Raw genomic sequence first — 288,358 nt, 5'->3', positions numbered from 1 at the left:
CCTCCCCCACGCTGCTCCCTTACAGCATGAAGAACAGCTGAAAGTGTGGTATGTGGCACCACAGATGCGTTTTCAGTGCCACATACCATATGGCTGCACTCGTCTGGACATGGCCTACATGTAGAGTCAGAACACTGGCCTACTGAAAGATTCTTCAGGCTCATTCGTGCAACTCAGTGAATGATAATCTGGACCTTAACTTAGCATTTCTTTTCCATCGTTTAATTAAATTATTTTCACTAATGAAAGATGATGAGAGGCCAACATACCTGTGAATTGCTTCATATTTTTCTACACATTTAAATTAAAGAGAAATCTATTTGTAGACTAAAACATATATCACATCAGTATGCACTGCACACACAAACTATTCTGTTTAAGTTCTCCTGTTGAAAAAGAGCCAACATATAAAATTAGGGGGCAAAAATCTGATAATTATATGATGATAAAAAGGTAGCATAGAAATTATAAATACGTACCAACAGCTAACTTTAGACTGTATTTCAAATACTATGTAGCAAATATCGCTATTCTCACCTTCCATTCTATGATCACTTACTATTCTATGTGCCATTGTTCATAACTACAAAAGTCTTAAATGTATTAGTCAGGATTTTCTGATAACTAGTTTCTTCTTTGAAGAATTTTTATCTAAATTGTTTTCTCAGAAATATTTTGTGATATTTACATATGAAGAATTTAATTCTAAGTATTGTGCCTGCTATCTACAAATTTAGGAAGGCTTGGCTTTTCAAAAAACAAACAAACTCATCACTACCTTTAGTTAGTTCTAATTGTATCAATGGGATTTTGCTGATGGCTTCAACACGATCAGACTTAACACTTCTAAAGAGACTTCACTTTATAAAGAAATAGCCAAGACACACAAACAGCTTGCTATCTAGATCTTTTCAAATGCATACCCAGGCCAACAACGAACAATGCATAGCCAGAAACGCTAAGTGAAATGAAGTGGTTAGTAAACAAAACAAAACCAAAAAAGGCGAGGAGGCCAAAAGAGCATGAAAACCAATACACGTTCCTTCAGGACTGCGTCCAATATATTTTTCTTATAAAAATTCAAATACTGCTTTTACCTCTTTGGTTAGAAAATAGTTTTTCTATGAATTTTTTTTTCTTCAGAGAACTGAAAACCAAATATTTTCAAGTAAAATTGATTTTAGTCACAATATTTTTCATTGAAAACTAAAGATTCTTTATAGAAAGCAGATACATTTCACAAAAAAAGAAAACAATCAAAAATCCATTTTTCTATCAAAAAGAAAGGTCAGACATTTTTTCACTGGAGTTTCCTCACATTGCAGTGTGCCATATGCGTATCTTGATGTTACCATGATGAAGTGATATTTTTACGATGAAAAGGAAATAACTTAAAACAAGTAATCATCATAAACAGAAGGGAGGTAGAAACAGGAGTAAATAATGAGGAAGGAGAATACAATGGCTCTAGGCAAATGGGTTGGAGTCGTCTGGTGTTCTGTTGAATTTATAGGATCTGTTGACATTACAGCAGATTCAGTGAAGTTGCTGCTGAACTGTGGTCATCCAGTTAGCTCTCAGTTTCTTGTAATTGCCATAATTATCAAAAACACTTATATTCACAGGCCTTAACAAAGTCATTCAGAATCTGTTGCAGAGTGGTAAGAGGTGGTGGGAATCTCTTGGATTCCAAAATGCATCAACATAACTAAAATTTTGTTTCTTTATGGTCTAAGTGACCTCAACTGCGTTGCTGTTTCTGTTTAAAGAGATTGAGTTTACAAACTGTCCCATTTATAGCATACGTACCTAAAATCAGGAGGTTTTAGGCAACAGTGGGTGCATCTACACGAGACATTTACTTCACAATTGACTAATGAATTACACTGTAAATGTTTCAACATCTACACATGTGCAGGGCATATGCAACTAATAAACTTCACAGAAGGGTAGGACTTGTAAATACAACAGCACATGTGTAGATGCTGACCAGCTGGCTGGGGCACAAGGGTGCTTCAGTGCTGGGGCTGACTGCTGGCTAGCCCCACACTGAAACACACTTATGCCCCAGCTGACCCCTCCACCACACATTTAAGTCTGGTAGGAGCAGCCCCAGGCTAGCAGGCTGACCCCCTGGTTCCCTTGCCAGCTGGGGTTGCTGTGACCCAGCTCAACGTGCTGTGGTCTGGGTGCATGTGCAGACACATACCTGGGAGCTTCCTGGGAGTAATAAACTGCAGAGGAATAAGCTCCACAGTTTATTTTTACCCCTTAATGGCACATGTAGATGTCCCTAGTAGTTTGTATCCATGGAATATATAAAGCAAGCTCCTTGGGCAGAATGTCCACCATTTGAGGTGTGGGCAGAGGGAGAGACTTACATGCCCCAGCTCTCTTTGCACTCTCATGGCAGCTGCTGCTGTTGTAATAGCATGGGCACAGGCTATTGAAGCTGAGGAGCAAGCTTGCTGCACACCAGCTGCAGCAGAGGCACCAGAATGCTCTGCCCCCCACCAAGTTTTAACCATGTAGGCACAGGCCCAAGCTACCCAGCCATAAAAGCTGGGCAGCCCAGTGCCCTATAGTGTCTGGGAGGGATTAAAATGGTAGGATTTTGCAAACAGGTGCAGCCCCAGTTCCTGCCTCTATGGCACACTTTCCAGCCCCCCAAACAGCATCCTCAAACATGCTATGCTCCTCAAGACAGGCTGCCTCCTAAACAGTCAGTAGTGTAGCAATCAGCCCTGCTGAATGATGGGGTCAATTAGCTTGGCTCTAAGCTAATAAGACCACTTGATGTGACTGGTTTTTGATATAGGAGGCATTGCAGAGCAGCGCAGAACAAGTCTCCCATATAGACATGGCCTTAGTGCAGTGCTGCCCAACCATCTGGCCTCATGGGTATAATGAGCAGCATTGGGTCAGCACATAGGCTAGGGGCAGATATTCAAAAAGCCTGAGCCTGAATTGATTCAGTCTTTGCAGGTTCATCTAACCTGGCTAGGCTGAACTGAGTTGAAACTGGACAGACTTTCTCTCTGGATTGAGGAAATGCAGGCATATGCCTGCAGTGGCTCAGGCTTGAAGCCGGGGGGTGTTAGAGCAGCCCTCCCTTCCCGTCCAGTGCTGAGCTGATAGGAGCATGCCTAGGCCCCAGTAGGACCTCTTATTAGGAAGGCAAGGGGAGGTATGTGCAATGCATGCATCTGTTGATGATATGGAGCTTTTCAACCTCCCTCCCTGCTTCATCCTACTGTCTGCAGCAAACTGACAGGTGAGCAAGCCAGCCGGGGGGGGGGGGGAGGGGGGAGGGAGAGTCGCTGATAATGGTTTTTATCACCCAATTAATAAAACAATAGCCTCTTTCCATTATTTCAAACTTAAACAGATTACCAGCTGACCTGTTGATTAGCTCCAAAAGCCCTAAGCAGTCACTGTTCTGTCTGCCTATCCCAGTGAGATTGGAGAGAGACACACACACAGACACCTTTTGGCTTTGCTAGCATACCACATGCCTAGGGTCCCTGGGGCTGGGATCCCTGCTGTGGGATATGAGAGGGAGGTAGGGAGGGGGGGGATTTCCTGCTTGAGCAGCAAGGGGGAGGGTTGTGGGAGGGCAGGGGGAAGCCAGGCAGACCCTGCTGTGTCTGCAGTCTCTGCTAGAGCCTTACACAGCATTAGTTAGCATACCACATGCTGGCAATGGTCTATGTTGTGGGAGAGAGGAAGAAGGGATCTCTGCTTAAGCTGTGAGTGGTGAGAGGCGGGGAGAGGAGAGCACAGGGAAGCCAGCAGACCCTGCTGTACCTGCAAGTCTGCCAGAGCTCTCGCCAGGGAGCAGAGGGGAGGGGCCAGCCCTGATGTGGAGCAGAGAACCCTGCCCAGTCCAGAGAGCATGCCGGGATGCTGGGGGGACTCTGATTTAACTTCAGCCAGCAAGGGGTCTGAGACAAACATTGCATAAACCGGTCTGATCCCAATTAGTTGTCTGATACTACATTCAACCAGGTTTATCTCAAACTGGTTTCAGCCCTTTTCAAACTGGTTTATGTACACTGAACATCTTTTCTGTTACAGGTTTAAACCAATTTTTGACCACTTAAACCAGTTTATGTGCAATGTCTATCCCTAGCCCTTGGGTCAGTCTATAGGTTCAGTCTGGCATACTGGCCCTATCTTGCACATTCAGATCTGCCTGTGTGCTGGCTCAACCCTGTACATTCAGATTTGACCACAAACCAGCCCAATTCAACACACGCGGATCCAGCTGCCCACCAGCCCAACTCTGTGTGTATGGATCCAGCTGCGAACTGGTATGATCTGGTATGCGGGGCCACATTATGCAGCCCACTGGGCTCCCCTCAGATCTGGAAATTTGACAGCTCAGAAATGGCAATTAATACTTCTCATGCTCTCCTGACACCAAATTTATGGACCTTTTGGGGACCCCTTCAGGCCAGCTGACACAGCTACATGGGCTAGATCTGGCCTATAGGCCAGAAGTTGAATAACCTGCTTTAGTGAATATATTTAAAACCTTTAAAAGGGGGGGCTTATCTCGCCTTCAGTAGACAGCATAAAAGATTGCTTGAATTCTTTCTTAATCAATGAATTATGGCTTTTCTATAAAATGGGACTGACTCTTCAAGAGCAACAAAGGCTTTTTCTCCCCCCCAGTTCCCTATTTGTTGTTGTCCTAACTGTGGACTCCATTCTTTCCAATGCTGAGCAGCACTGGTAAGGTGCCTCTCCTAGGACAGAAACCTGTGGTTTCACCTGAGACATATACAGCAGGAAATATGCTGAAGATTGTAACATTCTAATTGCTGACTGTAAATTTACATATAATGGGTTCCTGCTTCTTAGTGCTATACTGAAGAGTGGGGTTTTTTTAATTTACCTTTTATGAAGAGAGAAGGGAAAAAGAAAATGTTCATTGCCAAGAACAGGTAGCAAAAGCACCAATTCTGCAAAGCAGACTCTCTCTCTCTCTCTCTCTCTAAATATAAATATTTCCCTTCCCCCATCAGCCCCAAGCCACATATTTCCTGTCATTGCATTCCAATACATTTTTTTTACTTTGGAGTGCACATGGTGACATACAGATTGGGTGCATCTACACGAGATGTTTTCTGTGAAGTTTAACTATTCAGTAAACATCTCAGTGTCTACATGTGCACCCCTATTAGGCTGGAGTAAATTAATTTATTTTGCAGCAGCACATGTGTAGACACTGCCCTGGCTTGCTAGGGCATAAGGATTCTTCAGTGTGGGGGCTGCCTGCTGGCTAGCCTCACACTGAAGCACTCTAGCCTTGCACTGAAGCACTCTCATGGCTTAAACAGACCCTCTACAGCACATTGAACCAGGAGGAGCAGCCCTGGGCTGGCAGGTTGACCTCCCCAGCCCCCTGGCACCTGGGGCTGCTACGCCACAGCTTAATGTGCTGCAGTCTCAGGTACATATGCAGATGCATGCCCAGGAGCAATAAACTCCAGAGCAAGAAGTTGCAGAGTTTATTTTTGTGCATTAATAGATTTGTGTAGATGTGCCCAGTCTGAATTTAACATACTACACTAATGCTTCAACTGGGTGCCCTCAACATGTCACTTCCTAGCTCTATTATTACCTTTACACACCCAACTCCACTGAGTCACTTCACATCAGCAAACATGTCAGCTGTCTCCTGGTGCCAGCTAAGTTCAACTCATTTTTCTGTTGAGGTTGTCACTAATTGGTAGATTTGCCGTCACATAGAAGAAAGAGAAAAAAGGAGTAAGAAAAGCCCTCTACTTTTCAAAATTAAAAAGACAGTCTCAAGGTTTTACTCTTAGTTTTCAGCATACTATCTCAATTCCCACCCTCCTGCACACTACATCTATTTCCATTATCTATTATTATTTTATTATTATTATATTGGCACAAAAATAAACATATATTGCTCATTCACCTATAATGAACTAAGATATGAAACTGAACATAAATCAGCACCAAATTCACAACAATGAAGCTATAAAAGTAATGGATTTGGACATAGAGCAGGGTGTCACAGAACTCTGGGGTGACTTGAGATCTTTCCAAATGTGCCACAAAATGCCATGCAATGTTAGCACTGTTACATTTGCAAACACGAGTCACAAAATAAACCCAGAGATTTCTAACAGGAATCTATAATTTAAAAAATATGGTGAGTTCTTTGTAACATTTTTGCTGAGTTCTTTGCAACAGAAAAATTACTCTAATTTTGTTCTGTTGTCAAAATATGAGTGAAAACTTAAGAGCTGACATTTTTCGATGAGTGCCTTGAGTCTAACAAAGGGTGCCTGGTGTCTTACCAGGTGGAGAACTACTGGCCCAGAACTTTAAAAGAATGGCAGAAGTTTGTGCTATTAATATTAACCCCATTCCTTAAATCAGTACCTACTTTAAGACAGAAGGCTTATTTTGCTTTTAATATTATTTCTAAAAATATATATTTTATGAACAAGTACAGTGGTCAGAAAATAAGGATTATTAAGAACTCAAGGTTCTTGTTTTAAATGCCTTCTGTCCAGTCTTTTGATGTGAATGAGTATATGTTTTAGTGACTGCTTGTTATACAGATAGCATATGTTCAGCTATTAAAAGTTTCTGCATATTACATCACTTTTACAAGTGACCCCTTGAACTTGCACCACTAATTCAGGAGTTCAGTGGGATTAGCAACATTTGCTTTAAATTTCTTTGAACTTTCTTCTATTAAAGGATGGGCTGTAGAACAGAAGTTAGTCCTTCTGTAAAAATAAGAGAAAATGGACTTAGGTATCTGTTAAAAACATGTGTACCAGCAGGCAATCTCCTGTTACAACAGGGAATTGCTTCTGATAATACACAAGACTTTGATCAGATCCTTATACTTTGTCCAAATGCATTCACCCTGGTTGTCTTATTTTTTTTTCCCATGGTAAAGCTACTTCTGCTTCAATTATTGCTGCTTGGGTATGATAGATCACAGAATAAAGTATTTATAATAATTTACCAATTATTCTATATTCCAAAATTCTCCCACTGAAAGCAAGGGATGGTGATGCTACTCTCTACTTTTCAGAAAATACTCAACATTATAAAAAATACAATATTTCAAATATTTTTCCCATAAAAAATTAAGCTCTCCCCCCCAGATTGGCTGATTTGTACTGTAAATATATATATGTGTGTGTGTGTGTGTGTGTGTGTATTTGTATGGAGGCAGAAAATAAATGATTTTATTATTTTTCATCTTTTGACTTTCAGTTTAATTGCTCCATTCTTTTTTTTTTTTTCTTTTTCAAATTTTGCAGCGGTGAAAGGGGGAAGTGAGGAAAAGTAGAGGGGTAACAAAAATGGTTAAGGGAAGGAAAAATACGAAACATTTTGGGAGCATCTACACATGTTGCTATGGCAACGTTGTTACGGTGCTGTGATTTAGTATTTTTGGAAGTACAAAATCACAGTGCAGTAACAGCACATACTGCACTGTACGCATGGCGCATAGTTATTTTTAGCAGCTATATCGCTGTAGCGATGCACCATACGTGGGGGAGCGTGCATCACTAGGGTGAAGTAAAGGCTGGTCATGTGTAGACGTGCATGGAGGCTGCATCACTGTGTAGCGCATTGCTATAGTGACATAGCTTCACGTGTAGACGCACCTGTTGAGGCTGAAAAATCTCTCTCTTCTATTTAGGCTCTTAGATACACAGATCACTGCAGTATCTGAGGCTCATATCCTTAAGGTATGACTGTCCGAGCAGTTCTCAAATGTTTTAGACTCAAGGCGCCCCTTGGAAAATGCCAGGTCATAGTTTTCACTATTTTTTGGACTCCTGAATAGTAATAATAGAGTAATTCTTCTGTTGCAAAGGTCTCACAAAAACTAATCAGAATGTTTTTAACACTGTGCATTCCTTTTAGACATCTCTGGATTTATTTTGTGAACCCTGTTTGCAAACCTAACAGTGCTAAAATTGTGTGGCACCCTGCAATAGTCTTGAAAGGATCTCAAGACATCCCAGAGTGCTGTGGGAGCCTGGTTGAGAATTACTGGTCTACAATTTGCCTCTTGAGGACAGCTGCTGTGGAAAACGTCCTTTCTATAGCCACCAAACCCAGCAATGGAGGTGATGAAGCAGCGTCAGAGTGCCACCCACAGCCACTCTTGAGATCTTTTTTCTCCCCTGAGAGGCACCCTGAAGCTTCACTACTGAGTCTCTGGGTTTGCTGCATGAAGTCAGAAGCAGTAGGCAGGGCGTGCAAGCCTTCTCTCTGACAGCCTGGGGGACATGGTATACACATACCCTGTGTTAGGAACCTAGACTCTGTATAAAATACAGAGAGAGCTTTAGGCAGCTCAGAATGAGATTCATAGCATGCTGAGCAGGGAGCTACCTTAGCCAGCCCGCAGGGGAAACACAAAGGAAGGGGGAGCAGAGGGAAAGGGTACCATAAATCTTTTCTCTCCCTAAGACTTAGAGCTTTGTTACAGGATAATTTTGTGTGGCTCCTAGAGCTCTGAACCCCTGGATCACCTACATAATGCCTGAAACTGGTTTTAAGCATTGGTTGTATGGCTCAAAGTGATGCCACTCCAGGCCAGGACTATCTCTGATCTGTACTACCCAGCTCCTGTTGCACTAATATGCAGCCACTCTAAGCTACTTTTTAGTGTAAACACCCAACTGCCCCTTCTTCCATCCTGGCCTGGATCAGGCCCACTGTCCTCCCCCTCCATCCCCAGCATCCCAGATGCCTGCTCACTGCCCCTCTCCCAACTTATTTTGACATGTACTCTGTCTGTCCAGGAGGAGCAGGCAACAAAGGGATAGCCTGTGTCCCCAGCTCCCTATGTGGACTCAGCTCTGAGAACATCAGCAAGCCTGGCAGCAGAGGCTGGGCAGGCAGGTTAACCCTTCCCTGCCTGCTCCCCTGGGACTGGCAGTCAGGCAGCTACAAGTAGTTGGGGAAAACTGAGTGAGCCCTGGGAAGCAGAGGGCAGAGGGAAGCCCCAAATGGGAGGGAGGTGGGGGAATTCTTACCTTTCAGTCCTTCAAGCCCCTGCTGGCCTGAAGTGTGATTGCTCTAAACTAGAGCTAGCACTAACATGGATCAGCATTTGTGAGGCTCACAGTGTAAGGTGTAACAAGTAGGCCTGTGCAAGTCGGCAGCGATCTGATCTGGCTTTGGATCTGGTCGCTTCAGATGGCCACGATCCGATCTGGAGCTCCGGACTGGTTTCTGCCTCGATCTGGCCAAAGCAGATCCAAAGCTTCAGAGCCGCCTCGGAGATCCAGTCATAGGGTATCATGGGGAATCAATGAAATATCTATAACTTTATTTTTTTTTGTCTAATTTGGATGAAACTTGCAGAGATGGTGGCCTCTGCTGAGAGCGTGAAATCTGCCAAGTTTCAAGAAGATCAGCACAGGGGTTTGGTGGGGAACTGTACCTCAAATTCTTGAAAGCTAAACTCATGTCACAGCTGTGTGTTACACCACAGGGCGGTGAAAACTTCAGGGGTGGTGACCCCTGGTAAGTCCACAGAGCCTGCCAAGTTTCAAGAAGATTGGTGCAGAGGTGTGGGGGAACGGCCCCTCAAGCTGCAGACAAGCAATACTCATGACATAGGTGACACTGTTTGTGTTAAGGGACAGCGGGGTGACAGCTGCAGGGATGGTGGCCCCTGCTGTGGCCATGAAGCCTGGCAGCTGTTGAGGAGATCACTGCAGGAGGGTTCTGGGGCCCTGAATCCCTAGCTGCTGACAGACAAAACTTGTGCCATGGGTGCTTGTGGGACTGACTGTGTCGGTCTTGGGGCAGTTGATTGTCTGTATTGATTCTTTCCTCTCCTTAGTCTGGTTTTGTAGGTGCTAATTGATGGCAATTAACTGGCTACATTAGCTAGGTCCTGTGTATTAAGCTGGTCCCTGAGTGAATCATGATTGATTGGTAACTGGTAACACAGCAGTTTAGCAGCCAGGCCTGCAGTCCCATGCTCCAAGACAGAGACAGTCAGTCCCACAAGCACCCATGTCACGAGTTTTGCCTGTCAGCAGCTAGAGGTGCAGGGCCCCAGAACCCCCCTGCACTGATCTCCTTGACAGCTGGCAGGTGTTGTGGCCTCAGCAGGGGCTACCATCCCTGCAGTTTTCACCCTGCTGCACCTTAACACACTCAGTGTCACCCATGGCATGAGTTTTACTTGTCCGCAGCTTGAGGGGCAGTTCCCCACAAACCCCTGCACTGATCTTCTTGAACCTTGGTAGACTTTGTGGCCTCAGTAAAAGATACCATTCCTGCAGTTTTGACCCCCCTGTGTTGTAACATGTAGACGTGACAGGAGTTTTGCTTTCAAGAATTTGGAGTACAGTTCTGCACAAACCCCTGCACCGATCTCCTTGAGCCTTGGCAGGCTTTATACTTTCTGGAAAATCTACCACCTCTGAAAATTTCATCCAAATTGGACAAAGAACAACAAAGTTATAGATAGTTTATTTTTTCCCTATTATACCCTGTGGCCAGATCTCTGAGGCGACTCCGAACCACTTCGGAAGCTCCGAACCACTTTGGGAAGTCTAACGAGGCCAGCGCTTCAACCCAGATGTGTCGCTTCAGACCCCAAAGCATCCAAAGCTTCTCCAGATCCAAAGCTCTGTCTGAAGCCTCTCACAGCCCTAGTAACAAGGCCCTTAGCTTACTCATAGAATATCTTTTATAGTTACTTTGGGTATCACTCCATTGCAGCATGCAAATAAGTCCCAATTTAAGACATTCTGCAGTCCTTAGTATTTCATTATTGGTACGCCTTTTCTCTCTCTCTATCTTCCTATGAAAAATGACCATATCAGAGAAGTGCATACCAAAGAAAAAAATAGCGAGGTTTATTATCTTTTGGAAAGATTTAAAAAAATATTGTTTAGAGCTCTTACTGTTCATGTCATCTGAGAACAAATCTGGGCCTCTGTGAAGTCAGTGAAAAAACTCCTTTAAGCTTCAGAGGAGTCAGAGTTTTGCCCAGGAGCTTTATTGATTTGAACTCTTACTCTTCTTCCCTATTTGAGATTATGGTATTTTCTATTTGTGATATCACAAACACTTGCTATGCAGTTGGTTGTTGGAGTCATAAAGAGACTGTGACTTCAGATGAGAAGTAAACTGCCAGACGAGTTGAACAGCAAAGAGTACATTTTCATGTACATTTCACAAGCAAAACGAGAGAGATGTCTTATGGTCACATTATGGTCTCTCCATGGGTTCATTGTATCCTGACTAACTTTATTCTGACTGTTAAGTTTGAAACAGGGACTCTCTCTAGCATTGCAGCACGATAGAGATGGAGCCTTTAAGCACTACTGATGAAAGTAATATATAAGAACAATTATTAAACAATATTAATGGCAAAACAATGACTTTTATTTATAGACCCCAGGAAATGTACCTTGTGATATCTTAATGAAATTATCTCCAAAGAGAATGGTTTCCCTAAAACTTCAGCTCTGATGAAAAGCGTATTTTCCATCTATTCATTACGTTGATAACATTTACTATATTTCTTATATATAGTAATAAGCCAAATGTCATGCCATTTAAAATATTTGGCACAAGACAATGCATACTATCATCCCACAAATCCAAAACATCTTGAAAAGTGGCCAGTTCTCCCATATTTGAAATGTAGTTTGCATATTGTCACACATTTTAAAATATATGGGCAATAACTTCCATCAAAATGATATTTTTTCCATATGGGGAATTTAAAATGGAATTAAAAATAATTGCAATAGTGTAGCCAAATGTTAGGTTAAATAATAATCCATAGAATAATCCCCAGGCAACCATAAATTGTATGGTCTTCTCAGTCAGCTGAAAAGCAGAGCTGCATCTGTGGGTAAGGGAAAGAAGGATCAAATAAACCACAGTATTTACTAGTATTTAGTTTATGCCATCAATATAAAAAAATAATATGTTCTGGAAAAAATATTTCATTTCTATGGCATATGATAATGATATCCACTGTAAAGTGTTTTCTAATCATTCACACATATGATACTGATAACAGGCCCTATCTGGTGTCATGGGCACGTGGTAGATTTAGGTCTCCGCATATATTCATATCTATTGTCATACCCACTGACTGCTGATTGTACCAAACAGTAGTTGTTTCTGTTCACATGCTCTTATAACTGTGCTGTAGTTGAAGCATATAAAGTAATTATTAACTGAAAAAGCAACAAAAACAAAGCTACAAAGTTGAAATGAAAGTGTTCCTGGTAATCTTGGCTAATTTTGAAAGTAAAAGGAGCTTAAACTTCAATATGCTAACCCATTTATTGGAAACATGAATGGCATGTGCCCCCGGCAGCTGGGGGGGGCACGGCTGCATCGGCAGTGGCAGGAGCACGGTGGCGGGAGCATGGCAGCAGTGAGCAGAAAGGTCCTCAGATGCTGCTGGCACTATCAGTGGTACGGGGGGGGGGTGGCGAGAGCCAACTATGTGCTCGCAACCACCCACAGGTGCCACTGGCAGCGGCCAGGGCAATCATGGACCACCTGCAGATGCTGCCGGCAGGGCTGGCGACGGGGTGGTGAGCAGCAACTGCCCTCAGGCACTACCGACAGCGTTGGTGGCACCTATATGCAGGAGGTGCACCGCCACACACAGGGGGTGCACATGCACCCGTGTGCACCCGCTATGCAGCACCCCTGATTGGAAAGGGCCATAAAACAAAAGATTTAATTCTACCATTTAAGGTATAAATTTATACCTTGAGTCAATAAAACATACACTACAGATCTCAATAAAAATGAGTAAATGTTGTAAATAAATGCATAAATATGGGGGTTTTCCCCTATGATAAAAATTCAAGTTAGTCTTTATCTACAACTTGCACACATTTTTTTCTTAAATTATTTTGTCAGATGTCTAGTTTTTAGCTTTTACAGAATGCTTTTCTTCTTCATATTACCACACTAACATTATAAAGTATTTCCAAAATTCTAGGGATGTAATGAACAGTGTAATCATGAGGAAACTGAGGCAGAGAAGTTTAGTGACTTTTGTTGGCCGCATAAGAAAACAATATCAGGATGGAAATAAAGGAAAATAATTCTTAGCTTCAGTCCTGTGCTCATGTTTATTTGAATTCTGTCATATTATGCTTCAGTTATACACAGTTTCACAGAGGTCTTGCTCAAATAGATTACTATTAGTATTGTAAATAATTAGATGAAAATTCTACAAACTACCAATAGCTGCACAAACTATAAAGAACATGTTAGTGGCTGAGCAATGGCTGGACAACTGGATAATCTGTCCTTGGTTGACAAGGTTTGTCCCATTCCCATTAGTCCCATCACAGAACCAGATCCTCAGCAGATAAAAATAAGATTGTTCCCTAAAACTCAAGGCATGCGCTAATTTACACCAAATGATCAAAGTCATAATTAATTCTGATGGAACAGTGTTGGCTTCTTTATAACTAATGTTGAAACTTGCCTGAACTTTAAGATCTGGTTTTTACTCTCTTTGTCTTGATTCAATTCCCCCAAGAGAGAATTGTATCATTTAAATTAGATAAAGGAGTACAATGCCAAACTACATCAAGAAAGTCCTGCAATTAAAGACACTTCATAAAAATTTATAGCAAAGCTTATTTCATATTTGGGTAATGAATATCAGTATATACACAATAAGTAGGGAAGACACATGGAACAAGATGGAATTCAGCATACTACATTTCATCCCAAAGCAGTCTTTTATCAGGGAAGTGTGGGAAATATTAGAAGAGGACTTTTAAAGCTATTAAAAAGAATCCCAACTCAAGTACCAAAAACTCTGCCTAAATTGATATTTAGTCACTAGCAAATTGACAGCAAGAATGACAGGCAGGGCAGGCAGGGATGCAGTGCTGCCACCCACCACCCCACCCCACTGCTGCCTCCCAGGAGTGGGGGTCAGGGAAGCTTGCATGACACCCACCAGCCCACACTGCCACTGCTCTGTGACCGGCTGCATGCCAAACTTCACCCCTGCTCCACATCCAGCCGTGCTCCACACCCCATGCCCCCCTGCTTCTACATTATGTGTTTGGGGCAGAGGGAGGAGGCAGTATGCTGCAATTTTATTTTTATTTATGTAAGTGTGCCATGAGTACTTGGGATGGTCCTAGAGGTACATGCAGATGGGTGGGGATGGAGCGCTGCTACCCACCACTTTGCACCACAACCGCCTGCCTGGAGCCGGGGGGGAAGCTTGCATGTGGTAGTCATCGCTTCCACCCACCACCCCACACTGCTGCCACTCCATGTCAAGCCACGTGCCCCCGTCCCTCACTTGAATCAGTGGCTGGACCCACGCCCCCTGCTTGCTGCTGCTGACTTTAAAGAGTGTTACAGACAGACAGACACTCAGACAGACAGACTAAACCCTTTATATATATAGATTGGGAGCTCTTGGGGGTGTTTGGCACTTTTGAAAGTAGCAAAAATTGTAAGAAACTAATTGGACAGTTGCTTGGCAACACAACAGATAAATCCCCACCTTCTTCTGAAATGGTACTATGTTTGGCAACTGAATTTTTGTCTAGTGAAAAGCAACTAGAGAATATGCATGAGAGAAACTGGTTCATTTTGTGTGTACTTTCATCAAAAATATGTTTAGCTACAGCTGAGCAAATAGTGTAAAGAAAGTTCTGCAAGCAATTATAAGAATGTTTTGATGACTTCATTCAACCATATGTTGGCTTACTACAAACATTTGTCTTAAAAGTTTTTAACTGTTAATGATAAGAAACTTTCAAAGTTGTATTTTTATAGTGTAGTAGTCATGATTATTCAGGAAATATGTGAATAGAGCAATTTGTTTAGTAATACTGAACCAACTGAACAAACTATATATCTGGGAAAAAGTTAAAGAAAAGTTTAGATACAGAACACCCTCTCTCAGAAAACAAACAGATACAATCTAAGCTTAATACAAGGTAAAACAATTTATTTTATTTTAGTACATTATCTAAAAGAAAGTGATTACTTGAGAGGGTAAGTGGGCAGTAAACCTTTACAATAAAGAGAAGTTAATAGAAGTAATTGTTAAGGAAGGAAAGAACAGTTTAAATGGATCAAACTAATTGTATGAAACCATAATATTATTCAAGAGGGAAGAAGGCTGCTATTAGCTGTGGAGCACTGCAAGGTTAGCAGAGGCAACAGGTAAATTGTAATGAGCTGTAAAATGAGCCTTTGTTAATTCTCTGGCTTTAGCATCTACTTACTTCAAGAATTCTTGTCCCCAGGACCCTCTGTGGATGAGGAAAGAGCAATGGGTGTGATATACCTTGACTTTAGCAAGATTTTTTAAAGTCTCCCACAGCGTTTTCACAAGCAAGCTAAGGATGTTCAGAGTAGTTGAACGGACTTTAAGGTGGATAGAAATCTGGCTGGATCATCAGGATCAGAGGATAGCAGTCAACAGCTTGATGTCTATTTGGCAGCCGGTGGCAAGTGAAGTGCCCAAGGGTCAGTCCTGGAGCCATTTTTGTTCAATATTTTCATCAATGACCTGGAACATGGGATGGAGTTCACCCATAGCAGGTTTACAGATGACACGAAGCTGGGGGAAGTAGTGGATATGCTGGAGGATAGGGCTGGGATTCAGAGAGACCTAGATAAATTGGAGGATTGGAACAAAAGAAATTGCATGAAGCTTAATAAGGACAAGTGGAAAGTCCTGCTCCTAAGACGGAACAATCCCATGCACCGGTACAGGCTGGGATCAACTGGCTAAGCAGAAACTGCAGAAAAGGCCTTTGGGATTACTGTGGACAATAAACCGAATATGGGCCAATAGTGTGCCCTTGTTGTGAAGAAAGCTAATGGCATACTGGGCTGCATTAATAGATGCACTGCCAGCAGATCAAGGGGAGTGATTTATTTCCCTTTATTTAGCACTGATGAGGCCACATCTGGAGTACTGTGTCCAGTTTTGGGGCCCCCACTACAGAAAGGATGTGGACAAATTGGAGAGAGTCCAAACGAGGGCAACAAAAATGGTTAGGGGTCTGGGGCACATGACTTATGAGGAGAGGCTGAGGGAACTGGGCTTATTTAGTCTGGATAAGAGAAGACTGAGAGAAGATTTAATAACAACCTTCAGCTACCTGAAGGGTGCTTCCAAAAAGGATGGAGCTAAACTGTTCTCAGCCGTGGCAGATAACAGAACAAGGAGCAATGGTCTCAAGTTGCAGCAAGGGAAGGTTAGGTTGGATATTACAAAGAATAGGAGGGTAGTAAAACACTGGAACAAGTTACCTAGAGAGGTGGTTGAATTTCCATCCTTGGAGGTTTTCAAAACCCAGCTAGACATACCATTGGGTAGGATGATGTAGTTGGGGATGGTCCTGCTCTGAGCAGGAGGTTGGACTAGATGACCTGCTATGGTCCCTTCCAACCCTCATTTTCTATTATTGTATGATTCTATCCCCTGAAGATATTGTATAGAAAAAGCTATCTATCGGATAGATTGCCCATTCCCCTCAGTTATCTATAGGCATTTATTCTTGCACCTTCATCCACTAGGAAAGAATACTATATGATTTATCTGACCAATCAGAAGTAATCAATACAACTTTTATTGAAAATATTTGTACAGTGTGCATTTCAAAAATGCAAAAAAGAAAAAAAAATTGTCAAATAAATCTGAACTTCTAATATATGAGAAAATTAGAGTCCCCTGGCAAATATTCTTTGAGCAGAAAAAACAAGTTAAATTAATAAAATGTATTATTCATTATGGATTGCTCATTCAGTTTTAGTTAAAAAGTAAATATTCCTTGAAAATTCAAGCAGTTTGTTTTTCCAGTCCCTATGTTACGCAACCTACTTGGGTTACACGAGGCTGTTTTTTCAGCTGGATCACAACGTGGTATCATTTGCAAAACAGTGCTGATGTTTCATTAATGATCTCCATAACAAGAAGATCATTGTTTTGGGATTTTTTTTTCTTAAATACTGGCTGAGTTACAGTCACATCCAAACTTCACTGCATCCTTTTCTGGTGGCCCACATCACAGAGGATGTTGTACTCCTTGCCAGTAAGTATGCTCAAACAAACAATTTGTGCACTATTTTGGGCAGGGGGTCAGCTGGTGTTAAAAAAAATGTGCAATTTAAAAAGCCTTCCATGAAGGACAAAAACTTTACTTGCTTAAATGGGAGCAGAATTTGGCCGGTTAAGTAGTAGTAGTAGTAATGGAGCTGTGACTGCTTAAATACCATCAATATTTTGAACAGTTCAACTGTTCCTCAAATGAGGGAAGGCAAAGCACTTGACTCTGACCCAAGCGGTGAGGCTTCAAAATCTAGCTCCGTCACAAACTTCCTGAGATGTCTTCACCAAAGTAATAATCTCTCTAGGCTTCATTCTCCAATTATAATTTAGAAATAATAATCTTTCCTTTGTCTCCTTTATTGATTTTGATCTCAAGCTCTCCTAGGCTTAGAGTAGTGGGGTCCTGATCTTGACTGGAGCGCTGTATATTACATAGTCAAATATTAATAAGGTAGAACAGAAGCTACATATTTTAATATGGAAAAGAATTAACAGTATAAATAACTTAGGATCCTCATTCCCATTGGAAGTCAGAAGATTCAGGCTCCTGTCACTAAGGAGAAGTTCTGACAATTTTATTATTAAAGATATTTTTTTTTGTAAGAACGATGAATTATCTGAGTCACTCTATATTGATGAATTCAGTCTCCTACTTATACCTGAATTATGAATCTGAAAGAAAAATATCTAAAAAATATCTAGATCAAATGTAGTGTTCCTTTGTTGTTTAATAATAGTGTTACACAACCTTAAAGCAACGGTATCGTCCCACTACATAGGTGTGTGTGCATAGACACATACATATACACATGATACCCTTTAATAGCCAGTATTTATCAACACATGAGATGCTTTCCTGGTGTTTGTTGTGGTCATTTTTTTCCTCACAAGATAGCTGCAATAAACAAATACAGTTTTCCCCCCACAGTTTTGTAAATATTTTTCATTAATCAGCATTGTCAATAAACATATCACTTAATCTCCAAAAGTCCATGAATGCCATTAATCAGATTTAATTAAAAATCTTCAGAGCACCCAAATGCCTTACAAACACATGCTCAAATGCCTTGCATACTTGGTGTCTAGTTGCCTCTTCTATTACCATTGGCACTGACAAGACGATAGCTCACAAGACTTATAAAACCTTGGTAGGAGCCAATTTGCTTTGACCATTTTGAACACGTTGCCATTCATTTCTTTCTAAGCACTTATCCATGACCTGACAAAAATTAAATGTGAAATCCCTAGATATATCACCCAGTAGTAAAATACAAAATAAAACTAAGCATACCACCAAGTAGACAGCTAAGTATATGCTATATACTCTAACCAAAGACCTTTTGGCCTCAGCTATTCCCAGAAGACCAATAAAACTGATGACTTTTGCCATATGCTTGGAAGGTTAGCTAGCATAGGCTATTTCAGATGGAGAAGGTGCTTGAATCCCAGTTGGCTTTTCAAAGAGCATTTTACCCACTGCCTCGTATTTGGTGCAGAAGAGGGCTTAAGCAGAAGTACCTTATTTGATCTTTAATGTAATAATATGGCACTGGGGTTTCTCAAACAGGAAGGTCACAGGCCACCAAGGGTTTTATTAATCAAAACCTCCATCTTAAACTTCACCTAGATACCAATAGCCAGGCAGTACAGATGCCTCAAACATAGCGTCATGCACTTCCACACAGATACACTGTTTAAAATGGCACTGTTTAAATGCTCTATTTTCAGTCAGTCTCTCAGGCTCAATTTCAGGAAAGCACTTGTACAAATTCTTAGGTACTTTCTAAATAGGGATGCTCTGCCTAAACTAGAACCTGGACTGAAGATCTGAATTGTACAGTGTAGTTGTAGACTACTGAATCTGAGAAGAGACTAAGTACATGTATGTATTAAAAGACCTAGAATTTTGAAAAGGGGGGGTGCACATAGGTACAAAAAACACATTTTTTTTCCAGCTAAAAATAAGATTTACTAATGTGGTAGGGGTCTAGGGCTGTATTATTAAATTTAAGATTGAAGCAAAAACGAATAGAACTTCATAGGAATGAGTTAAAAACCATCTACAGGACTATGAAATAGGTGCTTCAGTACCAAGAGCAGCTAACTAATGAGCAGACAGCAAAATTGCAGAACAAAGGATAGCTTGATTGGTGGAACATGATGATCATTAAAAAGAAAAGAGTGTTGTTAACATCTGTGGAATAGAGAGTTTAGAGGGGAGCAGGTAGATCATAATGAGCCATGAAGTCAATTGACAGTCCACTCCTCAGGCCCTGCACCAGTCCCTTGCAGCAGCAGTGGGAGCTCTAGGCTCTTACTGGGTGTTAGTTCAGGGCCTGGCAGGTAGCACAGTCATCTCCTGGTGGGGGCTGGGAGATTGCTTCCTGCTGCCGGGGCAGGCTCTGCCACTGGAGTCCAGACAGGGAGAATGTCCCCCTGCCTCAGCATCAGGAAGCTCCTGGCCCTGGTTCCCTGATCATGATTAGGGGGCTTGGAAAGAGCTGCAGAGAAGGGGCAGGTCCCAGCCTCCTGCCCCAATCCACTGGTGGGGCAGCTAGCAGTGAGCCCCCAGCTGGTCAGGGAACAATTATCTCCCAACCCCCACTTTGCGATTGCAAATGCAGAGTGCAGGGTGGGAGCTCCCTGCTACTGGGCCAGGGGAACATTGTCCCCACCTAGGCTCTGGTGGTGAAGCCTGCCCTGACAGCAGACAGCTCCTGGGGGCAGGGAACAATCCACTGTCCCCTGCTGCCAGCGGACCAGGAGCAAATTTGTCTACATGTGCCATACTGCATAGTAATTATCCCTGAGTAAATTTGTTACTTGTATTTACAGATAGCAAATTCACGCACAATTAGAGCAACTTACTGTGCAGTAAGACAGTATGTATCTGCATGTATAGACAGTGACACTTACTGTGCAGTAATGTGCTCTAATCTCAAGTAAAGCATCTCATGTGGATGTGGCCAGTGTGATCTATTAAAGCCCAGGGGAATACCACTCTTCAAATACCTGAAGTCTATGTTAAAACAAATTCACATGTGAAGCAAGCATTAGCTGTTACTGAAAAATGCATTTTGGCTTCTTCCAGTTGCTGTAACATTTTCTTACCCCAATAATCAGCAACAATGCATGATCACCACAGTGAAAGTATAAGGAAGGATCAAGTTCTGGCAGGTGTCTCTGGAGAAAAACTTCCATAAACACTGTAAAAAATATTGGTTCAAGTTGGAAAATCAGCAGGGAATGAAGCACTCATTTTTGCTTTGTTCTTAAACTTGGAAGGAAAATAGATGAGTACATCTTTCCAATTTTCTTGGAGGAAGATCTAACACAGAGCAAGAGATCCAGGGAAGTAAGGGCTGAGAACTTGAGGCTATAAACAGCAACAACAACTTAAGGAAGGCCGGTGGGGAGGGAGGGGGGAAGGGAGAGATGAAGAGAAAGAAGGAAATGAGCGAAAGCAAAAATTTTGTCTTTTCTTAATCATCTCTAGTAATATTTTCACTGATGTTACTGATTCACTAAGGGGAAAAAAGTGGATGAAAACTGTGGGTGCATCCAGATGAGCACATAAATGCCCATTGCAGCATCTCAAACCAGTTTGAGATGCCACAAGAGGCATGCTGAGAAAATGTTCCCTGCACTACATATCTGCAGCGCAGGCTCTAAATTTGATACCTGAATTTCCAGGCATCAAAAAAAAAAAAAAAACCACCCCAGAAAAAAATGGCACAGGGCACAGTTCTACAGTGTGCCCTGAGGCAAGCTGGAGTTGGGACCTCCAAAGACACTATGGCATCCAGCAAGAGTATCTCTGTGGTGCTTCTGGTGCCCTAGCACACTGCCTCCATGTGCGGGGCAAACAGAAGTGGGGCAAGGCTGCATTGTGACCCAACCCCAGGTGCTGTCCCAGGTAAGCAGGGAGCTGTGTGGTTGAGAGGGTTTGGGGGTGTGGAGGTGAGTGTGTGGGGAGGATGTGGGGTGTGTGGGGAGTGGCAGGGGAGTGGGGGGATGTGGGGTACATGGGAGAGTTTGAGGAGGGGCCGCCACATGCCTGTTCCCCCCATCCCCTCTGGTGCATGGCCCTCAGTGCTGGCAGCAGCAGCCATTCAGGCTGTGCCCACTGCAGTGCTGCCTGTGCAGGAAGAATGGGCCTGGCCTGACCTGACCCAGCCTGCCCTGCTAGTAAGCCTTTGAACAGGACTGGGACAGTTCTTGATACCACCTGCAGCTCCAGTTCAAAGGCGCATGCTAGCGGGGTGGGACGGGCCAGGCCAGGCTGGGCTTGTTCTCCATAGGGTCAGGAGGTGATGCATGGCTACGGGGCTGTGCTTGCACATGGGATATGGCCCTGATGACCAGGCTGGCTGCTGCTGCTAGCACTGAGGGTTATGTAGTGCAGGGGGTTGGGCATGTGGCAGCCCCCTCCTCAAACCTCACATCCCCCCACCACCCCCATATCTCCCACACACCCCACATTCCCTCACATACACCCACATACCTCACATCCCCCCATCACACACTCAGCATGCCCAGCTGCCATATAGGATGACACCTGCTGGCAGGAGCTGTGGCTGTAGGGGCAGATGTCCCCACATCCTGGTTAGTGAAGGGATGAGGGGGAGCTCTAATTTTTCTATAATAAGAAAACCATAAGCAAACATCAAAGCATAATTAGAATTTATTTTATTATAACGATAGAGACACTGGTAGCCTTTTAAATTGCTTTAAAATTGTAAATATATCAATAAAATATTGCCCAAGTGTTCTCTCTCTCTCTCTTGTGGTCTTTTGTTTTAATTGTGGAAGAACATGGATTTTGAGGTATTTTAAAGAGCGTGTTTGGGATTTTTTTATCAGAGAGTTTGCAGGTTTTTAATAGGCAACACCAAAATTCCTGCTAGTGAAGCAAGTGGCAGGACCCAGGCAGAGGAGCCTGCTTAGGTATGGCACCTGGGACCCACCTGGAGGGCAAATGGAGTGGCTGACCTCCTGGCCATTTGGAGCCAGGAGGACATGCTTCGACAGTTCAAAGCAGTCCACCACACTTAGGACATCTTCCAGGCGACAGCTGCCCAGATGACAGGGAGGGGGCACACATGGCAGCAGTGCTGCATAAAGGCCAACTGTGCAGCCACAGCCCACTGATAACTGGCCCAGAGGTGCAGATTGCTCTGCTACAGTGCCCATGCCACAGCCCAGGTATCCGTGTGATCCCATCTGGGTCTGGCAGGCATGCAACCTTGGGGGACGCATGCTGTCGCGGGTAGCAGCAGGTCATAGCCAGGCAGCAGCCCCCACTGCCAGACTGCTGCAGTGGGTAGAGGATGCAGGGGCCATTCTAGGATAGGGCTGCTTCAGCAGTCCAGCTGGCACAAGGAGTAGTGTCCCCAGATACCAAGTAGCTGAGCCCCAGAAGTTCCTGAGAGCAAGTAGCCCTGAGCTGCTTGCCAGGGCAGCTTTTTATACTGCTGGGGCCAGCACAGATCTGGGAGGAGCTGGGTAGGGTCAATTTGCCCCAAGTGGGCATGTACCAAAGTGCATGTTCAGGCACATGTGCTGAGGCAAAAGTCCCCAGCACAAATTTGTGCCACTCTTATTTGAGCTGCTGCAAGCGCACATGCCTCCATGTGTGGATGTGTCCCATGACAGCAAAGAAAACAGAAGGTTTTAATCCTTTACAAACTACACTGGTCCACTCCTCTTATCACATCCTGCTTCCACTTATAACATGAGACTCATTTGAAATGACACATTCCCTAATCCTTCTTTCTCAGTTGCTAACTTCTTTGTCTGCCCGCTCCGAAGTCCATGTTACCACAAACTCAGTGGAGAGTAAGCTATGAAAATCTGCCAGGTCTCCTTGAGACCCATTTTGCAGGACACCATGCACCTGTTTATACCACACCAGCAGGGTGTCCCAGTGAGGATGTGGCCAATCCTGCCCCTCAAACACAAGTTTGCAGGCAAGGTCCACACCTGCACATTGATGAATAAGGCTGTTCCAGGCTTATCTTCCTCTTAAGCCCTTGGTCTTCTGTAGACCTGAGAGCAGTCACTGGGGATGAGCCCAAGACAGCCTCATTAATGAATTTTTAGGTCTTAGAGCAAGTCTCCAGACTTGAGTGGTGTGATGACATGCAATTCCCCATTCTCTGTGATCACTATAGTGGTATGGACAAGATTACAGTCCTAAGCCATCTAGGAGTTCTTTACTGGTATATCTTCTATGGTCTTTACATAGGTTACATCTATACCACTTCCCTAGCTCACTTGAGACTATGGATGAGAAGAATGCCCCAACCACTCACTTCTGACAGATATGTACTAAACCCATAAATGAGGCAGGGAAGCTGCTCTTGAGGTACCCCCTCAAGGTGCTGTCTCCATACCTTTGTCTTTGGTGTGCATGAGAGTACAATCAGGGGTGCCTGATGATTTGGCTTCACTATCCCACTTCTGGGAATGTTGCATGCAGAAGGGGAAAAAATAATCATAAAATGATTCTTGGCAGCTGTCTCAATGGTGCTCAGGAAGTACTACAAACATAACAATAATAGCCAAGATGCTGCACTTAATCCTAGAAGGATGTTAGGCACATGGAAAAGAAGAAAATTAAACCCAGGATATTCCTTAGGAGTTTCTGCTCTTTCCTCTTTCAGCCATTGCACCTGAACACAACTGATCATTTTTATTAGTTGCAAAGTTATATATGGAATGAGAAGGAGGTTATTATGAAATCATGGTATTCTATGGATTGGGTTGAACCTGACTGAAATTGGTGGATGTAACACTTGTCCTTCTTTTAGGGTAACAGTAAGAAGCCATTAAACTCTTTTATGAAATCAGGTAGCTGAAACAATCTGCATTTCCCAAACATGTATTTAATAATAAGCACACATGTACACATACATACAAATGCACCTATGTAACCACACAAACCAAAGCTACACATGAGGCTACTTACGAAAGTGAATTGTGTGTGAGGAGGGACTCCCCTGGATACTGTTTGGTGGAGCTGTGTATGCCTATTTATCTGAGAGAACCAGCAGATAAATTGACATTAAAAGGGAGCAAAAGTTAAGCAGATAGCCAGCAAAAGTATTGTGAAAAAAAAGCTCTGAGAAAAAGCCTTGGGCAAGAGTAATTTTTAAGCTAAGTGGTGGCTAAAGGAGGCTTACAACTCCAACCAAAAAAACCTCTCTTCCACTTGTCAAGCCTTTCTGAGTTCAGTGAAACAAGGCTGTGTGCATTCACTGTAAACTAACAGGATTGCTTCAAGGGTTGCATGACATCATCAGTCATCCCTCCTAACTGAAACAACCTGCAGGACCCCAAAATTTTAACAACTGCTCAGTTTAGAAAGGGGTAATGGTAGGAAAACAAGTAGGACCTTGCTTTAAAGGACAGAAATGGTCAGCCAATTTTCACACTAATGAAATACAGCCAAAATATTTGTATGCAATGAAGAGAAAAAGAAAGGACAGGACCTTTCTTGTCCTGAAAGAGTAAAACAGGACCTGAAACAGTGAAAAACTTTAAGAAAAAAAAAGTATGGTCTAAAAGAGGAGCTGGAGGCCTCACAACAAAAATTAAAGCAGCATCTGGATTCTTCCCAGAAAGAGCTGAGAGATGGGTTGCATGGCATGCCTCGCTTGATCTGTTTTACTAAGATGATATCCTGCTGCATGCTCAAACTTTTGAATTAGAACGGCTGGCCTTACAAATGCTCTTTGCCAATCTGAAATTGAACCCAAAGAAATGTGAGTTGATTCAAGAAGAGGTAGTTTGCCTTTGGCAACAATCAGTGATGAGGGAATATTTCCACTAACAAGAAGAAAATTGAAGCCCTGCAAAACTGTCCAACTCCCCAGACAACCACAGAGGTACAAGACTTTTGTAGTACTCAGCTTTTATTGCAGAAGCTTTATTTGTGGGTCTGCCAATATTACAAAATCTTTGTGTAGATTGGTCAAGGAAAGAAATCCATGTTGGTGGTTAGCTGAGTAAGATTTAGAATATTCTGACTTTAAAAGGCTGTTGTGACTGTTCCTTTTTGGCATACTCATGTTTCAAACGCTGTTCATATTAGCCCAAATGCTGAAGATAGGTGGCAATATTGATACAAAAACATGGACTTCAGAGGTAGTTGACTTATTGTTGTAAAGATTGTATGTTTTCCAGAGAAAAATCATTGTATTATCCAAAAGGGAACTCCAGGCAGTGGTGAAATCCATGGGAAACGTTCACCACTGTTTGTAATAGAGGAGGTATATGGTGAGGACAGACTATGTCTTCAGATTCAAAAATCCTTAAGGGCAGCATGTTGGATGGATGGAGAAAATGCAGTGCTATGGATTTTAGCTACCACAAGCCTGGGCACCAGCATGACGACTCTGGTGTTTGTGCAGGCAGTCGTGTTGGGGGACTAATTATACTTCCCCAAGCAAAACAACAAGGAATTGCATGGTTAGGGGATGAATGAACTCTGGAAGAGATGGTGATCTCCTCTCTTTCTCTCATTTGTAGAAGCGTAAACACTCTTGGTTCAGCACTGCAGCAGTGAATGTAGGGTTGTAGGAAAGGATCCCAATATTGTTGTTGCCACTCATTTGAAAAACATTTGGTAAATACAGTCATCCTGGAAAGTAGCATCCCCTGCTAATCTCACAGTAAAAGTTTTCTGGTCAGAACTGGAAATCTTGGAGTTTAAAGAGAAATACTATACTGAAGAAGAGGGGAAACAGTGAATAATAGAGGTTTCAGTTGGTTGCCCTAGTTACACTGAAGAAGGGGGTTCTGAGGTTGTCAGGATTTTAAAACTGCTGGATATTTAGGGGTTGGAAAAAATTACAGAAAATTTCTATTGGCTGAAAAGGCGGCAAGATGTAAACAACTGGTGGAGAAAATGTGATGCTTGTGTTGCTGTATCTCAAGGGGGCACTAACAGACCACATTGCTGGGGTCTGAACATGAAACAGAAGCTGGCAATCAATATATGCTAACAGCTGTGGAAGGTTTCACAAAATAGCCTGAAGTGTGTTCAGGAAAAAACTAGGAAACTGTGACAGCAGTAGACGTTCTAGACACTGGACTTTTCCCCTGTATTTCAGGTCCTGGATGAATTAAATGAAGATCAAGAGAGACATTTTGAATTCAAAATGGTTTGGTGGGTTTGTTTGATTATAGGGATGCACAAACTTGCACAATCCTGGCTCCATCATCACTTTCTTCTCCTGTCAGAAACAATCTCCAAGTTTCTCTTTTGGATTCACAATGATAGACTCTCCAGCTCTTATTCCTTGTTTTATTATTCATTTTGTTCCATTCCTTTCTATTAAGCACATTTGTAGTTTTAAATAAACCTTTTAGGCAAGTTAATGATGTCCTGTATTGCACAAAGAACTTGAACAGATTCACATGGGCCTGCGCCCACTGCAATTACCCCTGTGCAAAGTGTTACCACTCTGATTTGGGGCAGGGCAATGTGGTTCTGTTCTGAGCTCTCCTATTGGCTCACTGAACACCAAGTGCAAATTATGTAGTTATAATGGATCTGATTCACAGAGGTCCCAAGCAAGCACAGTTCCCATGCAAACCAATAGGAGTATTCAGCACAGCAGAAAATAAGGTCACTATCTACCCAGTACCTCAGTTTCCTTGTCTGTAAAGTAGGGCTGATGATATCTTCCTTTCCAATAGCGTTTGGAAATTCTAACAAGAAAAGAATTTCTCTAATTTTGTACTTGTTGAATGATCTCTTCCAACTGTAATTATGTTTGTATATCAATGCGTTTGTCCCACTGGCTTTGCATGCCTGGTTAGATGCATTACTGTATAAAGAATAAACAAAGCAACAAGCTGTAGGAGTCCAAGTGTATGTTTCTTTTTATTCACACATCTTTCCACATTGCTGCTCAAGCTTCCCAGCTGGGCTTGTTCTTGCTGTCTTGCAGCTGTGTGCACCTGTTTGCTGCAGTAGGGTGATGCTGAGAAAGCAAAAAGAAACACAAACAAAACATAAGGGAAAAGTTATTTTTTTTTTTAATACAAGAAAAACAGCTTCAGATCTAAATGGGGGAGAAGGGTAACCCTCCTGAAAATGGTATGATCATATGAAGCCCCATTCAGCAGGTCTTTTACTGTAATAATACTGAAATGCTTTGGTCTCATTTCAGTACAGCCAAATTCTTTGTTGTGATGCCAGGTGCACATGAAAGAAAACTTTTGCTGAGTGGCAGGATGAACTGGTGCCTACTGGCAAAGGAATACACTTGGGACCTTCACCAAGTGGATGGTCCTGAGTGAAGCCTTGATTTCTTCCTCTGGTGTGCAGCAGAAAATGCATATCATTCCCTAGCCTTGTGGATAAGCAGTATGTTGGAGCTGAGCAGCAGACAAAGGTCCAATTTATTATACATCCAAACTGCAAGAAGATGCTCCTGGAAATTCTGGCAATTGCATATATATAATGAGACAGAGCACAGATGAAATCGTACCTGGGGATGGAAGTCCCATCACTAGAATCTACTGAATGTCTTGGAAACCTAATACTGCCACCTAAATAAAGTAACATAAGGATACAAGTCATTTAAATGTTACTATTATTAGGGTAGACCTGACCAGTCTGAACTAGAAGTAAACCATAAAGGATCTGATTTAGGGCACTGAAAAGAAATGACACATCCCATTCACAAAAGCTCTACATCTCGTTCTAAAATGACCAGTACATTGAAGCTCCAATGTCAATATCTTGTAGTACTAGAAAATACACAGAAATTAGCCAGGTAGATACCGTTAAATGTTATACCCCGTTACCCTAGAGCTTGTCATTGACATGGTTACATCATAAAGCAGCACTGATCAGCAATTGAACAAGGCACTTTTTCACCACTAGCAAAAGAAAAAAATGAATGAGCTTTCCCAGGTTGCAGTAGTTTCAGATTGTTGCTCAAAGGGCTGCATCAATTACTGTCACTTATTTGTCAGCAGTATTCCATGATTAATTGTAGAGATCCACATTTCTGCATGTTGTACGTCACACAGGGCTCTACTTTCCCATCTGTTTTCATTGCTGCTATAGACCAAAATGTTCCACTTCATGTACATTGTCAAAGCTATATTGATGTCTCACAATGGACCTAAACTAGAACAATGTGAAACCCCACAGATTACCTAAATGTGGTGAAAATAAAGATGTAAATAGAGGAGGCTGAAAGATTTAATGGAATTGCAAGATGAACTGCAGGAAGAAAGTGGTTGATTAGGAGCTATCTTTCTTCACTAGAATAAGAAATATTACAGTTTTGGAAGAAGAGGCTTTTCCATTGGTTCCAAAATGGTTGGGGAATCATACGGGAAAACACTTCATAAAAAAAAGCTACTTGAAGAGAAAAATGGTACTCTGTGGGCATGTCTACACGTGCAATTAATGCAAACCAATGAACTCTGCACCTTATTGCTACAGAGTTTATAGGTCCTGGGCATGCCGTTTGTATGTGCACCTGGGACTGCAGACCTTTGAGCTGGTTCAGAAGAGGCCCAGTTGGCAGGGGGCTCTGGGGACCAGCCTGCCAGGCTGGGGCTGTTCACCCCCTGACTTAACATGCTGAGGAAGGGTTGGCTGGGGCACAAGGGTGTTCCAGTGCAGGGCTAGCTGGAAGGCAGCCCCTGCACTGAAGCACCCTCGTGCCCCAGCCAGCCAGGGCAGCATCTACATGTGCACTACTGTAGAGTAAAAAGCTCGCCAGCAGGTTAGTATTTATATTTACTGTAGTACTTGCATTTATTGTAAATACAATATGTGTATTGTAGTTACACATGTGCCTAATGGGGCACACCTGTAGATGTGGAGGTTTACTGTGGAGCTAATTTGTCTACTCTTCAGTAAATATCCTGTATAGATGTGCCCTGTGAAAGTCAAGATGCCAGAATCTGAACCTTAGGTACCAGGTCAGAAAAAGGAACTTGTATAAGACTTTGCCTGTTTGCAATATCACTTAAGAACATTAAACTCCTAACTCCACTACATTTTGTGCAACTGAAGTAAAGCTTAAGTTCTTTTTTGAATTGGAGATTTATTGAGAAAGCTCGTAAGTGCACACAGGGAACTGCAAAATAACAGTACTACCATATGTCCTAGTTTGGAAAAACCCCATAGCAGTACAATTCTATTATTCTGTGTATTACCACTACTATGTACTCAAAATAATTTTTAACCTTCATATTGTTATTTTCAGCTGTATAGGTCCAAGTGTTTTAAAAAGTAAATAAGCATATTTTATTTCCATCTTACATATGCTGCCTTGCCAACCTCAAGGTTTGTATCCCATAGCTTGAGATATTTGTCTTTTTCTTTGAAAGTCTCAGCTCCTGGAATCATGTTGTTATATAGTATCTGATAAAGCAGACTGTTGCCTATGAAGACTGAACCCATTAATCTCCTGCCTACCTTTTGCATGGTTAGATAAGAATCTTGGCTTTGTTTTTACCTGTCGTAGTTGTGGAGACAGATAAAAAATACAAACCATGAAAGCTCAGCTATAAGAAGGCAAATAAGAAGAATTTAGCTTTCATGATTTTTAACCTCTTTTGCCTTTTTGTCAGTCTCATAACACCTGAATGGGCAGTAAAGGAGAGAAATGAAGTGAAGCAGGGCTAGAGCCCAGATTAGATCATTCATGGGAGAGTATGATGGCTCCTGACTCTGTACTTCTTCCTTTAGGCCATGTAGTCTCATGTTATTAAAATTAGCAAATTAGTAAAAATATGTAGAATATATACAAACTAATTATGATCCAGAATCTGGATTCTGCTGCCAAACCTCCTGGCTTTAACATTTGTTACATAAGTACAAACAAATGTATTTTCCACTTCAAAGCAGGTGTTGTTTTGGTAACTGGCATGATGAGAATCTAGGTACATTTCCTGGTATGGTTCCATTTATAAATATTTTACTAGTGTAACTTATGAAACATTATGGAAATTTACAGTTTACAATTTGCTTTCTACTACAATTGAACTGACATATAGCGTGTACTGCATTAATATTGCATGGTCTGATAAGCTGTATGACAGTATAATAGCTTCATCTGTTAACAAGTTAACACCACTAGCTTGCACGATAGTTCTTGCAATATATTACTGGACCATGAAAAAGATTATAGCAATCATTTATTACTGGAGCAATATTTGGGTGTTCCCCCAGAACATTAAACTTGCTGCAAAGTTTGAACTACACTTAAAATGTTGGGGATATTTGCTTGATATGTCATGGCCAATTGACAGCCGTTGGTATCTAGAGAGCCATAAGAAGTAGGAAACAATAACATCTGCACAGCAGCTCTTGTGGCCTTAAGATATTTTTTGTTTATAGATCCAAATACTCCTAACCAAAATACATACATTACAGCCATTTCTGATGAGAGTCTATTGAAGACGCTGAACAATCATCTCAATCAACAGTTTCAGTCCTAACCTCAGACTGTTGTACTTTGTCAAGAACTGGATAAATAAGAAATAGCTGAACAGAGGGGGATGGGAGAAAGAGAATGAGTGAAAGGATTCCACCCATTCTTTTCAATGGGTAGAATACTAATGAGCTATGCTTCTGTTCAACCTATGTGGAAGTAATTTTTTTTCAATGTACACCTTATCTAAATAGCACTGTGCACACAATGTGCACAACACTGAAAGCAGAGCCACTTAGATTCTCTTTGTACATGAAACTTCTGAGAGGCTTCAAACTTATTTATATTTTGTGATATAAAATATTTTGAAGACTGCAATCTACATGAAAATACAGATCTTTTTTTCTAAATGTGGGTCTGATTCCGCACTTTTTTTTTTTTTAAACACACATAGCTTTTCAGAGTTAGTTGTGATTTACAATTAAGAAAATACAGGATACACCAATAGAGATTAGTAACCTAATGCTGAAGTTGCTTATATTGCTTTATAAATGGTATAAGAATTGACTCTGTTTACACATTATAAAATAGAGAAATGACCACTGGAAAGTTGTACTTTATATGCTGGTGAAATCAGAGAGCAAAATGTTTAGGAATACCTCATTGATTTTACATAAGTTCTCCTGAAAGGCAATGAAGCTTAGACATTTTAGAATATTTTACCCTTAGTCATTATCTAAAACTCAGTCTGCCACTTCAAAGGCATGCATTATGATTTTTAATAAGAGTATAGGAGATCCTTTGGAAACATCAGTCTGTAGGAAACTAGGTAGTAAAAGAACTGATGAAAACAAATATGTGGTAACCATGTTTTTTTCCCCAAATAACTGGCTCTTTAAGATGGCAATAATACAATTTTTTTAATGGAAAACATTCTTAAAATTTAAAAATTCGAAAAAACTCAACCACTTCTAATAGTTAACCTTTTAGACAGTGAAACGAATAACTTAAGGGCATTCAAACATTCTTCAGGATTAAGAATGACTATTTTATTGCATCCTAACTATATATTTTTCTTCACTTAAATTTAGTCCTTTTGTTTATTTGTAACTAAGTATACAGAAATTTGATTTGAAGCGTAATGTCTATGAACCATCCATAACATTATTTTAAAAATATGGGCCAGATCCTTAGCTACTATAAATCAACACTGAAGTCAGAATAAGTTGCGTCAGACTTATGCTTAACATCTGTTTCGGTCAATATTGGTGAATTAAAAGATCTGCAAGGCAGTGCTCCAACATTAAAGATATACCTTGTCTTCACTGCATGAGAATTTCTTGATAAGTCCCAGTTTTCTCTACTGAACAAGGTACATGACATCTACAGTGCTATGCAGCAAGCCATACCCTTGGCTACATGATAGACTGAAGGGTATCCTACAGCGTTGTTGTTACTACAAGGTTAATAAGCTTAAAATGTGTTTCCCTGCACGATCATGAGTAATGGTTACTATAAGCCTCGAATTCCTTCCTGACATTAGGATTAAGTTTTGGCATTACAGATCTTAAAATATAAATCAAGTTATCTGTGTTGTTTGTGATAGCCACACACAGAACCAGTGCCAACCCGACCTGACAGCAGCATGATCAAGAAAGTCTTGCATTCGAAATCTTGTCTACTTCTATCCCAACTATTAATTTAAGCCAATAAAACATATCACCCCAAGAAATTCTTGTCTCTAACATTAGCAATGTTATAGTATAATAGGCTGTCACGTGCCAAGCACATGATCATCTCTTCTGGGATTAACATACAGTGAAAAAGCAAATCCTAACTCCTACAGATCTGCTTTTTGTGAGCACCTTTTTGCTCCAAGAAGAATATAAATAATGTTGATATTATTAGATCTGTCAAAAGGTGTCATCAGCACCTTGGACAGTGTGAGATTGTGAAAAATAAAAGGTAAATGCAGCTAAAAATAAACCCAATACAAAAAGAACAAACCTTGGCTTTACTCATTCCAACCTTGATGCTCTCTAAAACTCTTTGCCCCAAATATTCTACATCTGTTAGCACCAGTTTGGTACTGCTCTCGGTAGGGCTAGTGTTATAAAGGATTCGACCTGGCTACTGTGCTGTGTAAGCAGTTCAGAGCAGTTTTATGATACTATGCTGCAACACCAGTGCCTTCTTATCTCTAGTACTTCTTCACTGCTAGTTCTGGTAGAGTTGAACAGGGACAGTAATGGTAGGAAATAACAGAATAAATCTGGTGTAGACAAGCCTTTGTCATCTCCTCCAGTTAGATGACTTTTCTACCTTGCTCCTCTGTATTCCTGGAATGATGCCCTCTTCTTCTGCCAAACCCACTTTGCTTTTGAACATGAACTTCTAATTCTGGGCTCTTCACTGCTCTCCCCTCCCTCTCCCCCCACTTGCCTTATTTCATACAATGAATAATTTGGTTTGATGCTTATCCTTCCTTCCCTTTCCACTCTCTTTACACCTTATTTTATACTTGTATAATTTAGGTCCCAAACCTGCAAGGAGAACCATAGGAGCTGACTGCAGTGACATTTCAGTGCTCTCCAAAAGTCACTGGGAGTTTTGTTCATGCCCAGGCTCCTGCTGTACCACTGTCTTGAAAAGGCCAGCCCCTATGAATGAAAATACTTCAGAATAGAGAAAATCTTCTTTTCAGTTCTGTTAAGCCTTACAAAAGTATGGGACCAAGTTTAATATGCAAATAAGGAACATTAAAAATTACTAGGATATCTTTTTATAACTTAAAATAGCCACAGATTGTACTAATATTGTTTTCAATATTCCAGCCTGCATTTCAGCTTTTCTGGCATCATTTAAAGAATTCCAGCTTGTGGCTTGACAAAGTCTGGATGTTCTTGGTTCAGTAGAGGGAGTAATCCCTTCATATCCAGCTTTGAAGCTTTTCCTCTCCTGCACATGTAGCAATCTTCAGGATGAAGATTATATATTATTGGCAAGATTAGGTTGCAGAAGGCTCTGATCTCTTCACTTAGTGACCTTAGAAAAGATTTCCAAGGCTTGCTGAGCCTCTGAATAAGTGAGTGAGATTTCATATGTTGCATCCTTGGTTTTACTGCTGGCTTCCTGAGGCAGGCAGAGTTGAAAGAATAGTTATGAGATCAGAAAAGGAGGCTGCATTTAAAGATTCTGGTGAAACATGTCAATCTGACTAAGCTTTGGTTTAAAAAAAAAACACACACACAAAACCAAAACCTGAAACAGAATAAACCATATTTATTGTAAACAATGCACTGAGAATCATTACAGTAAAACCACAGAAAATAGTAAGTTAATTTTAGTTTTAATTTCTCCAGATAATGAAAATGAGATGACTGTAAAACTCTTATAGACATTTGCTTTCTTAAATCCAATTAATACAAATGTACAATATTTTGTTCCATTTCAAATCCACAGGAAAGCAGAAGCAAGGGTAACCTCAAGAATGTTGAACAGATGTTGTATGCTGGGTAAAGGGAAAAGGAGGACATGTTATTGTTGCTGTTCACATACAGAATGATCTAATATTTATAGCAGAGCTATCCGTGCACTGGGTTTTTCTGTCTCAATGCCTAATTCCATGAGCCCAAGCTCACAACCTTGCCATGCACTAAAAATACAAAGATGGTTATTAAACATAGGCTCCCACCCTAGACTATGCAATAATGTAGCACTTACAACAAACCCTGGAGAAGTAGGAACCCTATTTAAAAGCCCTATTACATGTTATTTAGTGGAGAACTGGAATCCGGATGCTATGCATCCCATGTGTATTCCCAAGCAACCAGGCTGTATAGTCAATGGAAGAGAGGCACCTCAGTACCTTTAATTATCTGGGTGCCAGGATGCCTAAATCTAAAATGTATATCTTAGAAACTTACCCTCAGCTGCTGCTTAACTCAGGAAGCACAAATTCCCTTGGTGCTTAAATTTCCACTTAAGTGCCTAAATTTCTGCTGCCATGCACAGATACCACCACTCAAGTTCTGATTGTATAAAGTAACATGGTACCTGCAGGACTTAAATGAAATAAATGGGAGTTAGCCTTGGTTAGATCTGAGTCTTAGGCTCTGGTAGAATTAACAAGGTCATTAGCATGGTAATTACCATGTTCCAGCCAGTCTCTGCGTCTTGTGTATCAGTGTCCCTGTGCTGCAAAATGGTTGCAGGGGCACTCTAGTGAAAGCTCATTAAACAAATTTTAGATAAAGTGCCCCAACCACCATTTTGCAGCACAGGGACACTGATACATGAGATGCTCCAGGAGCCTTAATTACAGTGGCTGCAAAAACTGCTGTAATTAAAATGCTCCTCCTCCCCGCTCCTGGAGCACAAGTAAAAATGCCCTAAATGACTTTGTCAATTCTACCAGTACCCCTGACTTGATATCTGAATGTTGTTTCTCACTGTAGGTTACTCCACGCACCTTAAGTGTAAAGGATCCTCCTAAGTGTAGTTTGCTATGCCCCTCAGCTGCTAGATGAAGTAAAAAGACACTAGTCTAGTATTACAAGGATTTAGGGGGACAACTTGGCTTAGTCTTATGTAAAGTTTTAAATACAATTTAGAACCTAAGCCAATCTTTGTCAGTACATGCATCTGTCTGTTTATTCAAATTACATGTCCATGATTTGGTATTCATTTATTGTGTTCACTCCATTGAATATTTGATAAATCTGCACTTACTTGTGTACAGATACACACACAAAAATTGGGCAGATTCCTCCCTTTCTTACACCAGTGTATATGAGGGGTAATTCCACAAAGGCCAGTAGAGTTAAGCTTGTTTCAGATGGGAGTACTTCTTTAGGTTTCTCAACCTATAGCTCTCAGTGCATTCATGAACATACTGCCAAAATCCAGAACAGCTGTGGATTCACGTATGGTAAATTTGGAATAGAATAAAGGTCCAAAGCCTCATCTGTAATCTATTTAATGTTTTGGTTTTCAGAAAATGTGTCTTTTGTTGTTCTTTATGTCTGGCTCTTCTAAAAATATGTCATGAGGGATACTGGGTGGAGAAAGAAATGTCAAAACTAGCTGCTTTATCTAGCAGGGATCTGCTTTTGGAAAAAGCAGAGGCTAACACCACAGCAGCTTGGAGCATACAGAATGCATGTGGGCTCTAAATTCCTTTGGCACAAGCTCTTGTAAAGGTTTTTATCATTCTGAGGATATCTTTTGAAGGAAAACATCCAAATATTTATTCTCCATTTACAGAAAAATGAACCCTGGCTGGAGGAACCACATACTTGCGGACATGACAGTAGCCCATATCCTGACCAGATCCAGACAGGGCTCTAATTTGAGAGATTGTAAAATCAAACATAAGAAACTTGTAATTAGAAATGAAATGCACTGCTGTCCTTTTGCACTCACAGAGATATTAACAGGAATTATTAAAAAAAAATTAGCCTGTTAGGAAATAAGTTCATTTTATGTATTCTAGTTGGTGTTCTTCCCTAGAGTCAGATTGCAGAACCTTTATTTACTTACCCTAGTAAGTGCCTGTTTTCAAGAAGTAAGAGGTACCATCAATGCTGCCTGCTGAAGATCCTGGGAATCCAGTGTGAAGACAGGTGCTCCAATATTAACGTCCTCTGACAAACAAACACCATAAGCATTAAAGCAATGATCAGCCACGTCATCCAGATGCCTGACTCCAGACTCCTGAAGCAGGTGTTATTCTCCCAGCTCAGTCAACGCATACACACAAGAGGAGAGCACAGCGCTTCAAGGATGTCCTTAAGGTCAACTTGAAAAAAAATGCAACATCGACATCAATTTGTGGGAAACTATTGCCCAGGACCACTCTGAATGGAGGCAGAATCTGCAGCAAGAATTTCAGTACTTTGTAACCTCATGACAACAGCAGGAGATGAAACAAGTAGGAGCAGCACAAACAGCGTGTCATGGACAGAACCAAGAATCCAGAGCCACCCGCCCCACATGGAAACATGTGCCCAAACTGAAGTAGAAACTGTCAATCCCAGATTGGGCTTGTCAGCCATTTTCAGACCCACAGATAATACAATCATGGAAGACAATCATCCTCCATTGCAAGGGATTGCTGATTAGTCATAGGGGCTATGCTTATCAGTAAGGATTTAACCATAGGACTAAGGACTGCACAATCTTTCCCTTAAGCTGTTACTCACATGGGAAAATCCTGCCTTACAAGATAACTGTTTAACTGCAAGTTGGGAGCCTTTATCAGTTGCGTTCTGAACAGCTGTATTCATGCATTTTTATTTGGATGAATTAGTAAATGTTTGAACATGAAAAATTCTATATTAAGCCAATTGTTATCCTTGTTTTATAGAGAGGAGAAATCACTGGCTTATCCTAAATGTTAAAAGGTTATTATAATTCATTCAGGACTGGGGAGATAGAGCATAGTAAGTACTGGGATTGGCTGGTAGCTAGTATCCTGAAGTGCATGTAAATGGTCTCAAGAATTTCAGAAGATAGTAGTTGTTTCCATTATTCCTGTGCAAAGTTATTGTTGTTTTCCATACTGAGCTGTGAGCCAAATTTTCCACTGGTGTAACAGAATTACTCAATTGACAGCAATGGATAATCAAGTCTTTTGTTTTCCTTTTTCATGGATAAGGAGTTGTGAAATCCCTTATGCTCACAAGAAACTGTTATAACAATTTGTTGGTTACAGTGACTTAAACATCTGATTGACAATGATTAGGAAGGAGCCAGCATCTAATTCCTTTGCCTTCTCCAAGCAATTAACTGAACGACACTCAACATTCTGTGACAGCGTGGAGGTTTATTTTCCTAATGAATTGTTTTTAAAATCAAGAAAACTAAAAAATTAGGCCCATGCCCTGGGCAACCTAACAAACTTCTTCCCACCTATCAAACATGTTTTCCACACCCAATTACTAAGAAGCAGATTGCTGCACACTGGTGTTTCATTCTAACTGTTAATCATATCACATGCAGCAGTGCTGGCCGGAAGATGTTACTCTCTACTTGCATGCATGTGCATAGGGATTGAGAAAATGCTTTTTTCTAAACTTCCCTTCTGAATACTGGCTAATATAGCTGATCTGAAACATAAACGATACCAGGTAGAGGGCTTCTACAACTTAGGCTATGTCCACACCACACAATTAACCTAGTTTTAGCCTTAAGCCCTCGACCATCCAAGCAAGCAGACAAAATTCTGACCCAGATTTTGAGGTACTTTTAACTTTAACTAACTTAGCCATGTGGCAGTGTGAGTTAGAGCCCAAATTCCACTTTAAATAAGGCTGAAATCTGTCCATTTTGCAATGTGGATAAAAGGTTAGGCACCTTAAAGTAGATACTCCAACAGCTTCTCCAAAGGATAAGCAAGTTCTCCTGCAGCCAATATGCTACAGTGCATAAGAATTATAGAGCATATCAGTACAAAGAATCAAGGGATGCATCACTAGGAACACATGGCTAAGCACAAAAGCATAGCAATATACTTCTGCATATTATTCTGCGTATACCGTGACAGCGTCGAGGTTTGTTTGCCTAATGAATTATTTCCCTAATGTAGTAATATGCAGAACACAGTAATATGAGTAGCACTCACACTGAGATAGGATATCCTTGCTGATGAGACATGGGTTTCAATCACGAGTTAACTGTATCATGGAGAAAAAGCTATCTGTACTCCCTAGAGTTAGGAGGACAGCAGAAAAAAAGGGTGGCTGTAGATCACAGTTTGGTTCCTGCTCTGCTCTGGGCAGCTACACATTCTCCCTTACTGAAGCCACGTTGCAATCTAGCCCTATACTTCTAGGGACATATAATTTCCAAACCACACAAACTAAGAAGAAACAAATTTCCACCCAGCAGGATCCAAGGAATATTTAAATCCTAGATGTTCTTCCATATATTTATTTTATATAAACATTTTTTTACATGTTGACATGCCATCTGTCGGTCTGACAATTTAGATGAGTAGGCACATTGAAAACAACTATCCACTGAAACCTATGGAAGGGAGGCAAGCAGCCCCAGCTAACCGGAACAAATGCTAATAACCAGGGGTGTACTTAAATTGTGGAGAAACGAAACAATTTTTCAAGGTTGTTTGTGGCATAAATAGCAAAATCCACAGATATACCTTGATACTGATCGGTAAAGAGGCGCTGGCAGGAAGAGGCGGGATGAGAGGGCAGCTTGTATTTTATCTGTTGGTTGGCCTTCATGTGGCTTCACCCATTGGCCCTGATGCTGATTGGCAGTGACACCCTGATGGGGGGAGAAGGGATGACAGGACAGTTGCCATCTTGTCTGCTGCCCGTCTTTTGCCCCATCAGCCAGCACCTTCCTCAGTGGGCTGAGAGGCTGGGCCACAGCAGCAGCAAGGACTACTGGCTCCCACTGGGGAGCCAGCATTTTATTTATTTTTTTTAACGTTGATTTCTCAGACAATCCCAGATTTTACAATTTCTGAAATTGTGAATTAGGTAGACCCTTACTAGTAACCAGCCATTAACCAAAAACCCTAGCAAGTTTTTTTGAATCACTAAAGGAAGCAAGTGATCCAATTCAGTTCAACCACTAGAAAAGTCTTACCTCCGATCTCAAGTGTGTACAGACTAGAACAGTTAACAAAAGAATCTAAGATGCTCTTGGATATCATAATTGTTCATAGGAAGAAAGGTCATCTCCAAATTAATCAGGCCTTCATGATCTAGTCATTCCAAATAATTCCCTTTCAACCTGAAAATAGGTAGGAAACTTGAGAAATTTAAGGAGCCCATGCTGGCTCACTTCAGTGGGAAGATGATAGTGGCATTAGCTGACATGTCTAAGGAGCACCAGTTGTAGCTTCAGTGAAAAACTTCATGGTAACCCAGTGTGGAGATGACCAAGATATAAATAATCAGGGTGGATTTTGCTTCACTCAAGCTATGTGACTACACCATACATAGTCACAGTTGAAAACATGGTATAAATCCATGTGGTTATTTTTAAACATGGGAACATCAAGAGATAGAAAAGTTTAAAATCTCTTAAAAAAAGAATGGACACCCACCATGAATAGATGGAATAATCCCATTCTCTGTCCTTACATTGCTGTTTTCTTCTATCAAGCACTACTGTATTACGACTTCTACAACTGTAGAAGAGAGGACACAAAAACAGGAAGCTCTTATATCCTTTAATATTAGGGCATCATCTTTCATCTGTCTGTTCTTTTCTTATGAAATAGTCCCTGTCTTTTAACTACAACCAGAACATTTAGTCTGTTTACTGGGATTTTGAACGTCACCCATAGGATGTAGGAAAGAGCATTTCTGTGTTTTATCACAGTAGACACTATATACCTTAAATGTTTCCTATGGCCCTGTGCATGGCATTTGAGGGAAAGTTAAATGGACTTTCAACCCCCAACATGCTAATGAAAAAAATATTTTATTCTTTGAAAAATGTTGTGACCCACTTAGCTGCCAGCTAACACATGACAGACTTTTAATTAGGAAGATACAATGTATTTAAAAAGATGTTAAATTATGTAGCAATGACTCTGACCAAGGCTGATCACAATGCAAGCTTAAGGGTTAACCCTGACAGAACTCTGATCTGTAAGCCAGCAGCATCAGTACCTGTTGTAGTACTTGCCTCCACTTTTGTTTAAACAGCTGTTAAACTGGAAATGAGTTTGTAGATTTAAGGGCTTATAGTCTTTTGCCTCATAAAAGAATAATAAAACACACTTTATTAATGGTCGCCTTTTTGTTAAATGCCCTGTTTGAAGAGAAATATAAATGAAAACAATCTCCCTTTAATAAAATATTGTTTGGCAAACAGCATGGGCACTTCCTCCACCGTGGAAGGAGAGAAATCTGAAACACAGTTTTTATTTACCATACAATAGTTGCTGAGGCCCCATTATACTGGTTGCTGTGCAGACACATAAGATGATATGTTCCATACCCCAAAGCGTTTGTGGTCTGAGATGGTCAATGAAAGACAAAATGTTTATTATTTAAATAATTTGTTTTTGAGAAAAGTATTTTTTCTGAAAAGTAAGTTAAAAGAGAGAAAGATATTTTCCTACACTGTTTTTGTAGTCTTTTTGGGGAGTATTTATTCTGAACCAACAATAAGTGCATTAGATGTTTAATAAAGGTATGTATATCTATAGCTGGGAATAACAGCAACAACCTCACAAAATAGCCAGGTCAAGAGCTGCAGTGTAATGTAGCAATACTACTTCTGCCACTGATGACAGTTTAATCAAGGCCAGCTCATATGTCTTTCATAGATTTCATACAAAAAACTAGAACTCTTGGTTCCAAAATAATACCTTTTATTAGACCAACTGGAAAATGGCAAGAAAAGTGTCCTTTTCTGCAAGCTTTTGGGATCAAAGTCCCTTCATCAGGCTCTGGGAAAAGTGTAGATGGTACAAGACAGGAAAAAGTCCCCATAGGTAGGAGATAAATTTCATTTTTGCAGAGGGAGCTGAAGATGAAGTCTGTCCCTCTGAGTCCATGAGAGTGTCTTTGTGAGCTGTGTTGAGTAGCTCTTTGATATGTTGATCAGGTAGAATTCTATGTCTATAGATTTCATAGGAATTAGGGCTGGAAAGGACCTCAGAAGATCAGAGTCCAGCCCCCTGCCCCAGGGGCAGGAAGTCAGCTGGGGTCATAGGATCCCAGCAAGATAAGCATTCAGATTTCTCTTGAAGGTGTTCAATGTGGGTGCTTGAACCACCTCTGATGGCACAGACCTTGGGGGCTCGGACAGTAAAGAAATTCTTCCTTATGTCCAGCCTGAAACAGTCTTGCAGTAGTTTATAACTGTTCGACCTTGTCATTCCTTGGGGTGCTCTGGTGAACAATCGTTTCCCCAGATCCTGGTGAACAGCCCTGATAAACTTATGGCCATCAGATTGCCCCTGAGCCTGCACTTTTCCAGGCTAAAGAGCCCCATGGCTCTCAGCCTGTCATCATAAGGTCTGTTTTCCTGACCTCTGATCATGCGTGTGGCTCTTCTCTGGACTCTTTCAAGCTTCTCCACATCCTTTTTGAATTGTGGAGCCCAAAACTGGATGCAATATTCCAGCTGCAGCCTCACCAAGGCCGAGTACAAAGGTAGAATGACGTCCCACGATTTACTTGAGAAGCATCTATGGATGTAAGCCAGCGTTTTGCTTGCTTTACTAGCCGCAGCATCACACTGAAGGCTCATGTTCATCTTGTGGTCAATCACGACCCCCAAGTCCTTTTCATTCGTAGTGCTAGCCAGCGTAGCACTGCTGATCCTACAAGGATGTTGGAGGTTTTTCCTCCCAAGGTGGAGAACCTTGCATTTTTTCCTGTTAAACACCATCAGGTTCTCATCCGCCCATTTCCTGAGCCTTTCAAGGTCAGCCTGTCTTTGTACAGTACTGCATTGTGGCATGTAGACATACCCAGACAAAGAGAAATGGATTGAAAGAGAAAATTCCAGCAATCAATCCAGGAAGAGACTCTGAGTCTCCTCACTTGCACTCCAGTGCCTTGTGCTAGAATCTGTCAATGTAAGTACTAAAATATTAAGAGTAGCAGCTGTTAACATTTAAAAAAAAAATTCTCATTTAACTGTGGTTTTCTTTTATTTTTGAGAACAATGATCTTGCTTCTCTTCTCTACTCCCCACTGACTTGCAAGGAATTACATCCAATTTACACTGGTGTGAGACCAGAAATAACACCCCAATTCAGCCATGCATCCTTACAAAACACAAGGCTTAAGCATGCGCTTACCTTTTGGTACTTGTTTTACTTCTATTCACTTCAATGAACAGACTAAAGAAACAGACTTCAGTCCTTTTGAGGGGGCAGGCTGGGAGGCAATGTCACCTCTTCAGGCTACGTAGTCTTACTTTAATATTTTACTCAGTGACGTTTTTCGTCTCTTCCCTGGTCCTATGAATACTTGGGGATTACAGCCATGTTTTAACACAGTTTTTACTGTACTTGGCGGCGGGGGGGGGGGGGGAAACAATGACTCTTCCCACTCAGCCTGTCCCTGTTTTCAGAATGGGAAAGGGAGCAGAGGAGCTTGTCCTAGGGGTTCCCCAGCCAGCACTGGAAGGCGTGGTGTGTGTATTGGAGCTGCCTCCTAACTCAGTCCCCAGGGTTGGAGTGCTCCAGTACACCCAACACCACCTTCCAGAGGGGGCTGAAAAACCCCCAGACTGAACTTCCTCCACTCCCTTTCCCCACTCTCATTCTGAAAACAGAGACAGGCTGACAGAAGGCAGTGCTGACAGAAGTTATAGAAGATGCTCTGTTTTGAAACGTCTTCATCTGACCCAGTACAATGAGGGTTAACATTTTTGCCTGATTGGCCATTTTGAAGCAGTCTGCAGCCATGCACTTGTGTTTGATCACAGCTATAAGACCACTTTCTGTGGCCAGATCAGGCAGAAGTTGTCACTTCTGTCTGCACCCCTAGTGACAAGACTGCTACTTCTTCCTTTTCATATAAATTAAATGACTTACACTTAGGATTGTTCCTAGGGGTTAATAAATTGATGGTGAGGCCATTAACTGCAGTGAGTCACTTAACCTTAGAAAAGTCATAGCCAGTTTTTGCTGCTATGTTAAAAGAATGTGTCTGTACAAATGATGTACAGAAATTATAAGTATATTATCTGTATACCTATATTATAGGTATATTACCTGCTTAGATGACACAGTTTCAATTGGTCTGTACAGGGATCTTCCTGTATGCTACCAAATAATATAAATTTAAATCACTTTTTCAACATCCTACTCAGCTTAGAAAATGAGACCCATAAATCTGGAGCAATTATAATCTTTTCAACATTTTGTTTATTCCTTGGTTGTCATTGATCATTGTGCAGCCTCCAAAATAAATGAACCCCTCCCCCCACAAGATTTTCAGGAAATGGAAAAAGGGTTTCATTTTTTAAAAGAAAATATCTTTTCATGAAGTGCTTTCTATCCAACCTTTGCAGCACCCTTTTTGGCAGTTGCACTATATTTTCCACCATACCCTAAAAGGCCACTTAAAGCAAATGAGCATAACAACAAGTCACTATATATTTTTTACACTTTTACTTTCCACTCGAAAAGCTAAACAGGATTACCATTGTGTTTGTTTTTGCTCCTCTATCTTGCTTTCTATATCATTCAACATCATACCACATACAGTGAGGAAGGCCCAGGAATGTTTTTGTGCATACCTCAATCAATGTCCATGGGGAAAAAATGGATCATCTGGTCTCTCTCTCTGCCATTCTGTTTCTTTCTGGGTTTTTTTTTTAAATTTTTTGTCATTGGAGGGTGATGATAGAGCACGTGTTATGCAAAGCCTCTGATTTCACTTGTAAGTTAAGACAGAGCTATGGTTAATAGCATCTCAGAAGAGTATCACTTGAACAGAACAGAACCAAGTGAAAGTGACACTTAGTGTGGCAGTTTATGCTTGATCCACTACATTCACTGCTATGCTGAAAAAGCAATGTGATCTTTTCATTCTTTATTCAGCTACCTTCAATACCAGCTAACAAAGATAACGAAGGCCTAATTAAGAAATAAAAGGTTTTTAAAAAATCTGTCCTACAAATATATTATTACCAGTATGAGGAAAATGTTTTTTTATGAATAATTTTATAAAATTATGAATAGTATTCAACAGCTAGAATTTGAGTTGATTTCTTTCCAAGTCAAAGTGACTGTTGATCAGTGACTTTTGTCACTCTAGTAGTGCATCTTCACCAGCTCCATCTTTTAGAGTTGATCAGATACAGAAGGGAGAATATACTCTTTCCCAATGTAGGTTTTAAGAAGCTCTTTCTGCATTTTTTGAGACAATGCTTCACTCAGTAGCCAATGGGACACTGTGCCTAAGCCAAGTGTAAAATGTAAAAACAAGACCTTCAGTGAGTTCAAACTACTTTTTCCCTACTCCGTAAACACAGTTTCTTCTGTAAAGGTATAGAAGTTTATATTTTGCCCCAAACATTTTAAAGCTATATATGGCCCATAGTTTATTATGCATCTTAAGGAAAATGTGTTCAAAACACTAAGCATTATGGACAGCAGTGGTTCTATACCTTTCCAGACTCCCGGTCCTCCTTAGAAATGCCAGCAGTTAGTTTTCACTTTTTTTCTGACCACAGAAAAATAGTAGAGAAAGTATTATGTTGCAAAGAAATCAGAAAGACCACAACAGGTCAGATACTATGCACTGCGATTTGAAATCTCTGGGTTTATCTTGCAGACAAGGTTCCTTGGGTGAATTTGATATCTTTTATTAGACCAACCCAAATGGTTGGAGAATAGTTATTAAGCAAGCTTTCAGGTTCAAAAACCCTTCATCAGGCTAAGGAAGCCTCAGCAGCTGGTGTGTGCTCTTCCTGGATGGGTTTATTGTGAATCACAGCCAGGTGTAATAGTGATAATATTGCATAGTACCCTCTGACAATTTTAGAAACAATGTTGCAGCATCCTAGTTGAGCGTCACTGTGTTACAGAAAGGGTGTTTTCAAAGTAGAAGAAATAAAATAATGTCACTGTATTCTTTAAAAATATGGTATTTACATACCTAGATCTAATATATCAGATTTCACCCAATTATGTGACTTAACATTGCCTCATATTTAACCAAATAGTGTTCAGGAGGAAGTGATAACCAAATACCAGTTGCACGGGTCAACTGAGAATGCCTTTAAAAATCCTTTAAAGTAGCACTAACAGATGAAGGTCCATTTATATCTCAAACAAGATGCTGGATAAAATATCTATGAAATCTAATTCACATGCTTAATTTTAGGCCCTGCAGATAGTCTTTGTAAATGATGCTAAATATGAGTAATTAAATCGCACCTATACACAGATAAATAAATAAAAACCATGAAGATTGTAAGTCCAAAAGCTGGTAAAATTCCCTCTCTCCAGTAATAACACCATTAACTCACCCCCATTGGACATGTATCATATTTTGATTATTACAGTGACACTGTACAACCAAATATAACTATATATAATGTGCATACATGTTGTATTACTTACCTACTTCCCCCCTTTATTTTCCCATAGAAATTCATGATTCAAGTCAAACAGGGTTAATGCTTTTAAATCTTATATTTATAAAATTAAAAACGATGATTACACTTAGAACATTAGTATTTTAATAGTCTGTGTAAGCTTTGGAGCATGCCAACTTATTGGAATGAATGGGATAAAAGACAAGTCAGCTTAGAGCATTTTTTTTTGATAATGTTGAAAGGTTTCTGCAAGATAGGATACTTAAATTAATTTAGCAACAATGCATTTGTCTACATTAAAATCATAGAAAATTAGGGTTCAACCTCAGAAGGTTATCTAGTCCAACCCCCTGCTCAAAGTGGGACCATCCCCAGGTAGATCATCCCAGTCAAAGCTTTGTCTAGATGGGTCTTAAAAACTTCAAGGATGCAGATTCCACCACCTCTCTAGGTAACCAGTTCCAGTGTTTTACTACTCTCCTAATAAGAAAAAATTTCCTAATACTAACTTCAGCTTCCCTTGCTGCAACTTGAGACCATTGATTCTTGTTTTTTCATCTCAGCAGTAGCCCCGAGGAGTCATTGGCCCCAGAGGTCTTGCTAGTGAGGAGCAGTGGGAGTGAGGAGATGCAGACCAAACACGTGATTTCCCCTGGAGCATGAGTTACCCAGGAACATGGGATCTCCCACAGGGGAGGGAACACCCAGGCCTATCAGGTGGGCTGTTTGGAAGGCAACCTGCTTAAGCCACAGGCCAAGAACCCTGGGGAAGTTCCCCTTTCCTATTGGTTGCAGGAGCACTGCCAATGCACCAGGACCAGTCTGGGCACCAGGGGGCTTAAACGGTTAAATTTAATCTAAGGCTGACACACCTTATATTTTTGTTGTTGTTCAAGATTATTATATGTATGTATGTATATAGTTGGGATACCAAACTTGGTTGATACCTTCCCTGGGGTTTACTGGTATTTACCTGTACTTATCTAGATTCATATGCACCTATTGATTGCTTTCTGTTTACTTGGGTTGGTCTGTATCTATTGACTGTTTACTTGTATTTAACCTGACTTACCCTGTTGTTCACTTGTTGTAAACCTGTGGTTTACCAGCTTTATATCAGCTACTCACTTGTGCATGGTTCATCACCATTCGAGGTAGTATAACTTTGGGTCTCCATTTATAGAGAGTATAGTATTGTATAAAGATTGTATATTATATGACTCACCTGTGCTTACCTGTTTTAGATCAGTTATTTATCTGTGTTGGGTTTGAAGTCATGGGTGATAGTATAATTTCTTAGTCACCATTTATATAGTTTTACATGTAAAGTATATATTGTATATATATTTATTAATATCGTGTGTGTGTGTGTGCGCACGTGCGCGCTGTGTGTGTGTATCAATAAACCTGTAAATAGTTAAGATATATTTTGTCCTTGCTTGTCTATAGCGGGCAGAGGGAACTGGCTGATCATTACAGTTATCTACTCGGCCTAGCCACTTATCCCTTCTATTTGGAGAGGGAGTACATATCAGTGTATACCCAGGCTACAGGTGAATTTTATTGATACACAGCAATAGCAGATATAGAATTGTTTGCATTATTCTTATCTACCAGTCCTAGAGCTGCACAGAATCAAGGTATGTCTGGCCAGTATGCGAGCTTCATTCTGAGGTTCTCTCTTGAATATCAAATGGCAGCAGCCTGAAGGTCAGAAGCCAAGGCCTGCCCCCACCCTCCCAAGTGGGGTGGGTGAGTTGGGCTGGTAGTATGCCCTCTGCTCATGGTGGCCTCAGGTTCCCCTCTTGGGGACCTTTGCTGCTATAAAATCCCTCCTTTTGTAGACTTTTCTCCTCTTGATGACTCTGCCTTTTGGCACCGTTGATTGGTCTCTTTGTGGTCATTCTGCTGTCCATGTTCTGTCCTGTCAGCATATTATTTTGTTTCACAAACCCATCACATACATACATCCTAATTTGGGCTTTTCCAGTCTTCTCTTAATTTGGCCCATGTGCCAAAGCCAGAAATCCCAGGGCCCTGTAGTTGAGCACTGTGGCCTGGCCAATGTAGCAGAGTCTCTTATCTCATGTTATGGAACAGTGTGGTTCATGTCTTCCATTTTCCAGCCTTTGTCTCTGCTTGCTGCTTGCCTGTCAGACACAGTGGGGCTACAAGCCCAAGCAGACTTTTTTAGAAATCAATTAACCCTTGGACCATTGTTCTAATACATACTTACTTTACCTACAAAAGCCAATTCCCAAAAGGAAACCTCTAAATACCATTTCTAGCCATCAGCTGCCAGCAGCCACAAGCTTCCATCTTCCACCCTCCTGGGACTCCATGTCCTCTCTCTTCTCTAGCGGTGTCTCTGGCAGTTCTTCCAGTCCCAGAGGTCTCCTGTAGCATCAAATCTATGAACTTCTCATGGAAGAGGATACTTTGGAGACTTAGCACCTTTTCCTGCAGCTCTCTTGCCTGTTCCCTGAGAGAGACCACCAGGAGGAATTGCTCACACTGTAGGTACCCCCTGACCTGGCTATCACTGGAAGGAACCTGAAAGCAGCAATCCGCACAGAGCCAAATCTGGACCAGGGTGGAAATGCTGGTCCTAATGGTAAGCAGTCTTGCCTGGACAGAAAATGGCTTTAATTATCAATGCAGAAAATAAAGAGGACAAAATGGAAAGCTAATATTTGAAGGAAATGATATAAATACAGGGAAAATTGTAGACCCTTAAAATTGACCAAATTTCTTCTCACATGAAATTGTCCTTAGCTTTTGACACTATTTTAGAGGATTTGGCTGTGGATAATACTCCTGGTGAAGGTCTTAGAGAGCTAGTCAATATATCGACTAATAAGAATTATTTTATATTACAGTAAACAACTAATAAGAAACAAAAAAAAGGTAACATTTTAAAACTAAGAGAGCCGTTCCATTTTTACATTACCAAAAATTGGCTATCTGGAACTTTACATTGAAAAAAAAATGTTATGTACTCATGTAGTCACTGGAAAATTTAATACTGAAAAATTTATTAAAATGTTAGGGAAAAGCAGTTTATAATGAGTACTCTGTAGTGTTTATAAGCTCAATGATATAGTTCATTATTCTCAATATTTAATATGGACCATATTACTTCTTATACCAGGAAATACAACTGTCTCTTGGATACAATATGGAAACTCATATAATAGACATGCAGCTTTGGAGACAGGTGTTGGTCTTGTATTGACTCATGGATATGCATGTCAACATTTTAGCCCATGTGTGTCATGTAGAGGCCCCAGCTCCAGTGAGGGCGCGCCTTAAAACACACACACAGTCATATGTCACGAGTTTTGCTTGTCAGTAGCTTGAGGTGCAGTTTTCCAGAAACCCCTGCATCTATCTCCTTGGAACTTGGCAGGCTTCATGCCACTGGAAGGGGCTACCATCTCTGCTATTTTCATCCAAATCTGCCAAAAAATGACAAAAGTTATAGGCAGTTTTGTGCTTCCCCATTATAGCATATGGGCAAAACGTCAAAACAGTGAAACAGTTTTAGTGAAACAAAACAAAATTCGAAACAAAACACCATCCCGCCAAAATGGCAAAACAGAAGTCAAAATAAAATGGTGCTGCTTTGCACAGCTCTAGTAAACATTATAAACTCAACTTGCCATTTATGTATTTTTTTGGTGTGGTATTTGTGGCAGAAGGCAACCTTTGTTTCTCCCCAAAAACTATGCTCTGTGACAATTTGATTAGGATGGGCCCAGCAGAGGAAACACACTTTTACTCTCTCTCTTTAGGTAACCTGAGCTGGATACATTCCTGAGGGAGGGGGGAAACCTGCTCCCTTCGCCTACATGACTAGTATCACACACCTGGGTGAGGGGCTTCCTCCCTGGTGGGCTAGAGACTGCCAGTCTGCCCGGCAACTAGTGATGTATTTCAAGTTGGTTGGCTGAAAGCCAACAGGTGCTGGCCTCCATTGGACCAGGTAAATGAGGTCACAAGGGCTATATAAGTCAAGGACTGCCCAGGAGGAGGTGGCAGCAGCCATAAGGGAGACTCAGAGAGAGAGAGAAGAGCTGTACCATCTGAATCTTGCTCTCTCTCTCAAAACTCATGATCAAGGCACTGCCTGCCTCCAGAGGGAATCTCCAACTGCCCCTGGATGATACTTGTGAGTAAGCTACCTGAGATCTAACTAGATATTTAGCTTGCAGTAACTCAGATGTGTGATCAAAGGCTACCCAGCCAGGGGAGTTTGCTCTATGGGATTTCTCTGATATTGCTCTACCCTGTACCCTATTCTAACCCTACCTTCTGTAGCCAATAAAGTTCTCCTTTGTACCTAGTGTGGGAGACTTATTGGGAGTGGGTCTAGATTAAGCCTTGGGGTCCCCTTGGTTCGGCTGACTAAAGGAGACCACTACTTGTGCTTCTGACTGAGGGAAGCATCCCAACTTCTTGAAGTGAATCAAGTACCCTTGAGGGCTACTAGGCCTGTGTTTCCCAGGGTGCGCAGAGCCAGAATCAGTCCAGAGCCCTGGGTGGTGGCAGTGGAAACCCCAGGCTAGTGGGTGTGCTCCAGGAAGGGGGTCGGCCAGACGTGAGGCGCCCCCAGGGAGGCACTCAGAGCCTGGAAGTTGGTCGGGCACAGTGAGGTGGGTGGCTCAACTCAGGAGCGCCCCCTACTGGCCTGCCACAGTATTAATCTGATACATGTTATCTAGTTCAATTCAATTCAATTACCAAGTCAGTCCTCAAAGTTTTATATGATTCTGAAACACCAGAAGTGCATGAAAAATATCTACATATATTTTTGCAAAGAGACTTAGGATTCTGAATTAGAATTCAATAAACTATACAAATCACTGCTAAATAATTAAGCATATGTTTAATGTATAATGAAACACATTGTTTACATCTAAAATGACATTGGACAAATTATTACAAAATGTAGGAAAATACATTCTATTTGTAATTCTAATTAAATATAATGCAGCAATTGTAAGGTAACAAATATAAAACAAAATAAACATGCACATGTAGGGATATATTCTTCTCAGTTACACTGTTGTAAAATCTGATAAATTCTTTGGTGCTCAACTGCATGGATATATTTATGAACTGGATTATTTGACATGTTGCCTGTAATATGGGATAGAACTGGATCCAAGAGGTTCTTATGAATTTACATTAGTGTAACTTGGTCTGGTCAACATACTATAATTACATGTTAAATCTGTGGTATGATGTACCTTGCCTCATTCCTTTAACTATTCTGTTTTCTTATTCAAATTGTTAGATGACAGGCTTCAGTGTCCTATTTGTAGTTACCTTCCATATAAAGCAAAGCATTTGTACTGATTTATGGACACACTGCTGATGGTTCATTGGCATCTGGTTAGTCACATGCAGCCTGAGCCAAAAGCCACTAAAGTAAATGGAAACTTTCTCATTGACTACAGTGGGTACTGGCTCAGCCCCACATAATGGTTCCTCTTCAAAATGCATCAAAACAGAGCTAAAATATATTAAATGGGCTTGATATAAAGACTGCTTTATAAAGAATTGCTGTAGTGGACCATTTGTTATATGACTGAGCAGGAAGAGAAGAGGTCTAAGAAACATTCTAGGAACAGTATGTGGCATGAATGATAAAAAAAATATTTAAAGTTTTCTGGAACAGTTTTCTCCTGGGAATATGCCCCAACATGTTGTGCTTTATTCTGAGTTCTCATAAATAAAAAGTCATGATGTTCTCTACTCACATTCTGAGCAAATAATAATATTGGGAGCGATTATTCCATAATAATTTTAAAGAAAAAATATTACTCCATAATAATAAAAGAAAATAGTGTCCATAATAATAGAAGACAATAGTATCCAAACCAATACTGGACATAAAAGAGATGATGCTGGTCCCTATACTGTTTTTCACTTTCACCTAGTTCAACCTGTGGTCCGCAGACCCCTGGGGTTCCACAAACTATGTCTACAGGGTCCGCAAAAGATGGCTATGATCAATCAAAAGTATGTGAATACTCACAATTCAAAGGGGTCTGCACCTGTATTAGAAATTTTCAAAGGGGTGTGCACCTCCTTTTGATTTTTTTAGGGGCCCACAAATGAAAAAAGGTTGAAAACCACTGGCCTAGTTTCTTTTCAGGTCAATATTGTTGAATGTAATGGGGCCACACATTCCTGCTCTGCTTTTATGGTTCATCCATCCAGTGGCTTTTGCTGCAGTCTAGGATGAAGTTTACAAAATTTACAACCAGTAATTGAGACAAATCTCCATCAGAACGAAGGTGTACATCTAACACACTATTCCTAACAAAATATTGGTCCATGTAATCCAAAATTAATATAAACTTTGTTTCTATATAGAGCTCTAATATACTATCCTGGGATTTGCAAAAATCTAGACATATATATTTACTGTCCCTCCTATGTAAAAAGGATCTCTTCACCAGAGTGGCATAAAAAGATGTGCTATGACAATTGTTTTTAAAAACTGAAAAATATGAGTCTTAATCTACGATCTGAAAGTATTTGGTTGTTAGTTAGTTATGAGCAATATTTTTTTCCCACTGCTCATTAAGAGCAACAAGGAAATCAAAGTCATTTAACTGGAATGAAGAAAATAAGGGCACTTGGATTGCCCTGGTATATTAGATGCATCTTTTTTGCCTCAACCAGACACTTATATTTGGTTAGGCCCTTCTACAGTTGCAGCTAAGGTGCAATGAGATCCAATGTGTGATACATAATCACACTTCCTGCTATGCCACGTGCATGGCAGGAGGCATGATTGTGGGATTTTGTTCCTTATCACTGGTGCAGGGGAAGCACCCTTGATCCTGGGCTCCCCCTACACCGGCTTCCACAGCTGAGAGCCCTGCAGCTAACTGGGCTCAAAGCAGGGGCAGTTAGCCTGGTTAATCATGCCTTAAGTGTAATGTGAGGGGGGGCCTTTAAGTCACTTCTTTAGGACTTATTTCCTTTGCCTGCAACTTGCAGCTTTGAGTGTTTAAAATGATTATTAAAATTAAATTGCTTTCAGCTTTTGTTCTGATCTCATCTCACACAACGGCAACCAGAAGGAATGATGTCTTTCTTGGATGCTCATGTGAAAATATTTGAGACTGCAGATTCTTGCAGCTTCTGTACCATATTTTGGCGCCTCAGAGTCCATTTCAAGTTAATTCTTTTAGGCTCTAAATAAAATGAGAAGAAAGTGAAATAAAACTTACTGCTAATATCTAAATAAAATTTGTTTGGGTGGCAACATGGCCAATCAGGATGAAGTTGAATTGAAAAAAGCAGTCAGATTATGTTGCTTTTTGTATAGCCTTGAAGCTTAAGGCACTGATATTTCTGAGAAGGGCTGCGCGAAGCTTTGATTGGTGATTCGATTCAGAGGAGATTTGGCCCAATTCAGCTGCTGAATCTCCAAATCTGAACTGAATCAAATTGAATCAAATCGGGAGACCAATAAAGGGTCCAAATCAATTTGAAGCCTCTGAATCGATTTGGAAAAGCTTTGGAGGAGATTCGGTGATTTGGGCAGTCCCTGCTCGCCACCATAGGGAGCTGGACCCAGCCTCTGGTAAGTAGGGGCCTGATCAGTACGAGGCAGGATGAGGTCTGAATGAGTCGGGGAGGGACCATGAGGGGGCCCCCGCCAGGCCCTATCCCATGCCCATTCCCCCAGCCGCCCTGAGTGCTCCCCAACTCTCATCCCCCTCTCCCAGCCCTGTCAACAGCTGCTCTGCCCAGCCCCAGTATCCCAGCACTTCAAAAAAGCCCCGAATTCACCAGCTGCTGCAGTGGCTGTCTGGGCCTCTGGGGGCTCATGGCAGAGCCCCCCCCCATACAGCACAGGGCAGTGGGGGGCAGCAGGCATTGCCCCTGCACCTGGCAGGAGCCAGTGAGTATGGGGCTTCCCCCCCCCTTTTTTTTTTAAGTGCTGGGATGCTGGGGCTGGGAGCATGGGTGGGGGATGGGACCTGTTCAATTTGGAGATTCATCTGATTCGGCAGTGGCCGAATCTCCAAATCAGATTTGTCCGAATTGATCTGGGACAGTGATTTGAATCACTGAATTGAATCACTGTCCCCTGAATCAGCCAAATCCGAATCTGAAGCGAACACTAGCTGCTTCACACAGGACTATTTCTGAGGTCTCCTAGTAACAAATATCCATAATTTCTCAGTACCGTTACCATGATATCAGGTCCCCAGGCTGCTAAGAAAGGTGCAGATCATTTTTAAAAAAGAAATGTTCCTTTATCTTCTTTCTTTCATCTTCAAACTGTTTTACTTCAGGGTCTTTAAAAAAAAACCCTCTGTAACATAAACAGAGAGCGAAATGGAAAAAAAAAGTCTGTGAGCATATTACAGTTCTTTTCCTGATTGTGCTTACTAATCAGGTGAGAAGTCTGGAGTTTGTACATGTACAAATGGAACACTTGAAGACTAGACACACTCTTTTTGCATAAACCACAGTTAGCTGTCAGTTTCACCATGGACATTTTCCATGTGCACTTTGAGGTAGTCATTTCTTGTAAATTTCTTGTGGCAGAGCTGGCATTCTGCCATTGGACGATTGGGATTGTGAGTCAGTTTGTGTCGGATCAGCATTTTCTTCAGGCTGAAGGACAAATCACAAACCTAAAGCATAGAAAACAAGAACAACTAATAAATCTTTAAAAACATAAAGTGGGTAAGTAACTTATTTTAAATCATGGCATTATAGATGACCTCCCACGATTATGCTTTTGCAAAACTGAAAACATAAGAGTTTGGAACATGAACTCCCAACTCCTGTTATGTTATACTGTTCTGAGATATTCTTCAACATTCTTAAGTTAACAGTTGGCATTATGTGTACTAAAAAAGGAAAGGAGGCAAAAGCCTGACTGCACTGATGCCCATGAGTTTCTATGTTTGTTCATATTATAAACTAGTAGTGTAACTAGGGCAAGGTGAAAAAGGAAACCAGCCTCAGGTACTGATTTTGAGGTGGGCACCAGCAGCATCCTGCAATGCTCTGAAACCCCACTCTCCAGGTCTCAGCACCCCCTGCTTCCACACTCCAGTGATTGTTTCACTAGTTTTGCCTCTTCACTGAAGTTTTGCCATTCACTGAAGTCTCTCTTTTTTCTTGGGCACCACGTCCACAGAGACCTAGATCTCATTTAATTCCGAGTACTGTGGACTTTTACCCAAATGGGATACCTGCTGCAGGTTACAATGAGCAAGACAGTTTATTAAACTACTATTACTGATTATATCATTTTTAAAGCCTAACTCTTATTTAAACAAACTGTGGCTCTATGATACTGTGAGGAAGGATAAAAACCTCACTAGGCTCCTCCCAATTAGGTCCTGAAGGAAAAAATTCCATCCTGCCCTAACACCTCAAAACAGGCAGCTGGTCACACCCACAGCATCTTAGAAAATACAGCTTCAGAAGTCCTGCCAGAGGGAGGGAGTGTGGGGCAAATAAGGGAAGAAGAGACTCTAAGGGCATTTTTACATGTGTTCCCAGACATGGCACCAGGCACTTTAATTAGAGAGCTGTGCCAATTAAAAGCGCCTGTGCATCACATGTATTAGCCTCGCTGCACGTCCATGCACTGAAAAAATAGTGGTGGGCTGCTTTGAACTAAAGGTCTTCCGATGTGTTTTATTTCAAAGCACACCACCAACATTTTGTCAGTGTAGAGATGCACAGTGACACTGATCCATGGCTGCCGGAGCACGTCAATTTCCGTGCTCCATCAGACTCAATTAATTGGATTTCCAGTGCATTGGAGCAGGCTCCCCACATGTGTGTAGGAGCCCTAAGGCTGTAAACAGACTTTGTATTTGCTCTGGGACAAAGCCTTTTGTCCTGAGATCCAACAGACCTTCACACCCAATGTCATGCTTTAAGTACCAGAGAAGTATGCCCTAGAAAACGTTCTAACAATTTTTCCATGTACATCATTGTGTATGTGTCTAAGTCAACTGTGGTTCATTCATTCCTGAAACAAACTTATCAGGCTGTGTGCATTCCCTGGCGAGGTACTGGCGGAGAAGAAGCAATGCAGCTTAAAAGGGTGTAAAGGGTTGTGCTGTTTCTGCTTTGATCTGAGTCAAGACCTGGGACAGTAAGGACCACCTTAAATATGAGGTCTGTTTATAACTTAAATGACCTGTGCAAGGTTTAACTCAATGGGAGGAGCAAGGGAGAATCAGCTCCCATCTTCCTGCTGGCAGAGAGAGCAGAAGAGATCATGTGCAAGCTGAGGCACCCCATCCCTTCCTTTCCCCCCTTTGGGAAGGCTATTTTCTCCCCTTCTGCAGGGCTGTCCAAACAAACCTCTCATCTGGTTAAATGGTATTCTCATGCTAAAAGCATTTTCTTACACAAGTACTTGCAGTGGTGCCAATGCAACTAGGAATAAAAAGGTCCTCCTGAATGTAAGGTTACAGGATCTGACTCTTAGGCAGCAAATGAGAGAGAATCTTTACGTATCCTGACTGTTTTGTTTGCCTTCACGGAATCAAACTATAATGATTAATTAAATGCGTTGTATGGTGCTTTGGAAACAAATTAAAATTAATTTAAGCATGTCAACTAACAAAAGGCAAGGAAGGATGAAAGGCAGTGAACTCTCAGGCACTTGCAATGCATGTACTTTACAAAAAGGACTTTCACTGTTGGGAAACCTGAAACAAAAGAACATTTGTACAAAAATTGAACTGTTTTGTCAGCAATTTCTGTATTCTTCCTGCTACTATTTAATGTGGGTCAGAATAAAATTGTTCTCTCCCACTCGCAACATACTTTTTGTGTATGATCACACAATAGAATCACAATGCTATGCTTATGGTATTAATGAAAAGGAACTATTAGGTACTACACAAAAGGAAGGTGGTCAACAACAGAAAAAAATAAAACCGTCTTTATAGATTTCCTTTAAAGGAACAGTACAAGAGAAAAGAATTGTATATGTATGGAAACTTAGTATTATTCAATGGAATTTCTGAGCAAGGCAATGGAGAGTTCTGATGTTATAATACGGCTGCATAGGACCAAAGGAGGTCATTGAGTCCAAACACTCTGAACTATACTGTAAATCATTTATATTGTATATCTGATTGTATATCTGTATCTGAACTACTATTGTAAATCATGAGCCTTTTGGCTCTGGACTAATATCATGCATAGTTGTTAGTCTCCACTGGGCTCTTCGAATATTGTGCATACTATTACTAATGCTATATGCATAGTTTGTACTTTCTATATATATAGTACAAAGTATGCATATCATTAGGTACAAACGTGTTACTTAGAAGTATGTTTATGGGATACCTGTGCTCAAATTTGCAGCAGCTTCAAAAAAGATAAAATGCATCAATTCTGGAGGCACTAAAGCTATGGGTACCTATAGTAATTGACCTATCTGCAAATTAGTACAGGTGTGTTTATGTCAAAGTCAGGGTTTTCAAATTTGCCCCTCAGTTCAGTAGGTGAGGGAAAGCAGAGCTTGACAATAGGTATGGGGGGAGGGGCTACAGGGGAAATAAACTGGGGGGACGCAGAGGGCAAGGGTGCTACCTGACCTCCAGATTTATTTTCCCTGCTTTAGCTGGGAAAATTCAAGGTAAATCTCCAATAATTAGATTCTATAACGATAACAAATTCATACATTTTCCCTTTTTAGAATCTAATTACTGGGGGACTGTCTTAGATTAAAGTAAATAGATAGATCATTCTGACCTGTGTTATAAATTCTCTTGGCAAAGTCAGAGGGTGGCAATGGAGAAAAGAGTAATAGTCAAAAGCAATATTTTGTATCCAAAATTACTTATTTTTCCAAATAACGAGAACAGTATATGTCATGTTGTTATGGAATAGTTTTAAATTTATGAGATGACATCATACTGCAGATCTTTAGATAGGAAAGACAAAATTTCAACCTTCTTTAATTTGTTTTCTTACCTCAGGCAACAGAAGAACCTCATGACCCCTTCTGAGAATGAAAATTACTTAAGAGACCACTATTTGGGTCCTATTTTATTTCAATACTTTTCTTAAGCTGCTTTCTTCTACATTCCCAGACAACTCAGGAAGCTGTATCACTCAAAGCTTTGAGTGAACTGTGCCCGTCATACCAACACATCCCCTCACATAAAAAAAAATCTCAAAATGGCAAAAATAAGGGAAGCAAGGTTCCATATTTAAATAAGTATACAGCCATGAAACCTACAATAAAGATGTACACATAAGCGTGTATATAATATTTTGTGTCACACATCTGTACGCTGTATACAATATACCAGTGTTTCCCAAAGTTTGTGGGGTTACATAGCAGCGCTGGCCATTCTTGGTCCCTTTCCCCACTTCAGTCCATATTGTTGTCCCCACCCCTCCACCACCATTGCTCCTTGTTGCCAACAAGGAGAGTCAGTGACAGTCAGCAGCTGTGATTCACATATGCCCCCCTGGAATCTTTGCACCTCCCCATGGGGTGTTCCCCACATTTTGAGCAATGCTGCAATATACAACAATCAGTAGGAAAGTCAGAAATAGACCTATGTCAAAGTTAACTTCCGCTACAGTAATTCCTGATGCATTTCAAAGGAGCAGCAGTGACAGCTTGAGAGCTGTTAGTTACTAGTGTTGTTCTTCAAGGGAAGTTACTTAAGAGATGTGCAATCCATATGGACATGCCCTTCAGAACTTGAGTTCACAGAATTTTTTTTTAGCAGTATACCCATGAAAAGGGGATGGAGTGTGGCAATGCAGAATGTGCATATGTAGCATCTGCTCTCAAAGCCTCCTAGGCAGCACAGTGCTTTCTTGGTAAAGATGGATATGGAACTCTGGGTGGCTGCCTTGAAGACATATGGAACAGAGATGTTCGAATGGGACTTGACTGTGGAGACAGATGACAAAAGTACACAAGGCAATGCTGTTTGGCTGACCCAGGCCCCATTTGGCAGGGTCAGCTTGTGTCTCCCTGCAGAACAACGTGGGATTGTGATGTTCTGCTCCCTGCTCAACTCAACACATGTTCTGCTCCCTGCTCAGCTAGAGTAGAAGAGTCGAGCCTGGGTGACACTGTGGGACTGCCCCCAAAGCAACTTAATATCTGTAGATGGCCTAAGACTCATTGGTTGTCAAGTTGTTCTGCAGTGTAAAAGTACCTTGAAATGCTTACGGAAAAGTCTGCTGAGCTGGGTTGATAAAACTGTGATTTACATTCTGAAAGCAGCAAAACTCTTAAGCAGGTAATTATCTAACCATAATAAACAACGTCACTTTTATATCGCACAATTTATCAATAGTTCTAAAGGCATTTTACAAAGAAGAGTCATTTGCAACACATCTCTATCATTATTGTCATTTTAAGGATAGGGGAAACAGGTAAAGGAAGACAAGTGACTAGTTTATCTAGTGACAGTTGGGAATAGAATCTGCATCTTGAATCCTACATTCTTTCAAAAGGGGTGTATTGCTTCTCATATGTTGCTGAATCAGGACAAACTCCAAAATAATCCCACTATGCTTTGAAATTAAAAGTTTTATGGTAGTTTTGGTATATATTATTTCATTTTCAATGGCCACAGAATGATTGAATTTAGCATTATGTGCCACTGGCTTTGCTTTCAAGGCTGTAATTGTTTTTGTTGTTCTGAGAAGGAACTTAAAATATGCAAGAAAGTGACTATTACTTGCATATGAATCTTGTTTTTATGTATCCTAGGTAACTGTAAATATTTTTTTAAAGAGTTTGCTTTTTATGTTAATTTTATAACTTATCCATGACATTTCACTTATGACAAACACTCCTGTTTCTATTCATCTGGACTTTTAGTCAGTTTCCTTATAATGTTTAAAGTTTTGATTTAGTGTGGAGGTGGGGACACTTGACACATGAAGGCATGTTTAGGGTCAACTGAAAGCACAGTGTGAAGAGATCATGCTTTACTGGAAATAAACCAGGAATGCCATTCTGGAGAATTATCTGCTATCTATAAGGCAACTACAGGTCATCAGCTTTTCAGCTTTTTTTTTTTTTTAATAAAAACAGGAAGATCTTTAAAAGACAAATATCATTTGAAAGACTGACAGAAACACATTTTCTTTTCCAGTTTAGTCTACTTTTTTATGTAGATGATATGCTAAAATTTAGAGCACAAATATCTGATTTCCACTAACATTAATGAGAACTGTCTAGGATAAAGCTTTGAAATTTTATTCCCAAGAGTTTGAAGCCTTTAAAATAACAAATTCTGATGATACTTTAGATTATAAGTAAAAGCCAAGCAGATATCAAAATAAATACAGCATACAAATCAAAAGAAGTGCGCAGATTATTTTTTGACTTAGCAAAACTCATTATTTTAATGCCCATCACATGTGGTCTGGAGAGAAATAAAGGAGAAGCTGCTGTTTTTATTTCTGATTCCAGAAGGCAAATAATATTCACACCCAAGGAACATTTTTCAAAGTGCAGGTGTATCAATTATTTCTTTTGTGGGGCAAGTGCAGCATTTTCATAAGCTCATAAAGTGCTTTCCTTGAACAGGCAAAACCTGAGCTTCCTTAAGTCTTTGGCACTAAAAGACATTTCCTGATGTTAAATGCTAAGTTCTTTAGTATTAACAGGGAAGTCTAACACCTTGAATTAAAGGGATATTTTAAAAGGGCTGACTGGTCTTTACAGCTGCTTATCATCCCAGGTAGGAAAAATAATTAATTTGTAAGATCTTTTTCTACCTCACAATATGTGCTTAAATGTATAAATATTATTACCACTTACAGGAAGAGCACCCATAACACCTCCAACAGATTCTCCACTGGCCTGATCACTGAGATCATTGTAGTCCTATTGGATTAGTCTTTCATGGGTATGGATTGCCAGGCTGCGCCTTGTATTCAGAAACAATCCTTGTCTCTGCATTCACAAGCTAAATATAAGCTTGTAAAACACATAGAAGAAAGAAATAGTACAGAAAATGACAACAATATGATTAAAGAAGGGAGAGTTTTCATGATGAATAACAGAAAAGGAGACTATATAACTTCAAAGTTAAGAGGGCAAAATAGATGGATACAAAATGGTGAATAGTGCAGCTAGGGCAAATTCATATGCTACTATTTACTCCCTCTAACAAGAAAAAGTGGACATTCTTCCAGTAAATGTGAAAATTATGAAAGGAAATTGTTTATATAATACATAATTAACTGGTAGAACTCACTTCCAAAAGCTATCACTCAAACCAAAAGCTTATTGGGATTTTTTCAACTGGCTAATGAAAATGTCTACTGATACCTAAAACGGTATAAAAATAAGCCATAAAACACACATGCATCAGTGAATAAAATGAATCAATAATGAAGGGGAGTTAGGAAGAAACTTCCCATGGGCTGATTACTCTATTACTACTTATTCTACCTTTGGTTTCTTGCATCTTCCTCAAAAGCATCTGCTACTTGTCGAGATGTGATACAGTACACTAAGATCATAAGAAATACCATACTGGGACAGACCAATGGTCCATCTACCTCAATATCCTGCCTCCAGAGGTAGTGCTAATGGATACTTTAGAGGGAGAGCACTGAATAGGTTATATGTCTAGAGCGATCAATCCCCTCTTCATTACATTCTCTGGCTTCCACTGTTATTGGTTTAGAGATGCCAGAGGATACATCCCAGACTGCTTAATACCTATTAGTGGATCTATCATCCATGAATTTGTCTGCTCCCTATTTAAACCTGGCTATGCTATCTACCTCTACAACCTCCTAGTTCTGCTGTCTGGCCCTCCAACCACTAGAAATCCTTAATTTTTATATTCTCAGATGGGACTAATCCAAAAGAAGACTAATCATAGAAGGCAAACATTTCATGCTTTTAATCTCTGAACTAGGGAGCAGACAGTTACAGGCAGCTGGGTAGCTGAATACTGTACAAACTGATATAATATGCAAGCTGTTGTATGGGTTAGCCCTGATAAAAGTTAGCAGACTTTACAAGTTTGGAGCTCATAAGAGAGAAGCAATGAGGAGTAGAACAAGGTAGCAATTTATTACTGAGAATGTACATTAGATACTTTCTATTGTTTTGAAAAAATAAATAAAAACCTACATTAGAAGAAAGGAGATGCATTTCTAAAAATCTTCCTAGAAAGGTTAATTTTTTAATATGTTAAATAATTTTAAATAATTCATTTAAAATATTTAGCTAGAAAAGAGATAATTCCATCGGATTCAATGGTAAATATAGGAAGCAGTTGGACAGAACTGATTTACTGCATTCAGTGTTTACCACTAGCCTGAGGGAAAAAAGCAAAAAAACCCTCTACACAAAGAGGCTCCAGATAGGTATAGATTTATCTATAAAGGTGTGTGAAGTCTAAGCATACAGTTACCAATGGTTTCAGTGTCCAGGGTCTGGAACAGACTGCCCCCAGAGGTGGTAACAAGCACTTACTCTAAAAATCTTCAAAAAACATCTGGACGCTCACCTTGCTTGGGTCATCTGGCCCCAGCTGTCTTTCCTGCCCAAGTGCAGGGGATCTGGACCTGATGATCTCATGAGGTCCCTTGCAGCCCCTAACATCTATAAATCTATGAAAATGATGACTAGCCTGAGGCATCATGGGGAGATCACACTGGCATTGCAAACTGGCTGAAAATTGAGAAAAGGGACAAGAATCTGAGAGTTATAGAATTAATTGACGATGACTCTGAATTAAGGAAGTCATCAAAGCATTATTTAGTGCCAGGCTGGGATTGCTCTGACAGGATATTATAGATGAGCCTGCCTGAAAGATTAGATATCTGTACCATTTCTGATGTTGCATTTAATAGTCATTTTGTCTGTCCATGAAAAACTTTTGAGTTAATAAACTCAATCCATGCTGTCATTTTGCCTGTTTCCATTTGAGAACATACCTGGGCATTTTTAAAGTAAGATTTCAAAATAAACAAATAGCCTCCTTTTGCCACCTCACTCAAAAGCAGGTTTGAGTCAAACTGTGATGTTTGGAAAATGATTAATCCTTAACACGTTTGGCTCACTTATATTTTTGTCTATTTAATAATATAACATTGAGGTTTCAAATTGACCAATAAACATCATGACTGTTATATTTTCCACAGACTTCTATGAGGATTTTGGCTTTCAGAACATCAACTTGAGACGGACCAAAATACAGAGTCTCCCAAGTTCACAAACCCCAGAAAGTCAAGTATGCTGGCTCTGCTTTGGGCTTCCTTCCCAAAGGGTCAATGCTTACCAAATCAAGCCAAATCAAGGTAAAAAACAGTATAAATATATAATCTTCACATAAGGAAAATGTGGACTAGTTGTGGGTTAAGGCTTATATGAATTAATTTCTTGTTTTCTATGGGCTTCTCTGGATGTAAAGGCATGATAGGATCTGATGTGCAGTTCACACGATCACATCTCCTGTCATTTCACTACCATTTGGTGGGTCAAAACTTAAGGCACGATTAACTGGTTAATCATTCCTTAAGAGTAATGTGCAGATGAGGCCTATATACCGCAAATCCTTTTTAACGTGGGGTCCATGCACCACCTTGGGGGATACCATTGCTTTAAGGAAAGGATCCTTGTTCTAACTTGTATTTGGTTCAAACTGTGACTACTACTTTCCCAGACCTGATGAAGGATGCTTGAAGCCCAAAAGCTTGTCATTTATGTCTTGTAACTATATAAATAGTCCTACTAAAAGATATTACCTCAGTTCACAAATCTTGTTTCCCTTCTCTCGCTTCTCCTGGATAATCACAGCTACAACAACACTGCTAGCCATTTCCCAAGGCATGCAACTTTCAGAAGTGTTTTTGCCTTCATTCAACAATGTAACCATTCCCTAATGTGTGATCAACCTCAATTCAAGTTTTCATCAGCAGAAACTCGAAATTCTGAATGTATACTCAGGCTGTTCAGCAAACTAACAACCACTGAATGAGTTAACTTATATTATGGAGATTCAGGTTCCATGTAATAAAGGTAAATGATATTTTTGTCTAGGCTAATGTCCTGCCATTAACCTGTCATATACTTATGCATGAACACAAGAACAATCTTGAATGGTCATGAATTTGTACCAAGCCATGTCCAAATTGCATTAAGAATAGTGCAAACAACCCTTAAGGGATATAAACCATAAAATCAATGTGTGGGGTGATGCTCTTGGCAACAAAAGAGGGCACATAACATTACCTGAGCAATATTTCATTAGTTAAGCCATCAAAGATCATAAAACTGTGGAAGTTTATGACATGACATGCAACTGTAAAGCGAAAATACATGCAGGCCAGCGCTCTCATGGAAAAGAAAGTCTGGCTTCTGGACCAGATTCAAGAAGGGAAAGGGAAGCCCAACTCACATCGCACTGGAATGGCTTTTCCCCGGTGTGGGTCCTCATGTGCTCATCAAGGCCCCGCTTCTGACTGAAGGCCTTGTTGCACTCTGAGCACTGGTATGGTTTTTCCTGTATACAACGACAACAGGGAGTGAAAGTGAGTCAACACAGAGCACAAGTCATTAAGCGAGTGGAATTCCATGCTGGATGGTGCAAGTTTTATATTCCCTCTAAGGGACTGCAGTCAGTGAAAACAACAGCAAGTGGGTTTAAAAATGATTAAGTGAAAGCTGGGAAAGCTGTGGCTTGACAGTTTCCACTTCAGCACCCACTTATGAATTAATTTTCTGTTTCAGTCCTTCCAGCCCAGCAATTGTAAGGGTCTGTTTTTCATAATGCAGAAGGTACAAAAATAAATTTCCAACACATTTTCCCCACCCATCCCTAAAAGCTTTAAACATGAAGGCAAGTAAGGCCTTCAAGGCTGTGGGACCAGGTTTTTTAGAGGAGATGGTAGGGGAGAAAGCACATCTTAAAAGTTGGTGACAGAAGGTTAATGGTATATTCATTGCAAGATCTCAAAAGCTACCAAGCCATATGCATCTTTATCAGAATTATTAGCTAGTGACTACTGTAGCTCAGATGTTGTATGATTTGTAAGATCACCTACTGGAGTTAATACGTAAAAGGTGATCTTCATAGAGAACCACTCATACTCAGAATTTCTTGATCAAAGTCCTTTATAAAAACTCTTAAAGTAAGATAGGACATTATATAAGATGCAATTCCTCTTCAAGTTATAGCAATTACAAAAAAACCCCAAACCTCCCAAAAAACAATGAAAACAAACCTGTGACTGAAGGAATTGAAGTCATCCTTGTGGTATTTCTCATTCTGCCAACAATCATATTAAATGTTTAAAATATACCACACATCTTTCAAACTCTACTTATAGAATTTATTTCCTTTTCATACAAGTTTCTGTTTTGGCTCAAGATTTCATATTGTTTTAGTCCAAAATGTATGGATTTATTTTTCTCCAGACAAAAACAAAACCAAAGTAAATAAACTTTAAGAATTACTAGGCAAGAAATCTATATGAATTCCATTTGAGCCAGCAGCAGGGAGTCACTTGAAATTGTGAGTTATACAAATGGCTGTGTAAAAAGTAAATCAAATGCTATTCAGGTTTCCAAATGTTTCAATAGCAATGAAAAAACTGAAGCATGACCAAAGACACTTTCTGAACCTGATCCTCCATTCTATTATACAAGTGATACAGTTCTGGAGGAGTTATTTCTATCTACTGTAATGGAGTTGATCTTTAAAGATTAAGAGTAAAAATTTGGTTCCTTTGAAGTCGATAGCAGTTTTTCCACTGACTTTAACAGAGCCAGGGTTTAACCCTAAGTAGCTGAATAAGTTATTGCTGGAAAGTGAAGGTAGTCTAACTTGAATTCCAGTGTTCAAGATTCACTGTATTGGCAGAATGAATGACAGGAATTCTGTGAGAGTTTAAAAAATAATGAACTCCTCAAATTCATACAGTATTATTGGTAGTTACAAGAATAATGAGTTAGTCTATAAGATGCCAATGTCATACTAACCTGCCTTCTCGCTATTGGTTATTTAGGAAATAGAGATTATTTGAACATATTCAACAAAAACTGGAAAAACTTAAAAAAAAAAAAAAAGAAAAGAAAAAAGAAAGTAAAATTCCCCACAATTTTGTCATTTTTCATGTAGTTTTGAACCATCTTTGAATATCAATAGCTTGTAGTTTGCATACCCCACCCCCCCATACCCACAACTACTTTCCTATCCAAAAATAATACATAGATTTGAATGGACATATTTTCCCTCCAGTAAGAATACAGAAGTAAATGTATATTGATACAACACATGGCTTTTACTTAGAAACTTACAATTGAACTTTAGGACTAAGTACAACTATGTAAAAGAAAATGGAGTCCAGAAGAATAAGTAACCCTAATTATAAGTTTCTTCATGGCTAGGTACAGACATTCAAAAAGCTTGAGACAGAATTGGTCCAAGTTGCGTGGTTTTCTGTAAGCAGTGTAGTTTAGCTCTGTAGCAAACAGAACACACATTCGCCCTTTGGTGAGGGGAGAGGAGGGTGCAGCAGGATGGGACATGATGTGTAGTAGTGTCCTCAAGTGACTCTTGGCTTCCTGCTTAACCTGTTCCTGGGTTCTTCCTTCTCCTTTTCCTGCCACGGCTTTCATGTCTCTTGGAAGAAAGTAGTCATTGAAAGGCTGCCCAGGACTCTGGGGGACCACTTATCCTACCTATATATCTGCCACTCCTGGCTAACCCAGTCCCAGGGGCATTAAGGGCTACATTCCTAGTCTCTCAAGGCACTGATAGCCTTGGTGACTATTCACAGTCTCTGATCTCCTCTACAGCTGTACCCATACCACAGAGGTGGTGTCATTCAGTCACTCTCCTATTGGAGCTTTGGTCTTCTCGGCCTCTGCCCCTTTTCTCTCTGGGCCTTCTAGCCCAGGCCCACTATGTGGACCCTGGCTTATGGGCTCCAGCCCTGTTCTTGCCCTCTTGGGCTCTCATCTCTGACCCTGGTCTCTGCCCCTCTTAGGGCGCTAGACTCTTAAGCCCTGTCTGCCCTCTTTAGGCACTGCTGGGACCTCCTCTCACCCCTACCAGTCCCTCCTGAACTGCAAGTCAAACCAACTGAAGTCTGGCTAATGCCTTAAGTAAACATACACCTGCCCTAGGTACACAAATCCTAACAAAAGTTTGCTGTTGCTTTAGCTTAAGTAGCCCAGTCTGGGCAATCACCAACACACAAGTCTGCCACTAAGAAAGCAAAGCTTTCTCAGGTAAGCCCTCTTCTGGGCTCCTCTCTGCGCGGTTCCCAAGAGTCTGATCCCCTACTGGGATTTCTCCATGAGTCTTCTCACTCTCACTCTCTCCCTCAGCACGAGGGCTCCACTTCTCTGTGGAGCTCCCTCTCGTCTTTGTGTCTCTCGCTGCACTCTTCCAAGCACTCTTTTCTTCTGGTACCTCTCTGATTCTGCTCGTATTACTTCTTATTAGTGTCCATGTCTGGTGACTCACCAGCCCCAGGCGTCAATATTTCTCAGTGTGAGAGGATTGGTCACCTTTCCCTCCCCAAGCTGCCCATTCTCAAGCTGGTGGGTCTTATCTTGTCTGTTTGCTTTCACAGTGGCCATCCTGACGAGCCTCCTTAGTGTGTGGAACAGGAGCCTCTGGCTCCCTGTTACAGGGGGTAAATTTTAGATCGGGTTCCACCATTTTTAAATTAGTCTGTGTGCTGAACTTCTGCTCTGTTATGGTATAGACCGATTTTCTACATCAAACTTCTTTTCTTTTACACGTACAGACTGTCATGTAAAGTCTGTACCTGGCCCATGTGTCTAGAGGGAATTTGAAACTACTACTGCTATAGTCATGTAAGTGTCTGTAGAGTTCTAAATAATGTTTATGCCTAGATATTTTTCAGAATGGAGAACATATAATTACTATTTTTGGCTACCGATGAAGAGACTGTTTTGTAGTTTTGTTTAACAAATCATAAACTTATTGCATTGCTTTATTTTGAGAGATATACTGGCTTACAAGGATGAGTCGGAAGGACTCATTCCTTCAGGATAGGTGCTGTTGAACTCCTGCTTTAGTATGTACAGAAAAGACAAAGAGTACTCATATGGAGCTTGATCCTGCCTCATCTTTATCAGACAAATCTTTATACTTCAGCATGGAGCAATACCATTGCTTTAAATACTATTCTGAGAGAATCCTCAACTTCCATTTAGAGTAGCTCTTTACAAAGTAGCCTTAGTAGAGGCAAGCATCCTATCCTTTGTGTTTATGAAGGCAAAGAATCTGTGTCTTGGTGAAATAACCTGCCAGTAGGGTTCCAGATGTAGTACATAGACAGAAATACTGAATTTTCTAAATAAAGATCAGAATAATGTAGAACAACAAAGTTCAGTTCAATCCAAGCAATGAATTCTGCATTTAAAAGCAATATTACTTCATACCTAACTAGACATACATAAGTTGAGAGAAATTAAGTTGGTATACAGGACAAATCAATGTGGTATACAGGAGAAATCCTCCTAGTAGTAAAAGATGTGCTGATCAGCTGTGCATAATCAAACAGGATTAATGGTCTCCCATTAATGGGAGCTGCATAGGAAGTTCTTTTCATGGATGTGTATCCACTTTGAAGATTTAAGTCATTATCTTATTTTTGCAACTTGCATGATTTGTCAATCTAGATGAAACCGTTGTCAAACAATGATCTTAAAAAAGTTGTGTGTCCAGTCTTGAAACCTTTACATTGATGGGAATTTCGCTGGACTAAGGACTTCTTCAAAACAAAATACTGTATGTGCGCACGCAAACATGCACACCACTTTATTACAAGGTACTGATACTCCAAGGTCAGAACAATTATATGTGAAAAATGACGATTTATACAATCTCTATGCAAGCAAGCCTATACTGAAAAATAAAGATACAAAAAGATCTATAACAACAAGTTTGAAAGAAAAGAAATGTCATTATGTCTTAGGGACAATAGGGACACTATGAAATTAGAAGAAAGATGGAAAGACTTAAAGGGGTCAGACAAAAGTGACAATTTGCACCCAATCTGGCCACAAATAGCAGTCTATAGTCATAATCAAACATAAGTGCATGGCTGCAGACAGCTTAGAAAATGACCGATTGGATGAAAATGTGAGTCCATTGTATGAGGGGTAAGAAAAGGACATTTCAAAACACTGAATCTTCTGTAACTTCTGTCTACACTGCCTATCAGCCTATTGTCATTTTCAGAATGGGAAGGGGAAAGGGAGTGGAGGGAATTTTGTTTGGGGCTTTTTCAGTTCCTGATCTCTTCTCCTCTCTTTCCCAACTCCCATTCTGAAAACAGGGACAGGCTGGAAGAGAAGAGGGGCCATTGCCAGGGGAAACTGGCTCCAGGCTCCCAGCCAGCAGCTAGATTCCCCTCCCCTCCGGAACCAACAATGAACTTCTGTTTGTTCCAGGGGGTCGTTGTATTTCAGAGCGCTTCCTGCAAAGCATTCTCAGTTACAGCAGGGAGCTGCACTTCTGTCTGCACCCAAAGTGTAAGGTAAAGCAAAAAACAAAAAACTTGCTAGCTTTCAACTGAGAAGGTCACCAGGAAGACAATAAAACCCTGACTTCAGAAAAAGTGTAGGATTGCTATCACTGAGAGATGATACTCAAGGAGCATCTGCTCAAGCTAGGATAACAGCAGCAAAGGGGAAGGACTGTGTTTTCATGAACTGATTATATACATGAAGAAGAAAGAAAAACCTAAAATATTGTTAATATCCAACATGAAAGGTCCTTTTATTTTTGTGGTATCTTTTATTGGACTAACTGCATTAGCTGTACATTTTACATTATGTCAGGTATAAATAGAAATACACATGAAAAAAAGAAACAGAACATAAACTTTCTGCCTCCAAAACCAAACAGAGGACAGCAGAAACAACACTGGGCCTCCGCACTTTCAAAAACTGGGTTTCAGCAGCCAAAATCTTGTGTGCTTATGACAGATGTCCACTTAAATTCCTGTGCAAAAATAGAGTGTATTGCTTCCTTTGCAAAAACTCATGTTTATTCACAGTGAGAAAAATCCAGTTTTTCCATAATCTATACATTTGGATTTTAGGAAGACAACAGTTTTTGTAATTAATATCTTTTTGACAGACCATTATTTAACTAATATGCCCTGGTTTGTTTGTTTGTTTGTCTTTTTTAACAGCTTTAATTTTGGAGGCAATGCTGCAGTGGGGGAAGTTGGTTAGGCACTTACATCGTTCATGACTTGAACCTGTTCCCCTTGAACTTACTGGTAGAACTACACAGTGGAATTTCAGAAGTTATTTTATTATACATTGCAATGAGGCCTTAAGGTCTTAGCCTTAAGGGTCTGGACCATTAGTGAGCACATACTGCCCATCCATTCCCACAGGCAGGCTCCAAATATGAAAACAGTGACACTAGCATGGTCTATCTTGTGCAGCTTTGGGTTTAGACCATGCACATGTGCAAATGGGTAGATGTGCTTGCAGACAGTTCTGACCAAGGTCTATTCCCATTTCACTGTAGACCAGAGATAGGCAACACCTGGCACGTGTGTCAATTAGTGGCATGTGGAGACATTTTCCTTGTTGTGCCAGGAGGTGTCCAAGGAAATTGTTTAAAAACATTTTTTTTAAGTTGTTACTCTGGGCTGTCTGAAGCAGCCACAGGTCCCAGCACCATGGCAGGCACCGGGGGCAGAGTCAGGAGAACACAGGCAATGATATAGTCTGCTTTCTGCTTTTCCCCAGGCTGCACCCTCCAGCCTGGCCCAGCCCCTCGAGGGGAGCTGCAGGTGGGTGAGGCCAGGGCCTGGGGGCTCCTGCAGCTGGGTATCACAGCTGGGCCCTTGCACCAGAGGCAGCTCTGCCCACTCCTAGTTCCGGGCCTGGTACACTGGGAGGTTGAGCCCAGCGCTGGGAGCCGCCTGAGCCCAGTGTCCTGCCCTGGCTAGTAGTTGTCCCGTTGCAGGCAGGGGGGCTGTGGCCTATCTCCGTGGAACTGTGTGGGCTGGGCTGGGTCCCACCTCAAGTACCACTTGGCACCCACATGCCCACCAGGCCTGAGTCTGTGGAACCCCAGGGCAGCCCCCACTTCACACCTGGCCCACACTCTCCTCCAGCTGCCACCTTCCCAAGGGTCGAGCTGAGCCAGCATGCCCACAGTGCCTCCCCCCACACCTGCTTCTCTCTGTGCTGCCCGACCCTGCCCCAAGTGCCCAGTCCCAGCACTCAGCACCCTAGTGCTGCCCCCCACACAGGTGGGACGGGATATTTTGTCTGTATGCCCAAGCCCCAGCCCTGGGCACCCCCCACTCTGGGATCATTGAGGAGGCCTGAACCTCAACCAGTACTGGTGTGAGACATGGGCAGTGAGAGACACACGCTCAGTACAGGCAGGGGGCTGACTGGCTGGGCAGCTGCTCTGCAGAAATGGACCTGGGGGTTACAGTGGACAATAAGTTGAATATGAGGCAACAGTGTGTCCTTATTACAAAGAAGGTTAATGGCATACTGGGCTGCATCAGTAGGAGTGTTGCCAGCAGGACAAGGGAAGTGATTATTCCTCTCTATTCTGTACTGGTGAGGGCATGTCTGGAGTACTGTTTAGTTTTGCTCCCTCCCCCTCCCCACCGCACACCCCTCCCAACTGAAAGGATGCAGATAGACTGGAGAGTCTAGCAGAGGGCAACAAAAATGGTGAGGGGACTGGGGACATGACTCATGAGGAAAGACTGAGGGAACTGGGCTAGTTTAGTCTAGAGAAGAGGAGGCAGAGGAGATTTAACAGAAGCCTTCAACTACCTGAAGGGGGGGTTCAAAAGAGAATGGAGCTAGGTTGTTCTCAGTGGTGACAAATGAACAAGGAGCAACAGTCTCAAGTTGTAGCAAGGGAAGCTTAGGTTAGCTATTAGGAAGAATTTTCTTACTGGAAGGGTAGAGTAAAACACTGGAACAGGTTACCCAGAGAGGTTGTGGAATCTCCATCCTTGCAGGTTTGTAAGACCTGGCTAGACAAAACTTTGGTTGAGATGATCTAGTTGGGGATAGTCCTTCCTTGAGCAGGGGGCTGGACTAAGTGACCTTTTGCGATCCCTTCCAAACCCTAATTTTCTATGATTCTATACAGTAGCAACGGCTCCACCAAAGTGGACATATTCTCAGTTTAATATTTATACAGGCCAAAGCTGCAAATTTGGATAAGCAAAAGTTAGGTATCTAAATATGAGTGGATTGAGTTTCATTATAGCTCATCACTTATACTTATTCTGGCTTCTGGGAGAAAGGTCTCTGAATATCAAGCCACTTTAAACAAGCTTAAAGAAATGTGAGCATCGTATTTGAGGTACTCATGCAAGTAATGGAATCAAATGTAAAATTGTATATAGCAATTCTTAATTTCAAAATATTTACTAAAAAGCCCATGTACTTTATTCAAGGTTTTCCCTTATGGGCCAACCTTTAAGACTAAACAGTATTTAATCACAAGCACACATGAAATATACAAGCCTGAACATTACAGTCAGCAGCCATTAAATTAGATTTCAAACAAGCTGCAAAATAGGTCTCCTTGTTATATTTTATAAAGTATAAATATATAATATTTAACAGAAGTGATGAAAAAGCACTTGGGAATGCCTTCTCTTCTCTGTTTTCCATTATGGCTAGGTACAATCTGGAATTTAATGTAATAAGAGAGCGTATTAAGAATAAATGAAAATGCTGATTCAGCACAATGATTTTTGAGCACACGTTTATGATCACATTTAATAATGCTCAAAATTACATGGCAGTAAAATGCTGTAAGTTATTTCTTATTCAACAATTAAGCTTTGGGCCTTGCAGCAAGAAACATGATGATAGGGATTATATAACACTTTGGAAAGAACCTAAAACTAACTGCACTTGTAAGAAGGAAGTATAAAGAATCTCCCCAAGATGATATAGTTTGTAAGCTCACTTCATCAAGAAGTTCCACAAATTCCCTGTTCACTGTTAGTTTTATTTTCTCTTCCCCTCTCTTTTTTTAAATAGGATAAAATAACCTTTATTAAAGCAACTCCTTACTTATGTGATATTTTAATAATAAGTTCCTGGAATTTTCTTCTCTTTTTACTGTTGAAAGATTTTGAGTGCTCTTCTTTCTTTCTTTCTCTGTTTACTCCAGCATTAGATCTGACACCTGGGGCCACCCAAACTGTGCTCTGTTTAGCAGCTGCCAGACCTAAATCAACCTCTGCAATGATTTTTCCAGAAGTCTCTCTTGATCTGGGGATGATTTGCCATCTAATCCCAGTGGTAAAGTATATGGCGATTTCACCTCCTTATCCAGGACTGAAATGTTACCTTCGGCATATCATATTGTAACATTTAGTAAACTTTAGAATTTTCATTTGTAAATGCCTGAGTAGAGGATTGTGGAAATGTTTTCAAGAGTATGAAAAAAAAGGCTTTTAAACAAGGATGTTAAACATTTTTCCCCTTCTACATTTCTCTGCTTAGCTAATGCAAAAAATACTTGACACATTCATCTTTGTTTAGAATGTAAGCAATCCATGGCTTTGGAGTTTAAGAACATAATTATGTGTCAATACATGTGAGAGAATATAGTATAAATAAGTGGAAGGGAGATATTTGTAAAGAAGAGATGCAGAGACAAGCCAAAAGCACTTCTATGATAACTAATCCTAAATCAGAACACTAGAGAGGATGTAGAAGACTACTGAATTGCCCATCAAGAATGGCAGACAGAAACGGGGGTGGGGGAGGGGGTCAGAAGCTTGCTAACCCTAATCCTCCCGCCACTGCCACCTCCAAGGGTTGGGGGGGGGGGGGAGTGTGGGGGAGGGGAAGAGAGCTTGCCCTGCTGTCCCCTCCATCCCTCTCCACCACCACCCAGCACTGCTGCCACCTTCAGGGAGCAGGGCTGGGGGGGGGGGGGAAGAGAGGCAGGAGGTGCTGGCCTCACCCTGCCACACCCCCATTGCTTCATCCCCTCCATCCCCACTGTCATGGCAGCACTCCGCCGACTCCATAGAGCAGGGCGGACTGGGGGGTGAGGCCAGTACCATCCCCTCCATCCCTGCTGTCATGGGTGCTCCACCATGCTGCTGCCACCTTCTGTCTGTAATGCTCTTGGAGCACTCTGATTGGTTGCTTCAGTAACCAGTGAGAGTGCTCCAACAGCGTTACAGACAGACCGACTAAGCCCTTTATTATATTAGATGCAGGCCCTCTTCTGCTTATGGTGAATTTTGCACAATAAGCTATAACCTAAACCTTGCAGTTAGCTATCTAATTCTGTGGATTGACAGCTTCTGACCCGCCGGCCAGCTCCAGCCCACCAAGCAATTTTATCCATCCCACAAAGCCAGGATGTTGTCAGCAATTTGGTGACAGGGAGAAAACCAACAGCAATCATCAGCAGTGACCAGGTTGCAAACACATCAGTGGCAATTTGGTGGGAACTGGTGACAACTGCTGAAGGCATAAGATGGTTGGGAAAGTGGTGGTCCTGGCTGGGTGTCAAGCTGTTGTGTGTGTTTTGATCACACTGGGCACATCTACACATGACACTATGTCAACCTAGCAACATGCTATGGTGACGTAGCATCCATGAGCAAAACCCATGACACCTCAGCTGCATCACTGTAGTGACATGCTCACCCGTTATCGCATGTCACTATGGCATATAGTGCCTAAAAATAACCTTGCACAGCATACACTGTGCAGTACCGGCTGTTACCAGGCCATCTTTTAGTACTTTCAAGAGGAAGTACTAGATGATGGTGAAGTAACAACACCACCCACCATAACAGCATGTGTAGAAGTGCCCACTGTGTTAGTTTGGCCTGTCACTCCAAAAGAGTTTGAGGTTTGTAATCTATTCCAAAAGTAACAAAGACAAACCATTTTTTTTCCACTGTAGGAAGTGCAGTAGTCACAATATGTTGAGATCTACTGATGAAAAGTAGAATGCTTATTATTATTATTATTATTATTATTATTAGAGTTGGCAAGCTGGTCAATTAACTGGTCAAATATTGCCTATTGGCTAGTCAACCGACTGCATATTTATTGACCAAAGTTTATAGCAATTTTACAAAAAAAACCCTACTTTTTTTTGTAGTTTTCCTGACAGAAATATATATTTTTATTGTTTTGACATATTTCTTAAAGAAAATGTTATGTTTTTTTATGTGGACTACTTGGTCCTATTGACAATATTTTACAATTTTTGACCGATATTTGACCAGTCAATTGACCAAACTTTATTTGACTGATAAAATACTCAACCTTAATTATTATTATTATTATGTAATATAGACAACGCATTAAAAAGTATGCAGATAATTAAACTATATAATTCAATATGTGGTTTTATATCCATATGCATCTGAAGTGAAGTTTCTAGACCATACAAAGAATGCTGCTGCTTGAAGACTTCATTTTTCATTGGCTCTATTTATTCTGTTGCATTTAAAAAAATATTTAAAAATGTCTAGAAATGTAAATCTATTTTTGAAATTTGATCACATATATTAAAATAATGTTGGGGTTTTTTCTGAGTTTCCTCACAGTTTATCCATTGTGCTGTAAGTGTTGTCCTTTTTTTGTATCCTAGAAACAAAGGAAAACTACTTCTAGACTAGACCTCATGGGTTTGTACTTAAACTCTGGAAGGATATCATTAAAAAGGTTAAAATAAAAACTGTAGCTGAACAGCAGCCAGTCAGTGTCAAACACTGTAAAGGTTTAATTTTGTTTGAATCTGAAAAGCATTTATCATTTTTCAAGATGACAACAACCTGCTCTGAGTAAAAAATAGGTCTGATCTTATTTGGGATACAATGCACTTTGGATTGGGTCCCTTATGATTAACAGCAAGCTGAAACACAGCATTATGGAGAATCCATGTAGTGAGAGTCTTACTGATGCTACCAATAGGAAAGAATTCTGTGGTGCGTTTCCACAGGAAACTTTGGAAGGAACACACAGAAATAGATGTGCAGGTAGAATGAAGCTCTGTTTCATTCAGGGTTAAAATTACAGTGATTTAGCTCACTTGTATCACTACAGGACCTCAAAATAAGTTACACTATAAAAGCCCTTCCATGTCCACCATCACCGACATCCGCTCCCTTTTTAAAGCAGTTTGAGATTATATTTCTCCATAGCCAGAAGTCTCTGGTCTCACAGAGTAGAGGTCTCTGAAGCATCTTTTGTCTTTACTCCTGCTGTAATTTCACTCTTTTTCACTGGAGCAAAGCCGCTGGACTCGGGTTTTGCTCTACAGTGCTAGGGGACTACAAGAGATTTTCTTTATGGGGAGGAATGCATGAAATGGCTGCACCAGAAATTGCAAATATTCACAGCATCATAAAAAGTACTGTTTTACACATTTACTATTTTACTATATAAACATGGGAGTAAAGCTTCCACTCTAGAGTGGAAATGGGAGGAGGAAAAAGGTGTTCACTTTTTACTGAACACTTTCTAACTGGCTTGATATTAATAAGCAAGCCTATTTTCCTGCAAAATTGAAAATGTTAAGAAAAACAACTTATTTTCTTTCGGCTGGTACTTAATATTGTATTATAATTAAAATTTGTGAAATTACCCATCTCTTAAAATCTGTTCAGTATCATTTTCTATGAAATAAGCATACCACTACTATATACTTCAACATGACATAGCTATGAATCATCTTATAAAAATATAGTATATGTTATCATTCCCATTACAACGTTTATTTGCCAAAGTATCCAAAGCTATGTTGTTTTACCATCATGGGCAGAAACTGGTCTTACTGTATTTTCTCACATACAAGACACACTTTGCCCCAAAAAGCACCTGCTGCAAATCCTGCCTTTCAAAAACAAGACATGTATTATATTTGGGTGTGTGTGGTATGTGAGATAATATAGTAAATAGCCAGATGAAAATGTCCTTAGGTTATGGAATTCAAGTATGTCCTTTCACTAACAAAGCCTTTGCACTTTTGGAAATCACAGAGGGAAACAACTACTCATAAAAGTAATCCTTAGCCATACAGCTTGCCAGAAAAAAAAAGGATTTTTGATTTCCTGGAGGATTTCAAAAGTTGACTCTCCTGACTCAAGTTAAAACCAAAAATTTTATAATTTTCAGAAAAGTCAATTGTGCCCAGCTCTGCAGCAGTCTGCCATGGCCCTTTGAAACTCTAGGATGTCTGACCTAGAGGCAGTGAGCCCGATAGACAGCTTGGAATTATGGAAGCTGTAAATCTGGAAGCTCAGACCAGCAAGGAACTAGGGTCCTGGGACTTATACCTCCACCAACTCACCAAAGTCCCATCAGAACTTAATTGGAGTTGACTGCCTCTGTAGTACACTTAAATATCAACTAAATGGCAACTGTCAATGTAAAAAATAATGAATTAGGGACTGCACTTTATAAGAACAAAACTGTGCCATGTGTGAAATCACCTGGTGGGTCTTTGTGTTATAATCTTACCTAGATGGTTTGTAGAACTTAGAGTTAGAGTTAAAATGTACTAAAATATTACAAATTTTGGTTAGCCAGTTTCTTTTGGGTTTGTTCTTTGTTTTAATTACCTGGAATCACTAAACAGAGTACATTGATTTAGTATCTCAAGGAAGCTTTTCAAATTATTGGTATATGGTGAATTGTTCTCTCTCCAACAGGAGAAGCTACACACTACTACTACTAATAATAATATATATCACCACCTGGCTCTTCTCTAGTATAGTTGGGCTTTTCATTCTGTTCTCAGAATTTAACCTGAGGATGTGATCCTTTGTGGTACACTGCATGGATGAGAAGTCTGCCCATGCAAGGTAAGGGGTTTATATAAATGAACAACCTAATTCACTTGTGAAACACTAGGCATTAGGCCTGTGCAAAGCAGCAAGTATTCACTTCGGATTCAGATCTGGCCAATTCAGAGGGACAGTGATTCAATTCAGTGATCTGAATCATTGTGCCAATTCAGATTCGGAGATTTGGCACTGATTCGGAGATTTCACCATAGACTTTAATGGGGAATCACTAAAATACCTATAACTTTGTCATTGTTTTGCAGATTCAGATTAAACCAACGGGGCTGGTAGCCCCTTCTGAGGGCATGAAGCCTGCCAAGTTTCAAGGAGATAGGAGCAGGGGTTTCTGTGAAAGTGCACCTTAAGATTCTAAAAGCAAATAAAAAAAAGCAAATAGGTACGGAGTGAGGAGGGTCTACACCTGGAGCTTGGGGGAACCCCAGCAGTGGGATGTCCACCTTCAGGAACACCAGCTGCTCCACCAAACCAGGATCCAAGGAGGTAAGGTGGGATGTCACAACATCACCAGCAATACTGAACACCCTCTCGCTTGGAACACTGCCCTTATACGCTAGGAGGTAAAATAAGTGTTCTAACTTTTTTGGAATGTTTGCCTTAACTTGCCTTATTTAACTTAAAGACCTTAAGTGCTTATAGTCATTATCAGTATTATTTATTATTTGTATGTGTAAACCACTTTATCTCCATATGCCTCAAACGACTCCTTCTTGGAGATGCAGTAAAGAGACTCTAAAAGATGCATACAGACAAGCACAGATGTTTGGTTCCCCAGGGAAGTCTAGTGCACAGCAGGTTATCCTGGGTGGGGTAGGGGAGGTTGGGGCCAGCAACTGTGCTGGCCCCAGCAGCCTTACTTGGGGACCTAGGGGCTGGGAAAGCTGCAACCATGCTGCTCCTGCAGCTGGGAGCCTGGCTGTTCGCCAGAGCATGCCTCTGGCCAGCCAGCCTCTGGTTTTGGGCAGCGCATGCTGCTTCCACGTGTGCTGCCCTACTTATTTTCTGCACGGGGTCAAAAAAAACACTACCGCACAGGAAAGGCTTGAATGTGTGGTGTATAGCACCAAAGACAGATTTGTGGTACCACATACCACATGGCTGCACTTGTCTGGATGTGTCATATGTGAGCAAGATGTTGGGAGTATATCCACTGGAAGTTATTTTTTATTGCTGGGTGGGCAGGGGGCACCTCACAATGGTGGTGTGGGGCCCCCAGGGGGAAGGCAGCAGGGCAGGGAGCCCCAAGATTGCACATCCACGTGTGCCCCATGCACAACTCTGGGTGGCACGTGGCCCCCATGTCCTCCTCCTCTGGACTGTGCCCTCCCCATTCCTTGGATCAGCTGTCTGTGGCCTTGTCCTGCTCCCACCCCAGCCCCAGGCCCCATGCACCACCCTGGCTGGGCAATACCCCCTGGCCCAGTCCCTGCCACTCCATCCCTCACTGTGGGGGCCTCAATCTGCCCCTCTCCCTAGACTTGTCTGCAGGCAGCTGAGGGAGCTGTATTCCTGGCCATGTGCATGTGTGCACACCGCATGCACATGACACCCCTTGTGTCCTGCTCCCCACAGCCCCTTGCAGGGATACATGGTAACTTGTGTTTGTCAGTCTTCAGTTAGGGGCAGGTGGTCACCCTTGCTTCTACCCAAGGGTAGACAGGGCCCTCAGGTACTCGGTGCCTATGTCTGTGACTATACTGTGTGATATATATCAGAGACCATGCACTTGCTTTGCTCTTTAAGGTGCCTGTATTCAGGGATCCCTCTAGGGAGGGGACCTTAATGGTCTCAACATAAACATTTATTTATTGCTGTGAAGCCTTTCCAATCGGTATTTCCTCTGAGACTTTCTTCTGGGTATTCTTCACATTCACTGTTCTCCCTTGGCCAATGCCAGGATCCTAACGGAGTGATATCCAACTTGCAGGGATCAATTCTTCAAGTTATTCTGTGTCTCAGGGTGAAATTACACTTTACACTTAGATCATGCTAAAGGCACTTAAAATGCAAGTTTCCACATGCTAAAGTTCATCAACTCATGCTAAGTTCCCTCCGAGCACCTCAAAGTTGCATCATTTCAGGTAAGGGTTAACTATGGACCATGTTACCTACCTAGGGTAAATTCATTCTCCTCCACAGAAATAAAAATGAGCAATTTGCAGTCCTCCCAGGATACATTGCTCCCATCTCTCCCCCACCCTGATCCAAGCAGAGCAGGAATAGTGCCTTGGCTTCTAACCATGCCCCAGCTCATCCACTCTCTAGTGACAAGTCAGAATTGCACAGTTAAGAAACAATATTAATCCTTAACATGCAACTGCTCATGGCACATTCTAAATTTAACACTGCTTAACATTCCACAGATTTAGTATGATCTAATGTAACTTAATCCTTAATGAGATATTATATGTTTACAACTTCAGCCCTGAAAAGCACCAGGCTATCCCAGCGATGGGCACCCAATGAGTTCTTTTAATAACAGCATTCCATATACATTTTTATATTTTTGTCAGTACTTATTTTAGTTCATTTCATTTAACTTTCAGAATTTTCTCTCTTCCTTCTGCCTCGGTCCCTTTCAACTATGTGTAACTTCATTTTCCAGTGTTCTCTTTCACTTGTGCACCTCCTCTTCAGTAGTCTAAGGAGCACAATTAGGACATGAGGGATGTGAGGGGGGTGCGTGTAAACTTACGTAAAATTTTGCAAAAAAATTATCAAATATCCACATTAAGAAAAAACAAATAAGACCCAACGTTTTATCCTGAATTGACTACATTTGAAATAAGGGGGAGGATTACCATTCAGAGCAGATTTTTCTGTGTGTGCCATATAGTAATCAGAAGTGGTTTATTAAATATTAAAATATTAATAAAATATTGAATGGTTCAAATTTTCTCTTAATCTTTAAAGGCATGTCACTGAGAAAATCATAGTTTTTAAGTGTTGTCTAAATTAAGTCACTGAGTTTAAAAATCTGGCATAAATAAATGTAATAACTGTAGGTGTAATTAGCCAGAAGAATAATTTACCTAGAGCTGAGGGTGCATTATTCATCACTTGAAGTCTTTAAAATGAAGACTGAATATCTTTCTAAAAGATATACTCTAGCTCAGCAGGAAGTTATGGGATGTTGAAATTACAAAGTAAAATTCTGTGGTCTACATTATGAAAAAATTCAGAGTAGATGACAGTATAGCTGTTTCTAGCCTTAACATAATGAATTTATAAACATTACCATAAGAGTTCACACAGTTAATAGCATGTGTCTTGTATTACTGCATTACTTTCAAACATTTTCACATTACAGAAATTAATTTTTCTACCGCTTGATTGTAAACACAGATTTGTGGTGCAAGGAAGTAGATATAAGCTTGTTGAAACAAAACCAGCTAGTAACATCCCAATACTGACCACCATTTTGAAATGAAAGATCACTAATCCAGGTGTTAGTTTATATAAAATGCCACCTGCTCATAAAAAAAAAAAAAATTACTTATAGGCTTTAGAATTATGGGCTGAACTATATATAAACATGATAGCAACAAAAACGGACTCTGTGAATTTCTGCATACTTTTAATTATCTGTAAGACAGCTGCATGGGTTTGTATTCTTTTCTTCACACAAAAAAGACAGATATGGTATCACATCCTCTTACTAGAGAGGTACATTTCAAATGTATTGAAATCTCCATATTCTTATGGTACCAGTTGAGTGTACGTGGAAATACTGAGTTCATTGCTGCTGAGCTGATAATATACTGATTAAATAGTTGCATTATTACAAAGCAACATTCTATTCAAGCTATTTTTAACATTAAACTTCATTGCATCCTTTAACAGCATGCAATGTTCATGTTGTGAAGTGCAGTTATTGCTGAACCGTGGCTGTTGGTTTCACGTTTAGTAAGTCCTACTGCTGAGTGAATAATTATCATGTTTGGCTAAATTATGGCTCTGTCATGTAGAAACGCAATTTGAATGATTTTCTTTTTCCTCATGTCCTCTTCTGAGCATAAATCCTTAATTGGTCTTTCATTAAGTCCCATTTCATACAAGTGTTTTCAAACCATTCAAAGGTATTTTGTTTACATGTAACAGTGGCAATGTGGAAAGACATATAGAAATATGTGTAAGCAATGACTTTTAAAAAAGAGGCAACAGCAATCTGTCAGACTGAGATGTATGTATAAAATCCCTATAAAGGTGTGCTATTATGGCTGTTTCAATGTTTAAGTAGCAGAAGAGAGAACTACCATGAAAACTTACTTCTCAAAAGGGCAACATTCAATTTCTGGCAAATTAAAGCTTCTATGTCTTTGAAACAACCAGTTTTCTTGACTCCGGATACAACATGCACCTGCAAGTGCTTAAATACCCTCAGTTTTGTAGGTTATCATGTAATATTTGCTTTTCAAAATTAAATTTAAAAAACATTTTTTTCTATGCCAACCAAATTCTTAAGCCAGATTGAGCCCTTTATGATTTAGATACCTGCCATAGCATGGAATCATGGGGTTGGAAGGGACTTCAAAGATCACCTGACCCAAACCCCAGTATACTAGGGGTGTTCATTTCTAGCACTAAAAATTTCTAGTGCTAGAAACCTTCTTAAGAGAGGGAGCATACAGGTGTTCCAGACTGCAGCTGACCTCTCTCTCCTGCTCCCTTCACCTCCCCCAAACAAGGTCACCTCAATGTGGGTAATGCACAGGGAGCCTTTCTTTGCCACTTGACTCTTCCCAGTCCCCAGGAGGCATCAAGAAACAAGGAAGGTGAGAAGCATACAGGTGAGAAGCTCTAATGCAGGGGAGATCTTCCTGGTTGAAAGACAAAGATCTTTTGCCTGAATCTAGCATGTTGCCTTTGGGAAACATTTCAAGAATACCTGTATACTCCCAATTCTAATTAGAGAGTGGCATCTCTCCCACTATTAATGTAGTGTTTGTCTATCCCCTAAGTCTGTCATTTAACCTAAAGTTTGTAATGAATTAATTTGTAAAGTTCTATATTTATCGGGAAAAAAGAGATTTTAGGCCCCTCTGGTATAAAATATCACATACAGTTCCCTTAACTTCAGTGGAGGTACAGCCCTAATGGTCTGAACTGTGTGTTTCATTTCTATATTATCTATAATATTTTAATCAGAGTAGTATGCTAACCCCTGTGTTTTAACAGAGAAATTATCTAGCAGATTAAGTTTCCTCAATATTCATAGCTATAAAGCTTTCCTGCAGTACTTACCTCATATAGCAAAGTGACATCATGGAATGCAGGGCTGGAAAGGACCTCACAAGATCATCTAATTTATCCCCCTGCTCAAGGCAAGATCATCCCTCAGAGCAAACCATATCAAACAAGCATTTATCTAACCTATCTTGAAAACTCCCAAGGATGGAAATTCCACAGTTTCTCTACGTAGCCTGTCTCAATGCTTGACCACTCTCATAGTCAGAAAGTTCCTCCTAATCTCCAACCTAAATTTTCCCTCAAGATGTAGTTTCTCCTAGTCTTATCCTCTTTGGCCAAAGAGAAAAGCCCATCTCCATCCTCTCTGTAATGGCCCTTCAGGTATTTTTAGAACAAAATTAAGATGGGCATTTTTAGTACTTCTAAAGTCATTTAGCAGCTGGGAATAGGGAGGAAAAAAAACATCATGGGAACAGTAAGCTCTTTATGAACCACCAGGAAGTGCTGCAGAGAACCACAAATGACCTGAAAACCAGCGTTTTTGGGCACCATGTTTAAGTCCTATTTGGAGTACCAAGCAGGGACATGGAAATCTGTGTTGTTATGGCAGCAGTAATGACCTGCCATGGGAAGAGCTAGGATCTGAGCGCAATGTGCTATTTATGGCCAGAAGCAGGTATCTTAGAGGTGTCTCTGCCGGCTTTCCACCACCTGGGGATATCCCTATGCAAGGGGAATTCATATCTGGCTGTTTAGGGTGGCCTTCCATCCCTTCTAGTAGAGGGGCACAAGAGAGTGGGAGGGGCAGGAAGAACTGACTAGGTTCTGGCCTTTGGTTTTTAGAAAACATACATGTCAAGGACTTGACTTCAAACTAGGCAGTAGAAGTAAGAAACAGACAACAAAAAAATGGGGTATTTAGAGAACTTGTAATATTATAGAATTTGTATTTAATTGATGTCAAACTTTAATTACTATATCAAAACAACCTTATAAGTAGGAATAATAATTATCCCTTTTTATATAAGGGAAGCTAAGCATAGAAAAAAATTAAATGATTTGTCCAGGGTCACACAGCAAGTTAATGCAGGAACCAGAATTACAATTCTAAAATGCTAAACAGAGTAAGCCTTTTACACCTAATATATTGAAAGGCAAATAGTACTTTTGTTGAAATAGCAATAACATATTTTTCTGTTCAATGCTCACGGACAATCACAGTTCTCAAGTGGCAACTAAAAGAACTGAACCCACACTTACCCTTGTGTGAGTACGAATGTGCATCTTTAATCCATCATTCTTGCTGAAAGCTTTGTCACAGTAAGGGCACTGGTAGGGACGCTCACCTGAAAATAAGATAAGCATTAAAATCCACAAATATGGGCTGGTGAAAGGAAGAACTGCCTTAGTACATCAAGTTTTCACAGCATGGGTTATCTATCAAAAGGAGGCACATTTTTCTGGCCTAATGTTCACGTTCAGTTCAGACAGAAACAAAGAGATCTGAGCACTGAGGAAACCACAGAGAAAGGACAAAAGATTGGTTGGGGCATCATTTGAGCTGGATTGAGATAGCATTTTTAGCTGCTTGATTTTTTCTTTAAACAATACAAATGTATAGAGAAAGATTATTTCTTTAACACCTGTGGTCCTGTAACATCTCTGTCGGCATGAATTCTACCATAGTTAGTATATGGTCACTTTTATGGTCAGTCAGTAGCAAAAGAGAATTTCCTCATTTCATCACTTGAGCCATCTCGGTCTCACCATGCATTTTAATTAGAAAACCTACTCCTATTGCTTCTATTCATTTAACTAAATATATTATAGTAAAATTTGCTCCACCACAGTTTCAACAACTTTTGTGACATGCCTAGTGACTTACTGGATGTATCAGCACCTCACATCAAGCTCACTCAGCCTCTCACATTCTGTACCTCATAGATTAGCCTCTTAAAATCAGCATAAGTCAGGATGGTTTCTGTTCATTCTCATTTAAGTTACTCCTATTACCACTAGTGCAGTGGTCTCCAACCTTTTTAAGTAGGAGATCATCTTTGGCATTTAAAAGCAACCCAAGTTCTACTGTACGCTGCCGCCATCCCCTCCCCCCACAGCAGGTAAGTTTGGCAGGAGGGAAAGGGGGGTGCAGATCGAGGCAGAGGGAGGAAAAAATTATTTGGGGGGCATGCCTCCCCAGCAGGTAAGCCCCATACGGCCAGGGCCCCACTCAACTTACCCCTGCTCCTGCCCCTGCAGCACCGTCCCTTACTGCAGGGGCCTCACTCTAGCCCCCGTCCTTCCCTCCCCCACGGACTGATGTGCTGGGCTGGGGCATGCATGCACGTGGGCACTCAGCTTCCCACCCCAGCCTCGGATTGACTCCAAGAGGCTCCGAGATCTACTGCAAGAGACTCCGAGATCTACCGGTGGATCGAGATCCACTGGTTGGTGACCAGTGCACTAGTGTAACTCGGGAGCTTCGTATATTCAAATCTACACAGGCTAGGAATTTATAAGGTAGTTTCATATTTTGTGAATAGGAATAAAGCTTCATAATTTCTGAAGTAAGATTTGTTTTTTCCCCTTCTGGCCAATGTAAGGGCATCTGAATTTGGGATCTATGCTTTCTGTACACATAAGCTTTATGAAGAAAATCAGATTGTTTCCATTACAAAAATTAATTTATCGAACAATATATTATGTAACTATTTTCTATTTAACCAAATTGAGTCTGTTCCATCTATGCAAGCTGTTAACTGTATAACAAACTCTTATTTGCAAATGCAAGTTAAACAATAAAATTTCTTCTGCCAGTCAATGCAGAACTAATTGTGTTGATAAAAGCGGCTGCACATACCCAAAACTTTGGCATGTTCCAAGACCTGTCCAAACAGTAATTGTCCCTTAATTCAATCCTGTAACGTAGGTAAGCAAGTAAAATTATCTCTACTTTACAGATGTGAAAACTCACAACTGATTTGCTAAAGGTCATAGAGAGAATTAACCCTGAGGGCTTCCTGCCTCCCCAACTATGGGGACATTCATCTGGACTTAGAGCAGAGCAGACACATTTCCTCTTTCCTGTCTTCACCAGTTTGAGGTGCTCCTCCTGAACTGCTTTAATAGAAAGATATCAGAATCTTTGTTCCCTGGGACAAAAACTTAAGGACCTACAAAAGCCTCTACTGGCATCTGATGAAAGAAATTGCTCTTTAAAGAGTACTATGGTTGATCCACTAGGTATTGTTGCAACATGTGTAGTCTTGGATTTTACTCATGTGTGTGAGGACTACCTTGCTTTATTTCACTAAGGACTAATACATGGATTTTTTTTTACAAGTTTGTTGTGGAATACTGTATTTACTTCTCTGCATCTGCTTGAAATACGACATTATCTCCTGTGACCTCTCATGTCTTTAACCCATGCCGTAAGGTCTGGAACACTATCAGATACTGAAACATTTAATTAATCCAGCTGACATTTTTATGTTTTAGGCTTTGTATTCTGAAGGTAAAGTTTGTAGAGGTTTGTAACCAGACGAGTGATGACAGCTAAGTGCTGCCCCCACTCTTTTTATAAAAGGAGTTCTTTGCTTTCAGGAGAAGACTTAGAGCTGGTCTGAAATCTATTAAACAACATCCTTCAGAAATTAATCACGGTGTTTATGGTTTTTGATGAATAGATGCTTAACAGCTTTCAGCAGATGCCAGTAGAGGGCAACACTGTAATTTGATATCAACATGTTATGCCTGATAAGGACTGCCTTTGATCAGCTATAGGTACTGTAAATCTGCACCATACAACTCTCTCCTATTCAGTTGAGAATTGTAATCTCCTTTTTATTGTTCAACAGACAGAAAGACTGAGGTTTTGCATTAGTGGGAGAAACAAGTTATTCTTACCTCACAATCTAATGACTTATACATGCATTCTTACTCACTGAAATTACAGCATAATCAGCAATGGTCAATAAAACATTTCATTTCATCTTCAATAACATATTCCACCTTAGATTTAACTATTTCTGTTTTCCTTTTTGCAGCTAAACTTCTTAAAATTTTGTCTCACCCAAGTTTAGACATATACATATACAAGTAAACTGTACAACTCACCTCCTCTCACAAACACATCCTTGGAGATTCTATTAAAGCCAAATATGTAACTGCAATTGCAGTACCTTTAGAACAACCCATCTAGCTTCCTAGCTTCTTTGTAACGACCCAGAAACATGAATGTGTGTGGCTGTCTGTGTGTGTCATTAGCTAAAAGCGTTTGCTTGACATTTTTTACTAATAAATGACATTGCATACCATGTTTCAGGAATGACATATGCCTCAGTGAGTAGGTGTTAGCATCAGTAACTGGTTATAATTACTATTCTCTACTTTGGGCAAAATTGTTGGATCATCTACTTAGACTGCCTTCTTACTTCTACTGCCTAATACTACCAATAATACATTTTCATGATATAAAGCTTGGAGGAATAAGTGCTTGCCAGTCTTAGAATACAAATCTATACTAGTTTTGGCTTTACTGGCTACATTGTGAAGGTGCAATATGCAGCTACTAGAGAATGCTTTGCAATCTTTCAGGATACATAGTGCTGCAACACAAATAAGACGACAACGAGAAAGAACAAAAATTATTCTCTGAGAGGAAAAACATTTTGCTTCCAAGATGCAATCAAAGTAATGAACCTTATATATTCTTCCTATGTGATTTCTGTAAGTTTCTGCCAAAGTATTACATTTCCTCCTAGAATATTTCATTCTTTTTAAAGTGACAGGCTTTCACACACTGAGAAAGTAAAGATGTATCAGAAAAAATAACAGGAGGAGCCAATGCAATATAATCAAAGCTGCTGGGAAGGTGACATTATGCATCTATGCCTTGGGATTTGTTTTCAATCAACCAAAGACCACCAAAAGTCAATTGTAAAAATTGGAATTCCTAGCCTACCTTCAGGTCATTTCCCCCACAATAAATACTTAGAGATGTAAATCTTCTCAGATTAGGAAGGGAATTGATCTGTTGTGTTCATAGAAAAAGATTAAAAATAAGATGAAAAATGTTAGGAAATTAAAAACTTCAGCATTCTCTTATGTTTCCCAGGAGGTACATCTCCTATAATATTTCCTTAGCTCTAAAGAGTTACAAACTTATGAGAAAAATAAAGAAAGGGAGATGTAGTAACACATCATGTATTTCTATACAGCAAAGTCAGTTTCTGTTTGGATTTACTTCTAGTAAGACTTGTACCCTGAAAACATATAAATATTTAAGTTTGTGTTACAATTCTTCACAAAGTGTCCAGATTAAGAATCTCTGAGGTTAAAAACACTGTTAACATGGATGCCACTGAACTCAAAGTTTCAAGGCAGACTGAAGGTAAGACTTCTGAGAACCAGAATTCTGGAATAAGGCCATTTCGTGGTCTACTCAATATTTCTTCAGTAAGCAATAGATTAATGTGTTTTAAAGTACCAATCTTTATTTAAAAGGAAGATACTAATTTTTTTTGTTAACAGAGAAAAATGGTATAATGAAAAAAAATCACTTCTTTGCTCCCAAATATTATTTTTAGTACATGAAATAATATTTGTGACAAATAACATGTTTTTAAAAAAACAAGTTCAATTCCTCATGTCTACACACTTTAGGAGTGTAATTTTTGTAAACGAAACACCTTCCACTCCGCTATTAAGACCTGTGTAAACCAGCATGATTTATACTATTCAATCTGAACGTTGCTCTCTTCATGTATCAGCATTCATTGTTTACATTTATTGCTGTAATAAATGATAAAACTCCCAGCCAATCCAAAAGTAATGTTATGAATGCAAAGTTCTGTGTAAGTTAGAAAAACAATGTGTGCCAATAAAAGATCATAACAAACTTGAGTGACAAAAGCAGTAAAATCTGCAGCTATTCTTCTAGTTATATTTCACTATTGCATCCCCAGTGTCAAAGGCAAACTGTTTAACAAATTATTCAAGTATCTCTGAAAAAAAAACTTAAATAAACAATCCACAAACAAAAGACACAAAAGGATTTTCAGATAATTGAAAGTCTGAACACCCTACTCCCAGAATTTAGTTAACAACAGCAAAGCTTTTACAATAATAAAAATAAATATAATCCTAATACAAGGATTATTAAAAACAATTATATGATTGAAAGCCATATGGGATTTTGTATCAACATTTAGATGATGCATTTATAGGATCATGGGAAAGTAGGTCTGGAAAGGACCTCACAAGGAATGCAGAAAGTAGGGCGATCAGCTAGTCACCTCAGATGTCCGTACATGAATGCACAGACCCTGGGAAATGGGCAGAAAGAATTGGAAGTCCTTGTACAGCCACAGAACCATGATGTAATTGGAATCACAGAGACTTGGTGGGATAGCTCGCAGGACTGGAGCACTGTCATGGATGGGCATAAACTGTTCAGGAAGGATAGGCAGGGGAGAAGAGGATGAGGAGTTGTGCTATATGTAAAAGAGCTATAAGATTTATTGCTCAGAGCTCCAGCATGAAACTGGAGATAGGCCTGTTGAAGGTCTCTGGGTCATGGTCAGAGAGAAGAGCAACACAGGTGATGTCATGGTGGGTGTCTGCTATAGATTACCAGATTAGGATGATGAGGTAAATGAGGCTTTCTTCAGACAGCTAGTGTAAGTTTCCCCGATCACAGGCTCTGGTTCTCAAGGGGGACTTCAATCACCCTGATATCTGATGGGAGGGCAATACAGCAGTGTGCAAGCAATCCAGGAAGCTTATGGAGAGTGTTGAGAACAACTTCCTGGTACAAGCTGTGGAGAAGCTAACTATGGGCCATGCTGTTCTGGATTTGTTGCTCACAAACAGGGAAAAATTGGTGGGGAATGTAGAAGTGGATGGCAATTTGGACAGCAGCAACCATGAGATTATTGAGTTCAGGATCCCGAGGAAAGGAGGGAAAGAGAGCAGCAGAGTAAGGACCATGGACTTCAGAAAAGCAGACTTTGCTTCACTCAGGGAACTGATGGGTAGGATACCCTGGGAGATTAGTTTCAGAAGGAAGGGAGTCCAAAAGTGCTGGCTGTATTTTAAAGAAACCTTACTGAGGGTGCAGGAATGAACCATCCTTATGCGCAGGAAGAGAAGCAAGTATGGCAGAAGACCAGTTTAGCAGGGAACTCTTCAGTGATTTCAACACAAAAAAGAAGTTTACAAGAAGTGGACACGTGGACAAACAACTAAGGAGGAGTATAAGAGTCTCATGGAGTTCAATAAGGACAAGTAGAAAGTCCTGCACTTAGGACAGAACAATCCCATGCTCTAGTACAGTTTGGGGGCTGACCGGCTAAACAGCAGCTCTGCAAAAAAGGATATGGGGGTTATGGTGGACAATAAGCTGAATATGAATCAACAGCCCAGAAGACTAACAGCATACTCGTCTGCATTAATAGTGTTGACAGCTGATTGAAGAGTGATTATTACCCTCTACTCAGCACTGGTGAGACCACATCTAGAGTACTGTGTCCAATTTGGACCTCCCACTCCAGTGGAGGGCAACAAAGATATTTAGGGGGCTGGAGCACATGACTTCTGAGGAAAGGTTGAGGTTGAGTGAACTGGATTTATTTAGTATGGAGAAGAGGAGACTGAGGGGAGATTTAATAACAGCCTTCAACTACCTGAAGTGTGTTTCTAAAGAGGATGGAGCTAAACTGTTCTCAGTGGTGGCAGATGATAGGGCAAGCAGCAATGATTTCATGTGGCTTCAAGGGGGAAGTTTAGGTTAGATAGTAGGAAAAACTCTCACCAGGAAGACAGTAAAGCACTGGAACAGGCTACCAAGAGAGGTTGTAGTATCTCCATCCTTAGAGGTTTTTAAGATCCAGGTAGACAAAGCTTTGGATGGAATGATATAGTTGGGGATGGTCCAGCTTTGAGTAGGGGGTTGGACTAGATGCCCTTCTGAGGTCCCTTCCAACCCTGATTTTCTATGATCCTCTGATTCTAAGCCCCCTGCTTAAGACAGCATCGTCTCTGACTAAACCATCCCAGACAAGTGTCTATCCAACCTGCTCTTGAAAATGTCCATGGATGGAGATTCCACAGTTTCTCTAGGTAGCCTGTCCCAATGCCTGACTAATCACAAAATTCTTCCTAATTGCCAATCCAGATTTCCTCTGCTGTCACTTGAGATCATTGTCCCTTGCCCTAACAGCCACAGCGTCTACATGCTCACCCCAAATGGTGTCATCCACAGATTTTAAGTGTGCACTCAACCCTATCAATCCAAATCATTAATGAAGATATTAAACAACACCAGACTTAGGGCAGACCCCTAGAGAACCCCACTTGATACTGCCTCCCAACTAGAACCATTGATGACTACTCATTGAGCAGGACAGTCCAATCCAATCAGTTATGTATCTACCTTACAGGACTTTCATCTAGTCTGTACTTCCTTAGCTTAAACCTCAGATTCTACCATATTCATTTTTATTACACAATACATTATACAATAAGCAATTCAATTGATTTCAATAGAAGCCCTTGTAGAGTAAAAAGCCATACAGTACAAGTCAGTTAACAGAATATGGTCCAAATTTCAGACATATTGTAAAAGCATAACAGTAAGGAAAGAGCAATACTCACTCCTTATTACAAAGTTGCACAAGAGTTTAGTAGCTATGTTCAAATGTCTTCTTTGGTAAAAAAGCAAGCACGTGTGTTGATATTGCTAAGATTTATTGCCTGCTTTCTGGGCTGGTTATAAAAAGGTTAACTGAAAAAAACTGGGGGCAAAAATGTGTCTTAAAATCATTAGAATAACAGATTGGCAAACGTTGAGCTCTATGACAGTCGCATATATAAGGCTCAAAAAAAAAATCAACATTTTATGAAAAGGTATTACAGTAATATAAAGTCCTATTCTGTTAAGCACCATATAAACTCATAATGTGAGAGCATGTATCCAATTTGAAAACCCTGCAATCTAAATAGATAAGAGAAAAAGATCAAAGGACACAGAGAGGCACAGTGATGAGGGTCACAAATGTGACTTCCACTTGATAAACCACTATTATGGGAGGCAGTCTCATGGAGATCTTAAAAGTAATCCTTTACACTGGTTCTCAACCTATTTAGACTCAATGCACCCCTTAGAAAATGTTAGCTCTTAGCTTTCACTCATTTTTTGACTATAGAAAAATTATAGAGAAATCCTTGGTTTTTTGACTTTATGGATTCCTATTCGAAATCGGCAGGTTTATCTTGTGAATCATATGTAGATGTTTGCACACATAACAGTGCTAACATTATGAGGCATCTTTAAAAGGATGTCTCAGTGCCCAGTTGAGGTATCTACTCTACTGAAGCATTAATAACTTGGTCACTCACTGATATGCAATTCTCAGTTACATTCACTAAAGCTTAAATACGTTTTATCTTGCTTATGTCCTCCTTTTTGAGGGTTTTAAGTTGTTGTTTTTTATGAATGCGACCACTCACTTCCCAAATTATCATTGAGGGAAAGACCCTGGAGATAGTCAAGGATTTCCCTTAAGTCGGTAGCCACCTCTCTGAGAGAGTGAATATTGATGAGGAGATCCAGCACAGGATCTGGTGTGTATGTGACTCCTTTGGGAAAGTGCTTTGGCATGTTTTTATTCATCACGACCTCTGGAAAGACACTAAAATCCAGGTCTCTGATGCAGTTATCCTTCCCCACTCTCCTTACACATGTGAAACATGGGTGACCTATTATCATCTCAAAAACCTAGAGTGGTATCACCAGTGATGCTTCTGGAAAATCCTCCACATCAAATTAGAAAAATCACTGCACAAATACCAGCATGCTTGTTAAAGCCAGTGTTACCAGCACTGAGTCAATGATACTCAAGCACCAACTTTACTGCACCAGATGTTGTGCTCAGATGTCTGACTCTCGACTCCCAAAACAAGTGCTCTTCTCCCAGCTTAGTAATGGCCTGAAATCTTGCAGTGGTCAGAGGAAATACTACAAGGACACACTGAAGGCACATTCAAGAAAATGGATGCCAATGTCAAGACTTGTGAGGAGCTGGTTACTGACTGACTCCAATGGTGCTGCAACCTCAGCCAAGCAGCTGCCTGTTTTAAGGTAGACTATCTCAACCTTGAAGCAGAGAAGAGAGAGTGGAGGAAGGAAAGGAAGAGAAATCCTGGCCTACCGCCTATTCTCCTTCTGGTGGATAGGCTATAGGCAGGTGAAAAGAGCTGCAATTTCTATGGACTGCTCTGTGGCTCAAGGACTGGACTCTTAAGTCACATAATGACCCATCAATGAGCCATAGTAGAGATCATCCAGGAATTAAGGGATTGACAATGAATGTGTTATATTAATTGGAAGTTAGGTTAGAGCCAAATTTACGAAAGTCTATCTTGAATGCTGATTCTGCCCAATTCAATGCCCACTAAAGTCATATGCAAGATTTCCATTCATTTCACTGAGCATTGCATCAGGCCCTAGGTAAGTAATTTAAAAGCAATTTATTTTATTTTATTTTTTAAATGTAGCAGGGACCAACTCCTGCCTTTTGCTAAGGATATTCAGACATTACCATATGGTGTGTAGTATCTCATTGTGTCAAATAGTGACCAACAATTGAATTCATATGATAATGATTACAAAAGGTTTCCATTAAGTCATTTCAAGAATATTATATTAAGAGCTGATTTTCTAAAGAACTTTTTAAAATTGCAACTCTGAAATGCCCTCTTTTAAAACACCTAACTTGGAAGCTAAGTACACGGGGAAAGAATCTACTATCACCACACCACTCTGGTAGAAGAGAGAGAAATCTCTAGGGGAGGAATGCTAAGGCAGAGGGCCATCTGGATTCCACATGCGGCACCCCTCCCAGATGATCAATAGAGTAATTTAGAAAGGGAGTTTCAAGAGTTCTTCTTAGTCAGAGGTAATCTGGGGTGATGACAGCATTCTGCAACAACTAGGGATGGGCAAAAGGTTAAAGGGCGGAACAAAATTATAATCTGTGACATATGCTTAGAACTTAATCTCTTCAGACAGATTGCCTGACAACTTTGCACATTTGTCCTGTGCTGTTACTGTTCAATACCTGGAGCTCCCACTGAAATACATGGGGATTGTCTCTCCACAGCTGCATACATAACTAGAACTTCCATTTAAGTGCCATTTTATAAATACACAGAGGGGATCACTTCTCACATATTATGAACAGATTCTCCTCCTACTGAAATCTGACACAGTGCCATTAACTTGCATAAAGACAATGTGAGTCAAAAATTGCCAGACAGCAAAATTCTGTAGAGGTTAAATGCTTAAGTATTGGTTTCTCTAGCATTTCTTCAACTGTGGCTTACTTTAAGATGCTATCGGGTTAATTATTCAAAGCCAAAGCTCAGTGTAAAACATCATGTTGAATCAAAGGAGACAAAAATCTCATTTTTGTTTGAAACAAGAAGCTAATTTAATGTTTTCCTTGTGTAAAAGTGGCACTTGTATGACTTGAAGACAAAGTTTCAGAAGCATCTTTGCTACTTCAGCCCTTTTGAAAATGTTACCTAGGGAAACAAGAAAAACCAAACTAAGTCAATCCAAACAGCCCAGTATTGCAGGAGTGAACCAGTACTTCTGTTTACAAACCCCGCTAATAGTAGTAGCATAGTAACAGATACAAAGTCAGGTAGCAAGAGCACTTTCCAATCATTCCCCAAATATTTCCCAAATGTCTTGCCTGTCTGCTTTCTTATCAATTGTTTAAGGTTGTCATTGGACACGTCCATTTTGAAAAGGGTGAAAGAACACATTCAGGAACAGCTTTCCACACCAAGAACTGAGCATATTCATACCAGTACAAGTTTTCCAATATTTCTGGTTCCCAAGAAAGACCAGAGCTGGAAAAAACATTATTACATCACTCTTCCCCCAAAACTCAGCTAGATAAGCAAAGAGTTAAATTCCTTCACTGAGCTGAGAGAAGAGAACCTGCACTGATTGCAATGATTGGTACCTGTGAGGCAGAAGGCAAGATAGAGGCAGACTAACTGAATCAGTGATGCTTAAGCTTCTGATGATGTGAGCTGTGGCTCACAAAAGCATATGTCTCTGATCCAGTCAGCCTATAAGGTGTACCTCTACTTTGTCTTCTGCCTGACTTGAGACTATGATGGCTAACTACCTCCCCTCTTACCTGTGAGAATGAGGGAAAGGGTCACAGCAAGCAGAGTTTCTTGTGGTGATGGTTTCTTGGAAAGAAGATATGTTTTCTTTATTCTAACCATGGCTTGGACTGGGAAGCTCTGAATACAAGACACTATATATTATCATGTGCTCTTTTTTGCTCCTCTGATTATTAACACTGGGTGCATCTACATGTGCCATTACTACACGTGAATTAGCCTTGGAGCTTATCGCTCTGGAGTTCATTGATCCTGGGTGCCATGTGTGCACATGTGCCTGGGAGCGCCACACATTAAGCTGGGTTGGAGCAGCCCCAGCTGGCAGGGAGTCAGCCTGTCAGTCTGGGGCTGCTCCAACCTGGCTCAAGGGTGCTTCGGTACAGGGCTAGCTGGCAGGTAGCCCCTACACTGAAGCACCTTCATGCTCCAGCCAGCCAGAGGAGCATCTACATGCGTGCCGTTGTGGAGTTTTTTACTCCACAGTAATTTACTTCAGCCTAACAGGGGTACATATGACATTTACTGAGCAGCTAATTAGTCACCTGCACAGTAAATGTCTCGTGTAGACGCTCCTATTGGGAACCTTCATGTTTGTCAATGTTTCCAGCCAAGATGCAACAATTACATATTTTCCTGCCATCAGGGAAAAGTAGAACAGCTTTTGTTTGTTTCCTACCCACAATTAAATCTACTTAAGAGAAAAATCCTTGGAAATAATTCATTCCAAAAGAGCAAAGGAATGCAATTGCTTTCACCAAACCTTTCTATATCTTTTACTTTTAAGTACCCATCTCTTTTAGACTTCAGGCACAAGTGATATTCTTGCAATTGATTTTAATTTTGTAGAAACAGGATTAGCTGTATTATATTAAAAGGGTTCCTTTTAGTTTAAATTCAGTTCAAAATTCTAGATCATTTTAAGAAGTTACATTTAAAAAACTAATTTTAAGAATCTTGTTTTCAATTGTAAACATATAAGCCTCAAATAAATGATTATCTGGTTGGGGTCATTACAATTTCTGTGATATGTTAGGGGTTTGGTTTGTTGTTAAAAGAATTAAAGGCTACTAAGAACTAAATTTCTGACAGTTTATTAAAAAGTTATCTGAATTTTTGCAATAAACCAAGTAACAAAATGATTTAACAGATACAGAATTTTACCTGTCTTATAAATGAATTAATAATGTTGGTCACCAGAAACCATGAAGTATGTTATTTTAAAGAACAGTTTGATACTTTTCTAGTTAAATGAAGTGATTTTCCATCCCCATGAAAGAAGTATTAAAATCTATGACCTCAGTGAACTGAGCGCTGGTACTCTTTCAAACTATGTACATTAATCAATCAATTAGCTGGTATAACTCATTTGATCTAAAGATGTCAGTTGCATTCAAGAAAACTATCCTTTACAAGAATGTATCTTTTTCATCCACTAGTAGCAGACAACAAGAAACTGACAGCCACATGAGACTTTGCAGGTACTTTTAAAGATTTTGCTGTGCCATGAAGAGAAATAGGACAATGATGAATAAACTGAAAGGTTTAGGAATGCAGAGACTATAGCTTTGGGTTTTATGCTTTTCTTTCTCTCTCTCTCAAAAGATGAGAGAGAGGGATCATCTATTGGTTACTGAATAGAATGAAACTATTTACACTTTTTTCCTGGATTAGGTATTGATTACTAAATGTTTGCACATACTATGACTATAATAGAAGAATATTGAAAAAATGTGCCTTTTTATTTTTTGATTAACTTAAATGTAAAGAATAGTTGGAAATTAAATTTGCAGAGAAAACTTTGAAGTAGTTTAGGATCTTAAGGGTTTTCGTACATGTAATATACTGTAAATCACCTATCTATCTATATCTATCTCGATATATATATATCTATATCTATCTATCTATAGATATCTCTCTCTCTCCATACATACATACATACATATATCCCCATACATACATATATATATATATATATATATATATATATATATATATATATATATCAACTTTATAATGTAAATACTATTTATTTCTGCATGTATTAACTCTTTTTTTAATTTGCATTCCATCCAGGGACTTTTGTGTCTGTACATGTCATGTTAACTAGTATTAAACTGTCAAGTCAAATTCGCCTTTAATTATTATCATACAAAGTTATCAAGTAGTTTTTGTGTAATTAAAAATAAAATATAACTTTTTAAAGCCAGCCAGATTCTTGTAAAGGGAAAAATATAATCTTCAAATATGATTGTACAAAACATATTTGAAAACATACTTACAAAAACACAGACTAATGCAATGGTTCAACATTTAGACAAATAAACCTTAATACATTTACAATTAAAATGTAGAAATTAAGGTTTTCGTAGCTTTTATTTTAATACAACTCATACATAGACACCAAATTTGATCCCAATGGAATCTTTTTTTTTTTTTTTCCAAGAATGAAAGCTAGATTTTTAAAGAGAGCAGCACACTTAATACATAGGAAACTTATACCATGTGCTATGGCTTAATAAAAAAGGATATAAAATGAAGGGAAAAAAAATCACAAATGTTTCAACAATATTTTGGACTTTTACTGATCTGTACTGAGTCTTTGACTCAAGGAATTAAAGCTACCTCTCTATACTTAACCCATTGTCATCTACAAGACAGTTTTCAGAAGATCACTACATGTACTTCACCAGCTTCCAAATATAGTATAATAAAGTGGGAATAATTTTACACTCACAGTATTTTTTTTCTATGTATTGGAAAACAGTAGTTGTAAATTAAACTGCCCATATCAAACTGGTACACTGCAACTCCCTGTATTGTACCCCAAAGATAGATGTACCCATAATCAATTAGATTAGGCACACAACGATTTTTTTAAAAACTATAAGACAGCCATGATTATATTTAAATATCTGTGTGTAAAGCAAGACCTAAAAAATAAGAAACAACAGCCGGTAACTGTTAGCACTGGAAGTTGGTTGAAACTTCAGGCAAGTAATTAACCTTCTGGCCTATAGCTTTAAAATCCCAAAAAGCAGTTCATAGAATTTCTTTCACAATTTATGAACAACCAATGGAATTTATGTCACAGTCAGAGGATTCCTTTGCTGAATTAACCCCAGCTCCTTCTGACCCTCAGAAGCCATAAACCAACAGGATATAGCAGGGGGAGAATGTGCTATAGTGTTTCAGCTGACCTACAGAGTGCTGTCTCTGTCACTGCAAAGCTGGAAACCCAGATGATGAATTACAGAGCAACATGCCAAGCTCAGACGCAAACATCCAGCGTTCTTACACACATGCACACGCAGGCATTGTCACTCACCCCAACCAGCACAGTTTCTGCTAGAGGCCACGTACCGCTAGGCCTCATTTACAGAGCCTTATTCTAAAAACTACTAATTGAGAAAGCGTGCACATATTCAAGAACAAGTGCCATGTATTAAACAACAGCTAAAAGAATTAACATTACATTTTCTTTTATGGATTACTATGTACAAGAGAGACTTCTCCAAAGCAATATCTTTCAAGCTATGGATCATTTACACTCTAATCAGTAGAACTGGTCTAAAAGTAGAACTGTTCTCTCTCAGGAAAATCTGATATTTCTACATTTGTTTCCACCTCAAAATGGGTAGAAAAGTTAAAATACTAAAAATCATTGCAGAATTTCATAATTCAGAAATAATTCAATTTGATGCCAAAACAAGAAGCTTCACCATTTCTAACTGAAAGGTAATATTTTAGACTTTTCAAAATGAAGTTTTTCTAAAAGTTAACATGAAATCTTTTCAGTTGATATTAACTGAAAATTAAATTAAAATTTAAAATTATTGTAATGAATTGAGCCCAGGCTCATACAAATCTACCCAGCCTTCTACATTAATTTGAAATGACATTTTCAGTTAAAATAATTTCATTTCATTCTGAAATTAAACATTTTGGTTCATCAATTTACACTGGGCTCCTTACATGTCTAGATCATTTGCTCCCCACCACACCCTGCAAGTGTCATTGTTGAAGGAATGGACACTGAGGACAGGAGAGAGAGAGACCAAGTGGAAGACAAGAAGAGAGAGGTTGGGCAGAAGGGGCTTGAAGAGCTTAAGAGTTGGAGTCATGACCAGAAAAAGAGAAACTACCACACCATCTTCCCTGCTCTGACTTGAGTGCGTTTTGTGTTTCTGCTTACTATTTACTTAAATAAAAGGGAAAGCAATCTCAGCAGAATTCTGTTTTATAGATGTCATGAGTATTAACTTTCAAAAACAATTAATTTAGCAAAGACTAAAAGCTTAAAATGCAAATTAAATTAATCTCTTTAGTTGGTCTCATTATCCTGTCTCATCATTATTTGTACATCCAACAAATAAAGAAGTGTTGATCTTAACAGGTAGCTTTGATAGACAGAAGTGATTAAGACTTTTGTCAAACAGTAAAAAGCCAAATGATTAAACATACACATTCTGTCATTTTCCTCCAAGCCAAATCTGTTTAAACAAAAGTTAAGAGACTGTAATAGAAAGTCTATTTGTTAGCTGCAGCTTCGTGTGTCAAACTCACATCTATCTCCCTTTATGCTGGAAGCAAAGCATTCCAAAACAACTTTTTTTCAGCTACCTGGCAGCTCCTTAAAATGAACACCCCATCTCTGCTAAGTGGAATCTACCAGTACAACCAACATGCTTGTATAAGTGCTGTATAAATGTATAGCAAACTGGATAAATAAATGATCTGGATTTGGGTGTCAGAAGTGGACTGGCTAAGTTCGCAGATGACACCAAATTATGGTGAAGTGTGGTCACACTAGAGAATAGGCTGGGAATTCAGGATGACCTGGACAGGCTCGCAAGGTGGTAAGATCAAAACCCGATGACATCCAACACAGAGAAATTCAAGGTGCTCCACCTCAGGAGACAATATCCCATCATAGTTATAGGCTCACTAGCACCATGACCGAAAAAGACTTGGGGGTCATGATTGACCACAAAATGAACATGAGCTACCAATGCGATGCTGCAGTTGGCAAAGCAAATAAAACTGGCTTGCATCTACTGATGCATCTCAAACAAGAACCAAAAAGTCATCCTCCCGCTTTACTTGACATTGGTGAGGCTACAGCTGGAGTACTGCATCCATTTCTGGGCTCCACACTTTTGAAAGCTTCTCCACATCCTTTCTAGAGTCCAAAGGAGAGCCACACACACGATTAGAGGTCAAGAGAACAGGCCTTATGAGGAGGGTCTGAGAGGCATGGAACTCTTCAGCCTGAAGAAACGAAGGCTTGGGGGTGACTTGGTGGCAGCCTATAAGTATATAAGGGGTGTGCATCAGGAACTAGGAGAACATCTGTTCACCAGGGCATGCCAAGGGAAGACAAGGCCTAATGGTCACAAACTGCTGGAAGACGGTTTTAGACTGGACATAAGAAAAAAATGTCTTTACTGTCTGAGTCTCCAGAGTCTGGAATAGACTCCCCACAGAAGTGGTGCACGCATCTACTCTGAATACCTTTAAGAAACGCTTAGATCCTTATCTTGCTGGGGTGATTTGATCACAGCTGACTTCCTGCCCCTTGGGCAGGGGGCTGGACCCAATGATCTCATGAGGTCTCTTCCAGCCCTAATGTCTATGAAATCTATGAAACAACAGTTTGTTTTTAAATAAACCATCCAACATATGAACACACTTAGATATAAAGACATCATAATAAAGACAAATGTTGCAAGAGAAACTCTGACTTGAGATGAGCTTATCAGAGGTGTAACTGTCTAGTACCATGCCCTTGGAAGTCCCCTGTACCTCCTTCCCTGTATACTTTGCCCCTTCCCTGTAATGGTTGCAGCTCTGGCAGGTAGCGGGGACAGCAGTGGCGATGACAACATGCAGTGCTGGCAGCCACTGGAGTTTTTCTGCTCCTAGAGGGTGCTGTCACATCTTTTTGTTCTTTTTTTTTTGCCATTGACATGTGTCATGCAGTCAAAAAAAAAAGTCAATTTTTGGCAGCAAAAAGATGACATCCTCTCAGCAACAGAGGTTATATTTCCCAGGATGCTCCTCCCTCCCTCTCTCTCCTGTGTTGCTCGTGCTGCACTTTCCCTGATGTTGGCCAGAGCTGCTGCAACAAGGTTTATAGTGCTGGGGAGGCGAGAACAGGAGGTTGAGGTGGCCCCTCACCTCCCTTCTGTTCCTTCTCTCTGCCTTTATGCAGTGCCCAGCACCTGCGCCCGATGTGCCAACCCATCTTTGTACTACTGGAGTTTATCAAGCAAGTGACTGGACCTGATACAGATATTGGCTAAAGTTAGAACCTGAGGTCAAGGGCTGGATATCTAGGCTTGAATTTTATACTGATGAGATTTTGTATACCTTTTGTGAAATGTTAGGTGTATCAAAACTGGAACCTGGTTTCAGATCTAACTCAGGAACTATAACCATGGGTAGGGACAAATTCAGACCCAATGGGTTCAAACCGACTACACTTTCTCTGAAATTTGAAAGGGTGCATATCAGAGCCCCTTGCTTAAGTGTTTTTCAGATTTTGAGCTTCAAATATGGTTTCAATTTAACCTTTTGCCAACTCTCAAATCAAATTCTTTCTGAAGGCTTGAATATTTCCAAGTCCCTCTCCCAGGACCCAAAACATATTTCCATCACAAAGTCTGCAGAACAAGGAACTTCTTCCTCTAGTGGAAAGTAGCCACGTTATCAGACAATCCATTTCTCCTGACTGCGAAAAAAGAATTGCCAGGGGTCAGAATAGTGACCCATGTCCATTCACTTAATGCAACAGATAGGAGCCAAGAGGATCCTTCCACTTGGACCTAATATACAGCATTAGGTAGATTCTGAAACGTGTCTGCCACTTGGCCAGTAAGAGGTATCACGTCAAAGATATGATCAAAATAATAGAAATGACCATTTTACTGGCAGGGCAGTCAAAACTTTCATTTTGGTATCAATTTCTAGCCAATTGGTAATTCATCAAATCCCATTTTTGATAGCATACAATTCTTAACCAATGGAGCCATGACAGTAGCTCAAATGGCTAAAAGCCAAATCATGCTTGCTTTAAGTTACTGAGTTAGTGACTATAAATTGTCATAACTTCATTGAAGTCTCATAGTATAAAACAAGAAAGGCCAGCAGGATATGACTAAATTATGCTGGCACTAAGACCCAGATGGGTAGTTAGAAAAATGATTTCATAGACAAATGGATAGTCTTACATAATTACATATAAATCACATATGTTCCTACATTTGAAGAATGGTAGTGAATGCTGCCCACTTACCTCTGCACACATACTCCAAACCCAGAAATACAGTGGTGAAAATAATCTGGTTGTATGCCTGAAAGCTGCTTTAGCAAAATGCTTAGCATAAGCAATATCCATTTTGTATCTTGATAGAATTAACTGAATGCAAAAGCAAATACGTCACAGTGGGCATGTGTACATATTCATTTGATCTGAGATCAGTTTACTTGTGAGTAAACACTCCTGGTCAGGCATTTACACATTACAAATACACTCCAAGCAGCAGACTGCTCCCGCTTCCTGTGGTTCTGCAGTGGGCCCTTGTGACTACCAGGGAGAGCTCGAGGCTCCCCCTGAGTACTAGTCTAGGGGCTGGCAGGAAGCAGTGGGCCAAGAGACAGCCATCTCCTGGCCAGGGCTGAGACATTGCTTCTGTCCCCGTCCCAGAGCAGGGAACTCCCAGCACCAGCTCCCCGATTGGAGTAGGGGACTTGGAAAGAGTTGCAGGAGAGGGGAAGGTCCCAGCCTCCTGCCCCATCCACCAGTGAGACAGCTAGCCACGAGGTCCTGGCTGGGAGGGGATTCCCTGCCCAGCTATGGGCTTACTACTAGCTGCCCGACCAGCAGATGGGGCAGTAGGTTGGGACCTGCCCCACCCCTACAGCTCTTTCTGAGCCCCATGCCTTGATTGCGCAACCAGGACAGTTCCCAGCCCCTGCTCTGTAATTGCAGGGTGGGGGCTGGAGTCAGTTCCCTTCCTAGCTCCATGAGCACGGAGCTGGGTGGGGAACAGGCTGGAGAGGTTGTTCTGCTCCCAGCTCTGTGATCATGGACCTGGGCAGGGAACAGGATCCCCATCCTCCACCAGCAGGAAGCTCCCAATGCCAGCTCCACAATCACAGGGCCGGCACTGGAACATCCTTATTTCCCAGCGCCAGCATCACTGTTGTGGGGCTGATGCTGGGAGATCCTCATCTCCCAGCACTGGCCCTGCTGTTGCAGAGCTAGCACTGGGAGATAAGGATCTCCCAACCTCCTGCTCCATGATCACGATAGTGAAGCAGGGGCTGGGAGATAAGGTTCTCCCAGCACATGCTCCCCGATTGTTATCTCAGAGCAGGGGGCTTTGAGCTCCCGGCTGCTGGGACAGGGGTACGTAGCCCCTGCCTGGGCTCCAGTGGTGAAGCCCGGGCAGGGACTATGTCCCCCTACCCTGGTAGCAGGCAGCTGCTGGGGCACGGAGCAATCTCCTGCCCCCTGGTGGCTCACTGACCAGGAATAGATTTGTTCCTGGTCAGGCATCTACATGAGCACTACTGCGCAGTAACTACTAGTGAGTAAATTTGCTACATGCATTTGTAGGTAGCAAATTTACTCACAATTAGTGAGATTTATACACGCACACACAGCTAAACACAAGTGCTGCAAAATGAACAGCTAAAAGGCATTTGATTATGTATAAAGAAAGCACATGAGCAGAAAAGGCTGATTAGGCAAATGGTAAAAAGAAATCGTAACTACAGCTGTCAATGCTAAGTCAGGAAACTGCATGGAAGAACTAAGTTTACACTGGACCACTATATAAGAACTGTAAAAGGACTTAAAGCTTGGGGAGAGAACAATACACAGGACAAAAAACAACAGGTACTTGAACCCTGGTGGTGTGAGGAACGTCTGGCCAGCTGAACCCACTGTATCTATTGGAAGGCTTATGTAAGAATATCTGTATTGATTGTCAGGACTTGTCTAAAAGTGAAGTGTTGCATTTAAATCCTTGCTTAAAGATTGGTTTTGCTTATGTGTTCAATAAATCAGGATTTCAAACCAGAATAGTCTGACTGATCTTTTTTTTCCATTCACTTACTCTTAACTAAATTTAGCATAAGATGTTGTGTCAACCTGTGGCCACTTTCAAGGTCTTGATCTCTAGCAATCTTGTGGGAAGCCACTAAGAGAGGACCCCAAATGACCTTCAATGTCATGTTTCCAGATTTGGAGTGTGTGGCATGTGTGCAAGGGCAGACCATGTCAAAAGCTGTCCTAGTTGGGCATGCCAAGCTAGAACACAGTGCCAGCCTGTCGTAGATATAACCTAAACACCTCCCCTTGAAAAGCATGATATATTTGTAGAATATTTATATAGCTTGGAGAAGTTTTTCTTCAATTTCCACATAATACTGTACCTGTATGACTCCGAATATGAACTCTCAGTGTTCCATTGCTTGCAAATTTCTGACCACAGTAAGGGCAGATTTTCTCTTTTTCTCCAGTATGGGTCTACATAGGGTTGGGGATAAGGAAAAGACAAGAATGAAAGATTAAGAAAACCTTCTAAGGATTAGAGTCCATGGCAAATTGAATATACTGAACATCAAACATTTTTCTTTACTTCTGTGCTCTAATATTTCCTGTCTTCCAGGTATACATGTCCTCTTAACAGCCATTACATATTTAATTCGGTCACATCAGAGACAATCATCAATATTCTTTTAGTCCTGCAAACTTCTAAGGTTTCCAAACTAATCTCATTATTAATTGTAAAATAAACCTACTCGTCAAACCCAATTACAGTTCACTGGCTTTATAATTCCTAAGGTACTCTGGCTTATAAAAGTTCAATTAATCTTTAACGTGCTCTTGCAATCCCAGGACAAAAAAAGGAATCACGTATTTTTCTGTATCAAAGAAAATTTCTATGATAGCATTTTTCAATCCAGCAAACAGTGACTTGGATACCTCATGATAACATCATCCACAACTGTACTCCTTAAAAGCTTGTATTTGGGGCAAATCTAAATTTATTACTAAACAGAATCTGGCCAGCAGATGATTTTTCCTCCAACAAAACAGAAATGAAGTTGTTTGATATATCATTATGATGTAAGCAATATCTAGGTCTAACTAGTTTATAAAAACAAAATCTAGTTGTCATATAATTTTAGAGGTGTCATGGCCAGCTCTGGTCCCCAGGTTCTAGTTCTGGCTCCAGTACCAGGGACAGCAGATCAGCAGCAGTGGCATACAGTGCAGGAGGCAGGAGTGGGAGTGGGAGGTTTGCTGCTATGGGACATGTTAGCTCTTTTTTTTGCTGCCATGTATGTCAAGTGGCCATTTAAACATCGATTTTAAACAGCAAAAGAAGAGAGAGAGGCAGGAAGTGACATCTTCCTAGCTGCTTCTCCTGCACTACACACCACTCCTATTCTGTCCTTCCTACTGCCAGACCTGATGCAGGGAAGGTAAACGGCAGAGGGGAGGACCTGTGAGATGGAGGGTGGTCAACCCTGTTATATTCATTCTGAAATCCACCATTAGGCACCATCTGGAGCTCATGCCCTGCTTGACCACCCTTACTGTATAATACGGACAACTGTAATGGCTAGTTTTTCAATACCAAAGACTCATCGTCTTTAATGCATAAGGACTGTAAGACTGAGTTCTGTACATCTAATGCATAGGACAAGACATTTATTGGAATTTCTGAACATATATTTTATTCATATCATGTTTTATATGAACTGACCCAAGCATATTCCAGACTATGCCTATAATATCTATCGGGTTTGGGAGAGAAAGCCTGTTGCAAGGTAAGAATTTATTTAATAAAAACCAATAATGTTCTTACAAAGAGCTGGAAGCATACATTGAAATAAGGAACCATTATTTTTATATGTAGCTTCATTTTCAAGCCCAGACCAGGATGTTGAAAACTGTTTACGACTGTTTTTGAAGTATTTCTGGTTTTATCCAAACTAAAGCTGGAGATCTTGCAAAAATATCCAACCACAAGACTTTCAGAAATTACAAGAAGTCAGGATAACCACCCAATATTTATATGTTTGGCAGCAATATTATTGCAGAGAGACCATCGCTATTTATGAGGACTGGTTGAAGGGAAAAAAAAGCCACACAAATTGTATCCCAGATCTCGAACACAAACATTTTTAAACTGCTCTCTGATCTGGTTTAAGAACAGCATAGATTCATAGATGTTAGGGTCGGAAGGGACCTCAATAGATCATCGAGTCCGACCCCCTGCATAAGCAGGAAAGAGTGCTGGGTCTAGATGACCCCAGCTAGAAACTCATCTAACCTCCTCTTGAAGACCCCCAGGGTAGGGGAGAGCACCACCTCCCTTGGGAGCCCGTTCCAGACCTTGGCCACTCGAACTGTGAAGAAGTTCTTCCTAATGTCCAATCTAAATCTGCTCTCTGCTAGCTTGTGGCCATTGTTTCTTATAACCCCTGGGGGCGCCTTGGTAAATAAATACTCACCAATTCCCTTCTGTGCCCCCGTGATGAACTTAAAGGCAGCCACAAGGTCGCCTCTCAACCTTCTCTTGCGGAGGCTGAAAAGGTCCAGTTTCTCTAGTCTCTCCTCGTAGGGCTTGGTCTGCAGGCCCTTAACCATACGAGTGGCCCTTCTCTGGACCCTCTCCAGGTTATCCGCATCCTTTTTGAAGTGTGGCGCCCAGAATTGCACGCAGTACTCCAACTGCGGTCTGACCAGCGCCCTATAGAGGGGAAGTATCACCTCCCTGGACCTATTCGTCATGCATCTGCTGATGCACGATAAAGTGCCATTGGCTTTTCTGATGGCTTCGTCACACTGCCGGCTCATGTTCATCTTGGAGTCCACTAGGACTCCAAGATCCCTTTCCACCTCTGTGCCACCCAGCAGGTCATTCCCTAGGCTGTAGGTGTGCTGGACATTTTTCCTCCCTAGGTGCAGCACTTTGCATTTCTCCTTGTTGAACTGCATCCTGTTGTTTTCTGCCCACTTGTGCAACCTATCCAGGTCTGCTTGCAGCTGTTCCCTGCCCTCCGGCGTGTCCACTTCTCCCCATAGCTTTGTGTCATCTGCAAACTTGGACAGAGTACATTTCACTCCCTCGTCCAAGTCACTGATGAAGACATTAAAGAGTATCGGTCCAAGGACCGAGCCCTGCGGGACCCCGCTGCCCACACCCTTCCAGGTCGAGACCGACCCATCCACCACGACTCTTTGGGTGCGACCCTCTAGCCAATTCCCCACCCACCAGACTGTGTAGTCATCCACATCACAGCCTCTTAACTTGTTCACCAGTATGGGGTGGGATACCGTATCGAAGGCCTTCCTGAAGTCTAAGTATACAACATCCACCCCTACTCCTGTGTCCAGGCGTTTTGTAACCTGGTCATAGAAAGAGACTAGATTGGTCAGGCACGATCTGCCCGCCACAAACCCATGCTGGTTTCCCCTCAGCATAATGTGCCCTGCCGGGCTCTCACAAATGTGAGCCTTGATAATTTTTTCAAAGACTTTACCAAGGATGGAGGTGAGACTGACTGTCCTATAGTTGCCCGGGTCCTCCTTCCTCCCCTTTTTGAAAATGGGGACCACGTTAGCCCTTTTCCAGTCCTCCGGGACTTGGCCTGTGCGCCACGAGCGTCCGAATATTCCCGCCAGTGGTTCTGCAATGATGTCGGCCAGTGCCTTCAGCACCCTCGGATGGAGCTCATCCGGGCCTGCCGACTTAAAGGCATCCAGTTCTTCCAAGTGACTCTGCACCACCTCAGGATCTACGTATGGAAATCTGGCGCCTTGCTGCTGCCTCTCTACAACCCCAGTGAGAGACTTGTCGTGCCCCTCACTTAGGAACACTGAGGCAAAGAACTCGTTGAGGAGTTCAGCCTTGTCCCCCCTGTCTGTCACCAATTGTTTCTGCCCATTTAGCAGGGGTCCTATTCCTCCCTGAGCCTTCCTTTTACTCCCAATATATCTAAAAAACAATTTCTTGTTGTCTTTTACTTGGGTTGCCATCCTCAGCTCCATGGTAGCTTTGGCCCGCCTAACTGCCTCCCTACAAGCATGAGCAGAGGAGGTATATTCATCTTTAGTGATCTCACCCTGTTTCCACTTTTTGTGTGCTCCCCTTTTGGCCCTTAGGCTGCCCTGGATTTCTCTGGTCAGCCAGGGAAGCCTCCTGGCCCCTTTCCCTTTTTTGCCTCGCTCGGGGATCGTCTTGCTTTGTGCCTGAAGGATCATTTCCTTAAGGCACAGCCACCCTTCTTGGGCTCCCATCCCTTCAAAACTCCTACTCTGCAGTGCGTCCTTGACTAATCGCCTGAGTGCATTGAGATCAGCTTTCCTAAAGTCTAGCACTTTCACCCTACTAGTTACCTTACCCACTCAACAAGTGGTAAACAAGTTCTTTCCAAAAATGGCTGCCACATTACAGCAAAAATATTCCATCACAATTTTAAAAAATAATTTAGCTCTTCTACTTTTTGTCATTCAAAACTTAAATGATGTTAAATTAAGTATATCAGAAATATGAGCTAAGAAATACAGATTCCCAAGCACGTACAAGACTAGGCAAAACATATTTATTTGGAAGGATATTTTTTTATTGTCTTGCATTTGTGTTTTCACAGAAGAGGTGGAGGCATTGAGATGCTCTCCTGGGACCTGGAATATGTGGACTTGAATCCTCTCCTAGACTCCTTCCTATACAAATGAATGCCTTAACTACTAGGTTAGGAAGTCATGTTCCCTCTTGGTTCTTCTGTATACAGACTCATTGACTCTCTCAGTCTTTCCTGCCCATTAAGCCAGGTTCAGCAGATGAGATGAGCAGGTACCTGTTCCCACAGCCTTCTGGTTAGGGTGTATTCCTCAGAAGTGGGAAATGTGCCTTGAGTCACTTCAGACAGAGGAGAGCTTAGAAACTGGGTTTCTGACTTCCTGGCCAACGAAGAGACAACCACTACTGCCAGCAGATTGCCCTTCACTACAAAGGAAGCCTAAGCACCTAACTTTTCAATTTCAGTAACCAGGATGGGATAAGATGCTTGAAATGTACATGTTGCAATGCCTTATTGGAGCCATCCTAGAGATCGATTAGGATCTGGCCCTTAGCGATCCGATAAGTTAAGTGTCGATAAAGCTCCCCTTATTGAATGCAATGGTATGCATCCTCAAAGGAGGATCTGACAGTGGCCACGTACAGATGTTCCATTCATGCAGAAAGCAGGTGAAAGGCTGGAGCTCTCCCAGAGCCCCAAGAGAATGACCCCTCATCTATCCCAACAATCAGCAGATTGGCAGGACAGGTGGGGGAACCATTTTCCTGGAACATAGAGTAAATGTTTTACTTTGTGGAAAAGTAAAACATCAGCTGGTGACTGGCTGAAGAATGCAGACAGATAAAAGACCAAAACAAGAAGAATCTGCCCCAGAACAGTGAGAGAACAATGGCAATCAACCTGCAAGGAAGAACACAGTCATAACACAGCAAAAACCTAAAGGACTGGGTGAATTGACAAGGCTATAAAAGATGGGGTGAGACATATTGATTTTGGGTCTTGTTCTGCATGTCAACCTGAAGCAACAGTTCATCTGACAAGATGGACCAGCAGGAGCCCAGCTCCTACTCATGATCAACTCGGCTGGCCACTAGGTTGATCCAAGTACTAATAAGCAGGGATCTGGGTTTTCCGTTTTCCACGGAAAAACTGAGAAAACCACAGATTTCCCCTTTTCATCATAGAAAATGCAGATTTCTCCTTTTAGCAGAGAAACCTGTGGATTCCCTGCTTTTGCAAACAGCTTTGCAGGCTGGCTGAGCCCCAGCCTGCAAAACCTGTTTGCAAACAGAGCAGGAAACCCCAGCCCTGCTCAGAGAGGGAGGGGGAGGGGAAGGGCAGGGCCTGAGGCTCTCCATCAGCCATGGCTCCGCTCGGCTCAGCTCAGCCTCACTCTTTTCCTGGAACCTGAAGTAAGTGGGGCTTGCAGGGGGCCCCTCTGGCAGGGCAGGGGGATGCAGTTCATGGCTGAAGCCACAGGCAGGGCTGACGGGCAGCCAGGAGCCAGCCCCACCTCCACCCCAGCAGGCAGCAGCAGTCAGGGAGCCGGCTCCATGCTGCTTCTGCTGCAGTTACCTGCTGTTGGGAGCGGGGAGCTATAGACTTGAGGCCTTGGCCCCATAGCTCTGGCAGCTGAGGGCCCCCTCTGTGGACTGTGGGTGGAGGACAGGAGGCATGAGTAGGGTGGGGGGGGCTGTTGCGGGAGCAGTGAGGGGCACCAGCAGGGCTGGGGGGGGTGCTGCAGGGGGCTTTTAATTTTAATAATGGATTTGGGAGGTTTTGTCAGAGAATTTGTGATTTTTTAATCAGATAAAACCAGGATTCCTCCTGATAAGACTGGTAATGTATATAAGCACAGAACAGAAATTGGAGTATGAATGTGTGTGTGTGTGTTAAGTGCTTAATCAATAAAGAAGGCATCTTGACTTATCCTCCCTCATAAGTTCTTTCTCGTGATTTGAGCAATTGGCAATTGATGTAAAAGTGGGAGGGCAGATCAAGGCCCCCGCAGTGAGGAAAGAGTGGGGCTGGGCTGGGGCAAATGCTGCCCAGCCAGGGCAGGTCAGGTGTGGGACAGGGCTGTGGCTCATCCAGGGGGCACAGGGAGGAAATGGGGGGGCAGCTCCTGCCACTTCTTGCTGCTCGTCTGGGAGCCGCTGGTCTGGCGCTTGCCTGCTCATCCGGTGCTTGCCTGCTGCCACCGCTTGTCCAGCAGGGCTTGTGGGAGCCATATGCCCCCAGATCTGTGCAGGGCAGGATGGGTGGTCAAGAAAGAGCCTGCCCTGTGCAGATCCGGGGGCACCCCCGCTCTGCCCCCCCCCATGCTCTCCCGGACAAGCGGCAGGAGCCGCTGGATGAGCAGGTAAGTGCCGAAACAGCAGGTCCCGAATGAGCAGCTCACAGCAGCAGGATCTGCACCCCCCCTCCTCATATCCTCCTGAGAAGCCACAGCTCCATCCCATGCCCACCCCGCCCTGGCTGGGCAGCGCTTGCTCCAGCCCCTGCCCCACTTCTCCCTCACCGCGGGGACCTTTCTTTATCTGCCCCTCCCATGCCCCTTCCCTCCCCCCTCCCCTTCCACCACACCAGACTAACCAGCTGCATGCAGCTCTTCAAACTTCTGGGCTGGTATCAGAAATCAGATTGGTATCGGCCGATATGCCGCCTTAAAATGCAGCTATCGGTATTGGCCGCAAAAATCTCTATTGGTACATCCCTAAAATCTGGGGCCCCCTTGCATTCTGCCCCCACAACTTGTTCTCCCTGCAGCCCCTCCCCTCCCTTTTACTGTCCAACCCTGCCCTCCCTGAGCACATGGAAGTAAGTGGCAAATTTGAAAACACTGGCCTTAAAGCAGACATACCTATAGCAATTTGCTTCACAGGTAGCCATAGATGTAGTTCATCCAGAACTGATTTATTTTACATTTTCTGAACTTACTGCAAGTTTTAGTACAGGAACTCCATAGACACACTTTTAAGCAGCACTTTTATACCTACCACATATAGCACAAACTATTCCTGATTTTAATCCAAAGCCAAAAGGCTCATGGATTTACCATACTTTTGGGCTAGGCCCCAACAGAGTCAACAGTGTTTTAAGCCATGGTGACTCCATAGCTGAGCACTGGTCAGCAGGTTTGTACACTCCAGATTCCCCCCACCAAAGGAACCACGTGCTAATTAGCCCCCATCACAACTGGAACCAGGTGTCCTTGTCACAAGTCCTAGGACCCTCCAAAAAAATTTCTATGCAGATGCAGCACATGGCAACCTGGGCAGGGTCCACCTCACGGAGCTGGGGGCATACTAATCATGTCCGAGAGGCTAAGACAGGAAGTGACTCTGATTCTGGATGAACTGTTTGGGTCCCATTTGGGAACGTTTGCCAGATATTTAAGGCTGGTGAAGAAACAGAAATTATTGAAAGTGGGAAAGAAAGGCACAGCTCAGTTGTGGCAGTGAAGAAGATAACAAAATGCATTCAATGTAGTAGATCACCATGACTTGAAAAAGAGCTAGTGCTAAAGCAGACTCAGTACAATGGGCATTATTATATATAGTACTCAGACAGGCTGCACTAACCTATCCCCGTGGTAGGTTCCTATCAGCATGCTTGCCCAGTGTGGGCCACGTGTTTTAAAGTCATGCTCAGTTCTGGCTGCATTTAATCAACTTCAGAGTTAGTTTCCATTACTGAGCACATGCTGCTTTTGGCAGAAGTTTAATGATACACATTTCCTTGTATGCAAATATAAGATGAGGGGTTCCCCCCCCCCCATTCCGGGAAAATCTCTGTATTGTATTCGAGTAAATATGGTAACCAAAAGTTACAACGTGAATATCACTAGGTTACCTCACAAATAACCTCAGTCATGGGGAACAGTTACTCTCATTTCAAAGCTCCCTAATACTGTCTTTTCTCACTACAGAGTTATCAGTCAACATAATCACTTACATATATAATGGTCACTACTTTGGGCATTTGCTTGAAAGCATCAATATAATTTAGGATTACTGACTGGATTTTAAATAGGATAGAGGTAACATTACAACTATTTATCCCACTGACAAATTTAGTTTAAAAATGTAGTATTTGATTCTTCTCAGATCAGTAAATTAATTCTCATTTTGTACGCAACATCCTCAGCTGTTATAAAGTTATTCTTCATTCCTCAGTAAAAATCTTAACTCACATGGTATACATTATACTGTTGCTGAAGGTTAAGTAAATGGGATACAGTTTCAAAATCCAAGAAACTGTATAATTTTCACTCTCTGACTTTAGGATTATGAATGTTAAATCCATCTTGATTAGGAAAGAGTTCTTTAGAAATTGTATATCTCTGTTATGGCAATACTGAGAGACTCCAGGTAGAAAACTACTAATTCATTTTAACCAACCAAAATCACAGGACTTCCTGGAGCAATACATTAGTAGCATATGAGTTCTCAAATATACAACCAGTCCTATTTGTGGCAGAAGCAGTAGCAGTTATATTTAAGAAGGAATTGAAACAAAAGATCCATCAAAAGGGGAACAATTAGGTGCTTCTAATTTTTTTTTTAAATAAGTGGCATTCCTATTAGTTCACTAGTTGTAAGTGAAACAAAATGTATGCTTGGGAATAAGTTGACAGGCTGATATTTTTTTCATGTAGAAATTGTCATACTCTCTAGCTGATATGTTTTATTTCCAGATCTTATGATCCATTCATGGCAGAATCCCCCAAGATGACTGTGGCGAATGTGGGAGCTCCCCAGCCAGCCACAGTGCTGGTCTCCCACTGCCTCTAGGCATGCTGCCGCCTACCTCACCTGCCACACCTTGTTAAGTAATTACGGTCTTAAATTAGGCAGGAGGCTGCTCTTTCTGGCCCTGTCTAGGGCCTTGAGTACATGCGCCTACCTCCCCTTACGTGTCCCGTGCCTTACAGATGTTTTTAAAAGCTGTGTAAAGCTCCAGCCTGAGGCTGGCCCAACTCATTACAGTTTTAGGCCTCTCACAACCTGTTCTGTTATGGGCCACACTCAGACCACCTCCTTCTCACTGAGGTCTCTCACACACCACTCTCTCTCACATGGTCTCTCTCATACTGCCTTTGCTGGGCCTCGCTCGTACCGCCCCCTCCTTTTCCCTGGGGCCCCAACACCCTGCCTTCACTCAGGCTTCATTCTCTTTGTTCCCCAATCAGCAAGCAGGAGGTCTTTCAGGCATCTCCTGCTACCTTTATCCGAGTGAGCGCTGGGCAGTTTGCAAAATACTGAGCAGACCCTGCCCCTGTCTTGTAGCTGGGTAACTCTCCCCAGGGTCTTACACCCCTCCAGGCTCAGGTGGTCGCAGCCATGCCTGGCCCCACTACCCACTCTGTGGAGCCTTGCACCCATTGGGCTCAGGTGCCCCACATGGACATGCCTGGTCCTAACTCCCTCCAACGTTACTAGTCACCCACCAGATGGTGGGGGCAGGGGTTATTAAGATGCCCTGATCCACCTCTCACCAGGATGGGTCCTTGAACCTGGCATTTGCTGGCCCAGCCCTGCCACTGGCAGGACCATCACTCCAATCTTCCTTTATTTAAATGAGCTGTATTTGATACCTATCATTCTTCCATTACACACAGTACATAGTGACTATAGCTAAGAAACTCTTACATGGTTCCTTTGCAAGCAAAAAGTAACAGATGGAAAAAATTGCATTTAGGACATTAGGTCTCCTGGGGAATATATACTGGGTATACTATGCGCTTTAGTTATGTAGTTATGCAGGGATGTTGAGCTAATATGAGGCTTTTAATAACTAGGTTAATCCAACTGTACACATAGATTCTTAACCTGTGTGCAGGACCTTCACCTAATGCAGAAGGCATACGGTCCCACGAGCAGGAATGCCTTACTGGACTTTGTGTTGGCTATGCAGGATGACCTGGTAGGGGAGCTACAGATTCATGGTCACCTCAGGGACAGTGACCACCAATCAATCAAATTCACCATACAGTGTCCTGGAGGACTGGAAAAGGGCCAATGTGGTCCCTATTTTCAAGAAGGGGAGGAAGGAGGAGCCAAGTAATTACAGGCCAGTCAGTCTCACCTCCATCCTTGAAAAAATCTTTGAGAAGATTGTGAAGGATCGTATTTGCGGGAGTCCAGCAGGAAAAATAATACAGCAGGACAACCAGCATGGATTTGTAGCAGGTAGATCATGCCTGACAAATCTGGTTTTGTTTTATGACAAGGTAACAAAACGCTTAGACACAGGAGTAGAGGTGAATGTCGTTCTCTTGGATCTTAGCAAAGCCTTTGATACAGTATCTCATCCCATTCTCATAAATAAATTAAGAAGCTGTGACATAGATGTTTACATGGTCCAGTGGGTGGCAACTTGGCTTAGCAGTTGCACCCAGAGATGGGTAGTAGATGGGTTGGTATCGACCTGCAAGGATGTGGGCAGTGGGGTCCCACAGGGTTCAGTCCTTGGACCTGTACTCTTCAATATCTTCATCAGTGACTTGGATGTGGGTGTGAAGTGTAATCCGTCCAAGTTTGCCAACAATACTAAATTGTGGGGTGAAGTGCAAACTCTGGAGGGTAAGAAATGACTGCAGGCAGACCTGGACAGGTTAGAAAAGTGGGGAGTACACGAAGGATGGAGTACAACAAGGACAAATGCAGAGTGCTGCACCTCAGGTGCAAAAATATGCAGCACACCTACTGGGTAGGAAGTGACCCTCTCAGCAGCACAGAAGCAGAAAGGGATTTTGGAGTCATAGTGGACTCCAAGATGAACATGAGTCATCAGTGTGACAAAATCATAAGCAAAGCTAACTGCACCTTATCATGCATCAGCAGATGCATGGCAAATAGAACCAAGGAGGTGATACTTCCCCTTTATGCAGCATTGGTGAGACTGCAGTTGGAGTACTGTGTCCAGTTTTGGGTGCTGTACTTCAAGAAGGATGTTGATAGACTCAAGAGGGTCCAAAGGACGGTCACTCGTATGGTTAGGGGCTTACAGGACAAGCCCTATGAGGAGGGACTGGGGACCTGGACCTCTTTAGCCTCTGCAAGAGAAGGCTGAGAGGTGATTTTGTGGCTGCCTACAAATTCATCAGGGAAACACAGCACAGGATCGGAGAGGCTCTGTTCACCAGGGCACCTCTTGGGGTAACAAGGAACAATGGCCACAAACTGGCGGAGAGAAGATTTAGGCTAGATATCAGGAAAAACTTCTTCACAGTAAGGGTGGCCAACATTTGGAATGGGCTTCCAAGGGAGGTGGTGCTCTCCCCTACCTTGGGGGCCTTTAAGAGAAGGTTGGACAGGCATCTGGCTGGGGTCATCTGACCCTAGCACTCTTTCCTGCCTAGGCAGGGGGTCGGACTCGATGATCTGTTGAGGTCCCTTCCGACTGCAGCGTCTATGAATAGGTAAGGGTTACAAAGTTATCATTATAAATGGACTCCGGTTTGGATCTGGATTCAGATCTGAATTTCTCCAAAAGTCTAGTGGCTATCCTCAAAAGTCTAGTGGCAGTGGGTAGCAAGTTTTAAACAGTTCCACTTCCTGTTTAGACTATATCCAATTATCATCTACCCCTTCTCATTTTTTTTCATTTGCTATCATTTTCTGGACTTCTAAGAATTTTCCCCAGCATAATCATTCCAACATAATACAAATAAAATCAACCAAAGGTCTACATTTGCTAACAATATTTATATTGTCAAATGATGGATTTAATATGTTTAATTGTATTATACAAATTATGAGATAATATTTTCAGTAGGCATCTATGCTATAAATTTGCACCCGTAATTTTGAGTACAGTTACCTGCACCCTTAAAAGGACAGAACTAATTCTGTCCTCTGAGAAGGGACAGAAAGAAACCATGAAGCTTTTTTTTCAAAGTGTGGGCATATGCATAGTCAAATCCCTGCAGGAATGCATAAACAAATACACTTATTACACAAAGTATTTCTAGGATTCTCATTACTAAGTTTAGTAATGAGGCTCTAACATAACATTTTTCAAATCTGAATCTATAAGCATAAACATATATGTATAGTCTCATATTTATTGCACCAGAGAAGCAATAAATGTTATTACTTTCAAACTTTTAAATTAATCTTAATTCTTTTATTTTCAATCTGTCATCATTACCACATCTAACATGATTTTGTAGCCTGAAAAATTCATTCAAAAGCAATTAAAGAGATGCCACTATCAACAAATATATAAGATACTTTGTGAGATTCATTTGCATACTAATACTTTCCAGTTTTTCACAAATCCTACTAGCACAGTGATCAGATTTCTACACTATCATATGTTTTACAGTGAAAACACAACTAATTTAAAAAACAGAAGGAAACATACTTCATAGTAAAAGCCTGAAGCAGAGTTGCCAGCTGTCTGTAAATCTTACTATAGTCCATAAAAAAGAAAAAAAAAATTAAAAAAGCCTTGTCCATAAGTCCATTAAAAAAAAAAAAGAGCTGTCTGTAAAAAATAAGAAACTGTGAGCTTTATTTGAAGATATGTTTTTGGAATGAGGCTGAGTGCTGATGGACAGACAAAGCAGGGCAATGCCATCTTATATCTGAGCAGGAGAAGTTTGGTGCCCTGCAGAGAGCTCTCTATCAGAGCTTTGTGACCCATGGGAGTGTCTATAGCCCTCTACCCCCACCCAACTACATGCTGTCACTGTGTCCTGTGTGCCAGCACCTGCCTGTAACAGCTGCTCACTTCAGAAGTATGCAGACTGCATAGCCCCAGGCAGTCTGAGGCACCAGGTGAGAAGATGGTAGAGGGAAAGAGTGTGGCTGGGACACAGCTGCAGGACTGGAAGGGGGTGGGGGAAATGGGTGGGTGGGAGCCCATATTAGGATGCGAGGGTTGGGGTCAGCATAGTGCGAGGTGTGGTCAGGGGTATCAGGTTGTGGAAGTAACTAAAGGTCACATGGGGCAACATGGTATAAAACCATTGACCATTGCTAGTTAAATAAAACTCTATTCGATCACTTATCACTCATATTAGCGTTATGTATAAAATGCCAAATTAGAAAAAGAGCAAGTGATAATCTTAAAAGCATGGATGAACCCATGGCTGAGAAAGACAATTGGGCAGAATATGTACATTTCAGTCTGCTTAGACTAAAGATCAGGAATTCAAAGAATGCATTTGTAAAGGCAAAGAAAGCAAATGTAATGCTAAACACAGCTGGAGTAAGATGTTTATTGTAGCACATGGCGGTACATGAAACCATTAAGTAGCACAAAACATGTCAGCATATTATCAATGATGAACACTCCATTTCAGTTGAGTGTTACTTCCAACTGGGGAACTTTGTTCACATTAGAACACCCAGTTAAAATTTATTTTCCCAGGTTTCTGGATGTGGGCTAGAGCCAGATTTATAAAACAGTAAATTGTAAAGCATATGGTAGGAAAAGCATAGATCAGCAAAAAAGTTTGGTTGTCAGTAAAAAGCTTTCAGATTCTTAATAAAACATTATTTTCTTGGGTTGGCAACCATACCCTCAATCTGGCCACTAAAGACACTTACTTTCCTGCAACTAATTTTAAAAAGGGGGACAAAAATCAAGAGAAAAAAGCCAAAAGTTTCAAAGATAATCACATAGGAAAATGTTCCTAGACTCTAATCTTGCGATGTAAAAATCCTTAACTCCTCCTTATTTCACTGGGAGTTAAAGTGATCAATACATGCTGAACTATGCTTTTAATAAAGAAACGAGCGCTTATCTGTCAACAGACTAAGACTACTAAGAGATGGGTACTAAGTAGGCCACAGTGTTTTTACATTAGCTATTCACCTGTAGAATTCTAGGTTCCAATGTAAAAAAATGAGTTTAACACCTTCTGTTCAGCAAGGAACGTCAGTCAGATGGACATACACAAAAATCCATCTATATCAGGGGTCAGCAACATTTTTGGACAGTGCCAAAAACACCCGCAAACTTAACTTGTAAGATGTTGGTGTGCTAGGGGCAGATGGCGAGGAAACTGCAAGGGGCCCAATCCTTGTGGCAGCGCAGCCCCAGCCACTTCCCAAGGCGCACACACCAAGCAAAATGCCTTCGCATGCCACACATTGGCACATATGCTGAGCATTGCCTACTCCTGATCTACGTCATAAGTATTAAATACAGATGCCAGTAAGACTTCTATACAAATAATACAATATGTATAAGTATGCAAAACTGCAACTTCACAACATGGTGCCAGAGAATCTAGCTGCTCAGTGCTCCTGTGAGAGAATCTAGCAGCTCGATGCCATGGGGGAGCTTCTGGATACTCAAAGGTGATTTTAGGGCTCTGCACCACATAGGGGCAGGGGTACCTGCCTCAGTCATGCAGTGCAGCAGTGTGGGGAAGTGCCTGCCTGTGCACATGCTCTTTGCCAGGGGATAGGGAAGTACCATGTGCCATGGGGTGGGGAAGCACCCGCCCAAGTGTAGGGGATCACCTGGTCTTGGTGTATGGGAGAGCAGAGCAGCAGGATGGGGGTGCACCCACATCTGCACATGTGATACAGCCTGGAGGGGACCCATGGCCCTCATTAATGCAGCTCCTATGGTGTGCAGCCCCTGGCTGAATGGAAGTTGGACAGCCCTGTGCTATTACACACCCAGGCACAGACTACAAGGTAAGATCAGAATGACACTGGAAGCTTTGAATTTCCTTCTGCAAATTATTCTGCACAGTATTTATAAAGGTTAAACAATGTGCCAGTAACATGTAGGATAAGTGCTTAATAGAGTATGCTTATACAGCATGACGGTAATTTCATTTGGCTTTGCTGTTAATGCATAGAAACTTATAAGACATATTGTAGGCCTACTCATACTTTAGAAAATTAAGAATGTACACAGAACAGTTTTGACAAGCCCTCTCATTTGCGTGTGGTGACAACACTTAAGCTGACTTATTCTGACTGGCAGTTTACCTCTTGTCAAGAATGTGAGCAAGTGGTCTCCTCTAAAGCTGATACCAATGTTGTTGTATGGAGCGGTACAGAAAGGAGTTTCTGTAAGACCAGTGCAACAAGTCACTCCTGCTATACAATCAGTACTGGAGTGCTTAGTCAGGATTTCTGCCTATTCTTCTAGAGACTCTGGTTGTCACCAGCAACTCCAGGATTGTAATAAGTGGATGTAATATGCTTATTTTTGTTAACAACAACCAAATGTACCAAAGGATCAACACAACAGGAACACAGAGGGTTTTATGCTTAGCCACAGTCTTGAGGGCAAACAAGCAAGAAATAAAAATGTAAAGGAATCAATTATACTCACTTTTTTATGACTCTTAAGGACTGAAGGAGTCACAAAGGCTTTATCACACAGATCACATTTATATTTTTTATGTCCATCATGTACAACTTGTATGTGAACATTTAATGTGTCTTTTCTTTTGAAGGTAGCATCACAGTGATCACACTTGAAGGTTCTCTCACCTTATAAATAGGAAAAAGCAAAGTGTTAAGCTACTTTCAGAAATCACATTAACTCTCTCATCAACTGGGAAAGAGAACAGGACCCAAAAATTTGCTGCATGAAGCAATTACACAGCCAGGTCCAATATTGTGTGTTGCCAGCTTCTGATCCTCATGCAAAAAGAAGGTACACCAGGTATACCAAAGCATGGTCTCTCCTCTCCCTTGGCAAAATATAACACTCAATTTGCACAAAATAATCTACTGGAAAATGAATCTATCTCAGTTTTCATTATGTATTCTTATTCCAAGTCAAATGCCAATGAATGGAAAGATTCCCACTAATTCCAAATGGGCTATGCAACAAATCCTACCTGGTAGCACATGCTGAAACACTCATTATGGAGACTATTTAAAGACAAAGATGTAAAATGACTTTGATATTATTTGTCAAATGCATTCTCTCCATCGCAAAACAGACTTTACTTCCTGTACAAGTAGATCTTAAAACTATTTTACTCAGCTAACACAGGGGGAGCCAGTAAAGATCAGGACTATTTTTACTGGCTTGTGCTATATGTAGGCAGTCTTACACCTCTAGGACCTCAACTTTTTCCCCCAATAATAACTTAATAAGTTGTAAAATCATTCACTTTGATGAGCAAAAACAAAAACAGTTTTATCTGAGAAAAATACAAGTATTAGAGTACAGAATACTTTATCCCCTAAAATACTTAGCCCCCATCGCTAAGATTCATAGTCACTATGCATGCATTGTAACATGCCTTCTGGTAGAAATTTTAAATTGATACTGCACCAAAGTATTTACATGAAATTCTAGAAAACAGGAAATTCTTGTTTTCTATTCTGATACCAGTTTTCTTCAACAGCTTCATGTAAATTCATTAATGTTAACATACTTCGTTATATCCTATTACTCCAGTAAAGGAAGAAACTTTTTAAAAAAATGCTTTCTAACAAGATCTTCTACACCTCTTGAAATAGAAAATAGTATTTTTTTTTTAAATAACAATCACCAGTGGTGTCTTTTTCCCCTTTTCTTTACAGGAGGCAACTTGGATCTAAATTTGGAGAAAAATTAAAACAAAAGAAAACATGTAGCAATCCCAGACATAATTCTATTAAATAATTTTAGTTATGGAAGCCAGATATATTTATGTAGTTTCCCTAACGTTATTCATTGTCCTTTTTGAATTAGGACAGGATCTGCCATGTGTTGTGTTTCAGTTTTTGGTTAATGTCAGGGAGGGTGGGAGGAAGCATCTTTGTCATTTTATCTGCAATTCTGACTTTCATCAGGAAATGGCAAAGATTCATATTTTCACACACAGTAAAATCAATGCAAGTAACCCAGCCTAAATTATTCATATACCTTATTGCACTAACTAGCTAACCATCTGGCTCTCTCAATAATATCATATTTGTGTTTAGCATTTAAAATATATTCAGTATTTTTTGTTCAAAGCGCTTGTTTAAACAAAATCATTCCAGTCAGTGAGTTTTCTAAAATGACTCCATACATTGGCAGGCTATATGTACCAACATAAAATTAAATGTCATGGGGAAAACAAAAGTAATAATAGAACAGTAATGTTGAAAAGTGAAGCAAGTGCTGTAAATAATGCTGCTTGTACATTGTTTCACTCTGTCCCACCGTGTACAGAAATTATAACAGTTTTTAATCACATTTAATTCTTCTAAAAGACCCATGGTTATCCAGGGATTCTGTAAAATACTAAATACTAACCAATTTAGCAAAGCACTTAATTACACTGAAGTTAATGGGCATGCTCAGATGCTTATAGTTAAGGACATGTTTGCATGCTATGCCAAATTAGGCCTAGAATGCACAAGACAGGCAGCAGCAAGCGAATGAAGCTATTCAGTATGCCTCCTTCTTAGCCTACTTACTCAACAAGTGGCTCCATGCCTCATTAACTCCACACATCATCCAAACGCAGTAATTTAATCCTTCTTATCTTTATAAGCTTTTTCTGTTTTATTAGTTAATTTACCCTCATAACACTCTTGTGTTTTTCTTGCTTGAAGAAGAAAAACACAAGAAACACAGACTGGTAGAAAACAGGACTGAAAGGGACATTATTATGTCATCTTGTCTACCTCCTCATTCTTGAAGAAGGCTCAGGTACACTAGACCAGCTCTGACAGAGGTTTGCCTAACTTGTTCTCCCCTATCCTCCACAAGTTCTCAAAAATAACTGTTAACAGCACCCTAAGTATTCTGGAATAAAATTTATCACAGTCAGTCAATTTGAAAACAACTAACTCCATTACAGACAAGCTAGCAGAAGACAGTATTCTCAACCAGGGGTTGTCAACCAGGGGTACTTGGGAAGGCCCCAGGGGGTACGCAGCAGTGGCGTGAAGAAGCGGGGGCACTTCTGGTTTTGCTGCTAGCACTTCTGGTTTCACTGCTGCATGCAGGGAACCCCCCCTCCCCCACTCGTCTATCAGCCACCAGGGGGTCCGTCCCCCCCCGCCCAATCAGCCAAATCAGTTTCATAACCCTTGTCATATGGGTTGCCTTTTACTTTCATATTGCTATCCAATTCTTCCTTTTTGATAAAGACCAAATCAAAATGACTTTCTTCTACATCAAATAGTTGCCTACAACATATTTCAAGAACTTGTTGGGTATCCTTTGTTCTACTGTATTACATAACAATAGATGTCTGGATAGTGAGAGGACAAAAACACCAGAATATTGGCACAGTAATGGAAGAGATTCTTTAGAAGATGTAAAAGCAAAAGCCCTACTAGATTTCAATAGAAATATATCTCCTTCTAAAATGTTGCATCATAAAATCCACTATGCATATTAACCTCATATGGTATCATTATTTAAATAATTACAATCAATTCTCACTACACTAACATAACAGCACTTCAGCAGATGACAGGTTCTCTCACTGCCAAAGGCCAAGTTTTTTTCCATTTACTAATATACATTTAACCATTTGAAAAAAAAAGATACAACATACATTTTAGATATAGGTAACAATATTGATAAATAAAATAAAATGATAAGAATATTTCCATTATCCAGTTTCAAGTCAACAAATTTGGATTAAGAATATAAGGGAATTTCAAAATAACCGTCTCCTCTGGCCCCCCCCCCAGAAAACATGATGCCACAGTCAAAGCTAGAAAATAAAATCAAAGTGAATCCATTGATCTCAGTTCTTGGAACAGTATACAGGAACGAAGAATACCTCTCAAATAATTTGACCTGAATTAATAGTATTACAGTTAATATGTGGAATACCTATAATGACATCCAGAACCCCAAATGGAATACATGCAATCTTTGGTGCAAAAATAGTTTGCACAGGAATTACACATTATAAGCACAGTCATGGAAAAACAGCTGGAAGAGAACTCAAGAGGACATTTTAGTTTAGTTAGACATGATTAGACAAGATCCCTGTCTAAATTGATCTCAACTAATCCAAATTGCTTTAAAAACCTTACAACGATGAATTATAAAAAATACTGACTTCTTACTTAATATTTTGTCTATATATTTATATGTATACGTACATATTCAGAGTCTGAGTTGCTTGTTTTAGTGACTGAAGTATTTGGATTTTTTAAAATTCTGTTGGCCACAAAGAGACAAGACAACTAAAAAGTATGATCAGAATTATATTTTCTTTTGTGTACACCACAGTTATTTTGCTCTAACAAAGTACATCAACAAAAAACCACCAGAGGAATGGAACTGATACATCAACTGGCATGCAGAGCCTGGTATTACTGACAATGACACATCAGGAAGAAAGACCTCTGCATAACTTTTGGATTACAGGTTTAGTTGACTAAACTGCCAAAAGGAAAAAGAAGCCTAGTTACTTGCTAAGTAACCATATTTAATAGTTAATCTATAAAGAACACAAAAATCAAACCCCTGATACTTTTTCATAGATCTACAATTCAGAGTAAATCCTCCTTTAAAGTGGTCCACTTTTGAACTAATTTAACATTATTTTATGAAATTTAAGCAGAACATGTATAATATTTTAAAAGTAAGGTGCTCTACAGAATAACAACTCTACATGTAACTTGAGATACTGATTACAGAAAGACTTTATAATGGATAATACACCTTAAATCTGGATTTCCCATGTTTTCCAGAATTCATGGTCAGTAGGGAAGCAGTCTCCCCTCAATTTCTGCTCCATGATACAGCACTATAAACATGGCCAAGGACATTAGAAGACTATTTAGTTTTTTTTCTTTCTCGGAAACAGCAAGTAAAGCGCATTGTTGAATGGGGAACTATCACCCTGATGTGGCATGAGTTGTTTGTGAATTATTAAATAAACAGTAGACTCATTATCATAGTGATGGAGCCTGTCAATTTCAGGGTGAGGTCAGAGTGGGAAGAGTTCTAATGTCCTTTACCTGGAACACAAGCAACAGAAGCCCCTGGTTTTGGTCAGTCTTGTATTTTATTTCTTGTATGATAGTGATGCTTTTGACTTTGCTATTGGCCTGGCAGCACCTTTGTTATAAAGAATTACACATAAAGATGAGGAGGTGGTGTGGGAGCAACTGTAAAACTTCTGGTCTAGGAACTAGTTTTGGATACTTGGAAAAGAAAAGAAAGGAGATCTTTTACAAGTATGGGCCAGATCCAATATGCATGAAAACCAGTGGTTTCATTGAATCAGAGCTTAATTAGTTTTAAAAATGGGCTCCTCTCCATGTGAGTAAATTGAATGGGATTTTTCAGCACTCTGATTTAGTTGTCAGAAGTAAAAATGACTCTACAAAATTTAGTTTTCACCAAAACAACAGATCATGGCAACTTAGAAAACCTGATTCAAACTATCCAGTGCCAATCACTTCTCTAATATACTTTACACTAAAGACTGGTGTATCAGGTAAAATAAAATTCAAAAGTTTTTTTCCCCAAACACAGTATAATCTTCAAAGCTATGGTGAGTTTAGGGTTACAATCATTTCTAAATTGTTTAAATTTGCTTACTTAAACAATTTAACATGCACAGTTTCTTAATTTATTTAAAATATATATTAAAATGTAGACTTCTGTAGATAATTAAATACTATTCCCTGTACCTCTAACCCAAAACCTTGAAGCATGGCTAATCTATTCATAATAACTAAGATGACTTGCCAGAGGTCCATAAGAGAATACTTCCTTGGCTCACTGGGGCCTAGACACTACTTCAGTCTGCTGGCACATGTGTTGCTGACAGACAGGTCTGTTTTGTGGCTAATGTTTGGGACTTTGACTTAGAAGGGAACACTTCAGATGCCTTTCTTGTGTGACCAGAGCAAGTCATTTAATTCTCTCTGCCACAGTTACCCACACATAAAATAGGGATATTAGTGCTAGTTAATGCAGAAAATACCCAATCTTGCATCTCTTGGAGTCGATCAAGTAATATTTGAGAGTTGAGATAATATCCTTTAAGGCTAGGGAAAAGAGACAAAAGGGACAGACAAGTTTTTAGGTTTTAAAAAGCAATCAGTTTATTTGCAGACCTGTGGAAGGGCACTTGAACAAATAGGCTAAGTAAAGATAGTCAAAAAGCCCGAGGCTGAATCAATTCAATCTTTGAAGGTTAGTTAAAGCTGCGTAGATTGAACAAATAAGCAAGAACAGACATTCACTTTTGATTCTGGAAGTGCAGCCACAACCCTTCAGTGGCCCTGGCCAGATGCTGGGGGGTGCTATGGCATACCTCCTTGCTTGGCTGGAGCAGACAGTTTGGGCCAAGGCTAGCCTATCTATCCTATGAGGTGTGGTTTGCAGGGCAGGTCCAAAGCATCCTGGGATGCTCAGGGGCTGCAAGTTAACTTGAATTTGGAGGAGATCCGGGACAGAAATTAACCTAAATCAGTTAAGTCTGATACTACATCCATCCAAGTTTATCTTAAACTAGTTTTGGCCATTTTAAAGCAGTTTATATGCACTACACTTCTATTGTGTTACAGATTTGAACTGGTTTCCAATAACTTATACTGGTTTGTGTGTAATTTTTGTCCCTAGTCCAAAAGCTTGCCTCCTATATGTCCAAATTATATAAAAGTTGGTCCCATCAGCCACACCACCACCATTACTGGAAAACCTGTGGCATACATACAATATCCTGTGTTGTATTAAAGCAGGACCAGTCTATAGGCAAACTTTTGGACTTGGATCTAAATTTCCTAATTCTCATAAATTAAAAATGGAACTTAAAATTACTGGAACATAATTTAGTTCAAGCAAGAACCTAAGAGGAAGAAAAAGAAAGAAAATTCACTTCAAATTTGCATTGCTCAGCACTGCATTACCTCTCAAGTTACAAGTCAGAGATGTAAACTGACATCTGACTTGTTAACCCCTCTGAATTAGCACTTACTGTTGTGTATTAGTAGGTGTCTCTGCAGAGAGAATGGAGTTCGAAACAAAGCTTTGCATTCTTCACACTGGAATGGTCTCTCTTCAGAGTGGGTCTGCAGATGTGTCAGAGGGAAGAATAAAGGAAATTAATTAAGGATGAGTTCAGACAGAATAGCAATAGCAATTCAGTATAAAAAGTGATAAGACTTAAAAAAATCCTGCATTTATGTGAATCCTCACAAACTAACCCAGCTGCTATTAAATACATGTACAAAACAGGTACTCAGACTTGTTATATGGGGGAGGGGTACATGTGCAAGGAGAATAACCATATTTTGAAGGAAAGCTACAAACTAAGCTTCATCACATTTCACCAAATCTTGAAATTTAAGGATCTCAAATTAAATGCGTGCATAAAAAAGTGTTACATTTTTTAAGCTAATTCCAGGCCATTTTTAGCAAACTGATGATCTGCTAATTCCCAAAACACTAATTTAAAAAATGGCAAATAAAATCTCTCAAATCTAGAATCTATTCCCCACCCTTTTGTTTCAGCCTTGTTTACTAATCTGAAACAGGAGGCAGAAGAATTGGTATTGAGGATCCTCACTCACATAAGTACATATTCACCAGAGCTAAAACAGCCTCATCAAAGCCATAAGCAAGACAAAAAGCAAAGCTTGGCTGAATCTTGTAAACAAACTTCACAGCTGTTGAAGTGGATCTCTGGAGCTTGTGAAAGAACCAGCTTTACCCTACTTGTGTAAATTTCAAACCACTTCCCCTCTCCTCTATTTTAATCGAGGACTACCTTATTAAAGCCACTAAATAAATGCATGCAATATGTTATCTACCCAATTTCCTATAATTTTCAGAAACACGGCAGTTTTAAAGAATCAGTATCGGAATACTTTATTTAATTCACAAGGACCGTGATTGAAAGCCATCAGGCCCTGAGGGAAAGGGGAGTGACAGGAAATATTTTATAATATGCAGGGATTGTGGATAAAAACAAAATTCTGTATATTAAGAAGTCAATCTCATAGCCTAACAGCAAGCATTAATACGGTACACAAGTGCACAGTCTATTTTCTTTTTATGGCAGAAACAAATCCACAATGTGATGGGATAGTCATAGCTCTTCTGCCAAAAGTCAGCAAAATTATTTATAATAGCCTCTAGCATTTTTGGGTCACACTTTCATATTGATTTTTAGTGTCCCCTTAATAGATAGTAATACAAAAATGTTAGGAGTCTTCATGACTCTAACAGTCATCAATTATGGGTTACAAAACCTACAGCAATGATTAGAAATGTAAAGGGTATGATGCTTTTTTATTCATAGATATTCATGCTTTTAAACATTCCTGTCCTTATTATTAAAATACAAGAATAAAGCTTTGTCATTTTTTAACTATGCATTTGGACATGCATGGGGATATTTTTAAGAAGGCGTCTTGTGACTGGATGGCTCATAGAAAGTGCTTACTGAAAACAGGGTAAAGCCATTTCACTTCTGTGGCAATAGTTCAAACCCAGCCTAAGTCGCATACAGCAGAACGGCCCACTGAAGCACTTCCAAAACAGTTATGTAAAATAAAAAGACTGTCCAGTCTAACTCCTAGCTCTTCACATCACATTAGCATTACTCAACACTCTTATTGGCAATCTCAGCAGAGAGGCCAAGGATTGACTGGGCATGAAGAGACTGAACTACCTTCTCACCTCAATAGGTGGTTCCTCCAGAACAGGGTTGAGACATATTGATGAAACATTGTGGGGAAGCTTGCAGTGCTGCTGTCTGTGCTGTACCTGTTCTGTGGATAAATAGAAGGGTTCAGTCTCCAGGTCTGTCAATCTGGCACCTTTCACGAGCGCAATATTCACTTCCTTTATTTCAGAATGCCCTAGTCTGAAATACTCATTAGGTTTATTATCTCTAAACACTAAGAGCCCTTTGTCTGCCGCAGTCTAAAATGCAGAAGCCCTAATATATTTCTATACCTCTCCAACATGTGATAGATGTGTGTGTACTCCTTCAGATGACACCGTTATCACTACAAGCTCCTCACATTTGTTCTATGGTATGAGCCTTCAAATTGCAAAACGAGCTTAATACAAGTACTCGCATGCAATTTTCAAGTGCAGCCAACATGGCTATTGAATGGTGTTACAAAATTACACCTTATTGTATGATACCAAATCATACACATATGCTGTATAATGGTACCCTATATACAATGTATTGTATATAGTGCTCATTAAACTTTTTTTTAATTTAAAAAAGGCATGATTGATATGCATACAGCAAGAAAAACTAACAGAACTATTCAATCATTGTTATATATTCCATTCTTTTCCCAGCTTTAGGGCACATGAACCAGTGGGATGCTCCTAATTTGAAAGTAAGAGAAGAGATTACAGCTGCTCTTAAGTGTAGAACCATCTAAAACAGGCCTCCACCTGGGTTACTCGTCCCCTTCCCTGGTTCCCCTCCACACACCTCTCTTCAACTATTGTTGAAGCTATATTTAGCTACATTTAGTTGTTTTTTAACCTGAATCAGCCTGGAATACTAAGCAACTGCCTAACACTATCAACATGAGCAGGTTCATTGACTTCAGGTGGCCTGCACACATGCTTAATGCTAGGTTACTGAACCAAAGCCTTAGATGGGGTTTGCTCCCCTACCCCATAATTAATGCTTCTTCATATAAAGTCAGTGCTGGGCTGCTTCTTGAAATGTGTTAAACTCATTTGATCCAGGAAAGCACAGAAAAGATGCATAAAACATTGGGAAAGTCTACAAGCACTTTTCTGTTACTGTAGCTCCAGCAATTGAGGATGGCGTGATAACAGATACTTTTATTGTTGTGTCCTCTACAGCAGATTTGAATTACATCATTTGTGCCCCATATATACTGCAACTTGCACTATTGGAAGCACAAATAGGGCTGAAATGTAAAAAATTAAAAATAAAGAGACCAATTTCCAACTGCCTAAGGGTTCACCATGAAGAATACAAAAAAATTATCAATATTATACATTAAAATGCATATGGCTAGTTATTTCTCTATAATATCATTATTTTCATATTATCTCTGATGCTTGAAAGTAATTTTCCCTCATAGAAATCAATAAACTTTATATTAGGTGCCCACTAATTAGTTTTCCAATGTTCTGAATGGTACAGAAATAAACACACTATAGACTACATCAACCCAGAATCTTTCCTGGCACAAGAGACCTTATACTGGAAACCCTGAACAAAGTGATCTTGTCACCACACAAGCTATCTAACAACTCTGACCATGTCAGGGGATTGCAGCTGGCCAATATGGTTGCAAAAAGTACTTCATTTGATGGCTGATATGACCAAAAAAACTGGGACTGCTCCAGAATAGCCCTCTCTCAGCCTTTACTAAGATGGCTCCGGTGGATTCAGTGTCAGTTTAAATCTGCCCATCCCAAAGGAACTCCTGAAGGAGTGTAGTCATTACAACCACCCGTTTTCCATGAATGAAGATCATTTGATTAGCTCTAAGACAGATGTTCTCAACTTTTTTTAGACTCAAGGCACCCCTTAGAAACTGTCAGCTCCTAGGCTTCATTCATTTTTTTTACTACTGAAAAACAATAGAGCAACTCCTCTATTGCAAAGAACTCAGAAAGACAATAACAGGTCACAATATTCTCAACGTTATGAATTCCTATTTAAAATTTCTGGGTTTATATTGTGAACCATGGCACTTTGGCTGAGAGTCACTGCTCTAAGCCCTTCTAATATGTTGTCCACTTATCTGTTACTGCTTGTTGTTCTCGTCTCTTCAGACTTTATTCTAGAGCCAACCTAGTATGTGAACAATTGAGGGGGAAAAAAAGGAAAGTCCTTCCTTTGTACTCAGTGTATAAAAAAAAAATATATACTTCAGTATTTGTCTGCAAAGATGCACTTTCATAAAATCTGACCTGCCAGGTAAAAAGTTTTATCTCTAGCACTGGTCCAATACTATTCTTATTATCATCTCTATATTTGCTGTCCACCTATTTCGTGAAAAGACTTTATATTCTATGATTACCTACTTCATTTAAAAGCAGTATTTAGTCACCATAGTGAATGAACTGCCTTACACCCATTACCTTTCCCAGAGAATTGGATATCTAATTCTCTTCGACTCTTTGAAAACTTTAGCCTTAGCCTGCACAGTATGCAGCATTCCCCAAAACTTGAGAAATGATTAAAAGCAAACAGGTTGTGAAAGCTAAGAGGTTTTTTTTGTTCTGACACATAATCGGGATAAGAGTCCTCATATAAAAATATATATCTCCATCTAAGTGATGGACGTAAAATTCAAAGAAGGCACAAAATGTATATCCTGTTTCTTATTATAAATTTTTAAAAATTACTATAAAGCTAGCTGGCTGTAAAAGCCAAATAAGATTTTCAGATTTGAAGGCATCAAATTTGATAACACGTCTTCTGTTAAATACTGCTGATTTAACTGTTTTTAACTAAAGCACATATTATTCTTACTACAGATTTACAGCCACATTGCTTCAGCGCACTAGAACACTGTCAACCCATTCAAGTCCCAAGATTTACCTCCCCAAAAAGAAAAGAAAATACATATAGTATATCTGCATTGGACTACACAATACAGAAGAATTAAAACAAGGGGCATAGAGATTTAAAAGAAAAGAATAAAACCATAAACATTAATACAAAGCTTAAGTTAAATAAGAGATCAGGTGAGACACTATGAAATTTTAAATTTCTGTCTTACTGGGAAGATTTTGTTGTCATCAAAATACTGAACCACTTAATTCAGTGGTTCTCAATCTCATCTGGGTTTGAGGCATTGCTCTTGAGACTCAAGGCACCTCTCCATAACTTCAGTGAATTGAGTGGTGCCTCATTTCAACACTTAACTTATATATTGCAGTATTTACCTCCTTGCAGAGGCCAGGCAGTGGAGGTGGAGGATTGGCCAGCCAGGGACAAGCCTACGACTGTGCTTATCTGTTTATCTCCTTACACCTCATTCATCTCTTCAAAAATCTCACGGCACCCTAAGGTGCCATAGCACCCTCGCTGAGAATCAGTGGTTAAGCTCTTACAAGTGTAGTCCTCCTTGAGCCACAGTAATAACAACATTCTAGATCACATATTTAGTGTATGCTGTACACTCTGTTCAATTTTCATATATGCCACTGAGATTTACCCAATAAGAAAAGTATGTCACTTAGATTGAAGAGATATGTAAAGGGTCTCTGTCAAATCTGTAACTAAATGTAAAGAAAATAAACATATTTTGTTTCTCTCTACACTTTCTTTATCCAACTGGACAAATACATTTGTATTACTTGCATACGTACTCAAGAAGCAATTACTCCCACAAGTAGCAAGAATATCCATGACAAAAATAAACAGAGTATTTACCAGATAATTAAAGTCTTAGTAATTTTTTTTCAGCAAACAGACTACATATTTTTGTTAAATAAAAGGTTCAGTTCTGTGAAATGTTTCTCATGCAATTTTTGCTGATATGAATACTGCCACTGGTACAAGTAATAGTTGCAAAATTAGGCAAAAAACATCATTCACTATTCTTGATTCTGAAGTTCTGACTCCTTATTGGCCATCACATGCAGGTTATCATAACAAAAATATCTAGAACCTAGAAACCTGTTACGTTAAGATACAGAAGCAATTGCCCAGATTGTATTTCAGGTCCTTTTATAGAACTGCATCCATTCTGCAGGATTCACCCCCACTTTGTAGGGCCCTTTTTTAAATAAGGTTTGATACGTAAGCTATGATCATAATGTGTATGAAAGTTAGTCTACTCATTCAGCAGGCTTCTGTATGCTTTCTGTTTTAGAACAGTTAGCACTGCTTCACCCCACAAGAGGCATTATTATTACTTTCATATGATTTATGGCTGAAAGTATAAGAGATAGTGCAAAGATCCTGTGCCAAATTCCTGGATGGCATATAACATGAGCCAAACTGTGAAAAACGTGTAAGTAAGGGTATATCAATTTCATCAAAGGGAAGGGGAGAAAGAGAAAAAGGGTTCCAAAGACTGGGCAGGAAACCAGCTAGATAATTTTTTACAGTCTTATAATTCTGAAACAGCAGTCATGGGTGCAGCCCTGCCACTGAAAATGGAACCTAGGGTTAAAAGTAATGACAGGCATTAGAGAAATTAGGCTAGGCAGACTGAGCTTAAATCAACACAAGTAGTGTGTCCCTGCATGGGCACATTCTCAGGGTAATGTTTCTTCTGATGTTGCAGTAATGTGCTATTTAACACTACCAAATGCAAATACAGTATTGTTGGAAAGCACCACGTGATAGGTACAATGATTAAGAATGACTGCAAGAGCAATACTGAGAATATTGTTCAAATGTTGTCTGTTTTAACCTAAGACTGTGGACGTTTTAAATTAAAAAATTTGACCCAATAACAAAAATCAAAACAGAAAAATCAAATAAAGGATTTAGTCAATGCTCATTAGCAAAGGAACAGTATTTTGGTTTGTGTGTATTTTTTTTTTCTGAAAACTCAGTTATCTTGAGATCTTGGTTATAACAAAAAACACTAGAAAATACATTTGCCAATACTTTAATCTTATGTTTATAAGCATGCCAGAGCTTAATGATCAACCATTTAAAAGGAAAATAGCTGCAAATCTGAGGCTGGCAGACCTGTAAACAACAACAGCAGAGTGCTTTACCTTCTTGTGATTCTTGTAAACATTTCTGTGGGCAAATCCCTTTCCACAAAGCTTGCATTTATAAGGTTTATCTTCACTGTGTATTATTTTGTGTGCAGTCACTTGATCAAGTCGTTTGAAGGACTTATTGCAAACCTCGCAGGTGTAGGGGCGTTTTTCTGCAGAAAATGAGTGGGGGACATTTAATCTCCTGTTTGTACAGGGGGAGAAGATGAAAGGCAAAGACAGTCATCTCCTCAGAGAGATTTTTGCAATTAAGTCAACCCAATTAAGATTAAACCAATTAGAAAGACATCTAATGCCCTTTATGTTAGACAGTTAAGTCACTTCATAAAAGATAAGCCATGGTGTATCTCAAGAAATTGGCACATTCTTTGCAATAATCATTGCTAAAACTAAATTCTGATTAATTAGCTTAAATCAAAAGAGAATGACTTCAAAGAGGAAAATCCTGTTTCCAGATTACAAATGTGAAAGAGGGCATGACAGTTTAAATGTTTTAAAACTTAATTAACAATATACCTATCATATTAGCTTCCAAAACCTAAAGTCGCTATGAAAAAGCCTTTATGCTCCAACTGGTGACTGCAACTTAACTGCATAAACCCTGTATTCTCATTCAAAATGTGTCAAAACTAAGCTAAAAGCTGCTGTGATAAAGTTAATGCGTCTTCAGTGTGGGCTGATATCAAGAAAAGAAATAAATTAGAAGTCTCTACAGTTGTGAAAGCCTGCATTTTTTAAACTTTAATGTATTTGACAGGACAACGTTCATGAAACCATTGAATCACTTGGCATTTCTAATCACTGGGTGAAAGACATGGAAGGCCTGAAATTATTAGAAAAGCTCCTAGAGCCAACACTACTAGGGGGGCTCTCCCTAATCACAATTATCTACTCCATGACCGGCCAAACCTGGTGAAAAACTGGTCAATTGCATGGTGTAGAAAATGGCCTGGCTCGATGAGTGGCAGCTTTCTGCCTACAACCTGAGGCCACTAAGGAAGTCTGAATGCGTCTCCCTTTCTCACAGTCCGATGTCAGCAGTATATCCCAGTTTCATTCCCTTTCTGTTCAACATGAAACTTCAGCCACTAAGAACCTACTCTCCTTCACAAAACAAGTAGCAATCTAATTTTTCCCCATGGAACTAAACTTTCCCGTCCAAGCTAATATAAAAAGGCAGCTTCAAAAAGTTTCGAGGGGCAGGAGACTGCACTGTTAAATATGGGTATTCTACTAGGGTGAAAAGCATTATTTAAATGATTTTACAGGGAGTAGGTGGGTGGGACAGATTTGATTGAAACAGCCTCAAAACACAGTGGTATTCAACAAACCTTCTCTTAGAAAATAATCTAGGTAATACCTCAGGGACCAATTACAACATACTGAAAAAAATTAAAGATTTTTACCTGAATGGGTTATCATATGGCGTTTTAGCTGGTTAGCTGATATAAATTTCTTGTCACATTCCTGACATTCAAAGATCTCATGAACCTGCAAAGTGTTTAACGATAATTAAATATGTGTTTCCAACAAGATAGCGCCTCTTCAATATACTGAACATCCCTAACATATCGTAATTATCTCTTAGCCAGTAGCTATGCTAATATTTATTGATAGTTTGAGACTTCTTTAATTACCCCATGCTGAATAGTAAAGTCTGAAAAAATCAAACACTACTTCTGAACAAAAATTTAACACCAAGGCTACAGACAGAAATGAGTGTATCAATGCATACTATCAGATGAAATTTGAATTCCATCAATATGGAAACATGCAAGAAGTGTAGAATGTGTCAGTGCTTTACCTCTAACAAGTGTGAGTATACAGGCACACCTCTCTCCCACGACTTGAAATAATAATCATAACCATTACTGTCACTTTAAAAAAATATTAATTCAGGAAAGTTAAGCCAAATTAAAAAAATAAGTGAATTGGAAGTGGGTTAGTTAAAGTACATTAAATGGAAAGTGGAATTGGAGTAAATAGTAAAATTATCTGTACTCCAGTTTACTCCAATTTAAGGAATTACTGTAAAGTTAATTCACATTTTATTTTTATTACATTAAACTGCCAATGATTAGCTGTTATCACAAATGAAAAAAGCTGATCATCTAGATTCACCTTACTGGACATATTAGACTACCAATCCTTCTTCTCCAAAAAACCCACAAAGAAAGATACTCTTAATATAGTTAACCAAGACCTACTGCTGTAATTACTTATGCAAGTAGTGTCCACTCACATTAGTTATCCCATCTTAGTTAATGGGGCTACTTTCCTGAGTAAGACCTACTTCCTTCCAAAGTAATTTGAAATTAGTACACTGAATTTCTCCTGTCGTATTTAAAAAGTGACATTATCAAGCCAATTTTCCTGCAAATTTTAAATTTGGTGAAAATAAACTTTATATAATTGTAATATTAAGAGAGAGATTTCAATTTTTTTTCTAATTTTAATTAAATAGTAATCTATGATGATTTCTCTCAAAACCGACCATGTTGGTGCTACAGTAAGAGAACTTGAAAGTTCAACCCAAAAGAAACAAAATAAATTAAACAGCCATTATTCAGGATGAGATAAGAATTCCTCAGAGTTGGATGCCATACTTTTCTTGACTAAATGTAAATCATTTGCTGTAATAAGGTTTAAACCTGGTACATAGTAATCAATAATCAGACAGAATTACCCTTTAAATCACTACCAGATTATGCTTTGCATCACAAATATTTTAAGAGCAGTGCCGTATTTTGCAGAAATTTCAGTGAGAAAAAAGTAAACTGGAGGTCTTGCTCTAACAGAGACCTTAACATCTGGAGGAAAAGCAGCAAGAGAGCACAGCAGCCCCCTTGGCTCAACGAGGAACTAGTGGTCCTCCTGCGTCTAAAAAGACAGTCCTACAAAGGATGGAGGACAGGATCCACCTCCAAGGAGGAATATACTGCACTGGTGCAAACCTGCAGGGAGTGAACCAGGAAAGCCAAGGCTGCAATGGAACTCCAACTGGCTACAAGTATCAAGGACAATAAAACATCCTTTTTTAGATATACAGGGAGCCGGAGGAAAAGCAAGAGCAACATTGGACCCCTGCTAAACCAGAAGGGAGAACTGACGACCGACGCCCAGGAAAAAGCCAACTTACTAAATAGGTACTTTGTGTCGGTCTTTCACAAGTCCCATGGGACGCCCCTGCCCATTATGGGACAGGGACGCCTGACTGAGGGTGGTTTCTTGCCACCCATCAATGCTGACCTCGTGAAGAAACACCTTGGAGAGGCTGGACACCTTCAAGTCAGCCAGCCCTGACAATTTGCACCTCAGAGTACTCAAGGACCTGCCTGCATCATAGCTCAGCCCCTGGCACGGATCTTCAAGAGCTCCTGGCGCTCGGGTGAAGTGCCCAATGATTGGAAGAAGGCCAATGTGGCGCCTATCTTCAAGAAAGGGAGGAAAGTGGATCCGGCAAACTACAGGCCCATCAGCCTGACCTCTATCCCGGGGATGGTCTTGGAAAAGATTATCAAAGAGGCCATTCTTAAGCAACTGGCCAATGGCAACACCCTGAGGGATACCCAGCATGGGTTTGTTGCAGGTAAGTCATGCTTGACCAATCTCATTTCCTTTTATGACCAGGTGACCTATCTCCTGGACAAAGGGAAAGATTGATGTCATATATCTTGACTTTAAAAAAGCCTTCAATCTGGTATCCCATGATCACCTCTTGGCAAAATTGGCCAACTGCAGCCTCGGTTCCACCATGATCCGCTAGCTGGGGAATTGGCTCCGTGGTCAGACCCAGAGGGTGGTGGTTGACGGAAGTCAATCATGATGGTGCACTGTGACCAGTGGGGGTCCCTCAAGGCTCTGTTCTTGGACCTATTTTGTTCAACCTCTTCATTAATGATGTGGGCACTGGCGTCAGAAGCAGACTGGACAAGTTCACCGATGATACCAAACATTGGGGTAAAGCATCCACACCTGAGAACAGGGGGGGAATCCAGGCTGACCTTAATAGCCTCAGGAAATGGGCAGACAAGAACCTGATGGTGTTTAACATTGAAAAATGCAAGGTTCTCCACCTTGGGAGGAAAAATCTGCAGCATGCTTATAGCCTCAGCAGTGCTATGCTGACTAGCACTATGGACAAAAAAGACTTGGGGGGTCATGATTGACGACAAGATGAACATGACCCTTCAATGTGATGCCGCAGCTAGTAAAGTGAGCAAAACCTTGGCTTGCATCCAAGAAGGATGTGGAGAAGCTTGAGAGAGTCCAGAGGAGAGCCATGAACATGATCGGAGGTCAGGAAAACAGACCTTATGATGAGAGGCTGAGAGCCATGGGACTCTTCAGCCTGGAAAAGCACAGGCTCAGGGGTGATCTGATGGCCACCTATAAGTTTATAAGGGGTGTTCATCAGGATCTGGGGGAATGTTTGTTCACCAGAGCGCCCCAAGGGATGACAAGGTCTAACGGTAATAAACTCCTCCAAGACCGTTTCCGGCTGGGCATAAGAAAGAACTTCTTTACTGGCTGAGCCCCCAAGGTCTGGAATAGCCTGCTGCCGGAGGTGGTTCAAACACCTATTTTGAACACCTTCAAGAGAAACCTGGATGTTTTTCTTGCTGTATTACTTCCTGCCCCTGGGGCAGGAGGCTAGACTCGATGATCCTCCGGGGTCACTTCCAGCCCTAATATCTATGAAATCTATGAAAAAAATCACAGAAAGAATAAAGTGACTTTATCCACAACTAAACATCTAATTTAGAGTCTCTGACTTCCACAGAATTAACTCTTGCTGTTTTTCTCCCACTAATAAATGAATTCAATATTATGGTAGGGTCATAATGGTGATGTAGTTGTGATGGTCCAACAAATATGCAAGCAAGGGGTTTTTTGGGGGACAAGCAAAGGGCTTGGGGGGACAGGAAGTTTGCGGGGGAATTGGACCAACTGTATAAGAACTGTCTGACAAGCTTTCAGACACAGAGTACCCTTTCCTCCAATCCAAAAAAGATGCAGATACAGCCTAAGCTAAATAGCAGATAAAACAAGAGACCTGATCCTGCAGGTGGATTCCTGGGGTGGGCAAGAGTGGGTCCCTAAAGCCTCTGGAGCAACTGCCTGGGTTGGCTAGACAGTGCGGGCAACTCTGAGCTGCTTATACTCTCCGATCACAAAGCAAATAGAAATCTACTGCAACAAAGCAGCACTATTTTAACCTTTTGTTAAAGACAGGGGTGTGCTGCAGCAAAGGGTAGGGGCATCTATTTGTTGCCATTTATGCTGCCATAAAAACCTTTCATTAGATGTAATTTTTATTGAGGCACATACACAGCCTCAGGTAGTAGCTGCAAAACAAATAAGGATAACCTTTGTAAAATTAGGTTATCTATTTAAAATGCCCTTTATCTGTTTTATTTAGATTAGGCTATAGTTGCTGTTTCCCAGACCTGAGGAAAGATACTCTGGGCTCAAAATCTTATCTAATATGTCTCCCAACTATAAAGTAGGTCCCATAAAAGATACAACCCTAAAAACATATGCTTATTCTATATTATGCACATAGCCCAGTGGTCAAACCTTTCTAAAGGATTCTGGTAAAGCTATATTCATATATTACAAGCAAATGGAATAGGCCCTTCTGAGGTACTCAGGATGATCTATGCTACACACATAAAAGCCATAAAGAAATGTTCTACTCAAAAATCACCTTTACAAATTAAATGCTTCATGAGGTCTGAGCTGCACATCATCTGCTTTGTGATTCATGCTGTATTTAAAATGCATTTTGAAACAAATTAATTGTTTTAGTAATAATCACGACAGATTACCACCACTTCCCCAGGATTCCACAAGTTTCTGTATGCTTTCATTTACTTTTACATGTAGAAAGGTCCAGAGTCTTTTAGATACAAAACATCTCTCTAAAATCAGGTCGGAGGGCAACTTTTCTCTGCACATTCCTTGTTCTGTTGGGATGAACAATGGTTTCACATCCTTTTTCAGCTCGCCTGGTTTTTCCTTCTCTCATACAATTCAGTAATTTAACAAACAAGCCAACTCAGAATATTTTAAATAAAATGGGATGAAATATTTAGGGAAGAAGCAAGGTACCAATCCAACAGTGCTCTTTACTTCTGCATAACTCTGATTTCAGCTTACAAACTGTTACGCGCAGTCCTCCTAAAAAGGGGGAAATTGTAGCAGTGGTTTAATAACTATGGAGGAAACCTTTTAAACATAGGGGGGAAAAAATCTTTTCTATTTTTTCTTCATACCAAGAAAAAGGAACAGTAGGGTGGTATCATAAGCTACATAAAGCCATTACATTTTGATCTAAATGCCTATCCATACAGGCATTCAGAAGGGGTAAATCAGGCAAAAAAAATGGTGGGCCCAAACTAAGTAAGTTTACCTGAGGAGGTGAACTAACTTATATCAGGAATGAGTTAACTTGAGCTACTGAACTCCTGTTTGCATTCGCAGCACAGCCCTGAGGCTGGGAAAGCCTAGCCACTTGCCCTAGCCTCAGGACTGTTCTTCTGACAACCCTCTAACTGTGACCAGGATGGGCAAAAACAATGGCAGATGATCTACAAGGTTGACAAGTGCAAGGTAATGCCCATGGGGAAAAATAAGCTCAGCTATACATGCACAGTGTTAGGTTGTTAACTAGCTGTTACAATTCAGGAAAGAGACCCTGGAATCATTGTAGATAATTCTCTCAAAGTGTCAGCTCAATGGGCAGCAGCAACCAAAAAAGCTAATAAATTGGTGGGTTTCATTAAGAAAGAAATAGAAAACAAAATGGAGAATACTGTCGTGCCATTACACAAATCCATGATGCGCCCACATCTTGAACACTGTATGCAGTTCTAGTCTCCACATCTCAAAAAAGGATGTTGTAGAATTAGAAAAGGTACAGAGAAAGCCAATCAAAATGATCAGGGGCCTGGAACAGTTGCTATACCAGGAGAGACTATAACTTCTAAGACTATTCATTTTGCGATTGGGGGGTGTATCCAGATGAGCATGGACATTTGTTTCCCTGGGGACACATAGAAGCAGCACACCTTGTGCCACTGGTACTTGTCTCTAGGGAATGCCAGTGCCATGTGTGCTCTGACACATGGCAGGTTGCCCCGGCTGGGCAACTGTGCTGGCCCCAGCAGCCTTACCTGGGATCCTGGGGGCCTCCTGGGGTTGCAGCCATAGCAGGTAGCCTGGCCAGCACCTGGAGTTTGACTCTGGCTGACCAGGCTCTGGTTTTCAGTGGCACACGCTGCCACTAAGTACACTGCCTGGCCTTTTTTCAGAGTGGGTTTTTTAACTCCAGGATCTCCTAGGGTCACCCCCCAACCCCTTCCCCCACACTGCAAGGTAACAGAGCAGGGTATGCCTGCATGTGCAGTGTATGGGGCAGTGCAGACAGGTCTGCAGCGCCACATACCACACCTCTGCACTCATCTGTCTGCAGCTGAGAAGGATAAGTGGGGCATATGATAAAGGCCTATAAAATCATAGTTTCATAATTTCATAGTAGTTTGGGGTCAGAAGGGGCATGAACAGATCATCTAGTCTGACCCACCGCCACTGGCAGGAGCACACGCTGGGATCACACAACCCCAGACAGATGTTCATACAACCTCTTTTTGAATTTACCCAAAGTAGGAGTGAGGACCACTTCCCTAGGAAGTTGGTTCCAGATCCTAGCCACCCTAACAGTGAAATATTGCCTCCTAATCTCCAACCTTAACCTATTCTCCAGCAGCTTCTGGCCCTTGTTCCTCCTCACCGCAGGTGTTGCTGGGGGTAATAGGGCCCTTCCTATTTGCTGCTGATCTCCCCTAACAAGTTTGTAGGCAGCCAACAAATTCCGCCTCAGCCTCCACTTGCTGAAGCTGAACAGGTTCAGGTCCCTCAGCCTCACCTCACAGGGCCTGCCCTGTTGCCCTCCAACCAAGTGGGTGGCCCTCCTCTGAGCCCTCTCCAGGCAGGCCACATCCTTCTTAAAGTGCGACGCCCAATACTGGATACAGTACTCCAATTGTGGCCTGACCAATGTTGCGTAGAGGGGTAGTATCACCTCTCTGGACCGGCTTGAGATGCATCTTTGGATGCATGACAAGATGCGGTTGGTTTTGCTGGCTGCTGTCTGGCATTGGCGGCTCATGTTCATCTTGGAGTCAATAATGATTCCAAGATCCCTTTCCGCCTCTGTGCTCACAAGGGGGGAGCTCCCCAGCTTGTATGTATGCTGTGGATTCCTTCTCCCCAGGTGCAGCACCCTGCATTTATCTACACTGAACCCCATCCTATTACCATCCGCCTACTTCTGTAATCTGTCTAAATCTAATCGCAGCCTCGCTCTCCCTTCGAGTGTGCCTACCTCTCCCCACATCTTGGTGTCATCGGCAAACTTGGACAACGTGTTTTCCACCCCCTTGTCCAAGTTGCTGATGAAGATGTTGAACAGTGTAGGCCCCAGGACTGAGCCCTGGGGGACCCCACTATTCACATCCCACCAGGTCGAGTATGACCCGTCCACCACCACTCTCTGGGTGCGCCCCCTCAGCCAATTTTTGACCCATCCAACTGTGTAGGCATCAATGCCACAGTTGCTCAATTTATTAATGAGAATGGGGTGAGAGACAATGTCAAAGGCCTTCTTAAAGTCCAGAAAGACTACATCCACGGTGACACCATCATCCAGGGATTTAGTTACCTGGTCATAAGAGGCCATAAGGTTGGTCTGGCAGGACCTGGCTTTGATGAACCCATGTTGATTTCCCCTGGGCATGATCTCCCCTGCTGGCCCCTCACAGATGTGATCCTTGATAATTATTTCAAGGATTTTCCCCAAGACCGATGTGAGGCTTATGGGCCTATAATTCCTGGGTCCTCCCGAATCATGAAGGGTATGGACCAAGTAAACGGAGAGGTATTGTTCGCCAAGTCCCAGAATACTAGAACTAGTGGGCACCCACTGAAATTAGCAGGAGACAAGTTTAAAGCTAATTAGAGAAAGTACTTTTTTATGCAACACTTAGTTAAATCATGGAATTCATTGCCACAGGATTGGTAGAGACAGATAGCATAGCCAGGCTAAAAAAGGGACCAGGCAGATTCACTGATGATAGCTCTATTAATACCTGTTGAACAGAACAGTTGGAGCTATTTCCATTGGCATCTCCAGGGGCAGACAAAATACAGCCTGCGGGCCACATCCAGCCTGCAGGTGATTCTATCCGGCCCACGAGGTCCCTCCATAAATTGAATTATCACAGGCCCTATCCCTCACTGCCCCTCTGAAAGCCAGTGCCTCCATACAGGAAGTCCAGCTCTGGCCACTAAGCAACCAGCCCCCAGCCCAGTCTGGCCAGGCCTGCTCCCATCCCCAAGGCAGAGGGTGCTAGAGACAAGAAGCTTCTGCCTGGCAGAGGTTTTTGGCTGGCACTCCTGTGGCTGTTTCTCAGCCCTCCCTGCTTGCAAGAGTGGAAATGCAGGTAAGGGCCCCACTGGGATAGAGGCCAGGGACTCCCACTGGGGAAAGGGGGCTGGGAGCGTGGGCAGCCATGTGCTATGGGACCTGGCCAAGCTGGCCCCCACACTGCAGGAGCATGGGAGCCGTGTGCTCTGGCTCTGGGTTGGACTGGCCCTGCATGCTGCCAAAGTGTACAGCCAGGGACTTGGGCAGAAGCTGTGTACTATGGGACCTCCTCCAGACACACCACCCACCATACCCACACCCCATCACACACACCCAGTCACTTCCCAACCACACCCTTCCAAAAATACCCCTTACCTCCCCCGCAACACAATATAAGTATATAAGGGGTGTACATCAGGATCTGGGGGAATGCCTGTTCACCAGAGCACCCCATGGACACAAGGTCAAACAGTCACAAACTCCTGCAAGACTGTTTCAGGCTGGACATAAAGAAGAACTTCTTTACTGTCCAAGCCCCCAAGGCCTGGAACAGACTCCCCCCAGAGGTGGTGCAAGCACCTACTCTGGATTTCTTAAAGAGATATTTGGACGTTTATCTTGCTAGAATCCTTTGACCCTAGGTGACTTCCTACCCCTGGTATAGGGGGCTAGACTCGATGATCTTCCAAGGTCCCTTCCAGTCCTACCATCTATGAAACCTATGAAATCTATGAAATATACAAGACTGTATTTTGAGCTATTATGCAATTGCCTCTATATACACTATGCAAACACATCAATCAGGACAAAGATTTTTTTTAAATAAAATTAAAATATGGTATAGTAGATGTTTGATATCTTGTAGCATACGATTAGTTTCTTTTTTCCAGTTCCAAGATGGCAACCTCACCCCCCCTTCCCAAAAGGAGTACTTCTGGGGCAAGGGGAGGGACCTCAGGTGGCAAAGGTCAGGGGTTAGGAGGAGGACTTCCAGTCCCAAGGTGGCAAACATGAGGCAGGGCACCTGTTAAGGTGTGAGGCTACCCTTGCAGTCCTCAACAGCTCACTAAAACTCATTAAGAGGCCCTCCAGCCAAAACAACTGTCCACCCCTGCTCTAAATCAGTAATGCTAGATACCATGGAAGGTAATGGATAGGGGATAGATCATTCTAGATCTATCTGATTTGATGCTCTCCTTTTAGCATCTATTTCTGCTACTGTCACAGACAGGCTAGATAGACCTCTGGTCTGACCCCATATGGCAATTCTTATGTTTTTCTGGAAGAATTTTCATTTTAAGAGAATTCATAGAAAATTATGTTATCTTTTAGAGCTGTATTACATGCTGCACTTTGAACTGCTCAAATATTGATCCGTGTTAGTGTTAGCTCGCATTTGAAACAGTCACACATTCAGGCTAGTATGGGCCTTGACAACTGAAAAGTAGGAATCCTCCCACCTCCCTGCCCCTCCCAAATCTGGGCTTTCCCCTGCCTCCCCAGCCACTGCCTTTTTCCCTATCCCCACCCACCCTGGGACTCCCTCCTTGCCCCTGAAATGCCCTCCGTGCTTTCCCCTGCCCCCCAGCCTTCACAGCTCACCCAGGCCCCCCATGTCTGCTGACTTACTTGTGATTACCCAGTCCAAAGAGTGGCAGCAACAGCAGTAGCAGCTGGGCAACCAGGTTCCCCTTGCTGCCTGCTCCCCTGGGACTGTGCTGGCAGCCACAAGAAAGGGGACATGGGTGGTGGGATGTGGGGTGTTAGGAGGGCAGAGGACACTGGATCTGATCCAGGGGGGGATAGGGAGGGCAGCTCAATCAGGGGCATGTGGAAGCAATGGACCCAATATGGGCCAGTGGGAGGCAGGGGTGAATGGAGTGTTTATACCAATGTGTAGCCTAGAGTGGCCACAGGTTAGTGCAACACAAGCTGGGTAACAGAAATAGACCTGCCCTGAAGTGGCATAGCTAAGCTACCTAAAGGGTGCTTAAAACTAGTTTCAGGTGTTAATGTGTGGACAATCCAGGGGTAAAGAGTTCCAGGAGCTGCCCAAAATCACCAGGTAACAAAGCCTTTAGTATGTAGAATAACTCACTTGATAGTAATACAAACTAGGGAGGCTTCCATTTGCAAGCAGCACTTACATAAGTGCATGACAAAGAAACGTTCTTGTAACTGTTTAAGAGCACTTTGATTTACAGCTCTAGATAACAACCTCTTATGACCTAATTGAACGGAATAGCAAGTATGTGACCAAGCTCTATGTAACCTCAACTAAACATATTTCTTCATTTAAAAGAGTGGCAGTCTCAGAAATCTTCATTTGGTTTTTTAAATAGGACAAATTTTTTATGAATAATTTTGCAGAGGTGAACTTGAGTTGGATTTACTTTTGCAAGGCTGTTTACCAAAAGCCACCTGCTAATAACATTTATTCACACCTAATGTCTTTTACTTAATGAGGGGTGTAGGTTGTAGCCCTGTTGGTCTAAGGACACAGGCAGAGAAGGTTCTTTGGGTGAATCTGATATCTTTTATTAGACCAAATTAAATAGTTGGAAAAAAATTTAAGCAAGCTTTCGGGTTTAAAAACCCTCCAATCATTTACTTAATGATCCTCTTACAGAGCCAGTAGGACTACGTGCAGTGTAAACAAGTACAATTCCAAATGAATTAAGGGGTCAGAGTCTACAATTCTGTACCACACAAATCAATTTTGTTTATAGGTTTAAAGTGCTTGAAATCAGTGTTTCATTTTAAAGTAGATTTCTATTGGTACAAAATGGACCGTTATAAAGAAAAATCACATGATAGAGTAGGGTGCCTGTGCACATGCAGGGAGGCTGCTCCAATGTGCTGTAATTACAGTGTGTCAGAGCAGACTTGGATACTGAGGCCTGGCAAAAGATTAATCAAGTCTGCTAGTGTACCAATTAGCACGCTCCAGCCAGCCTCCACGTCTCATTTATCAGCATCTCCATGTTTTCAAAATCACTGTGAGGGCACTTTTACTAAAACTCGCTTGATAAACTTTAGTTGAAGTACCCCTGTCACAGTACTTTTGAAGCACAGGGATGCTGATACATGAGATGCTGTGGGCACTTTAATTAGAGTGGCTCTCAGAACCACTCTAATTAAAAGCAGCTCCCCACTGCCCCTGGAGCACATGTAAAAACTCCCCTAGATAGCTGCATGGTGCTTGGTGGGCAGAAATAATCAGCAAAGCATAGACTGCACTAAAAGTGGTTGGCAGAGATTTGGCAATGCTTTATGTTCTTCCCTTCCCCCTGAGCTCCAAGAGCTTTCTATATAGAGGCAAATCAAAATTTGTTTGGGAATTGAGAGATGCCAGCACACGTCGGCAAAAAAACCCCACAAATAACCCCCCTCCCCACAAAAAACCCTTCAAAAACCCAATGTCTCAAAAGTGAGTAGGATGCTTTCTGCCACTGGTAATCACTGGTAATCTGTGTTGCATTCCTCCTCCCTAACTATAAAAAGCCCATTGAGAAATTAGTCCCTGCACAGATCCACAGCTACAAGCAATGTGATCAGACATTTCAGGGAATCTTTTATAACTAAATCCTGCACTTTTTGCAGGAAATAGTTCTACAAACTTCTAACTCTGGTGGAGCTTCACTGCCTTTCTGCTGCCCCCAGCTGCCACCCCCAGAGAAAAGATGCACCATGGCCAGAAGGACTAGATATTCATTTCTATCAGAGAAAGGGCGACTCTGTAAATAACACCTGATGCAAACAGGAGTCTACACTTACAAAATTTGTGGAGGACAGTCACAGGAACCAGGAAAAAAATAGAGTTACCTACTCTATGAGCAGTCCACCCAGGTCTTTCCTGCCATGTCTTGATGTTACTCGTTATACAGAGTGTGGGAGGCTACCCTGGTCTTATTACAATTACCACCCAGATTGTGGTCCTGGTCTTCTAGGCCAAGTGCATGGCTCTATACCTCCTCTACACCAAACCCGATGCCTCGCAGATGACATCCTTACAGTTGTTCTACCAATTGCCAATGCCGCCCCTCTAGGGGCCTTCTGACCCCTCGGCCTCTCTCAGCCCCACTCCGGGCCCTCAGACCTCTCGGTCTCTCTGCATAGCCCCTTCCTGGGGTGCCAGATCCCTCAATGTCTTTTCTAGCCTTTCTCTGGGCTCTCAGACCCCTTGGTCACACACAAGCACTCCCTGGGCTACCAGGCCCCTTGGACTTCCTCCTGGCCCCTTTCTAGGCTGCCAACCCCTTTTGGTCCATCATCCTGGATCCTTTTAGTTCTTCCCTTTCCCAGCCACTCTCCAGGCCCTCAGATGCTTCTGGTCCTACACTATTCCTGGTCCCTCACTAAGTTGCTAGACCTTTCCAGTCCCACTATGCTCACGGGGCCTCACTATATGCCTCAAGCCCTCTGCCAGGCCTCACTATCCAGGCCCTCAGACCTGTCTGACCCTGCATTCTATTCCCCCATCCCTTCACTGGACCCCACTCTATTCACCAACCCCTCATCGGGCCTCCGGACCCATGTGGTCCGTGTCTTCCCTGCCCCTCATTGGGCCTCTGGACCCACGTGGTCCCCATCTTCCCTGCCCTGACCCTGGGCCACTAGACCCATGCTGTCCCGTCTTCTCTGGCTTATCGCTGAACCTCTGGACCCACATGGTCCCGGTCTTCCCTGGCTTGTTCACTGGGTCTTCGGACCTATGTGGTCCCGGTCTTCCTTGCCAAGTGCTTTTCTGTTGGGGTGTACTCCTCTAGCTTCCCCCTCCATATGGTAACCCACAAGGCAGTAGGAGCCAAGGATTTCCAGCACCCCATCCTCACCTTTCCCTAGAGTGGCCCATACACAACATTTCATGGAGGCTATCCTGCCACAGGCAGACCCACCATGCTAACCATCCCCAATAGAGTCTGGTTCAGGTCTTGGTCAGGACCAGTCTTCAGACCTACCTAATCTTACTTGTCCCTCTCTGGGCTCCCCCTAGATGTCCTTACACCCCACCTGGCGGGCTAACCACCAGTTCCCCTGGCCCTGGCTCCATCTCTCATCTGAGTCCTCTATCTCTGGCCTCCAATTCACTCTCAGACCCCTTTCCTTGATCCTCCTCCTCAGATGGCCTAGCACCAGCCATCATCATCCCAGGCTGCATGCCCCTTGACCCCTTCCTCTCAGCTGTGGCCACACAAGGACCTTTGGTCTCTCTTAGGCCCTGGCCCCACCTCAGGCCAGTTGAGAACTCGAGGCTCTCCCAGCTCTGGCAGTCTCTGCTGTGCTCTGTTTCACCCTTCAGCCCCTCCTGGGCCCTGGCCCTGCACAGGCCAGTTGAGATTCCCAGGGTCAGTCCTCTAGCTGTCAGCCCTCTCGTCTCTGTCAGTCTTCCCTCTCAGGCCCCTCCATAGATCACTTCCTCTCTCTGGGCTCACCCAGAGCCCTCCATAAGTCTTCCCTAAAAGAGCCCCTTCCTTCTCCAGGCTCATCCAGACCACTCAATAGGCCCCTATGCTTTGCCCCACTCACTGGGTTCACCCAGCCTCTTCACTAGGTCTCTCAAACACTCAGCCTCTCTCTCAGGGCTCACCTGGCCCCTCAATAGGCTCACAGACTCTCAGCCCCTCTCCTAGGGCTCCCCTGACTACTCACTAGGCCTCAGGCACTCAGCCCCCTGGACCGCTACACTGGGTCCCCAGGAACCTCCTCCATCCCCTTCGTTCCTACCCAAACCTCTAGATGTTATTCTCCTTGCTGGCATTCAGGAGTGGCAGCCTTCCTGCTGGGTGATGCTCCTATACCAGCTCCCAGGGTCCCTGTCTAAACCCAGCCCTCCTCCAATCAGGTGACTGCCTTGATCAGGCCTAGCCTCACCTGCCAGCCGCCTGAGTCAACTGACTCCACAATTAGCCCTGGCCCCCACCTACAGGTGGTTCAGTTGCCTGACCTCTTAAAGTGGCAGGCACATCAAGTGCCGTGCCACAGACACCAAGTTGGGATGGGATGCAAATGTTTTGGAGGAGAGGATCAGAGTTGAAAATAATCATGGTATGCTGGATAAAATTCAATGAAGGGCAAAGTAATATTGAATGGATACAAATGGGGCACAGCCAGAAAGGAGGTGGCAGCAATCAAGAGAGAAGATGTTGAGAGCCTGAACAAATTTTAGCTGTGGATAGATAGGAAAAGCTGTTTCTTAGAAACATGAGGAGTTTTCAAAGAGGAGTACTGATCACCAAAGAGGAGTATACCTCCTCTGCTCGTGCTTGTAGGGAGGCAGTTAGACGGGCCAAAGCTACCATGGAGCTGAGGATGGCATCCCAAGTAAAAGACAACAAGAAATTGTTTTTTAGATATATTGGGAGTAAAAGGAAGGCCCAGGGACAAATAGGACCCCTGCTAAATGGGCAGAAACAATTGGTGATGGACAGGGGGGACAAGGCTGAACTCCTCAACGAGTTCTTTGCCTCAGTGTTCCTAAGCGAGGGGCACGACAAGTCTCTCACTGGGGTTGTAGAGAGGCAGCAGCAAGGCACCAGACTTCCATGCGTAGACCCTGAGATGGTGCAGAGTCACTTGGAAGAACTGGATGCCTTTAAGTCGGCAGGCCCGGATGAGCTCCATCCGAGGGTGCTGAAGGCACTGGCTGACATCATTGCAGAGCCACTGGCGGGAATATTTGAACACTCGTAGCGCATGGGCCAAGTCCCGGAGGACTGGAAAAGGGCCAATGTGGTCCCCATTTTCAAGAAGGGGAGGAAGGAGGACCCGGGCAACTATAGGCCAGTCAGTCTCACCTCCATCCTTGGCAAAGTCTTTGAAAAAATTATCAAGGCTCACATATGCGAGAGCCCGGCAGGACAAATTATGCTGAGGGGAAACCAGCACAGGTTCGTAGCAGGCAGATTGTGCCTGACTAATCTAGTCTCTTTTTATGACCAGGTTACAAAACACCTGGACACAGGAGGGGGGTAGATGTCATATACTTAGACTTCAGGAAGGCCTTCGATATGGTATCCCACCCCATACTGGTGAACAAGTTAAGAGGCTGTGACTTGGATGACTACACAGTCCGGTGGGTGGCAAATTGGCTGGAGGGTCGCACCCAGAGAGTCGTGGTGGATGGGTCGGCTTTGACCTGGAAGGGTGTGGGAAGTGGGGTCCCGCAGGGCTCGGTCCTTGGACTGATACTCTTTTAATGTCTTCATCAGCGACTTGGACGAGAGAGTGAAATGTACTCTGTCCAAGTTTGCAGATGACACAAAGCTATGGGGAGAAGTGGACATGCTGGAGGGCAGGGAACAGCTGCAAGCAGACCTGGACAGGTTAGACAAGTGGGCAGAAGACAACAGAATGCAGTTCAACAAGGAGAAATGCAAAGTGCTGCACCTAGGGAGGAAAAATGTCCAGCACACCTACAGCCTAGGGACTGACCTGCTGGGTGGCACAGAGGTGGAAAAGGATCTTGGAGTCCTAGTGGACTCTAAAATGAACATGAGTCGGCAGTGTGATGAAGCCATCAGAAAAGCCAATGGCACTTTATTGTGCATCACCAGATGCATGATGAATAGATCCAAGGAGGTGATACTTCCCCTCTATAGGGCGCTGGTCAGACCGCAGTTGGAGTACTGCGTGCAATTCTGGGCGCCGCAATTCAAGAGGGATGCGGATAACCTGGAGAGGGTCCAGAGGAGGGCTACTCGTGTGGTTAAGGGCCTGCAGACCAAGCCCTACGAGGAGAGACTAGAGAACCTGGACCTTTTCAGCCTCCGCAAGAGAAGGTTGAGAGGCGACCTTGTGGCTGCCTATAAGTTCATCACGGGGGCACAGAAGGGAATTGGTGAGTATTTATTCACCAAGGCGCCCCCGGAGGTTACAAGAAACAATGGCCACAAGCTAGCAGAGAGCAGATTTAGATTGGACCTTAGGAAGAACTTCTTCACAGTTAGAATGGCTAAGGTCTGGAACAGGCTCCCAAGGGAGGTGGTGCTCTCCCCTACCCTGGGGGTCTTCAAGAGGAGGTTAGATAAGCATCTAGTTGGGGTCATCTAGACCCAGCACTCTTTCCTGCCTATGCAGGGGGTCGGACTCAATGATCTATTGAGGTCCCTTCCGACCCTAACGTCTATGAATCTATGAATCACTGCAGCTGTCTAGAAACAAGGGCTGTTGCCTGGCTGTGACCTACTGAACAAAACACATTCTGATTAGCTTGGAAAGTGACTGAGCAATTGGACAGTGGTGTTTTGCATTTTCTCTCTCTTTTTTCTCCAAAACATTCCAGAGAACATTAATACAAGTAAGCAAAATAACAAATCATGAAAAATTAGTAAAAAGGCTTGCAACAATTTTACAACAACTTATTTTAATCAATATTATATATTCTCACTGGACTTAGATTGAAAATAGGGCATTATTAAAAGACTCATGGTTGATCTGATAAACTATATGATATAGGTTTTTGTAAAATCTGGCCCTCTCAGGTTTTACTGATTTATCAAATTAATCTTGCAGGATCTCCCTTGGGTATAACAGTTTAAGAACCTTATTCATTACCTATCTGTATATCTATACTAACTACCTTATTTCCAATGAGTGTTTTTTAGAAAATTAAGTCTTTCTGTTCTGGTTATTGAAATGCCACTATTTCAATTTATCTACAAGAATTCAAGTGACTAAAACTAAAAATACATTTGCTTTTTATATCCCTTCTCTTTTAAGGGCATTTGTATACTAACCATGCCAATAAAATAGATTTCAGACTACATTCTTAGGATTGTGATGTTATTTTCACATAGAATCATAAGGAAAAAAAGAACATGTTTGCATTTTCTGCATAATCAGAAAGATTCATAGGTTCAGTCTAATTTAGGCTTATATACATTTAGTTTTAGTCCCCTTCCTGTGACCTGAAGATAAATGAAAGTAGGCAATTTTGGCTTAGCTCAGGAATTTGAAAATGAACACGCACACACACAATTTGATGCTTAGGAAAAGATAGGTTACAAATAAACCAAAAATTTTCGTTTAACCTACTGTGGTTACAAAATTAAAAGCCCAGAATAAAAAAAAAAAAAATGGCATGTTTTTTGTAACCATAAAAAGACTACCTACTAGTTTGTATTACAGGAGCTCTCAAGTGACCCAAGCTCCATGCTTTCATATCTTCGTGAAGTCAAAGCCTGCTGTGGGTCAGCCTTCATCTTACTGACCTTTCGATGCTCTTGAAGATTTGTTGCTGAGGAACATTTCTTATTGCACACTGAGCACATCAGTTTCTTCCTAGAATTTCCTAAAACAGAAACAAAATACCACAAACTTCTTAAAGAAATGCAAAGAAAGAACCCAGATGTTTCCACTGGATACATGATTTTTCACAAGTCATTTGACCAACACAAGAATTTTACAGTTGTACCCCATCTTCAAGGTGCTGGTTTACAGAAATTCTCTGCAGGTACCTTGTAACTTATTTTTAATGAAAAATCAAACCTTAAAAAAGAACCTTACAGAACTGAAGTATCATCTAATAGTAAATTTGTATGAAGTGTACTAAATAACTGTGCTATTCAGAAGGCAAAAACAATTGTCATCCTCAAAAAACATACCATTAGAGCTTAAAAAGTCTGATTAATGATTGAAGTCTGTGGAGCAATGAAAAAGAGATCCCTACTGAGGCCAACACCAATATTTCCACTTAGGGGGCTCTGAAAGCTGCCAGTCTTCTACCTTATAGTAAAAAACAGCATGAAATTAATATTTTCCTAAATGAATAAGATTGGGAATTCGTATTAGCGCCACATCATAAATACAAATAAAATCTATCATATAAATTATAATCCAAGTTAAAGGTCAGAAACCACACACATTTTCTTTTCTTTTTACAATTGGTTTGAAAAACGACAAAGCATTTAATTAGGTTACCTAAAATCTTCTACTTCTGTTGCCATGGTGTTAGGTTTGGAAAGGGAAAATCCCTAACTGGATATCCTACTCGCCCATATTTGTGTACAGTCTCAGCAAATCCCTCTCTCCATGAATCAAGGTTGCAATCCTTGGGACCCAGCGTGGTTCAATAAACCTGGATATTATGATCTCCATTCACCAGCTAGAGCCCACTTCAGCTCACTCGCTGAAGCCAAAAGGGATTCTAAATCTGGTGCACATAATTTTGATTAAGGGGTGGTATGAATGGTATCAAATGATTGGTGATCCCATTCCAGTTTCAAATCCAAATGTATTGCACACGTAAGCAATACCATTACTTAAGCAAAATCCAAAACTGTCTGTAAAGGTATTCTTATGCCGGCCTTCTGAACAATGCACAATGACTCAGCTAGCTAGGCATCATCGTGGCACTGGGGGGTCCCAGTTTTGACCGTGTTCTCCTCTGACTCGGTGACAACTTCCCAAACTTGGTTGTTTCCTTAGACTTTTATATCTTTTTACAGTCCTCTTCTGTATACTCCTTGTATGGTCATACTATAGATCCTCACCAATTAACTTTTACAGCAGTTATTTCCTCATCAATCTGCCACCCTCACCCTGTTTCTTTCTGAATTTACTTCTTCCCTACTGAGCTATCCTTGGGTTTTGTTTTGCCTGTCTTCCTACAGTCTACAGCTATCTACATCTTATTTGGCCTACAGCAGTGCTTTCCACTACCTCCGTGCTCAGCTGCCTCTGTGTGCACTTTGCTTGTACCTTGTGGTGTCCATCCAAGAAAAAAAACTTGGAATCAGTTATGCCAAGGCAGTTTTTCAGGCCACCACCATGGTTTCAAGTTTGTGGTAGTACTCAAACAGCTATTCATTACAAGAGCCAATTATTACAAACCTGATTCTTTCTTTATAACCCGAGGCCTACACATGTGTTCTGGCATATATGCTCACATTACAATAAAAAAAAAGTAGCAAAGCTAAGCAGGAGGAAGCAAAAAATACTGTTCACCTGAAGTTTAATGAAGCCTGGTCAGAAGTTAACACATCAGACTACTTCCAGTTCAAGACTTTTCCAGCCATTCCAGTACCCCATCTCCCTATGCTCTTAGTTTCTTGAGCATTATATATTTATAATTATTTTTAATATTTAGTTTTCTTTTCTCTTCTAGTTATTGTTTTCATTTCATTTTTAAATAATTCAATATGATTTTCAACTGGATCTGATCTTAATTTGTCTTTCTTGAAAACTGTTAAATAAATAAAATTGATATAATATATACCCCTCTCATTTATTTAATTATTCTAATTTTTTTAATAAGACTACATGCCCTGGCCAGCATAACAATTTAATGCAAAGAGAAAATAAGATAAAGATTTTTTCAATTCAGAAACCTAACAAATTTAGATTCAAGTCCCAAAATTCAGGACTCCTCAAAATACCCTGGGAGTAGCTCCCTTTTATTCTACAAGACCATCATTTCTCACACCACCACTAGTATGCATGATGGTCATATATCATTGGGAAAGGTTAATGTCCCAAGTAATCAAAGTGCACACTCTTTAGGCTTTAACAGTATAAAATCAACACTAGGGTTTCCAATGAGAAACTTAATAGAAGCCAGTGTAGCTTGGGGAATACTGCCTTAATGTGCTTCCACTCTGCAACTTCACTTAGAAAGGAGGCTGAAGACTTCACTGCTAGCTTCCAGGTTACCCAAATGCAGTTCCATATTGAATATATAAATCTAATCTGGTGATAACAAGGACCTGCATGATTGTGCCAAACTATACATACCAGAAGAAAAAAGTAGCACTTATCTTGGCAGAGTCATTTAGTATCTCATGTCCTCAAATATTTGTTAGCTATTGATTGCAAAGATCTGAGAAAATGAAAAGCCTGTCTCTCTCACTGAATTACCAGTTTATGAGTCAAATTCTGGCTTATAGATATAGTCATGAAAAGTTAATCAATCAATAGTAAATTTACCTCTGAATCACGGTGTAGTTTAAGAGTGCTGCCATGGTTGTGTGGTAGGTCTTTTGGTGACTTACAACGCATTTATAGCAAACTAGGCAGAACCTTCTGTCAAAACGCATAGGTAGCAATATGTTTGTGTTATATCCCACCAGAGTCAAATTATTTTATTTGGGAATATCAAATATAGGATGTCCAGTGTCTAAACCAAACTGCAGCTGAAGAGAGCTAGAGATTGAGGCATGACAACTTGGCAGCACCAGAAACCTCATCAGTGCCAGTCTGTGCTACAGGTTTGGGGCCTATTGGCATAGCATGACTATTTCCAGACCAAACTGACATATATTGCAAGTTTATCCCAGCCCTCTCTCTCTCACACCCTCATGACTTGCTATTTATTGACTTTAATCTCTGGCTGATCTTACTGTGTTCCTTTACACTTTTTCCCCTCATTCATCTTTTGGATTCCTTACCTCTTCCCTTTCTAATTTACTTGGTTGAATGTTCTACCTTTTCACTTCTCTCACCATTTCTCTGTTTGTTATGCTTCCCTTATTCCTTAGTCTACTCTGTTCTTACTCCCTTCTAGGTCCACCTCACTACTGTTCCCATTCCAGCAGACCTTAGCATAGTTTTCCTTCCTGTACAAGTCTCCTTTTTCCACCCCAGTGTCATAGGAGAGCCACTGGCACAGCTGTTTTAGCACTCTTGGTGCTCAGGTCAGGTCCCAGAGGACTGAAAAAGGGCCAACATAGCCCCTATTTTCAAGAAGGGGAGGAAGGAGGATCTGGGTAAGTATAGACCAGTTAGTCTCACCTCTATCCTCAGGAAAACCTTTGAAAAAATTATTAAAGATAACATTTGTGGGAGTCCAGCAGGAAAAATAATGCTGAAGGACAACCAGCATGGATTCATAACAGGCCTGCCTCACTAACCTTGTTTCTTTTTATGACCAGGTCACAAAATGTTTAGAGGCAGGAATCGAGGTAGATGTCATCTACTTGGATTGTAAGAAACCCTTCGATAAGGTATCTCATTCTAGTCTCACATAAACTGAGCGGCTAGGACGTAGATGAATACATGGTCAGGTGGGTGGTAAATTGGCTTAGGGGTCGCACCCACAGAGTGGTGGTGGATGGGTCAGTATCAACCTGGAAAGATGTGGGCAGCAGAGTCCCAAAGGGCTCAGTCCTTGGACATGTACTGTTCAATGTCTTCATCAGTGACTTGGATTAGGGTGTAGAAAGCAATCTTTCCAAATTCACAGATGATATCAAATTATGGGGTAAGGTTAACACACTAGAGGGTAGGGAACAAATCCAGGTGGATCTGAACAGGTTGGAAAAGTGGGAGGAACAGAAGAGGATGCAGTTCAACAAGGACAAGTGTCAGGTGTTGCACCTAGGGAGAAGGAATCACCAGAATGATTACAGGCTGTGGGAGGACCTTCTCAGCAGCACAGCAGTGGAAAGGGATCTCGGAGTAATTATTGACACCAAGATGAACATGAGTCATCAATGTGACGAAGTAAGCAGTAAAGCTAACTGCACTTTATCATGCATTAACAGGTGCATAACAAACAGGCCCAGGGAGGTGCTACTTCCCCTCTATGCAGCACTGGTCAGGCCGCAGTTGGAGTACTGCATCCAGTTTTGGGTGCCGCACTTCAAGAGGGATGTGGACAATCTTGAAAGGGTTCATAGGAGGGCCACTGGTATGGTTACAGGCCTGCAGACAAAGCTCTATGAATAGAGACTGAGGGACCTGTATCTCTTCAACCTCCGCAAGAGAAGGCTGAGAGGTGATCTTTTGGCTGCCTACAATTTCATCAGCCGGGGTGGGGGTGTCAGCAAGTAATAGGAAATGCTCTGTTTACCAGGGCATCCCTTGGAGTAACTAGGAACAATGGCCACAACCTGATGGAGAGCAGATTTAGGTTAAAAATCAAGAAGAACTTCTTTATGTTAAGGGTTGCCAGAATCTGAAATGGACTTCCCAGGGAGGTGGTGCTCTCCCCTACCTTGGGGGTCTTTAAGAGATGGCTAGGCATGCACCTGGCTGTGGTTGTCTGATCCTAGAGCTCTTTGCTGCCCAGGGCAGGGGGTTGGACTTGATGATCTGCTAAGATCCCTTCCGACCCAAACATGTATTAATCTATGAAACCCCTCTATATTTCTATGTCGGATGATCTCTTTCAATACCAGTTCTTAGTCCAGTTGCAGCTCCAGGATGCTGATTTCTTTGCTATAACCAGGAAAAGAGAGGGCTTTAATCTCCCTGGGTAAAGACTGAAGCAACTAGCAAGAAAAGCTGTAGAAGTGTGGTTGATGGAGAGGCTGCCATGCAACACACTTGCAAGAAAATTAATGAGAATGGTGGCTGATGGCTTTTGGGATGATTCCCCGGGCTGTGAAATAAAGAAAATGTCATCCAGGACATAAAATTGGACCTGTGACAAAAACACCTGTAAACACTGGGGATTTACCCGATGTTCCTACATCCTTTATTCTTTGCATAGACTAAAACATAACCTACCCTATCCCCATTTGATTTTTTATGGGAGGGAGAGAGAGAGATGAACAAGCCCTCCAGAGTGAATTTCAGCTTCCATCAACAACATACAATACAGAGGGGCAAATAGAAAGAAATTGTTACATAAATATGAAATTTACAATTATTTTCCAATTAATGTTGACTATAAAGGGACTATTTTACTATAAAATATTATCTAAATACTTATTAAGATAGATATATTTTAATCAGTGCATGAAAATATATAACTGCATGCTACTTAACCTGGTATCATGCTCTTTTTATGATCAGGTTACGAAACGCCTGGACACAGGAGGAGGGGTGGATGTCGTATACTTAGACTTCAGGAAGGCCTTCGATACGGTATCCCACCCCATACTGGTGAACAAGTTAAGAGGCTGTGACTTGGATGACTACACAGTCCGGTGGGTGGTGAATTGGCTGGAGGGTTGCACCCAGAGAGTCGTGGTAGATCGGTCGGTTTCGACCTGGAAGGGTGTGGGAAGTGGGGTCCCGCAGGGCTCGGTCCTTGGGCCGATACTCTTTAATGTCTTCATCAGTGACTTGGACAAGAGAGTGAAATGTACTCTGTCCAAGTTTGCAGATGACACAAAGCTATGGGGAGAAGTGGACACACCGGAGGGCAGGGAACAGCTGCAGGCAGACCTGGACAGGTTGGACAAGTGGGCGGAAAACAACAGAATGCAGCTCAACAAGGAGAAATGCAAAGTGCTGCACCTAGGGAGGAAAAATGTCCAGCATACCTACAGCCTAGGAAATGACCTGCTGGGTGGCACAGAGGTGGAAAGGGATCTTGGAGTCCTAGTGGACTCTAAGATGAACATGAGTCGGCAGTGTGACGAAGCCATCAAAAAAGCCAATGGCACTTTATCGTGCATCACCAGATACATGACGAATAGGCCCAAGGAGGTGATACTTCCCCTCTATAGGGCGCTGGTCAGACCGCAGTTGGAGTACTGCGTGCAATTCTGGGCGCCACACTTCAAAAAGGATGCGGATAACCTGGAGAGGGTCCAGAGAAGGGCCACTCGTATGGTTAAGGGCCTGCAGACCAAGCCCTACGAGGAGAGACTAGAGAAACTGGACCTTTTCAGCCTCCGCAAGAGAAGGTTGAGAGGCGACCTTGTGGCTGCCTATAAGTTCATCACGGGGGCACAGAAGGAAATTGGTGAGTATTTATTCACCAAGGCGCCCCCGGGGGTTACAAGAAACAATGGCCACAAGCTAGCAGAGAGCAGATTTAGATTGGACCTTAGGAAGAACTTCTTCACAGTTAGAATGGCTAAGGTCTGGAACGGGCTCCCAAGGCAGGTGGTGCTCTCCCCTACCCTGGGGGTCTTCAAGAGGAGGTTAGATGAGTATCTAGCTGGGGTCATCTAGACCCAGCACCCTTTCCTGCTTATGCAGGGGGTCGGACTTGATGATCTATTGAGGTCCCTTCCGACCCTAACATCTATGAATCTATGGTGAAAGGACTTCTAATCTAAAATGGTCCAACAGCAGTATTTTACTAGACTATTGGATAAAACGTGGGGACTATACTGAACAAAACATGACTTAAAGTTTCATATTTCAAGCTGCAAAACTAAAGTAAGTTTAGTCAAAATAAAACTAAAGTAGTTAGTTAGAAAATAGAGACTGTATATGTCTTATGCACATCACACAGATTTATTATTAAGGAGGAACATCTACAGAGCAGTATTATTTTTCAGGCCTTCTTTCTTACTTTATAATATTACTGCAATGCTGTTGTTAATGCTGACAGTAAAAATAGGCACAACATGCTGTGGAAAGAATATAAAAGTTAACAACAAGATCTAAACAGCACTGTGGAAGATTTAAATATAAATCAATTTACTCTCTCTCTTTTTTTTTTTTTTTTTTTACCTCTTTCCATCATTGTTGATAGGGAAATAGTCTACGAATTGCTCATGTGCACGCAGCAAATTGTGAATATTTTCCATTATTTTACAGGTAAATGTGATTGAAAGCCAGTCTGTACCCGTAACAGAGCAGAAGGTTGGCATGCAAAACAGGTTTATACCCATAGCAGAACAGAAGTTCAGCGCACAAACTGGTTTAAAAATGGTGGAGTCCAGTCTAAGACTTGCCCCCCATATCTAAGGGCAAATGTGTATCCTGTCTACTACCAATCTAAACTATGCTCCTTACAGAAAACCGTGCAACTTAGATTGATTCCATCTCAGGTTTTTTGAATGTCTGTACCTAGTCGTAGTTTTTATTTCTAAGGCATTTTCTCTAAATGACCTATTATTTTTAGCTATGTTCTGAACCCTTTCCATTTTTTCACTGTCTTTTTAGAATGTGGGCCCCAGAATGGGATACACTAATTGTAATGGTCTCACCAATTCCTTATAAGTCACCTTTCCATTCCTCCTTCCTAATATATTCAGGGACTAAATTTAACCCATTTAGCAGCTGCACTATACTGGAAAGCCCCATTCAATTACTGATTCATTATGATCCCTAAATCATTTTCAGAGCCCCAGTTTTCAAGGATGCACCACCCTCCATGCAGGGGGCTTGTCCTACATTCTTTTTTCTAAAAAGTACTTGCATTTGGCTGTATCAAAAAAGCATTTTGTTTGAAGTGATCCAGCTTACCAAGCAATCCAGGTCGTTCTGTATGATTGCTTTGGCTTTAGCATTATTTAGCACTTCACTAATCTTTGTGAAAGCCACATATTTTATCACCAGCAATTTCATTATTTAATTCTAGGTCAGCATAAGAAATCTGAATAATGTGTGGCTTAGAAACAATCCCTACAGAATCGCCTTTCAACATACACATTCTATGATTCTCATTTAACAGTTCCTTTTTGAGATTCAGGTGATTTTTAACTCATTTAATGTAGAATATTGTATAATGCTACTTTTTAAAGCATGGCACTATTTAGTACCTTGCAGTACTAAATCAAACAAAAGTATATCACCTCTACAGGGCAACCTTAAGGCACAAACTTGCATTCATTTCCATTGCTAGAAATGTTTCTGGGAGGGGGAACAGTACAGGCATTCATCCTGCAACAGCCTCCTTTCCCCTGATCCTCAAGCCTTCATAAGATCAGGGTGATCATGGTTTGGGGAAAGCATGGGGAGTATTGGCGGCTCCAGTCCTCCCATTTTTGGGAGGACTGAAGCACTTCCACAAATCCCCTACCTCCTCCTTAGACAGGGGACCATACTGGGAAGGGAGTGTAAGAGTGTTCACAAGACAGATTGTCCAAAGTGAGCCATGGAAGATCTTCTCCCTGAAGGAGTTTGTTTCCCCAGGGAGAAAATGAATGAATGCTTGTACACGTGTCATTTTTACTGGAAGAACCATGATTCTCCTATCAGAAATGTAATGCCTGTGCACAGCCTTCATCAACAAAACTTATAATGACTTTATAAATAAAATCAAGTACATCTGACAAAACCTGCTTTCCATAAGGCTGTGTTGACTGGTGTTGATTATCTTATCCTTTGATTCTTTACCATATGACTCCAGTATCAGTTTTCCATTATTACTATTTTCCCATTATTTTTCAATTTATTAGTTAAGTCAGAGTAATCAGCTGTTAATCACATGGGCCACCCCGTTTGCTTTCTTTGAATATTGGCATAACATTAGCATTCTGCTGGTACTTTAGAATTTCCCTGGTATTTATTAATTCCCCATAATTATTCAAACTTAACATCAGAAGGCAGGAAGTTATTAACTATGCTTGCTTTTTCAAAAACAATCTATCTTGGGTAGATCTTAGATGTACTTTTTGATGTAGAAGAACCAAAAAATCCTCATGTGATACAAATACATCATCCCACTTTTCCAAAAATAAAACAAAACAAACAAACAAAACCGAAGTGAACATGTCTGTCTTTTCTGCAACATCATGACCATCTCTATGTAATATGCCTATGTGGTTATAAGGATTCCGTGTTCCTGATATACTTAGCTATATCCACAGCCTCAGAACTGAGAAAGTTAAATTCTTTTTTATCTAAATCAAAATATAATAGAAATAAGATAAGTAGCATATTTACTTAAATATAAGAAGGCCCTAAATCTAAGCTGACCACCCCTCCCCCAGTAATTAGATTCTACATATGGAAAATGTATATATTTGTTATATTTTCCAGGTATAGAATTTAATTGAGTTTGCCTTGGACTTGTCCCTCTTTCACTGATACAGCAAGGAAAATAAATCCAAGGGTCAGATATAGCCCCTTTGGCTCCACCAAATTCTTCCTTTTTCTCCCCTTCTTACTTTCAGACCTGTACATGGAAGCAGGGCTATCACGTTGGGGGAGGGGGGGGGGAATCCAGGCAACTGTCCCAGGCCCAGCACTTTGAGGGGCCCTGCAGACAGGGCCATACATGGCCTGCTACAGCTACCACACACTGCCAGCTCCAACTGCTCACCCACTCCCCCCTGCCAACACCCTGTGCCACGCTCTGGCCACTCACCACCCCCCCGGCCCTGCATGGACTGATATGCCGCAGGCCCCACACACCCCTAGGGATGGCTCTGTGTGGAAGTGAGAAGCAAATTTGAAAAAAACTGACCTTGAAATAAACATATCTGTAGTAATGTGCCTTATAGGTAGCCATAGACTTAGTTCATCCAGAATGGATGCATTTTACTTTTTTTTGAAACTACTGCAAGTTTTACCACACTTTTAAGCAGCACTTCTGTACCTACTTATATATAGAACAAATTATGCATGACATTAGTCCAAAGCCAAAAGGTTCATGATTTACCATATAGGCCACTGGACTGGGTTCCAGCAGAGATAACAGTGTTTAAAGTTATGGGGAACCCACAGCTCAGCAGTTCTCTGTATGAGTGTGGGCTCCAGATACCACCCAGAATGGATCCGTGTGCTAATTAGCTCCCTATTCACGGCTGGAATGAGGTGCCCCTGTCACGAGTTATAGGATCTTCCAAAAATTTACATGAAGATGAGGTGCAGGGCAACCTGGTCTGGCTCCACCTCATGTAGTGTGGGGCCACACTAATCATATGTGATGGGGTGAGAGATGGAGCAACAGAGGGCTTCTCAGTAAACTGTTTAGGGCCCTGTTTGGTGGTGTTTGCCAGATATTTAAGGCTGGTGAAGGAAAAAGGAATCCCCTGGGAAGGGGGGAAGAAAGAAAGTTGCAGTAAAACTGTGGGAGTCAAGAGGAAGTCAAAATGTATTCAGTGCAGTGAATCACCATGGAAAAGAGTCAGCACTGAGAGCAATGGGCACTACCTTCTATCTCATTCAGATCAGTTATAGAAACCTACCCTTTGGTAGTTCCCATCAGCACTTTGGCACTAGGGAAGGGTGCTAGAGCTTGCTCTGGCCTCTCCAAGTGCTGCCTTGGTACTGCAGTACCTCTGGGCCTGGTGTTCATTTCCTCCTGGGCCACAAACACACACATGTGGTTCCCATCAGTACATTTGGCCCTGTGGACCATGTGTATTGTTGGTTTCTATTACTAAGCTAATGCTGCCTCTAGCAACAGTTTAACGCTAGACAAAGTATTTAATAAGGTTTCCTTGTACGCAAATGTAAGATGAAAGGCTTTTTCCCAGGGGAAACCTCATCTTATATTCAAGTAAATATTGTAAGTAAATGGAAGTAAATAAGTAAATGGAAATATAGTAAGACTACCAATGAATCCGTTTAAAAAAAAAATAGTTCTTACTTTAGGTGGTGAATTAGAATGATATAATCAGTCATTTCTTACCAGTGTGAACATTGTCCTTGTGTTTTTTTAGGGCATCTTTACTCTTGAATCTCTTTCCGCAACTATCAGCCTTGCATATGAATCTGGCATCCCCTCTACAAGCCTCCTTGTGCTGCTCATAACTACATCGGGTAACCAGCAAAGAAAAATAATATGAAAAAATACCAACAAACTTGACTGTAAGCAACTGTTTGCTCTGAGCTTAACACATGCCATATAGCAGATTTCCACAGCTCCTCATGCATTACTTACAGCAGGTAGGAATGAAAGCATCTGACTTCGTTCACTGTTAAGATTCACATAAACTAACAAGCTTGCAAGCTAACATGCAAAGGGAAGCCAGCAATCATATGATAGCAGTCCAGTAATTCAGACACAAAACCTCAGTTCTGAGCTGAAGGAAGTATTGCACACAGAACACTGAAAACTTCTTGAAGAGTCGCCTGGATTGACATTCTCTGTGCACTGGAGAACACTAGGAGAAAAGATAAAATAAAATAAATGCCAAACATCCTATAAAGAACAATTTGACTCTGCCAATTACAAAATATAGGCCTGAGCCTACAGACATGTATTATTGAGTATTTTTACTTATGTATATAGAATGAGTTCATGGGACTACTCAATTATATATGTATTTCAAGTTTGGGGCTATAGTAAATTGTTGAAGTGTATTCTCTGTTACAAATACTTTATTTTGCAAGATTCTGCAAGTTTTTTAATAAATTTAGCTAGCAGCCAAATCACAAAACAATCTCTAAATTAGGATTTTAAAAAAAGAGGGAAAAGGGTTTTTCTTCCATTCATTTAACTGCCTCTACAAAAAGCAATTTCAAGAAATCACATTTTTCATAAGCACTTAATAGTATTTACTCAGAAGTAAGAGATAACAGTTTCAGGGATGATTATGATTTTACCTAAATGAATAAGTCTACATATTGCTATGTAATATTATTGTGCTCTTATCCAGTAGTCAGATTAAATGCAGTATTCTCTCTAACTAAACATACAACAACAAGTGATTCATTCATTTAATCTATGTTTTAATTTAGATAGTAGCATAAGATATAAATACTAAAATATATAACAGTATCTATTAAATATTCATATAAAGTATGCTGCATATGACTTTAATGACAAAACCTGAAATTACTTTTCCATTTCAGCCTTCCAAGAGTCACAAATGATTAAACATTAATGACCCTTTTTCATTCCAACCAGGATCTCCAAAACATACAGCAACTCAACAAATTCAAAAATTAATGTATTGGGTAAAGTATGAAAGATTAATTCAATCCCTAAGGGCAGAAAACAGCTCGCCTTTTAAATCACAACACTATTAGAAAAGAGGCATGGACCTTGTAGACACTTGAACAAGAAATTAATTATATGGACTAAGGCAAATTACTGGTTTAAAAAGTTATAGAAAACATTCTTATTTGTACGCACTGTCTTTGTAAAGCTTGTTTAACTGGGAATTTCTTTCCACAGTTCCTGCACTTGAATTCTTTCTCTTCACTAGGCTTTTGATGCAAAGTCTGAAGATGCTCAGCTAGAATCTCCTGGCTGGCAAAACTGGATTCACAATTTGGGCATGCGTGGTCCTCTTTACAGCTCAAAGAATCTGCATGATTGGAAAGAAAAATAGAAGAGAAATAATTTCCAGTAACTGATATTTCTGCTTAATTTAAAATAAGCTTCTACTCTGAAAAGGTACTATGTCAAATGCCATAATCATATTCACAATTATTGTCCCTCAGGACAATAAACGAACACCAAGTTAATTTAAATTGTTGCCTAGAGTGGAAAGACAACCAGCTCTCCCAGAGTGGCTGCTGCAATTGATGTAATGTGATGGGGAAGCTATTAATAACATATTAGTATTAATAACGTACCAGGGGTACACTGGTATAGGAGTTGACCCTAGTGGTGTCTAAACTGGTGGTGTTTTAACTCTAATTTTTCCCACAGTAACAATTCCAGATTGTAAAATGTTGCACCACTATAGGGCTATACACCATAGATCTGTTCCCCGTTTAAACCAGTGTAGGGGTAGGTTCAAGGGTATAAAAATGTTGCATGTCCAGGCCTTCAGCCTGGATTAATCATTCCAAATATATTCACAGGTAACATGATACTTTTTCATAGGCCAGTACTGCAAGCAAACTGAATTGTTTCCTTCCTAGTTCATCATCATATCAATTAAGGTTCTTCAGATAAAAATCTGACCACATTTATGTTTAGGTAATCTCATTTCTCTTCAGTATAGTTGCACAGGTATGTAGAATTTGTTCAAAATGAACCAAGAATGAGATCTAGCTCACTCTGCTGTGGCAGAATTGGCATTGCCACAGTAGCAGAAAAACAAACTACTTTGCTCCCCAATTCACCAATGTGCACTCAGTGCACCTTATGAAAAAAATTTCAGCAGTATATCATTGTGAAATGGCAGTTTTCTATTCTCTTTGCATGATGGTAGCGAGAAAGAAAGGCACAGCAGGGAGGGTAGAGATGAGAGACAACGTAGTAGTAGGCAATTGTTGATCACAGCGTACACAAAAGCGGTCTAGTCAGATGCCTGATGAATCCATCTGTGGCTGACAAACACAATTCAAGGGCAACAGTTTGCTAAGTTTCATAGATCCATATGTTGTCTAAGATGGAGACCAAATTTGCAGCATGCTGCTGTATCCTCTCTCGCTTTGCTTCTATCTTCTAGATTAAAGCTACTTCATGTTGAGCTGCACTCAGTGCCAGATGTTCCCTCCAGGTCGGACAGGATTCTGCATGCTCTTCCCAGCTTTCTACACTGATGTTGAATGACTTCATATCATTTTTGTACACATCGTAGTACAGTCATGGAGGGTGACCCCACTTTCTAGAGCCATCTCAAATCTTGCAATACACAATATTTTTGGAGAAACAGTCTTCCTCCCATTCTCATGACATGGTCGATCCATCACAACCGCCTCCTCTTGATAGTGGTTTCTAAGTGTCAGTCATGCATGTTTCAGTACCTCTGTATTTGGCATTTTGTCTTCCCACTTTATTTTCAGGATCTTGAGCAGAGATCTCATGTGGAAACTGTTTAGTCTCCCAATAAGCCTAGCATATGTAGTCCACATTTCTGAACCATAAAGCAGGGATGACAGCTCAGAAGTCTGTTAGATTTGCATCTTCATGTTAGCTGATAATTTGCTGTTACTCCAAGCACGTTTCTGTAATAGCCTGAAGTTCTTAGCTGCTTTCCTGATTCTGATAGTCAGTTCAGTCTGAAGGTCAAGATTCCTGTTGATTGTAGAACCCAAAACTGTCAATGAAACCAAGAGATTTATCCTCCAGAGTGACATCAGGTATTGGTTCTTTCACCCTTTGGTACATGATCACAGTCTTTTTTACACTAATTGCCATCCCAAAGCTCTTGCATGATTCAGAAATTCTGCCCAAGAGATGTTGCTGGGAAGATTCACTGTGGGCAACCAAGGCCATGTCATCTGCAAACAGGAAGTCTTCTCAGAACTAGTTCTTCACCTTGGTTTTTTTGCTCTAAACCTTGCAATGCTGAGCAGCCTCTATCTAGTCTGGTTCAAAGATAAAAGCGATCATTGCTGCCCTTGAATGCATGAAGAAACAGGAATGAAAAATATATATTAAAGAACGTGGGGGCTAAGACACACCCCTGTTTAACCCCACTGCTGATGTCAAAGGTGTTTAATTCTTTGTTTTCAAACACTATAGTTGCCTTCATACCTTGATGTAATGAGCAAATGATGTTCCACAGCCTGGGGGGACAACCCAGCTTCTTCAGAACAGTAAAAAGGCGCTGTCTGCTGACTGTATCAAAGATTTTCATTAAATCAGTGAAGGCTATGTACAGTGGTATTCATTTTTCTCTACATTTCTCTTGCAGTTGCTTGACAGAAAATATCATATCAATGGTGGAGCATCCTGAGCCAAAAAAATCACACCGACTTTCAGGATGGATTCCTTCACCTAGAGATTGCAGCGTAGGGAGCACGATGCTTGTCTCAGTCATTTCTATCCCCTTTGTTTTTGTATAAGTGTACAAATCAAGGATCTTTGAAATCTTGTGGTACCACTTCCTCTTTCCAATAGAGCAGTGTAACTTCAGGAAGCTTTCAAAGTAATGTCATTGTTGGCATGTGTAGATTTCCGTAGGCAAACAGTCATTTCCGGATGCCTTGTTCTCAGGAATCGATTTAATGGCTTCTGCAAATCTTCTAATGTAGGATCATTTTCTAAATCCATAATAACTTCAAACTGTGGCAATCCTACAAGCTCTTTATGTTTGATTTCATTCTCACTGGAGTATAATTCCATAGTGTTCAATCCAACACTACGGTTGTTTTTGTAATGACAGTAATGACATTTCTGTTTAAGTCTTTCAGAAGAGGAGCTGTTTTCTTCTTGACTTGACCAATTGCTCATTTGATGCCTTCATACATTCGACAGCTATAACCTGCATCAGCTTTTCTGAATAACATTATCAGAGTTTCAACCAAAAATCTTGGGCACATCTCTTAGCCTCCTTTTGCATTTCTCTTTGAGCCTCTCTCAGATTGTTTAGGGTTATGTAGTGTTAGAAGGTTTCTTATAGGTGGTTAGCACTGCTCTTTTGTTCTCAACAGTGGTTGAAGGGTTTGAGAGTGCTCTTCAAACTAGTCTGCATTTTTCTTGTATTTTTTCCAAACACCGTTATAGTAGCGTGGTATGTGTAAGTTTTTATGCTTCACCAAGCTTCGGTGGTTGTGTTGTTAAGTAAAGTTGCTTTCACAATTTCTTCATTGAATAGTTGGCTAGACAGAAAAATGCAAAGTCTGCATTTTTCTGTCTTTAGTTTGGCTGATGTTTATCTGAGGATGCCTGTTAGTTTTTCTATGGTGAATCTTTTTTAAATTGATTCTGACTTTGCAGCAGACATGGTCAGTGTTACAGTCAGCACTGTGATAAGACCATATATGCACGATTTCATTCTGGTGGTTGCACCCAGTAGGTACTAGAGCTAATTGGTGACAGTGCCCTGATCTTGGATGTTTCTAAAATGTCTTTCTTATGATTTTGCCAGCGAAGTAGGTGTTAGTAACACGCAGATTTTGACTTGTACAAAGTTTTAACACTCACTGGCCATTTTCATTCTGATTACCAATTCTGAATTTGCCCAGAATATCAGGTCATTTCTCAAAACTACATTCAACTCTTTCATTGAAGTCACCAAGTATTATAATGGTCTCATTTTTGTGAGTTTTCTCAATCTCTTCAAGATGCTGGTAGAAAACATTCTTGTCTTCGTTGCTAGCTTGAAGGGTAGGCACACAGACACTAAACATGACAAAAGCCAGTCTGTGTACGCATTCTGAGCATCATGAGTCAAATAGGCACAGCAATTGGGCTTTCACAGAAAAACAGTAAGCTGTTTCTAAAAGCAAAACCTGCTCCCCCTGCTCTCCTTTCTCCTGTTGGTTTCCCATGCCAGAAAACAATGTCATCATTCTCTTGAAAAGAACCTGTATCTGAAAGTCAAGTTTCTGATATTCACCAATATCAACGCCAAGCCTAACCAATTCATAGATTAGTAGTGCCATTTTCCATAAGTCTTAGTTCAAATCAAACCTAGGGGCCAGAAGTCCATATATTCCAACATACAAGTCACTTTATCATTTTGCTATTATAGATCACACCAAGACCTTCAACACATACGCCTAGAGAAGAGTAGTAGAGGCTGCTCTAGGCCTACCATCCCCCCTTTACACCATCGAGACAGAGTCTGAAGGCCAGACCAAGTCCAGATGTTCAATGCCTCGACAGTTGTAGCTTGTCAGATAACAACAGATTAAAGTTGTTGCTGACCATTTAATGCCTCAGTGAGGGCACATGTCTAAGAGACAGTGTATGCATTTAGAAAATGAGCTGATATTTCACCTAAATGAGCTTTACTCTTGGGTAACTGTCCTGTGATGCAAACTGAAGGAATAAATCAGTCCTGTGGACTTTTTAGTGATTTTATGAAATGAATAACCAAGCCAATATACAAACACATTGCTGATACTAATGATGAGTCTGAACTACTATAATTTTTCTAAACTAATTAAGAAAGGAACAACATAAGGATCAAATTGAGATCAGAGTTAATGATTGATTAAGTAGATTAATGAGTTTAAATTGCCAAGTCACCAAACTGATACAGCAGGTAACAGAATCAAATCATAAGGCTGACACAAAAAAGGCAGCTAGGTTACACACATTCAAAAAGCCTGAGGTGTAATTGATTTGTTACATAGTTTTCTGTAAGTGGTATAGTTTACATCAGTAACGAACCTAACACACATTTGTCCTTTGGGGGAGGGGAAAAGGGGGCGTAAATCTTAGGCTGGATTCTGCCATTTTAAACCAGTCTGTGTGTGCCGAATTTCTGTTCTATTATGAGTATAGACCAGTTTCTAATCACTTATACTGGTAAAAGTGTAATGTCTGTACCTGGCTGAATAGTTCATGGCTAATTCTGCTTTAGCAGACTGCACAAGGAGCTGTCTTCCTCTAAATTAATAATCCATTCGGACTTCTAGCTTGCACAAGGGCTCAAACTGGTCAGCAAAGAACCTAACTGTATATTCTGATATGATCATGAGGTATATCTATATGGCACACTGCAATGCAGTATGTACCCAGCTCTAAGCAAGGTACTTCGGGTCCTAGAAGCAGTCTACCTACAGTAACATCAAGCTTCACATGAGCACATTAATGTGAACGGAGCACTATGCTATCATGACAACAGTGCTTTGTTTCCCATTAGTTCGTATGTCTGGACACTGCACTGTATGTAAGCATTTGTTGATAAATTAGAAGAACACTCCTCTTCCACGTGGTCTTGCCCTTTATATGGAAAATGCTATACTTTGGGGACCACCTCTGTACTTGGGACCAATTATATAGTCCACATCTCTGGATACTAGCATTATGGTCCCAAACTCTCACAACTTCAGGACTTATGAGTAGGAATTTCTACAGTGACCAACGTGATCATCATCTTGCAAAACCCACTGTTAAAAGTGCATAATAAATGTTCTTCAAAAACAGAAATGGGAATGTAGATGGGGGCCCTGCAACAAAAGGTATATGAACTACTTCTACCCTAGAGACAGAGTAGGGCTATAATCTCAGTATTAAAATAATATCTGATTAAAATTTTCCCTAACCAAACTCATATGTAAGCCTATTTTATATAACTATATAAAATGTAAATGGCCCTCAGTGTTCTTGAAATATACCTAAAACCCATTCATCTTCTCACTAATGAGGTTTTTGTTCCCTTAGTGACTACTTTTTAAACACAAAACTATTAATTTGTGTACCTTTCTCGCTAGTTTGTTGCAGCTCTTTATTGTTATTGTTGTTACTGTCTTCATCTTCTTGGTTAGGAATCACTTCTTCTTCCTCCTCTTCTGCTTCTTCCATATCACTGTCAAGGTAACCAATCAAAAGCTCTGTATCTGTGTCTATATCCTCAACAGCCAGATAGAAAATGTTTTCCCCTTCCTGTTGCAAAAAATAAGCAAAACCAATGGATCATCATCATATAAACATAAAAATCAAAGTTAGATTCAAGGATTCTAGGGGCAGAGAGTAGCCTCAAAGCCAGCTTTGCCAACCACTGAAAGATTCAACTGACAAAAGTGTTTCTACAGGTGATTCAGTCCTAAGATTTCTTTCCAGGTCTGGGGCATGTGCAAAAAGTGTCCTCCCATTTTAACAAGGTTTGGAATGCCCCTGATGCTGCTCTAATTTGTACCAGAAAACTACGCCTACAATCAGCAGCTCTTCTCCTTTCATTGAAAATGCCTCTTCTCTCATTTTCAGGACATATAAAGGCATTACATCTCTACTGAGAGAATCACTGCTCTCCAAGTAGAAACTATGAGCATTTAAGTGTTAATTCAATTTCTTCAAGGGAGAAACATGCCCCCGCTGGAAGAAAAATCATCCATATGTCAAAATGGAAAATCTCCGTTATGAGAGACAAGGTTCTTTGGGTGAATCTGATATCTTATATTAGACCAACTTAAATAGCTAGAAAAAATTTTTCTTAGCAAGCTTTCAGGTTTAAAAACCCTTTGTCAGGGTTTCCAACTATTGGAGTTGGTCTAATAAAAGATATCAGATTCACCAAAGAACCTTATCTGCCTATGTCCTTAGACCAACATGGCTACAACCTACATTCCTTATGAGATAAACCCTCGCAAGAATGAATGCCTAGATCTTCCCTCAGCATAGTAAAAAAAGTCAGGGGTGGGAAGTGAAGCACTCTAAACAGTGAAAAGTGTTAAAATTAAAAATTATGCAACTTTAATTATCTGTATGTTTGTAAGCATCCTTCGCCAAAGGATTCATCTTCTTATTTTCAAACAGGCTTTCAGTTCTGATCAGACTTACTGCAGAATTATGACAGACATCCTCCCAAAGCTCATGTTAACACACTAAAAAGAGGGCTTGATGCTCATATGGCATAAATCAGTGCAGCTATGCAGATTAATACCGACAAAAGGTCCAGCCTAGTCACTGTCTAAAATATGCCATGCACCCTTCCCTCCCCCTTCACCACCCCAGTCCAACCCCAGGAAATACTTCTTCAGAAGCAACCAGAACGATCAAGTAAACTTCCAAATAGATACATGAACTCATTACTTTGTGTCTGATGTTTACTTAAATAGATTTAAAAAATAAGCCATTTAACAAAAGCAGCTGTCCTCTCAAAAGCTGATGTACTAGACTGCCTCTTCAGCTGTACAGAAGCCAAGTGCTTTGGGTGCTATCAAAACAACAAAGGAATCATATTTACCTAATGAAGACTTCCAAGTGCTGTCATAAATCTTAATACTTATCTGATTAACATCCAGTGAAGTTAATTGAATCTCTTTTAGAATACATCTAGCCATATATTTTATAAAAAGCTTCATAGCACAAGGACAAGATAATGATTTTTAATTTTGTAATACGATAAGATTAATTTAAACTGTCAACAGGGATATAGTATTTTGAATGCATTGGAAGGTCTGTAATATATTAAAAAAGTAATTTTCATACAACAGTGAAAACCATTTAATTTAATAGACTTGATAGCAACAACAATCTTTAATGACCCACCACAGTTTTACCTGTACATCAATAATAGCCACTGAAAACAAATCTAATTACACATTTCCTTCAAGATATATCGTGCAGCCTAGATATCCATCTACAGACTATCCTAACTTCTGCAAGCATCTAAGAGTTGCTGCTTTTCATATGGCACTGCCATGTGTTTCAGAGAACTTTAATTTATTAAAATATAAATAAAAAATAAATCATTATCTGTAACTTTGATTTGAGGTAAATAAATGATCTCCCTCCTCTCTTTCTCAGCAGAGACTGGATGAAAAGATCAGTGAAAGCCCCCTTTATATCAATGAACAACACAGTTCTTCAAAAGGCAGGAAAATTCTATACATGTAAACCACTTGTTTACAAACACAATAATAGAAAAAAAAGGACTGGAAGGGAACTCAAGAAGTCATCTAGTCTAACCCTTAGCTCAAGGCAGAAACATCCCAGTCTAGATGTTACCAGTCAAATGTAACCTGTATTTAAAAGACCTATAGTATTAAAGATTCCACAAATTTCCAGGTAATCTGTTCCAGTATTTAGCCGCCCTTATAGTAAGAAAGTTCTTCCTAATATCCAATGTAAATTTATCTTCCTAAAATCCAAAGGCCTGTGCCCGGTATACACAGGAAACATGCTAGTTTTAAATTGGTCTCTTAAACACCTGACACAATACTGCAATTTCTGGATTTGGTCGTGCACATTTTCCGACACAAAAGTGCACCAACCATGAAAAGTAAACCAAAAGGCAGTGGCATACCATCCATATTAGTCCAGTCCCCGTATGAGTAGTCCTACAGCAAAGTCCTACCCACATTATTACAGTCTCTCCATCTTTGTTCTGCCCGTGTGTGTATGAGGGCATATTCTTTTGTTCTTTGTGCTAGGCTTCTTTCCCAGTCAACTGCAGAGGAGCATGCCTGTTTCATACGGGATATTATGGAAAGGACATTAGAGGACTTTCAGCCCTCAAATGTTAACATGGGCTGAAACTACACTGTAGATATATGTGTGTGGTGCCTCTGACACTACCGACTAGAACTCACTAAATGTTTCACAAACAAACTGGCTTTTTTCCCCAAATGAAAATGTTTCAATTGAAAAACAAATAAATCTTTTTCTTCCATCTTTACCTCTTTCCTTTTAGTGGGCAGGGAAGATGGTGAAAAAAGACAGTAATAAAATTCCCATGAGATTTTTAGACTTTTTTGTAAACACTATTTTTCACGGTGAATACTTGCATTAAAAAAAACACCATTGTAGACACAAAACATTACAATTTCTGTTCATTTTTACAATTATTCCATTTTTTTTCTCATGACATTTCTTGGGGATGAAGAAGGTATCTGAAAACCCTTAATAAAAACAGGATCATGTAATAAAATACTGAGTTAAATATGAATTCCAGATTAAAAAAAAAAAAGATTTTTTTTAAATTTAGGAATTCAAATAATCAGAATTTTTTAAAATATTAGTGTTTACCTGTAGTTAGTAGGGATGTGCAAAGTGGGCAGAATTCGATTCAGATTCGGCCTGATTCAGGGAACAGCGATTAGATTCGCTGATTCAGATTACTGTCCTGATTTGATTCGGCCAAATCTGAAGATTTAATTGCGATTCGGACAATCAGCGATTTGGCCACAAACACAGCTTTATATGTCTTTTCTAATACCTCAAGGTACCAGATGCAGCTCATGAACGCTGAAATGGTGGGCAGATGGAGTGTCCCACAGAAGTGGACCAGAAGTACTGCTGGTACACTTCCGGGTCCATCACTGAGCGCATGGGGGGACCCCCCCCACCCCAAACACGCTCCCATGGGACGCTCCATCCACCCCACCATCTCAGTGTTCACGAGCCTGGTACCTCGAGGTACGTAGAAAAAAACATAAAGCTGTGTCTATGTCCAAACTGTTGAATCTCTCTGAATCAATTCAGAGGCTTCCAATTCAATTCGGAGAGATTAATGGGTCTCCCGATTTGATTCAGATTTGGAGATTCGGCCACTAAATTGGGCCAAATCTCCTCCAAACTGCATCAGTGACTGAAGCTTCGCACAGCCCTAGTAGTTAGTATCCTGCCACATTATTCTACAAATCAGGCTCACATGAATGAAGCTTGTTTGTTCTGGCCTTCATAACAGGTGCTTTGTATTTGCTATATGACTTTTGTACTGTGGTCTCCTGCATATAAAATGGACAGGAGATGTCCCATAACAAGTTTAATATATGAGAATGAATGCCAAATCATATGGCTTCTTCTCACCAAAGTTCAATACCAAAGGTCAACTGGGGAGGTGGGGGAGAATAAGGACACGAAGAAACTCAACCCCTAAGAGGCACTAAAAAAAGCATTTCTAAATCAAAGTCTTTCAGATTTCATTTTTGCAATGAAAATCTGACATTTTACATGGAAAGTAAAACCCATTTTGTGATTTCTATGCATCACTCCTCTCTATGGTTCTCTCTACTAGTATTCTTCTGTATAGTTTGTTTGCACAATGCACACACACTCAGTACAGTGGCTTTATTCCTCTCTAATGGTGGCTGGAGCAAGACAAACCTATTAAAACCTTGTCTAACTGAGAGAGTCTGGTAGCTCAGGTGCTAGCAATTCATGATTTAAAATCCAGAACTCCTAGGTTTCAGCTGTGCTGTTAATAACCAGCTTAAGCCTTCATCTTCTAAAAAAATCTCTCTTCTATTGCCCATGGACTTCTGGGTCCATGTAGAAATTCTATCTTTCCTACCAATCTTTGAAGTCCCTCACTTGTAAGTTGAACCCATTCTTTAAGAATATATCTATGCTCCCCTCTCAGACATAATATTCGCTCTTAATGTAAATCTGGTAACCTTCTGCTGATTTTTTGCATTCATATATTTCAAAAGTATGCTAACCAACATTCTAGTAAAATGTATATACCAGTTCTCATTCCATTCTCTGTTTCTAGAACTTGATAGATCTTGACATACTTTTCTGCCTTTTAAGAAAAGAATGTAATTTTTATTTCTGTTTTACTTTTGAAACTAAAATGAGACATAAAAAAAGCTCACTGAGCAGTGATTCTTAGTTAGGGTGCACGGCATCCCCGATGCCATGCAACATTAGTACTGTTAAGTGTGCAAACATGATTCCCAACTTAAAGCCAGAGGGTGTGTCCAGCCAAGTGTAGATGTTTGGTTTCCCAGGGACAAGTAGTAGCAGCTCATCTTGCACCACCATTACTTGTCCCCAGGGAATGCCTATGCCAAGTGCACTTTGGCACACAGCAAGTTAACCCAGATGGGGTAGGGGAGGCTAAGGCCAGTACTGGGCTGGCCCCAGCAGCCTTACCTGGGGCCCTGGGGGCCTCCCAGAGCTGCAGCAGCAGCGATTCTGTTCAGTGGAGCTTGGCTAGCAGCCGCAGCATGGCTCCAGGCAACCTGGCTCTACTTTTGAGTGGTGCATGCTGTCTGTGTGCACTGATCTGCTTTTTCTTTCCTGTGGGATTTTTTGACCCTTGGATATCTAGGGGTCAAAAAAAACATTGGAAAAGAAAGCAGAGCAGCAGACACATGGGCAGCACTCCCCTGCAGCATGGAGAACATCTAAATGTGCACCACAAACATGCCTGCAGTGCCACATACCGCATGGCCACGCTTGTCTGGACACGGCCAGAGATTCCAAATAAGTATCTATGGTGTTAAAAACATTTGACCTGCTGTGGTCTTTCTGAGTTCTTAGCAACAGAAAACTGCTCTGGTTTTTATAGTAAAAAAACCAAAAACAAGCGAAAACTTAAAACTACCATTTTTAATGCTAGTTGAGAATAACCACTGCCACAGAGGTTCTCTCTGGCTTTGGAGATAAATTTCCCTCAACGTTCACAGCTGTTTGCATTTGGTATTACAATTTAGATCTCCAATTAAAGCATTATTTTATGTAAGAAAAAACTGACTTGTAGAAGACATAAAAAGGACATGGACACTGTATAAAACATACATGGAGCTCAAATCTGTGACATTCACTTTGATGGGGAACTGTCAGAGTAAACAGTTTCGCAATCGTCAAACAACTTAAGGTCTTTATTAGTTTATCCATAAAGGGGAGCTCTAGCTGCCATCAAAGTCAAAGAAAATTGAGAAAGCTCAACACCCCAGAACTGAGGCTCTCTCTCTCTCCCTCCACCCTGCTCCCCAATCTTCAGGGTCTACTGAAATCACTGGAAAATCTCATACTGAAATCCGTGGTAGTGATACTACATAGGAACAATACTTGAAGCTATACATGGAAATAATTGTCTGCCAGGGTTGGGGAAGGATCCAGCCGTTTTGATGTTTTGGCTAAATATGCCACAGTTTTAAAGACTGGGCTCCCATGGGAGGAAGAGAAATACAACCTGACCTCTGACTTAGCACAGAACTTGAATACACAAAAAAACTTTAGGAATATATGGAATCCCTTTGGTGTAAGTGGTACTGCACATGGTTCTAGTGAAACATGAGATTAAGTGTTCTGCTGAAAAAGGACTTCAATTCCAAGGAGTGATTTTTCACTTTCCCTCCCAACATCCTCACTTACAAATACACCTGTGGCAGGGTGCAAGTGCCACCTTTAAAACAATCAGCATTTACCATAAATTACTACACGCTGGTAATCAAGTTGCTAAAAGTTTTCTAAGTGCTTAGAAGATGAAATAACCATAGTAGTTACAGCATCTATTGGCAAATGTTAATGTTTACCTCAAGGGACTGCATCTCAGAAAGATAAATTATCGACTATAATCTAAACTAATAGGTGTAGAGAGACCGGTATTCCTTTAAAATTCATGGAGAGAGAAAAATTTGGAGTCTGATTCTAATTTTGAACCACCCCTGGGGACGCATCCACACAGACAAGCACGTGCACTTGCAGCAGTTCAAACTGCAGCAGTACAAATTTGTGCCGGAGATTTCTGCCTCAGCACACGTCTGAACACGCACTTAGGTGTGGGGCAAATTCTGCCACATGGGGTAAACTGACCCTGCCCAGCTCTTCCCGGATCTGCAGCCAGGGGGAACTAGAGGCTGGGACCAGCACCTGTGCTGGCCCCGGTGGTATAAAAAGCTACCCTGGTGAGCAGCTCAGGGCTACTTGTCAGCAGGAGTTCTGAGGCCTGGCTAGTTGGTATCTGAGGACACTAGTCCCCTGTGCCAGCTGGACTGCAGAAGCAGCCCTATCTTAGAGTAGCCCTTGCACCCTCTACCCACAAAAATGGATATACCTCCTCTGCTCCTGCTTGTAGGGAGGCAGTTAGACGGGCCAAAGCTACCATGGAGCTGAGGATGGCATCCCAAGTAAAGGACAACAAGAAATTGTTTCTTAGATATATAGGGAGTAAAAGGAAGGCCCAGGGAGGAATAGGACCCCTGCTAAATGGGCAGAAACAATTGGTGACGGACAGAGGGGACAAGGCTGAACTCCTCAACGAGTTCTTTGCCTCAGTGTTCCTAAGCAAGGGGCAGGACAAGTCTCTCACTGGGGTTGTAGAGAGGCAGCAGCAAGGCGCCAGACTTCCATGCGTAGACCCTGAGATGGTGCAGAGTCACTTGGAAGAACTGGATGCCTTTAAGTCGGCAGGCCCGGATGAGCTCCATCCGAGGGTGCTGAAGGCACTGGCCGACATCATTGCAGAGCCACTGGCGGGAATATTTGAACGCTCATAGCGCACGGGCCAAGTCCCGGAGGACTGGAAAAGGGCCAATGTGGTCCCCATTTTCAAGAAGGGGAGGAAGGAGGACCCGGGCAACTATAGGCCAGTCAGTCTCACCTCCATCCTTGGCAAAGTCTTTGAAAAACTTATCAAGGCTCACATATGCGAGAGCCTGGCAGGACAAATTATGCTGAGGGGAAACCAGCACAGGTTCGTAGCAGGCAGATCGTGCCTGACTAATCTAGTCTCTTTTTATGACCAGGTTACAAAACGCCTGGACACAGGAAGAGGGGTGGATGTCGTATACTTAGACTTCAGGAAGGCCTTCGATACGGTATCCCACCCCATACTGGTGAACAAGTTAAGAGGCTGTGACTTGGATGACTACACAGTCCGGTGGGTGGCAAATTGGCTGGAGGGTCGCAGAGAAGTGCCACTCGTATGGTTAAGGGCTTGCAGACCAAGCCCTACGAGGAGAGACTAGAGAAACTGGACCTTTTCAGTCTCCACAAGAGAAGGTTGAGCGGCGACCTTGTGGCTGCCTATAAGTTCATCACGGGGGCACAGAAGGAAATTGGTGAGTATTTATTCACCAAGGCGCCCCCAGGGGTTACAAGAAATAATGGCCACAAGCTAGCAGAGAACAGATTTAGATTGGACATTAGGAAGAACTTCTTCACAGTTCGAGTGGCCAAGGTCTGGAACGGGCTCCCAAGGGAGGTGGTGCTCTCCCCTACCCTGGGGGTCTTCAAGAGGAGGTTAGATGAGCATCTAGCTGGGGTCATCTAGACCCAGCACTCTTTCCTGCCTATGCAGGGGGTCGGACTCGATGATCTATTGAGGTCCCTTCCGACCCTAACATCTATGAATCTATGAATCACTGCAGCTGTCTAGAAGCAAGGGCTGTTGCCTGGCTGTGACCTACTGCCACCTGTAACAGCATGCACCCCCTTGGACCTGCAGCCTCATGGCTGTGTGCCTGCCAGACCTGGATGGGGACTGCGTGGCCACCTGGGCTGTAGTATGGGCAGCCAGAGTGTCTCTGTGGAGAACCCAGCCTCCGGTTGCCTCAGGGCACAGTCCAGAACTGTGCTCTGGTCTGCTTTTTTAAACTTTGATTTTTTTAGACCCGTATATCCAGGGGTCTGATTTTCTCCCCGTGCTGCAAACCTGCAGCACAGGGAACATTTTTTCATTCCTGCACATGCCTCTTGCCCCACCTCAAAGGGGTTTGAGGCAGGGCAAGAGACATGTGTGTGCTCATCTGGACGCGCCCAATAGGACTGTTGCGTAGGTATTACAAGTCAAATGTATTTGTCAGTTGATAGGCTTGACCTAGAGTAGAACATACTTATATTTCACATCATAATGTGTCACAGCTAATGACAATGAGGTCAATTTGACCACCTAAATACAATCCAAGAACAGTAACTCTATGGCTAAATTACAAACAGCGCATAAAAATTCTGAGTTAATGGGCAGGGGAGACAACGGATTTGTCAGTTCAAACTGTAAAAGGATATACGAAAAAATTATACATCCACAACACAATCCCACTTTTCAGTCCACTGCTGGTTCTCACACAGCAATATTCATTTTTTTTCTCAAACAGCTATTAGAAATGCTTTCTAGTTGCTGGACTTCTAAGCATTACATATTTTTCAGAATCCTAACATCCTGCGTTACCAGAAATAACTATTATCTAAGTGATAGTTCAACAAATCAGGTACCTTACATAAGTAGCTTAATTAAAAACAAAAAACTTAAAGGCCCAATTCCTTATGCCCGGTAAATCCCCTTTATGCAGTCAACAGGAAGCATAGTATTCAAACCTTAAGACCTAGACAACAATGTTCATGGAGTGTGACCCTTAACTAGAGTAATCTCAGGGTGAGTTATTTGTTAGTGTATTCCAGTCCACTCAGGAATAGTTTCACCACCATATTTGTACATGTGCAACGATATCCATTTCCTCCCCCCTCTTAAATATAAGACCAAAAACTAGCCAAACAGTAAACTGATTAGCAGCCTTCTTGCATTAAACTGCATCTTGTATGGTATTACTCCATGTTTTAGTGATGGTATCTGGTTACAAAGCTTTCTAAAACAGTGGTTTGCAAACTTTTTTGACAGTGTAGCCCTTTCTCTTCAAAGTATTGCTGCTTACCCCCACATGTCTCTGCATGTTCATTCCTTAAGAGTGTAAATACATGTCAATGTGAGGCAACGCCATTACTCACCATGTGTTGAGTAAGCAGCAGCTCCTCACCATTACTGAAATTTAGGTATGAAACCTTTAGCAAAGTGCCACGTACTCCTGGGATATGCATACCCATTTGAAAACCCCTGTTCTAGAGTATGTCAAGAAGTTCTTTCTGTATTCTTTACAAAATGAAAACCCATGCTTTGTCAGTGAAAGACAATAGAATTTATTTCTGTTGTTAATTATCCTAGGGAATTTTCAGGAGCATTCTAAAGAACTGCTTGAAAGTGCCCTACACAATTTATCAATATTAGGATAGGTTTATAGCAGACATATTATGCTCTAAGGGAGCGTTTTCTCTCAAGGCTTCTTCTAATTACCAGTATTATTATGTTTTATAGCTAATAATTGTAAGTACCGGCACAATTTTTCTTGAAGTGGTGAGAATCATCAAGGGAGCACTTACCCACAGTCCAATTAAAAAAAAAATGAACAATGGGCTATGAAGATAAAATCAAGTAGCTGTTTCATAATACCACCAAGCTCCAAAAGAACTCCTCCTTTTCATAAAATGTCTTGAGGTTAACATCAGAAAATATTCCGCTCTTCATTAGGGTAATTATAATGTACCAGTTAGAACAAGAGTTTTATAGCCATCTCCAAATTTAAGTTTTCCATTTTCTCTTGATAATTAGATAATTAGCCCTGTATATAATTACACTGACATATTTCACTGTATTAGACAATATGTCATTATTCAATTGAAATATTAAGATTAGGATTATCTTGTGTTTGATACAGATAATCTGCATTATGAATTATTTTAATGTTTTAATTACTTTAGAATTCTTTCAGTAACGTGACTGAACTTTTTTTTTTAACTGTGTAACAAGAGTCAATGATACTGAAGTTGCAATCACTTTGCTGACAATTAAATTTCCTGTTTGCAGTGATTGCAAACCATGTCTTACACATTATCATTGCATTACTTTAATAAAGGCTATACAGGTGGATATTTTATTTCTCTCTAATAGTAAATAAAAGCCCCATTCCCGGAGCTGTTCTAAAAGAAAAGAACTCCCATTTATTCAAGAAAATGTCCATGGAGCATGACATTAAAGAGAGAAATAAGTCCTAAATTTACAAATAGATGAAAAAATGAAAAATACATAGCAATATAATATTAAAAAAGTATGGGACTGGTTTTGTGAAGTATGTTGGAGGTCAGAGCTTTAGCATTTGCACTCATATATAGTGAAGAAGGCTCCAATCCTTCAAAGACACTTTAGTGGTCCTTCTGAATATGTCTAAAGTTCAGCACCTACATAAGTATAATCTTGGGGTCACAAAGTAGATGGGTATATTATAGTCACTGAGAGTTGCATGTTTACTGATGTGATGAATAAAATCTAGGTAAATTGGTAAATACAAATACCAAATTTATCTTCTCTGTTCTTTTCATTATTTCATACACAAATCATATCTACCTACCCCTTCCTTTCTAATCTTTTCTCTTTCCCAATATGGAAACTTTTCCATGATTCTAATCACTCTGGTCACATCTGTCAGGGCCCTTCAATTCTACTACAGTCTTCATTTTGCTTTTTAAGTGATGAAAACCAAAATATTGCTCAAAATATTCCTAAATCGTTTTAGATATTTTTCTCTTGTTATTCATACAATATAACATTTTGTCAAAAACAAATGAAAACACTCTGGTTCATGCTACAATCAGTTGAATTAAAACTTCTGCCCAGTTATCCTGAGGTCTTCTTTACTGGCAGGTTACAACTAACAATAACGGCTATGAGTACACTGAACTATTTCTTCTACTGCATATTATCTTGCATCAACAGCAGATATTTGCTATCATGCTGCCTACTAATGATTAAATATTAATAATTGCTATATTATCTAGTCATGGACTAAGACACCAGCCTGCTAGATGCTGTGCACACAATAAACCAATAGTCCCTGCCCTGTAAGCCCAAAGAGCTTACAATCTAAGGCACAAGACAACATATAAATGTAAATGGAATTGGGAAGTACAAGGAAACATTGACCTAAAGAGACATGGTTATATCATATCATCAGCCTGTTGGCACATTTTGTGTAAGCATATGGAAAAAGAGGTTTTAAAGTAGGATCTGAAAGAAGGATAATGTGGTAGCTACAGATGTTTATCCATAGCCTGATAGGCAATATGGAAGAAAATACATGGCTTCTTTTGATAACTCTAACAGAAAGACTATGGAGGCTGACATTATGGGCTAAACAGAGGCTGGAGATCACATTTTGAAAACAAATTTAGAAATAACAGATAGGGGGAAGATGGGCTATAAAGGGCTTTTGAAAGTGAAGACAAAGGCATCATAAAATGTGATATAGAATCACAGAAAATGAGGGTTGGAAGGTACCTCAGGAGGTCATCTAGTCCAACCCCCTGCTCTAAGCAGGACCATCCCAGCCAAGGCTTTATCTAGCCAGGTCCTAAAAACCTCCAAGGACAGAGATTCTGCGTCTGTGGGTAAAGCACTGAAACAGGCTACCATCTTACTGGTAAGAAAGTTTTTCCTAATATCCAACCTAAACCTCCCCTGCTGCAACTTAAGACCATTGCATCCACTGTTCTGTCATCTGCCACCACTGAGAACAGTCCAGCTCCATCCTCTTTGGAATCACCCTTCAGGTAATTGAAGGCTGCTATTAAATCCTCTCTGTCTCCTTTTCTCTAGACTAAATAAGCCCAGTTCCCTCAGCCTCTCCACAGAAGTCTTGTGCCCCAGCCTCTGAACCATTTCCGTTGCCCTAATATGATAAATACAAACCAAGTGAAGGATGCTGTGAGTCTTGACCAAAGTGACAGGCTAGGAAAATGGTCTTTGCAGCACCATTCTGGATGAATATCAGTAGGATGAGGTTTTATTGTAGAAGAATATTGGGGTAATCCAGATAGGAGTTTCAGCTGAGCAGATGGAAAGGACATACTTTATCTTCGAAATACTACACAACATTAAATTGTAGCCTGGGCTTAGAGAGAGGTCTAAATGCCTAGAATACAAGAATTTATGACAAGGAGATTACAAAGTATGTGGTGATGATATCTACAGTAATAATCATGAAGGGAGGTAGCAGGAAGAGCTCAAGCAAGAAGGTTAATATCTCTCTTTTAGGTATGGTGAGCTTCAGGTAAAGCTAGCTATCCATGAAAGCATGTCAGAGACAAGCAGAGATTTTAGTCTATACAGAAGGAATGTGGGCTGGGCACAGAGGTCCTCATACAGAAAAGGTGTAGAGGGAAAAATGATGGACCAAAGATAAAACCCAGAACGATTCCACAGAAAGCTGAAGGGGGAGGGGGCAGGATCCTCTGAAGAAGGGATGAAAGTACCTCCAGTAGCTGCTCTCAAACATGTCTGAAATTGCAGTTTTGAGAATGACTATAGGAGGAAGGGCATCGCCACCACATATCTGGGTTTATAGCACGTGCAAGAGGGAACAGGTACTTGGGACATGCTTGGATGCATCCTTGGCCAGAACATATCGGGGATGCAGTATACCTATACTCTATGGGCATGTGTACATGAAATGGGGGTCCTAAATTGATGCAGTGGGTTTTAAAAAACACCACTTCAATTTAGGGCTGATTAAACCCGTGTCATGCACACACCCTGCTGACTTACCTGCCTCTCCGGTGGAGAGGCGAGGGTGAGCTGCCAGCAACGGAGCAGTCCCTGGGCTGCGGGGAGGGGGCTGGTGCTTCCCTTCATGGCAGTGGCGGCCCCCCCCACAGAGAGTATCTGCCCACAGGCACCCGGCTCAGGCAGTCCTGGGGGACACCGCAGCCGTGGAGGGAAGCACCAGGCCCCCAGGCAGCTCAGGCAGGCAGGCTCCCGGGGTAACAAAAAAAACCCCAGAGATCACCACTTTTCTTGGGCTGAGCCTGCTTTCCCAGGCTGCTGCCAAGCTGCCTGCAGGGCTTCCTATAGAGCCGCGAAGCTGCACAGAGCCTGGAACTTCACTCCACAGCTGTAAGGGCAGCAAACTAAAACTCCTCAAAGGAGTTCTAGCTTGCTGCGCCCCAAGTCATTTAAGACGCATTACACAGCCGAATTTCCTACAGCAGATGGAATTAATGCGCAATATGCCACCAAAGCATGCAAACACTGATACCATTAAAGTGGTGCAAAAGCATATAGCCCGCTTTAAAGTGTTGTGCACATATGCCTCTCGTTTTGTCTACTCACGGTCTATGGAAGCAAAAGACAGTATTTGAAGAAGGGGCATCGCAGACAGATAAAGCAGATGGAGATACTTCAGCAAGAGTTTGATTACAGTTGAATTCAAGAGGTGCAAGCAAGATTGAATGGCTTTTCAGGCTATGAATTCCAGGCAGCAACACTATACAGTCAGTAAAGTTAGAGATGAAAGGATGGAAAGCAGTTGAAAAGACACCCATAGTCAAGGAAGGTTTTTGACACTGGAAATCATGCTGGTAATTTTAGGAGCAGAGGATGCAAGACGAAAAAAGAGTGAGTGCAAGGGATATTAGGCAAAGAGACAGGATGTGATTTCTGGTGCAAGTGAAGCAGTTAGAGCAAGAATGCAAGCAATAAACCTCTGCATCTGTAGGAAAGGAAGGCAAGCTGAGGAGAGCAGGAAAGTCTGGGTATTTTATCAATTTTCTTTTGGAAGAAATTAGTGAAATTTTGTGTGGAGGAAGAAGTATAGGTAGGAGGAAATAACCTGATGAGTGAGATGGAGAACAGCTGGGTAATATTGTGGGTGAGGAATTTATTTAAATTGGAAAAGCTTTGTTGTTTAGCTAGGAAGAAGCCAGAATTGAAGGAGGCAGGAAACAACATTTCCATGCAAAAAGTTTACATGGTCTTCGAATTTCGTCCCAGAGATGCTTTCTGGCACAGAAGGATTCTGGGGCTCAGCCAGAGTGAAGAAATGACAAAACAGACATTGTGGTAAGAGATAGAAGAAGAGAGTCAAGGACGGTGGAGAACAAGGAATGGAAAAAATTGACTACTATAACAGTGGAAGAAAAGGTAAGGCAAAAGAGAGATGAGAGCAACAAATGTCACAGAAAGGCTAACTTGAGGACATGATGGGAGACGTTGATAGATGATACTAAACAATACCAAGTGATGTCAGAGACGTGGAATTCAGCAACACAGAGATCACACAGAGAGCAGATATTGATGAAGTTCTAGTTGAGTGAATAGCCCATTGGGAGTGGGAGAGATGAACTAGGTTGAATAAAAAGGAAAAGGCAAGGAAACGTGCAGCGAAGGGAATGGATATGTCATCAACATGGACATTGGAGTCACCAAGAATGTGAGATTATAGAGGAGTAAATCCCTTCTGTGGACATAGAAAGGAATTTTAGAAAATCGAGCAGTGCAAGTGATTAAGTATTTTGGTTCAGTATGCAAACCAGTATATATTGAAAGACAAGTTTGTTTAACTTGATCTGAAAAAAAAAAATCCCTTGCGAATAAAAAAAAAAAGTTTTGATCATCTGAAGGATTGTTCAATTGCTTTATGGTTATTATGTTTTTGTTTTAAAATTTGCCACTTCAAAATGAACAGGTGAATTTTAAGAAATGAAATTAAAGGTTTCACATTTCAAATTTGAAAATAGTTGGCAGAAATCTACAAATAAACTCAGACGATTTGAAAATACATTTATTTTCTATAAAATTACCCACATGAAGAATTTTGTCCAGCTGTACTACTCACATATTTTCAATATTATAGTTTAATAAGAGAATGTATATTTTTGTTAGAATCGTAAAAAATAGGTTCGTTGGAATCATAAAAAAATAGAGTTGGAAGGGAACTCAGGATATCATCTAGTCCAACCCCCTACTCAAAACTGGACCATCCCCAACTAGATCATCAAAACCAGGCTCTGTCTGCCTGGATCTTAAACGCTCCAAGGATGGAGATTCCACAATCTCTCTAGTTAGCCTGTTTCAGTGCTTTACTGTCTTGCTAGTAAGAAAATTTTTCCTAATATCTAACCTAAACTTCCCTTGCTGCAACTTAAGACCATTGCTCCTTGTTCTGTTATCTGCCACCACTGAGAACAGTCCAGCTCCATCCTCTTTTGAACCCCTCTTCAGGCAGCTGAAGGCTGCTATCAAGTCCCCCCTCAGTCTTCAATTCTCCAGACTAAATAAGCCCAGTTCCAACAGCCTCTCCTCAGTCATGTGCCTCAGCCCTCTAACCATTTTTGTTGCCTTCCACTGGACTCTCTCCAATTTGTCCATATCCTCTCTGCAGTGGGGGGCCCAAAACTGGACACAGTACTCCAGATGTGGCCTCACGAGTGCCAAACAGAGGGGAAGAATCATGTCCCTCAATCCACCGGTGACATTCCTTCTAAGCTGCTAGCCTTCTTCATAACAAGGGCACACTGTTGGCTCAGCTTACTGTCCACTATAACCCCCCGGTCCTTTTCTGCAGACCTTCTGCTTAGCCAGTCAGCCCCCAGCCTGTACCAATATGTAGGATTGTTCTGTCCTAAATGCAGGGTTTTGCACTTCTCCTTATTGAATCTCATGAGATTTCTTTTGGTCCAATCCTCCAATTTGTCTAGGTGTCTCTGAATCCTAGCCTTCCCCTCCAGTGTATGTACTACTCCCCCCAGGTTGGTATCATCTACAAACTGACTAAGGGTGCACTCCATCCCACCTACCAGACAGTTGATGAAAATATTGAATACAACTGTCCTCAGACCAACCTCTGGGGCATTCCACTTGTTACCAGCTGCCAACTAGACGTCAAGCCATTGATTACTCATCTTTGAGGTTGATGATCCAGCCAGTTTTCTATCCACTTTACAGGCCATTCATCTAACCTGGACTTACTTAGCTTGCTTGCAAGAAGGTTGTGGAAAACCATATCAAAAGCCTTGCTAAAGTCAAGACATATCACATCCACTGCTCTCCCCACATCCACAAAGCTAGTCATCTTTTCATAGAAGGCAGTCAGGTTGGTCAGGCTTGACTTTCCTTAGGTGAATCCATGCTGACCATTCCTAATCACCTTCTCCTCCAAGTGTTTAGAAACAGATTCCTTGAGGACCTGCTCCTTGATTTTTCCAGGGACTGAAGCGAGGCTGGATGGTTGGTAGCTCCCCAAATCCTCCTCCTTTCCTTTCTTAAAAGATTGGCACCATATTTGCTCTTTTCCAAACATCCAGGGCCTCTTCTGATTGCCACAAGTTTCCAAAGGTAGTGGCCAGCAGCTCTGCGATCACATCAGCCAACTTCCTCAGCACCCTCAAGTGCATTGCATCTGACCCCATGGGCTTGTACATGTCCAGCTTTTCTAAACAGACCTTAACTTGTTCTTTTGCCACTGTCTGCTGCTTGCCTCCTCCCCCAACTGCTGCCCACTACAGTAGTCTGGTAGCTGACCTTGCCTGTAAAGACTGAATTAAAAAAGCCATTGAGTACTTCAGCAGGCCTGTATAAATCTATTTAAAGCTGGGGATTTTTTTCTCTATTCCACAACATCTAGTACATGGGTGGTCTGCTGCACCCACATGGAGTTGCATTCAAGCCAATAGACTCCAAGAATACCCTGCAGTCAACATGGATATTACAGGACTGGAGACTACATTCATCTCCATTTGAATGTATGTTAATTCACCAAACTGCATACATAATGCCAATCCCAATTTTTTTGCCCAGTGTTTACATTAAAAACATACATTGGTTAGATGCATATAAAGTGTATTAGCCACCTGAGTGCATAGTACAATTTAGCCTCACTGTTTGCTTTGTAATGTAATTGCAGTACTCTGTTTAATTGCATAATCTTTGGTGCCAAAAATGGAGAAGTGCTGCTACTAAAAGTCTTGAAATTGAGAGGAGTTAACAATTTCAAGGCTACTATTAGAAGTCTTGAAAATAAGACAAGATATTAGTCCCAACAGTACCTAATCCCCATTATTTTCAAGGTTTCTAATAGCATTTTTGACATTAAAAGTCTTGAAAATGTTGGGATCCAATCATTTTTGGGCTGCTAATAACCATGGCACTGATAGTGTTGTGTACTCAATCAGGACTAATTACATTAAGTTTGAGTAAGTTCATACTTTGCATAAGTACATAACATTTTTTTAGTCACAAGGCTTTGCAGTTAAATGGACCACACCCTAATTAAATAGTTTTTTTCAGCAATTGGTCTTTGATTTTTCAATCTTTGACAAGTCCTCATCTTTATTATCTGCAACAAATAAGCATGCAGCTCATTTCTGTACCCAAGACTAATGAAGAAAATTAAAGCGTTACGATATTTCACTTGATTTCTGCTTAAACATTTTGGAGGTCTAGCAGACCCACTGAGTCAGACTTCCAGTGGAATATTTTGAAAGGGTTTTTACTATTTACTTTTAAAATAATTTAAAAATAAAGGCTTGATTCTGCTTTCCTTGCTCATCCATATTCTCAGTAATTCTACTGAGAACCTGGATAAGCCTGTAAGATAATTACCCTGATCCATCTCAACCCTAATCCATGTCTGTCTTCAATTATGGGAATGGTATCAATGAAGTGAAGCCTAGATGAATATGGCTATCATGAAAAAACAAACAACTGTAGCAATATTATATGAATACTTCTGCAAATATAAATTAAAATAAATTTAAATGAGCTTTTAGAAATACAGGATTTCAAATTCTATAGATCAAACCAACATAGTTTATATAATTCAATCAGAGCTATTTATTTAAAACCTTTCAAAGAACATTTGATTTTTTTAAAAAATGCTCTCAGTCCTTGGTCCAGTTATCATTTTAGATATTTATTTATGGTACATCTTTGAGGACAAAAGCTCACTTCTAAAATGGTGCTGGGAAAACAGTGAAGCTGCTGTATTTCATGTAATCTGCAAATTTTGCCAGAGATAAAGCCTAGAAAAAAGAGCAAACCTTAACTAGACTAATAACAGAAGATGAATGGTAAGGCTCAACAAATCTACCTGGATGGCAGCCAGGTTCTTTTGTTCTTGTGATGGTGCCTCATGGACAAAACGCAGCCAGTTAGAATGTCGCGGATTGCTGGCATCCAGAACATAAAGGACTTCACCTTTACTCCCACGAACCTGAAATATTAAAAATCATCGAACAAAATGAAAATCAGGAACAGGGTGAAAAAGGTTGCAGCTTGCATGAAAATAAAAATATATCATTTTTCTATACAAGCACACAGACATTTAACATGTCCAGACCTCCTGATATTTGCCAGGTGAATCCTGCATGCAACATTCACCTCTAGATATTGGTGAAAATTAATCTTTTACTTCAAACACATGATGTTATCATCTGCTTTATACTAACAAACATTGAGTGGGCTATTCATAAATCCAGTAACTGTCTCATCTTCTTCCACTGACTTCATTCTCTTTTCCTCTTTTGTTTTTTATTAGTAAAGACCTCTAACTTGCCTTCCTGACTCCTGGATCTCCACAATCCTGTCTTCCTTCTAGGCCTTCTTCTGCCTATGATCTTGCTCCACCCCGCCCCCAAAAAAACGATAACATCTAGGAAGTGCTTTTGCCCTTCGCTTTTGCCATGTCAGCCTCCTCCTCTCCCCATTCTTTCTGAGCTCACCACCTACCAACTGCTGCAGTGCCAACATTTCATTCCTACCATCTTCCTAGTTCTTTGACCTTCTGCCTTCCTGTCTATTGCCATAATACATTCTGCCTCTCATCCACTCCTTCCCAAATCATTTTTATCTGCTCATTTTCATCTGGCTCGTTCTCATTCCCTAACAACGCACTCTTGTGTTGTCATATCTTTCTCATCTTATTCTCCAAGGTTTTTTGGGCAGATTGTCTTCTCCCACTGCTTAGACTTTCCCTCTGGTTCACTCTATCATCCTCCCCAGTTTAGCTTCCAACCGTTCCATTCCACCGATGCTTACCTCACCAAGGCCATCAAGAGCATCCTTCTTGAAACACCAAAGGACCATTTATCTGTTCTCATTTCACACCATTTGTCAGCTGTCTTAAGCACTACTAGCCTCCTCCTTTCTGAACTTCTAAGCCTCATTAGTCTACAAATCCAGCTATTTCTATCCATCTCCATCTCAAGTTCAGACACGAACTCAACCTTCTTACTAATCACCGTTTCCATCTGCCTCTTTCCTCTGAAAGTCATCAACTCATTCCTAAGTCTTCTAGGGCCTTATGAATTTTAGGTAGCTCCTGGAGCTCTTAACCCCTGAACTGTCCGCAGGTTAACATCTGAAGCTAATTTTAAGCATTCTTTAGGTGGCTTAAAGTTAGCCCACTCCAGCCTAGGTTCATCTCTGGCCTGTGTTATCCAGTCGGTGTTACAGTAACATGTAGCTACTCTAGGCTACATGTTAATTTGAATATCCTTCCTCCCATATTGGCTCAGATCAGGCTCACTGACCACTTCCCCTGCCCTTCCCAGATCCCCAGATTCATTGTCCCTCCCACCTCTCCCCCACTTACTTGTGGCTGCCTGTGCTGTCTATCACAGCATTAACAGGGAAGCATTAACCTGCCTGCCACTGTTGCTGATGGGCAACCTAGAAGAAGAGCAGCAGCCCAACAGCAGCAGTGGTGGGGGTATGGCAGGTCAGGCAAGTTAATCCTTCCCTGCCTGGCCCCCAGGAGCAGACAGCACTGGCAGTCACAAGCTGTGGGTGTGAGACCCAAGGGGCAGGAGGGAAGTCCACAATAGGTGGGGAGCACAGGGAATTTTACCTTTCAGTCCTCCAGGCCCCTGCTGGCCTGAAGTGTGACTGCTTCAAACTCGAGCTAGCACTAACACTGATCAGCATTTGAGCAGCTCACAATGCAATGTGCTACAAGGCCCCTAAGTTTCCAACCCATGACACCTCTCTCTGTCTCTCACTTCACCTTAACACCCATTTCCAGACTTTTAATACCATATTTACCCAAATCTAAGATGACCCTGAATAGAAGACAACCCCCCAATAATTAGATTCTATATATGGACAAATTATAGATTCCCCTCACACGTACACACTTCTTCCCCCTGCAGCCTTCCTGCCCCCAGTCTTTTTTCTCCCCCCACTTACTGTCAGATCCTGCTCAGGCTCTGCTCCCTTCCCCAGCACAACACAAGGGAGTGAGCTGAGCTATATGTGACAATAAAGCAGGGGGAAAAGAGGCAGGAGGGGGCAGAAGTGGCTGAGGGCAAGCAGAGGGGGAACAGGAGACTGCTGTGGGTCTAACACTGGCCTTAACCTAGACCCACAGCAGTTGCCTGCCCCCACACCACTTTAACAAAGTTTTCCTGTGCCATTTGAAACAAGAGAGACCAAAAAACCACTGATTTGAAACAAATATGCCCGTGATCATTTGCATACATGCAAATTACTGTGGGTACCTATAGACTTAGTTCATCCAGAATTGATGCATTTTAGGTCATTGCAAACTGCTGCAAGTTTTAAGACAGCTACAACATAAACACACTTTTGTGTAGCACTTTTATACCTACTTATACATAGGACAAATTATGCCTGATAATAGTCCAAAGTCAAAAGGCTCATGACTTACTATATAGTTCACTGGGCTGGGCCCCAGCAGCTTCAACAGGATTTCAAGCCAAGGTGGCCTCACAACACAGCACTGAGGGGAACTGAGCACAATGGGTAGTATGTCTTATTCAGATGAGCTGCATTAACCTGGCCTTGTGGTAAGTTACCATCTGTGTTTTTGCCCAATATGTGCCATGCGTCTTATAAGCTTGCTCAGCATGAACTGCATTCAATCAACTTCATAACTGGTTTCCATGACTGAGTACATGCTGCTTATAGCAGCAATTTAATGATAGACAATGTATTAATAGGGGTGGGGGTGGATCGTTTCTGGTATACAAATATAAGATGAGGGGCTTTTTCTCCATGTTGATTGGGGGGGAAAAAAATCTCATCTTCTATTCCAGTAAATATGGTACATACTATTTTTGTACCTTTGTATCCCAAAATGTATTCTTTCTGTATTATCTCTGCTCCTTGAATATGCTTTTAGTGGTATAACCTTCTTCATCTTCCATGCCCTTGAGTTTCATCTCTCCACCAAATTATGTAAATATTTTTTTATAAAATCATATTCCTCTTATGACTTGTTGATACCTCCTTAAATCTTTCTTAGGTTTCCTGTCTTTCTTCAGTTCAAGAATTCTTCCCTCACAATCAAGGTACTATATTACCATATTCATACCTACCATTATTCCATGTTTTTCCATAGTCCCATAAGTTACTTTTCTATATTAGTCCACAAAGAATTTTTAAAGGGGTGGCCCCTGGAGTCAGTATTCGTTCTTAAATTGTACTTAGCTGACCTTTTATCTTAGTATTAGAGGATCTTAAAAAAGAGTAATTTGATGTAACATTGATAAAGGGTTGCATATTATCTATTTAGAGGAGGAAAGAAAAGTTCCATTATTTCTTTTATTAAATGAAGGCACCACTCCAAAAAAACTTCCTCATAGCAGAAGAGAGACAAAGATTTCACTGGCACAAATGTAATTAAAGAATCAGTTGTCATCACAATGATTCCACCTTGGAATGCCAGCAATGCCATCCACAGCTGTAGTCCTACCATTTGATCCATTATGTTGTCCAATTTTCTCAGTTCAGGTATGGTCAGTAACTGGATTCAACAACCCTATGCTGCAGAATGTGGTTGTGTTGTCCGATAATAGAATTCTTTTTAAAAAACAGCTCCAGTGCTTTGTCCAAATTGCAATTCAAAATGGCAGAAGGTAAATATTCATATTTCCAGCTGCAATTTCAACAGGCTAAGTCAGCAGTCAACAACACTTTCTGATACCAGACCAGAATGATTCAGTGCAAGTCTGAGGAAGGCTAACACAAGGACCTGGCCCCTGCCACTGCTACGACCACTGCTTCAGTCCTACCTCCCAGCAACCACATGGTGATGGTGAAGCCCTCTGCCACAAAACACAGTGGAAGCCCAAGCCACTAAATCACTGTCAAAGCCACCCAGCTCTGCAGATCATACCCAGTGGCTCTGTGAACAGGATCAGACCTACATGCCTTAGATTACTGACCCCTGGTTTAAGTTATTCTTCACCATTCATTCTTAGATATGCGGGGATACTGGTGGCAAAATAGGGCTGCAATGTCCCAAGCTAGAAAAAGCTAGATTTCAATGATGGCATAAAAGTGTACATATTTATATATTTTATTTTACAACATTTCATCCATCACTGAAATGCAATCTCTTCTGGCATGGAAGATATACAGCTACAATGGAAGATCATGTTGTAGCAGTATTAATTTATAGGATTTGTTTACATAAGGAACACATTTTCTTGTCAAGCTGTCAACAAGTGTCCAAAGGAAGAATTTTTAAGAGCTATGGACTTTGAACATGAAAAAAAAATTCAAATTGTCACCATGCCTTTGTGTTTAAGTTACTAACATACTTCCCATATTTTTTTCTAACAGATGCAATATAATATGCCTTCAGTATAACTGTTTAAATTACCTAGAGTAAGATATTTTTAGAAAGAAAAACAACATTGCATTACAGTAATCAATGTGGACAGCATATTGTTCCCAGATTTTGAGAAATACTATAGTAGTTCTACAAACAAATAAAAAAAACTTCATAATTTACCACTATCCTTGCAAAGAGAAAATGTGTTTCTGAAGAAAGACTCTTCACCAAGAGTTGGCAAATTTTAGAACTGTAGGTCAAATTCTGCTTTCAAACATATAGATTCACTCACTGTTGAAACAAACAGGAGTCATGTCTGTATATTCAAAAGCAAACCTCTACAAAGGGCAGTAGAAAGACTACTACTTCTTTACTGTAAGAAGTTCTTTATATAAAGTTCCTGTAAATAAAGTATTATTTCCACATTACAAGCCTCATCAAGATACTTTCAAGAGCCTGCTTGCTTTTGCAGGTGCAAGCTACAGTGCCCAGCCAAAATAGCTATGGCTGTAAAAAGGTTAATACAAGATTCTGCCCCTTCATATTGTGGAGTAGACACAAGCAATAGCCTTCCTGGTACCTGCATGGCATGCACACTGTCTCCAGGAGCACTCATTGTCCTCTGAAGAAAACAGCTTCCCCACTTAACACACACACTAATTTGGGAGGGTGGGAGGGATGGTAATTTTGGGTGCAAGCTATATGCTGAATGTAAGAAAATACAATATTTAAATACAGGGTTATAGCAACCTAACCAATATGGTGATCACTAAAGGACCTGAGGCTTTTTAATATATATATGGCATCTGTTCATCAGCAAGTGGTGGTGAATACTGCAGCTATTTTACTGACTAGTGGTGCATTTTCTCTTGTGGCTGTAAAGACCAAATGTCAGACCTGCAGGTTCTGCCACAGTGGTCACAGGTATACATGACATTAGGGACTGCTGTACTGACAGGCTCTTTCTTTTGGTCACGTTTCTCTTGTAATTCAAGCGATCATTTCTCATTGTGCTGTTGGACTCCATGATTTAGAAGGGAGCACCACTTTGTCCTGTCTCCTGCTAAGGCCTCCCAAAGGTTTGGTTCAATTCCAGAAGCCTTCACATCCTGCTTGTAGATGTCTTTGAAGTGAAATTTTGGGCACCCTAGCCTTCTCTCCCCACCTACAATTTGCCCATACAGGTTGTCCTTCAAGAAGCACCCATCTTCAATCCAGCAAATATAGTCAAGCCAGCTTAAGTGCCGCTGTCTGAGTAGTGCAATGATGGCTGGCAGGTTGGCTTTGGCAATGACCTCTGTGTTGGTGATTGTCTTGCCACTTGATGTCAAGGATGTGTTGTGTAAACAGTATAGTTGGAAGCTGTTCAGCTTCTTTGCTTGATATGAATATGCTGACCATATCTCACTGCTATACATAAGGACACTGAGGACACAGACTTTGTACACAAGCACCTTCGTTTTGATTGTGAGCTTTGTATTGTTCCAGACTCATTTAGAGAGCTTACTGAAAATGCCTTTCCATTGTGCACATTTAGCTCTGCATCCAGTGATCAGTTGTCTCTCATTGTGGATCTAAGGTAGCAGAACTTGTTCACTGTGTGTCAAGGCTGATAGATGGTGACTGGTGAACACCCTGTCCTAGAACCAGAGTCTTCTTGATGCTGATAGTTAGGGAAAACATCCTGTAAGCATGGGAAAGGCGATTCATGATTATTCATAGTTAGCCTTCATGGGTGGCGAGTGCAGCATCATCAGCAAAAAGGAACTCCCTAATGAGTATGAGCCTCACTTTTGTTTTGGCCTTTAGACATGATTGATTGTACAGTTTGCCATCTGATCTTGTGTGAAGGTACATGCCTTTCTCCAAGCCATCAAAAGCATGGTGCAGCAGCTTAGAAAAGAAGATCCCAAAGAGTGTGGGCACCAGAACAAAACTCTGCTTCACTCCAGTCTTCATCTCAAACCTGTCAGAAGTTGATCCAACAAACTGAACTGTGGCCTGCATGTTTTCAAGGAAGGAGCATATCATGGTGAGTAATGTTGGAGAGTATTCAATCTTTACCAGGACTTTCTAACACAAATGCTGATAAATACAACATTAACTTGTATTTTTGTAGGGCTTTCCTATATAATGTGGTTATATGAATTCCATCCATAATCCTAGTGCAAGCGTTAAGTAATATATTGGACTGGCTGGTCTTTTTTTTAAACTTTTTGTGGCAAAAAGTAAGACCTCCTAGGAACACAGAGTGTCCAGAAACTGTGGCACTGCAGGAGAGTTTGCCTGGATGCTTTCTGGATAGGCTGTGTTCCTGGACACACTGTTTCTTAATTTTCTCTATGAGCTTATTCTGTCACAGTCAGCCATGATATGGAAAAAATCTTTTTTCCTGCATGCTGCTTTGCAAAAGTAAGGTGCAAGTTTTATTTGGGAAGTTTCATTTTATTTATATGCAAGAAAATATGGTATATAATTTGCTGAATAGGAAATCACAGAACTTGTGTGAAAAGAATTAATGTCAGAGGTTTACATCTTTGATCAAGTAAAGACAAGCTAATAATTTTTGGACTTAGCTACAGCTACCAAGAGTAGGGGTGGTGGAGGCTTAAAATGCAGATTCTGTAAATGTTTTCATCAGATCCTGATTTAGGTTGCAAAAGAGAAACAATCAAGTTCCTATTATAAAAGCCATATGTTCTGCTACCTTCCTTTTCATGAATGTCTCTCCATTTGTTTAATCCTTAAATTGTACTGAAAGAATTTGTATTCATCTCAGTTTTAAAGTCATCTCAGCTGGACCCTCTCAGTCTCTGCCAACCCATGAAGAGATATCAAGCACACATCAAGGACTTAACACATAAGGAAACTATTGAGCAAAATAATCCCATAAACCCCTTCAAGACGTGTTATATTTTCTATTGCTTTTTTCACCTCATAAAGACACAAGGTTGCATTATATATACAGATGTGAAACAGAAGAAAAAAAAAAATCAAGAAAAATATATTCAAACTATTGTATTTTACACTGAATGCATTGGTGACAATTACTGACTCCCTGTTCCCACTGATGAGATCCTGTAAGCCCCTTGTTTGCACAGCCAGCCCTGGAGACCCATGAAAGAAAAATCTCAAATTTTATCTATAAAAAGTCTTACAAAGACAGATCTATAATTATAAGCTGACACAAACCCATCAAACGGGTTAAATGGAAAAACTGGACTCCGAATCACCCTAGAGTCCTCCATCCAACCCCAGGCCAAATGGTTGAAGTGCACAGCACAGAATGTGTTAAATTTAGGGGACCAGGATATGTTAAAAATTACTTCACAGAATATAGTTAAAATGCCTAAGCCTTCTCTGCTTGTAAAACTGTTCAGCCATCCACCAGGGAGTTGGAACTAAAATGGCTACCACACAGGCAGATGCTGCACTGCAGGTGCACTCATAATGAACTAGTGACGTCCGCTGCAGCAAAGGGAATTCCCTGTACTGCATACTCGACTAGTTCCTTTAGGAAAGTATGAGAAATTTACATGGTAGCTTCAGTATTTCATCCTAACCCCACTAGCTGCTCCAGCTGCGCTAGCGGGAGAGAAAGATAGGAGATGGTGTCAAGCAGCAGCTGTACTGCACAATAACCCTGGAGATACCAAGACTGCATCTCTCCTTACTAGGATGGGGCTTAGCAGGTGGTCAGTCTCATGAGCCAATACAGGAAAGGAAACTGGAACTCACATTTCCTGTATCCCTAGCACCACCCAAGGGAAAATGACTCCTTACAATCCCTTACCCCATCCAGGGGGGTATGACGACTGCTGGCAGAGAACTGCATAGAACCACAGGATTTTTTTTGAGGGGAGGAAAAGAAAGCATACTTAAATAAGGAAACTTAAGAATCAGATCCTCAGATGGGATATTTTTAAGGGAACCCTTTGTAAAGTGTTCGACAGCATCTTGTTATCTATTCCCCAAGCCTGCAAATATATATCAGAACTGTAATCATTTGTAAGGAACTGTAATAAAGCTATTTAAAGCATATGCAAATATTATAGTGCTAATACCTAATTATTATGCTCCCTACCTAAAATGTGTGAGATCTGAGTGTTATCAGTAAACCTGCCATCTGCATACATGATGATACATATTTAAAATTATGTTTTCCCTTCTTACTTATCTATAGAAACAGATTCCAATACATGAGTAATGCACGGGAACAGCGTAAGGCTGAAGTTGTCACACCTTTATAAGAGAAATAATACATACCTTATAACTTATCATCTGTTCTATCAATATGATTATATAGGCAGACATAATATTCAGACAAGGCTCCTTGGGTGAATTTGATATCTTTTATTAGACCAACCCAAATGGTTGGAGAATAGTTATTAAGCAAGCTTTCGGGTTCAAAAACCCTTCGTCAGGCTAAGGAACCTTTACCAGTTGGTGTGTGCTCTTCCTGGATGGAATGAAAAGTGAAGAAGCCAGGGGCTGGGCTGGGGAGTCAGTTGCCAGGCAGATTGTAATGTATCAAAAATCCAATGTTTATGTTTAGTCCCTGATCTCTAGTATCCAGCAGGTTGATGAAATGGAGCTCATAGGCTCGTCTCTGGGAAGTGTTGTGTAAATTTCCCTTGAGGATCAGGACTGAGAGATTGGAGAGAGAGTGGCCCTCCTGTGAGAAATGTGCCCCCACCGGTAATTGGGTGTTTCTGTCTTTGATGGATTTCCGGTATGCGTTCATTCTGGTGCGCAGTTGTTGTCTGGCCTCTCCTACATATTTTCCATCAGGGCATTTGGTGCATTGGATGAGGTACATCACATTTCTGGAGGTGCAGCTGTAAGATCCTGGGATGCTGATGGCTCTGTTGTGGGGTGTAGTAATAGTGGGGGTGGTGGAGATGTGGGGGCAGGTTTTGCATCTCTTGTCATGGCACGGTCTGGATCCTTTTGGTGTGTTTTGGGGTTGAGGAAGTTTGCTTCTGGTGATGAGGTTGGCGAGGTTCGGTGCTTGTCTGAAGGCTAGGATGGGTGGCTCTGGGTGAGAAGGCCACTCTCTCTCCAATCTCTCAGTCCTGATCCTCAAGGGAAATTTACACAACACATCCCAGAGACGAGCCTATGAGCTCCATTTCATCAACCTGCTGGATACTAGAGATCATGGACTAAACACAGACATTGGATTTTTGATACATTATAATCTGCCTGGCAACTGACTCCCCAGCCCAGCCCCTGGCTTCTTTACTTTTCATTCCATCCAGGAAGAGCACACAGCAACTGCTGCAGCGTCCTTAGCCTGACGAAGGGTTTTTGAACCCGAAAGCTTGCTTAATAACTATTCTCCAACCATTTGGGTTGGTCTAATAAAAGATATCAAATTAACCCAAGGAACCTTGTCTGCCTATATCCTTAGACCAACACGGCTACAACCTAAACCCCTGCGACATAATATTCAGTAATTTTAAAAGAAAAAACAAACAACTCCTCTGAAAAAGTTATCAGTTGCCCTTACTATTTCTAATCAATGGGATAGCCATACTGTCTACCGTTACTCTTTTCATATTTGCTCTGCTTTACTAATTTCCAAGACACAGAATTTACCTACAACTATAATAGTATAGTATAATGACTCCAGACATTACACTTTTACTAGTATAAGTGATCAGAAACCAGTATATACCCAAAATGGAAAAGAAGTTTGGCGCACACAGACCAGTTCAAAAATGGCAGAATCCGATCCGAGATTTGTCCCCACCACCAATCAGAAGCCAAACATGTCTTCTGATCGCTACCAGTCTAAACTACACCACTTACAAAAAACTGTGTAACTTGGATCAATTCCACCTCAGATTTTTTGAATATCTGTACCTAGCTTGGAAACATTATACTACACAACTGCAGTATAATTCATCAGATACTGGTATCTGGAAGAAGTTGAGTCTTTTCCCATGTTGTGCTATATTTATACCTCTCCCTGACCCTTTTGCCCTTTGCTTTTTGTCTTAAGGCTATGCCTGTACTTCCCCGATTTCCTAATTGCCACATTTACTCGTGTAAAATTAAGGTGCGTGTCTAAAATGGGGAAGCTGATTTTTCTGCCCAGAATAGAATAATAAAATACTAAAGATTTTTTGGGCCGATACTGATAGCCAGTTATTAAGGAGCCATATCAGCCGATACCAATCCAATTACCGATATGCAGCATCCAGCTGGTAAGTCTGTTGGGGTGGGGAAGGAGCAGAGGGAGGGAAGGTGTGTGGGAGAGGGGCAGATAGAGGCCCCTGTGGTGAGGGAGGAGTGGGGCTGGGGCAGGGTGAGATACAGGACAGAGACGTAAGCAGCTCGTCCAGGGGGTGCAGGGCAGGGCCAGATCCCACCGCTGCGCACACCCCTGGGGAGCCATGGTGGGGGGGAACTGCCCCCCAGGTGTGTGTAGGATGAGGGTGGGCTTCTGCCTTTTTTAATAACCTTGATGTTCTACTAATGAAGCTTTACTTTCTTCAGCAATTGTCTATTATGGAAGAAAGATGATCTACTCATGGTCTTTCTTCTCCTATTTCACAGCCCTGCAGACTGTTTTCAGTGCTTTTCAAAACCTTCCCATGGAATCCAGTCATCAGCAGCAGCTACAGTTTTGCCTTTTGACTGAGCAGATTGTTGCTAACAATTCATCTGTGAAAAAGTTCAAACTGTAGCTTTTGCCTGCACTGGAAAAGCAGGGAAAGTGAGCTGAAAATTAGGCTCTACCTCAGTGGCCATAAGTCTGAAAGGATCTTTTTTTTTTTTTTTTTCTTCACTCCGACTTCCAAAAACATGAGGGCATGTGGTAGACAAGAAATTATAATATTTCAGTTCCCAGCTGCAGGTACATGACTGGGCAGCCAAAAAAGTTTTAAAGTACTTAACTACTAAGGCTTTCCCAACCTTAGCTGGTACAGCAGACCACTGTGGTTAAGGCACATAGTCCTTAGATTGAAAGGGAATGATATGGCTTAACATCACGTCTGTCCCCATACATTCCCCAACCTAACTCATCAAGAATGTTTAGACAGCTGTGATGACCACGGGCACCCTCTGGCATGAATTCAGAGTGAGCCTCATATCGATGCCCCTGGATCCATACCAGGACACCTAACCATTTAACAGCTCTTAATAAGGTAGAGCATTATAACTAATTAGGTATTTGATGTTCAATTAGAATTAAATAGCTAATTAGCCATTAGATATCCAATGTCTACACCAGATACCTGACCAAGTCTCAAATTGATAAAATATTTGGAAAATATTTACCTAAGATTTAGCCTAATGGTTCCATGTACATTATAGAACTAATTAAATTAATTTTCCTTTAAAATAAATGAAATTCCTGAGATTCACTGGGATCCCACAAAGGTGGTTTTGCCTTATGGCTGACTGAAAGGTCACCAAATCCTCCACCATAACTTTAACTGCAATATTACTACTAAAAGTAACAAAAAGAAAATGCATTAACTTTGCAAGCTACAAGGTAAAATTCCACAAAGATCTCAATAATAACGCTCAGGCTGCTTTAAATAACTTTTCAACAGTGTTGACCATGCCATTTGCTGGATGGCGTTTTTATACCTGCAATTAAATTGCCACCAGAGGTTCAAAATGCAACTTACTGGGTCAGGGGTGTAGGTTGTACCGTGTTGGTCTAAGGACATAGGCAGACAGGGTTCCTTGGGTGAATTTGATATCTTTTATTAGACCAACCCAAATAGTTGGAGAATAGTTATTAAGCAAGCTTTAGAGTTCAAAAACCCTTCATCAGCAGGGTTGCTGCTAAGGAAGTTTCAGCAGTTGATGTGACACTTCCCCTCTATGTGACAAACCAACTGCTGAAACTTCCTTAGCCTGACGAAGGGTTTTTGAACTCAAAAGCTTGCTTAATAACTATTCTCCAACTATTTGGGTTGGTCTAATAAAAGATATCAAATTCACCCAAGGAATCTTGTCTTACTGGGTCATGTATTCTGGTGTATTAGTTCAATATGCTCATGAGTTCAACTGCAAATGCTGTGCTGTATGCACCTGGCAAAGGGAGAAAAAAGTCATACTGTTAGATGACAATAAGCAGATGGACATCTACAAGGCAGGCAGTAAACACACATTGTCTGCTCTGTAGAGATCATTTTCTGGGCTTTTATCAGGTGAGAAATTCAAAGATATATATTCTTATAAACAGTGAGCTGAAGAGAAATACTGCTTTACTGTATCCCAGTGTTTTCTTTTTCTTTTTTAAATGGAAAACATGACCCCTTTTGTTGATAGTATAAAGCAGCTAGGATATGACACTTATATTTGGGAGTATGAAAACAGCTCCAGAAGGATATTCTCTCAGAGAACTTCTTGCAGAATAGATGATTATGTTTTAATGTTGCTGTGGAAGTCGTCAGATTATCAGGGGGAACAACTGATCCAGTAACTCTTGGTCTGCAATGGTGTCTGGAGGACAATTATCATTCATTTTATCTCCAAATGTATATTTCTATGGCTTGCTGCTTATCATTTATCATTAAATTCAATAGCCTTTGATAAAACTGAAGTCTCATGACATACAGATATTCTGATATGCAACTGTAGCAGGAGCTGGCGACAAGCTGCTCCTATGAACAATAAAAGACAGCCACACTAGATGGGAACTTAACTAACCGAGTCCAGGACAGTCGCATATCAGGCTAACTTCAGTGTCACATGACAACTAACTTCAGCATGCTCAAGAGTTTAGTCAATGACACACTGCAGGATAGGAGTATTGGTGTCCAGGAAGAGTCATCGTTTCTTAAGGAAGCAATCCATTGGGCACAGAGGGAATGGGGAAAGAGGCCAAAAAACTTCCTTGGCTAAACAGAGAAATGCAGGCCCAAATGACCTGCATCCGAGAGTACTCAAGGAATTGGCTGGTGTCATAGCAGAATCACTGGCACAGCTGTTTGAGCACTCATGGTGCTCAGGTCAGATCCTGGAGGACTGGAAAAGGGCTGATGCGGTCCCTATTTTCAAGAAGGGGAGGAAGGAGGATCCGAGTAATTATAGGCCAGTCAGTCTCACTTCCATCCTTGGAAAAGTCTCTGAAAAGATTATTAAGGATCACATTTGCGTAAGTCCAGTGGGAAAAATAATGCAGCAGGGCAACCAGCATGGATTCATAGCAGATAGATCATGCCTGACTAATCTGGTTTTGTTTTATAACCAGGTCACAAAATGCTTAGATGCAGGAGTGGAGGTGGATATTGTTGTCCTGGATTACAGGAAGGCCTTCGCTGCAGTATCTCATCCCATTCTCATAAATAAATTAAGAGGCTGTAACTTAGATGTTTACACGGTTCAGTGGGTGCCAAATTAGCTTGAGGGCTGCACCCATAGAGTAGTAGTAGACAGGTCGGTATCGGCCTGGAAGGATGTGGGCAGTGGGATCCCTCAGGGCTTGATCCTTTGACCTGTACTCTTCCATGTCTTCATCAGTGACTTGGATGTGGGTGTGAAGTGTACTCTGTCCAAGTCTGTGGATAATACTAAATTGTGGGGTGGACTGAAGACTCCGGAGGGTAGGGAACAATTGCAGGCAGATCTGGACAGATTGGAAAAGTGGGCAGTACCCAATAGGATGCAGTACAACAAGGACAAATGCAAAGTGCTGCATCTAGGATGCAAAAATTTCCCAGCCAGTAGGTGTACTGGATGTGACCCTCTCAGCAGTACAGAAGCAGAAAGGGATTTCGAAGTCATAGTGGGCTCCAAGTTGAACATGAATTGTCAGTGTGACAAAATCATCAGCAAAGCTAACTGCACTTCATCATGCATCAGCAGATGCATGACAAATAGAACCAAGGAGGTGATACTTCCCCTCTATGCGGCATTGGTGAGACTGCATTCAGAGTACTGCATCCAGTTTTGGGTGCCATACTTCAGGAAGGGTCCAGAGAGGGTCCAGAAGAGGGCCACTCAAATGGTTAGGGGCTTACAGGCCAAGTCATATGAGGAGAGACTAAGGGACCTGTACCTATTCAGCCTCCACAAGAGAAGGCTGAGAGGTGATCTTGTGGCTGCCTACAAATTCATTAGGGCGGCACAGTAAGGAATCGGAGATGCTCTGTTCACCAGGGCACCTCTTGGGGTAACAAGAAACAATGGTCATAAACTGACAGAGAGCAGATGTAGGCTAGACATCAGGAAAAACTTCTTCTCAGTAAGGGTGGTCAAAATTTGGAATGGGCTTCCAAGGGAGGTGGTGCTCTCCCCTACCTTGGAGATCTTTAACAGAAGGCTGGATAGGCATATGGCTTGGGTCATCTGACCCCAGCACTCTTTCCTGCCCAGGCACGGGGTCAGACTCTATGATCTGTTAAGGTCCCTTCCAACCCTAGCATCTAAGAGTCTATCTATGTCTGCTGGTACACCAGGAAAAGGGACCTGGGAACAAGCCCTGGGGAGGGGATGGACCTCCAAGGGCATGCCATTATGGGCCAGAGAGAGCCCACCCTCATTGGCCCCAAGTGCCAGCAGGGCATACAAAAGGATGAGCTGGATGACAGACAACATTCAGCTTTTCCCCTGGAAAGTACAACAGAGCCAGAGAGCTATACAACCCACATGGAGGCATGGGACCCAGATGTCCAGAGGGCCAAAACCATAAGTTCTGGAGGAGCACGACTCCAACCAGAAGCAGGAAAGATAGCTAAGTGAAATGGATCTGGGGAAATTCAGGAACGACTGAATTTATGAATCTTAAATCAAGAAAGGAGAAGAGGATGTGTCCGTATATATTTTAGCTGAGAAATAAGAAATGTATTTATTTGGGAACATTTTGAATTAATTTATGGGATTAAATAAGATATAAGGGGGGAAGTAATTTATGGACATTTTAAATGAATTTACAGGATTGATTAAGAAATATGCTGTAAGTTAATTTAGGGACATTTTCAATGAATCCATAGGATTGATTAATATGAAGTAAATGAATTTATGGACATTTTGAATGAATTTATCATAATAATTAAGAAATAGGAAGTGCATTAATTTGTGGATATTTCAAATGGATTGATATAACAGATTCAGAAATAAAAAGTGAATTAGCATTATGCTTGTGGATGGTCAGTTGACGGATAAGGAGGGACTTAATGCCTAGATATTTGTTTCATGGAATGAGGCCCAAAAAAAGGCAAACGAAAAACTGAGAAATACAAAGGAGGCCCAGAGAAAGGCTTAAAGGGGAAACACAAATGTGGGACTGGTATGAGTCATTCACCACAGACCCAAGAGGAAAGGGGCAGGGCATAGGAGAGGTGGAGCCCTGCAAAAGAACAAAAGGTCCAGCCAAACAGACCTTCACCCAAGGGATCATCAATCCTCCCCAAGAGAACCAGAACATGAAAGCATGGGGGGTGAATGAGAAGACAGACAGAGTCCAGCTGAGTGGAGGCCTGAGAATTTTCAGCTACTCAGTGGCCCTTTCAGAAAGAAATATTCCTCAGAATTATAAAAACTACATGGATGTTATATGATTGCATTCATTTTTTTCCTGAAAACAGCTTCAGATTTCCATTAATAACTTGCCGAGCCTTCACCAGGAGTGTTGAACTGCATATATATTATAATTAGAAAGCAAGAATGGCTATAGACATATTTAAATATATTATGTGATTATAAAACAAGTGTGCATCAGAATACTAGCATTTTGTAAATCAACTTCTGATTTTTGAAGTCATTTAAAATAATTGAGGGCTGGATGCCATCATCCTCAGTCTTTTCAAGTAACACCTCCTCCATATTCCATGAAATTACTAGGGCTAAATGTTGAATAATGGACTATATTTAGTAGGCCTGTTCCACAGTTCCCTGAGAGTATGGACACATGTACTTTTGGAGCTGTTTCAAAAGGGCAATATTTCAAAAGGGCAATAGCCATTAAGTTCTAATTGTTACTGTAGACAAGTCAGAAGAATACAAATGTAGCAAAACCCTTCCAGATTTAACCCAGGATGAAACAATGTTTAACTTAGAGCAGTTCTGCTACATACCTGGTATGACCACAAGTAGCTCTTAAAGTATAACAGTTTCTGCCCTTTTGAAACAACTCTAAAAGTACTCCTGCCTGTGCCCTAGAACAATCATGCTCAAAACCAGATAGTTAATAAATCACATGAATGCATATGAACTAGTGAGGGAAAATGAATTGTGATAAAGAATTTGTAATAAATTTAGGATAGTTAACTGTAAGCACATCCCAGAAAGTGTTTTTTTTAAGATTTAAAATTCAAGTCAAAATTCAGGATGTGTTACTAAAACTTGTAAGGAGAAAAACCACTGGAAACTCTTTCTAGTAAAAGTTTAAGAAATATTCTGCATCATGACATATATTATGATTAATGATATTCTCGCATGCATAGATATCCTTCCAAATTGATTCAACTTCCTTTGTGTTTGGTCTTTTTTTCAAAAGCTAACAACAGACTGTGTTCATTTTTATCACTTGTATGGCTGTTTGGGTCATGTTGTTTCCTATGTGCGTATCTTTGCAGTTTTGTGTCATGATTTAGTCAAAAGATTAAGAACTCACTAAGAGACTGCTACAAGTTAGAGAGAGAGTAGGGTTGAAGTATTTCAATCTGCAGACTTTTTCTTTTCTTTTACCTTTTCTTTTTCCCGTGTTGTCTCCAAATACACCAAATCTTTTTTTTATTTTTTTTACCATTTTAACAGATTCCGTATAGTAAATGTGTTCCGCTTAGTACCTTACCACTTGTCTTGTGATAAGGGAGATTGCACAGCAACTGACAGCAATAGGTATACCACTCCTTTGGAAAAGGGAATCCTTCTTCATTTCCTTTTTCAAACCCAAGAAAACTTTAGGGCTGGTGACAGTTTCCTTAACTGAGCTCTAAGGCCCAGTGAATTACAAGTGAGACCCAGGCATGCCTGGAAAAGAAGAGTCTGCCACGGACAAGAGAGCCCCAAGGGTTAGCAGCAAGAGAGTGGAACTCAAGGGTTCAGCTCAGAAGGATTTGTCACATGATGACTTGGTTCCTTGTACAGGCAGTCCTTGGACTTAAGACACAACTGGTTCCTGAAAACTGCGTCTTAAGTTGAAACGTTGTAATTTGGAACCAATTTTCCCATAGGAAACAATGTTATAAATGGGGGATTAGTTCCTGAACCAAGGCCCAATACCCTGTTTTCACCAAAAATACCCCAGAATTTAGTACTCAACCAATTATAGATGAGTAATATAGCTAAATGAATGTATTTATACTGCAAATAGCAATCATATTGACTTGGAAGGACTTCTTTGAGGTGATTTTGCTGGATTTTTTTGAAGGGCTCTTGGTTGGACTTTTTGAAGGGTTCTTGGCGAGAGTCTTCTCAAGAGTCTTGGCTGTGGGTTTTTCTGGAGTCTAGCCTGCTTTCTTAAAGACAAGTGTCCAAGGAAGTTCAGACACATGTTCTCCAGGGAGATGGGCGATGCAGAGAACTTGTTTGTTGGCATGGCGTTGCAACAGATCAAGCATTGTAAAGTCGAAACTGACGTCATAAAGTTGAAACAGGGTGTCAATTAATAAATGTTGCAAGTGAGAAATGTTGTAACTCAAAAAGTTTCAAGTCGAGGACTGCCTGTATATAAAGACATTCACACACCAGACTCATGTTTCTAAAAGGAAAACTGAAAGAATTCTGTTCAACATTAACTAAGCATTTTCAGCGTCTCAGACCTTGATCATAATCATCAAGCATCTAATCCAAATCCCACCGACATCAAGGGGAGACTTTCCACAGATCCATATTTATAACTAAAACCAATCTGTTATTGCAAGCACCGAGAGTAAGTAGCAGAAACAAATGTTCATTTTATTCTCTAATATAAACAAACATGAGTGGTAGTTACTATAAAACTACTGATTTCTAGCATGTGTCCATTCTTCTCAGATTTAATTTGTAGCACTGAAGGAAAAAAAAATTATCTTGGCAGAGCAACAGAAACCAAACCTAAAATATACAATATTCAGTGCTTTAAGTGTATTATGTCCAATCTTAGTCAGGCTAATTTTCTTAAATAGTCTGTCAGGAAATTTGAAAAAAATCTTTCTAGTCCTTTCTGATGTAAAGTTCACTAAAAATACATATCTTTGCCATAATCCAATATTACTGAAAATAAGAAGCCACTTGCTTGGTTTTGGGACATCAAGGAAAATATATGCAAGAGAACATCTTCCCCTCACAGCAGGTGGAAAACAAAATACCAAGAGAGCCATCTGAGGCAAGAGGCAAAGAGCTATGTTAAACATAATTCCCCCAAAATATTCAGCGCCTACCCTTTGGACAAATAAACCAAAATTTGAAATCACCATCCTGAGTTTTATTATGAATAAAAATAGATGGACTTTTGCAATGTACCAAGAAAGAATTCCATCAAGAGACCCAAGGATTATGTAGCCTAAAACAAGGCTCTCTTTCATAGATTACCTATATAGTACATTACGTGCAAATAATCCAAGAAACTGATAGCACTGAGGAAAAGGTGCCATGTTAAGCTTTTATGATTTTGATTTTTTGGTTCATAGGCTTAATTTAATTGACATGTGGCTTGTCAATAAAATGTTTCAATATGTAGCTCTGTAGTGAGATGAATTTGGCACCCTCATCAAGGATGGTCTTGTTTCAATCCTCTAGAATCTCGTAAACGAGCAATGTAAATGTTTGATTTCTTCAAAAGGGTATGAATTGCCATCAACATTGCAGGCAGAATGACAACACTCTTCTATACTTAACCTTATAATCACAAATATTGATATTTTTCAGAACCTTATTTAGCAGAATTACCATGGCTCACTAAAACACACAGGAATGCATTTTAAGCATCGTGTTTTACAAAGACCAAAGGAAAACATAAATGTCCCGGTCTTTCTCAGAGTGACCTCTTGAAGAAGCCAATTCAGAATGGTGGTCTCATCGCAGATCAAGTAGTTTGATCATAACAGACCACATCACAGACCACTAGCTGTGGTGCACAACTGGAAATTTATATAGTAAACATTATTAACTGTCCATCTTTTCTAACAGAAGACTAAACTTCTACCGATTCCTACACAAGATGGTCCCACTAAATTGGAACTAAAATCACACACATCACAGTCAGAAAACAAGTTCTGTCACATCCATATTAATCTGAGCCAGGAAAATGAAAAGCATTTTGCTTCTTAGCCTTTTTTATAAATATAATTTTTCCCAAAAAAATCACTATTTTGATTTTCATTGCATTTATACTTCACAGAACTGTAGTTTTCCTGGGCACTGACAAATTTATTTGCATTGCATTTAATTCAACTAAATAGCCACTAACTTGGCTAGCTCCTCTTAACTGCCCCAAACAGCTTCTGAAATAATCATCTATTTGGATTATTCAACTCCTTTTTACCTTACACATTTCATGGCATCTATGTTATACATTTTGAATTCAATGTTACTCTCAGCATTATTTAAATTACATTATAAAATCTGTGTTCACACCAACTTTAGTAAACATGTATCACCTGGGTTCAAACCTTCAGGAAGTCATAAAATGTGGTATGCATCAATCTTTTACAGACTTTCAGAAGTACAATGGAATAAAACGTTGCAGAATAGTTTTAGAATAATGTTTATAAGCCAATTTCTGTTTTGCTGCTACTGGGGTCATATTAGTGTCACCAGTACTATTTGATTGTACTGTTTGCTTGTTGAAGAAAGCGTCAATTCCAATGTAAACATCAGCAATAGGTCATTTAGAAGAGTATTGCACTTCCTGATTGACTTAAATTAAGAGTCCTTCTTACTGATGCCTAAATGCACCCAACATCTTACAAAGGCTAGAGTATCTTATGGCATTTTTACATGTGCCACAGGGATGGGATGGGGGTGCTTTAACTAGAGCAGCTCCATGAGCTACTCTAATTAAAGCACCCACTGCATCTCATGCATCAGCATTCCCACCACTATTTTGAATGAGCTTCAGTTAAAGCACCCCACCACCATTTTGAAACACGGGGATGCTGATACATGAGACGCAGAAGCTGCTGTAGCACTGTAATTAAAGTGTTTCGCAGCAGCCTCCCCACACGTCTATGGGCACCGCTATCAACTGAAGATGACCTGCAGGAACATATTGAAAAGATGAGGTAGTTGTAAGATAACAAGGCATAAGTCATTCAACAAGCAACAAACAGTAAATTTACATTTTTTGTAATTGATGAGGCCAATTAAGATCAACCATTTGCTATGACTACGCAAGCAACTAAAAAGGTATGGCAGACCTGTATTTCCCTAGATGGAGTTTGGATAACAAGACTGGCTTTTAGCATCCGTTCACTTGTTGTTTAGCAGTACAAAATCCATTTAATGGTAAACATTATGCCTCCAAATTCAAAAGGCACCACCATTATTCTTAAGACTCTAATATGTAAAAACATGACACCCTCAAGGACAAATAAAAAGCAGGGGGTTTTTTTTGCTAAATCTCAACTTCAACTAGTTTTAAATTTCTTAGTTATGGAGTACTTAAAAGGTTATAGATTACTTAAAATGAAATGTCCAGTAGAATAAAAAAAAAAAGCTAACGTTCCAATCATATGACCTAATGAAAAGCAGGACTAAAACAATGATATATATTTTTAAAAATCTCTCTTCACATAAACGTAAAGCTATGAAATAAACATGCAACAGCCACCATATTGTCACCTTGATGATTCCCAAACAGCAAAAAGAGCAGAACTACAAACTAATAAGTATCAAAGAGCAAAATTAACTTTTTGGATCTAGCCATAGGCACTAGCCCTGATGGCCAATTAGTGGAGGAGGGAGGTAAACAGAAAGGTTTCAAAACTGCAGCCCATGGGGAACCCATAGTCAAGGATCTTGCACTGTTACAGCAGTCACCACTGTGTAGGGAGGTAACTGCTTGGCACATACACATGCACGTGCCACTCCAGTGCCAAAATTCCTAGTTCTGCTTTTACAATTATTACTATTTTTAATCTTCTACTATATTATGTTCATCTTTTAAAAGGCCACTGACAGGATAAAATTAATCAAAATATCTTAGCAACAACTATATTACTGTTTTAGCTTTTTTTAAAAAGTCAGTACTAATCAATTTCTCACCATGCTTGTTTATTTTTTTCACATTTTGCTCAGCTTGGCTGAAAGTGAATTTCACTGATCACTCCCCATGAATTACTAGGATGTGTTATGACTTATTCCTTTAGAAGTATGTATAATTTCTCTTAAAACATCATCATCATCAAATCCCTGAAACATTTCTAGTGAAGCTAAGCTTTGTTGTAAGGTATTTACAAAATCCAGAAGTGGTTCAAGTTGTCTATTTAAATTAATGAAATGTAATGTAATGTAACGTAACGTAATGTATCTGAAGGCCTACTTCTCCAAAGACCTTTTGCTGCTCGTAATATCCAGCTGAGCAACTTACCTCCCACATGAGTCTGCAGTCTGTATTTTCATCCAGTTCTTGTGGCATTCTTTTCTCTCCAGCAAATGGACCAAATTTTTCACCCTACATAATGTTTAAACAAAAAGGATATGAAAGTAATGCAACCAATTTACCAAACTACAGTATTTTGCAACAACGTCACCTTCAAAAAGAAAAAGACAATTTGATTTTATCTACCAAAACTGCATAGTATTATAGCTCAGAACTCAACAGTGGCAATGTCATGTTCAGCTATGACTAGGGAAATTGAGGGCTTATATTTCACAAACAGCTACACGTACTAATATACCACATTATACTATTTTTGTAAATCTTTCCTTTTTTGCATAGGTTGTGACAGACATCCTTTTAAAATTACAGGTTTTCCTTCCCACATTTATCATCCATTTGGCAAAGAGCACAATTTTCTGCATTTTAACTTATGCTAAAATTTATAAAACAAACTTTTTTAATAAAGAACTATTACACTGTGCCAATATTATCTTAGCATAACATTTTAAGAAAGCACTTTTCAACAGGCATCCTTATAAAAATTAAGATTTTTGGCTGTAGAGTTTCTATTGCATTAATTTTCCTGATTACAAATCTGCTTTTTGAAGTGCCACAAATGAGAACACTGAGCAACTTTGAGGTTCTTGAGCAGATAGAGAAATTTGGTGAAAATAACAGTACGTATGTACATATCTATGAATTAGTTCGTCTGTATAAACAAAGTTAAAATTGTAAAATGTGAAACCACCTGTTATACAAACCTCATGCCAGAAAAGCCTGAACCATCATATTCCTGCAACAGTTTTGTCTCACACACCATATTAGAAGCATGGTGAATCATTTAATTAAGACTTTCTTCCTATAATGCTATAGAACCATCTTTTCCCTGTTTTTGCTCCAGACATCCACCTTCAGCTTCCTCTGCACAAAAATGAAGTTTTTACCATCTTTAAATTTCCCTGAGCCCAAGGAAAGGCATGAGCTGGAAAGCTTGCAGAAAAAGATATTTGTTTTGTGATTTCTTAGTTGGTCTAATAAAAGGTATCATCTCTGAACCACGAGTTCTAGAGTTTTACATTCCTTTTCATCTCAGACCAACAGGGATACCAAATATATCCCTGTTTGACAAAAGTAACTTTAACATGCTATGCAATCACTTCTATAATTCAGCCTTTGTAGGCAGTAAGAGCAAAATGCCAGGTTGTCTTCAGTACTTAAGACAATAACACAGTTCGGGAAAACATATTTATAAAGCCTTCGTAGTTATAATACTGTATTTACATGAACCCAAGATGACTTAGAATTTAAGACAACCACCCAATAATTAGACTGTATATACAGAATCATAGAAGTAGGGTCGGAAGAGACCTTGTGGATCTTCAAGTCCGACCCCAGCCATGTAGGCATCAAGCCTCTTCTTAAAGACCCCCAGGGTAGGAGCCAGCACCACTTCCCTTGGAAGTTGGTTCCAGATCCTAGCCGCCCTGACTATGAAGTAGTTCTTATGGATGTCTAATCTAAACCTACTCTCCAACAACTTGTGGCCCTTATTCCTTGTTATCCTGGGGGACGCTAGGGGAAACAAGGTCTCCCCCAAACCCTCCTGGTCCCCCCTAGTGAGTTTATAGATGGTTACCAGGTCCCCCCTCAGCCATCTCTTGTGAAGGCTGAACAGGTTCAGGTCCCGTAGCCTCTCACTGTAGGGTCTGCCCTGCTGTCCCCGGATCATGTGGGTGGCCCTTCTCTGGACCCTCTCAATGCTGTCCATATCCCTCTTGAAGTGGGGTGCCCAGAACTGGACACAGTACTCCAGCCGTGGCCTGACCAGTGTCATGTACAGGGGGAGGATCACCTCCTTGGCCCTACTTGAGATGCACCTGTGGATGCACGATAAGATCCGGTTAGCCCTGCTGACCGTGACCTCGCATTGTCGGCCCATGTTCATCTTGGAGTCAATAATGACTCCAAGATCCCTTTCTGCCTCCGTGCTCTCAAGAAGGGAGTTTCCCATCTTATAAGTGTACTGCTGGTTACTACTGCCCAAGTGCAGCACCCTGCACTTGTCAGTATTGAAACGCATCCTGTTTTTGTTAGCCCACCCCTGCAACCTATCCAGGTCTTGCTGCAGTCTTTCCCTCCCTACCAGCGTGCCCACCTCACCCCAAATTTTGGTATCATCAGCAAATGTGAACAGGTTGCTTTTCACCCCGTCGTCCAAATCGCTGATAAAGAAATTGAACAGTGCGGGCCCAAGGACCGAGCCCTGGGGGACTCCGCTGCCCACTTCCCCCGAGGTCGAATATGACCCATCCACCACCGTCCTCTGAGTACAACCCTTCAGGCAATTTGCAATCCATCTGACTGTGTAGGCATCAATGCCATAGTTGCCTAGTTTTTTTAATGAGGATGGGGTGGGAGACAGTGTCAAAGGCCTTGCTGAAGTCCAGAAAGACTACATCCACGGCAACACCTGCATCCAATGCTTTTGTGACCTGATCGTAAAAATGAAAAATTATACATTTATTTGGTCTTAAATTCATCCTGCTGTGACGGGAAAAGCAGTGGCAGGAGGCCAGGGGCCAGCCCTCCAGCTCTTGCTCCCCTCTGCCCCTTGCCATGCACCCCCTGTCACGTGCCCTTCTGTGCCTATGACTGCCCCCTGCTTCCTGGCCCTTGCCCCCCCCACTACACACTCCTTGCATCCCCACCCCTTGGCATCCCTGCAGTGCAACTCCCCAACCCCCTGCAGCCTGCCCCCCAGCCCTGGTGCTCCTGCATCCTGACCCTCTACCCCCTGTTCCTCCCTGCAGCCTGCCCCCCAACCCTTGCCCATCCTGCCCCCACTTACCTTTGGCTGTGGCTCTGCTTCTCTGGAGCAGTCAGCAACATGGTCCCAGCCAAGCTGTGCCAGGAAGAACTGGCAGCAGCTCTCAGCCGGCTCAGTTTGGGTTAGGGCTGGAGCCACAGCAGAAGGTAAAAGGAGAGGGGGCAGCAAGGAGTGGGAAGCATACAGGCACAGGGGAGCAGGGATTGGAGGGGTAGGCTGCATGTTTCCCCCCACCCAGTAATCTTCTACCCACTACCCCACCCTACCATGTGCCCCTCCCCTGCCAAATGAGCCTGTGGCCAAAGCTAGAGTTAAGCCTCTGCCTACCCCAAACCAGTACTCAAATTCAAGACAAGGCTGCCCCCCTGATGCTGACTGCGAGGGGGTAGGCTCATCCTGGACTTGAGTAAATACGATATTACCATTCCCTTAGGCCAGCAGTTTCCAACCTTGGGCCGCAACCCAAATTAGGGTATCGGGGCAATGTCAGCAGCAACGGACACAGAGGACAAGCCGCATTGCGTGCCGGGAGCCCGCCACCCCCAGGCCACCACCACCACACTCCGCTCCGCTCCCAGCAGTAGGTCATGGAATAAAAGGCTGGGACCACTGACTCAAGCATTCTCATCAAAATAAAAAATAGTAGATATATCTTTTAACTTAAAAATCTGATGTAGAAAAAGAAAGTTGTAGCTTTAACATGTACTAGCTGGTAAAGGTACATCTTAACTTCAAACAAATGTCAAAACTACAACATGTCTAGCTAGTATGTTTAAACTATTATGTAAAATATGTTAAGAATTTGCTGCATTTAAAAGCTTGTCTAAGTCTATTCCAACCAGGCAATTGGTGCAATAAAATATAATACCCACAAAAATCCTTGCCTCCCTTAAAATGATACCCTTTTTTACACTACAGACATATGGAATTTTTTATTTATTGTTGATAAATATTTGTATAAGTAAGACTTGGGAGGGGTCTTAGATTTTTTTTAAAAGGCAGTGACTAAAAAGTTTATAATATAAGGATGGGTTTTAGCATTACAATCTGTCCCAAGCAAAGGGAGGCATGTAAAAACAGCAAATAGCTCTTACAGGCCCAGGAGCTGACCTAGGGATAGTGATACTGTCACAATTAGTTCCCTGGTTTCCCCTCTTGTTTAAGAAGAGAAGGAGCCTGTGGTAGCCTGTACCAGCAATAAACTGTGCAAATGTGATACGGAAATCAGTTTAAAACTCAGTGAACATGAAACCAGATAAGGATGGGTTTACACGGTTACTTTTTAAAGGTAGAACTACCCTTTGAAAGCGCAGATGAGGAGTTAAATTTATCTACCATAAGTAGGGCACATATCACTGTAATATCTCTGTCTTTAATGTCTTTATCCTTATAAGACGAATGGAAGATAAGAACGTGTTATTACACAGATCAGGAAGTAAGACGCTGGTTATACCTGGGCCAGTCAGCTCCGTTGTTTTACATTTCTAAGAAACCTTTTGTTTCCAAGGATCCCAAAACATAGTATAAAAGCTCTGCCCACCATCAAAACAGACACCTCTGTGAAATGTAGCAATTGTCCTAAAATAGCATGCACCGCTGAACAAGTACGGACCACCATGGGTTACACACAGCAATTCACACAAGACCAATAAATCTCTAATGTAATCTTACATGTTTAAGAAATTATGACAATCCAGAACCGTGGTGGATAAGAAACAGGAGACATTCACCTGCATTTCAAAATGATTTCAAAATAAGTAGCAAGTGAGATGTATTTTTAAATATTAATTTAAACTTGTCATATTTTAACATGAAACTGAAGTTGGTAAACAACTAGCCATTATGCTCTGCAACCCTAAAGATCCCAATAGTACATGCAGCTGTTAATATAAACATTATCATGAAAAAGAGCTTTTATTTATTTATTTATTTTTACAGATATATCTGAATTTTTTGGTTGTTGATAAGCATGTTGTAACATGCTGATATATATACTGAGATATATATAGATACACACACACATATATCCCTAACAGATTATACTTTCTCAAGTTGATAAAAAATGATGCGTGCACCAGACATTATGTATACAACAGAAGGACATGCAAACTGCCATAACGTCACATTTGCAGAAAATGGCAGGTGTCAACTTTCGTGAAAGTTAAGCTACAATAGTCCCATTTCAGCAATCTGGTTCTATTTCCAGCAAAACACCAAGAAATTCCAATGTTGCTAATTCTCAGTATTGCAAAGTTTGACGTTTTAATTAAAGGCCAACTATTGGAGACAGCTGCTAATACATGCCACACACTAATTTCTGCTTCCCTATAGAAGGGAAATCAGTGCCATGAAGTGTGAGTATGACTTGTGCCTAACTTGTTTTATTTACTCAGATGCACCAGTCCTGAGACAGAGGACAGTCACAAACAACATGCAGGCCCAGTCTTGTCTTCAAGTTCCATACCAATACCCATTTTTCAGGGAGCAAATTGTATTGATTCCAGACAGTGAGGTTTGCTGCTCATGCAAAGCCCCCAATTCACAGCCTTTAATAACAAAATACCCGCAGCACACTCCATGTTCCTATTACTAAACATCTGCAACACAACAGCCAGGTCTACGTTAGGGGCACTTTGTTGGTATAGCCATACCTGCATTGTACACTGGCAAAGCACTTCTAGCATGAATGCCAATTATATCGGTAAAAAACACACTACAAACAGTATAGTTTACTTCAGCATCCTTCACACCCTAACTTAAATAAGTGAAAGGAACAAAGATACAGCTTCTTCACTATGCCTACATCTATACTAAGGCCTTTTGCCTGCAAAACTACCTCTACAGGAGGTCAAACTTCATATCTCCTGATTTACACAACGATGCCACAAAAGTTCATAGTGCAGACTTAAGCTGTCAAGAACCTTTTCATAAGCCCTGTTTAACAGCAAAACCTGGTGACACTTTTATCAAGAAAATGGAAGGGCTTCAGTTGGGAGTAAGGTGAAGATTACCCTCCCTTCTGCCCATTGCAATGTTTTAAACTTAGCGGCCACCTCTACACAAGAAACTGACTGAGCAGTAGCTTGTTACTATTGTGCAGTAGCATCGCACGACACAAAACATGATGTGATGCTACTGTGCAGTAGTAAAGAGCTTCTGTGCAGCCAGCATCACCTACAAGCCATTCGGCGATGCTACTGCACAGTAACTCCAGTTACTGCGCAGTAACTCCAGGCAACTGCGCAGTCATTTTGTACTTGCATACACATTTAGTATTTGTGTATACAAGTACTAAACGACTGCACAATAAGAACTGCGCTGTCAGTATCTCGTGTAGACGTGGCCAGTTAATCCCAAGGTACACCAGTATCAGGGAAAGGCAAAATAGATCCAGAGATGTCCCAGACCATTAAAATAAGTCAAAATATGCTTGAGCTTCACTATATGCCAAGGAGTCAAAGCAAGCTGTATACACCAGAAGGCAGCCCAGGAAGTCCAAATGATTCTCAAATCAATCAGTAAGATCCGAAAATGGGACGCAGACTCAAAAAACTAAAGAATCCAAGAAAAAAAGAACAACCCCAGTAGAAGCTTAAATTAATATGGGATTAATAACAATAGCTTAGCATCACTTCAATTATCTGAACATAATGGGGGCCACATATTAGTACTGGCTAATTGAGATTTTTGGGATCATCAAGAGAATATTCTAATTAACAGCAGTCAGGGGATGTGACCTGCTTTGAGGAAGAGGGATCTAGATAACTGAAGTTTCAAGAAGCTAATGGGGTGTACTTGGTAGCCGTGTTGGTCTGAGACAAAAAGACATACAAAAAACTAGAACTCTTGGTTCCAAATGATACCTTTTATTAAACCAACTGGGAAATGGCAACAACCCCCCCCAAAAAAAATTGTCAATTTTCAGAAAAGGACAATTTTCTTGCAATTTCCGAGTTGGTCTAATAAAAGGTATCATTTTGGAACCAAGAGTTCTGGTTTTTTGTAAGAAGCTAAAGGTGAATTTGGGCATTTGCTCTAGGAAAGGCAAGAAAAGCACAGGAGTTTGAGGGGTGCCAGGGGCCTAGGTAGATCACAAGAGGTGCCAGATCTCCCCAGGTAGATCACAAGAGGTGCATGTCATAGAATCAGAGAAAAGGAGGGCAGGAAAGCAGGGTACCAATGACAGGGGAGCTCAGGGGGGACACAGAAGAGACAAGAGCCCGCCTGTTAAGATTTGAAAATCATAACCTGGCAGGGAGGGGCATCCTCCGGATTGCTCCTTCACTTGGGTGGACTTGTTAATCAGTGAACCCATTTAATTTTTTTGCAGACCCCCTGAAACTAAAAGTGTAACTCCAGCCCTGTTGGAAGGGACCCAAGGAGATCATCCAGTCTGACACCCTGCTCCAAACAGGACCTGGCCCAACTCTGAAAGAAAGAAGCTGTGTCAGGAGCAGGGCACCACCAACTAAAACACCCCCCATCCCCCCAGTTCACTTCTTGCTGGGGCACAGCTGGCTCATTCCCTGCTGCCCAGGGCCTGCGGGCCGGGGGGGCATCCCAACCGCTGGCTGGTTTGGAACTTTTGGGGGAGTTTCCTTTCCCCGAGGAGCAGACGGAAGTGAAGTGAGGTCCGACAAGGGGGAGGGCTGGATTCAGGCAGCGGCGCGGGGAGACGGCGCCGTGCAATCCCCTCCCGTGCTACGTGGCAGCCTCTCTCCGCGGGAGCCAGCCGCTGGCCGGGCACCCCCGGGCGGGGCTGAGGATCACCCACCTTTTCCACTCTGCGGGCCGTATAGAGCCCCATCCCGTCCTGCACTTTAGACGACTTGAGGGCAAACCTGTCCGGCACGTACATGCCCAGCATGGTGCGCTGCCGCGGGCCGGCGCCGGCCGGGGCCACGCGCGCCGAGAGGGGAGGGGGGGAGGCTGCTCGCGAGCGGGAGGGGCGGAGCCAGCGGCCGACTCCACTGCCGCTGGCCAGAGGCTGCCGCAGCTGGATGGGGAAAGGCTGAGCTAGGATTGGTGGAAAGTTTGGCAGAGGAGGCTCCCGCCGCGAGCCTTTCCAACCTCTCAGCTGTTCAGTCACGGCTTCAGCGGCCCCGGGCAGCCTGGTTTTCTCTGATAACAACACAAATCCCTAATTTAGGGATATAAAAAAAGTAGCCCCAAAGCCACATTTTTCCATGAGTAAAACAAAACCCCTCTACTATCTATAGACCTGTAGACACATATAAAGATCTATAGATATACATAAAGATTATACCTATAGATAGCTCTAGCTGTATAGATATCTTTATCTATAGCTATAGATGGATATAGATCTTTATATCTTTATCTATAGATTGATAGCTATATAGATATCAGATCTATAGATAAAGATCTATATATCTACAGCTATAGATAAAGATCTAGATCTATATATAGATTTATCTAGATATGTAGATCTAGATCTATATAGAGATTTTTATAGATTTATTTATATAGAGATATATCTATAGATATAGATACAGATCTATATATTAGTGGTGTTTTGTTTTACTCATATATATCTATAGAAATTTTTCCATATCTATAGATAGATATAGATATATAGAGAGATCTCTCTATATATCTATATCTGATATATAGAGAGATCTCTCTATATATCTATATCTATCTATACCAGTATTGATAGGTAGATATAGATACAGAGATATATAGATACATCTATATGTATCTATATATCTCTGTATCTATATAGATTGATTGTATCTATCGATCTATCTATATGTAGATAGACATATAAATAGATACAATCAATCTATATAGATATATATAGATATGTGTAGATATATCTATATCTATATATCTATCTATAGCTACCTATCAATACCGATATAGATAGATATAGATATATTGATAAAGTGGTGTTTCATTTTACTTGTGGAAAAATGTGGATTTGAGGTTACCTTTTTATATCCAAAAACTGGGGATTTTTGTTTAATCAGAGAAAACCAGGATCCCTGCTCATCAGTGTCCTACTTCATTAATGCCCTGATCCCATCAGAGAAGCCACTTGTGCCCTTACTAGCAGGCAGCAGGGAACCACTGCATTGCAGAAGTTCAGGGCAGCCCAAGGACAGCCCTTCCTCACCCCTCTGTCTGTACTGGTTAGGACCCATACCTCAGGGATACTGGTGCTGATGTGATGCTAGAGAGAAAAAAATAAAAGTGACTTTTTCAAGTGCCGTGTCTGTTCTGAAAATGTAGGAGAGAAGCCAGGCTCCAACGCCCACCACCCTGACACCACAGCTTCATCGTGGGTGGCCTGGGAACGGCGTGATTTGCAAGAATGAAAAGTCCTGCAGATTTCACATGTTGATGATTTAAAGAAACAAAAAAAATAAGGCCAGATCAGGCTCTGGGCATTAATTGTCCCTTTGTCACATCAATAAACATTTAAAGTACCTGTCTTGCTTTTAGTTGATCTAATAAATTATATCAGATTTACCCAAAGAACGTTGTCTGCCTATGTCCTTAGACCAACACAGCTACAACCTATATCCCTGCCCTATGCCTGGCCTTCCAGGGGCAGGGAGCATATTGGGAAGAGCCTTTTGTCCTGCCAACTAACCCTGATTTTGTTTGTGCAAGGGTTGGCTCTTTGCCTGCAATCCCTTTAAAACTTCTCCTATGTCCGAGGGCAACGTTTCTGTTCATTTGATCTCTTACAACTCTGTTTTGTCTCTGTTCTCTCTCTCAGAGTGAAGTTACTAAGGGCACTTCAAACAGGAGCACCCTCATATTAAAACTTCTTAACTCATGCCAAGTGCCCTCTGGACATCTCAGAGTTCCAGGCGAGGATTAACTCTGAGCCATACTACCTGCCTCTCGCTAGGGTAATTTCAGTCTGCTCCATAAAGGTAAAATGAGCAATCTTCAGTCTTTCAGCATCCCAGGCTGCATTGTTCCCAGCCTCCCTCTCATTGGCATAGAGCCCAGGTGTCCTGGCTCCTAGCCCTGTGCCTGCTCACCAGCCCTCTCATGACAAGTTAGAGCTGTGCTGGCAAGGAAAGATATTAACCCTCAATGTGCGACTGCTCATAACACATTCTTATTTTAACACTGCTTAACATTCCAACAATTTAGTATGATTTAAGTGTAACATGCAACTTCACCCTTATGTTATGCTCAAATATGTTGCGCAAACATATTCTGTGGAGGAGAAGCTGGATAAAAAAGGTGGGAAGTTATTTGACCCTTGCTATCTAAGGCCTCCTACTAAGGCCTATGGGAATCAATGGCAGGCTTCTAACTGCAAATTGGACTCTTCACAGTCATATGAGTCTACACCAAGCAGATCTTGAAAAATCCAGGCTTTAATTTGCTTCTGTGTGCATGTGTATTATTACCTTGACCCGTTGCAGGAATGCAAACCCTTTTCTCCTTATTCCCAGAAAAAATGGCTTATGTACAAAAACCACTTCTTCACTCTACTAGCTAGTATCTACTAGCAAGCACCTTCTACTAGCAAACATCTTCCTCATGCACATTTCCCCTTAGACACTGAATGGTACGTGGATCCAGTAGAATAAATAATCTGTAATAATACATACACATACTATCCTAATGCATATGTAGAATGGCTAAATTTATTTTGCACAGGCAACTTTCTTCCTGGTATTTCCTTCCTTTTGAAAGCTTGACTTTGCAATCCTAATCTTTTAAAATGTAGGACTCAATGCTTATATTCTAAATTTCCCTTTCAACAAATCTGAAAAAAAAATCACAAATTACATGCAAGTATGACAAATCCTTCTGGATTGCCATACATGCACAGTGGGACTCCAGCAGTTAGGCTCACAGTTTTCCACATGTTATTACAGGTACCAGATAATACTGATTGCACTAGCAGGCTATTTTCTATATGGGCCTGACAGCAGAAAGAATCAATATGGTTGCCACTGATTTCTGCAACTACTTGATAGATAAAAAGAACATTAGAAAGTAGAAAATGCGGGTGCCATTTCTTACACTCAGGGAAGAGAGTGAAGGTCTGATGATCACAAGCAAAATAGCCACATGCATGGATCTGGCATTTTCAGTCTCAAAGACAGGGTGGCTAATTGAATTTGATTTATACTTTTGCCAGAGTGGAGACATAAGGTATAATCCTAGCCCAGGGGTTTTCAACCTTTTTGGGTCAGCGTACCCTCAGCAGCCAGTCAGGAAGGCAGGAGTCCCCTAGCAGCCAGACAAGCGAGAGCGAGGGGTCTCCCAGTGACCGATCAGCAACCGGGGGAGGAGGGGAGGGGTGTTACCCTGTGGCCAATTGGCAGCAGCAGAAGTGCCAACATAACCCCAGTTGAAAACCCTTGTCCCAGCCCACTAGAGCTCCTATATGCCCCTCTACTTCTGCACAAGGGTATAATGAAAGACCATACAGATGCTACTGAAAACCTGTACACCTGTACTTGGCTCTCCTCTCGCATCCTACAGCATAGGGACAAGAGTCCGTCTGCCCATTTGTACTGAAAGGTAATGACCAATTTGTACTGGAAGGTAATGATCAGAGCAGCCTTGACTCCGGCAGGTCTAGGCTGAGAGGCCCACAGCCAACCACATAAAGCTGCTAGAAATTGGAACAGTTTCCTGCCTAGTGCATATAGTGCTAACAGAAATATCTGTGCTTTCATCAGCTATCAAGTGTGGAATGGCAATGTACGCATTTCATTCAATACTTCCTGACAAATTACAGAAGTTATGCTGTCAATAAATTCAAATGCATAGTTCTTACTTCTCTACCTTTCAGGAATTTTAACATACTTGCCAACGTGACTGTGGATTTCCTGCACTGATAGCAGTGATGAATTTAATTCCACTGTGAGAAGAACATTATCAATTAAGATTTTGACTTGGTCAGCATTTGATCGCTTCCTTTCAGACAGTTCTATCCTATTTTCCCATGTCTCGTGTTTCAGAAAATAAACTTTTCAGGATTCCTCTGCTTTGATTGCATAGTTTCATCACAGAATCTGTGTAAATCTTGTGGGTCAAATGGCATTTCAGATCATCTAATTTCCAGTAGTCGTCCCATTTTTTTCTGGTTGTCCATTCGCTATTGGTGCCTGCATGTACGCAGATGTTACACGGGACATCCCCACTTTCACAATATTGGAAAATATCTCCAAGACTTATGCACTGCCAACCGGATGCATGTGGCATGTCGGTTTCGAACATCTCCTTCAATCAGTCTTCTTTGAATCTTGAGCAGCCCCTACCACACTCCCTCCTGCACTGTAGGGGTTTTGATCTGCCCCGCTCCCCAAGCCCAGTGATAAAGAAACAAACTTACCTGCCTGTTGCTGCGATCCTGGCTGGGAGTGCACGGGTATCTCAGTGTGCCCACCCCACCCCACCCCACTCTGCAGCAGCCAGTGGCCAGGTTCAGGCGGGTGCGTGGCATTAAAAAGTTACTGCATGGCAAGATTTTTTATTGTGCATGGCCATGCACATATGCAGCTTAGAGGGAACCTTGGCGGGTATGCTTCTCAGCAGTCATGGCATAGTACAGAGGTGATGTAGACATGGATGAACTGACATTTAGTGTGACCTCCTATGTAACATGGACCATAGAATAACAGCTAGTTACCATATACTGAATCTATCACCTAAACCATGGCTAAATCAGTATAATCCACAAAGACAGCTGGTGGTGTTTTGGAGACCACAAAGAAGACTCTCTTCCCTTCATTGTTTATTTACAATAGTTAATTACTCTAATTCTTATACGTTTGTTAGTTATCAAATTCTCAATCTATTTAATATATGCTTTAATGATACTATAAGATGTTTATTTTTTTAATGAGAAAGTTATGCTGAATTAAGTCAGAGGCCGTACAGAAGTTATCATTACAATTTTGGTTGCTAGAGGTATCAAAAAATTAAAATGAGTTTGTCTGATAAGACTTGTATCAATAAAAACTAAAAAAAATAGACATTAGGTCATTCTCTTTTATTATTAAATAAATTCCATATCAGTATTTCCATTCTGTTCCTCAGGACTGATGCAAGGTTTAACCAACCTTTAGTCACCTGAATTATCTCACTTAGATTTTTTGAATATTGGCACAATATTAACATTCTTCTGGAGTTTCCCTTGTATTCTATTTTTTAATTTAATTTAATTTTTTTGTAAAATTAAAACAGAGAATCAGAACTCTCCTCAGCCAACCCTAAGGGATCTTACATGAAAGGCTTCCTGATTTTAAAATGTCTTCAAGTTAATAGCAACCAAACAGTATGTTAAACAGCAACTACTAGGGTTAAACATTTTATCCAGAATTCCACCACACACATTTGATATGAATACATCATCCTACAGCAGAATATAATATTTATTGAAGTATTCATTGAAGGTTTCTGCCTTTTCTGCATGATTATACATTTTCTTATGTGCATGTGCGTGACTTATTTGGTCTAATAAAAGATACCAGATTCACCCAAAGAACCTTGCCTGCCTATGTCCTTAGGCCAACATGTCTACAACCTACACCCCTGTGCGTGACTTAGGCTTTTATTAAGATTTCATTTGTTACTGAGGAAGAAGCCAAACATGGAAGTTTTCAATCTGGATTGTTAGAGTTTGGAAATTATAAGCAACCAAAACCAGAAAACAGAAAGTGTTAAAATGCCAAAGTAAATGAAATGCAGCTGGTAAAGAAGAAAATTTCATAGAAAATGGGATTTTTTTGTTGTTTGTTTTTTTACAGAAACCCAAAACCTAAACATATTTCATTGTATGGTTTTCTGATGAAAGAAATCAAATGTTTGCATTGAGTGTTTGATTTCCTTCAAAACTGTTTTGTTAAGTTGAAAATCCTATTTTCCACTGAAGAAACCTGATGAGAATTTTGCAACTAGCCCTGGAAGGCAATCCTCTCACCGTTGCCTATAACATGTAAGGTAAAATCAGACTGTGTACTTTTATCACTTCCACTTTCTCATAGATATTAAAACACAGAATCTGCATATTAGTGATACTAGACAAAAACATTTTTTTCATGTAGATCAAAAAAGCAGCAACTACCAATCCCTTATACAGCACCTGCCTTCCTTTATTAATGTGTCCTGCTATTATCTGTGCTGTACTAGATCTATGACTAGATTTTATTCTAATGGTCTGTCAATCTGCACTTTTCATAAGTACTACACATTCTTAAACAATCTGAGAGACACGCAGACATCATTCACAAATTCATCCTTCCTATATTCAAATGCATTAATGGGCAAATTCTGATTTATTTTCACTTTTGACATTAAATCTTTCCACTATTTTGGGCACTCTTGTTCAAAAAAGATCAGGTAGAATATCAGAAGCTTAGAAAGCATGAGCAAAAAGAATCAAGAAACAGCTGGCAAGGTAGCTAGATATATATATTTTTGTAAAAATATACCATTAAAGTGCTCCCAATTGGGACATTACATTATGAATAGCACTGTAGCCAGACCTAGCCTGAACACCCAGTTTTTGGTAATGCAGTTTTATGAATGACAGTAAGACCTGAAAATGAACTTTCACTAATACACAGATTAGTTTTAGCTGTGAATTCAATCCAGATTACATACACTGATGCTTTAATACATACATAATATAATGTAGCAAAGATTGTAGATGGGAAAAGAGCATTTATTTCCCAGTGGAGGCAGTATTTGTTTAAATCCAATTGTGGAGTTAAAACGAAGTCTAAATGCATTGGAGGTAGGTAGAGGGGAAAGGAAAAGATAAAAAAAATACTAATAAACCTTTGGTATCGTAGAGTACCTATTTAAAATTCTGTGTTCATATCTTATTTTAATCAGTCAGCCAAACAAGTTTTGTTCTTTTTGATCATGCTGCCTTGAAAAGACCATCAAGAGCACAACAGCCCTTTATATTTCTTGTAGTCTTCCAGAGACATCAACAGACTAATTTATAGATGCAAAAAAGTTATAACTGGTTGAATGTCAGTGGTTTAAAGCTCCGCCCATCCCCACTGAGATGTTTCCATTGACATCAACATCAGCTGGTACTCTTTGCATGAAAATTTCTTCTGAAGCTGCAATGCAACAGAGGGCTTCTATTTATTGTACAAAAAAACCACACCCTCCAAGTCACTACAGTCATCCACACTCACACAGTTCATATTGTAATCCACGTGTCATTTTTTGTGAATAATCATTTAAAAAAAGAAGATGCCATAGTTTGCATGTGGTTTGTAAAAGTCATTTAAATGGCAAAGTTATATATTTATGCCTATTCAAGTACTCAAATGACAGCTTCTTTTGATGCACAGCCATGTTTCCCTACTTGATATGTTGTTTACTAGATGACAGGAAAGACAAGAAAAGAATTGAAAGAGATAGAATTTATAGTTGTGCCTCACATCCAGAAAAGTGGTCTTGGTAACAGCAGTCAGAGACACTGAATTTCTAGTACTGGAACTGCCACCCACTTGTTGTCAGCCTAGCCCAAATTTTTTTAACTTGCATGTCTTTATTAATAGAAGTCTTTAATAGTTATTAATAGAAGTCTTTAATAGTCTTTATTAATAGAAGTCATTAATAGTTATTAATAGAAGTCACTAGAAGCTATGGATTCTCAGCACATCTTGCCATTAATGCTATTCAATCATTTCCCCATTTCTGATGGCCTCAAACAGTATCAAGTCTGGTCTTCATTCTGTTTCCCCTCTTGGATGAGCAAAAAAGAAAAAAAAAACAACCTTCTCCTTTTGTAGAAAGAGAGAGCTAGAATTGGGGAATCATATCACACAGAGTGGAAACCCAACCTGAAGCTTTCCTATTGTAACCCAGGTACACCCAAGGGTGTGCCCCATTTTTAATTGGATGGGATAGGTAGGCAGGAGGGGGTGCTATGAGAGGGATTCCAGAATTTTGAGCAGATCCCTCTTTCCCCTATAGAGTTAGTCCAAGCCCAAAGTTTTTAACTAGATACAATTTATTGAGTTATAATATACATAATTATAAAACTAGATATCATATACATATATTTACACAGTGAACATTAACCAATAACCAAAGTTAAACCCTAAATAACACTATTTACCCATCACAATAAAACAATTTCAGCAGCATCAACACACTACAACAACACAATACAACATTTTTATTACAAAATATAAGACGCAAACAGAAACAATCTTAATAACACCTATTTCTTAACATAGTCCCTGACCCATGGCAACAGATAGTCTTCCTTCCAATGGGGTCCCTTGGGGGGTGTCCAGGAAGCACCAAGGGCCCCTCCCCTTAGGGCCTTGACTAGGCAGGGGTGCTTACCCAGCGCCTTCTCTGAGTTTTCCTGCCCCAAACATCTTTCCCCTGTGGGACCGAAGGGCCCACTGACTCATGCTCCCTCAGATGGCGGTGGTCAGGGCGCAGCTTGATGGGGTCTCCTGTGCTGGAGCGCCTCTCCAGGCCTCTCCTGTGTTGCTGTGCTCCTCCCTACCCTGTGCCCTGCTCTGGGCACCAAGGGCTCAGCTCCTCTTAGATGCTGCACCACAGCTGCTGGCCTCTGGGTGCTGAGCCTCACGCTGCAGCACGACTATTTCCCTGTGCCAATGATGCCTGAGCTGCCCTGCCACGGCTCCCAAGGCTTGGGCCCATGCATCGCCCTACACACCATGGGACCTGGCCGCTTGCTGGGAGATGGGGCCTGACCCGCCTCATTGCGGCCCCCAAGGCCTTTGCCCCGTGCGCTGCCCCACACACCATGTGGCCCACTGGCCCTCCGGGGTCGCAGGCTTGAGCTGATGCTTGTGGCTCCCAAAGCCTGGGCTCCGTGCACCGAACCATGTACCATGATGGGCCCAAGTGTTCCCACACTGCTCCCAGAGCTGGGTCTCCATGCATCGTCCCTCTGCGCCGTCAACACCCTGAGCGGTCTCGCACCACTCCCAAGGCTGCTCCTCCAGTGGCAGCTTCAGGAGCCTTGGGCCTATTGCCCGCTGGGGGAGAGCTCCCCAGCTTTTCTTGACTCTGCTCTTCTTGAGTCCCTTGCTGCATCTCCCCTTGTGCTGGGCATGCAGCTCCTTTTATACGCTCCAGGGCTCTGCCCCTGAAGTCTTCCAGACCTGACAATTTGCAGTCTTCAATCAGGTCTGGGGGAGCTCTTCTCCCCTCCCCTCAGGAAAGGGGTGTGACTGTATTTCTCTTGCTGCCTCCTGATTGGTGGATGGGCTCCACCAGTCAAAACTGCAGGATCTCAAGTGTGGGACTCAACCCAAGCTCTGAAAGGTGAGCCTGCTACAATATTTAATTTGAAATATTAATTGCCTTTACAATTCACCTTTGAAAACTAACAATGCTAGCATCCGTTACTAGCATCTGTTAAGGTTACACAGCACAGCAGCCACCCATACTTAGGTGCTAGGCCAGGGGCTCACAGTGAGCACTGGGCCAAGAGACAGCTGCTGCCTGGCCAGGCCTGGGACACAGTTCCCTGTCCCCACAGGGCTGCCTGCTGCTAGGGCAGGGACAATGCCCCCCTGCCCCAGCAGCAGGGAGCTCCTGGCCCTGGCCCCCCAATCAGGGCAGGGGATTGGAAAGAGCTCCAGGAGAGGGAGAGGTCCCAGTTCCCTGACCTGATCCACTGGTGGGGCAACTTGTAGCAAGCTCCTGGCTAGGGATTCCCTACCCAGCTGGGGGTCGCTACTAGCTGCCCCACCAGCAGGTCGGGTTGAGACCTGCCGCACCCCTGCAGATCTTTCCAAGCCCCATGCCTCAATCACCCAATCGGCACAGAGCTGGGATCTGCCCCTGACTGGGACAGTTCCTAGCCCTGCTCTGTGATCGTGGGGTGGGGGCTAGGGAGCCTGTTCCCTGCTCAGCTCTGTGATCACGGTGCTGGGTGGAGAACAGGCTTCCCAGCCCCTGTCAGCAGGGAGCTTCTAATGCCAGTTCTGCAGTCATGGGACTGGCACAGAGATAAGGAGCTCGCAACCCCCCACTCCCCAACTGTAATCTCAGTGTGGGGAGCTTGAAGCTCCCTGCTGCTGGGGCAGGGGGATATAGTCCCCACCTGGGCTCTGGTGTTGGAGCCCACCCCGGCAGCAGGTAGTACTACTGCACAGTAAAGCGTCTCGTGTAGAAGCACTCATGATGTAACCCATTTACATGCTCGCTTTCTAAATATTTGAACCCAGTGTACTTAGCATTACTATTATTCATATACCTCATCAGCTTTACAAATTAAGAGGCTTCAAGTTGTGTTTCATTATTGTATATCAAATGCAGGTTTGTATTTCAGTCTGATGTTTATAATTTAGAAAGAAAAATCAGTACTGCAATAGTCCTATTATGTTTTCAAAATGAACTATATACCAGCGAAAGATCAGCAGGCCCATTGCTCAGTCAAAACAATCCATTTATCCTCTGACTATCAGTGGGTGCATCTACATGCAGGTAATTAGCTCTGCAGTAAAACTTCACCATCTACACATGCAAACCTATTAGGACTCAGTAAGCTAATAAATGCCACCTCAGCATAGTCGAGCTAAACACAAGTACTACCCTGTGGTGGCATTGTTTTGTGTGCTGCAGCACACACACAGATGGTGATGAGTCTGGCTGGGGCATGAGGGTGCTTCAGTGAGGGGCTAACTGACAAGCAGCCCCCATGCTGAAGCATCCTTGTGCCCTAGTAATTCCCTCCACAGCGCGAGCAGCCCCTACTCTGAAGCACCCTCATGCCTCATCCAACCCCCTGCAGGACATGGAGCCTAGTCAGAGCAGCCCTGGGCTGGCAGGCTAAACCTGTGGGTCCCCTGCCAGCCAAGACTACTCCAACCGAGCACCATGTGCTGTGCATGAATAAACTCCAGAGCAATATGAATGTATGTTGAAATGGCATGCCTGGGAGCAAAAAACTCTGGAGCAATAAGCTCCAAAGTTAATTCACACACATTAATTGCAATGCAAATGTGTCCAGTTAATGTGTTCTCAGGGACACTTTTGAACCATCTTTGCTTTCATCTGCAAGCATAGCAAAACAACAAGAAATACCATGGTCCACTTTCAGCTAGTCAAGAGACTGCGCTCCCACACAGGTGACAAAGTCCAAGTGGAAACTTTGGATACACTCAAGCATTACATTTAGATTGCCTTAACCATCAGCATGAAAGCAAATAGTAAGCTGCCTAATTTGAGTCTGGTCATTTGAACAACTGTTTGTACCCTTCATCTAGTGTAACATGTCACAATCCATCCTTTAAGCAAATTATATAAAAGGTCTCATATCTGCATTATATGAACTCCCATTGAACTTGATTTGTACATTCGAATCAAGACCTTGGTCCCAAATCTTTATGGCTTTAGTGAGTTGGAATTGCCCATTTGCAGTTCACTATTTGCAGGAATTGGGATCCTCCATTCACAGTTCACCAAAACAGCTGGATTCAGTGAAATTTCTCCTGCCGAAGGAGTCCAAGAATAGATTTCTGAAAGGTCTATCTGCAGTCTTCTTCATGATTTTCACCAGGAGTAGAATGAATTCAAACAGGACTGCTTCCAGAATCTGGTGGAAAACCCTGCTCCTCCCACAATAACATGAGTTGTACAAGGTTTTGGCATGCTCAAAGATGCTAAAAGAAGAATTAAGGAAGAAAACATAGAAACTGAGTAATATCAAAAAAATTTAAGAGGTAAATTCAATGTAATTCTTAATTTTATACTTGGTGCATCCATACCAGAATGACGGGTGTTTTCAAAATAATTTAATTACATGTAAAACAGGTCCAACCATTCTTCATTTTAATATACAGAAAGCATCTTGTTAAGCAGCAAGGGTTAGTACAAATGTAACATGACACATGAATCCACAGAAGCAAGGAAATGAAAGTTATATGACACCCAACCAGATGTGCCCCCTTTCCCTTCATCCACAGGCACACAGATTACTAGTGCTACAACTACTATACACAAAACACCAAGCACTGCAAACCCTAACTCTACCTCCCTTAACCTTTCGTTTTCTATATACACATTTACAAAACTACCCACCACTTACTCCTATTAGTTGTGAACCCTGTGTGCAGTGGTTTGCTGTGTTGGTAGGGCAATTAAGTAGACAGAGGGTACATCTACCCAAAACACTACTGTGCAGTAGCATTGGTGGGCACTAACCATGTTGCACCACTACTGAGCAATAGTAACAAACTACTGTGCAGTAGCATCTGAAAAAAACTGAGCGGGGATGGTACTGCATAGTAATGCATAAGCAAGTATTAAATGACTGTGCAGTAACAATTGTGCAGTCCGCTGCTTGTGTAGACGCAGCCAGGGTGATGGAAAAGTAGCATCACTAGATGTTCCAAACAAGGCCAAATTTGAAATCCTTCCTTTTTAAAAAAACAAACAAATAGACTTACAGTAACCCCCCCCCCCCCCCGAAGCTAATCAACAACTAAACCAAAAATTTAAAGGTGCTTCTGCATGCCACGGGAGTTTAATTTGGCTTAATTCTCCCTAATTTGAAATGGTAGGTATTTAAAAACCCACCATTTCAATTTAGGGAGAATTAAACTGAATTCACCCCCATGGCATGTACACAAGGGCAGGGGCCCAACCCTTACCAGCTTCTCTGTGGGGGGATGAGCTGCTTGCAGGCTGACCTGTCCCTCAAGTGCATGGGGGCCTGGTGCTTCCCGCCATGGCAGTAGGGGGCCAGTGCTACCTTCCATGATGGCGGCAGTGTCCCCCAGGTGGCACCTACCCACTGGCATCTGGCCCTGATGGTCCTGGGGAGCACTGCAACCATGAATGGAAGCACTCCCCCACCCCCTGCACTTGCAAAAGGTAGCACTGGGCCACTGCACAGCTCAGGCAGGCAGGCAGGCTCTGGAATTACAAAAAATCAGGCTCCTTGCCACTTTTTTTCCCCCCACTTCAGTTGAGCCTGCCTGCCTGCACTGGTGTGCTGGTGGCGAAAGAAGGCAGCAGGGATGATGCATGCAGCACTGGAAGCCCGCCAAACCCTGAGAACTTCTACTTCCAGCATCCTGTGCACTGTTGCATTTTGTTAGCTAGCAAACTACCGCACCTCAGAGGTGTTTTATCTTGCTATATTACAAAGTTATTTCAAGTGGAATACGCTGCCGAGCATGCAAACAGCAATGCCATTAAAGCGGTGCAAAAGGGCATTTAAGCTGCTTTAAAGGCCAATTTTGTGTTGTATACAAAGGCCCAATGGGGCTAAGAACTCAACCTAAATTACACTCCAAAATGTCACATACTTTTAGGGGGAGGGAAAACAAGAATATGTGCCCCATTTTAAGCCTATTGTAGAACATAATCATAGTTATGGAGTCACCACCTGAGCATCGCCTTAATGCTGTATTTGGAAAACCTCAGACCTCAATAAGCCTCAAAGTGATAAGGCTGCAGACCTTTAGTAACAACTATAGCATATCCATTGAAATAATTTAAAAAGCACTTGTTGAAGAAAAGAAAATGTGATTTTTGGTGAACATTCATCCGGACTTGAAATATAATTCACACGGAGGTCAACAGTCAATTGCTGAGACCAGGAAAACCATAGTTGTGTAAAGCTATTTTAGGGCAGTTTCATATTTTAGTATCAGCCAATGATTCTCTAAGGTACTCTACTGTAGTGCTCAGGTTGCTGGGAAGCTGACTTCAAATCAGGAGACAGAAGTTTCTATGCACCTTTGCCCAATATGTTCCTTTGCCCTGTTTTCACAGCCAAACCCCTCCTGGGCAATGTAAAAGTTTTCTCTGCTTCCCCGTATTGACTCAGCTAAGCAAACTAGACAAAGGCAGCATGCTACATGAGCACACCTGCTGGGATTTCCAGAGAGAACATAAGTAAAGACAAAGTACATTTGTGTTTTCTGCCGACACTGCTCTGCTATCAGCTAGTATTTCTCTGACTTAAAAAAGAAACCAAAGTGAATTGTATCATAATGCACAGACATGGACATACCATTACACAGAACACTGCTGCAAGCAGCATGTGCCAGTTCTGTATAATCCAATGGGTTTCCTTCCCCCGTAGCTAGTAGATTTTAGAGGGGTGGGTTCCCCTGCAAAGGATCCCACTGTCACACTACTCATCTCAGAAGCCATAATGTGTTTCTTTCAAGTGTTTTTCAGGTATTCTTTCTTTGGAATTTAGATTATGACAGGTGCAACTGCATATGTGGAGACATATATGCAAGCACTGTAGTATTCTCAAAGGAGTAAGCTCCCTTGAAGCAGAACAGAATTTCAGTGTTATATATGCCATTTGATTAGAATGTGGGTGGCTACCCATTGGTTCAGTTAACATTTTGGAAAATACTCTGAGTGGGCATAACTTAAACATGCATTCATGAGACAGCCAAATGATTACGTGAATAGGATGTGGACACTGAAGGAAAGACTCATCTAACACCCAACAAATGACTATCCTCTTTGAGACTGCATGGCTCCATCTAAGGCATGCACTCTCATTAATCTAAATCTGGGTTACTGTCTATTTGTGGAAGTTAATCTACTGTAGCTGAGCTATAGTAGATTAACTTCTACAAATAATGACAGCAGTGTTTGCATCTACATAAAGAGAGATTGTCAGCTTATAGAAATAAGCTGAAGGGTTTTGCAGAACTACATAGAGAGATTCTATAGGAATTTGTCATCCATTGTGTCTTTGGATGATGTCCCTCAGAACAGGTCAGGACTAGAATTCTGAGCAAACTTTTATTCAGTTGAGAGACAAGTATAAATTCACAGAAGTTTTAACCTAATGTTGTTCTGGATCCATTCCAACTCAAAACAAGCCAAAACATAGTTCAAGTGGTAGAGTCTGAAACTATGAAAATGGAGGTCTTGCTTGGGTCTAAAGAGAAAAGATAAATCAACCGAGAATGCTTGAAAGTTCTGTACACGTTCCTGTGTTCTTAAGGCATCTTCCTAGCTTTTAAGAAAAAAGGGGGAAATTAGCTGCATTTCACAGCACGCACACCATTTGACTCTAAGTCTAAGAGCATGTTTGCAATGAATAAGGCATGAGGGCAAGCATGTCCAGGCCATGTGACATTTCACCTACTCCACCCAGAACTATGACTTCCTGGGGGAAAACAACTGTTTTTTACCCAGACTTTGTACAAAGCACAAAGTAGCCCTGGAACTTAGACATAACATTTAAAAACAGACACAAACAAATGAAAGGTTTCTTGCAGCAGCCATAACAAACCTAAGGCTTAGTACAACATTCAAGAAATAAGGTAATCACTGTTCTTCCAAATACATCTGCTTTTGGGGACCAAATTAAGAGGCAGGCTTATGTTCAAATTAAGGAATTGCAAATGACCAAATTAGGATGTATGCATGTCATGGGTTTGGAAAGCAAAGGAATATTCTAAAAAAACAGGATGTGAATAGTATGACAACTGCAGGGAAACCAATCAATGGTAACTGGAGATGAAGAGTCATCAGAGGAGGGAAAGAATACAAAAGGAGGGATTTCAGAGCAGCAAAGGGTCCCCAAGGAGGGAACCCAAGGCCACCATGGACAAAGGGCACATAACCAGCCTGTCTTACCCAAAACCACTGGGGGGGGAGGGGCTTGGTCCTCAATCTCCAGGATGCTGACATCTGACCTTCAAGTAAGAACCACAGGGTGAAAGCTCATGTACTGGCCAGACGTACCTTCCCTTTGTGATAGCCTTAGGACTGGTAGATAAGTAATCAGGGAAGGGGTTATTTTGTTTGCCTTGCTTGCATTATTCTTATCTGCTCTCATTGTGTATCAATAAACTTTGACTATTATCAAATGGAAGAAGTCATAGTTGGTTTGAGGGTTTGCAGCCACTTGGAACAAGGTATCTGGGTCATAAATCCAGTGCCAACAGGGGATGGGAGACAGCTGCCCCTGAGGTGGGACAGCTCCCCCCATCTCTCAGAACCTAGCCCTGGCATTGGTAGCCCCTGCCAGGCTGGCACCCTGGAGAGCCTAGAGCCTCCCCTGGCTGCCATATTGTGGCAGAGCATGGCAGGAACATCCCTGCTCTAAACTGTTCCTGTTAAGAGCAAATTTGCTCCCAATGGGCACATGTGTAGACATCCACTCAAGGAAAGCATACTGCATAGTAAAACAGTAAGCTTTATGAGCATTGATTGCACATGTAGACATGCAATAAGCTTAGTAAGTATAGGTTATCCTGATAAACTTGCTCCCTCTTTATGGCAGCTGGGGTGAAATCAGAGAAACAAGAGCCCTTTCCCTGTAACAGTTTCTTAAATCATTTCATATTTATACCTTGTCTGCAACGTTCAAGATCACTGCAAATCGCTGTTGTTCTAACTATACTGAGTTCTTTTGTAGGAGCATTATGGATTATCATGGTCAGCATTGTCTCAGTGCTCAACAAACTGTTTTTTTCACTGAAAACTTTAACAAACAGAAAATCTCTGTGTGAATATTCTTTAGGGTACCTTTGGGAGCCAGATATACCCTTCTGCCCAGTTACTGGCCAGGCAGGGAATCATCTATTCAGAAAGAGATGCTCAAATAAATACTGCCCTGTTACCTACACCTAGATTTTTCGTGCTTCTGTTTCTTTCCAACAACCACATTACCAGACATCTCCACAATTCATTTTTTTAATACTGGCCAGGATTTCAATAACTTCAATCAGATAGTCTCTCAGAGCTTAAAGAATGAGCTTCTTGTAGCTGCGGTCACAGTCATTATCTTTGTTTGGGACCCTGACTGCTTTTCATCAGGCTTCAGAGCTATTATATTGCAGAATTTGGACTCCATAAGCCTTATTTTCTGTTCAAATGAAGAAAAAATGCCTGTGTTTCATCTTATTTTGCATTTACGTTTTCAGTAAGACATGGTTCTCCTACATAGAAGACTTGTTTTGTACAATGTTAAAAATTGGTGTGGAGGAGGGGAAGAGGGCCAGAGGATAATTCAAGGATTCTCCATGCTTTGTTCTCTGTTTGGTGATATGGGGGCGGAGGGGTTATACCTACAAAAAGCAGAAATGGTGTTGCAATATGGAGGGAAAAAGCCAACAAAAGAAACTGGCTGAAGCAAGCTGAACATGTATGACAAGCTGAACATGAAACCACAAAGATTCAGCGTACATAGTATATACATGTCCATACGTATGTACCTGATACATGACTCAGGCCTTTTGGACCCTCATATAAAACCACAAGACACAAGAACAGCCATATGGATACCAGAGTTCAGTAAGATCCAGTTTATACCTTTAAACCCCTTAAGAAATAGTGAAGCCCTCCTTATCTTTTGGGGAACCCTCATAATAATAGCCAGGAACATAGGCCCTATTGCTTCAGTGTGGCTTATTGTATGACTGAGATACTAAGGCAATGAGGGTCATAGAAGAACTTATATAGAAAATGGTAGTAAAATCTGAGGGCAAGCGACCTCAAATAGTTCAGCTGTGTAGTCAGGTTTAGAAAGATACAGAGATGTTTGCATGTTGTTACAAACCTCTATGAATCAGTGTCTGCAAAATTGGGTCAAAAATATCATAAAAGATAGTCTTTGTCAAAGATTTTCAACTCACCTAGTTCCCAACTCGATCAAAAATCCTGTGAAAGCAGCAGATATAAAAGGCATTAAAAGAAAACTTTGTTTTAATATAATTTCACCACTTTAATACTTTGGACCACATCCTCAACTAGTGTGATTAGCCCAGCCCAGAAGACCACACCAAATCCCTGAATACACAGCATTCTTCTGCACAGCTAGAGCATGGGTGATGCAAAAAACTCATGCCCATATATCATGTGTGCTAATTATTTGTTCTAAGAACCCCTATCTCATCCCTAAGCTTGAAGACTTCCACCCTGAAGCAATTATGATTCTTTATCCCCACTACTTTGTTCAGATGGCTATTCCAAAACTTTGTTCCTCTAATAGAGGTCTTCTAATTTCCAGTCTAAACAAGCTATAACCAGTTTGTACCTAGTTGATTGTGTGCCAATATTATTCCGTAACACGAATAGCTCTTCTCCCTCCCTTATTTTCACTCTGGGTGTGTCTATATATGCATTAGATCCAGGAGCAGTATACTTGCCAGTAAACACTCCCAGGCAGGTATCTATATGCGCAGGGAAGCAGGAGCAGATTTGCTGCTAAGGGCAGAAAACTATTCCTGCTTTCTGGGGCCCTGCAATGGGCCCCTGCTGCCACTAAAGCGAGTTCTAGGATCCAGCTGGGTGCTAGCCCAGGGGCTGGCAGGGAGCACTGAGCCAGGAGATAGGTGATAAGGAACTCCCAGCCCCCTTCTCCCCAATCACAATGGCAAAGAGGGAGCTGGGAGATCCTGATCTCCCAGCCCCCACTCCCCAGCCATGATCTTGGAGTAGGGCAGCTTCTAGCTCACTGCGGCTGGGGCAGGGGGAGATAATCCCCACCCAGGCTCTGTTGGCAGAGCCCACCCTGGCAGCAGGCAGCTCTGGGGGGCAGAGAGCAATCTTTTGCCCCCTGCTGGCTGGCTGACTGGGAGCAGATTTGTTCCTGGTCAGGCATTTACATAAGCACTACTGTGCAGTAACTAATATCACAAGTATATTTGATATTTGCATTTGTAGATAGCAAATTTACTCACGATTAGAACATTTTACTGTGCAATAAGCATGTGGATGTGTAGACACACACACTTACTGCACAGCAAATTGTTCTACTGCACAGTAAAGTGTCTCATGTAGATGTACTCTCTGTAAATGTATTTAGAAAAGGTAATCATAGACCCCCTTCAACCTTTGCTAAGCTAAATCAATTGAGTTCTTTTAATCTCCTCTCATAAGACTCCCTTTCACTAGGGCTAAGCGAAGCTTTGGTCCCCGATTCGATTCAGCGAAGATTTGGCCTGATTCAGTGGCCAAATCCCCAAATCCAAATTGAATCAGGACACCCTTTAATCTTTCTGAATTGAGTTGGAACCCTCTGAATCAATTCAGAGAGATTCAACGATTCAGACATAGACACAGCTTTAAATGTTTTTTCTATGTAACTCAAGGTACCAGGCGGCTCATGAACACTGAGATGGTGGGGTGGATGGAGCATCCCACAGGAATGCAGGGGGGGTCCCCAGTGTGCTCAGCAACATACTTGGAAGTGGACCAGATGCACTTCTGGTCCACTTTTGGGTCCACTGGAGAGAGCGCTGGCCTCCCCTCCCCCCCACCGCGTCCCCCTGGCTTAGGAACTGGTGCCTCCTTGGTCTGGAGGGGGCACCCGGGGTTCCCCCACGTGCTCGGCAGCAGACCCGGAAGTGGACTGGAAGTACTTCCGGTCGACTTCCAGGTTCACTGCTGAGCACATGCAGGGGGGTGCGCTCCTGTGGGATGCTCTATCTGCCCCACATTCACAGCATTCACAAGCTGTGCCTGGTAGATTAAGGTATGTAGAAAAACATTTTAAGCTGTTTCTATGGCTGAATCGCTGATTCTCTGAATCAGCATCGGCTCTTCAGATTTGAATTCAGCTGAATCGAATTGGGGACAGTGATTCGTATCCACAAATTGAATCACTTCCCCCTGATTCAGGTCAAATCTGAATCGAATACATCCCATTTCGCACAACCCTACCTTTCACCTTTTTTGTTCCTGTCCAATTTCATATTTTTGAATGCTGGTGACCAGAACCGTACACAATATTCTAAATGACGTCTTAGAAGTGCCTTTTACAGTGAGACTGATGCTCCCTTGTTTCTGCTGAATATGCCCTACTTAGCACACTCTGGAATTGCATTAAGCCTTTTTTCACAGTTGCATCACACAGGTGTTGGTACTCAAAAGCTTACAAAGAAGAATTTTTCCAACTCTGAGTTCGTCTAATAAAAGATATCAGATTTACCCAAAGAACCTTGTCTGCCTTATCCAACTTAGACTTACCAGTAAAATTGAGGCAGAGAGAATCATGGAAGTAATCACTTCATTCACTAGACAGCATTCAGCTAGGTTCAGGGCCACAGGAAATATTGAAAGTCTGCTTCTCAACAGATTTCTAAATAGTAGTCTCCACTAATGCAAAAATAATCATTTTTAGTGGTGATTTCTAATTCAGATCATGCAAACCAAAAAACCACATACATTCAGAAAGAAATCAGAAGAGTCATAAGTAAAAAATCAACCACTGATTTATGCGTGCTTTCAAAAGACCACAGTTATAGCTAGATAAGTTTATGACCAGTTAAATTGGAGCTGGATCAAAATGAAAGTAAGCATCTTTGTTCGGTCTTTGGTGATGTCAAAGCTGAAGCATCATTGCCACTTCATAGTAATTACTCATGACAGTTCTTTTGCCTCCTTGCACTAACTGTTTGTGATGAGAGTATCCCCCCTCCAAATTCATGAGGGCAAGGGTTAAAGGATGTGACATCACTTCAGGGCAAAAGAAGGAAGGGTCACATGAAGGGCCTTTTGTACTGCACACTTCACCTTTACGTCCCCATTCTGCCTTGATTCCTTTTCTCCTGTCTGAGTTTGGTGTTGATGGAATAGGACAGTCATAGAGGGAGACCTGGAAAAAATTGTATTGACATCAGCTCAACATAAACCACATGTTATACTACTGATTCTGAACTCTGAATCACTTTAAAAAAACATCAAAGGCATTATCTGCTTTCCTAAACAATTAACCAGGCCTTCAGTATTAAAGCAAGGCCCTTCAACCCTACAGGGAACTGTCTCGGGGCTTTTTTTTTTGGTTTTTGGGGGGTGTTTGTTTATTTATTTATTTATTTTGAGATCTATAATTTTGTTGTTTGCTTTGTCTACATTTTGTGGACATTTGAAAAACATATGTTATGCTTTCTTTAATATACTTTGCTTTGCTGGAAGCAAATGCCTTTCAAAGAGTAGCTTTAAAACAAAACTAAACAAAACAACATTCCTTCCAGAGCCCTTGAACTTTAACAAACATTTCACTGTCACCCCTAAAAATCATTCCCTCTTAAAATCATTACGGTGTTTCTTTTTTAACTACAATGGGCAACTTGTGTTTTAAAAACTTGTGTTATAATGCCATTTGCTCCCTTACCTATGCTTATTCATTTTGAGCTTGCAAGTCACTTTCTTTCATGTTCATATTCTTTCTTTATGTACATATTTTACTTACTAGTAGAGTTTTTCAAATTTTACTGAAAAAAAAATTCTTGTTTGTGGGCAAAACCTTGAGATTTTGACTTTAGAGCCACTTAAAGGCTCAGAAACCAGAAATGAAATGAAAAGCAGCAGCCAGCCACTGTTTGAATGATTGGGTTGGGCAATACAGTACATCATCCATGCAGCAGGGAAACCATTCTCTCCCTACTGGTCCTTACCCAGCACCTTTGACTTTCTCCTTTCAGTTCAGTACTCCGTCTGAGTTTATGAGGGCCATTTCCTATACTGAACTTGTCCACTGTTGCAAAGTCTTCCCCTTTCTCTCCTAACGAGAAATCGTTCTCCCTGTAGAATGACTTTGAATTATTTCCAGCTTCCTATTCCTTCTGGTTTCTAACTAAGCTGCTGGCTTTTCTTTCATATGAGCTGCACACCCCTTATTTCAGTTGGATCAGACCCTTTTTCTTGGGAACAAGTCTCAGAATGCATATACTTAAGAGAGACCAAGCCTTGAACTTTTTAGGGGAATAGACTGTTTCAAGGAAAAATTCCTAATATTATAGGCAATTTAAAAACAGTAGTAGAAACCACAGTGTTTTATTTTCCCTGTAATTCTAAAAACATGTAAGAAGTTTTTTTAAAGGGAAATAGGTTATTAGACCTCAGAAAATTATTAAACCTCAAATTTCAATTTTTTTGACAAAAATAGGACAGGCATATTCTGAAAACCATTCTTGGATTTTGACCAGCTCAGAATATTATTTCAGACTGGGATTCATAATTCAGTTCAATTGTTTTAGTGGACCATGAATGAACAGGCAATCTTCAAAAGAGATGGACACCAACTAATCTTATTCCTTATAGTAGCAATTTCAGTCAGAACCAGATTTAAATAGTGAATCAAAAAGTATGCATGTGAGGTGTTTTCAGTGGCTGAGATTTTCATTTGGCTCTAGATACACTAGTCCCATCTGAGAGGGTACAACATAAATCTCCACCGCTAGAGCCTCATCTAGGAAAAAGATAGCAGAGTGAAAGTGGACAAAAACAGCGTGGTTACAAAAACCCAAAGACATAAAAGTATTCTTAAAATTTGAAGCAGATCATTCCAATAAAATTGTTTTGAGGATTGCCTTGCTCTTTCTGTCCTATTTGTTCACTAATTGCAATGACTACTGACAGGCTGTCTTGGACTTACCTACCTCCTTTTCTGACCCCCTGCCATCTGCTGTGACCTGGCCTTGAAACATGTACATTTTGCTTTGTTGCTGATCTGATTCACGTCCTCTGTGGGGTCTGTCATTTGTTAAAAACCATACAAATTAGGTTCTATTTTGGTGCTCACTCTAGGTGTATCATTTAACTCACCACACTTGGCAACCCAACCACACAGTAAATTCTCTATAAAACCTTGAAAGAACTTCAATAGTGTGAAGTATTTTTCCACAGTTCTTGAACAGGACACAGAAGCTGGAATGCTGCGTTGGGTTTTCCTGTAGCAGGAAGAGAGCTGACCATACTGTACTATGAACTTTTGGTGGTTCAGTTAATATTATTAGAGCAGATGGATGACAACTTTCCCTACTGACCTTTGCCTTTCATGTCTGGTGTTGAATATTCAGACTTCCACTTTTCTCTATGAATCTTAAAGGCTGCATTAAGACCTGTATCATAAAACTGCTACACGGAATATATGCAACTCCAAGGAGACTGGTTAAATATACAGAAGATATTTCTCAGAACTTCCAGCTATGAAAAAATGTATTATTCACACACTGAAACTCAGATGTAAAATCCATCCTTCTCTCTTATCACCACTATGTATGATGAGACATGCATCAGGCCATCTTTCACCACAATTATTACACCCTTTGGCCTCATCACCTCCATGCCATTCTATCAAAAATGGCATTGCAATGTGTTGCTTTTCAGTGTGCTATCTTCCCCCATCACTTTCATACTCTTCATCCTCAGGAGCTGCCTAATTACACTGCTACTTACATGTGCGAAGAAACTTCTCCTGTACTTTTCTCAGCTCCTTTATATGTTCCTTTCTTGCTGATCCTGGCAGAGCTTCCAACATAAGGGCATTAACAGAGCTCCCTTCACTTAGAAAATGATCTTTCCTTCTCCACCAAGTATTCATAATGTCTTCCATTTTTAAATATTTAACATTAGTGTATTTCACGGCTGCCTCCAACAGTACCCTTGGCTTATCACCAGTGCTGTTTCCATTCATCTTTTAGATAGGACTGTGTAATTGGCAGCTATTTAAGGGTTAACATGCCACTTTCCCCATCTTCATGTTTCCATGGCTAAAGTTGTATCAGGCCTTTTATATCTTTTCAGTTCTTCTATGCAATCCTGTGCTGAACAGCAGGTTTATGAATTCTGGACTATCACAGGCAATATGAATTCCCTGCTACAGCAACATCCTCTGAAATAGAGACTTCTGGGTGTAACTAAATATCACAGGGTAGAGGTGGCTACTTTGCAATGCAGGTAGCATTGTCTCCCCAAAACCAGTTTAATCATTTCTATTTCTCAAAAAACTGTACAACCAGGCTATGCAGTATATACCAATTAAAATAAACCCAGGAGCTGTGTAACTTTTTAGGAAATGTGTCTTAGCAGAATGACTGGGCATGATGATACCCATGGGTATGAACTGCTCTGTGCCATTCAAGGGTGGGAAGAATGAGGTACACATGCATCTACATTTGGATTGCTCTGGGTACCCCCATATGTAAATGTGTGAATAGTATTTGGTAAATTATGATGCAAATGTTTTCTGTTAAATAAGGTTGACATTTTAAAAGAATGGCTTTCTGGATTTTCGCTTGTTGAGCGTGTGTAGCTCTTATATGCTTATCTTAGAAACAACATCTCTAAAAACATGCTTCCAGTATACTCCACATTTTGAGCACTCAAAGTCAGAAGCTGCTTGGAAAAGCCCATAGAGATTGATGCAGAGATATAGGTATCCATTTGTTTTCTGTGGCATGGATCGCTTTCTATTTCAGGAGTAAAGGTTATTGTGACAAATTTAAGCAAAGGTATATCGTCGTTACTAATATTTCAGTTCTCATACTCATACGTGTACTACACCCAGGTACATGCTTTGAATCTAGCATTTAGTGCCATTGTCATTTTCTTACTGAATAATAGATGCAGCCATATGAGCTACAGCTTATTCAGAACACTAGAAGCAGATAATTTCTTTCAAAAATTTAAAACATCATAAAATTCTGGGGATCTCAGTTTAACAGCAGTCTGATTCTAAGTCATGCACTGAGGATCATCCTTTATGTGAAATAAAGCCAGTTGTAAGCCTGTCAATGGGATAACCCATTGGGGAAATTCTGATTTTTTGGCCTGACACTGTCTGAACTGAATGTCAACATCTATAAGCAAGGTACCCAACATGTTGTATTATCAAAGATTTTGTCTTAGGAACTCTTCTGGGCATGGTAATTTACTTGTCAGTGTATTTAATTAAGGTGTGTGTGCATGTGAATTGCCCTGTTTGCATGAAAGGCTTTAACACTTAGCAAAGTACTAGACCTTTTCTCTTAGAGAAAATCATAGATTCTACAATGGCATTTTAATTAAATCATAGACATAGAATTATAAAAAATTAGGGTTGGAAGGGACTTCCAGGAGGTCATCTAGTCTAACCCCCTGTTCAAAGCAGGATTATCACCAACTAGATCATCCTAGCCAAGGCTTTGTCTAGCTGGGTTTTAAAAAGCTCCAAGAAGATTCCACAACCTCCTTGGGTAACCTATTTCAGTGTTTTACTGTCTACCCAGTGAGAAAGCTTTTCCTAATATCTAACCTAAATTTCCCTTGCTGCAACTTGAGACCATTGCTCCTTGCTCTGCCACCACTGAGAACAGTCCAGCTCCATCCTCTTTGGAACCACACTTCAGGTAGCTGAAGGTTGCTATTAAATGCCCCCTCAGTCTTCTCTTCTCCAGACTAAATAACCCCAGTTCCCTCAGTGTCATGTTCCCCAACACCCAAACCATTTTTTTGCCCTTTGCTAGACACTCTCCAATTTATCCAAATCCTTTCTGTAGTGGGGGGTCCTAAACTGGACACAATACTCCAGATATGGCTTCACCAGTGCTGAATAGAGGGGAATAACCACTTCTCTGAATCTTCTGGCAACACACCTACCAATGCAGCCCAGTACGCTGTTAGCCTACTTGGCAAGAAGGGCACACTGTTGGCTCATCTGCTTATTGTCCTCTGTAACCCCCAGGTCTTTTCTTCAGAGCTGCTGCTTAGCCAGTCAGTTCCCATCCTGTACCAGTGAATGGGATTGGTTCCATCCTAAGTGCAGGACTTTGCACTTCTCCTGATTGAACCTCATGAGATTTCTTTTGTTCCAGTCCTCCAACTTGTCTAGGTCACTCTGAATCCGAACCCTACCCTTCAGCCTCTCTAGTACTTCCCCCAGCTTGATGCTATCTGCAGACTTGCTGAGGGTGCACTCTATGCCATCTTCCAGGTCACTGATGAAGATATTAAACAAAACCAGCCCCAGGACTGACCCCTGGGGTACTACACTTGATACTGGATGCCTACTAGGCATTGAGCCTTTGACTGCTACCCTCCGAGCCCAGTGATCCACCCAGTTTTCTATCCACCTTACAGCCCATTCATCCAACCTGTACTTTTTTAGCTTGTCTGCAAGAATGTTGTGGGAGACTGTATCAAAAGTCTTGCTGAAGTCAAGGTATGCTACACCTACTGGTCTCCCCACATCCATAGAGCCATTTATGTCATCTCAAAATGCAATCAGGTTGGTCAGGCCTGACCTGACTCTTGGTGAACCGATGCTGACTGTTCCCAATCACCTTCTTCTCCTCCAAGTGCTTACAAATGGATTCCTTGAGGATCTGTTCCATGCTTTTTCCAGAGACTGAGGTGAGGCTGACTGGTCTGTAGCTCTCTGGAATCTCTTTTTTCCCTTTCTTAAATATGGGCACTATGTTTGCCCTTTTCCAATCATCTGGGACCTCTCCCAATCATCATGAGTTTTCAAAGACGATGGCCAGTAGCTCTTCAGTCTCATCAATCAACTCCCTCAGCACCCTCAGGTGCATCCCATCCAGTCCCATGGACTTGTATATGTCCAGGTTTTCTAAATACTCCCTAACCTGTTCTTTCACCACAGTTGGCTGCTCACCTCCTCCCCAAACTGTGCTGCCCGGTGCAGTACTCTGGTAGCTGACCTTGCCTGTGAAGTCTGAGGTGAAAAAAGCATTGGGCACTTCAGCCTTTTCTGCATCCTCTGTCACTAAGTTGCCTCCCCCATTCAGTAAGGGACCCACACTTTCCCTGATCTTCATTTTGTTACTGATGTACTTGTAGAAAACCTTCTCGTTACCCTTCGTGTTCCCTGCTAGCTGCAACTCCAATTGCACTTTGCACTTGCTGACTTCATCCCTGCATGTCTGAACAATATTCTTATACTCCTCCATAGTTCTTTTGTCCAAGTTTCACTTATAAGCTTCTTTTTTTGTGATTTTGCTTACTGAAGAGTTTCCTGATAAGCCAAGCTGGTCTTCTGCCATCCTTGCTAGTCTTCCTGCACATTGAGATGGTTTGTTTCTGCACTCTCAGTAAGGTTTCTTTAAACTATAGCCAGCTCTCCTGGACTCCTCTTCCCCTAAAACTGGCTTCCCAGGGGATCCTGCCCATGACTTCCCCGAGTGAGTCAAAGTCTGCTTTTCTGAATCCAGGATCCTTACTTCGCTGCTCTATTTCCTTCCTTTCCTCAGGATCCTGAACTCAATCATCTCATAGTTGCTGTTGCCCAAGTTGCCATCCATTACTACATTCCCCACCAATTCTTCCCTGTTTGTGAGTAGCAGGTCAAGAAGAGCATGGCTCCTAGCTGGTGCCTCTAGCATTTGCACCTGGAAGTTGTCCCCAACACTCTGCAAAAACTTCCTGGATTGCCTGCACACTTCTGTATTGTCCTCTCAGCAGATGTCAGATGATGAGAATCAGGGCCTGTGACTGGGAAACTTCTGTTAGCTGTTTGAAGAAAGCCTCATCCAGCACATCCTTCAGGTCTGGTGGTCTATAGCAGAAACCCGCCATGATATTGATATCACACTTGTTGCCCTCCCTGCTGACCCTAAACCAGAGACATTCAACAGGTGTATCTCTAGTTTCATATTGGAGCTCTGAACAATCATATGGCTCTTTTACATAAAGTACAACTCCTCCTCCTCTTCTCCCCTGTCTGTTCTTCCCGAACAGTTTATACCCACTCATGATGGTGCTCCAGTCATGTGAGCTATCCCACCATTATTCCAGAATAACAAATGTTAATACAAAAATGCTGCAAATGTAGAATCATTAATATTAGAGAGATGTTGCACAAGACTAATCTTTCACAATGGTTACATAACAGTATAGAATTCCCTCCACCGCAGAAACTACTGCATTCAGCTTCCTCTCCTGTGTTATATGGGAGGTCAGCCTAGACAAGGGGGTCCCAAACTGTGGTATGTGTACCCCTGCAGGTATGCCAGACATCTTTGGAGGGTACATGGGAAAAATTGTGTAATGGCAGATTTAATTTTAATTATTATTATTATTATTATAATTGGTTTAAGAGGTTAAAATATAAAATGTATGCTGGTAGGGGTATGTGGGCAGCTGCTAAATCTAGAAGGTGAGACACAGGAATAAAATGTTTGGGAACTTCTGATCTAGACCATCAATATGTTCTCTTCTGACTTTAAAATCTGCACTTAATGGGCACTAGGCACAGGAGTTCTCAAACTTTGATACCGCAATAAGGGGGTTACAAACTTCTCTTCCCTCCCTAGAAGTGGTGGCATGGGGGGTGGGATCGCCACTGAGCACTCTTGTGTTGCTGCTGCATGCTGCACGCCACTTCCTCACATCCAACTCCAGCCCGTTAACATGAGGGGGCCACAGGGTTGCCCGGCGGCCAGCTGGCTGGACTTGGGCATAGGGAACTGGTGCACAGTGGTGGCACAGAGTGCTCAATGGTGGCGGTGGTCCCACCCCCCATGCCGCCACTTCTAGGGAGGGAAGAGAATTCGCAACCCCCTTTTAAGTTGCTGGGGGGTGGCTACCCACAGTTTGAGAACCTGTGCACTAACATATATTGGCCTTTTGGCTAGACACAGGCATGACTAGGGGGCATTCAAACTCCAAGGCTTGTGGGCCTGGGGTTTGCGCATAATATTCCTGCCAAAAAAACCAAAAAAGTTTCCTATAAGCACATTGCCCAATGTTGGCCATGTATTTTATAGTCATGTTCATTGTTGGCTATACTTCATAGATGGTTTCCTACTTCATAGGTGGTTTCCATTGCTAAGTACAAGCTGCTTTTGGCAGCAGTTGAATGCTAGACAATGTATTTAGTGAGATTTCCTTGTATGAGATTGTGAGACGAGGGGCTTTTTTCCCCATGCCAACTGGGGGGAGGGGAAGCTCATCTTGGAATCTAGTATATACAATATGTTTTGTAACATGACAGGTTTCCAGTCGTTAGGCATTTAATTTTTAATAAATATATCTGATGTGTTAAGTAACTGTATAGACTACTCAGGAAGAAGCATGTGGGGTAAAGTAAACTAACAACTGAATAAAAAACCCACAATCACAGAAATTTGAAGCATAGCATTATGGGTGAGGTACCCATTTTATATCACCTTTCTCAAGTGTCTCACCTTAGAGTAACAGTTCTTAACCTTTATAGACTCAAGGCACGAAAGTATCAACTTAGTTTTCACTCAAATTTTACTACAGAAAAATAATAGAACAGTTCTTCTACTGCAAAGACCTCAGAAAATTCACAACAGGTCAGAATGTTCTCAGCGCTATGGATTCCTATTTGAAATCCCTTGCTTTATTTTGTGAATCAGGTTTGCACACCTAATACTGCTAACACTGTGTGACTCTTCCTCCCCTGCAAAGGATCTCATGGCACCCTGGTTGAGAATCACTGCTTTGGAGGAACACAATAAACTTTCCATTAGTGGTCTACATTTGGGTTCTCCATTTTATGGTATATGATGTTATTCCCACAGGCATTGTTATAAGTCACAGAAGAACCTGATAATTATTGGACCTGAAAGACTGGCCTAAGTTAAAAATTGTTCATGAAGAGTAAGGCAAAAGGTGTTTCAGGGAAGTCCAATTAATGTTCATCTTTTCAAAGCATTGTTTTGTAAAGAGATGCTACATCCTAAACAAATATTACAAAGTCTGGAAGCAAATATCCAAGTCCAGTTCACTGTTACTATCACCCATAAGTTTTACCCTTTGAATACTTTTTTTAAATAAGCAAAATACAAAGTAAGAAAATTAAAGACATAAAATCAAAAGGTTTGTTTCCAACATGTGAAGTTACTAGCATATATTGTCACTGTTCCCTACAAAACAGATGCTGGGGCAGGAGGCCCAACATTCTGGGTCAGGTATCTGTACAGCAGCTAAGCAGACCTCTTAGAATAGGTCATCTCTGACAGTTTCATCAAAAAAGTTTCAGGCCAAAGGGAATACTGGGAGTAGAAACTCATATTTTAAAAGAAAATGAGCTGAGGGTAGGGGAGTCAGAGGAAGGGATTACGGAACTCGTTTGCTCTGGGGTACCTGCAAACTTCCTCTTGTTCAAGTAAACAGCAAAGAGGATACATACAGCCACAACCTAACAGCAAGGGCATTTGGACTTCATTAAGCTTCCTGGGGTATGCATGTAAGAAAAAAACCTTGCCAAGGATGCATGTTTGGCCCTCTGTGGTTTGTCATAAAGGTCACTGCTTAAGATGGTTTAATTTAACAAGTATGGGAACGGATTCATTTTATTATTAGTTCCATTATTTCTTTCCTGTATGTTCCTCTTCTCAACATCTTTGTTCGTCATCAGATTTTGAAATTATTTGGATGTTTTTCTAAAGACGGAGTGAATCATTTTAAAAGCATGTATACAGAAGATTTGTAAAATTGTTCACAAAGCTGATGGTTAATTTACAAATTATTTTGCTTTATCCACAAAACAACTCTTTTTAAAATCAGTATTTTGTTTTTCAGATTGGCATTGGACAAATCCATTCATTTTTGGTTTCAGTGAACTAGTAGAGAACATTTGCCTTTTCTCTCATTGTCATTCCTCCCTCATCAGTTTGTTCTCTCTAGGTCCCAGTACTCCTGTCTTTCCTTTCAGCCTCACATTTATTCACCCTCATTTATACAGAAATCTGAAAAAAACAGATGACACTCCATAACTGTGGCTGCATCCAGACAAGCATGGCCATGTGGTATGTAGCACTGCAGACATGTCTGTGGTGCCATTTCCCACACATTCAGGTGTTCTCCATACTGCAAGGCAGCAGTGCAGGGGCAGCAATGCAGGGGGATATCCAAGGGTCAAAAAAACCCATGCAAAAAAAAAAAAAAAAGCAGTACATGTGGGAGCAGGGAGCTCTACTCAAAACTAGAGCCTGGCTGGCTGGCACCACAGTCCAGCTGCTGGCCAGGCTCTGAGCAGCAGGATCACCACTGCTACAGCCAAGGATGACTGGTGCCTCCCGAGTCTGCAGGGGCACCAGATCACCGATGCAGGCATGGTGGAGAGGTGTCCAGCGGCACTTCGGGTTTCATGGCTGGCACTTCCAGGGGGGTGCGCAGCTGATCCTGCTTGCACCCCCTACATATCGCCAATAGCTGCAGCCTCCAGGAGACCCCCAGGTAAGGCTGCTGGGGTCAGCCCAGTGCTGACCCCAGCCTCCCTTATCCCACCCGAGGTCACCTACTGTGCTTCAGAGAGTGTGGGGCACAGGCATTCCCCAGGGATAACTAGCAATGGCACAAGGTGTCCCGCTGCTAGTTGTCCCTGGGGAACCAACCATCCATGCTTGTGCCTAATAGTCTAAAAGAAACAGGGACAAATTCCGAACTCAGTTACACTAGTTTAAATTTCAGAGTATTCTACTTGTAGAACCAGCCCTCACGCCCTGGCAAAATGATTTCACAATATCTCACTTTGCCCCCTAACATTCAACTAAAGAAATAGTTAGCAGAGTTCTTCAAGGATAGCCTTGTATAAAGCCCATAGTGACCATTATGCTGAACTTTTGCAAATTTGTACACCTAACCAAGGCTGAGATCAAACACTTAGAAAAATCAAATGAAAAATAAAGGAATTTTAGCCATAACATTAGCTGAGAATCAAAGAGCAATGAGAGAATCCAAAAAATATCCACAACCTGTACAACTATTGGACAATCTACCCCAAACAAAGAAGTAGGAATCTTTTTTCTCCTAGCTCAGTTAAGACATTTCCTTGCTGAACTGAATATCGGCAGGTGTCATCCTCCAATGACCCTTTGGTCAGATAGTGAGAAAACAGACAGCATGCTGTCCATACCCTATGAAAAAAAAATGTAGAGTTCTGTGTCAACTAATGTACAAATTTAGACATCTCTCACTTCTTCCATTGAACACTTCCATCTCTCACTTCTTCCACTGACATATTTTAACTAGAAGAGAGTAACAAGACGGCAATCTGTGGGACAAAACAGGTAAAACAGAGCTGATGAATAAATCACCAAGCATTACCAAAAAGAAAAAGACACCTGAAAAGAAATAATGAAACCACTCAAGAGCAACTGTCTTCCCAAACAACATCTTCAGATTTTTAGCCAAAGCCTGTTCTGAACAATAATAAAGGATTCATTTTACTATTTAAAAAAAAAAAAAAAAAGACCGCAATAAAAAGTCATGTCCAATATACATTTGTGTATGTGCATGTGTGTGTGCATGACCTACTGGAAACCTTTCTATCACAAAGAAAATATCACTATTAAAACTGATAAACTAATAGCATAGAGCATAAAGAGCAAGAACAGAGGGGAAAACAATGTATCACTATATAATCATAAAGGAAGAGAGTTGTCTCAGCCTCCTCATTTCTAATTATAATGCAGTACAAAGCAACTTGAAGTGGATGCTATTTGTGTTTATTGTTTCCTAACTGCCCATCACAAGCATCTTGAAAGCTGAATGAAAATTAAACACAGTAACAGTGGAGCCATGCTGCAGCTGACAATTATGTGACATATGGGAGTGAGAAAAAAAAACACAAGGGTCTATGACTCATGTATAGACTCATTGCAGCACTGACCCTGCTTTTGGGGGAGCCCAAGGTACACTCCATCCATCTGTCCCTAGGAATGCAACCCAAGTAGGAGCCATGACTATGGAAGAAGAGCAAGACTGGAATTTGCTGTACTGTTCTAATAGGATACAGCTTCCTACTGAGCCGACAGAGGAATTCTGCCTCAAAGTCAGAGCTTGAGGAACACCATGGCTCCACATTGCCCTTTACTCTGGCCTGTGAGCAATTTGACCCAGCTAATCCTATTCAAATTAATAATTAAAAAGCATCAAATACATTCACCAGTAATGACTGTTTGCAGAATCCAGCCAGATGTCTGATCTTATAATATTTAATAGCTATCCCCAAGTGTTCTTTCCCAATAAACACAAATAAATTGTGCCATGACAGTATCACAGCTTGTGAGGTTCAACCAAGTCATGATTATTACTAGTTGAAAACTTTCCCCCTTCTCCCTTTTCCATGTATTGCTCATGTCAGACAATAATACCAACAAATATATAACCCCCAGGGGGAGAGAGACACCTATTAATAATAGGTAGTTCAGGACTGAACCTCAAGTCTTCATTTTACAAACCAAGAAATCAGTATGCAGTCAGTGGGAGTTCTGGGTGTATAATCAGGCACATCATCTAATGGCTAATTCAACATGGCAATCCCATAGTGTAGTTAAATGTCACTGTCCCCATTTTACAGATGGAAAACCAGTCATTGAAAGACTAATTGTACTTGGCAGTGATACCTGGCACTCATCATTATTAGTTCACATAATTTTCATTTAAACAGACTTCTTTTTTGCTGACCTTAATATACTAAAATAAAATCCAAATGTACAATAAACATTGATGTCTAGAGCTGTTAGTTAGGCAGGTTAAGGTCAGTATTACCATCACAGTTTAGGTGAAAGCAATCAAACCAGCATACAGATAATAGAGTTTGGAACTCTTGGCCTGAAACTCCTTAATAATTGAGCTCAAAGAAGAACTTGCTTCACCAATTGGGTTAATACTGCTTGTGAATGGCTTTAGATACTGTTTTGTTTAAAAGGCAAAACCAATCTTTATATTGTCCCACTTGCTAATGATAGCAGAAAACTGCTTTGCTCCAAAGCTGTTAAGTGTACTAAGAAATCCACATTGTAGCTAAAGTAGACTAATTAAAGGCTTTCCTCAGTGACAGGAATAAACATGGAACTACTGGTTTAATAAGATAATTACAGGAAAACCTAGCCTTGTCTTCAATTTATGGGCTTAAATTACACAGCCAGGAACCACTGCAGCAGCTTAACAGAACACCAGTTTCAAGCAAGCGGAAATAAATGGACTGGAAACTTGAATATTTACAGCAACTGGGGGAGGAACAAAAAAGCTGTTGAAAAATTTGAAGACCTTATTATTTAGCAAAAATCTCTTAACCCCAAATTAGATAATCCTTGTCCATAATGCTTCAGTTAGGTTTTATTTTATATTTATGAATTTCACTTTAATATCAAACAACCTCAGGGTTTAAAATAGCACAGATATCAGAGCAGTTGTAAGCTTCAGGAAATATATGAAACCAACAAGAACCAAGCACTAAATCATAATTTAGCATGCTTCACATTCCAATCTAAATTTTTGGCTGCTTGCAAAGTACATTTTAGCTTTTTAAAATAGAGTTCATTTTACTTATGTTTCTAGTCTTCAACATGTGTAAAACAACAAAGCAACTTAATAAAATTTTCTGAGTCATGAAATGTAGAATCCTAGTTTACCAACTGAATATTCAGGCCCAGTTCTACAATGGGATCTGTAGAGCCAGACTCTTGAGTACTCAGGTAGACTCAGAGAGACATGCTCTTGGCACAGTTAAAATAAGAATTATGAACATTTGGGGGCAAAAAAAAACATGTTATAAGTTTATTAAAATTATAATTAGTAATCCTGTTAAGGCAATCATAGTTAAGCCACACCAACAAAGCAGAAGTTTTCACTTACCTTAGTCATCTGTCAGCACAAATATAGATTTAAACAAAGAACATGTGTCTGATTGTTTCTGTCAGGTGTTGCAGTAGACCTTGTTTAAATCCCAGAAAAATGCTTCATGTAGAGCAAGAGAGACAGATGGCCACAACAGCATAAATATGACCAATCCAGCCCAAACCTCTGCATTTCATCAAGTCCTATACCCTGTAGACATCTCCCCCATCTTTTGTTTTCGATTATAGTGGTATTTTCAAAAGCACTCAATGTTTGCTATATTCTATTATTGAAATAAATAGAACAAAGGTTTGGCAAAGGCTGTTGGGATAGCACAGCACACTTGCCAAATACAATTTGCCATGATGGAAAAATAGATTAACACCTAGTACTAGATCTGAGATGTTACTTCTAGGATTGCTTTTATGATTCCATTAACGGCTAGGAAGGCATCAGACTGATAACGTCCTTTACTTTGGGATTGTACTTTAGATGTATAAAACAAAACATTGCTTCCCGCAGAAGTCAGTAAGTATTCTGAATACGTGGACTCGCTTATTGACTTCCACCACAAGTTTAACAACTGCAACTTCTCAATCAAACTTTGTCTGGAATACTCCTACAGTAGCATCAACATTCAAAACACCCTTATCAACATCCAGGATGGCATCCTACAAAGCACCATATACAAAAATCACACAGACCACCATACTTAGGTCCACAGGACCAGCAATCATCTCAAAGCACACAAAAAAAGGCTGTCATCTGCAGTTAGGCCCTCAAATACCATTGCATTTGCTCTGAGGAGAATACTCACGATACCCACCTGGCCAGTCTAAAACCTACCTTTATACAACAAGGACACTCCAGTAGAGAAAAAGACCTTACCTTTGAAAAAGCCAAATACCCTGCACTAACCCTCTCCCACCACACACCACTGGTTGTTACCTGCCACCCTCCACTGGATCAGACTAAAAGAATCATTAAGCAAGTATAGGCTAGACTTGACTAAGATCAGACCTTGAGAGAAATATCCTTAGCTCCTATTCCTGGCTTTCAAAACAGCCCCCTAACCTTACCCATCATGAGGAGCACACTCCCCACTGCAGAACAGCTGTCAAATGGGACCCAACCTTGCTTTAACAATAGATGTTTAAAATTAAGTGTCAACACATCTCCACTGCTAATATAATCAACAGCCCCCACAAGGAACCATCAGAATCCGTGGATCCTACACATGCCTTTCCCAAAATGTGATACATCTGATCCAATGCACCAAATGCCCTTATGGTAACTATTAGGGGGTGTGAAATGGGCCCTATTTGATTTGGATTCAGATCCGGCCCAAATCAGGGACAGTGATTCAATGTGTTGATTTGGATCACTGTTCCCGATTCGATTCAGCCGAATCTGAATCTGAAGATTCAGTGCTGATTCGGAAAAATCAGTGATTTGAACATAGACACAGCTTTAAGTTTTTTCTACATACCTTGAGATACCAGTTGCAGCTCGTGAACACTGTGATGCTGGGGCGGATGGAGCGTCCCACAAGAGCATGGGGGGCTCCCTGTGCGCTCGGCAGTGAACCCAGAAGTGGACCAGAAGTAACAATGTGAGTGAAACTAAACATCAACTACTACAGTAGAGTGTCCCTTACTTACCTTTCACTTTTTCCCCCCTTGTATACTGCCTCCTGTCCCTTCTCTACCTTTTGTTTTCCTAATTTCCACCTATTTACATTCTCACTGACATCCTCTCACACTTTTAGCTTCTTTCATTCCTTCGAGTCTCAGACCAGCAAACACTCTCTATGCCTGAAGATGAGTGATTGCACCCAAAAGCTTGCAAAGAACTTTTTTCCAACTATTCAGTTGGTCTAATAAAAGATATCACATCTACCCAAAGAGCTTTGCCTGCCTAAACATCAACTATGCACCAAAAAGACCTCTCACTGAAAATATATAAAGAAAGGACAGAGACACATGTTAGCAGGAGTACATTAGTCACAGAACAAGCACTCCTTTTCTGACATTGCCTCATCTAATAAACACCTTTAGAAGGTGAGCTCGAGACCAAAACTTCGTAACCTGGCTGCACACTAGAAACCCAGGACTGAATACTGATTTTATGATGCTCTACAGTCTACCTGATTCTTGAAATACTTCCTACAAATTACATGATCCTCTTCCCTTTTGATCCATCTTGATCTCCCAGTAATCAAGCTTCTTTCCTTTTTACTAATTGTTCGTCTGCTACACCTAGGAATTTCTCCCTGCTCCCATTTCACAGCTCTACTCACTGTTCTTAAAAATCATTGTGCTTGCTTTCCTTCTCAGTTCTGATGAAGACTGTTTTGCATCAAAAAGCTTATCTAACTTTATAGTCAACTATACAGTTGGTCCAATAAAAGATATGACCCAAAAATCCTTGCCCAAGACAATTTATATACTTCCTTGAGAAGCCCATTAAAGGCCTTTTGAAATTAGATAGAAAAAGGTTAATTTTACATCCAGAACTTACAGTTAATTCTCTTGTTTGATTATAGTTAAAAAGGCAAGCAAAGAAGCAACATCTAGGCCTAGATCCTAAAGGTATTTAGGTACCAGACTGCTATTGAAGTTAGGTATCTACATATCTTTGAGGGTTTGTGATATATTTTGCTTTGTTTTTGGCTATTGTATAACCCGTAACTACCATCTGGCACATGAGCCCATTAGCTAAAGATTTAGTCCGTGTACTTGAGAGGTCTCCGAACTCAACACTAGTATTTGAGCCTAGTATAAGAGCCAGGGTAGTTCAGTAGGATGCAACTGTCTTAGAAAGTAATGTAACAGATAACAATTTACCCTCAAAATCAGCAATGATCTAAAGTCCTGGCCTGCTGTTACAGAGTACTGTTATTGAAATTAGATGTTGTGTGTTAGGTTTATTGTAGCTTTACCATTACACATTTTTGGGGACATGGCTTTTTTTCCCTAGCAGGGAAAAGCAAGTTCCCCTTCCATTTGTAGCCAGATTGATGGGACATCCTCTAAGAACACCTGTCTGGATCTAACCAGTTTCAGTCTAAGATAAGGGAACAGAGAAACAGACTTTCTTGTGAATAGAGGGGAAAAAAAAGTTTTAAATAAGGTTACATTAGTGATTTGTTCCTAAAAAAACCACATGAAATAGCCATAAAGCCCTACTCTACCAAATAAAAATCAAACACAGAGAACCCAACTCCATGTTGCAAAACTCACAACAAAGCAACCTATTCCTAAAGCACTAACAACAACTTTAAAATAGCTCTCAGCTATCAAAAATCAGGAGGAACATCTTTATAGCTCACCCTGAAAGGCTTGTTTAAGGAAACAAGGTCACCTGCCCTGACTAATTGAGTTAGAATAGGGCACAGCTGCCTTTTCTTAGTCCCTGACAAGCTGAAATCACATCCAGCTAATATTCAAATGTTCCTCAAACAGAGACCTATAAGACCACCTGTAGAAATCCGATTCTGCAATGAACCCAGATTCTACCATCCCCTATACCTTTTACAGTTATTCACATGCTTACAAAGTGAGGTTAAAATAGGTGTAAATAACCACCACTTGGTCTGGCATGCATTTCTCCCTCAATTTGTGTTACTGTAGATAACTACATAACTGTCAGAATGACTGAGAAGCTGCCTGTGCAAGTCCTCACATTTCAGGGCTTCAGGAGCTGGCCTCACTACCTTTCTATAACTCCTCATCTCTCACCAGAATAGTGGATGCCTGCCCTATTACAGAAAGAAAGTGAAATAATTCTCAGCTTATTTATTATACTGTGCACCCCATTTTGCTTGTAACTACCTACCTCGAAGCAGTTGTGTTGATATAAAATTAGAGGGCTAGAATTGCTTACTAGGCAAGAAAGACTTTTCACATTCCTCATCCCCTCTCATAATATTGGTGAAATACCAGAAGAGTAATAGCAAACATTGTGAAATAGGATAGGACATCAAAGAAAATGTCCATGTCTCAGAGGTACCCCTAACTTTCCACAGTAGTGTGCAAACCTCCTGTATACTTTGGCAACCAAAGTCTTATGAAATATTTTCTTTGCATAGCCTAGACATTCATCTCTATATTCTAACTTAAACCTGCAGGAATGCTTCCAGTATAAAACTAGAACAAGTGCTTTAGAAAACAAGAGCTCTATTAGTAGATAAAAAAGCTTATGACAGGCAAACTTTAATTTTAATAATAGCTTTATAGTCCACACTAGGATGATGTTTAGAATCCTGGACATATGTTTAAGAATATTTTCTTGTTTGAACATATCTTAAAAGTATTGAATCAACAGCCTACAGAAGTGACAGTAATTTGAATAAGACACATTTTTCGGGTGACAGGATATTAGCTGAATTAAGTGAATCCAAGAAAATCTTTGCTTAAGAAATAAAAAAAAGATTAAGTTAAAGGCTATAAATGGTGACACCAGAGACCATAGATTCCAGGTAGGATTCTGTGTAGCCATGGAATGAGAGCTCGGACCTTAGGATTCATAGTAATTCATCATTATCTATATGCTTATCTAGATAGTCATAAAAATGCTTTTATTTCTACACTGTCCATAATCAAGTCTTTGTGCTGGATACTCACAGACTGTCGTGAAGTCCAAATATTATGCTATTTGTCAAGTGTTATCACTGAGAACAACAAGCTGCTGCTTTGAAAGGAATTTTTTCCCCCTGCATACTAAAGGTTTTAAAAATAAACCTTGTACACAAGCAAATGTAACTTTGAGGAAGATTAATGATTATTATAACAGTATTTATTAACAATAAATGGTATAACTGTATAGAACTCATTGATTTACTCTCTTAATGCTCCTATAATCTTCACATGAGTTTTGTAATTCATATACTGTTTTGTCTTGTGGGTTATCTGAAGCTTGTAAATGTAAGACTGCTGTCAGATTTGTTGGTAAGACAATCAATAAAATTAGATAGGCTCCACTTTGATTGTTGAAGATGTTAAAGATTATCTTGATGTGGTGTGAAATGGCTCTATGATCCTTTACTGAACTCGAGACAAAAAATGTAGTACAGTATATCTTCTCTGTTACACATTCCTGCAATGGATATTTCATAATGGATGTCTGTCACCAACACAGACTAAAAACGTGCTGCTCTCCTGTATACCCACTTTCCCCAGCTGTAAATTCCAGCACCTGGTATTGCTTTCCCCCCATCAGACATGTATTAAGAATGCTGATATCCATTTGGCTTTCTATTTCCAGGTGTAGACTCCTATTTTTACCACCTCCTGAATTATATTATTTAAAAGATGGGGATTAAAAAAAATCTTTCTCTTTTCCCCCATGACAGATACCTATCTGTAATATCCTTTGTGAGAAGATTTATATATATGTTTTGATATAAAAATAAGAATGTGGACATTTCAGGGGATTAATAATATGATCCAGAGTGATGACTGCTTCAAATCCAATTCAGATCAGTAGCTGAAAGTTATGGCTATCTAATGACTGTTGTGTGGGCTGTGCTAAGTAGTTGGGAAGCTCGTGTTAGCTCCCAGTGGACTAAATCAATCAGCAAATAGGCCAAAGACTGGCTAAATATGTAACCTGAACTGTGGGTCAGAGGTGATCAGTCCATATCAAGGTTTCATAGTTTCATAGTAGCTAGGGTCAGGAGGGACCTGAACAGATCTAGCCTGACCCCCTGCCACAGGCAGGAATGAATGCTGGGTTCACAAGACCCCAGACAGCTGATCATCCAACCTCCTCTTGAATATGCCCAAGGTAAGGGCGAGGACCACTTCCCTGGGAAGTTGGTTCCAGATTTTGGCCACCCTAACTGTAAAATATTGCCTTCTGATCTCTAACCTAAACCTATTCTCCATCAGCTTATGACCATTGTTCCTTGTCACCCCAGGTGGTGCTGGGGAGAAAAGAGCTCTGCCTATTTGCTGTTGATCCCCCCTGATGAGCTTGTAGGCAGCCACCAGGTCCCCCCTCAGCCTCCTCTTGCTGAGGCTGAACAGGTTCAGGTCCTTCAGTCTCTCCTCCTAGGGCCTGTCCTGCTGCCCTCTCACCAAGCGGGTGGCCCTCCTCTGAACCCTCTCCAGGCTGGCCACATCCCTTTTGAAGTGCGGTGCCCAGTACTGGACGCAGTACTCCAACTGCGGCCTGACCAAAGTCGCATAGAGGGGGAGTATCACCTCTCTGGACCGGCCTGAGATGCACCTTTGGATGCATGACAAGGTATGGCTGGCCTTGCTGGCTGCGGTCTGGCATTGGCAGCTCATGTTCATCTTGGAGTCAATAATGACTCCAAGATCCCTTTCCGCCTCTGTGCTTTCAAGAAGGGAACTTCCCAGCCTGTATGTATGCTGTGTATTCCTTCTCCCAAGGTGCAGCACCCTGCATTTGTCTACATTGAACCCCATCCTATTCTCATCTGCCCACTTTTGTAGTCTGTCTAAATCTAGTTGCAACCTCTCTCTCCCTGCAAGTGTGTCCACCTTGCCCCACATCTTAGTGTCATCAGCAAACTTGGACAGCGTGCTTTCCACCCCCTCATCCAAGTCATTGATGAAGATGTTAAACAGTGCGGTTGAGGATATGAAGAATATGAGGGAGGGTCTTTCAATCCTGTACCTCTTTTCTAGGTTTTATTTTCTAGAAATGTCACACTGGAACTTCCTTCGAGCACCTCATTCACTTTAAAATGCTTTTCACTTTGTTTCTAGACACAGGATAGGGTTATATTGTCATACAAATATCCAAATTCTTCTTCTGTCCATTTCCCAAGGTAAGAGCTGCCCCATAATGCTTATTTTCCCTGTTTTCATTAGAGCAGACAATAGTGCCTATGAAATCACAAAACCCTTTCCAGAGTTGAAGAAATATCTGCAAACATCTGGTATACTAGCTAGAGCAGGGGGAGATGATTTCAACTGATGAAGTGTTTCTCTGTAATTAGTAGGCAGAATCTTGGAAAAAACTAGAATGGAATTCATAGTGTTTGATTCCCTCTTTCGTCCTCTTAGTTGTTCCATGTATATTATTAGAACCCAGATATCCAGTAAGCTTTATATCAGTACAATGCATTGAAAGCTGCAGTTTGTGGATACCCACTTGAGATGGAGGGGAACAAGGAACTTACTTGCATAAGTCCTGCCATCTGCTTTCTTATGTACAGTTTTGTGCATAGCCTGTTTATGTAGGCTAATAGGCACTACAGTACAGTGACCACTTGGGACAACACAATGACTGCTTGGGGCACCTATTCTGGATGCCTTGGAACTTAATTACAATATTCTTATATCTAGTCAGGTCTTAGCTAGCAGCAAAATTAGCTGCCCCTCTTCTGGGTTTTCCACCATCCTTATATTCTTACTGTTGTGAATTTTTTTCCCAATAGCCTATACCTTTGAGCCCAAGCAAATTAAACCTTACAAAGAAATAAAAAGGCTGGAAACAAGATAAACCTGGAAGTTTTATATTTGAAATAAATTTTCTATACATTTCCTGTTAGTAACAATGATTCACAATAGTATATGCCCAAAAGATAAAGGCTTTCAATGATAATTTGCTAAAAGTAGTAAGAAACACTTATGTGCACTATTTTGAGATTAGTTGGTCATCTGTTGTGTTACGTCTTTGAACTGTACTGTCTGTCCAGTTATTTTGCAAGCCAATGCAGAGTGCTAAGTACACTGTCAGCACTCAAAAAATAACAACAACAAAATGGATTGTGTTTTCAATCACAAAGTATATTTTAAAGCATTTCCATGCTGTCTACATTTTTAATGGTATATCACGGCAGTTTCAATGTTTGCAACAGCTGCCTTTTTTTCAATGTCCTATGATCACTTCAACATTTAACAACTTCCTCAGTAGCATTAGTAATTCTAGGCATCTTCAGACACCCTATTCTGAAAACATTAAAAACACAACAACAGATAAACTCCATAAGCATTCAGGGTTACACTGTTAAGTTTTAGGGTGCTTTTTTTCTCCCTCAGAATATCAAGAAAAGAGAAGCAATATATAATCTAATATTTTTAATTTTATGTACAGGAATATAATGTATGACATCTTTGTACATGAAATACATACAGTATTTAAACATTAAAATCAAACAGATAAGAATTTACATTAGCAATGACACTGACTGATCTGCAGCCCAGTTAATATTTAGTTTAGATCTGCATTTTAATGGAGATGCTTTTAATAGTTTACAATCATAGAAACATAGACATTTAAAACAAGACTTTATAAAATAATTTACAGAAATCCTACCATCTACATAGAGAGAAAATGTTTCTGTGTGGTTTTGTATGTGAATAACAAGGTGGTTGAACGACTTATCTCAGCCTTTTAAGTAATAAAATAATTTAGAAGCAGTTCATGCAATGTGGAAGCAAAAGAATGGCAGTTTCTTCAAGGTTTCTTGCTACCTTTGCCATCTACTGAGCATCAAATGTGGGCCGCTGGACAAATAATACAACTGCTGGATGCCAATAAAGAACGCCAGGCTCAGTTCCTCCAAACAAGTACTTATGTAAACATAAATATACAATTCGATATATTTTCTACACAGTACAAATACATGTCACAACTTCTCAGCTGTGTAAGTAGTCAATCTGTATACTTAAAGTAAGATAACGTTCAGATTAGAGTTCCATATATTTTTATATACAAGGTCACTAACAGAACTTCCTTGTTTTCACTAGTTTGCTCTGATATTTGACTGAATGTCCTCCATGCCCTATGACATAAACATCCAGCAGGTAGGACTTGCCAGGCTGCAGACCTTTAATTGTCTCTGTTGTCACTGCTTTTTGTATATTCTGGCTATGAAAATATTTACAGAGGACTTTTTCTGATTTCTTCCTTGTGTCTGGACCCAAGCACTGGTTCTGTTGTCTTTTCTTTTGTTCTTCATTATAATTGTCATCCACTTCCTTTCTATAGATGCAAAATTTATTTCTCTCCTGTGTGCCTAGCCATGCCACTGTGACTGAAGAACATGTGCGAAGTTTGTCAAAGGCTTTGATTCTGGTATCTTCAGGGAGAGAAGGAAATGACTGCTTGTTAGGTCTTGTTGTAGCCAAAATCTTCAACATGGAGGCACCTTTCTTACTTCCTTTCAGCCTAATTAGATATTTAGCTTTTGGTTTTCCTCTCAGTTGGAACTGACGGACGCCCTCAATGTTTTGAGACAAGATAAGTTTTCCATCTCTTCTAATCTGGATCTGCACAGCATCTAGGCATGAATGAACAAAGAAGGTGACCTTTTGGTGTGATGAAACAGGAGCAAACCGTAAAAATTTGGCTCCCTTTCTCTTGATGAATACATCTGTAACTTTTCCATCTTTCAGTTCAACTGTCTTCTGTTTGGCTTCCTCTTTAGTTCGGGCAAAGGTGCCAACATAGGCGGTGCTCATATTTGTGTCAATGTTAACTGCAAACATGTCAAAGTAGTATTGTGTATCAGGTTTTAAATCAGAAACTGTGAAGATGTTCTTGTTCCCAATACAAATTTTCTGCAGATCAACCCTTGGCTTTGGAGGAAAGTGGCGCCCAAGCTTTGAAGATTTTATGAAGCTACGTTCTTTGCCGGAATTATTTTCTGAGGGAAAGCCAAAATGGGCAAAGTCAAATGGACTGAAATCCAGACCTGGTTTTGGAGCCATCATGAAGGCATCATCAGAATTGAGCTTAGCTTCAACAGCACAGAGGCTTTTGAAATTGTGCTCTTTATTGATGACTATACAATACTGAATAGGTTGTTTCAATAAAGATGCTGTAGGACTTGGTTTCCATGCCAATGTGACTGTTGTGCGTCCAAGGGAGGTGACATCAACTCTTGGATCATAAGGTAATTCAGGATAAGGTTGGTCTGACTCTGGAGTTGTAGTGGCATATACTTTAAAGTGTGTATCTTTCTCTGTTGACAGGAGTTCTAACTGGTACAAGCCAGATGGGGAACTGGAGGACACAAAGTACTCAACATCATTTCCTTTGTAAGAGAACAGCTCCGTGCTTTCTTCATTAATAATCTGCTGTTTCTGCTGCTCAAGTGGTTCTGGTTCACCTAGATTATGACCAAAGAAAAATGTTTGTAAGAAAACATGTCATTATATGAGAAAATGAAACTCGAATAGCTATTTTAAGTAAAATATCAGAACCAGATGAAACAGGTGATTATGGGGAAGAGGACATCCAGTCAAAACTAATAATCAGTCAAAAATAGACTGGCTCTGGTAGTTCTTTTTGCTTAAATACCTATTAAATGGTAATATCATTACCTCCAAATACTGTATAGCTCAGACAACAAGAATGCATTGTTGAATTAGTGTTATGACAATAGTTATCCACATGGTGCTAGTAAGGGAAGGGTTTTTTTTTAAATCCATATGTCACAAGAGGTGTCTTACTGTAAAGACACAATCTCTCCCCTTTCCATGGGGCTCGTTAGTTATTGTTTTCTTCTGAATATATTTTCTGACCTTTTTAGTCTTGGAGCCTGTAACAGGTGCGGCCTTCCCGAGGCTAGTTTGATGCTGGTCCGCCCGCCTGTCTCTGGGCTAACCTGCCTCTCTTTCCTGGCATGCCTTGATGATACATAATTATGGTGTTGATTAGGTGGGAGGCTGCCCATTTTTGCACCCCGATGTTTAGGGGGATCTCTGCAGCTCTATTTCACCCTTACACTGTGGCCCAAGCCTCGGAGATGGCATCTCAGGCAGCTAAACTCAGCTGTGCCCTTCACCTCATTTGCTGTGGTCCCCTCCCTGGGACCTTCTGCTCCCCCTTAGGTCCTGGCCCCATCTTGTAAGGTTTGACCTAGAAACTACTATGCAAAGCCTAAGCAAAAGTGAATGTTATGTGTCGAATGCCCATCTGCAATGATAAGGAGCAGACAGTCTTAGATAGAGGAAGCTTGAAAACAAAAAACAGAATCAGAGGTACTGGAACAAAGAGCTCATTATAATACTAAAAATCACACCCCGAGGCGGGGAAGATATATGCTAATGGAACATATATGTACGTTAATGAGATACATAGCTAAAACACAGGTATAGAGACATGCTCAGTAAAGAACTCCTTGCGTCACTCCTTTATAACCAATTAGCAAACAAGGATGCTTATGAAGATTCAACCTCTGGTATATAAGGGGCTCAGTATTGAATATGTGTGCGCTTGTCTTGTGAAATTATTCTGCTTGCACCTTTTATCGCTAGCAATAAATCTTTTTTATACTTTCACCTCTGGTATCTTTATTGGCCTTTGCATACCGGGCACGAACCCAGACTTGAGCTGGGGCCTAACGATCTCAGGCCAGTTGGGACCCCGAGCCTCTTTGCTTTGTGGGCATCCCTTGCGGTGGGCCCCTGGCCCTTCGACCCCTCTCTGGATCCTGGCCCCAGCATGGGCCAGTCAAGGTTCCTCGGGACAAACCTGAGCTGCTTGCCTGCTTTTTCCCTCACAAATCTGCTGGGTCACATGAGCCTCAGGCCTCTTACTGGCCTGGGCTTTCCCCAGCTAGGACTGTGCATGAGCTGAAGGTTATTAGGCACCTCCAACCCACCTTTCACCGGGGTGGTAACTGTTCTGGCATTTTTGAGGGACTGTTTTGCCACAAACAGCCCCGCCAGACCACCCATCCCCAGAAGGGTGCAGTTTTAGTACATGCCTAGTACCTGGAGCCTCCTCCATCCCCACAGCATAGCTCCAGCTCATAAATCTCCAAGCTGTTCCTGAGTCTCAGCTCCAGTGGCTGCCAGAAGCAGACCGCTGCTTCACCCTATATATATCCTGGGTCTCAAAATGGCCACAATACTCCAACGCCTGGCTGCTGCCTGCTTAAAGTGTCAGGAACCAACAGTGCCCTGCCATAGAACCTCTCTCATAAAACTTCCCTCAGGTGAGACTTGTGCATCCCAATGTGCTAAACTCACCAGAAGCATTGACAGACTGTATCCCTTTACGTAATTTGAGTAGTTCTTTCTTTTTCCATGAATCTGATTGTCTTCTGTCATCCTTTTAGATGTTTCATTCACCAGACGATTGTATGTATCAAATCATTACAGATACAGGCAGATTTTAATCAGTGATTTAGAACTGAAAATCTCCATTATCAATTCTCTCATCAGTAAAGTACCAGAATTAAAATTTCCCTGTTACCTGAACTTTCTCCACTGGCTTCTTCTGGAAGTTCCTGCAGACTCAGCTTCCATTCCAAAGGAGCATCACATGGTGTTACAGTAACTGCTAAAGGAGTGTTATCTTCTTCAACCACAAAGAAATACCTATGGAGAAAGTAACACATTCATAATATCACTCAATTCTGACAAAAACTAATAGGCATTGACATGTCTAGAGCCTGAAGTCCTGTAACAGAATTCAGTGTAGTAGAGGGATATCCAAGCTAGTTTTAACTGTCAAGCGTAAGTTCTGATATCCATCAGGCAGAAAATCACTCACCTCATCTTAGGCTAATTTACCTGGCTTCTTAGAAACACAGTAGAGAACAATGGGACAGTAGAGAGTAGGAGGAATAAATGTGGTGGAAGGACCAATACAACATTGGTCACATTTCTTTTTCCTTGGACCTTGGATTTTGTTCTCACTTTAAAGGACATCTGTGGTTTCTGGTGACTCACGACTTACACAAAAATAAGTTCCCCCTCCCCCCAAAATAAAAAAAACAACAAAAAAACCCCATCAAAAACTGATATTTTTCTTTCTGGGACTCTAAAAATTGGTTCCAAAAATAAAAAAGAAATAAAATTCTTGACTTCATGCACAACTCCATTATATTTATACTAATCAACTTACCTCTTAGGTGTGTCCCGGAAGAGATAGCTGTTAATTTCAGCTCCGTCTGGAATTACTGATGAATCGTGGAAAAATGTTTTGTCCCTAATCTGCATCTGGAAAAGTTCCTCATCTCTGGTAGGCAACTTTTGGGTCCTGGAACTGAGTGGTAGCAGCAGGAAGAGCAAAGAACAATGAAGCAGGTGCATCCTACAACAACAAAAGGGATTCCCATGTGATGTCTTCCAAATTGTATCACTGTAGTAACTGCTACTTTTTGATACTCAATTTGTTTTATTTTAATTCTATGGCTTTATTTTTATGAGCACATACCAATTAAAAAAGGATGATAAAACAATATATTTCTCATGAATTTGGGCCAAATCCTTAACTGGTGTACACTAGTGCAGTTCTTTCCATCAATTTTTAAGCTGAAAAGCTAGCTTTTTATGCAAACCCCACATCCCTATACAAATTGTATTTAACAGAACATTTCCTACAAATATTACAAATTATAAGAACAGAACATGTCAATCTCAATACAGTTTAAAGCCATAAAAAAATAAGGGAAAATATAAACTGAAGACTATTTCATCTCTGATGTGCAATTATTTTACATATATATGGTGGTGGTCAGGTGTGTACTTTATATTTTATGGGAACCTCCAATTTTTGTGGTTTTATTCATGTCAAAGAATTAGCAATATATATAATAAGGGACAATCTTGCTTTGCCAGAGGGATTGACTAAGTATCTAAATAGGATTTTTCTATCTCTAAGTGAAGCTGATCCCACTCACTAGTTTCCCTAATTAGTGTTTTCTGTTGCTCACTACCAATGAGCAAAAGCCTCCATATATTTTGTAGATCTATATTTGACATTTTGCCAAATGTAACTTGCTGGACATGGGAATGAGCACTAGCACATAGCAGACAGAGGTTATGTTGACTACACTTTCCTTAAGAGATTTTGGTTGGACTCCCAGAAATCCCTTAAAAATGAATATTTCCAGTGAAATTGCCCTTTATAAAAATAGTGAATTAGGAAATTTATGATATAATCCCATACGCATTCAAAGCACATTGGTATTTGTGTACAATTCAGCAAGACTTAATTCTCAAGTCTGATGGGAATTCCAAAGCACAAAAGCAAAGAATCCTTTACAAATTAGGCATAATAATTCATAATCTCAGCCTTTCATTATTATGTCTACAGCTATGTCAGTAATGACTACCCTAAGATATACAGTGGGATAGAATGAAAATCTTTTGGTTCAGTACATGATCTAATATGTAATGGATTTTGTAAGGAAAAGAGCTGAGAGGGATAAAGGGACTGTTTGATACCAGCAAGAATAGGGGCAATTTAAATTATATTCTGATACAGTTATAAAATTTTAAAAATCAGATAAAATAATTCAAGTCTTTCTACCTAAACTATGGTTCTTTTACTGAATTCGTAGAAAAGTATAATAAAAGGAATGAGTCAAAACATTCTTATTTTCCTTTCTTTACTGTTATTAAAGCTAGGCATATCAGTATCCACCTTTCTTCTATGATGCGGGCAGGTTTATTATATCTTTATAGCAAACACTTCTTTAGATCAAATTTTATAATGTGTATTGTTTCCACTTGATCTTTTTGTAAAGCGGCAAACTCATGACTCCTTGTGAAGCCATCATATTTCACTCATCATAGACCTGCTCTTGGCCTTCAACCTCTATATCAAAACATAAACATACACCACCCATTGGAACACCAGTAGGCCTTCTCTCTCCTTTTTCATAAAGGTAAACTACTAAAAGCTTCCAGTGAACTGCAACAGCCAGCAGGGGCTATGTGTAGATCTCATCTAGCCAACAAGGTTTCCTCTACCTGTTCTTCAGTAAACCTTCAGCAGAGACCTCCAAAACCACAGGGACTCAAGGGTTGCACATCCCCTCTTCTTCCTCAAGATTTTCAGCTTCATATTCTCTATTATATCCCTTACAAAATCTTCAGAGACCCTGCTCTGTACTAAAATCAGCTATCCTTTCCTTCACTGAAAATGTAGGTTGGCTCAACTCTCTGAATCCAGTACTCCGGTATGACAGTACTCTCTGGCTGCATCTACACGAGACACTACTGAACAGTGGTTACTGAGCATTTATTTAGTACTTGTATAAACAAATAATAATATATGCACAGTAACCTAAGTTACTGCGCAGTAGCACCGGTGAATGCTTGTGATGCTACTGCGCAGTAGCGTCGCATCACAGTTTTTTCCATACAATGCTTCTGCACAGCAGTATCAGGCTGTGCAGTCAGTGTCTCATGTAGACATGCCCTCTCTTTCTGAATCCAGTTGCCTTAAATCACCCCATTTAGTCTTATAATTGCTCCTTCCATGCTAATCTGTCTCTTTAAACATGCTAGTGCCATGAACTCTCCTATTCTCTGCATTGTCTCTTCTCTTGCCCCATTCCTCTCTTTACTCCAGCTCTCCATCCTACCATCCTCTCCTATTGCAACTCATATTTTCCCTTCTCTCTGCCCTTGCCCACAATGAAAATTATAGAGGGAAGAATGAATGAGGGAAACAAGTTTATGTAACAGTACCCAATGTTGACTGAACATTGCAAATCAAATTTACAAAAACTCAGTCTCATTCGAATGTTAGCATGCAGCTATAACAACTCTATGTAATCCAATCTTTATCTTACTCATTTGACACTCCTCCTCTCTTACATGTGAACTATCTACCTCTCCTTACAGTCTGTTGTTTTCCCTCAACATATATATTCTTACACATAAGGTCAGATCTAAGGAATATCCTAAGGAAAGTGGGCTTGAAAGAAAAGAAAACTGAGTGAGGTTCACCTTCATATTTTTCTGTCAGACAGATAGGCTCATCTTAAAAGATCTCCATCCCCATTTTTAGAGCACTCAGCAAAGAGGATGGGTACCATTGCAAAAAGTTTTAAACCTGTATGTTATTCTCACTCCCTCTCTCAGGAAGTTCATGAATGTGTTGAATACAGTTTTAGGAGTTATTTTTCAGTAGCACAGTCAAAGTAGACTACACCTTTATTTATTCTGTGACAATCTTGCAATATCAACATATATCCATGTGACCATGAGGTTCAGTTACCATATTCTTTATTAGTGGGCCTTACAAGCCTTCATTCTATCACTTGAAGCATTTGAAAATGAATATTTTATTATTTATTGTATTTTATTTTTATTATATTGCTGTGCCATAACCACTTTCATAGGAAGAGGGAATGGGCACTTTAATTAAGAAAATTTAATTTTGTTTATAGCCAAATCAAGATTCTGTTTCTACAAGGTTTGTCAATATTTATCATAACTTGTCTCTTAACTTTTTCTATAAAGAGAAACCTGAAAATCAAAGTGTTTATGCTTACCAGCTAACCTAATGGCATTTGACCTTGGGAAGAAAAGTTCATAAGAAAAAATACTGCTGATTTAAGTCACCCAAGTCAGTATAAATCTCACCCCTTATATAACATAGGATGAATTCTGTGTGTAATAAAACACTTTGTTTATTGATTTTCAAGTATTATCCTTGGCCCAGAGGGAGGAAAAAAATCTTTCTGACTTAATCAGAACAATTACAACAGATTACTTAGTAAGCTAAGAAATTCTGACTCTTTCTGAAGACAGCATCCTCTAAATGAACCGCCCTGAAATCCCAATACAGTATATTCTCAGTGTCAGCCCCAATGCAATTTAACCTTTATTAAAATAAACTACTTTTGATTATAGGATTACGCATACTAAGCTTCAGTTCTTAAATTATTTCACCAAATGATCTACTTTAAAGACTCTTGCAGACTGGGTCTGTGTCCACATTAGCAATTTGGATGGGGGGAAAGGTATACTTTACTTTCTGTGTATAATCACCCAAGCATTCTTTATGTTAAACATAACACCAACAATATGCTGGGGTTAGTTCTGCAGTCCTTTTTAAGGCAAGGACCTAATATAGTCAACAGGGATTTTATCTCATCAAAGACTGCAGACTGGGCCATTTCATAGTTGTTAAACCTACAAATAAAGAAACACACTTTTTAAACTTCCTGGCTGAAAAATGTTAAAGGTGAATTTAATTTGGGTGTGTTCATTGTTAGGTACCCAACTCGATACAATTGAAAGGGACTTCATTTTTATGCATACTGCATTCTAAAATTCATTTAAAAGCTGAGGCTCATCTATACAACCATTTGTCTGGCAAATCTACACCTAAATGTAAGCCACTTATTTTACACAATCCATTGACTCTAAATCTAAAAAATAGAATGTTCAGCAATACACCACTTATATTTTCACATCGATTTTAGTGAAATCTTGCACTTATACAAAATGCCCATTACATGAGCAAGTCAAGAATTTATCTGTGTTCAAATGTATTTTTGGTCAAGTTTATAACTCACCACTGACTTTTGTAATATCTCTGAAAATGCATTTAGTGCTTGTGAGCATATAGTTAGTGATCTCCCTGCCTAGCCCTCACACACTTCTTGGAAACTTTCAGTGAATGTTTTATTTGTCCCCCATAACCAGGTCTGAGCCTGGTTTATTTTTAGAATGCATGTGTAAGAAAAGGCCTACAAATTGTTACTCCAAACCTATACAACTATGTGAAATATGTTGTGTTCTCCTCGCTATGCCACCTCCTAAATGTCTTTTATTCCCTTTTCTACCAGTTGGTCTTGTTTTCTTTTCCTTTAAATACAGAGTCAATATTTTATTGATATACTCCTGCTGACTGGAGGGATTTGCCTGCTGTTTATCACTGATTTTAAGCTGAGAGCCAAAGTAAACAGTCCTAAAGGAAAGAATAAGCACAGCTTTCTTTCTCTAAGATTGCAAAAGTGCCCTCTAATGGCTCATCTTTACCTCTCCTTTTAATTTTCTCCAAGTTCTTTTTCTAGCCTAAAACCTAAATCAGTCTATGAATATGAATGTAAATCTGATGACCAGTCAGTCTGTGTGAATCTGATCTCTGAATTCTAGATAATTACAGCTGGAATAAAGTAGATTATGAGACAGAGTTTGTGCTGCTGATCTGTAGGTCAAATACTGACATGGTGTTTCCTGCTAACTTCAAAAAAAGAAGGGGGGGGACTTGTCATCCTTAAGGCTCCATGAATGTCTTTCCTAATTTATAAAAGAAGGAAAAGAATATTGAAGAATAAGCACAAATGGAGAAAAATAAAAATAATTCTTTTAATTTTTTAAAGAGGAAAATTGACAAACAGGTGAACAGGGTGTGCTCATGTGCATGGGCCTCAGCCTCCACTTCTTTGTACTCAGAGTAAAGTTAGTCTTACACATCTATTACACATACATTTGTTTATATACAAAAATATGTATAAGCAGAGTCTATTACAAGACAGCATGTGTATCGGATCGACCGACAGAACTGCCAACCAAAATGCCCCAAGACTAAGTTGCAAAACAAGCATTCACAAAATCATCTTTAAATGCCTTGTTCTATGGAAAATATTTGCTTTATTCCTCAAGTACCTATAGGTCACAGAGACCTGTAAAAGATTTGCCGTAACAAAAAGGGATCTAGGGTTACTTGAAGCAAATACATCTGGAATAAATAAAACCTAATGTTTAATTACAGAGAGTGGAAAGTGCATGATTGTAATTTAGTTAGGATAATTTCAAGGCACAGACAGCCACAACATTTTGTGTTGTGTTTCTTTCTTTTTTGTATGGATGGTTAACTTTTTCCCCCTCTGTGTCCTATTTTTAAACTTAAGGCAGTTAATTTTTCTTTGAGGTATCCATGCTATACCTGATAACAAATCTATAAAACTTGAAATAGTTGTGAAGAGAATGTGGCCTTGGAAAATAAAAGGTGCCATATGTCTGCTCTGACCAATTAAAGGAACACTTGAGTTAAGGCCCCTTGAGCTTTTTACATTATAGACCCCTATTTTCAGGGTTTTGTATCTCAGCTGTAAAAATTAGCTCAGGTGGCAAATGCAAAGTGTACAAATTTAAAACCCAATTTGTTCACCAAATATTATTAAAATATGTTTGGCTATCTCTGGGGTTCAAGGGCAAAAATGATGTTTTATCATTTAAAATTATTGGAGAGTCCCCCCCCACTCCCACCCACCGATACACAACGCTGTGTTCCATTAACATCAGTTCAGTTGTTCCCTCATTGAAGAATGTATTTTTAGTTACTTTAGTCCTTTACGCCATAAGTATAAATAGGAGCTTTTTTGTATTTGAAAAAAGAAAATTTATATATTGACATAATTCCTTTGCCATTTCAGTGGCAGGGCATTGGCATCGGCCTTATCTCCCTGATTTTTTTATCTGTGGCACATTCCAGAGTATATTTGATTTTGTTTTCCTAAGGTGCTTTGTGGCTGTGGTGTGAGATTGCAGTGGACGTTCTTTTGGACTTTTTAGATAAATGGATACCTGCAAGTACATAGGACTGGACTTAGTGGGCTGTTGAACCCTTGCTAATTTCAAATTATTATGTTCCAAAGGAATATGGCCATAGAGTACACACACAGCTTTTTGTTTTCTCACAAGATTGATAGTATGCATAGTGAGTGTGCTTGTGCAGCACAGAGTCCAGATTGACATGCCAACTTCAATTGGCATAGCAAACTACAACTGTGAGGGAAAGAGCACTAATGTACTATTGTGTCCATAATCCTGGATTTAAACTCCCTAACTACACACTAACACGATGGACTATAATGACTCCTTTGAAGCTTTTAGGGTCCACCATGTCAGTAATCTGTGGATTAAAAAACCTTTTCTTGCAATTCAAATTCAAGTCCTGTTTTTCTTTTGTTGAAAGTATTATTTTAAGAAAAGAAAATGCAGTAGCATACAAACAAGACAGAACAGAACAAAACAAAAAAGCCCAAAGCAAAACCACAAAATAAAAAGAAACCTTGTGTGAAAATTAAAATGTTTGATAACTGAAAGACAAGATTTATATTTCCAATCATTTTTTTTATGCACAGAACTGGCAATCTGGACTACAGTTAAAAGGACCTGTTATCTCCAAAGGGCTGAGATTTTATTATAAAAATATTTTGGGAAAGCTTTAGATTAGTCAGGCTGAAAAGTAAAATAGTCATGAAAACGCAGTACAAAAATGACTAGTCCTCACAAGGACTACTCAATTTCCGAACACAGCTTTATTTTTTTACTTTTAAGAAAAAGTACACTACATTATAACATCAGTGGAGTTGCCATCCTGGAGCAGATCATTGCCCTAATTAGTTGGATGCTTCAGAAAACATTGAGCCTGAACTTTATGGCCACTACATAATTCTACCATACAATTGTAATGTGTTGAGGCATGCACCCTGTAAAAGCATGTTGTAAGGAAAGACATAATAAAAATGTAAAATATCACATAATGTTATATTTGATTCTCCATGCGCTCATAGTAGTTTTACATCCATGTGACTCATTAGACAATGATGAGACTAAAAGAAAAGCAGGTCCCCTATTTTCCACTATTCTCTTTGCAAAAATTAACACCATACCTCAACTTTAAAGTAATTTTATTTTTGCTGCTGCTGCTGCTGTTGTGAGCAGAATCTAATAACCCATGGAGAAACAAGAACCCCTACTGAGTGTCTTTTGCTCTGTATTTCTGTAGTATTCAGGCTGAGTCCCTACCCACTGGTAGTTTTGCATGCGCTCCTGGGTTTTACATGGTACATTTGATATAAGTTAGAACAGCTGTTAACATTATGTTCATTATGTACCCTGCAAAAAAACCCTACAAAAGCCCTTCACAGCTTTGTAAAATCATTTTTTTTTAAAACACAAGGTTCATTAACTTCATTGACAAATGTCCAATCTTCTACATCAAACACTGATTTCAGTATGCTTCTTAGAAATGCGATCCAAAACTTATAGAAGTTTCCATGGAATTAAATGAGTTCTGGATGAAGCATTAAGAATTTAGACATTACAAAACCTTAATTCTGTCATGATGAATGACAGTTTAAGATAATAAAAAATTACTATAATATGCCCAGCATTTGATCTTTCATTGCACGAGCAGAATGTATTTAACAAAAGAGAGTACTTACCTACCTCATTTTACAGGTGAGAAAATTGGGGCTGAAAGTGCACAAACGTGCCGAGGACACATCCAAATTAGTGCCACCATCACATAGAAATAGAATCTAAGTCATGTTTTCCCACATCCCCCTTTTTTAAAAAGCATTGGACATTACAACGTCCCTAGACCAAGTCAGTTAGACCTTCAGCATGTCACTAAGAGAGTCTGTGTTATCCAGAGAAACAGAAATATGCATGCAGGAAGTATAACCAAGAATTGCACACTGTGGAAATAGTTTGCTATTTGGTACTCATTTTTTTCCTGTTAATTTAGAAATACAGAAATAGGCATATTGGAATGATGTTGCTACCCACTACCTTTACAGAAACTGTGAACAGTCAATACGTCAATATGGTTTGGTGCCCTACTAAAAAGCCAGACAGAGGGCTGAAAGAAGCAATGGGGCCTAAATATCTTGCTGGATACCATTATTACTGTGCCGGAATTTGAGGTTGGAGGTGGGAAGGAGCTTCAGAAAGCTCTCTACAAAGCCAGAATAAATAAATAAACTGTAAAAATGAGTAGCTACCATTATTTGAACCATTCTTCCTGTTCTGGAAGTTCTTCTCAGCTGAACTTTGGCATCTGCTAGCAGTTGAGTTAGTTGTTTGTAGAAGACAGACAAAATAAAAGGGCTAATGCACAGAGTTCCAAGAGAGAGAGACCAGTGAAGTACTGAGGGTGACTGGGCCAACATTATGATTTATGAAGCCCAAAGAAAGAGCAGGGTCTGAAGGCAGGAGAAATCCAGGTGTGGGTAACTTCTGCCTCTGATCTTGTTGCTAAATGGGCTGATCTTACAAAGGTGTGAATAGCAATGATAGCACTCACATTTTATATCTATGTTGTGATTACACTGACATTCTGACATTTTTTATTTTCCTTTTGGTAGGTTATACAAGAGTGGGGGGTGGGAATTGTTTCACTTTTTTATGGGGAGCCAGCTGTGCGCATTGAGGCCATCTCTCCTTGATTTCCCAATGGTTTTCCATTGAACAGCGATTCAGCATACTTAACGGTAATGTTATAGTGTCTTCCTTTCTGTGCTTTCTCACTAGTTGACTCGTGAATCCTACTTAAAAGATAATGAATGATTGGGCAAATATCCAGAACACCAATGTTAGTAACAGCAGCAGCTCTTCTAATAGTCATCTCTAAACTGTAAGAGCAAACCAGTAGGTCTCTAGGCTTTGTAAATGATTCATTCCACACCACAGGAATCTAGCAAGCTATTCCCTGGTTCCATAATAATTGACTCAGCCACTGGACTGCAAGCAAAATGGGTTCTGGGGTTATGGCTTGTTTACAGCTGTCATATGAATGTTTGCTTTCTAGACCAGTGACATAGCATGGTGCAGGGATCAATTCCCAAATAACTTTGTGTATTAGGAAAAATAGCCTTTTGTCAATCTAATAAAGCTCAGCAGCATATTAGTTGGAGACAAGCAGGGGGACGTTAGCTCATTTGAAAAAAAAAAAAATTTCCCCATTCTACTTACATTATTTTGGGTTTACCTGAATTGTATGAACCAAATCATCAGCTGACAGTCAGGCTAAACCAGCTGAGAGTTTTACCCATCTCTTTAATTAGCACATTAATATAAATTACACAGATAGATTACAATTTTTTTTAATTCAGTAATTTTTATCAGAATCCAAAATTGCAACATTAAATCTGACACTAAAATCATATTTAATGCTATATACATTCAGTTTCACAAGAATGCAAGTATGCCTATTAGTCTTAAATGAATTGTCATAGGTCACAATTCTGTGTGTCTAGTATACCCCAAAGAGCAATATGATATTGCTGAGATGCAAACATTTGTTGAGTGTTTGAAAATAGAAAGTACTATAGGCCAATACGAAAATACTAACAAATATTTACATATTTCTACCACCGTTTTCAGCATTGTAGAGTTAGGAGAGGAGACATCATCCAAAATTAAATCAACTGACTTCAATAATACTTTTAATGTTGATATGCCCTACGCTGACACCTTGCAACTCCAGAAAAATGTTGCCATTAAGACAAATGAACATTTGCCTCTTTACCACCTCTCTTGGATGTCTATTCTTCTTTGTCATGCTGTACAAAAAACAAGATGCATTACCTGGTTACACAAAAGGTGGTGACCAAATAAAGTTCACTCAGCCATGGATATAATTCTAAGCCACCTCACTTTCTGAACAGCTGGTATGTTGTCAAGAAAAACGCGTATGCCCACATCCTGGAGGAAACATGGCAATGACACACCCATTGGGGTGTGTGAAATGGGTCATATTTGATTTGAATTGGGGACAGTGATTTGATCCATTTATTCAGATCACTGTCCCGATTCGATTTAGCCAAATCCGAATCTGAAGATTCAATGCTGATTTGGAGAATCAGCGATTTGGCCATAGACACAGCTTTAAATGTCTTTTCTACATACATTGAGGTATCAGGCATGGCTCATGAACGCTGCAATGGTGGGGTGGATGGCGTGTCCCACAGAAGTGCTGGGGGCCCCCCCGCGTGCTTGGCAGTAGACCCAGAAGTGAACCAGAAGTACTTCCAGTTCACTTCTGGGTCCACTGCTGAGCACGCAGGGGACCCCTCACTGTACCCCCTGGCTCAGAGATCAGTTTCAGGGAGGACCCTGGGTGCCCCCAGACCCAGGAGGCAACAGTCGCCAGGGTAGGGGGAGGGTCCCCCGTGCGCTCTGCATTGGACCGGGAAGTGGACCGGAAGTGCTTCTGGTCTACTTCCAGGTCTGCCGCCAAGCACGCTGGGGACCCCACCATGCTCCTGTGGGATGCTCCATCTACCCCACTATCTCAGCATTCATGAGCCACCTGGTACCTGGTACCTTGAGGTATGTAGAAAAAACATTTAAAGCTGTGTCTATGTCCAAATCATTGAATCTCTTTGGATCTCTCTCAATGGATTCGGAGGGTTCTGATTCAATTCAGAGAAATTAAAGGGTCTCCTGATTCAATTCAGATTCGGAGATTCGGCCGCCAAATTGAGCCAAATCTCCACCGAACTGAATCAGCGACCGAAGCTTCGCACAGCCCTAACACACATGTCATGCCAGCCAAGCTTGTCTGGATATAGATTGCTGTGTTTATTAGCTACTGGCAGGCAGCTTCATTTAATGCTTCCAGGGCTATGGATTCAGCCAGCAAAGAAGGACCACCAGAGAGAAGAGGAAATATGTAATGCCCACAGAGCAGCCTCAGAGGTCCCCAGAACCAGACGTTAGCCTTTTGACACCACAGACCATTGACATAAGTACGTTATTTCAGGAGTACATCTGGCAGTGAGAAGACCACAGGCAACAGAATGACAATAATATTGCCCCTGGATTTTATACCCCTTGTTTCTTTTTCTTTCTTTTTTAACTTCTTCCTGTCTTTCCCCTGGGTGCAGGTTCTTCCAATACCAGCACAATTTCTATACCAGTAAATTTGAGAAGAAGGAAAGTTTTTGGTACTGATATTCCTTTTTTGTACTTTGTGAAGCTTGTACTGTTAATTTCAAGCCCACACTTATGTGTGTTGCTCCACTGGGTGCCTGCATTTTTTGGTGGAATTATATTATTTCTAGGATGCTCATACAGGGGTAATGAGCAATATTAGCTATTAGTTGCTGTAACATTTATTTCAGATTATTTTTGGTGCAAGGCCCATATTCATGATGTGAAAGTGACATGGGATAGAGCTGTGTTTGGGGCTGGTTAGGCTTTGTAGTGTCGGTGATATACTTTGGGATTTAACGAGGTATTTTGTTTTCTAAACAGCTCCAATCATGTACTTCCTGTATGAACAAGCTGCAAAAACTGCTGAGCGGGAAGACTTATGGTCCACACATGAACGCTACGGTGTTTTCAAAAGTGTCAGGGTCAAATACAGGGATGGGATAAAGGATTTCAAAATGAGATTATTGAGGGAGTAGATTTCAGCTTCTCTCTGCTGCAAGTCCAGTGTTTATTTGTCCAGCCTAGCAGGTGAAAGGTTAGTTCTTTATCTAGTTATTCTGAACAAAGGCTGAGGGAACACATACAGGCAGCTAGGTCAGATTGTTATGGGTGAATGAACATGCAAACAATACGAAAACCTTCAGACCTTCTATATGTTACCCATACCGCCTCATCAGTGAGTTTTAACATTGTTTTAAAAAAAGAAAAAAAACAAAGTTTCTGGAAGAAAGGCTTTAATTAGTTCAGAGTTCAGGATGTTCATGCTTCTGGCACTAGTAGGGGATTTGGAAGACATATGTAGGGACTAGGCAGTGGGAGATCTGCCTCAGTTACTTTTCTTGTCTTGCATTATTATTTCCGGATTAAGAGATGACTGGAATGTGTATCAAGGGAATTCCATTTTCCATGTGGTGAGAGCTGCGGTGTGGGCCCAAATGTTGCCTTTCTTGGGAGGCGATGCTTATCTGATGTTTGTAAAGCATTCTGAGATTCTTGGGTGAAAGTTTATTAATAAAAATAAAGTATCATTAATTCAGTTTTAATTAAAAAAAAAAAAAAAGGATAAATACAAGACCTAATTACTCATCTCTGTATTTTATCCAGACAGGGAAATTAAGAGGACCCACTGACATTTTTTTTTAGCTTTCAACAAAAATAAAGCTGAAGATGTTAGAATTTTAAGTCAATGAATGTTGCAACTGCCATCATGTTAGGTACATCCACCCAAATTGTCATAGGTTTCATTAAACAACCTGTTTGTTATTTTTTAGCTTAACACTAGAAAACTAACTGGATAGTAGAGCCTGACTCTGGCCTCAATTACCAGCTTAGGTAAGTTTGTTCTGTTGATTTTATATGGTCTTAATTTATTCTGGTATAAATAATGTCAGAATCAAGCCCCATGTGACCTGTGAGTCAACATTTTATACCAGAGATGGCATTTCATGGCTAAACCAAATCAGACTCAAATCCAAACTGCTGAGGGAAAGTAAGTTTACATAGAATTTTTTTCTTTTAGTGTACATACATATTGTACAATAATATTAGAAATTCTGAGTGCTTTCTACTGAAATACAAATATTTCTCTGGATTGTCTTACAAACATCTTATGAAGTTTTCAACACTACTTTTTTATCATAACTGGACACATCTCCATGAGCTGCTTACTGAGGAGATGCCTAATTAGCTCCACAGTAAAGCATCACCGGTCTACACATATGGAGCTATTAGGCCAGAATAAAATAATTCACTTCCCGTAGGTTAGTACTTATCAACACAAGTACTATCCTATGGTGGAGTTAGTTTTTTACTCAATGCACATGTAGATGCCGAAGGGGCTGACTGGGGCACAAGGGTGCTTCAGTGTGGGGGCTACCTGATGCATAACTCATAAGCACCTTCATGCCCCCTCCAGCCCCTCCGCAGCACATTGAGCCAGGTTGAAGCAGCCACAGGCTGGCAGGTTGACCCCCCCAGGTTCCCCACCAGCCGGGGCTGCACTGCCCCAGCTCAATGTGTTGCAGTCCCAAGTGCACATGTAAAAATTGAACCCGGGAGCAATAAACTCTGTGGGAACTGTTGTGCCGGAGTTTATTGCATCATATTAATATGCACATGTAGACGTGCCCACTGAGAATTTAAATATGCTTCCTTTTCTTAAAGTGATATGCTGTCAGCCATTACACATCAAATAGTCCACTTTTAGAAAATATATGTCATGCTTTGGATTATAATACCTGTTTATTCCAAAGGTTATTTTAAGTCAGAAAAGTCTAGGGCCAATCTCTTTTGCTTTGTCCATACAAGGTGAAGACATTTAAACTCCTAGTTATTTTTTATGTAGTAATTTTTTAACAACTGTACAATAGGTCCTTTTTAGCCTGGTTATAAAAGTTTTGATAGTCTAACATAAAATCTTCCCCATTTAACAGAAGTTCAATATCCCATATGGCTTTTCAGCTTTTATTCATTATTCCCCACTAGTGAAAAAAACAAACTGGAGGGTTCCTTGGTAAAAATAAAGGAAAAAGACCTGTTATTCCTACAAGTTCATACTCATGCAAGTATTTCTTACTCAGGAGAGTAAGCCCATAGAGAACTGAGTCCATATTTAGGAGCCAAAGGAACAGAACTAAAAAAGGCTAAGGTGCTTGGTGCTTTAGATCTGTTCAACTTTGTTTTCTTTGCATTCAAAGCCCAGCTGGTGATCTAAGATACTTGGCTTTCTTAAACAATCACATCCCAAACTGTAAACAGCTTAATTTGCATCAGGTTTTTGGCTTTCAGAATATGGAGATAACTTTAGAATGGTTAAATATAAACAAATTACTAGTAAAAGTACTCTACCTAAACAAAGTAGCAACATCCTGGAAATTTTGTAAACTGTTTAATCTGTTTAATCCTTGCTGATATGTGCAAAGAACCTGAAATTCTGTTACACTACATTAGTCAGTCTGTTTCCCTAATGTGAAGCATTTCACTATTAAAGTTTGTAGAAGGGGAAGCAGTTTCTCTAATGCTTTTATTTTGGTAGTGGTGAGGTTAAAAGGGGAGGGATTATAGGCATCATTAAACTTTTATCTAATAAAATTACAGCCTTCTTTAAAGTTTTTTTTTTTCCAAAGTAATATACTTAATTAAGAAAACAATGATTTTTCACTGTAAATCATGGTGGAAGTGTCAGTTTCAGTAGTGTGTCACATTGTAAGTGTCTGAGGGTCACTCTTAGAAGGGCACTCATATCCGGGACCAGTGGTGAGAGGAATGAGGTGGAAGAGATAAATTATTGACTTTTGTTTTTCAAATGTCCAGGTGCTATGAGCTAGCCTCACTGCTTCTGATCTCCACCATAATGCAGTCAACAAGCTTCTCTTCCACAACTGGATTCAATTATTCAAACCCCTCTCTCCCCCCCCCCCCAAAAAAAACAAAAAACCCAAACAAATCACCTCCCCCTAAAAAACTAGGGCAGTAAAATATGTCATACAGTAGAGCCTCAGTTATCATGACTGATCTCGTGTCCTTTGACAACCTATTAATTACACTGAAAATTACCTCAATTATCTGAATGTATTCAGTGGTTCAACAACATGCAAATAATCAAAGCTGTACTGCATATCTGCTAAGTATAGCCTTTGGTAAACTTTAATATTTAGACAACACTAAGTTTTCAAGCTATCATCTAGCTGTGCATACTCTACATTAACACAAGCACACTTTTGCTTTATCAAAACACTTAAAATAGAGGAATAGATTCTTGACTAACATAAATTGGTGTTTATCTGCTGATTTCAGTGGAACTATGCAGATTTACATTAGCTGAGGACCTGGCCCATAAACACGCCTAAGGATGTTTTAAATCTTTTTTAAAAGCTATATAAAAATCACAAAGCACCAACCTTGTTTTAAAAATAACTCAGAAACTTTTGAAGGTCAGCATAAACTACAGTGAAAAATATGATGCTGCTTTCCTGCTGTACAGGAAATGCTACAGAACTCAAAGCAACCATGTAGCTCATATGAATTACTTTTGGTTACCTTTCACCAGTTTGTGAAATATTTAGTCCAGTGGGTATTCTAACAAATCTAAGGTAAAGAAACAAGTCCTGAAAGAACCAAAATATTTTTTATATTTACTTTCTTTCTCTATAGATTTTGGAATAACGGCATACCTTCTAGCGCCTCATTTATTTCCATCCTCAGATCTATTTCCCTGGAGTTATGATTTATTACTCTGATCCACTCCCCAATTTAAGGGGCAAATACTTCCACCTCTAATGACATCTTGTTAAAGCTTTCAAACTTTACATCTCAACATTCACAGGTCTCTCCATCAGCACTAGTTTCTTTCTGTACTTTTCTCAGGAAGAAATAGCCATTGGTTTACCTCATAGAGCATCAGCAACTATTTATAAAAAAATATGTTTGTCCTAGGAGAGTTTAACATTACTAGTACAACGCTTATTTCCAGCTATGAAGGAAAGCACATTTTGAGGAATATAACTTACGTGAAAATGTATTTCATGATTTCTCTAGGACATTTGCTGATTGCACTCTATTTAAAATACTTGTTTAAAAGTAGACACGCAATAAATTTACAAGACTTGATTCTCTTCTCACTTTTTACTTCTATCTCCACTTAAAAGAAGGTATGCTATGAAATAATAAATGGATAATTTAACATTAGTTTGATATTAACTTTATTGGTTATGCAGTGATGTTTGTGATGCACATAAGCATTACACCACACAGCACTGCTTCGGTGTTCCACATGCATTACATGGTCCCTCATTCCATCTTCATATTACTTGTTTTGTAATTAAATAATGAGTACTGCTGAGAAGTATTCTTCTGCTAACACAAATATTTTGTAACGGGTTTCCAACCACACTTGTTTTCTTTCATAAAGTTCTGTAATTTATTTTAGTCCCAATCTTCTTCCTGTCTCATAATCAAGCAGTGAAAGAGAGCTAAGAAAAATCCAAACACTACCTTGCCTTATGTATTATTAGCATTTAAATTAATATCCCAAAGTAGCAACAATTTATTTTACTTTAACACAGTTTTCTATGTATTAAACAATGTTAAATGTGCATTTTCCATTAAAATATCTTTCATGCAGAAAATTTTGAATTCAGCAAAACTTTGTGGAAACACTAATCTATACTGTATCCACTGACATAGATTAGTAAATCTGCCTCCTCAAAACAGAACTAAGGAATAAAAAAATAGAAAACAACACTTAACTAAACTAAAAAAATGAAAAAAGAAAATATCTTTGGAAAACTGCAAGATATTGAGGGACTCTTGAAACAGCTCCTTAAAAACAGTGATGTCATGAGTTTACACTTGCATTATTAATATAAAGCTAATTGACTTGAAAATGAATGCAAAGTCAAACAAGGTTTGCTATCCTCTTAAAAATCTGTACTGTAACAGAAGCCAGTACCCAGATGTTCTGTGGGAATATCTCTTGTTTCATCACATAAAAGCGCCACATACAATGAAACATAGTACTGACTCCCATTTATCCAAACCTGGTTAGATTTTTGGTTTGTTTTTCTAGCGATCTTTCAAACTGACATGAGAAGCATATGAGGTGGTCTCTTATACAACCTCTTGATACCATCTTGAACTGTAACCATTTGCAGAAATAACCTGGGATTTCTTTTAATAAATTATTTATTAAGATGGTCTCAAAGCATACATTACAGATTAAAAAGCAAAAGTCTGAGTTTAATAATGGTCTCATATACAAATAAACAAATATGATAAAAGACCTTAGCATATTTCAACCTAAATTCTCTTCCGTACTAGATTAAGAACTATCCATACACTATCCAAAAGGTGAGGAGTGAGCAGGTTGTGTGGTGAGTGTTGTGACACTGCTCCTCTGAAACTGAGATCTCCCACTTGGAGTCGGACTGTGTGAAGGCTCTACAATGCCTTCAGTGGCTTGGGTAAATCCATGTCTCTTGAGCAATGGATCAAGTCACTTATATCTCCAGATATGGGGCTGACAATAGTAAGTGTTTAGGATGTATTTAGGATTCTATAAGGTGTTTTATGTTTTACATTTTATTTTATTCTTTACTTAATTGAATGATGCTAATTTAAATCTAACATTTTATATAACAAAAAATGGCAATGCCCTTTAAAACGTAACTAGATAAATGAAAACACTAAGGGCATAGCTGGTGACAAATTGAGTTTGAATACATCACCATTGCCTCTACAGTTTTGAACCTGGCAACTGAAAGATCATGGGCATCTTCCACTCCCATTGTCATTAGCAGGATTTGAAGATACTCAGCCTCTTGAAGAATTAGGCCCTTTACTGAATGAGTACCTGGAGAACTGATCCTATGTCTAATCCTGAACTACCAACGCAGCTCATATGGGAACCAGAAGCACCCTGTAAAACATGGGAAATAGGGCCGATGTTATATTCTGGGACCTTCAGTTGTCAGCGAAACATTGAATAAGTGGTGGATTATACCTTTAAATTTAACAAGGGACGTAACACAGGTGTTACATGATTTTAAACAGCTTGCTTGGCAGTTTGCAGCACATTGTTTTCACAGTCATTGTGGAAACCTGAGTGTTGTTCCCTGGTGTACTACCTCAATAATGTTTTTCAAAGCAGTCACCAAAACCAAAATAGACATACAGGAGAACTCTCTCTCATATAAGTGATCACCTAATAAAGAGAATTCCTGCACTAATTTCAGTGTGACTACTCACAAAAGCAATTACCCTGCAACACAGGAGCTGTTCAAACCAAGATTAAGTAGTGTCCACCATTAAACTGGGCATATCACCACCAGAAGCTTCTATACTTGCAGCATTATCTAACATCATGTATCTCCGTCAATAAAATTAAAAATGTGTTACACACATCCTGCTGGCTGTGGTGTGCTACTTATGCCATGAAAAAAACACTGCTAAATTGGTAGATGAAACAGTCCATAGGCATGTTTGACATACCTTTCACTTCATTAACATGACTATGACAAAATACAACTGAAGTCCTTGCCCTAAAACTAGAAAAACATTTATTTTGCTCTGACCTGTACCATGCATTTCTTCTAAAACAGTGACAGAAACATCTACCTATATTTCATATTTTAGAAGTCTAATATGCCTAAAGATGATACAAAGTGATTTTTTTTTCAGTCAGAATTTATTCAAGTTGGGAGGTAGGGTACTGGTTATCTTTTGACGTATTGCAAGGTGCCAGCTAAGGAAAGTGAGTTGAGTTTCCTTGTAAATAGTATAAGACATAGAGGCAGGATTGTATACCATATGCTACAGTACGGTATACATACAGTAAACTGCCAATTCTGTTTAAAACATTTCTCAAAAGGCCCAAAATGTAGAAATTCCATCCCTGTCAAATATTAAGAACCGTAGAGATTGCAGCAAATATAAAACGGTTTTCAATGATACTGAAAGCTTTACCATAGCAGATCTGCTCCTGCACATTTCTATTTTAGGTATTAGACTGGTGTGGGGAGGACAAATTGTTCCTAACAATTGAGTTGAACTTGTCATTCCTAAAATATTAAGGATCAGTAGTTTGCAGATAGAGGGAATGAGGACGTGGGGCTTTTCTCTTCAGGACTCCAAAGCAGTTCTGAAAATCTCTAATTCCTCATTTTTTATAGAGCATCTAAACTCTGTTATCGTAAGAGTTTGCTATGATTAAATCACAATCCCCTTGCAGAGGCTGCTACAACATACAATCACTCTGTCTACGGAAGCACTTGGACCTGTTACATGGCTGTGTTTTATGCTGACATGCCTCTATTTAAATGTTATCATGTTTAAAACCAAAAAATGCCTTTGGTATAAAACTGAAGTAAAGCAATCTACATAAATCAAAGCAACCTATGCAGATTTCACAGCTGAGATTTAATCCTACCTTTGAGTCACAAAAGCTTTATGTAGTATCGACTCTTTCCAAGCTAGGACATGGAGACCAGAATTAGGAACCTTGGCTTCCTTTAAATATTGTCTAGCACTCAGCAGAACTGATAATGATAGGGTCCTGCCACTTCCGTAGGACTAGCCAAACATTTTGCATTTGTAATTTTAAATTATATTTAGAGTTAATAGAGATTTAACTTTTTGGTGGGGAAAGAGGAAGGTAATGAGACACCAAAAATTGCACCACTGGGTCCCTGACGCCAGCTGTTAAAGAAACTACCTTCTCCAAAGAGTGGCTGTTGCAGTTCCTAAAGCAGCTTTCTGTCAGCATGGTAATGGCAAGTATATCACATTTATCCATAACAATAAGCTGACCTGCTTTAGGAAAGCGTGATACTTTACCACATGAATGCTAAATAGATCCTGAACAAACAAACTTGTAGAACTGGCATGTTTGGGGATGCCCTTCAAATTATATACGTTTTAAAGGATAAAAGCAGTATCTGCAAATGATTAAAAGACACTTCATAGCTATTGTCTCCGCGCTGATGAAATAAATGCGTAACTCAAACCACACATCATTCAGAGCAATCTCATCCTGTTCAAGCTTTCCAGCTTTTTTTTTTTTTAAGTAGTCACTAATTAAAACAGTGTAATTGCCCGACTTGCATAGTTGATCTTGCTATTTCACTGAGAAAAAAAATGTCCAGACACCACAATAAAATGCAGCATAGGCTGTCCGGCAAAAATCATTTGCTTGTGAAGCGTTTAGTTAAAATAATAATAATAATAATAATAAATCAACAGTGCACAGTGCAGGGGTCCCAGCAAACAGCTTGGTCCTCGTGGAAAAACAGGATTAAACAGAGAGCCTCATGCCAACCACAGTCTCTCTCTCTCCCTCTTCGGATTAATATATTGGTCAGGTTTTAACCTAAGCCCCACCACATACGGCCAGTGGAAGTGTGGGTGCAGCAAGCCCTCTGGCAAGTTTGATGAGAGTGTGGAGCTGCAGGTCCACATCACCCTCCGCACCCCAGGGTGGTATGGAGGGGGGACTGGAGCTGACAAGAGTCCCAGAGTTTTTTTGTGGGGGGGAGTTGGGACAGACAGAGAAGAGCCTGGCAGGAGCAGCCCTGAAGCCAAAGGCAGAACTTTCCCTGGGCTCCCGTCCCGAGCGATGTCCACCCTTCAGCCCCACGGGCGCGGGAAGGGAAGGGAAGGGAAGGGAAGGGAAGGGAAGGGAAGCACCTGGGTGCTGCTCCCAGTGGAGGGGCTCTGAGAGGGGAGGATGTGGCGGGGCTTTTCTCAAAGAAGGGGGCACCGCCGTCAGGGCAGGGACAGCAAGCCCCAGCCTGGTTCCTCCGGCCCACCTGCAGCGCCAGGGCAGGGGCAGGGGCAGGGGCAGGAGGGGAAGGGGGCCGGGCTGGAAAAGAGCCCTGTCACCCCGCGGGGGGCAAGTGCCCGCGGGCGGAGCCCTCCGGAGGCTGTGCGGAGCTGGCAGCCCGGCCTCTCCCCGCACGAGGTCCCTGCTCGGCGGGCTGCTCCCCGTCCAGGGGGCACCTGCTCCGCGCCGGGGCGGCCCCACGCCCCGTCCCCGCGCCCGCCGCCGCCTTACCTCGGAGCCTGGTCGCCCTCGCCCTGCTCCAAGGCGGGAGCGGAGCGCGCGGCGCCTGAGGGGCGAGGCGGCCCCCGGGCGGGACGAAGTCAGCCCCAACTTCGCCCTCCCCCTGCAAAGTTCAGCGCGGGGGCCCTCGGCCCGGCTCGCGGAGGCGGCGCGGGGCCCCCTCACATCCCGCGGCAGCCCCGGGGGCTAAGGATGCTGCCGGCGCGGGCGAACGCCTACCCTCCCCGCCTGGCCCGGGAGCGGCTCTGCGCCGAGTGGCACCAGCGCCGCTCCCTCCCTCCCTGCCCGGCCCCGCTGCCACGCACCCCCCCGCGGCGCGGGGACCCCGAGCGCCAACCAGGCGGCTGGGCGACGCCTCCCGCAGCCCGGCCCCTGCCCCCGGCCCGCGGGGACCCGGCCCAGCCCCGCCGGAGGGGCGGGGGACCGCGGCCGGGGAGGGGAGCAGGCGGCAGGGCTTTCCCACCGCCACAGAGCCAGCAAAGGGGGGAGAGCGGAGAGCGAGCGGCGGGAGCCGTGCGCTGCGGCAGGGCTGAGGGCAGCCTTCCTTGGCGGAGTGGGGCTGCCGGCTGCACGGGATGGTTTGGAGAGGGGCGATCCTGCCCCAGGCCGGGGCTCGGGTGACTGCCCCGGGGCTCTTTGTGGCACAGAGGGCTCCTCTCCGCCAGAGGCTTTGACCCGGAAAACCTCCAAGTGGAGACGAGACAGTCACCTTGCTGGGGGCACCTAAGCGGCGTGCCCTCAAAGCAGTGTGGCATGAGCGTGCCTGCCCGGCCGCGCTCCTTCGGTGGCACGCCGCACCTGACCCCCAGTTAGGGTGGCCATCCTAGAGGACATTACGGTTTTCTGCTACTCTGTCCTGTATTGATACGGAACCCGGCACCTTTATGCTCTCTATTTTTCTCTTCAAGGAAAGAGGACAGGGGGCAGGGTGGCGGTGGTCCTCCGTCTTCTGTTTATACGAAACCTGGCGCCTTTATGCCCTCTCTTTTTCTTTTCAAGCATTTTGTGTTAACAAAACATTTACAATTGTGTTGCTGTATGTATCAGACATGTTTCAGGGGGCAGGGAAATACCCTATTTTGGAAACGGCAGTCTCTATTTTCCAATGATATAGGATATTTGTTTATATTGCCAGATAACTAAGTCAAACCTGGAAATGAATATTATTTTTCTCCTCAAGAGAAAAATAGAGGACATAAAGGCGTCAGGTTTCGTATCAATAGAGGCCAGAGGACCACTGGACTGTCCTCTATGATGGCCACCCTACCCCCAGTTATCTTTCCTACTTTCATCTACCCCGAAAATCTTCAAGAGGAGACTGGACGGTCACCTAGCTGGGGTCATCTGACCCTGAGTTGTCTTTCCTGCCTGGTGCAGGCGGCTGGACCCAATGATCTTCCAAGGTCCCTTTCAATTTATGAATCTAAGACACATGTCCTCTTAATGCACATTAAAATGACAAAATTAGGCTAATCGAGCCTAAATTTGATTAATAGATTCATGAAGGTAGGGACCCCAAAAGGGACCCCGGAAGATCATCAGGTCCAGCCCCCTGCACCAGGCAGGAAAGACAACTGGGGTCAGGTGACCCCAGCAAGGTGACCGTTCA

General features: G+C 41.0%; 2 protein-coding genes and 1 long non-coding RNA gene across 12 annotated transcripts; all 3 read right to left on the bottom strand.

The window, feature by feature from the left end:
• Nucleotides 1-48,610: 48,610 nt before the first annotated feature.
• PRDM5 (PR/SET domain 5) lies at nt 48,611-218,449 on the bottom strand. Of its 9 annotated transcripts, XR_009459853.1 has the most exons (19): nt 218,291-218,449; nt 210,678-210,761; nt 188,708-188,830; nt 170,045-170,228; nt 164,124-164,298; nt 163,057-163,149; nt 162,675-162,796; nt 151,681-151,760; nt 134,445-134,529; nt 133,033-133,190; nt 128,017-128,103; nt 126,311-126,404; nt 119,755-119,915; nt 104,278-104,371; nt 83,893-83,978; nt 64,828-64,871; nt 64,002-64,106; nt 60,401-62,272; nt 54,165-54,251 (listed from the first exon to the last, which is right to left on the bottom strand). XR_009459853.1 is itself a non-coding variant. In XM_059722091.1 (18 exons), the coding sequence occupies exons 1-17, from the start codon at nt 218,381-218,383 to the stop codon at nt 64,037-64,039; spliced, it is 1,833 nt and encodes a 610-aa protein (XP_059578074.1). In that variant the 5' UTR covers nt 218,384-218,449; the 3' UTR covers nt 48,963-49,040; nt 64,002-64,036. The 9 variants fall into 9 exon arrangements, 7 of the variants coding, with proteins under 7 accessions (XP_059578073.1, XP_059578074.1, XP_019350360.1 ...); XM_059722091.1 differs by lacking the exons at nt 54,165-54,251; nt 60,401-62,272 and adding an exon at nt 48,963-49,040; XM_019494827.2 differs by lacking the exon at nt 60,401-62,272 and having other exon boundaries at nt 54,160-54,251; nt 218,291-218,448.
• A 17,651-nt stretch (nt 218,450-236,100) lies between these two features.
• Nucleotides 236,101-253,614, bottom strand: LOC132248350 (uncharacterized). 2 transcript variants are annotated; one of them, XR_009459527.1, is made up of 4 exons: nt 252,802-253,614; nt 240,848-240,945; nt 238,438-239,065; nt 236,101-236,127 (listed from the first exon to the last, which is right to left on the bottom strand). It is a non-coding gene; the product is annotated as an uncharacterized LOC132248350 (long non-coding RNA). The 2 variants fall into 2 exon arrangements; XR_009459528.1 differs by having other exon boundaries at nt 240,852-240,945.
• Nucleotides 253,615-260,256: 6,642 nt separating this feature from the next.
• NDNF (neuron derived neurotrophic factor) lies at nt 260,257-287,006 on the bottom strand. Its single transcript, XM_006263128.3, has 4 exons — nt 286,741-287,006; nt 265,621-265,809; nt 264,967-265,091; nt 260,257-262,873 (listed from the first exon to the last, which is right to left on the bottom strand). The coding sequence occupies exons 2-4, from the start codon at nt 265,806-265,808 to the stop codon at nt 261,483-261,485; spliced, it is 1,704 nt and encodes a 567-aa protein (XP_006263190.1). The 5' UTR covers nt 265,809; nt 286,741-287,006; the 3' UTR covers nt 260,257-261,482.
• Between the last annotated feature and the right edge of the window lie 1,352 nt (nt 287,007-288,358).

This window comes from Alligator mississippiensis, chromosome 2 (assembly GCF_030867095.1).
Source record: "Alligator mississippiensis isolate rAllMis1 chromosome 2, rAllMis1, whole genome shotgun sequence".
Taxonomy (NCBI): domain Eukaryota; kingdom Metazoa; phylum Chordata; order Crocodylia; family Alligatoridae; genus Alligator; species Alligator mississippiensis.
The sequence above is the reverse complement of the archived record's forward strand: the minus strand, read 5'-3'. Positions and strand labels throughout refer to the sequence as shown.

Coding starts and splice junctions, on each gene's coding strand:
- NDNF (XM_006263128.3), bottom strand. CDS start 265,808: ATGCACCTGCTTCATTGTTCTTTGCTCTTCCTGCTGCTACCACTCAGT. Junction 265,092..265,620: donor TTCCGGGACACACCTAAGAG/GTAAGTTGATTA, acceptor CTTTCTCCATAG/GTATTTCTTTGTGGTTGAAG. Junction 262,874..264,966: donor AGCCAGTGGAGAAAGTTCAG/GTAACAGGGAAA, acceptor GTCATAATCTAG/GTGAACCAGAACCACTTGAG.
- PRDM5 (XM_019494815.2), bottom strand. CDS start 218,383: ATGCTGGGCATGTACGTGCCGGACAGGTTTGCCCTCAAGTCGTCTAAA. Junction 170,229..188,707: donor AGAACCTGGCTGCCATCCAG/GTAGATTTGTTG, acceptor TTTTTGCAACAG/GAAGGGGAAAACATTTTCTA. Junction 83,979..104,277: donor TCATATTCGGAGTCATACAG/GTACAGTATTAT, acceptor TCTTATTTTCAG/GTGAGCGTCCCTACCAGTGC.